General features: G+C 38.0%; 1 protein-coding gene, 1 long non-coding RNA gene and 1 pseudogene across 2 annotated transcripts; 2 read left to right on the top strand and 1 right to left on the bottom strand.

Annotated features, from left to right (window-relative positions):
* The first annotated feature begins 19,577 nt into the window (after nucleotides 1-19,577).
* LOC145774371 (uncharacterized) lies at nucleotides 19,578-206,780 on the top strand. Its single transcript, XM_082585603.1, has 24 exons — nucleotides 19,578-19,740; nucleotides 24,406-24,500; nucleotides 30,561-30,756; nucleotides 31,123-31,289; nucleotides 64,826-64,893; nucleotides 65,178-65,257; nucleotides 67,582-67,677; nucleotides 68,987-69,180; nucleotides 99,280-99,430; nucleotides 100,359-100,558; nucleotides 104,520-104,609; nucleotides 124,525-124,632; nucleotides 155,583-155,689; nucleotides 156,952-157,224; nucleotides 164,926-165,041; nucleotides 167,212-167,285; nucleotides 169,518-169,627; nucleotides 169,999-170,095; nucleotides 176,809-176,858; nucleotides 177,511-177,613; nucleotides 181,778-181,862; nucleotides 184,885-185,007; nucleotides 200,810-200,890; nucleotides 204,505-206,780. The coding sequence occupies exons 1-24, from the start codon at nucleotides 19,680-19,682 to the stop codon at nucleotides 204,588-204,590; spliced, it is 2,811 nt and encodes a 936-aa protein (XP_082441729.1). The 5' UTR covers nucleotides 19,578-19,679; the 3' UTR covers nucleotides 204,591-206,780.
* On the top strand, nucleotides 49,839-51,494 carry LOC145774022 (uncharacterized). Its single transcript, XR_014289995.1, has 3 exons — nucleotides 49,839-50,015; nucleotides 50,376-50,528; nucleotides 51,377-51,494. It is a non-coding gene; the product is annotated as an uncharacterized LOC145774022 (long non-coding RNA).
* Nucleotides 183,060-183,832, bottom strand: LOC145774414 (uncharacterized; annotated as a pseudogene).
* Nucleotides 206,781-221,492: the final 14,712 nt, after the last annotated feature.

Genomic DNA, 221,492 nt, shown 5'->3' on the forward strand with positions numbered 1-221,492 from the left:
GGCATCTCACGATGCCAGAAAACTGCAAAACGTGACAATTTCAAGCAGTTTACGCAGATGTTTACAGGTTTAGTTAGGAAGTTTCATGGAATTCGATGATTCCAATTCAGTTTTGTAGAGCTTGCATTAATATTCGTCTATTGGAAAATTAAATATGGTAGATAACTTAATTGCTATCAAGCTAAGTTATCAAGCAAGCTAAGCTATGTTGTTTTATAATTTCAGGAATGTTATCATTATACTATTCATTTGCAGTTATTTATTGGATTATGCCAGCTTCGAATTGTTCAATGTTCAATCAGTGTCACACTGATAGAAGTAAAGGTCTTTCTATATTTATGGTAGGCTACTGTCAATGTTTATGCGAAAGGGAAGTACAAAGAGTGGCATAATGAGGTTTTGAAGAAAGTCATAGGCCTACTGAAGTACAGAGATGAACGTGACCCAAGAGATAATAGTTCTTCACAAAGGAAATGCTGGAATTTGTGAGAAACATTTTAATGCAGAGGACATAATAATAAATTCCAAACGTAGCAGTAAATTTTTGAAGTTTGATGCCGTCCAATGCTTGAATTTGCCACAGAGAACTGGTGATAAGCCGGCTGCATCCACTATGCGTCCAACATAGTGGGTAGTTTGGATAACGACATGTCTACAATTTGCTGTGCAGCAGGGAAAAATGGAATGTTGACTGATTTTCAAAAAATATTTTTTGAAACTCAACTTGAAGTTAATAAAAAGAATTGTAAAACAAAATATCATCCTGAGATTATCCGATTTGGATCGACTTCGTGGAGTTTTGCGCTTACCATCAAAACGTACTTTATTTGATTTTCGTCATGTGCATCAAAATCAAACCGGGACATTCAACAATCATTTTCTGGATGCATGAAAAAATCAAAGTGATTCATGCAAAGATTTTGAGAAGTACGTTTATATAACGTTTGATGAAATGAAAATACAATCTAATTTAGCATTCAAATCGGAAACCGAAAAAATCATAGGTTTTACAGATTATGGATCAAATTTATCAACCGATTTAAATGCGGCCAATTATATGCTGGTGGTTTATGTTAAAAGTTTTGCAGGAAATATCAGTCGGTCTGTGGCCTTTTATTCAACAAACACAGCTAAATGTCATCTTTTAGTGAGCATTGTTTGGGGAGCTGTAGACAGCTTGGAGACACATTGTAATTTGAAAGTGCTAAGAATTGTTTGTGATGGTAGCGCAAACAATTAAAAGTGTTTGGAACTTTTGGGATCTGGTTTTGAAAAAGTAAAAAATTCATTCACTGAAGAAGATAGGTTTATTTATTTAATGAATGATCCGCCACATCTTATAAAAACAGCAAGATATTGTTTATATGCAAGCCGAGTTGGAGGAACACGATTGATGCAATACGCCAATGGAGAATTGATCTTGTGGGATCATTTCAAAGAAGTGGCCATTACTGACATGAATCGAGAGTTGTGATATTTGCCAAGAATATCAAATAAAATAGTCACGTTTACTTGACTTTTTTTCTAAAATGAATGTTGCTGTTGCTGCCCAAACACTAAGTCGGTGCGTATCAATGGAGCTGGAGAAGTATAGTTTTAATGCCATTGCTCAATATTGTTCCATGTTTAAAAGGTCTTGGATTTGATCGTTTTCAAAACGTGAACTAAGTGAACTCCGAAATCGGAAATACTGTACTGCTACTGAATGCCTTGTAGCCTTATCGCTGTTGATCCATATCCACGCACCGTGACGGTGACGTCATCATTTTTCAACATCGATTTGCGAATTGGCCACAATGCCTATCTGTGTATTTGTATCTCTGAATGTCCGCCTTTAGTAAATTAGTTGTGATTTGCTTGTTTCTGCTTCAATTTTTACAATTGAACCAGCCCTGCAAAGCAGAAGATCTCACCTATGCAAAGCAATGTAACACAGGCCAGAAAAACACCACATATCTCCTTAGAAAAGAGTTAAACTTTACCAAGTTTAACTATTTATCCGAAGAATACTTCTAAAGATACCAGCATTTAATCAAAAACATATCTCTGTCGTTTCTGCTTCGATTTTTACAATTGAACCATTGCTGGAAAGCACAAGCTATCGTCTATCCAAATGAAGGTGAGCCAGACTCTAAAACTTAAAAATATTTCTTAGGTAAAGAGTTGAACTTGACCGACTTCAACCATCTATCCCACAAATATTTTTAAAGATACAAACATTTAATAAACGCTAATTTAAAGAACATATCTCTGTCTATTAACAAGCAAGAGTTGAGGTTGATAGCTTTTTCACAAAGCGAGCAACTGGGCTTCAAACACAAGCAAATAGCGCCCGATGACTCGTTGCATTTCCGAATCGAAGCAAGTAGCCTACCGTATACAAGTCTCCCCTGGTCTGCGATCATTATGTCTTTATTAAATTATTTGTAACTTGCTTGTTTCTGCTTCGATTGGTTGGTTTGGTTTTGAATCTTTATCCTCGGACTGACAAAGCCTTGATAGGTTATTCCTGGTACGGTACTTGTTCGCATACTTGTAGAGGCTCTTGGCGCAGGGCCGGTTACCGAGATTGGCAGAGTGAAGCTTTCCGATTGTTGAAGTCTTGTTGCCGAGAAATTATTCCATTCATTAGGTGCCGCTGAATGGAGAGCAGTCCTGAAATGCGTTGCTCAAACGCACACCCCGAGAGTCGAACCAGCGCCGTGTGATCTTGAGCCCGGCGCGTAACCACTGAGCTAACGGGACGATTTTAACAATCGAACCATTGCTGGAAAGCACAAGCTATCGTCTATCCAAATGAAGCTAAGCCAGACTCTAAAATTTAAAAATATTTCTTAGGTAAAGAGTTTAACTTGACCGAGTTTAATTATTTATACGAAAAATACCTTCAAAGATACCAGCATTTAATCAATGCTAATTTAAAGAACATATCTCTGTCTATTTACAAGCAAAAGTTGAGGTTGATAGCTTTTTCACAAAGCGAGCAACCGGGCTTCAAACGCAAGCAAAAAGCGCCCGATGACTCGTTGCATATCCGAATCGAAGCAAGTATACAAGTCTCCCCAGGTCTACGATCATTATATGTCTTTATTAAATTAGTTGTAAGTTGCTTGTTTCTGCTTCGATTTTTACAAATGAACCATTGCTGGAAAGCACAAGCTATCGTCTATCCAAATGAAGGTAAGCCAGACTCTAAAATTTAAAAATATTTCCTAGGTAAAGAGTTTAACTTGACCGAGTTTAATTATTTACTTAATTAAGTTTAATTAATTACGAAAAATACCTTCAAAGATACCAGCATTTAATCAAACAACTTACAACTAATTTAATAAAGGCATAAAATGATCGCAGACCAGGGGAGACTTGTATACTTGCTTTATTACTTATATTTGAGAAGACATAATTAAAAAAGCTACTCGAATAGACCTTTTGCATAACAAACCAACAGAGCGTGACGTTGGAGTCGTGAACGACTGGCCGCTGTTTGCAATGCTGTGCGATAGGATTAGTGGCGTTTGCAGGCAAATAAATTGTTTAAAGTTTGCTTGAGCTGTTGTTTTGTGGTCTTTACAGGCGTGTAGCCTATCAGTGTTTCAGTATAATTTTCCAGAAAATAAAACTCTTTCAAGTTGTAAACTTAGGCTACAGAAGTGTTAACCTTCGACCAGTTCTTTACTGTATTGGAAGCGATCTTGCCCGGCAAAGATAGGAAGAATTTCCTGTATTATAAAGCTTCAAAAGCTAAGCATGTGTCGCCTTTCCGCTTATGGATGAGTTGGGGTCACCAGCTTAGCCTTTTGCTAAGCGTCACACGGTCTACGAAACAACTGTGATGGAAGTCGCTTCGGCGACGCGACCGTGTAACTGTATAACAATAACTGCGTAGCCTACTTATTACCGTATTCACTGTTCACTGCGTCCAGTAGTTTATTCCACGTTACTGTACATCCAAAGGTTGAGGGTTGTATCTCCAATATATAACCATTACTTTGATACAAGATCCGAAATAAATCGATTATGCATTTAAACATATATCCAGTGCTTGACTGTAATAAGCGACCGTTAAGCAGACGTCCAAAACGAACTAACTTTCTTTTTCAAGTTTCAGAAATAAAAATGGCTTCTTACAAGAGAGGAGCGCATCTCTCATAACGAAGAAACAAACACTGCGCTCTCACTAAATCTAACGTCACATTCCAGAACTGTGGAAGAGCGGACCAATCACGTGCTACTACGAGCTTGTCTCCCAGTGATGCACAAAACACATTATTATTTGGGTTCCATGGAGGGGAGTACCGCGACATAGCTCCCCCTCTAAGTGGGTACGAAGTTATGCGAACACACGACAAGAATACAAAACGAAATGACAAAAATATTGGTAGTTCTGGGTGAATCGGCTGATGGTCGTTGTTACGGCATGAAGCAGGCGGAGAAAAATGATCGTTGTTCTTCTAGCATGACGGTCATTCCGAGTAGCAATCCGGATGTGATAAAAATCCCGCGGAACGGCCGCAGTATCGCGTGAGCGATCGACATGCAGAGTATCCCTGCTCGCGATGACATAATGTCCGTAATTGTCCAATCAGTCCTTAGATTTCTTCTGATCTTTCAAAGTTGTGTCACCCAGTCTACAGCAGTGTTGGAGGTGAATATCTACAAAGTATATACAAGGCAGTAAGAGTCCTTCATAAGGAAGGTGTCTAAAGTAAGTCAAAAATTTTGAATCACACTCATACTCAAAAATGTTCAAGACTCACCAGAGAAACGAAGGGACACGAACACAGAATCCCTAGACTCAAGGTAAGGTAAAAAAAAGGAACTGTGTACAGCAGAAAGGTACGGTAAAGGCAAGGGTTCATCACTTCCCGAAACGAGTAGGTAACCTGACTTCTCTGCCGGTACGTGTCACGTAGTGTGAAGCGGTCGATGAGACTGGGAGCTCATCGGAAACCCTAGGATCATCCTGGGAACGAACGTACTGCATAGAAGAAGTCGAAGAAGTTAAGAACGTATCGTCTCGAAACGGCAGTGACGTTTCGGCATGACTTGAAAAATCCTCATCAGGGGAAGTGTCCATATAAGCAGGTTTTAATCTGTCAATGGTAACTGTATCAGTGCGACCAGCGATGTCAACGGTAAAGTACTTCTCACAACGATCGATTACACGGTAAGGCCCGTCGTAAGGTGGACGTAACGGTCCCTTCACTGCATAATGTCGTATAAAAACGTGTGAGCATGTGTCAAGGTCAGCGTCCATATAAACAGAGCGTTTGCCATGACGCGGGCGTATGTAAGGAAAATTGTTGACAAAATCACGTAACTGACGCACGTAGTGGGAATTGACAGGACCTACAACGGGGTCTGCAAAAAAATCACCTGGTAAACGAAGGGTGGTGCCAAGTGTGGCTTCAGCAGAAGAAAAACCAAGATCTTCCTTTATCACTGCACGAGTGCCCAGGAGTGCCAATCCGAGGTGGGAGAACCAGTTGTTTGGGTTGGATTGAGCTCTGATGGCAGTTTTGAGTGTGCGGTGCACCCTTTCAACTAATCCGTTGCAAGCAGGGTGGTAAGCAGTAGTTGTACGATGATCACACCCAAGGTATTGGCATAGCTCTTTCCACAGGAGAGAGGTGAATTGTCGACCACGGTCAGTGACCATGGTGACAGGGGCGCCAAAGCGTGATACCCAACCCCAGAGAAAGGCATCAGCACATGCACGTGCAGTAATGCTGGTCAACAGTAGGGCTTCGACCCAACGCGTGTGGCGGTCAATAACGGTGAGGAGATACGAATATCCGCTGGACTCAGGTAGTTCTCCAACGATATCAACATGGACATTCGCAAAACGTTTGTCAGGAGTAGGAAAATGAGTTAGAGTCGCCGAGACGTGCCGTTGAATTTTGGCGCGTTGACAAGAGACACATGTCTTAACCCAAGCTTTAATGTCAGCCTTCATGTCAGGCCAAACGTAGCGTTGAGCAATAAGGCGTTGTGTTGATTTGATTCCTCCGTGGTTGAGGTTGTGCAGTTTGTCAAAAACTGTTTGGCGATACGTCGTCGGCAACAGGACTCTAAAGCGTCCAGTTGAGGTATCCCCCTCGATGGAGATGCCGTGTTCAGGTAGGAGTCGTTTTTCCAACGTAAGAGAGGTAGGACTCATACGAAAGTCAGCTAAGGAGGTGTCATCGTGTTGAGCAATGGCCAGGTCACAAAAGTCGAAGTTGATACCATCTTCATAAATGGCATTGACTGCAGCGCGACTGAGACAGTCTGCGACCAAGTTTTCACTACCCTTTAAGTAGCGAACATCAGTGGAGAACTCACTGACGTAGGCCAAGTAACGTAACTGTCGTGCTGTGGCTTTCGCCATCGTTGCGCTGAAAGCTGCAGCTAGCGGACGGTGATCTGTAAAGATTGTGAAATCACGTGACTCAAGGAAGTAGGAGAAATGTCGGACGGCGAGGTACATGGCTGTAAGCTCCCTGTCAAAGACACTATACTTCTGTTGAGCTGTATTAAAGAAACGAGAAAAAAACATGAACGGCTTGGCTTCGCCATCGATGAGTTGTTGAACAACAGCGCCAGCGGCAGTATCTGACGCGTCTGTGACTAGTTGGATGGGAGCACCATGAACGGGGTGAGAGAGTAATGTGACTTTCGCGAGGCTCTGTTTCGCAGTCTCAAAAGCATGCTTCATGATGTCAGTCCAGATCAGAGGTTTCTTTGACGACTTACCAGGCGGTAAGGAAGTGTACAGAGGTTGAAGGATTTCCGCACAGTGTGGTATGAACATGCGGTAGAAGTTGAGCATACCCAGGAAACATCGTAATTGTCTTACGGTGGTGGGTAGAGGAAAGTTCAGGATAGCTGAGACTTTGCCAGGAAGCGGCCGTATGCCGCTCGAGTCGAGCTGGTGTCCCAGAAACTTCAGTTCGGGTACCGCAAAGGAACATTTTTCCTTGTTGAGGATGAGACCGTAGTGGTCAAGACGTTTGAACACCTGAGATAGGTGGCGTTTGTGCTCCTCTAAGTCTCGAGAATGGACAAGGACGTCGTCAATGTAACAATAGACATAGGGAAGACCCCGCAGCACTTCATCCATGAAGCGCTGAAACGTCTGTGCGGCACCCGAGAGACCCATAGCTGTACGTTTGAAGTTGTAACTCCCCATTGGAGTCACAAGGGTTGTCTTGTGACGATCCTGTTTTGCTATGGGTATCTGGTGGTAGCTCTTCACGAGATCCAGGCTGGAGAAGATAGTGGATCCAGAGAGGTGGTCTACAAAGTCGTGAAGATAGGGTATGCGGTAGGAGTCTTTCGTGGTTTGTTTGTTGAGCAAGCGAAAATCACCCGTAATTCTGTACCGCCCATTTGGCTTGGGTACAAGGTGTACTGGTGTACCGTATGGAGAGTTCGCCGGTTCTATAATGTCCAAGTCAAGGAGCGTCTGCAGTTCCTTGCGGAGACCCTCCAGCTTTTCTGGAGATAGTCGTCGTGCCCGTTGGCACACAGGTGGACCATTGGTAGGAATATAGTGTTCCGTTGTGTGGCGAACTGGACGGTTGAAGTTCTCCAGCTCAAAAACAGAAGGAAACTCTTCCTCTAGGAAAGCTAGTTCAGCAGGAATCTGTGCCGTGCTCGCAGAAGGTGAACAGGCATCAGAATAGAGTTGAACTTCAGAAGCATCAGTAGGTGAAGTAGACAAATCCGTATCAGGAGCAAAGTCAGTACTCGATGCACAGGGATCGGCTGGGGTCGTCTGTAGGAGACGGCCGTTAACAACGTCAGGTGTTAAACAAAAATGGCGTAAGAAATCCAGTCCAAGAATGGGAAAATCTACGTCTGCAACGCGGAACGTCCACTCAAATGTGCGGTCAAAACCAAGCGACAAAGTCAATGGTCGTTCGCCAAAAATGTTAACCGCAGTGTGATTAGCTGCGCGTAGGCTGGATTGCGGTTCGGAAACGTCGGTATAACAACGCGGCAACAACGAAAAGGTCGATCCTGTATCAACACAAAAGTTAATGTCAGTAAGAGTGTCAAGAATCATGAAAAGAGCGGAATGTGTCGTAGGTCCTGCGGAGCCGAGGCTGCCCACTCGTCCATCTCTCGGCGTTATTCGTTTTTTGGCTTGCCTCTTGGGACCCAAGAGCAAGGTTTTTCACAGCGATGTGCCTTATTACCATATGTGAGGTGGTAATAGCATAAAACACGCCTTGAGTCATTGGACCTCGGTTTGGGTTTGAAGTCGGTGGAGTCCGTAATTTTCGGAGTAGAGGTACTCGGCTCCGAGCGCCTAAAATTCGCAGGCGAGCTCAGTGTAGACATCGAGGTTGTACATGAACGAGAGTCAGAAGAAGCAGTAATGGAGGTTTGGAGCTCCTCCAGGCGGTCCGCGAGTGAAGAAATGCGGTTCTCCAAGTAGAAGTTAATTTCTGGCTGTTTATTGGTATCTTGCGTGGGAGCAGAATTAGATGGCTCTCCCGCAGCAATGATGTCATCTGCTCGTTCGGCGAGCGTTTGAAGATCGTCACCCTTACAGATGGTTAAAAGTTGTCGCACTCCAGGAGGAAGACGGTCAAGAAAAACTATGCGAAGGAGAGGAAAAAAATTCTCAGGAACACGACCGTTTATAGCAACTAACTGACGTAAACGCTTTAAGAGCTCGGTCGGCTTAAGGCCTCGATCTTTGTTACCATGTAAGAACTCGTGAAGTCTCTCCGTAGAAGACTTCATATTCTCGGCAGTGATCAAAGTTTTAAAATTTTCATACGGTAAATCACAATGTACACAATTATCCAAAATTTCTGTCATATCAGCCAATTGCTTAGGATCAAATTTTTGTACGATGCAATCGAACTTATCACGTGAGCTCATGTCAGGGTGCTGCATGAACGCAGATTCACACAATGATAACCATAATTGCACATTGCTATGAGTAAACACAGGTAATTTAAGTTTTTTTGATACTGGTACGTTTGCCGACAAGTTCATAATATTTTGTGCAGCAGTGTGAAAAGCCTCTGTGGCGTTATTATTTGCCTTAGTATTAATGCTACGCACTACGAAATACAGTAAGGTAGTTAAAAATGACGTCACAATAGCCAAAAGTGACACTACAATAACAATAAACTCCATGTTGGTTGAATTAGGCCAAGTTAAGTTACATAAAAAATTGTTGCAACGTTCCAAATCCAATCACGTCGGGGTCACCAATGTCGCCTTTCCGTGTATGGATGGGTTGGGGTCACCAGCTTAGCCCTTTGCTAAGCGCCACACGGTCTACGAAGCAACTGTGATGGAAGTCGCTTCGGCGACGCGACCGTGTAGCTGTATAACAATAACTGCGTAGCCTACTTATTACCGTATTCACTGTTCACTGCGTCCAGTAGTTTATTCCACGTTACTGTACATCCAAAGGTTGAGGGTTGTATCTCCAATATATAACCATTACTTTGATACAAGATCCGAAATAAATCGATTATGCATTTAAACACATATCCAGTGCTTGACTGTAATAAGCGACCGTTAAGCAGACGTCCAAAACGAACTAACTTTCTTTTTCAAGTTTCAGAAATAAAAATGGCTTCTTACAAGAGAGGAGCGCATCTCTCATAACGAAGAAACAAACACTGCGCTCTCACTAAATCTAACGTCACATTCCAGAACTGTGGAAGAGCGGACCAATCACGTGCTACTACGAGCTTGTCTCCCAGTGATGCACAAAACACATTATTATTTGGGTTCCATGGAGGGGAGTACCGCGACACATGCAAATCAAAATGTTAATGCAGAACTTGATGACGATGCTACTTTCGAAATACCTCGAAATGATACAGAAGTACTGCAACAAGGCTACTAGCTACATAGACTTGCAGTGGAAGATGAATTTTTCTTGGTATTGATGAAGCTTCGCCTGGGTTTGTTTTATACAGACTTAGGCACAAGGTTTGGTATTAATTCTGGATTCGTACTGTACACCGTATTTTTCATTCATGAATGCATCTCATGTATTTAAGGTTGCTTAGTTTGAACATATTCCCTCATCGTGATGTTATCATAGCAGCCATGAAGCCAGACTTCAAAAAGGACTACTCAAGCACCATGATCATCATCGACTGCACTGAAGTACGTCTCGAAACACCATCCTCACTTCACCGTCAGTCGCAAACGTACTCAAACTATAAAAGTACGAACACTGCAAAGGCATTAAATTAGTGGGAGTTGATCCAAGAAATGGGGGTATTATGTTTGTACCGTATCTCAGTTGTAGCCTACACTGGTAATGTGAGTGACAAAGAAATATGTCAGAGAAGTGGATATTTCACCTTTTGAAGCAGAAAATAGCAGCTAATGAACTGCACTTCAATGATGCTGTTATGGCCGAAAAAGGGTTTCTTATAGAAAAAGATTTAGCCTACATGGTAGGCTATTAGTATACATTTGAATATCTCACCGTTCCTAGGTAGGCCTCAAATGAGTGAAGACGAAGTGTTGAATACACGAAGTAGGCTATTGCACGCCATCGCATTCATGTAGAGAGTGGACCATAAAAAAAATTCGTCAATTTCACATCTTTGACAGGAAAATACCAGTGACTATGCTTGGCATCAACAATGAAGTGTGGTTGGTTTGTTGCATATGTTATGCAGAATGAAAATAAAATGTTGCAAGACAAGGTACCACCAACGTGATCCATAATTCCCGGTCAAAATGCACACTCTCCACAATGGCCGTCTTAAATTGCATTTCCTAGTCTGTTAGCCAACACTATGATTAAAACGAACAAGAACTGAAGTGTACCGATAACCTACAACAATTCATAAACACAAAAAATTTACTTTCACCTGCCAGCAACCTCACGCTTGTTTGCAATAACAAGAAACGCCTTCATAAACCGTAGAAAACAAGCGATTCTTAACTCTTGGACTCCGCGTAACTCAAACGTCACGCTCTGGTGATTTTGAATGTGCAAAAGGTCTATTAAAAATTGACCACAAAAATGCAGCAACCTAACGATTGAGTTCACTTTGGATCAAAATTTAGTTAAAAAAAAGAAGGCGCTGCGTGGTAGTATCGAACTCATTTACTCGCGAACACCAGCCCAAGAAAGATCGCACGCGCCAGCAGCCATGGACTTAGTTGAATAAAATTGTCGAATTTACAACTTATATAGGCACTTTTTTCTTCTCTCGTCTTTTGCTTTGAAATACTTTGAAATACAGACGTGACTGCTTGATTCTTCATGGATGCTCAGCCATGCCTAAGGAATCAATCAGTCGCTCTGCTCCTTCTTTTTTTACTAATTTTGTAATCCAAACCATAAATGAGAAGTTAGATTTAAACATCACAGATTGGGACATAAGTACTTGCCACCCTTTATCTAACAGAACTGAAAATGTACCAATAATTGTGAAATTTACTAGGAGGTCAACTCGAGATCTGATCTTCAACTCAAAACGCAAACTTAAAGGAAGCGGGATGGCCATAACTGAGTCCCTCACCAAAAGAAGGCTAGCATTGCTGAATCAGGCCAAGGAGAAATTGGGAAAAAGTAATGTTTTCTCATTCAATGGAAAAATTTATGCGTATGTCCACGACAAAAAGCATTGGATTCAGACTGAAGATGACATAACAAAGTTAAGCAATTAATATTAATTATTTAAATGATTTCTTCCATACATTAAGCTCCTTAACTGTTGAGAGTTGAAATGTTAAAACCTATTTTAGATGCAGTACTGAAAAGTACTGCTTTTTGATATAGCATTTCTTAAAGTCAGCTAGCAATATGCTGACATAACTTTAAAACCTCCAGTCAACCTCAACTTTATTATATTACCTTAGTTACCTTGTTAAACTACTTTAAACTATTGATAATATACTTTTGATTATTGTTCAAATTTTAGCATATTTTTCTGCTTGTTTGTATACTCAGCAGTAGGCTGTATTTAAATATCATGTTCGGTTGATTTCTTCACAGCTACACAGGTAAGTCCATATTATCTATGCCTACATGTAACATCTGTGAGAAAAATGTTCGCAGCAACCAGAAGTCCATCTCTTGCAGTGTATGTAATTTTTCTAATCATTTTAAATGTACAAACTTAACTCAGACTGATAGATCTTATTTCTGTACAAACTGTTTACATAACTCTTTACCGTTTTTCAACTGTAGTGATATTATATTTACCCAACTTTTTTCAATCAAAACAGCTCAACTTCTCAACCAAGAGCCTACATTGCTTAATGAACTTTTTTCATCACTTGAAAATGAAGTTGTAAATACTGAAGAACTTGAACCTTGTTTTCAAGCTAATGATGTGTATATGTATTCTAACAAAGTACATTTTTTGGTAACAAATATGCAAATAAACAAATCCCTAATAACTATGCACCTTAACATTAGATCTTTATCAAACCCAAAGAATTTCTCAAAATTGCAGGCACTTGTAACGTCAATGACAGTTAAACCACATATTATATCTATTAATGAAACATGGCTTAAAGTAAATCAAACTGGTGAATTTACCTCCCTAGAAGGGTATGTTTTTCTCGCAAATAGTAGATGTAAACAAAGGGGTGGAGGAGTGGCTCTGTACATAAAAGATAGCATTATGTTCTCTGTAAGAAATGACCTGACTATTATGAAAGAAAAAATTTTTGAATCCCTTTTTGTTGATATATTTGTAAACAAGAAAAAGTTAACTTGTGGTACTATATATAGATCTCCTCAATCACTTTCTGCTGCCAACTCTGAGTTTCTACAAACACTCCTTCCTACAATAAAAACAATATCAAAATCAAATGCACAATGTTTCATAATGGGAGATTTTAATTACAATTTATTGGACCATAATAATTGTCACACCAGCAACTATGCTGATGCTATGTTTGAACACAGCTTCCATCCATTGGTAACTAAACCAACTAGAATTACTTCATCCAGTACCACATGTATTGATCACGTATGGACAAATGTCTATAATGCCAAAACAAATGCTGGTATAATAGTTGACTGCATCGCTGACCATCTGCCTGTAATACAATGCTCTCAATTAGGTTCAATAGAAGAACTTTCATTAAACAAAGAGAAAAGATGCTACAGCAACATTAACATGTGTCATTTTGTAGAAAAATTATCTAAGCTCAACATTAATAACATCATGAATGAAACCAACACTGATGTAGCTTATAACATGCTTTTCAATAATTACGTTGAAGTATTTAAAAGCAGTTTTCCAGTGAAATCTGTAAGAAATGTAACAACAAAATGCTGGTATGATCATGAACTCAGTGATCTTCACAGAATGAAACAACTGGCATACAAAAAATATCTTAGAAAATCTTCTGAAAAAAACAAATCTAACTACAATGCTCTAAGAAACTTTTATACCAGGTCACTAAAGCTGAAAAAACAAAACTATTTTAAAACTCTACTATTAAAGCACAAAAATAACCTGAAAAAAACCTGGAACATTTTAAATCAATTATTAGGTAAAACCAGATGCAATGAACAGTCCCATCTTGTTAAAGGTGATGAAGTACTTATACAGAATATTGATAAGGCTAACTACTTCAATGAGTATTTCTCTTCAATAGCATCAAATCTGGTGGATAAAATTCCTAATACAAGTACCAAATTTTCAGATTATCTTTCAAATCCTATCAGTGAATCAATTTTTTTGCGCCCCACTTCTGCTGATGAAGTCAAACAAATTCTTTCTTCTTTTCAATCCAAACTTAGTTGTGGAATAGATGAAATACCAACAAAGATATTAAAAGTTGTACCACAAAACATAATTATAGCACTGACCCACATCTTCAATTTATCCTTAACTAACGGTGAATTTATAACGGCATTTAAAACATCTAAAATAATACCCATATTCAAAAAAGGCAAAACTGAAGACTGTAGTAATTACCGCCCCATCAGTCTATTATCTTCCTTTTCTAAAATACTTGAAAAAATAATGTACAACAGAGTGTATAATTTTCTTGAAAACCATAACTTTTTCTACCCCCAACAATTTGGGTTCAGACAAAATCATTCAACTAACCTCGCAGTTTTGCATCTTGTTAGTAAAATTTCAAATGCATTTGAAAAAAAAGAAACCACCCTTGGTATATTTTTAGACCTGTCTAAAGCATTTGACACAATTGATCACAAAATTTTGTTAAACAAGCTTTACTATTATGGTATCAGGGGGGCAGCCCATGACTGGCTCAGTAGTTACCTACTAAACCGATTTCAAGTAGTAGAAATATCTCAATCAATGTCTACTAAACGCAAAATATGTTTCGGGGTCCCCCAGGGTTCAATTCTAGGACCTTTACTGTTTTTAATATATATAAATGATTTCTGTAACAGCTTACAACACTCTGAATCTGTAATGTTTGCTGATGACTCCAATTTGTTTTTATGTGGTAACAGTATCCCCGAGCTTTATGAACTGGCCAATATGGAAATGTTAAATGTAACAGACTGGCTGGCAGCAAATAGGCTGTCGTTAAATGTAAATAAAACTAAGCACATTTTATTCAACAATAATAATAATACAAAGTGTTTTAACTTCACCCATACATTATCTGTGTACAGTCAACCCATTGAACGTCTTAACACTGTTAGTTTCCTAGGCATTTTACTGAATGAAAATTTGTCATGGAAATCTCATATGATTCACTTGCTACAAAAACTGCGACGAAATTTCGGAATAATCTGCAAGATTAAACCTTACTTAAACACTGCGAATTTGATTTCTCTCTATCATTCTCTCATTGAAAGCAATCTAAGATATTGCATTAGTGCTTGGAAGCATGGTCATGTTACCATTGTAAACAAACTGCAAAAAATTTGCAACAAATTCATAAAAATGATCACTAAGCATGAACCACAATACAATGTCGACAGTTTTTTCACAATTGATAACCTTTATACCATCGAAACTGGCAAATTCATGTTTAAACTAAAACATAATCAACTGCCTAAAAACTTTAACTCACTATTTCAACTTAATAGCAACTTGCATCACATATCAACTAGAAGTAGCAATCGATTTTTTCTCCCCTATTACTCGAAAAAGTTAACCCAACAATCCATCCAATTTAGTGGAGTTAAAGTCTGGAACGATCTCCCTAAACACATTACTGAAATCGAAACCTTTTCATTATTCAGCAGCAAGCTGAAAACCCATCTGCAAACAAAAACTCAAACCGATTAGCATACGTCCATTGTGTAACAGATACCACTTTTGTACATTTAATCTTTCAAGTACTACTGTTTGACACCTAGTATCTGAGCTTATTACAACTGTCAATGTCGTACATCCCGTAACATCTGCCATCACCACCTTAAACTGTTCAGTTTCAATAGGCTGCTATTAGATGCTAATATGTTACCAATGCAATACGCCTTTAATTAGCCGAACTACGTATAATATACTTGTTCACAGAACCTTATAACTCTCTGTTACTTTGTTGTGTAGATTTATTTGGCAAGAGTACTTCAACAATGAAGCTGTAGGCCTATCACTTTCCAGAAGTTTGGTTGGAAATTCATTTCAAGAAACTCCATCCCGCTCCGATACCGAAGTCACCCGCATGCCATCTAGACCATTTTCATAATTATCATCTTCACTACATTTTTCATCATTCATGATCATCAGTGTAATATCATGCTCAAATAATAAGTTAATTAATCTAAATTCCTGTACCCATCAGTTATCAATTCCTATTCAATATCACACCACTGTCGTTGCTGCGAACACTCCATTTTACTTAAAACGATGTACTGTACATAGTATTTTGTATATGTAATATGTTTAATATGTAAATAATATGTAATATGTTTAATATGTAATAATATGCCGTATGTTCATTGTTTATTCTTGAATGCTCGTGTTGTTGATTTTTCTTTTTTATATTGGTTGTAAGGTTCAGTCGTCCCCGCATGGTTTCACCAACTGGCACACCTCCAGTTGCTTTAGGTATGTGGAGCCAACTGGTTCTTCCAACTAATTCATCTACTTTAAACTGTTAGGTTTGGTGGCCGTGCTTAATTTACTTTCGTGTACGTAACCTTTAAATTTGCATCGCATGCACGTTTTAAACTTTTGTAGTTTTGCCACCTTTTCCTTTTGTTGGTTTTGTTCCCGTTCACTATTTGTAACTTTATCATTGCTGTTGTTTTCCGACAAAGAAAAATAAATTGAATTGAATTGAATTGAATTGAATTGAAATAGAAAAAGGAATACCGGTAAGTCATGACCGGTCAAATAGTGTTTCAGATTAAGAGACCGGAGCCGGTCAAATAGTGTTTCAGATTATAAGACCGTAGCCCAGTGATTCCCAACCGCGGCTCTTAGAGCCGCATGCGGCTCCAAGCTAGCCTTCTTGCGGCTCTCATTGACCCCTGAAAATCCCACAAAAAATATAAAAAATCTATTTATAATAATTAAGGCGATTATTTTTTGACTTGTCAAAATTGTTTACGAAGTCAAAATTGTTTACAAACTGCATTGTCTTTGTGTCGTAGAGGTTGCACTGTCAGTGAACTTTTCATTTTACATCTTACACCAGGGGTTCTTAACCAGAGGTAGGCTACGTGTACCCTTTGGGGGTACGACATGCAATGTGAAATTATAAATCAAATCCTATTGCAGTTAATGTGGCCACTGCTCCTGATAATTTACAATTGGAGTTGCTACTTGAATTTTGGAGTCGAGTTCCAGAGGGAAAGTATCCCAACTTGAAAACCAATGCCCAGAAAATCGCCTATACTGTATTTGGATCAACTTACGTATGTGAAGCACTTTTCAGAAAAACGATCAGAATCAAAAATAAATATCGCAATCGGTTGACCGATGACCACCTCAAGCAGCTACTGCATCCTCTGCAATTGCGCCTCGCTTTGACAAACTTGTTAAAGCTCAAAGCCAATGCCAAGTTGGACATTAAATTGATTTGTGTTATTTTTCTTGTTAGTGTTGCTATTCGTTGGTACATGCATGGCCACCTAAAGATACGGCCTGATTTGTCACATTTTGCATAAATTTCCAGGTTTTTCTAACTTTGGGCGAAAGTTTAAATAAATTTTTCTAAAAATTAGATTTTTACGCTTTCTTTAGTCTTTTTCCCAGATGACACAATAGGTTTTAGCATTCTCACATGTTGAAAAACAAAGAAAATTCGATTTCGAAGATTTTAGTCAGACTGTTAATTTTCAATAACAGTCTGATTTTGCGTTTTTCAACTTACTTTTTCTCATTTGCTACTGCTTCCCCAAGGCAACAAAAAAGTTTTATGTCATTAGGAAACCGCAAAAAGTAAAAACATCTCAAAAAATGTCAGTCAAACACTAGCAGTAGCTGTAATCAAAATCTGCAAAATGTGACAAATCAGGCCGCATCTCCAGGTGGCCATGGTACATGCTTTAAAATTTTCGTTATAATTACTTGAGTGTTTTCATGCGGCTCCATACGCACTCTGAAGTTTGAAATTCGGCCCCGACACCAAAAAAGGTTGGGAACCACTGCCGTAGCCGGTCAAATAGCCACTGCCTATTAAGTTGCCTTATCGCCAGTCCCAGTGAACCTTAATGCCACAAAGTGCACCAATGTTGGTGTTGGGAAGCAAGGAATTGGTTTATTTTTTGCTAAGAAACTGATATGTAGGCCTACGTATAGACAAAATTCAGCATCAGACCGGATGAAACTACGTATGTACAACTGGGCATTGTTGTAGTCTTTTGTGATGTCGAAGGTAGCACCTTGCCGCCTTAAAAAAAAACTTTGACGGTTACTTTGAAGGTGAAAGTTTTAACAGTACTGCTCTTTGGATAACTCATCCCTTCGAAGCCAAGTTAGAAAGTGGCTTATTGCTGACGATGATCTTTGCAAAGATGAATTGATTGATCTTCAACTTCAATGTTCAACAACGCTTTGTTCCAAATTCTTATCGTGCAATGGTGACTTTTCCAAGTTTTGGTGTGGATTAGTCGAAGAGTTTCCTACGCTGTCTAAGCGTGCTAAAACCTCAATTGCTAAGGCAACAGGGATCAGTTGTCAGTAGATGTAACAGAAAATATATTTCGCACTTGCTAGTGCATTGTCAGTTCTGATCAAAACTTTCAAAGCTTTTTAGATATGGACCAGGGATCGTTTCAGAACAAGACTAGGTTAGAAAGCGAGGCAGACTCTGACTCAGCTCAGCAGCAGCCTAGATCAGTTAGCAACTGACTAAGCGTGCATTTGAAGTTATTATACCTTTTCCAACTACTTATCTGTGTGAAGCAGGGTTCTCTTCATTGTTGACTATTAAAACAAAACATCGATCTCGCTTAGTTCCCAAAGACGACATGCAAGAAGCTCTTTCAACGACTGTTCCAAGAATCTCCAAAATTGTTCGTGGAAAGGAAGCACAAAAGTCTCACTGATATATGCAAACGAGACAAAAAAGGTTAAGAACCCCTGCACTCTGCAGTCTAAACTGTATTGAGGAACAACTTTTATGCATATTTAATTGAGGTCAAAGGTCATACATGGCTGCAAAGCTCATGTGATTTTCACAATCACTCATGCGGAACACAAATTCAAGGTCTAATTTCTCAAAAGTATATCTTTCAAGCATAATTTCATCAAAATCTGAGACTTTGGGTTGAATTTTGCTATTTTTCTGGTTGAGTTGACAGAGAATGACCCAGAAGTTAATAACAGCACAGCAAAAGTCATACCGTACGTATATAGTGCGATCAAGTAGTCACTGAATGACAAAGGCATACCAATGTGCAACATTGTCGGATACCGTCAACTGGGGTAACTACGACAATGGGGGTAACAATGACTGCAATAAAATAGGTCTAGGCCTACTACTGCTGCTGTGATTAATATTAATATTGAACATTCTGTATATAAATATTCTATGTTGAATTTGTACAGCACTGCGTTCTTTTAATGGGTGCAAAATAGCATATTTGCATATTCAATAGGATGATATTGCAAGATGCTTGTTTGATTTTCTAATTTCTTGCCTTTAAATACAATTTCTTTTTTTTTTACATTCAGTTTGTTATCATTGAAGCCCCAGTGAGAGGATTTAATGTTAAGCTGTTGCAAAATATTCACATCTCATAGTTACCCCAACATTGAGGTAACTATGATAATTTTTTAAAGTCTTAAAAAAATACAAAGAAATTAAAAAAAAAATAAAAATTTTTATTTTAGCTGACAGGCAAGACCCTAAATGTCATATATTCAGAAGTTTATGGATTTCCAATCGCTATTTAAATTTTTACATCATAAAACATTAAAAATATTATCGTAGTTACCCCAGTTGACGGTACTCATCTGACACTATGTACTAAGTAATGTTTGGCAGCAACAGTGTAGTTGCCTTGTTAAAGAAAGACTATCCTGATGTTGTGACAGTGAAATGTAGCTGCCATATGATACATTTGTGTGCATCAAATGCGTGCCGAATTGAAAATAGTGTTGAAACGATTGAATGAAAGAAAATACGGTGGGCTACATTTCATTTGAAATCCAATATAACGCGCTATTTATGTTCAGGGATTTTTCATGCCATCTAGGGTCTTTTTGGCATAGCTTTAGGGATTTTCTGGTTTTCATTTGTGAGAGCCCTGTATATGATGTGGATTGGAGGAGCCTAGCTAGTACAGGATCAGCATGGGAACCGCATTCAACGAAAATTTTATTGAAGATAATTTTTTTTCAAAAGATGAGTGGGGTGAGTTTTGAGTTAAAACATGTAGTACCGGTAGTAGTCCAGTTTTACCTAGGGTGGCCGGATTTACCTCCAAATGCCACAATTGCCTTCACACCCTGCATCCACATCGATCTGTCTAACGCTTAAACCATCAGTAATCAGTTAAAAATCACCTATTTTCAGTGTCTAAACACAGATATTAATAATCGATATTGATATCGCCGCGGGGATAACCCGATATCACTCGGAACCGGGGTGATATCCACATGCTAAAATTATCAAGTCCTTGAGAGGTCAATAAACGACCTCCAGTCAGGCTAAAACTTTTCAGTTCTTATTTTCTCCCTCAACCTCACAAAATGAGGGGGTATGCATCATCAAAATCCAAATTTTTTTTTTTTGCATACCATCATGAAACACCCTAATACTTATAGTTCACAACGTGGTTGATCAGTCTTAGGCCAATAATAAATCCCAAGCCATAATGAACTGATTTGTTTTGTTGCAGCAGGACAAGTTTGTGCCCTGTTTGTAGGTTGGCTTCTTGGTGGTCCTTGATTTTGGTTTCTTGAATGCATAAGAGGTCAATATTGTAGCTTTGGCAGTCTTTGCCCAGAGTTTGCTTTTTGGTTTCAGCATTAAGGCCTCGTACATTCCATGTGCCGATGGTGATTTCCCATGGTATAGTGTTGGGCCTTGAAGGTGCTTGTTAAAAGTTAGACATCTTTCCGAGGTTGGGCCGAGGGTTTATCCTTTTACCACCCACTCGGTGTTTATGCGGCTGTCAGCCCGCAAGCCTAGACGATGATTAGCTTCCTGAAAAATCAGTACTGACAGGGTGAACCGCGAGAAGGTTATCGTCTTTCCCACCCCAACGTTTGTATAACTCGTGAAATGAGAATACAGACGAAATCGGTTAATCGTATCACCTATTTGCCAGATGTATTGATACGATTATACAATTGATTCGTTTAATCAGTTTGCTAAAAAAAAGGTTCGTTGTGAATGGGCGTAATTGTTAAGAAGACATCTGTGCTGACTAGGCTGCAACGTACATTAGAACTGATACTTCTACAACTATTTACAATTCTGGTTAAACTTTAAAGAGTTTGCTAGTTTTCTGTTACATAACACTATGCTGTAGCCTGTGTTCCAGCCAGCAAAACTGGTTCTTTTTACATTGATTTATTGTCTGCAGACGTTGAATCAATGTAAAAAAGACCAGCTTTGCTGACTGGGAAGAGCTTACACGATCAAAGCATTTTTCTGCAAACTGCGGCAATCGGACTTGTTTTCATCTCACCGATCTCTGTGACGTCACAGCGCGAACTTTGACTAGATTGAAGTTTTTGATTCAAGCGTGCTATTTTTAGCATACCAGTTCTGTAGTTTTGAGAACGGAATGGGGCCTACAAAAATAGAGGTATGGTAGAAAAATACATTCCTTGGAAGGCCAGTCACCGACGGATGACATCAAAAGCATTTAAACTTCTTTATTGGGAAGTGTGATTATTCCTTTTGCCTGCTCTTCTGTTTTTATAAAGCCCAGCTGTGCGAAAATTGGTTGTTTGCAGTGCGATGTCTAGCACATAAGATTACGGCCTGGGATTACAGACACTTGTATATTGATTTCCATTAAGGATATGCTAGGGGATCTCCTGACTAAGAAGCAGCGGGCCAGCGATTCTCCATCAAGTATCAATTAATTATTCTTTATTACAAAATACATGGAAAATCAGCAGAGCCCTATTGGCATATGCATTTCGCTCTAACTATAGAGCATCTTTAGTGCCTAAAAAGCAAACATAAGAAAGCAAAACCTAAAAACTGTCACTAAATAAATGAATCTGCAGTAGCCTAAGATCCTGACCAAGACTAACTGCCAAAACTAACTGGTAGAATACTGCGTAAATATTAACTGGCTGCGTAAAATATTTATAGGCAAATTTAAACTATATTTAAACTAAACTACACGAACCTAACTACTATGACAAAATAATGATGACAATGCGCAAAAACAAACCAAGGTTGATGAGAGTCGAATGGCTAAAGCAATACGTACAAAATGAAACTGTGTGAAGATAGCATGTCAAAATAAAACTAAGTGACAGAACATAGCAAAATCAATGGGTCCATGACCTAAGTGTTAAGTGCAAATCAATAAGATAGCGCAGCGATAAATTCACAATAAAATGAAGCTGGAAAAGCAGGACCAGCGATCAGAAACCTCTGCTTAACAAGAGGCAAAATCATTCTCTTAATGTTAATCGAAGATTTGATTAGTGATGCCCATTTATCTTCGCACATGTCCAAATCTGCAACGGGTGGCTTTTCAACAAATGTTACTGTGAAACAGTCTGCAATAGATGGTTTTGTGTTTATGTACAAAGAGTGGCAGGAGGCGTAATGTTTGAGTAATGCCGCCTTATCACCCCCCGGACTGGTGTCAAAAGTGTTCCATGCAGACCTATGGCCGGATCACCTGGTAGAAAAGCGATTGGAGGTTTGGCCAACATATTGTTCCGAGCAAAGTTTGCAGGAGGCAACATATATCCCGTAGTCGCTACAATTAAGGTCTTGCCGGAGTTTGATTACACTATCCCTAGATAGTATTACCCGGGTCCTAGGAACCATATTTTTATTGTGGTTCCGGAAATTGCCGCACAAAGCACAATGTCCACATGGTTTAGAACAGCCGAGTGTCTTTTCAAGATTGTCCGAAAGTGCAATGGAACGGTAGTTGGTCAGGGTGTTGCCAAGAGTGAGAGGTCTTTTATAAACAATGCATGCTGTCGGTTGTAGGGCTTTTTCTTTGGCAGTAAGTTTCATGGTAGTGGAAAATGAAGAAGCCCAAATTGTGCGTTTATTGGTAGTTTTGTGATTCTTGGGGCCAAACCGTTCCTTCCAATTTTTTGCTAATGTAGTGATGCGTTCTACCATGTCCTGTTTAAAACCAGAAAAATTACATTTATTCTGTAGTCTTCGTAAAGAGCTGAAAAAATCTTCATCCAGCTCGTTGAGACGTCTTAAACGTACACATTCACTAAAAACAATAGACTGGAAAATATGTGGGGGGTGAAAAAGAAGAGCCGTGGAGGAAGGGTCTGTGTTTTGCTGTGGGCTTTTGGAAGTCTCTCGTGGTAAATCCTATTAGGTCAGATTGATCCGTAACATGAAGCACATCTAGGAATTCAACCTCTTGGTCCTTCAAAGCTGTATTAATACAGCGAAATTTGAGCGAGAGGCCATATTTTGTAAACGCTTCTGTGAGCGTCTGTTGGATATTGCGTGTATATTCGGCTCCTTCCGAAATCCACATTATGTCGTCGATAAACCCAACAAACAATACAGTATATTTCAGTTGCTGGGCTAAGGACTTAATAATATAGTGGACTGCAATGTTGGCAATAGAAACCGAATGGTTGTCACCTGTGACAATACCGTTTTGCTGTTTGAAAAACGTCTCGCGATACTGAGTGACAACGTTGTCCAAACAAAACATAACTAACTCAATCAACTTCGTTGAACCAACTTCGTTGAAACCGGAGTGCAATTTTACAGCTTCTCATTTTACAGCTTTACTTTTACAGCTCATTTTACAGCTTTACAGCTTCTTATGTTTGCTTTTTAGGCACTAAAGATGCTCTATAGTTAGAGCGAAATGCATATGCCAATAGGGCTCTGCTGATTTTCCATGTATTTTGTAATAAAGAATAATTACAGACACTTGCCTTTGTTTTGATCGTTTGCGTCTGTCACGCCTTTGCTTCATTTCGCCTTTGAACATTGCAGACAAAATGAGACATTATCTTTTTGCTTATGGGTACAATTATACGATTAAATAAATGAAGTATGCAAACGTGAAGCAAATCCTGATGCTTTTATCCGACTTATTCTTTTAAGCGGTATACGCTTAACCTATGTTTTTACGTAATATTAGATTGGATTTGGTTTGGGATGTCAGGTTTTGATTCAAATAAACGATCGATACGTTTAAGCGGTATATTATTAACCGATTTTGTCTTTATTATAATAAACATTTAACCTCGCATTTGCTTTTCCGCTACCACGCATTTTGACTTTGAAGTTGCTCTTCATGCATGGGAAGATAAGCAGTGTGTGACTGTAGGCGACTGAGCGTGTCTGTGCGCATCTCAGTAGTAATTCATGTTCCAAACAAAGTCATGCGATTAGCTGCTGTTTTGCGGGCAAGAGTAACGTAAGCTGTTTTTCGGTTTCGGCATTCTGTCCGTTTAGAATAAATGATATAAATCTCTTTCGCGAAGTTATTTATCTTTGAAACACCACTTTGTAAAGCCATTTTTGTTGCCCCTTAACTATAAATTTATGGGCGTTCCTGCCCCCCGGAAGTCAGCGCATATGATTTACTCTGTACCAACACTGTGATGACCAACTTCCACTAGCCAGACATTTTTGAACATTTTTTCTCAATATCATGTAAATTACTTATTACTCAGCATGGTGATAAATACTTCTAGTAATTTTACAACGTATACAATATATTATACATGTATAGGCCTAGCCGATGTAATTGCAGAAATATGGCCATTTTTATGTGTAGGCTAGGCCTATGCTAATTTCTAACTTGAGTTTTTGTGTCTGATTTGCTGTATGGAATACTTTATTTTTTCTTGGCGTTTATGAGTGTATTGTTTTGTATTTCAGATGTCAAAAGTGAATCTTCAGATCACTGGGAGGCATCATCGTTGCTGCAAAACCCTGCTTTGTTTATGCAGCATGAAAGTAAAAATGCTTTTTTAGTAAGTACAGTTTTTAAAAATAGTGTAGAAATTTTATTAAAGGTTTTGTCGCATGGCATGCTTGGTATGCTGATATGTGATTTAATTTATATTTTACCTGAAAACAACATCCAGTTTAAGACCTTTTTAACCAGGTTTCAGAAAAGATGTTGGTGAAGCCCTCCAATTGGGTAGAATAAGATGGCTTGGCCACGTTAAACACAGCTCTAGCTATATCTCTCAAATCAGATATTTCAACATTGCAGCAAGGTCAAGGTAAACCAAAACTTTCTTGTGAAGAACTTGTTAAGCATGATGTTTTAGCCCCGAACATGGACTTTTCCGACCCAACAGACCACAAGGTATGGCGAGGAAAACTTTGCTCTTGACAGACAGGCAACACCCTTCAAATGTGGACTAATTCATGGCCTGTATAATCAAAATTCGTTGAAGATAACACTATGTAACCAAATTCTACTTTTTTTTATACCTTTTTGTGTATTTTTGGGTGCTGAATTCAAAAATGGACAATGGTACTCGACATCTGGTCGAAACCCACTTGCGCGAGGCCAAGTGGGCGACTGCCAAAGTGGTGATAGCGAAAGTTTAGCCGTTCGGAGGGGTGGTGACATATATAATTTATCTAGTTGCTTTGCGGCGTCATGGTTTATTGTGAAGCTTAAGAGAAACCTCTTAACCGTTATCGAAACTTATCAGTTGCAATACCGATGCTGATGATGCATTCTGTTGAAACATTTTTTCGTATAAGCGACAGGCAGCAGAATCATCCGGCAACCACTGCGAAGTTCTGATTTCGTGTGACTTCAAGTCTTAAAATGTGGAACGGCCCGTTTTTGCGAGACCGATTCGGCGAGTTCCCTATCCGTATTTGTTCGCGTTAAACAAACAATTGTAACAATTCAAATTTAAAATATAGCTTTGCTGCATTAGCTCTATTTTTGTCAAGAATTTTGCGGCGGTTGCTTATGACCGACCAATGAGTCGGCTTTGGTAGACATTCGAGATCATTCCGGAGGTCATGATTGCCGGATATTTCGAGGCCTGAAAATCATTTGGTTGATCTGCTTTGTTAAGTCAACATGTCAAGCAAATTTGTAAAACGAAAAGATCTGGCTTTAGCTGAAAGAGTAATTGTAATCAAAGAGTTGGAGAAGAAAACGCCGCAAAGAGTTGTTGCAGCAAAATTTGATGTGGCACCGGCACAAATTTCACGGATATAGAAGGCACGGGAAAAGCGATTGGCGACGTCACTCTGAAATACTGCAAAAATTTGCTTGCCAGAGGCTAGGGGTGTTCAATTTCGATTTTCGATTCGATTTTGATTAAGGTGATATTCGAAATTCGTTTTTTGCATCGGACATATTCGAAATTTTTGCAGCCCTTTCGGCTGAACGCGGTTGAAAGTAACGTGAGTGGCGCGAAATTTGTCTTGTCGCATTTTGCAAGCGAAAAAAAACTTCGACGCATGTGCATCGTCGATCATGTGACTATCACACGTTCTCGCGGGTCCAACGGCCAGTCCTGCACCAGGGATGCCAGGTTGGCATTTTTAATGCCAAATTTCACAAATTTCTCTCAAGAATGAAGATAGCTAGGTTGTGCAATAGCAGAAAGTGTAGGCTGAGCTTTGTCGCAGTTTTATCCATTTTTTACCGAATCCATAGGCGCCTAAGCCGTGGAGGCAGGGCCGTAGCCATACCGCAGAGCAGGGGGGGCAACTTTTTTTTAGGGGGGGCAAAAAAATTTAAATGGGCAAAATCATTATAATTGTAGCTGTTGCTTGAGAATGTTGAGATTTTGCCAAGGGGGGCGAGGCCCCCCTGGCCCCCGGCTGGCTACGGGCCTGTGTGAGTGCCAGGCCCCCACGCATATTTCTGTGTGGGGGCAACTTTTTATGCTGTATTGAGTATTGATACATAAAACCCTAGCGATCGGCAGCAGGAAAACACTTTTTGAATGCAAATTGCAACAGCTTTGCGATAAATAATCACTATGAACGAGTTGCGATGCTACAATCCAACACCAGACAACAAAATCTGTCATTTTTACATTGATTTAATGTCTGCAGACGTTGAATCAATGTAAAAATGACTGATTTTGTTGCCTGGGACAGCAAAAATTTACCATTTTTTGTCGATTTAATGTCATCAGATGTTGAATGCTTTCAAAAACAACATTATTTGCTACGTAGACGGAGCGTGCGTTTAGCTTTATGCGCTTGCAAACATACTCGATGTCGCTTTCGAGTCGAAACCTCTGCACTCTGCAGTGAAATGTCGCGGCAGTGAATCGCTCGCTGTGAAAATAAACTTGAAGTGTTTGGGATCCCAGCGACCTCGGCTCCAGCGGAGCGATCAGTTTCAAAAACTGGCCTGACCTTCACGAAGCTGAGATCCCGACTGACGGGTGACCATGTCGATCAGCTTGTGTTCATAAACACCAACATGGGCCTGGCCCTGGAGCTGTAGACGTTATTTTGTGTTCTTTTTTCGCAAATTTTCATGGCTTTTTTTCGCGTTTTCTAGCGAATTTTCATGTCGTTTCTTTCAATAAAATCTCATTTTGCAGTTTGGTGAATAGTTGTGATATTCGAAATCGAAATTCGCAAATCTAAAACAAATTGAATTTCGAACTTCGAATATTCAAATAATCGAAATTGAACACCCCTACCAGAGGCGAAATTGCACGAAGAAGGCTGCAAAGTCGGTTAACTGAGCACGTGGCTACTTTTTACTCGCAACTTTGCTAGACGCGACACGTGGTAGTAGTGAGCACGCCAGCACTGAGAAGCAAGCATCCCAGCAAGCAGCAGTTAGCGAAATTAACGTTTTTTTGTTGTTGAATGTTGTCACTGTGTATTGTGTGTAATATTAATACGTCCCCAAGCTTGAACATTTTTGCAAGCAATATTTTATTTTCACTTTTATTTCGTTTTTTTCCCTCTTCTTTGGATTGCTACCTTGTCGTAGTTGAAGAGCTCGTGTGCCTCCGTGACCTAAAGAGTTATGCTGACCCAACAAGCCAGACAGGTCGGACGGTAGAGGCCTAACCAAACGCAATCCATCCAATAGTCCACTTCTTTTGACAGTGAACGAATATTATGTATTGTACCACCCTGGCAAGTGGCGTGTCATCTCGTAGCCTACTACAGATGCACACAATGTAATATTGAAACATAAATAAATATTGAGCACACAGCATGCCACATTTATTTTTTATGTTTTAAAATTGCATTGTTTACGTCTGTAGTATGAGAAGGTGTTTTTGTGCGTATTGTTGCTCTCTTGTGCGTACTGAAATCTGAAAGCCTTTACTTTAGTTAGTTTCAGTCTAAGCCAAAGCACTTATCTTAATACGTCATCAGACAAGTGAAAAGTCAGTAAACTGGTCGGACTAGTGAAAAATCGTGCATGCTAGTGAAAACAGGGAGCAACTAGTCCGGTGGGCTAGTGAAAAAAAAGAGTTAAGATTGACCCCTGCTAGCCCAGAATGTGTAATGTATGCTGCGAAACAGCTGCACGGCTAAAATATTTGGAAACTACTGCCATAGCTTATGCATACAGATTACAGATGGTCTTTACATTTACAACAATCCAATCATTCAATTCATTCATTATCATTCATATCTCTAATTGTAACTAAGCTAATTCCTTTCAATATACATTTGCCGCTGTGATTTTACAATTCTCCGAAAAAGGCTTTCTCCAAATAGGGGATTCTATGAATCGGATTCTCCGAATAGTGGCAGACCCGGTTGGCCATACCTGGCCTATTATGCTTATTAGCAAACGGCTTATGTTGGCTAATTTGTGGCCTAATGTTACTTATTTCACTGATGAGGACACACATACTGATACTGATACACACGTACGTGTCGAAACGTTTGAGTTTATTTTAATTATGTTAAAACAATGAAAACTATTAATACAACAAAAAGTGCTCAATGCTAAGCAAAAAGGCAAAGCAGAGCAAATTAAATCAAATATAGAACCTGAAGCCTTTACAAATTGTCTCACCTAACGGATCATCAGAAGGTCTGAAAAAACATGCAAACAGTAATGAATGGATAGTTCTGAAAAGATATTAAATATTACAACTGTAATTTAATCTGCCAAAAAAAATCTCTAAACCTGTAATTCCTGAGATGATATTAAATATTACAACTGTAATTTAATCTGCAAAAAAAACCTCTAAACCTGAATTCCTGAAAAGATATTACATATTATAACCGTAATCCAATCTGCAAAAAAAAAACCTCAGAATTACTAAGGGCTACCTTCATTTGTTACGACAAAGTTTCAATCAATTTGTCCAAATGGAAACCAAGCAACATTGATGGCAACATCTGTGACATCACAAAGAAGCAAAATGCATTTGTGATGATCAGCGCAACCTGTAGTAACCTGAACAAAAATGAATGAAAATTGTTTTTAAACCTGTAAAAATTAAATGAGATTTATGACCTGTAAAAATCAAATGAAATTTAATTTTTACAAATGAAATTTAATTTTTTCAAAATTATAACCTGTGAAAATCCCAAGGAATTGTGATGATGTAACCTGTAGTGACCTGAAAACATAAAATTTTTTTTAATTATGTTATATTTTTTTGTGTGTAAAAAGTATGTTAAACCCGCTGAGGTTACTCTGGTTTATTTTTCTATGAATGCAATAAAATTGCTAATTGAAGGAATTCCAGGTCATACAGCTCCAAAATCTTGACGATCGGTCAAATACTCACTGACTGCTAAGCAAGATTATCACAATTCTAAGGGAAAACTTGAAACTGGCAACTGTGGTACCATTGAACGTGTGTTCGCTTGTGTAATGAATCTTTTGTGCTGCTCATGTGCACTGTGCAGGTCTGCGATTTTTCTTGTCGAGCGACCAAAATTCTGCGTTTGTTTGTCGAATACAGATGAAATCAGTTAATTGTATTACCTATTTGCCAGACGTTATAATATGATTATACGTTGATACGTTTAACCAACTTTCTAAAAAAGGTTTTGGCGTAATTGTTGAGAAGATGTCTGTGGCGACTAGGCTGTAACGCACATTACTACTGATACTTCCTACAACTATTTACAATTCTGGTTAAACTTTAAAGAGTTTACTAGTTCTGTGTCACACAACACAATGCTGTAATTGCTTTATTGTCAGCGAGCATGTACGATAAAAGCATTTTTCTCCAAACTGCAGCAATCGGACTTCTTTTCATCTAACCAATCTCTGTGATGTCACAACGCGAACTTTGACCGTTGAAGTTTTTGTTTCAAGTGTGCTTTTTTTAGCTCTGTGCCTGCTGTGTAGTTTTGAGTATGGAACGTGGCCTATGAAAATAGAGGTATGATAGAAAAACGCGTCTCACACTCACTGTTTGTTTTGAAATTGCATAGGTTTTTTGTTAAAGTCTTTTGCGCTGTCTCATAAAATTATTAATTTGCAATGTTCTTCAACTGAACGAAACTGCACAAATGAAATTATGCACTACATTTCACAACAATATTTTTATTCAGCAATTTTAAAAAAATTCTCCAAAGTTTTCTGGTTTAAACTTTTGGATTTGCTTTTCAACACTTCCCTCTCAAGCCGAAATATTTTTGGAGGCAGGAAGTGAAGGCGATTGCGATAGATCGAGGTGAATCTGGCCACCTTTGGTAACAGGAATGTCACAGGATGAAATGGACTACTAGTACTACGTATGAAAGATTAGATTAACCTAAGGTTGTGAACTTGATCACAGTCACACTGCCACAGGTCACTAAAAGACAAATTGGTTTGATTGCTCAGAATAAAATCATGATTATGAAGTGATACCTGATGTGGCTTCATCATCCATTGTTAAAGTTTTAGAATTAGTAGAAACAAGGTGGTGAGCTTGCTCGCACACCTTCGGCTTTAGTCTGGGTTACTATTACCTCCTGCTCCATTTAAAAAAATAATGATATGGAAGTTGTACCATTGCTATTCTTCAGCGACTTTATGTCCGTCCTTCCTTTATTGTTGCTTGCTTTCTTATTTCTTCGGTCTTGTCTAAAAATTTCTTTCTTTTTTTTACCAGGAATCGGAAATTTATGGCATAATCAAAGGGTTAGACTCTCCACCCCTTACTCCTCCTGAAGAAAAAGTTCAAATTACTTCTCATTCTGCTGTGGACATGAATGGAGGCCATTTAAACAATGCAACAAACTGTGCAGAATCGTCAACATGCATTGGGAAAACAACAGCAGAAGGCAGGAAATTATGTTCTTTAAAAAGTAACTTTTCATACTTTTACAACAATTTTTTTCTGATTAGTTTTGTTTTTAAGTTACTTGTCTTGTTACTATTCTTATGGTATCCAAGCTAGTTATCTTATTCAGGTCAATTTCAGATGATGTAGTGGGAATTTTTTCTGAGAATTTCGACAGTAAATGATGTAAAAATGCTTCAAGCATAAGCTGTTAGTTATTTTTATTTGTTTCTAAGCCAGCATTGCTACCATTATTTATTAGATTGTAGTGTCATGCATTTATGTAAAAATAATGTAAATTGAATTATCAGTGGTGGTATGGGGATTTTTCTGTGCAACAAACTGCGCATATTATTGCACCATTGCTTTGTAAATGAATAGTTTTGATTAGGTGCCCAAACATCTTCGAGTGCTCGTTATCGGAGTGGTTCTGATGCATCGTCATCATCGACGTCAGCGTATTCATCCCAGTCGGTTACTCCCCCACCTGCCTCAAGAACTCACCAAAATATGTTTGATAGCGCATTTCTGAATCAAGCTTCAATCTATACCAACCAAGTGAGTGTTGGAAGGTGAAATTCTATCCTGTATAACAGTGGTTCCTAACACGCTTTTAAGGCAACCCATTTAAAAAAAATCGGCTCGGTAAAATCTTGCAAACCAAGCAAATTGTCGTAATATTTTAAAAGCCATACAAGGTTGCGTTACAAACAAACAGCACTACAAAAGCAGTGACTTTTTCCGAAAATAATATGTTTATCAAATCCTTAGTTTGACATAGAGATTGCTGTGCTCGCTTGCTGTCAGTGAGTTTTTGACATTGAGGCGTTATTTTGCTTAGGCATAGCAGCAATGCCGCATGTCATCTTCAACTTCCAGCTGATTTCACTGTTTTGTTTTCAATGCACACATGGCGCTAAATCCAGACTCACAAAGCCAAGTTGTTGCAAATGGAATCAGTTTTTTAATCACTAATTTTAAAGCTGTGGGATACACTTTGTACATGGAATTGGAAGCCCAAAAGTGGATGTTTGCAGAATCTTTGGCGTATTTGTCTTTGAAGGACGCTAAAGAAATATGATTTGCTGCTTCTTTTGTTATCTCCATAAATTGTTCTGCAACATGGATGGGAAGTTGAGGCAGATCTTTTCCAATAGGGTCTGCTACTATTCAGTGAGTCCGATTTGGTGAGTTCGATTCGGTGAGTTCCTATTCGGTGAGAGCCTTTTTCTGAGAGTTCCCTATTCAGTGATTTTTGAAAATTATCGGGTACCGTAACCTAATTATCATTGCCGCGTTTACATTGTTTTAACGTCGCTAAACGTTAGGCTGGGCCAAAAAAGTAGTTATTTTTAAGAATTTATACTACGAGGTTGTAAGTCACCTTAAAGTTGTGAATGGGTATCAGGAGCAAACCCATAATAAACTTTTTATTTTTTAATAACATCTTACGGTCAAACAGTCCGTTACCATAGCAACCGTTTCCGGCAAGACAACAAATTGATTAAATTGGTGATTTTTCAGGCTGTGTTAGGGCTCATTTGACTGTCAGGGCTCATTTTGGTACAAAAATATGCAGAAAAAACAGCCAAAGAGCATGGAACATAATATACACGATGTCTATGAAACAATTAATTCCACTTTTAAATAAAAAAACATATTTTCTTACATTTATGGTCAATTATTGAACAAAACGAAAATTAGTCATCCCGAAATCTACCAATGGAAGTCAATTACTTCCAAGTAACATCAGTACACAATCATACAATAAACATTCATATTAGTCCCAACTGTACAAAACGGATGCTAGTGACTTTTTTGCCCCAACCACGGACACCCTTCACAACTTTGTATAGTGCCTGGAGCTGCTCTTCAGATTTAGAGGCTTTATTTGTGTTCAAATCGGTGGCGAGTCCTAATGCCTGCTTTGCTGCGTCATTGACAACACGGAGGTTGGCCACAAGTTTCTTGCCATGACGGTAGTTGTCTGAGGTGGTCCATTGCGCAATGCGCAAGGGGGCTTGACAAAAGGAGCTTGACAAAGCTGGAGTCAATATTCAAGAGCTCAAACATATTCCAAGAGTCATGTCCAATGAAGTCATTGTGCCCAATTGATATGAGGCTGGCATCTGTTTTCTTTTCTGTGTACTGTCTGTCACGTCATGGTGCCTCAACAATCACCTCTCATCGTCTGTTTGTCAGATAATGTTTGTACCGAGAAGAGTGCCAAAGAGACCAATCTCTCTGAGAGATACCACTTATGGTTTTGTAGCTTCTGTCTGGCCAGAACAACAAAGGAGAGAAATTTGGCAGGCCACTTCATTGGGTCCTTGGTTGGGTCTTCATTGGGTCATTGGTTCCATTGATATTGGCCTCTGCATTGAGGAGGTTCTTCATTAGTGCCAGGTTATTTGATGGTGCATCGGCACTCGGCGGCACTCGTGCACGTTAACCATGCTTTCGTGTAGAAGATTGCCAAGAATACAGCAAGACTGGTGAGTGGTGATGTCTTCCAATTCTTCGGGTGCATATATACATCCTAAGCTGGCATCGAAAGAGTGCCGCCTTAAACGTGTGCAAAGTTTTGCTAATCCAATGGGCGTGGTGGAGTGCCCCAGGCACTTTGATGGTGAATTGGTGATGGATCTCTGACTGGCAGGGACAGGCCCTCCAAGAAACAGAAGTGTTAGTTCTCTCACCTCTAGGTAGTCACGTTGAAGTGTCTCCTTGGTGCTGTTCTCCATCCATGTCTGAAGGAAGGTGATGGTGTTCTGTCAACTCTATTTATGGAGCAGTCACCTCGACCAATGTGTAGTTGTTGTGCATCAATTCGCTCCAATTGTTCACCAGTTGCTTGAACAGCTGTTCATTGGATCATGTGGTTGGGCCATACACAATTGAGCAAGATACCCCCCAATCAACTCATGGATGTGGTGTCTACATGCCAGTTGCAGAAGACTTCTACCAAACTCTGTCTCCAGTCCAAAATGTCTGCCTCGTGTTTGCCAAAAACTCCTCCCTTTATTTTGGCTCTGTATCTGTTGACCTATTCCTCTTACTCCTCCTTAGTTTGTATTCCTCAATAACTGTAAAGGATCATCTGCTCTATCGCTTGCCACGCTTTAAGGGTAACACCAGTGTTTGCTCACCAGTCCTGCAAGTCCTTTGTTACAAGTCTGGTGGTATCCAATGCACTAGACTGAAGGTCTGCTACTACTCAGCGAGTCCAATTCGGCTAGTCCGATTCGGCAAGTGCCCTATTTGGCAAGAGCCCTTTACGGCGAGTTCCCTATTCGGCAATTTTTCGAATTTTTTTTTTAAATTATCGGGTACCGTAGCCTAATTATTATTGACGCTTTTACATCATTTTAACGTCGCTTAACGTTAAAATAACTCCCTAACCCTTAACCCCTAACCCTTAACCCCCTATCCCTTAACCCTTAACACCCTAACCCCCTAACTCCATTCCTAACCTCTAACTCCTAACCTCTAACCCCAACCCCTAACTCTAAAACGGCAATGATAATTAGGCTACGGCACCCGATAATTTAAAAAACAAATTTCAAAAAATCGCCGAATAGGGAACTCGCCGAAAAGATCTCTCGCCGAATAGGGCACTCACCGAATCGGACTCGCCGAAACGGGCCATTCCGCTAGACTGACGATGGCTGGCTTGCTACAGTTGTTTATGATACCCATGGTACTGAAGAAGAACTTGTTCCCCTGTTTGGTGGATAAGGGCCAGTGAATCCATAGTTTCCTGGTAGAGCTCAACCGATATATTGTATCGGCTATTTTTCGCCGATAAACATCGGCAAACAAAAGTACACTCAAAACCAGTAATACATGCCTTTAGAAGAAACACAAGTTGCTCAAACATGCTTGTAAAGAGTGCATTTAAACTCTCTCGTTTTAATTATGTGCAAGCGGTTGCACACAATCCATTTTTGTGCATGCAGCACGTGAGTATGCTTTCGAATGTCTTGTTTTGTGCACGTGGAAGGGCGCTCTTCTCGCTGCCTATTTAATTGGTGCTGCCTGATTAGAGTTCCCGCTCCAATTTCTGTATTTGTGCTTCTGTTTATCGGGCTAGTGGCCGTGACAAAGGTCTTAGTGCGAATCCTAGCAGAAACTCCTGTCGTGTTGGACTGATTTACTATGACAAAAGGTGTTCTCTTCTTGGCATTGATGCTGAGAAACTATGTTTTTTGAACTACAATTTGAAACTGTTGAACTTTGATTATTCATTTGAACACAAAACAGTATTGCATTTGGTTGTTTCTGTTTAGTTTGGTTTTTTATGATTAATGTTAAAAATGTTTTTTCTATAACAGCAACAAATGCATAAACTTTTGCGGACTGGTTTGTTGCCTAAAAGTGATATCGGTCAAGCTCTATTTACTGGTACACTGAAGATGGAGGAACACTTGTCAAAGAGCCACAGCAAGGTCTTAGTTTTGGTATTCATGCCTTTAGAAGTGAGGCCCAGCAATTAGAAAACTAATATGCCTATTATTACAGAAAGCTTGAATTTTATACGCAAAATCTGAAACAAAAATGACTTTTTTGCAAATATTTTTTATTAAATTGTATCACACCCACTGTCTAGTTATCATGTCATCTTTAGCTTTCAATTCTGCATCCTTTAGTACCAGCAGCATCTCTGAAGGTCATTCAAAGCGTGACAAATCATTATTTTAGGTATTTTATGTAGTTGTCGGTAATGATTTCCACGGTAACAGACTGTCTTACCGTAAGACATTAATTTTTTTTTATCAAATTTACATTTTTGTGTTTCTGACAGTCACTCACAACTTTTAGGAAACTTACATTAAATTATGAACAACTTGTTTTTTTTTAGCCCAGCCTACTAAACGTTGAAATAAGACCTTAACCCTAACCCTAACATCAAACCCTAAAACGGCAAGGATAATTAGGCTACGGTACCCGATAATTAAAAAAAAAAATTAAAAAAATCACCAAATAAGGAACTCTCCGAAAAAGGCTCTCACCGAATAGGGAACTCACCAAACCGAACTCACCGAATTGGACTCACCAAAACGGGCCATTCCGTTTCCAACAAATGGATCAATTATCCAATACTTTTGGCTATTAAATGTTAGAGATTCTTCATAGTAGTGCACAAACTTGTTGGCAAGCTGTTCCAGGTGTCCAATTATAGTTTGTTTATATACTATAAATTTCCTTGCCTCAAATATATTGCGTTAACTGAGGAAACATATCATACTCATCTCTGGTGACATAACTTTTCCAGAGTATGACTTTTTGTGGTATATATAGTGAAAAGATGCTAAAGTCATAGAAAGGATCAGGCACTAAGGCACTTCCTCTATGGGCGATCACAAATCTAAACTTCAACGAATCAATAAATGACATAAACTCTAAAGTTTTTGCTCGAAGTCAATCTTTATACCATCGACGAGTAGCTATCTCCCACACAGCATTACAATTTCATATTACAATTTATTTGTTGCAGAACCGGTTTTTGTTCATAGAGAACTCATCAGTACAACTATTAATAAATTATAATATTAAACATTTTATTAAAGTAGAGATGAAATTATCAGCCTTAACAATAGTTAATCGTCCAACATTGAATAATTTATCTCCAATTCCAGCAAGATCATAAAATTTCCATTTCTTTATTCCATATTCATATTCCATTTCTTTCAATTTTCTTCTTTTTAGAAGCAGTTACGCAGTAGCTTCAGATTGTAAAAGTTGAATTGAATTTTACAAAAGCTGCAGTGCTGTATATGCAGACACTTTTGCAGCGTGATCAATCACTGTAAAACCATTGCCGTGTATAGATAAATTTAGAAAATTCAGAGAGTCAAATATATCGGCAAGGTAAGAAAATTTTGCATTGAATCTTCTTGCAAAAACTTCTCGGCTAATCACCCACAATTCTGTTGCCTCAGGAAGATAGCAATCTTCTCACGCAAATCACAAACTCGCTTCAGGACACGACCTCGTGACAACCATCGCACTTCCGTGTGTAGCAGCAATGCTTGATAATCAGAATCCATGCCAGTGCACAAAGATGAAAATAAACACCGCTTTAGTGGCCTTGGTTTGATGAAGTTTTCACACTTTGCAACATTCAAACTTCGTGCAGCTCCTGAGAAAGCTTTTTTGCCGCAGAGGCCTCTCTGTAGAGAAAGCAACGAGTCCATACACACTAGGGTGACCCAAAAAAAACTAAATTTTGATTTTTAAGCTTTTTCTTGTTTAGACCTCTGCATTGTAGTCCTAAATGACACCTTGCCAAGTTTTGTTGAGATTGGTCCACATTTGACGCCCTAGCAGTGGGCCGGTACCCCCCGCCTGGTCAAAATCGGCCAATCTGGCTGTATCTCAGCAACCGGTAGGCCTAGAATGCTCAAACTTGGCTTTGAAGAAGCAGAATACATGGTTTCCTATCTAACTTCCAGAGGGTTTTAGGGTCTAAACCATTTAGTTTATGAAAAAAATGCAAAAAACACATTTTTGACCAAATATGCACCCCATAAACGTGTAATGTTCAACTTTTAGTTTAGTATACAACACTAATTGACTAATGACACAAAATTTAAAATACAAGCAACTTTTGTTTAATCACAGACAAGCTTTATTGCTTTTGCACTTTGGTTTACCACTTAACTTTCAACCACTGACCACAGTAATTAGTTACCCATTAAATAATTCAAGACAGTTTTTTTTTTTTATTTTTCGTATTAGTTTACCACTTAACATTTCTTAAAAATGATTTTGTGGTTGTGTCCAGCTTTTTGGTAGACAATGACTTCTTGGCCATATCTCAAACTTTGGATTGGTAAGCATGAGTGACTTTGATTGCTTTGTCCAACTCTTTCTCACTACTTGGAGCAGAAGCCCTTTCCTCAACATCAGTGACCATGCCCAAAACTCTCTCAACAACATGATTTGTAGCAGGCATGTTCTGTAGCAGAGTTTTGAATGATGCAAACTCCTCCGTATGGTGCCAAGATCTGGGATTTTATGAGCCAGACATTCAAACTTGGGAAAAACTCTAATGAGTTCAAAAGAGTCTGGTCCGATCAAGTCCAGCAAGCGAGTGGAGTTTTGAATAGTATGCATTTGAACCAAGCCCTTTCCAGTAACGGCTCTCTCAGAACTTGATCGAAATGTTTGCATCTTTTGCCACATTCGGACCTTGGAGGATATGCTCACACAATCACTTGCAAAAGCAAACGCAACGTGGCGCTCAATGAGGTACCACAGGTGCAGGTTGAGCTTCGTGCGAGCACCAACAGCCATTTCAAGGAAAAGGTCCAGGTAGCCTATGTTGCTTCTTTTAGGAATGGCATTTGTGAGACCGTTCCACATTTCTTAGTCATTCACTTCAGCATTTGTCAAACTTGGGGATGTAAACTAATATTTAACATAAAAAAGCGTGAACATACTGGAAGAAGCCAGTTCTTGCAGTGGTACTAAAATGTTTAAATAATGAGGCTGGTTGTTGGTTGATGTGATAAACTGTGTTGGTTGATGTGATAAACACGACGGCCAAATGGATCAAAGAATGAAACAAGAAACGTGATTGAAGCACTGAATGCTGTCAATTTCAACATAAAAATAGTCTTGGGTCTGGTTTTTGACACAACTGCAGTAAACAGTGGTTAGAAAAGTGGCGTCACCGTTCAATTTCAAAGCCATATAGGACACAGTATCCTTCAACTAGCCCGCAGGCATCATATCATGGAGCTTGTTTGTGGTGGAGCAGCTTCAGTGGTCTACGGTGACACAGAATCACCACATGAAGCTGTATTTAAAAGCTTTGCAGAAGTTTGGGTGAACAATATATTATGTTTAAGTTTATGAAACTTTCCAAACGAACAACAGAAAATTGAATAAAATTAAAGAATCAGTTCTAGATTTCTTGTTCAGTTGGCTTTAAAATGGAATAAACATACGAGAAGATTACAAAAAGTTGGCTAAATTGTCCATTCTTTTTCTTGGTGGTACATTCCGGCGTGGATACAATATTATACGTTCAAGGCTCCAAGTGTGTTTAGCACGTATGATGGCGAAGATCATTTATACCATTCAAATTGCCTTGTTCAAGCAGCAGTTATCAGAAAATCCAGCTTTTACAAAAGATTGTGGTCTTGGGAATATATATTCAGTTCACTGGCTGCTTTTTTAACACTTTTTTATGATAAATATTGGTTTACATCCCCAAGTTTGACAAATGCTGCAGCATATGACTTGGAAATGTGGAACACTCTCAAAAATGCCATTCAGCTCACCTCTAAAAGAATCAACATAGGCTACCTGGACCTTTTCCTTGAAATGGCTGTTACTGCACGCACGAAACTCAACCTGCACCTGTGGTACCTCAATGAGTGCCACGTTGTGTTTGCTTTTACAAGTGATCGTGCGAGCATATCCAGTGTCCACCCAGGTCTAAATGTGGCAAAAGATGCAAACATTTCGATCAAGTTCTGAGAGAGCCGTTATTGGTAAAGACTTAGTTCAAATGCATTTCTAAACTCCACTCGCTTGCTGGAATTGATCGGACCAGACTCTTTCGAACTCATCAGAATTTTTCCCAAGTTTGAATGTCTGACCCATGAAAGTCCCAGATCTTGGCACCATATGGAGGAGTTTTCATCGTTCAAAGCTGTGCTACAGAACATGCCTGCTACAAATCATGTTGTGGAGAGAGTTTTGGGCATGGTCACTGATGTTGAGGAAAGGGCTTCTGCTCCAAGTAGTGAGAAAGAGTTGGACAAAGCAATCAAAGTCACTCATGCTTACCAATCCAAAGTTTGAGATATGGCCGAGAAATCATTGTCTACCAAAAAGCTGGACACAACCACAAAATCATTTTTAAGAAATGTTAAGTGGTAAACTAATACAAAAAATGAAAAACAAAACTGTCTTGAATTATTTAATGGGTAGTTGCAGTGGTCAGTGGTTAAAAGTTAAGTGGTAAAGCAATAAAGCTTGTCTATGATTAAACAAAAGTTGCTTGTATTTTAAATTTTGTGTCATTAGTCAATTAGTGTTGTATATTGAACTAAAAGTTTAACATTACACGTTTATGGGGTCCACATTTGGTTAAAAATGTGTTTTTTGCATTTTTTTCATAAACCAATTGGTGTAGACCCCAAAACCCTCTGGAAGTTAGATAGGAAACCATGTATTCTGCTTCTTCAAAGCCAAGTTTGAGCATTCTAGGCCTACCGGTTGCTGAGATACAGCCAGATTGGCCGATTTTGACCCGGCGGGGAGTACCGGCCCACTGCTAGGGCGTCAAATGTGGACCAATCTCAACAAAACTTGGCAAGGTGTCATTTAGGACTATAATGCAGAGGTCTAAACAAGAAAAAGTTTAAAAATCAAAATTTAGTTTTTTTTGGGTCACCCTAATACACACAGCATTTGGGGCTTTGTCTTTGATGCGTTTTACCACACCAGACTTGCTGCCAGTACATATACTGTAGTGCAAATTGCAATGCATATCCCATAATTTTGGCAAGTTAATTTATGTTTGAGACTGAAATTTTTGTTGGATTTACATTTAATAATAATAGCAATAATAAAAACAAATGCTGTTAAAGTTTTTGCACTACAATACAAACATTAGGCTGTGCCAAAAATGGCGAGGTTCATGGATTTTTTTTTAACTTTCTGAAAAGTTGTAGTGGACTTCTATAAACACAAACATGAAAAAAATGAAAATGAAAAGTCATTTCTCCCAGAGCAGCAGCAGCTGATGGACAGTATCTTGACCCTGGCTGTATTTCTTTGCCTGTTTTACGTTTGTAGCGGATGCTGCTGATTAGCATGCCCGCCCACACACAGCCTTCAGTAGGACGGCGATACTCCTGGGCATGATGAATGGTGAAGAGTGACCAGGACGCGAGGTTTTCACTGTTGATTTGTTTATTGACTTATTTTAACTGAGTAGCGCTTGATTACAAGTAGAATCCAACAATAACACAGGGATATATAAAGAAGGGGATACGAAGGCTTTTAATACGTCTGACAGTAGAAGGACTTCTGTTTATCGTAAATAATAATCTTTGTTTATTGTAAAATGACAATTGGCGCCGATAGTAATTTAATAAATCTTGTTATGATTACCTGCATTGCGCTATTAGCATTAGGTCTGGATACTCACTGATGCTTATGGTTACTTGTTAATTCAACTACAGACGAAATCGGTTAATAGTATACTGCTTAAACGTATCAATCGTTTATTTGAATCAAAACCTGAAATCCCAAACCAAATCCAATCTGGTGTTAAGTAAAAACATCGGTTAAGCGCATATATACCGCTTAAAAGAATAAGTCGGATAAAAGCATCAGGATTTGCTTCTAGTTTGCATACTTCATTCATTTAATCGTATAATTATACCCGTTAGCGAAAAGAGAATGTCTCTTTTTTGCTTCGCATAATTGTCTGCAATGTTCAAAGGCGAAATGAAGCAAAGGTGAGACAGACGCATGCGCTCAAAACAAAGACAGGTGTCTGTAATCCCAGGCCGTAATCCCAGGCCGTAATCTTATGTGCTAGACATCGCACTACAAAGAACCAATTTTCGCACAGCTGGGCTTCATTAAAACAAAAGAGCACACAAAAGGAATAATCACACTAAAGTTTAAATGCTTTTGATGTCATCTGTCGGCGACTGGCCTTCCAAGGAATGGACATGGACAAATTATTTCGGCTTAAGAGGGAGGTGTTGGAAAGCATGTCCAAAAGTTTTTACCAGAAAACTTTGAAGAATTTTTTTTAAATTGCTGAAAAAAAGTAGCCTACTGTTGTGAAATGCAGTGCATAATTTCATTTGTGCTGTTTCGTTCAGTTGAAGAACATTGCAAATTAATTATTTTACCAGACAGCGCAAAAGACTTGAAAAAAAAACTTTGCGATTTCAAAACAATTTGTGTGAGCCCTGTTTTTCTACCATACCACTATTTTCGTAGGCCACGTTCCATACTCAAAACTACACAGCTGGTACGAGCTAAAAATAGCACGCTTGAATCAAAAACATCAATGTCAAAGTTCGCGTTGTGACGTCACAGAGATCGGTGAGATTAAAAGAAGTCCGATTGCTGCAGTTTGCAGAAAAATGCTTTGATCATACCTGCTCAGCAAAGCTGGTCATTTTTACATTGTTTCAACGTCTGCAGATGATAAATCAATGCAAAAAGGACCAGTTTTGCTGGCTGGAACATACAGCATTAGTGTTAAATAACCTAAAACTAGTAAACTCTTTAAAGTTTAACCAGAATTGTAAACAGTTGTAGGCAGCATCAGTTGTAATGTACGTTGCAGCCTAGTCAGCACAGACATCTTCCCAACAATTACGCCCATTCACAATAAACCTTTTTTTTAGTAAATTGGTTAAACGAATCAATCGTATAATCGTATCAAAACGTCTGGCAAATAGGTGATTCGATTAACCGATTTCGTCTGTACTCGTATACTTGCTTTACATCTAGCCTACTGCAAAGGCTTTTTTAAGAAAAACAGCTTACTGGTAACTTTTCGACTGTCTTTCTTTGCTACTTGTCGGTTTGTTGTCATTAGTCGAATCCAGGGCTCACCATGTGGAGGTTGACAACTTGAGCCTCAAACCTTGGTTGACAACTAGTGCACTTGTACCTTGCGTACATTCCGTACAAGTGCACTAGCCTTGGTCTACAGCTCAGCCGAATATGCCTCAGCTGTATGGAACCGCAGCAGACACACAAAAAAGATGGATGTGTGCATTAACGACACCTTGCGCATCATCACTGGCTGTCTCCGCCCCACACCTACTGCTTATCTGCCAACTTTGGCTGGCATTGCTCCTGCTCATGTCCGTAGGGAAGAAGCCTCTCACAAACTGGCTCTACATGCGAGACTCGATCCTCAACACCTTCTCCACAGTCACTCCCAAACAAATGGACCAGTCAGACCTCAACGCCTATCATCAAGGCGCCCATTCCATCGATATGCTACACAACTTGTGGATAAGAACTTCAGCTGCATGGAAACATGGGCCCAAGAATGGAACGAGCTGCCACATATCCCTCCCCAGTTTTCGGTTATGCCAGCACTCACCATCCCTCCTGGAGCAGACCTCTCAAGAAAGGCATGGGTCACATTGAACAGGATCAGATGTGACGTTGGCTGTACTTGAGCTAATCTGTTTAGGTGGGGGTTGCATAATTCGCCGATATGTGTCTGCGGAGCGGTAGAACAAACAATGCAACACATACTCCACGAATGTTCCATCTTACGACCCCCAAGTGGAATCACTGGTATTCGACCACTGGACCCAACTACCGTATCTTGGCTGCACGAGGAGGCATTGCCAATCTAAGCTACTACAAGTCAAACGAGAGAAGAGAAGAATATTGCCTTTTTCATTATTTTTGCATTTTCATTTTAGTTAGGTCATCTTTCAAAGCGTCTGTCCTGTTTTCTTTGGTCTTTCTTTTCTCCTTTTTTCTTTCACTACCTTAATTCAAACTCACTTCAAAGTCAAATTGTTTTCATTCATTCATTCAAGATGTCCACTCAAAGTGCTTTTTTATATCTTTGAAAAGTGAGTCAGGAATCATGGTTGTAGTTGCTTAAGATGGGTTCACTGTAAGCATTGCAATCGCCAAACACATCCACACAATGTAACATATACAGCAGTAGTACTTCAACAGTTGTAACATATACAGATGTAAACTTCAATTGTGTTCAAAATATCCAGATTTTCAGAGAATGAATTACTATTGCCATCCACCTGGCACGATGAAGTCTTGCAAGTCTCTTTAATGATGTTCTATTTGGGAGAATGTTTCCCAAAAAGATGATGATCAACTCTAAGAGTTGTCGATAGTTGTGTCGCGGCTGATATTTTTCTAACTGGTCTTGAGCAAATGTATTTATGTGTAGATTGATGTCAGCAACTTCACTGGCAGTCTGTTGGTCAGAAAATGCAGTCTGGTAATTAAACTGGTCAAGGTAAGGCCAATGTGTTTGAAATTGGTGAAAAAGGGCAGTATTGGGAGTCTTTGAAGGCCGCAGTGAATGGGCGATTGCTGCTGGTGCTGCAAGTAGCCTATAATTTCCAATATGTGGTGTCGGCAGGCAAGCCACAACAGCTCTTTTCCCATTTTTTGTTCGGCAAGAATACGGTACATACCCCATTCAGTCTTCTAGTGTTGGCAGCAGTTGTGTCAAATGATATTGCCGTGATTCTGTCACATAATTCCCTAGCCAGTGCAGTTTTGTAAACTGCCGAAGCTGATGCTTGTCCACTCCATGATGGCAGTTTTGGAACAGCAAGGAGCTGATCAACTCCATCTCCCGAAACTAAAATGGTAAGGCGATCTACATTTCCTTTCCCAGTGATGTCAGGCGGTACTTACCATCCCAGTAAATAGTTAATGGAATATGTGACTGAAATGCTGCTTTTAAGCCCTCTGCAATGGCCTTCCAGTTCTACAGAACAAAGATAATGCTGAGTAGTGCCTCATTGACATTGCATTCACCTCCAAGAAAAATAGGATGGCTAAAACTATTCTATGACAAACTCTCTATAAGTGTCGATATTGCCAAGCTGAGCGATCATGGTGCAGCTGTATTCTCGCCAATGCTGCAAAACCTTGGCCTTTGATAGCATAAAACTAAAAGTGGTTTAAAAAATCCAGGATTTGAGAACCCTTCTAAACGTGCCATTGTGGACTTGATGACTGTCAATCGGAAAGACCTGCAGGACTTCATCATAGCAAACACCACACACTTTTTACAAATAACTGGACTGCATTTTGACTTTTTGAGTCAAGACCCACCTCTTTAGGAACCCAATGACACCTACCGTATTTTACAGACCATAAGGCGCACCCGACTATAAGGCGCACTGTCAATAAATTGCTTTGATCAGTTTTTTGTTCATACATAAGGCGCACTGTACTATAAGGCGCACCGGACTATAAGGCGCACCGGACCATAAGGCGCACCGGACCATATATAATAGTAGTATCGGTAGCCTACTGGTTTTGAGTGTAGGCAATACAGCACTACCGCACTTGATCCATTCATTAGGCGCACCGGACCATAAGGCGCACGATTAATTTATGAGGAAAAAAAAGGATTTAAAGTGCGCCTTATGGTCCGTAAAATACGGTACATTGCTACAAAATCAACTGTACTTAGCATGAGAGTTGTGAATGAGATAACTGAATGTGGTGGGGCTAATACAAATTTGAGCGTGATGAGCGAATACAATTTGCTGCACACCAATGACGAAGAGCAAAAGTAGTTCCTCCTTATGGCAGTCAAAAACTTCAGACAGCTGTATCCAGATAGAAATACATTGATGCAATAACTAGATATTCTGGACATCTGTCAACACTGAACAATTAATTGATTTTGAGTAATTTTGTCATTATGTTACTATCATGTAATCCTGTGTAGCTATTTGTGTATTCCATGCACCTATCAAAGTAGGTAGGAACCTTAAAAATGCTTTCAATTGCCCCAAAAATTTGACAGGATTATTTTTTTAGGTATTGATATGATACAAGAGGTTGCCTCACTTAAATTTCAAATTTTTTATTTATTCCCAATTTATGAATCACCCAAAGTGAAGGTGGACAGAGATTGGCTTCTTTGCCTTCCCATCCACTTAATCTGCATCTTCGAATGCTGACATATGTTTGGATGCGACAAAAAGTTGCATGAATTGACTGTTGATAACACTGGTCAACACAAAATTTGGTGTTTGGAATATTATTTTAGGGTACCGGTAATTTAATTTTAGGGACTTATTTTAGGGTATATCTGTACCATTTACTGATTTCGAAAATGCAATCCTTTTTTTCCCATTAGCTCTATAGTGTATGAGGTATGGTATAACCCTGTGACGCCAGATTTTGCCTAGTTTTTACGTACTTAACGAGACCAAAATTGCTTTAGTTTTAAATGTGTGTTATTAGCAAAGCATCAAACTGGGTTGGGTGCTTGTGCTTCGCACAATGCAAACCACTTAAAGACATCATAAATACAAGAAATTTGTATTTTTTTGTATTTTCAAGGTCTATACAACATTAAAAAAATCTGGCTTTTCAAGAGCATAGAATCAGGACAGTTTATTTTCTGCTTTAGAAGTAACTTTACCGTAATCATCTCATATAGTGACATTGCCCATTTCTAGTGTTTTTTTTTCAATTTTGTTGATATCCAGGAAAAAACATTTACTTTGTTCTTCACTTGATGTTGACATTGATTCTTTGAAAAGTGATCTTTCCCTACAACTACGTGCTTGTAAAGATTGATGATGGATTTAATGAACATTTTGCGATCCAGACCAGGCATTTAAGCTCTCGGTGACCATGGGCAATTCAGATGCCTGAAGCAATGGCTGCCGAGATGCCTCCGAAACTGGGGTCTGCTACTAATCGGTGAGTCCAATTCGGTGAGTTCCTAACCTCTAACCCCTAACCCTAAAACGGCAATGATAATTAGGCTATGGTACCCAATAATTAAAAAAAAAAATTGAAAAAATCCCCCGTTAAGGGATCGGACTCACCGAAACGGGCCATTCCGCCGAAACTGCTGTGCTGGTAGGCCATGTGTTGTCCCTTGCTTCCACAAGTCAACATTTCTCCACTCTGGTGGTATTTGAAACTTTTTTCTCCACTTGCGTTTGTACTTGGAGTTCATTTTTTACAACCTTTTTTCACAAACAAGGCGAGTCTCTCACATGCTGACCGGAAATATTGCTAATAAAAGTTTCGCAAAAAGGTCAAAATTTTGAAATACACGTTTTTGACACTTACCAGGCCTTTACATTGAAATAAAATACGATTCTAGGGACAGACTTTAGTGATCATGTCTAATTTATCAACATTTTTTTTGCAATCCCCTAGATGTGTCGATACAATTTCATTTTACTGATTACTGTTTGCAGAACAAATTTTTATCAGTATGTATGAGAAATAAAATGACGTCTGTTGGTTGCAGAAAAGTGCTTTTTCTGTGGCAGCTTATTGTTCTGGCTGCCTGGAAGAAGCTCTGGTAGGCGATGCTTGGTTGCCAGGAATATATAGGAGTCTGGAGTGTAGGGGGCCTGAAGACCTTTAAAGTTTGTTACCACATGACCATTGACCAAGTTCACAATAGATACTTGTTCTGTGATTTTCCCAAAATTACCTAATTACCAGCTGTTGTCACTGGTTTCTCTACCTGCACCTGTAGCTCCCTTGGTTGCTTTGTTGTCATTATTGTACAGAACATCTGTAGCGGCAAGATGACCACCATGAGAATGACAGGACTGGTGCATCACACCTGAAAGCCTTTCCAGTGTTTAACCTTCGTTGAAGCGCCATCTGTAACTGTATCAACGGTTAAATGCTATTTTCATTTAAAAGCACTGAAAATGAAGACTGTTTGGTTTTCGAAACATCTGCTTTTTGGGCTTTTGTTTTTTGATTTGATTGACTAGGCATTCCCACTGTTAATTACTACGTAATTACTAAGGAAAAAACGTAACATGTAAAATTAAGTAGAGTGAATAGAGTAGTAGATAGTAGAGTAAAGTAAGAGTAGAGTAAGAATAGAGTAGAGTAAATAGAGTGAAATTAAAATGTGTTTTTACTCTATTTTATTTTACATGTTACATTTCTTCATTAGTAATTATGTAGTAATTGATTATGGGTCATTCCATGCCAAATAAGCATTTTTTTTGGAAAAATTACACCACATGTCATGTAGATGTTAAAGAAATATGAAGAATGCAAAAAAAAAAATTTGAAAAATTGTAAACATTGGTGGAGTTACGGTCATTTGAAAAATCACCATTTTTGCCTGTTCCACTTCAGTGATTTTGTCCAATTTCTTATTATATTTCTAATTTCTTAACCTACGATCATACAATATAGCTGAAAATTACTAGACAGACATTTTACGACCCAAGGAGTCCAAAAATATAGATTAAAAAGTCGCCAGGAGAAATGCTTGATATGATTATAGAGGTATCAATTTGGTACATGCATTTTTCGGAGGCCAAACTTTGGGGGCCTATAAAAAAATGGGTATAAAAATTAAGAACTGAAATTCACATGTTTTATACTTATACCAATACTCTTTCATATCAAATAAAAAACATGAATTAATTTTGATAACTACGATGATAAAAGCTAAATTTTCAAACTTGCAAATTTTGAACTTTTTTACACTCATTGTTCAAGATTTTTGTCTATGACATCACAATTTACATTATTGCTTGTTGATGACATCACAATTTTACATATTGTTTGAATGAATTGAATACTGGTTATCCACTTAAGTTTAGTGTTGTAGGCCATGTACCATAGTAATATTAGTGGTAACTTATAGAGTTAATTACCGTACTCTTTTAAAGGGGCAGACAACCCCATTTTCAAATGCAAATTGAGAGTTGAAATACATAAAGGGAATATTCAAAAACACGTTGCACTTGTTTTTATGAAAAAATACTCATTTGTTCTCACGCAATCTTAAAACAAAGTTTTGGTTTTGTAATTCGAACACACACTGCACGAACTGTTGTCGAAATAAAAATTTTTCTCGGGTGACGTCATAAGAGTACTGCTGGACAAATATTTTGCTTGTTTGAGGTGTGGCATGCGTTTGCAGCAGTCGATAAGATTATTCCAAGTTACAATTGAAGTTCAGATTTAGTTTATTGTAGCCTTGGTGCTAGCTTACATCATTTTACAGACTACACTAAACTTTTTATTGGACGTTTAACCTAAACATTTTGGGCTAGACCTTGCAGTGTTTGCATAGTTTTGATGGTATTTAACAGCAAGAGGTTCAGACAGTCAAAGGTTGCAGAGATTTGCATTTATTTTTTGCTTCATGATTAGTCAGTGCTGCATCCTGTGCTGCATGCACGATGGGCCTACCTATCAGTCTTAGTATTTACTCATGTATTTCAATTTGTGATTGTGTATTGGCTAGACATGTAGGCCTATACTGGTGTCTCAATATGCATTCTTCCCCAGTGCTGTGTGAGTAAACTAAGCTAAACCTGTTACAATTTGGTACTCATCATGCCAAATCGGTGTGTTGTACCGTATATAACTGTTTATCTGACAGTTCTAGGCTACTGATAAAATTTCTTTGTTTCATTTTCCATAAAATCGTACCATAAAAAAGCATTGGAACAAGTCTGTAAACACCACAAGAGTGTGGCCAGGATCAACAGAGTCCAGCACAATATGGCGACTCCATTTCAAGGAAACAGATTTTTAAAATCTTTTTCAATTTGACATGGGTCATGCCACACGTCTCAATTGAAACTTTAATGCATGCCCTTCAATTTTTCCAAACAAAAACATTTCAACAACTTTGCAACCGTTGGATTCAAAGTCCAGTAGAGAGACAACTCCACAACAAAATTCCACTTTATCCATGTGACCGGCTGCTAGGAAGCGGCAAGTTCTTGAGGTAATTTTAAGCTAACAATTATATTACTACATGTTTGTTATAAAGTACCGCACATAAGTAGCAAAGTAGCATCCATGAGAAATTGTTTTCCATAAGTTTACAATATGTATGCTGCCTGCTGGTATAGTGATTTCCAGCTACATGCACTTTTAGAACGTCCCATGTATAATTCACCAAGTTCATTAACAAAAAATGTTCCTTCATATATACATTGTTGTTTTCTTTTTCAGTTACTGGCTAGAAATGCACCCAAATTCGTACCCTGAACAATTCCTACCCCCAATTCGTACACTGAAAAGATCGAGAGAAGTTTAAAAAAAAAAGCCGAAGTCATGCCAAACAGAAATGGTTACTTGTGATGCTGTAACACAATATGACGTATTAGATTTTCGTGCTTGTTCATCAAAAGGATGCCAAGCTGCCTTGAAGCCAATGAGTGCGGCGAAAGGTAAGAAACTTTGACTCTATAATATAACATATTATGAAATAAGAGTAGTGTACATTTTAATAGCTTTGGAAAGAGAAGTGATGCCAAATAATACTGTAAAAGTTGCTTTGCTTGATTTGGAATATGTTTATTGCAGCAGTGCAGCAACTCAGGCTAATGCCCTGGTATTAACACAATCTGTAGATGTGACCTGCAACTTGCAAGAAAGAAAATGAATTCCACCAGATTACCTTACTTCCACTTCCAAAAAAGCAGGAATGGCTTTGCAAGACATATCTTTTGAAGATAATGAAATGCACTATCCAAATTTCTCAATAAATACATTTTCGGAGGTGTCTACCAATGAACGTAGTGAAAAGCCGGGGTAAGTTTGTAAAATTCCAAAACAAAACTTCGTTCCTAAACTTTTCATCAAATTTTCCTATAATTTAAGTGATGATCCACTGGGATGCACGGTGTGACAAAACATTTTAAATAAAGTAAACAATATCACACCAAATCAGAAGAATCGGTTTATTTAAATACAGAGCTTTCGCCACACAAGTGTGGCTTCATCAGTATAAACTTATTCAAATAGAAGTTTGTAAACAATGATATATCTGTTATAGATATTTTATGAATGCTTCCTGATGTATGGAAACACACACATACTGTAAACGGAAGTGCTCAATCTTTTCTTTAAAATAGTGTCATTGATAAGAATTTTTAATATGTCATTGAGCAGAACATTGTACTTCAACAATTGGAAGGTGATGGTATTGACCTCATGTTAGCAGGAGATGGAAGGGTAGATTCTCCTGGACATTGTGGGAAGCACGGCACATACACGATCATGGACACAAGATTGAATAAAATAGTGGATTTGCAACTTCTTCAGGTATGGACTTCAGCCAGTACATTTTATACTTTAGCTAGCAAATCCAGCTTCTTTTACATGACTCATTGAAAAGCCAGTGTGTCTTATAACAAATTTACGTTTATTTTACGTATGTTTGTGCGTTATAGTTTCTCTGCTCGGCGCGCTTTCCATTGATTGTTTTCTCTGCAAGCCCATTTTCATAAGAGCTTTTCTTGCTGTGTTCAGTAAAAGGGACTTTTGTTACTTTAAGTTCTGATCGTGTGAGACTGATTTAATTGGTTCGTTTTATATTGTTGGCTTGTGTTTTGCAGATGTACTTCGTCTCTTTACTCTCTTACTTCATTTAAACCTAATAAATGGTCGTTTCAGTGTGAACATACCCAGATAACAAATCAGTCGCTTTTTACATTGATTCAACGTCTGCAGACGTTGAACCAATGTAAAAAAGCGACTGATTTGCTATTATGTGTACTTTTCTCAAAACTGCTCGTAAACAGGCCAACTTCGCCCAGAAAGCAACAATGTAATGATGATTTATTGATGCTAAGCTTTTTCACTGAAAACAATTTCACTGAAACAAATTCACTGAAACAATACAAGTTGTATTTGGCTGTACAGTGTACAATGTACATGCTTCCCATTGCCAAGTCAAGAAAAATTTACGGCCATGGCCGTCTCCCATCAAATCGGCACATAGGCTACAACACTCACGGCCATTTAAAAAGTATAGCTTTGGTAGAGAGGTACTTTTTAAAAACCATAGACAGACAAAAGTTGTTTTAAAAGTTTGTTTGTTTAAAAAGTTGTTTTGAATTTGAAGGAGTTACCGTAACAAGAGTAAATGTAACCAAAAGTTGTTTTTACAGACGTTATAGGCACATTGCCTATAGACAGTTTGTTCGCTGGATCTGGGGTTACCTTGGACGTTCAATCCGTGTGCCTCTGCCGTCATGCGTCGTTTCTGCAATTAGGTCGAAATTTTCAAATCAAGATAGCGGCGAATATGTTGGATTTAAATATCCTGATTTGAAATAAAAAGTCAGAATTCAAAATCTGCTTTGAAAAAAGCTTCTCCGTGTGCACAGAGAGAGTGAATTTTGTACATGTACTTGTACAGACAGTACAGTAAGCTATACTAGAATCTAGTTCTTTACAAACTAATATGGTACTTGTCGAAAGGTAGTTACTTTCAGTGTTCATTTTATCAACTACTAAGCCGCTTACAATCGACATAAATACATGTAGTTCATTGTATTTGTTGGAAACGACACTACGAACACTTGCTTACAATGCATCTTGCGCGAACATAAGATCGGCTAGTACTCTTATGACGTCACACGTGATTATCGCACGGTTCAGTGAGCACGCGTCGCTCTGAAACTAAGGGCTAACTAAAACGGCCCTACAAAGGAAACGCAATGAAATTAAGGGAAAATTTCAACGACAACTACTTATTATACATGTCTAGAGCACTTACAAACAAAAAAATCGAAAAGTATGGTTTGGGGTTTACTGCCCCTTTAACTGTGATTTCAATTTAGGTTGTCCTATTACAGCCCTCGAAATTAGCTTCCATCTACGACGGCAAAAACATTGCCGTCGCCAAATCAACAAACCTTGGATAGCGGCGGCAATTGCCGTATGCTTTAATCAAACGAAATTTTATGCGCTTCTTCTTCATCGTGTGTCACACGGCGGTAGCCCAGAGCATCACGCACGCTATTTTATGCGCTGACAATGCTCTTGTGAACTGTAAAAAGTTTGCAACCTTATAAATACTGGCTTAATTGTTACGCAAAAGTTATTCTTTCATCGAATGCTTATTTTTGACCGGTGTCGTTGCGAATATAAAAAGTGGTACAAAATTGGATAAATGGTTCTTCGGCAGTAAAGGAAAGTAATGCTTCCGATCATATGGCATCGCGCGTTCATGAACGGGCAGTTTTGCGTCTTCAAGTATTCCAGTGACGACGCGACAACCTCATCCTCCGATGATTCCGATTCTGACTAGTTCTTTATCCAATTGACTAATAAAACTTGTCTGTTTTTAGTGAACCACCCAGCAAACTGTCCACTTGAAGCGATTGACTGTCTCTTATCTTTAGTCTCGTCCTGTTGCTCAACACAACAAACAGTGTACCAGCCTCATTTTTGTAATCAAATATCGATTTCGCTTTTAAAACATCTTCAGTTTAATATTGTCAAGAGCAAAATAATAATAAAAAATTCAAAATAATAATAATAATATCTAAACTTTTAACCTTTGAAGAATTGTGTATTATTATTTTGCTCTTGACAATATCAAACTGAAGATGCTTTAAAAGCGAAATCGATATTTGATTACAAAAATGAGGCTGGTACACTGTTTGTTGTGTTGAGCAACAGGACGAGACTAGTTCTTTATCCAACAGACGTTGTGTTGCTCGCAGTATCCTATTTATGCCGAAATTATGTCAGTGTAGCCTACTGTATACGTAAATCGAGGCAATCTTCTCGCAGGGAGCTATTGATTTGTTATCGGTACCTGATTGAGCAATTAACGTTATTTCATGATAATTTGACGTCGCTAGATGACGAATTAATGTAAAACAAACGTAAATTTCTTATTGGGCATTGTTGTTACGCGATATAACTCTACTCGCCGGGAAAATTAAATCGATTTGTGCTGACTCGAACGTTGAATCAACCCAAAATTAACTTACTTTTCCCCCCCAATGAGTAATAACGTGAATCACCGTAACAGCGTGCGTATCGCGTTGATCGCTTTATTACTACTTTTGGTATTATTACATCACAACAAATCAAACCGTGCGGTCGTGATAGACAATTCGATTATTTTTTCTCCTCTCGTTTTACATGTTTTGGTACAATTTTTTCGTAATAAACGTTCACAGCAATTGCCGAGGCAATTTCAACTTTTGCCGTTTGGCCTCGTCAACGTTTTTGCAAAGTAAAAATATGCTAATTTCGAAGACTGCGTGAGTGTTCACAGCAAGTAAAATAGTCCGAGGTGAGGTCTTGGTGCGATGTTTCTGCTGATTAAACTCCCGCTGCAAGTAAATCAAACAGGAAGAATTTTTGAATAATTTTTGTCCAAATTAAATGCTCATTTTGCGACGGCATTTTTATTGCCGTAGCAGAATGGCCATCATGACGTTTGCGGCGGCATTTACCACGGCAATTGCCGTGTGCCGCCGCTAAATTCGAGGACTGTATTATTAGTAATGTATTATTCCTAATATGCTCGACAGATCTTGCAACCAGAAAATATACTTTTCCCACTGTTCAAGTGTTCAAACCCCATCTATCTGCTTGAAGCAGAAAAATGTCAATGTTAATAATAAACATGTTCATCTGTTTCTGCAAGTCCACCAATGTCCACAAACCCACTGCTTCTAGCAAAGTGAATTTTGTGGCACAATTTCTCCATTTTTTTCCGATGAATAATTGTGTTATTGTAAAAGTAAAACTAATGCAGTACTAATAGGACAACCTAAAATTGAACACTAAACCTAAGTGCATTACCAGTATTCAATTTATTAATGAGCTACATAACAATTGTCATGACAAACAATCTGTAAATTGTGATGTCATCAACAAGCAATAATGTAAATTGTGATGTCATAGACAAAAATCTTGAACAAGGAGTGCACAAAAGTTCAAAATTTGCAAGTCAGAAAATTTAGCTTTTATCATAGTAGTTATCAGAATTAATTCATGTTTTTTATTTGACATGAAAGAGTATCGATATAAGTATAAAATATGTGAATTTCAGTTCTTAATTTTTATACCCATTTTTTTATAGGCCCCCAAAGTTTGGCCTCCGAAAAATGCATGTACCAAATTGATACCTCTATAATCATATCAAGTAGTTCTCTGTCAACTTTTTAATTTACATTTTTGGACTCCTTGGGTCTTAAAATGTCTCTCTAGCAATTTTCAGCCATTTTGTTTGATCACAGGTTAAGAAATTAGAAATATAATAAGAAATTGGACAAAATCACTGAAGCGGAACAGGCGAAAATGGTGATTTTTCTACTGACCATAACTCTACTAATATTTAAAATTTTCCAAATTTTTTTTTGCATTCTTAATATTTCTTTGACATCTGCAAGTATGTCAAATTTCAATAAAATCTATGACATGTGGTGTAACCCATTGGCTCATTTGGCATGGAATGATCCTTATATAATTTGTTTAACTGTTTCCATGGTGGCTCAAGGTGCATTGTTACGCCACAATACCTGAACGTGAAACCTTTGAAGAATTTTATTATTATTTTTGCTCTTGACATGGTCATACTGAGGATGCTGTGATAGCGAAATCGATTTATGATTAAAAAATGAGGCTGGTAAACTGTTTTTTGCGCCGAGTAACAAGGGTTGTACTTCAGACAAATAAAATTATCAACCTGACCGCACCTCAACATAACAAGCAAGTAAACAGAGTGAAAGCGCTAACTCAACACTTGCATTGGCTAAAGGCATTTGAATGGAACGCTGCAGGAGTTTCTACTGTGCGACGCAAATTACACGACACGATCCTTAAAGTTTGATATGAAAACAGCAGTCCAAAACATACTATTCATTAAAAAAGATTACTGTAGAACAAATTCAAGTTAATTTGTTTTGAGTAGTTTTGTAGGGTCTGCTACTATTGAGAGAATCTGATTCGAAATCCCTATTCGGAGACAACCTTTGTCCTGAATGGTCCTTTTCGGAGAGTCCGATTCGGAGAAATCCCGATTCGGAGACAGCCTTTTTCGGAGAAAGCTTTTTTCGGAGATTTTTGAGAATCCAACGACGCCTTCTGTGAATCCAACGACGCCTTCTGCTTCTAAACAATTCGCATTCTAAACTGCCACTTTAAGTTTTAACTTAGTTGATTATGTCAAACGCTATTTAGCAACTATCTTTTTTTTGTTGACACTTTTTCGCTGAGACTTTATCTGATTAACCTCTATTGTCAGTGCGATATCTGGGCCTGTTTGGATTATCACAAAGTTGATATTCGGGCAGAAATTGCAGAAGACAAACGCGAAGCTGTTGTGATTTTGATTTTGTACACTGAGTAATATAAAGAGTTACATGTACAAAATGTCAATCTCAGTGTATTTTATGCACTCAGTGTGAAACTTGTGCCTGTTTGGATAAACATAGAGCTGATATCCTGGAAGGAATTGAAGAAAGACACACATGAAGCTCTTCATCAACAGCTTTCAGTCGCTCTCTGTTTTTAGTTTTGATGGCAGTCAGGCTCGAGAAGTTCACCTCACGCAGATATATTGTGGAAAATGGGAGCAATGTCACAATAGCTTTGTTTGCCAGAATGGGGAACTCCTAGGCAGCAGTCAACCTAAAACTGTCCAAAGGTAGATCAGCAAAGCTTAGCTTCAGACCACGATTATATGCAGATAATAATTAAATTGTTTTCAAAAAAATCTTTTAAACCAATTAGGTGAAATTGGATAAATTCACACGGCACACCTGACGATCTCACACGGCACACTGATTGAAAAACACTGTTGTAGACGAAGTAAAAAGGACAATTTTGCTGGCCGGAGCTAGGCTACCGTAGCGAAGTTAAACTTGACCAATTAGGCGGTTGCAAACATATTTCTTTTTGATGAAACCTATAGGCTACCACGTTTGGTTTGCCTTTACATTACATTCAAAAGTTTTGTTGACATCAAAAATTCTTTTGTTTTGAGTTACAGCATCTTTTTGTGAAAAATGTTGTTTTGATGTAAAACAATTATTTTGAACAGTCTGTTCAAAATACTACCTTACAGGCTGAAGGCGCTCAAAAGTAAACACTGGATGAGATATATTTGAAATATCATATAAAATCAACAAATAACTTATTTAAAAAATGAATGTCATAAACATGACGCAAAGAAGGTGGATGAAACGATATCGATTCTATAGCCCAGAATGTGTATGTTGTGAAACAACTGCATGGCTAAATATGTTTGGAATCTACTGCCATAGCTTATGCATACAGAATACAGTTGGTCTTTACAACAATCCAATCCATCAACACATTGCAAACATCAACAATAGGGTGGGCTGAAAAAACTTTTTTTTTTGAAAATTACGAATGGGGGGGTCCTAATGCCTGGCAAATGATCCAAAAACATCCCAAAATTTTTTTTGGGGAATTGGCGGCAAAAACCAGCCTCCAACTCCCCCATCAAGGTCATGCGGGATTCAAATTTCATGAAAATGCTGTAACTCGAAAACCGCTTGTGGTAGAAAGCTGTTCTTACACTCAAATGATGCAGGATAGTCATAATTTTATCTGTCCTAAAACAACTTTTCTTCGTAAGTAATATATTTATTGAGATATTTAGAAAAAACTGGTATTCCATGTTCTTTTGTACATTCGCATGTGCTTATCACATCAGCCTTTCTAGATTTTCGCTATTAAAACTGCTGACATGCAAACTTCAGCAGTCAGCACTTGTCACCAAAGCATCTCTTTTGATGAGTTGTGTGCAATAGACAATTACTGTAGACATAGAATTAGACCAGTGAACGTCTCAAGAGCGTTCATTAAAAACGAATACAAAACGATATACTAGCAAAATCTAAATATAAAATCGTCTCCACTCTTGCAAACATGAAAGGCCATTCAGTTGCAAAGTTATCATAGCAGTGTACACTGTACAGTATAATGTTCTGCAGTGTATAACTGAAATGTTGTAGCCTTGGCATTACAAAGAATCTAAATTCATCTCTCCAGTAGCAATGAAAGATAAATAAATAAGGGAATTAGACAAAAAAAGTATGCAAAATAAAGTGACCTAACATATGAAAAGTAACCTAAAAACACAAAAAGTTGCTTTTGGTAACTTTATAACTTCCTAAATATTGACCCCACAACCATGAAATTTTGGTTCTACATTTCTTTTGTTAATTGGTACAACTAAAAAAAAGTAACTTTAGTGACAAAAAATCGCCCTAATTATCATTCATTTGTCTATTGTAAGCTAATTCCTTTGAATATACATATGCCGCTGTGATTTTATAATTCTCCGAAAAAGGCTTTCTCCGAAAAGGACTGTCTCCGAATCGGATTCTCCGAATAGTAGCAGCCCCCTTTTTCAGAGAAAGCTGTTTTCGGAGAACTGTAAAATCACAGTGGCATATGTATATTGAAAGTAATTAGCTTACAATGGAGAAATGAATGATAATAATGAGTGATCACCCAATTTAAGAATTTTTGTATGTCAACAAAACTTTTGAATGTAATGTAAAGGCAAACCAAACGTGGTAGCCTGTAGGTTTCATTGAAAGGAAATATGTTCGCAACCGCCTACTTGGTCAAGTTCAACTTTGGTACGGTAGCCTAGCTCCCGGCCAGCAAAAATTGTCATTTTTACATCGTTTCAATGTCGCCAGACGTTGAAATCGTGTACAAAAGGGAACTTTTGCTGACTAGGTATAAGTTGTAACTGAGAAACATTTACAAAAGCCATTCGATTTGTTCAAAGAATCCAATTATTGAATTAGCTTAACAGTTCGTATTTACATTGATTCAATGTCTGAATATGTTGAATCAGTCAGTTAGCCTATTGCTTTTCTTTACATTTATTTCATGTCTGAATAGGTTGATTCAATGTAAAAAAAATTGTTTTGTTGACTGGCGCGGCGCGTTTGCAAATGCAATGGTTATTTCGCCGTTCAATTGCAACACCGATTTGCTCCAAAATTCCAAAGTACGCTTCAATAGTTTGGCAACATATTTTTTCATTACCATGGTAACAAGAGCAAGAGGAGAACTCCTATTTTTCCAAAACACTGGCAGTAAAAGTGTTATAAAAAAAGTTGTTAAACAGCGTTTCATGATTAACAATAGAGATTAATGAGATAACGTCTCAGTGAAAAAGTGTCAACGAAAAAAAGACAGTTGCCAAATAGTGTTTGACATAATCAACTAAGTTGAAACCTAAGTGGCAGTTTGGAATAAATTTATGTTAGCTATGAAAGTTGAAAAAATATAGAGATGCGGACGACCGCATCAAGAAACTTGTCATTCACTTGATGGACAATGTTACACCTCAGTCCATGTGGACTTCCTATGTGGTATCAGTCATAATTTACAAATGGACGCATAAACTGTTATTTTTTGTTATTTGACATTGATTGAATCAACTCCGGCGTTTTTGTATTTACTTGTTAAACTAGGGATTGGAATTTTCTAATAGTTGAGGATTTGAATATATTCTAAGTTTCTTACTTCACAGTGTAGATTCCAACGATCTGTTTTAGCCTGATGCTGCCAGTTTGTGGTGGCAATATCGAATTACACTAGCTTTCGGAACACAGTTCCCTAGTCATGTGCTATGACAGTTCCCTAGTCATGTGCTTCGTCATGGCACATGACTAGGGAACTGTGTTCCGAAAGCTAGTGTAATTCGATATTGCCACCACAAACTGGTAGCATCAGGCTAAAACAGATCGTTAGAATCTACACTGTGAAGTGAGCAACGATCATGCTGCTAATAGCGAAACTGAATCAATTGCATACAGGCGGTGACGCAGGCTACATGTCAATTTAATGTGAGCAAACATTTTAATTTAATAGTTCAAAAATAAATTTAAGTTGCTTTTTATTTTTCTCTAAATTTCAATTGAATTTATTTTTCTTTGTACACATATACATTGCACCGTTCTGATGAAACAATTCCTCTCATTTTCAGAATCTTACCGTCCCAGTGAATTATTGCCAAATCAGGGGCCTGGAACTCATCTCTGATATTTTGGGAGTGAGAGGACCTAGTCTTATTAGCCAGTCTATGAGCTGTTGTGACTGAAATATTAGTATCTTCGACTTGTATGCCAGACGCTTGAGGCACAGTAGCCACAAACATTGTTCTTTACTGATAGCTCAATCAAAGTTGATCAGATGTTAAAGCTGTAGGCGACATTATATTCATTTTCTTTATCTTCCTTTCAGGAGTTTTCCAGCTGTCACTTTCTGTTTCTTCATCTGTACTTAAGTCCAACTTCATCTGTTTTAAGATTGTCAGCAACTGTGTTTTTTTCAAGGTATTTTGGGGGACCGAAACGGTCCCCCAAATTTCTCCAGTCGTTTCCCAAAATTTGGACTTGCAACTACAGTAGAAAAGCAATGGCTGTTTCTCGTTATGTCTTAAGCAAAAATGGCTATTTTTTGGTATTTAAATGAAACACTTGCGGTCTCTTAAAACTACTTAGCGGTCACCCAAACCAAACCTTAAACAAAAACCCGGTCAGCAACATCCTCTTTCTGTTTCCTTTCACCAGCTGCACTGTGTCGTTTTTCTCTAGCTAAGTCTGGTCTCTTCTGTATAGCATCTCTGCCTAATGCGCAACCTGCTTGATCTCGCTGGAACCGATTTTTCAGATGTTCCAGACCTGTCTCCCAGTCAATGATACCAGAATGCATGAGAATTGACCGCGAGGTAGTCTCACATATATTCAGAGGAACCTAGAGCTTGTCTTTCATATCACGCAAACGTTTTTTAAATGAATCACTATTATTCCTATCACGCCTGGAATCAAGTGCCAGTTGATATCAAGTTTTATACAAATTCCTAAGATGCCGGTCTATATTTGCATTTTTAACCATAACCTTACAAGATTCCTTTTTTCCAGATTGTTTCTCGTTCTTCTTACCAAATACCAAACCCACGCCAAAATGTTGTTTCCATACCTGGAAAATTTCCTCCCTTGCTATCACAATCTGTGACTTTCGTCTCTGAGGAATAACAGCCTGACTAGAACATCAGAGCTTTTAGGAAGCTTGGAAACACCTAGTCTTTGCTAGTGTTTCCAATGAGGAAGTAGCCTACTTTCTTTTTGGCCTTTGTGCCAATGACCGGTGTGCTTCACTGGCCGTCTCATTCTGTAGCATAACTGATCTGAATCTTGTAACTTGCGTAAGATCACTAGCTACTCTTCGACTCACTGTAGCTAATGATGATCTTCGTCATGTAGAAGTAAGGTATTTACACAGTTGGGAGAGTTTACTTCTGCTATTCGAACCTTTTGGTCTGTCACGGGTACTCTGCTGTCATCCATTAGTTAGTAAGTAGGTATAGGTTAGTAACTAAGTACAGGCTACTATAGACTAGTTACCGTATTTATCCGTGTATAAGTCGCATTCGTGTATAAGTCTCACCCCAAACTTTGACTCAAATATTGGTACAAAATTTTTTTAGCAAATTTTATTGAAAAACAACAACCAATATTTTAAAAGCCTTCAAACTCGTTTTCATCTTCACTGATGCCAAATAGTTTGTCCCATTCTTATTGCAATCAAGCGTGCCGCACACGCACATGCGAGATGTTTGCGTTAAAATTCACATGCATGCGGCGCCGTGAGCATGTTAATGCGATGCTCGCAATCCTCGCACGCAAAATACAAACGCTTATTAGCAGCGCTAACGCGCGATCTGTGGCATTCGTTTGTCGGAAGTTCAGAACCTTGTGTATAAGTCGCACCCCAACCTTTTTGGGCAAGATTTGGTGCAAAATTTTGCGACTTATACACGGATAAATGGGTCAGATGCATCAATTTTGTACCCTGTAGTCTCCAGAACGCATTTTTGCAGTTTTGGTATTTCTTAAGGTTTCAGTCTACTTTTTTAGGCTTTAAGTTACAGTTTAGATATGTGCCCCCCCTATGTAATGCTAATTTTCAATGGAAATTGTTAACTTCTTAGCAAAAATTTTGGATTTATCACAAAATTGCCCACTTTTTTTGGATTTTTCACGTTTTTACTTCTGTAATTCCCTTGTGATTTTTCACAGGCAAATACTGCAGTGCTAAACTGACTTTTATTTAACACTGTGCAGCTTTAGCTACATTTTAATGTTGAAATGACACTGGCTTTACAATTTTGGCCTTGTATTTTTCTCAATTTTACGAATCTGCAATTTTGGCTCCACTATGTTGTAGTCTCCAGAACGACCCATGGTACTACTCTACCAATGCCTACTCTGTGCTCCTGTTTGGGTGTAAAATGATGCAAATTTATATATAAACAAACCTACAAAACAAGAAAACAGATTTACTAAAAAGTGTGATAATAGTTCACTCTTCTATGGAAGCTATTTAGCATGGCTCCAAAATTGTGTAGTCTCCAGAACAAACTTTAACAAAAAATGTATGCTTCCCTGTTTAAAATGGCAAACATTCTTCCAGTATGTGATGGACTAGTATGCTCACTTAGCAGGATTTCATAGAGAGGACTCGGAATAAATAAAAGATTAGGAATTTCTTTCTTATTGAATTTGTCTGTAGTCTCCAGAACACTGTAGTCTCCAGAACTTTTTTTTTTCTTTTTTTTTGTAAAACCAGTAAGCACTCCTTTGTACAGTTATTTTTACATGTAATGTTACTATAAAAGTTGCTCATAAGAAATGATAACTGTTGAAGCATTCTGTAACCTATTTTTGATCTTAGAGAACATAGATACAGTTAAAGTTGTTAAATTTTAATTTAGCTGTGATTGTGAGGTGCTTTTTACGCATATTTGATTGGCAATGGCTCCATATGAAAAAAGTATTGCTATTACTATTGCTAGCATATGATTTATTACTACCTTGAGGTCAAACAATACATGACTTTGGCTGAAGTATCAGAATATTTAGGTACATTATCGCACAACTGCAGTAAACCTGCTAGAAACTGATAAAATAGGTATACTCACACTGATATTTAATTTTCAGTATAAAAACATGATATTTTTTGGGGGCAGTCTTTTGATTTAGTTGGTAGAGAAGTATCTCAAGACTTTTAAATCAAAATTTTATGGCACCAAGCATTCTGAATTTTTTCTCCGTTCTGGAGACTACAGGTACAAAATTGATGCATCTGACCCAAATACGGTAGTAGGTTTTCATCGGATCTGAAGTACACGGGAAAATACATGTTCATTTTCCCCTCATACTGATTGATATAATCACACCGACTAGAAAATTTTATGCATAGCCTACATGCATTTCAAGGTTAAAATGACAATTAGATGCTCTTTTCATGTAAATATGCAGTCCAAAACAGTGTGGTCACATCTGTATGTCAAAATTCACTTTACAAAATTGTTGCCGTAGAGCATTTTTGATTCCAAATTTGTGTTCTGCGACCCCAAAAACCCTGTAATCGACATATTATATGATCACATTATGCCAGTTTAAGGCTGTAGATTTTCATGATATCTTAGCTGGAACCACAGTTCTGGTGGAAAAATTCTGAAACTCCACCAAAATACGTTTTAACAAAGGTGGAAACCCGTAATTACATAGCCGCACTAATTTCTAAAAACTTTTTGCAAAATGGTACACCCTAGTATATAACTATACTTCAACAACCTGTACAATTACTTTTCTACATTTGTACAAATTTTTAATGCTCTACTTGTATTATCAGGACTCTAAGCTTCTTAATTTTCCAGCGGCCAAGTATGGCTTACCAGAGCTCTTTCTTTGGCCAAACTTTCACACTCAGCAGTCAAAACAAAAAAATCCGTTACATATTATTGTGTAGCCTACTGCTTCCCAAATAGGTATAAAGCTAGATTTTAGGTTTTTATAGATAAACGCTTGGCTTTTTTGCTAAAGTTTTATCAGCAATATTTCTTGTCGGCTTGTAAAAGACTCTTGGCTTGCTAATAAAAAGATTGCGAATGCGGGTGAAGAGAAAACAGTTTCACAAACAAATACAAATGAAGAAAAAAATTTGAAACACAAGCTTGAGTGGAGAAAAAAAAACGTTTTTAATACCAACAGAGTGGAGAAATGTTGGCTTGTAGAAGCCGGCGACCAAACATGGCCTGCTGGCTCATTAGTTTCAGAGGCCATTTATCGACTTCTCTTCGGCCATAGCTTAGAGGAGCTTACAGGAGCTTAGAGGCCTGTATTATTATGATTAGGCCACGTTTTATCCGGTTCTTTATTGACGTGAACAATCGCAGACATTTTAATTGTGGTTGGTAAAGAATCTATTTTACCCATGTCATAAGATTTTTACTTTTTGCAATCAGCAGGGAAGCCTGACTTTGTACACATTGTTGACTCAGAGAATCATTTGTCCTTCTGATGTGTCCAACAAGAAATGGCAAAATTGGAGAGTTTAAGAAAAAAAGTTTTGTTGTTAAAATGTCTCAACATAGTGTTGTTGCTGTCTATACATGGCATGTGCAGGCCTCATGGCTGTTGATAGGATAATGTAGGCATCGTTACCAATTATAGATTCTCGGGCCCTAAATCAAAATACTTCTAAAAATCGCACTTTATCCGAAGTTTTCAGGCCCCTTAGATCATCTGACTCAACAGATGGTTTTATCCTTGGCAAAGGAGCAGCTAGACATCAAACACCCAGAGATGGTTGCAAAGAACCCCTTAAAATCACAATTATCTTCTTAGGAGGATCTTCACTTGAAGAGAATTTTCTCGTAGAGTTTCAGCTCCGAAGAATGACCTCCAATTACCTAAGAAACTGTTTTCATCTGTACACCAAATATTATTCGCTGTTTTGAAGAAACTTTTGGTACCTGTCTGAAGAAGCTATTGGATTTTCATTCCTTGATATCTCCATCTCATTAGAGGACAAGTGAAAGATGGTCCAAGCATTGGTTGAACAAGGAGCAGCCAAGCAAGTTAGTTTGTTCGACCAAGACATACAATGAAAGAGATCCCTGACTTTGCTACAAAACAAGTTGACATGTTGAGTATTTCAACTTCATTTCTAAAAGAAGATTTTAATTTTTGGCCTAGTCTACCATTATATTTTATTGAAGCACAGAATACTGTTGGAAAACTTCGTATTACAAAAGATACAGCAGAGAGTGATCTAGTCCTCATTCATGAATATAATAGGCTGTGGACAAATACAGAAGAACAACACAATTTATTCTCCAAGTAGTGTCTAAGCACCAAAAGAAAAACTTGCTTCACGTAACTAAAGCTGCACTGTAGAGAATCAGAAGTTTAGAGTATTGTAAACACGTGAAAAATTTATCATGGTGTTTTTCTAGAACATTTGACTACCGCTAACTTTTCTGTTATATTTGTGCTATTAATAAATTGCACTCAGTCACATAAAATGTTGTTTGCTACCTTAAATGTTGTTTAAAATAAAAAATATTTTACAGAATGTGTTTTTACATCAGGTGGAACCAATGTAAGGGGCACCCATACAATTTCAGCCAACCTAAATTTTTAGCTACAGGTTCATATAAGAACATCCATTAATTAACACCGCCTCCAAAAACAGACCATTTTGCATCCTTGTTCAACAGTATTGTGAAGGCATTCTTCCAATTTTAGGTATCTGATTGTATTAAAGAATCTGATTTCGACAAACAAGTCAGAGAAGCCTTGCAAGAAACAAACAGGTACAAATAATTATTAAGTTTCTTTACTTAGATTTCTTCTACCAAAATTCGACCGGGAGCAAGTCAGAAATGTAAAAAATATTTGAGAATTGCTGTAAATTTTTAGACTCAGGTATCTAAATAGTGTCAAGCTGAAGTAAATTTTTATTCAAACTTTGTAATGAGAGAGAAAGCGTATCAACAAGCCGTCGTTCATTATTAACTAGTAACATTGACTTTTCTGTAACTAAGTTGATGTGTATTAATCAAACATTACATTACAACAATTACACTTTATTTTAAAGGCTTCTCAACCTGCATAAAGTAAAGTTGAACAATTCGGGGGAGGAAGCTGCCACTGATGTGTGCAATCAACAAGAAAAAGGTTTGCTTCCTTTGTTCAAATGCATTTTCATTCAAACTTGTTATTATGGTAGTTTATTGCATATGTGCAAAATTTATGGTATTTTCTAGAGCGGTAAATCCGAATACGGCATTGTTTTTTTTCTGAATTGATGTTTTACTACTTGTATTAGTTTCCAATCCATTTCACTGATCTGTTTATTTTTTCACTACTTATGACAGATGTAGGTAAAACCTTCATTGTTAGCCACTTCCGCTCGGTGGTCATCTACAGCCGACATTTTTTTCCATGCCAACTTGTCGGACGTCGGGAACTCCCGACAGACTTTTCTTGGTTTGACAGCCGTAGTCGCTTTTGCTGTCCTTTGCTAGCAGTTGAGAAGGGAATGACCTAATGGTTCTGTTATTTTCAGGCAATGATTCAGCTGTAATAAATCAACGTTATAGCGGAATTTTGTTTGTGAGCTTTCTGATGTGAGCTTTCTGTGTTGCCTGTGATGTGAGCTTTCTGAGCTACTGTTTCAGCAGATTGGCTGCTGTTTCGCATGAGCGACCTGAAGGTATTCCAATGGTTGCTTAGCTGTAAGAGGAGGCAACGCGAATTTTCTTTTGTTGTAAACCGAAGTATTTTTCCACAGGGGCGGGTTTAGTCTGATGGAGGGCCCGGAGCACTTTTAGATCGGGCCCCCCCCCCGTGCAAAAAATTATTAAACCCACCTACAAAATTCATTTTACAAAGTTTTCTTTTATTTTGATGTAAAAATTAAATGTCAATCACTGACAATGTTTGCTTTTATACAAGACGACACTACTTTTTGTACAAGACAGTGCAAAATGCAGAAACGCGAGAAAAAAAAGAAAAAAATGCCGATTACACGTCACGATCGCGTCACGCGAATACCGATGGGAAGTGGTTAGGCCACTTTGAAGAACAAGACTAGCTAACTACAAGTAATGTGTTTTGTTGTCTGAATGGGATATGATCTAGGGAATACACGAAATTCACAAATAATACAAAGTAGCACGAATTCCCAACAATACGGTAACGCCTGATTCCAATAAACCTCCTTTCTTGAGTAAATTGGTTAATCGTATCAATCAGATAATCATATCAAAACGTCTGGCAAATGGCTGATGCGATAAACCGATTTCGTGTGCAATTAATGGCTATGTCAGACAATTTGTAAATAAATGCATTGGAACTCTTTTAATTATAGGCCTAACTATCCAACTTGAAAACAAGTGCTCTCAGGTACTTAAAAAAATATTGGATCCGGAAACTTATTTCGACAAACAGCATGACAATCCAAGTCTTCTCTACATTCAAGTTAACATTAAAAACATATTTGCCAGCATCCACAATTTCATTTGAATGCAGCAATGCTTTTCGAAAAATTTGAACAATGATTTTTTCCGTTAATGAAGTAGCTCAGTTCAGCTGGTTTATATGGCTGAAAATATCACTTGAGAAAAAGAAATTGACAATTCAATTGTTGTAGCTCAAGCAATGAGCAAGTAGGCTACACGATAGCGTAATGTTCTTCCAGAAAGGTACTGATTGCACCTTGTAAGCTAGTCCCTCAGACAACTTTTTCTACGAATTCCCGAAGGAGTTCACAAAATGACTACCGGTAAGTGATATTACAAAGAACGGTTAAAAGCCTTTCAAAATTACCCTGTGGATATTATCATACCAATGAAAGAAATGTTACTCGAGAAGTGTAGAAAGTAATTGAAAATGTTTATTTTCTAAATTGACTTGCTTGTGGTCTCATTCACTACCAACAACCATCGGTATACTCATTTGAGTTCGCATACTCGGGGTTGAGAAACACTGGCCTAAATTTAGCACTTGTTCTGAAAATCCAGAAAACATCTGGCAACCCTGGTAATAGGAAATATTTGTGACTTTTTAACCTTGCATTAGGAATCTTGCGGAGATTTGAGGATCAGTGATCAAACTTTGGCACTTTTTATTCTTAAAACTATCATTTCAAAGGGACATAAAGCAAATATTGTTTAGAGTTTAAAATCGACATCTGCCTCTAGTTCACATGTTGACAAGGCCTGTGTATAAAGATCACTACGGTTTTCAGGAAGACGGCTTTTTTGCAATAAAGTTAACTTTATACTGTAGAGTAGTTTTTAGAGTATTTGTCACATTACAATCGGAACTACTGTGTGTGAATGTCAGTTGCATCATCATCATGTCTCGTCTCCAAAGGTTGGCTGGCATTTGCTTCCACACGTCACGAACCTCCGCTATTTTTTTTTGCTTCTCCAGTGTCGTTTTAATATGCATTAAACAAATCTAAGGTGGCATTAACGTTCTGGTTTTGTGCGTAGATTCAAGAGTTGGTGTCGACTTACGTCAGCTGTGCGACAACACTATTATGCACAATGATTTTCCTCTTTCTTTTAAAACCACATCGTTGGCCCCACGTAAGTTTTCATTTGCCTTGAATAAGGGTCGGCAACCTACGGCTCTGGAGCCACATGCGCTTCTTTAGCTCCTCTGAAGCGGTTACTTCTAGATTTGAAAAAACTTGCCATCTAGATTTGTTAATGTTACATCATCACCAGTTACTACATCTACATTATTATAATGAAAATTAAAATGGTATCAAAACATTATTTACTAGTTGTGCCCTCACTGATCGAGTGATACTCCGTCGGAAAATAGTAATTTTAATTACAATTTTTGCCATTCAAGTTTTGACTTTATCATGTCAGTTTACTGCTTTTGCTGCTAACAGCATACTTTTTCTATCAGTAGCCATGCACAAATCAAAAAAGAGAAAGATTTTAGGCGAAAAAAAAAGGATTTTACTTTGTATGAACAGACTAATATCAACTATCAACTTGAACATGAACTTTGCATTCAATGCAAATAATGTAGGCATATCTGTATGCTGAATAGCCTATGTGGAGAAATTCCGAAAAAATTGAACTTCCCAAGACATTTTCAGAACAGGCATAGAGCATTTGCTGCAAAGTATGCTATTTTAGAGATGAACTAAAGAAAGCAGTACTTATTGAAACTAATGCAAAAATCGAAGCAGAGAAAGTTTTTAATAAATGGATAAAAGCCCCATGCTACACCAGTGCTGCTAGTTTTATGGCAGCTCGAGAGATTACTAAACGTGGAAAGCTGTAAACACATGGAGCTTATATAAAAGAATCGTTCAGTATCAGAGGCACTGTGGTCTGATCTATATTTGTAGAAATACCACGAAACCCGTATAATACGCTTGTGGCTTTTTGCTGGTGATATATACTGAAAGATATAACATACATTAATGACTCTTTCGTTAAGAAGGGTTGCCGACCCCTGGCCTAGAATTAGATGATTTGTGTTGCTGTTTGAATGAGATCATTTGATTTTCAAAGTAACTTGTGGATACACACCTCCTCCAAAACAATTGTGAAATTGCCTAGGCAACTTGCCATCATGTACTTTTATATGCTGACATGTTAGGTTTTTCAACACACAGCGTCATATGTATCTTCAGAATATCAAAGAACAATCTTCAATATAGTTTAGAATTTGGATCCCATTTGATACAAATTATAACAACCTGTGTGAGGCGTGGGTACGAAACAGGACAATACAGAATACCACAAAATGAAGTAGATATTAGGTTCAGTTTTGCAGGCATAAGTTATAATAAATGTTTATTTGGGGATGAGTTTTCTAAAATATCATTTTGTTCATAACTGATTGCATTATCAATGCATGCTATGTTTTCAGGATATCCTAAGGAACAACATAACACTAAGCGTTTTAATAAAGATTTGAAGAGGAAAGCACCGGGCAATTCCAACATTTTGTCAAAAAAGTCTCATCCATTGAGCAAAAATGCACTTGCTGCTGTTTCGACGTCATTTTCTTTTCAACCTGTTCCTGCACACTCTCCTCAACCTTCTCTGGAAAGCTCTTTTCAGGTGAAACTCCCACTAGCCTTACTAATCATTGAATTAAATTTTTGTTCTGACTAACCTTTTTTTTAATTAAGATACAGGGTCATCAATATTAATGTTACAACTTCAAACAACTGTATTTAACAAATGGTAGACAATTTTTGAGTAATAAAGGCAACAATGAACCCTATAGAACAGGGGTTCTTAACCGGGGGTAAATTTACCCCCTGGGGGTAAATTTCACCTACCGAGGGGTAAATTTACTGAATCATGAATTAAAGAAAACTTCATTTCATTCAGTTACAGTATTAAAAAACTGGTAGTGTTGCACTCGAGTTTGATTGAAATTTGTGCTGTTCTTTATCACACCGAAGTTCGGTGGCTCTCTGGGGTTCTTGTTTTGTCTCGAGTTTTCAAACTACATGGTAAAATCAAGATTTTTCTTCGAGAACGCAAATCCACCTTGAGTAAGCATTTTGGCGACAACAAATTTATTGGTGCGTTGGCTTACTTGACAGACACTTTTTCAAGTTTAAACCAGTTCAATATGCAAATGCAAGGAAAAAATGTTACCATTATAGATGTACGTGATAAAATTCAGGGCTTTCAGACAAAATTAGATCTGTGGGGTAGAAGAGTTCAAAAAGAAATTTACGCAAATTTTCCAACATTTGATGATTGGAAAGTCAGTAGAAGTCGCAACGAGATTTCTGACCTCGAAGTCGAAATATGCCAGCACCTTGCCGCCTTAAAAAAAAACTTTGACGGTTACTTTGAAGGTGAAAGTTTTAACAGTACTGCTTTTTGGATAACTCATCCCTTCGAAGCCAAGTTAGAAAGTGGCTTATTGCTGATGATGATTTTTGCAAAGATGAATTGATTGATCTTCAACTTCAATGTTCAACAACGCTTTGTTCCAAATTCTTATCGTGCAATGGTGACTTTTCCAAGTTTTGGTGTGGATTAGTCGAAGAGTTTCCTACGCTGTCTAAGCGTGCTAAAACCTCAATTGCTAAGGCAACAGGGATCAGTTGTCAGTAGACGTAACAGAAAATATATTTCGCACTTGCTAGTGCATCGTCAGTTCTGATCAAAACTTTCAAAGCTTTCTAGATATGGACCAGGGATCGTTTCAGAACAAGACTAGGTTAGAAAGCGAGGCAGACTCTGACTCAGCTCAGCAGCAGCCTAGAGCAGTTAGCTACTGACTAAGCGTGCATTTGAAGTTATTATACCTTTTCCAACTACTTATCTGTGTGAAGCAGGGTTCTCTTCATTGTTGACTATTAAAACAAAACATCGATCTCGCTTAGTTCCCAAAGACGACATGCGAGAAGCTCTTTCAACGACTGTTCCAAGAATCTCCAAAATTGTTCGTGGCAAGCAAGCACAAAAGTCTCACTGATTGACTGTTGAAATTGCGTGTCAGTTATTAATAAAAGAAAAAACTTAAACATTCTTGTGTGCTTTTATCATAGTTATTTAGGACATTTGAGTAGACATTATTTTTCACAGAACCCCGTCAAGAACAATCGTGTCTTTGGCAAATAAATAGCTTGTTTTTGATATTTGCCAAGGTAAATCCAGACAAAAAAGGATGTTTTGCATTTCTTGGCTGGTTAACTGGACACGACTTAATCATAAGGGGCCACCAAAACAGTGGGGTAAATTTTACTTTTTTTATTCGGCAAGGGGTAAACGAGACAAAAAAGGTTAAGAACCCCTGCTATAGAATATCATTTCGTTAGTTTTCTTGGTTCAATTCCACTCCTTGGTCCACAAAAACCAATGGACTCCTTCCTGATTTGTTGACTGCGGCCCACACCATCACTGCTGCCGCCCCTTGTCTCCGAGTGACTACCCAGGGTTCCACGTCACCATCTCTTGACCAAACACGATCATTCTGACTGTTAAAATGATACTGGACATCAAATTTCTTATCATCGCTAAACACAAGGTTTAGCAGCATGCCTCCTCCTTCAATGCGTGAGAGCAGAATTCTGGCTCTGGAGAGACGTTTCTCAATGGTATGGTCATTTAGCAACTGTTTCTTCATGTGTTTGAATGGGCTTTTGAACTGTTCCAGATAAAGTTCATGTCTAGCAGAAAAATGAGACCATTTTATTGTTTGAAATCTCATTGCTTGTATAATTGCATTGCGGTTATTAGTTCATTGTTCAATGTCACGACTTAGTTTATTTGGTTATCCAATGTTAAACAGTCAGATAAATGGTCGATTGCTTGCGAGATGATAGATGAAATGCTTGAACTGATGAATGGTTTACCACTTCTAATACATAAAGAAATCAGATTCTGAATAACATACGTCTTCGCTGATAACAAACAATTATTTTAGTCAATAAAAAATCAACCAGGTTTGGTAACTACAAAAAGTTAGTGGTAGAGCTTTCGCCGCCGTAAAAGCGGCTTCATCAGTACTCTTATTCAAATAGAATTTATTTGAATAAGAATTTCTATTTCTATTTGAATAAGAGTACTGATGAAGCCACCTTTACGGCGGCGAAAGCTCTACCAATAAATTTTTGTAGTTATCAAACCTGGTTGATTTTTTATTGATTATTATACGTTTGGTTGAATCCTCTCACATGGATCCTACAATTATTGATGATTAGCAATTTCCATCACACCGAGAAGCCAGAACTGAGGTAAAGAGTCTGCAGAAACCTTTTATTACAATTATTTTAGTGTATGAAATTTTTTCAAAATTAAAAAAAAAAATTTGTTTAATGTTTGAATTGACTTAGGTCTTAGGCTATAAAATATCTAAAAAAAAACTTTAAACTGATTTTTGAATTTTTTTTTTCCATAATATGATAGTGTCTGTGTCGGCACCTTCTTGACCCGGTGATGGTAGAAGAGCTGAAATCCAGGCTTGGCATCCATTAGCTTGAAAATGTGACGAGATAAAGAAGGCTGTGTTTGGTACGGACACATATAAAGCATGGAAAAAGTCGCTTGGTCAAAAAAACTTAGGCATCCTAAATGGCTTTGGCTGAATCGACTTTAGCTGACACCCAACCCACACAATATGAGAAACATGAGGCGTTACTGGTGGAATGAGTGAGTGACTCCCGCAGCCACAGAATAAATTTTGATCAGGATTACTCAATGGAATTAGTCTTTGTAAATTGACTGTTTGAAATTCCCTAAGGCAGTGGTTCTCAACCTTTTTGTTTTGGTGGACCCCTTTTGGTGTCTTTGAAGCGTCGCGGACCCCTAAAATTTTCTATTTGAAATTTTGGGATATTGCGTCTCCTTATAGAATCATAATTAAGTTACATAAGTTTCGAAGCAACACACTTAGAAGAATATGCTGACTTCACAACGCACTTGACGATTAATGAGATTGACGAAATTATGTTATGACTTATGAGCTATATGTTGGCACACAGGATCAAACATCAGTAATTTATATGATCATTTGATGTTTTTCTATAAATTTTATCAAAAGTTAATAGAATACTTGCGACTGTTACTTTCGTTATAATCGCAGTCATTGCAAAACTGTGAGTAGTGATAGACTGCTGACTTGGGTGCGTCACTGCGTCATGTGCCCCAATGTTCATATTTTTTTGTATTATTTTTTCTCAGTGGTGAGGTTTCACTTGAATAGCAATAATATGAAGTTTCAGCAAAAAATATTAATGTTTAGGCCTGGATTTTGGACAAACTGAGTTTTCTTAGGGAAAGAAATAGACACTGTGATGATAAAATAGGCTAATCCTACAACAGTAAACTCTTAACTGAAGTGGCACTACTAAATTGCTAGCCTATAAAAGCAACATCTGTCTTCAACAGGTCAGTTAGAAGCTAACAGATTGTCAAGCCATATCAAGTAATACAGTCTTACAATGTCACGTTTCAAAGATCCTAGTTTTTTTCTTTTAGGCACAGTGCCATCAGAAGATGATCTTCATGCCAAAAGAAGCAAGCTGCCCTCTAGAAAAAAGTTCTTCTTTCTTTTTTTGTAGAAAAGAAAAACTGCTGGAAGCAGACAACACTAAACAATGCTTATATCATTATTAATGCTGGAGCACTTACTGTTGCAGGAGAAATCACTCCAATTTACAATCGCGCAAGAATACCAACGAAGAAAAGTAATTTGATGGCACAGGATATAGTTAAACTTTATGAAAATACCATTAAAAAGGCGAGATTCGGGAAAGTCTAAAGAAAGAATTGACAACTATAAAGTAAGTTTGGAAGAATCAATGTCGTTTTGGCCCAAGCACGTATTTGATATTATAAAGAACAATGAAGAAAGGCAATTTTTGATATCAATGCAAACTGATAGAATTGCAGTGCTGGCTGGCATTGACAAGAAACTTGCCACAACAGAGAAAAATATACAAGCCAGATGCAAAGAGGTGCAGAAACGAGTTAATGCAGAAACAAACAGAAAAGCAGTGGAAAGTGACAAAAGTGGACAAGAAGAATTTTTTAATGAAGCAAATTATGAAGAAGATGATGAGCTTTTACCTGGACCTTCCCGAAGAAAGCATCGCTGTTTCACAAAAACAGGTGAATGGGTTTTCATTCCTCACAATGTGCTGAAATCTCATGAGTTAGTTTCTTCTGCAGTACGGAGTGATATCACACCTACAGAGCTTTCCTCTGTTGTGAAATCATTGATGAGTAGTTGTGAAGGAGATGTTGGTAAATTTAGTTTAAGTGCATCACAATTATACCCATATCGTGTTGAATGCATTGACAAGATTAGGGTTGCAAAATTGCCGGGAATTTTCAGATCCGAAACTTTCCATGGAAATTTTGGTAAATAACGGGAATTTTTGGGAATTTTCGGTAATTTTTGGAAACTTTCAAAACAATCTTAATTTGATGTTAAAACAGGAAAATAATGGCCTTATACTGTTTAGAATAAAAGTACTATGTATAACTAAAATACTTAAGAACATACAAACACATGGTTTAATTTAATAACTCCAAAAATGAATCATTTATTTTTTTACAAACAAAAACAATACTGAGTCAGTCACAAAGTCGTTTTAGTTATTGCCAGTTAGCATCTCCTCCTGCTCGGCTTCTTCATATGATGTACTAATGACTGTTCTGTCACGGCTCAAACAATGCCAAATTTGACCTGACTGATACTAGTTTTTTTACCCTTTAATTTGCGAGTCTATTGCGGACCTTGGTGTGAGTGTTCGCAAATATGATCAGTATTTTTTTAAATATTGAACAAGTATGCATAATTAATAATTATGCATAAGCCTTATTCTTAACTAACACCAAATTAGCGTTTATAATAATTAAAGAAAATAAGAAATGCTTAAGATACGTTTTTGATATTTTATTTTAATTGATAAAATATTTAACAAATGTTTTAAACATAATAAATGCCAAATGAAAATTCCCAATATTCCAGTGTCCTTCAAAATTCCAGGAAAGTTTCCAGGAAAGTTTTCAAAATACCCGGAAACTTTCCATCCCTGTACAACCCTAGACAAGATAGCTGAAAGCATTCAAAAATCATGGGTTCCTCCAAGCATAGGGAACTTGGAAAGCTGATGACTTCTTTGCTTTCTAATTACGATGTTGATGATCGACTCCCAGTTTTAGTTTCAGTGGAAGGTGGAATAAAGTTGCTTGGTGTACCTACATTCCCAAGACATAGTAGTGATAATGCTGGAAAGTTGATTGCTGATGCGACATGTGGTTTTTTTCTGCATGGGAATGCACAGATTGTATTACTTGTATTAGATGCATGGTTTTCTATACAACTGCTACAAACACTGGTCATTTAACAGCCGGGTGCATTTCAATACAGGAACAGCTCAACCGGCAACTCTTATGGTGTGCATGTCGTCACCATATTGGAGAAATCATGCTGAGCCACATGTGGACAAGCTTAACAATTGAGACATCGAGGAGCCCTGATATTGCAGTTTTGCAAGATTTAGAGAACATTTTCATTCACTAACGACCAGAGACTCTACAAATTTTACCTACGCTGTGCAAGAGAAGCGATCTTTCTCCATTATTGCATTGTGCAGAAGAATCCTCGTAAGCAAAGCTCCATTAAGAGGCGATTATAAGGAAGTGTTAGAACTTGCACTTATGTATCTAGATGGCGGCGATACATTGTTTACAATCCAAAGTCCAGGTGCTCTTCATAAGGCACGTTGGATGTGCAAAATCTTATATTGCCTAAAAAGGATTATTTTGAAAGAAAAAATAGTTACTAAGCTTCCGAAAGGAACAATATTTGCTGCTGGACAGATCGAAAAAATTCATCGATTTATGGACTTTGTCATTTCTATTTATTTACAGTCAAACTTCGATACTGTGCCACCCTTTGAGACCGAGAGAAAGTGGCATAGTAGCGAGAGGTTGTAAAAACAGCCCTGTGATGTGACAATGTAATGCCATGTTGTGTTGTACAATTATAATTGTACGCGGAAATCCAATTTGAGCAAGACGATGGTAATCTGCTCGAGATCTGGGAAGCGCTGCCTGCCGAGGAAAAGATGCACAAGAACGAGGAGATCGAGCTGTCTGACTTTCTTGAAGCTGATGAGTGCCTTAAGACTGTGGGGTCTTTCACACTGGACGAGATTGCAAAGGAGATGTTGTGCAGCGAAGTGCCAATTGAAAGCGAAAATGATGAGATAACTGTTGAGGAGGAAATTGTTTCGTTCGAGGAAGCCCTGCGGGCATGGAGCACTGTCTTGCAGCAGAGAAACGGGAAGCCCAGTGTGATGAAAGCATGCGATAGGCTAGACGACAAGGTGCACGAAATCCGCCGAAAAAACTTGCGCCAGCTGACGATTTCTCAGAGTTTTGGGCTGAGTTACTGTACAATAGATAACTTGAGTAAACACATTACATGCACATACATATACATAGGCGTCGATTTTTTCTTAGAAGAGAGGAATTCTGGGTGGGCGAGAGTTTTCAAGCAGCTTTCATTGAATGCGTATGTTCGCAAATTCGCAATGGTTAGTCTTTCTCACAAAGACTGCGTTTAGCGTCGCTGCAGCTATTAAGCTTTAATAGGTTTGGTGTTTTCTTTCTTGCGCCTTGCGATCTTATGAGCGCAGCTAAACTAAACAAACTTCTTTTATGTTTTCCTTTGCGACCTAAAAAGCGCGTGACTCGTGATCTGTTATCTTTAAAGTGGCATCTTCGGATTTCCGCAAAATGTTCGTACAGGTGACTATAGTAACACGGAATGGCCCGTTTCGGCTAGTCCGATTCGGCCAGTCCGATTCGGCTAGTTCCCTATTCGGTTACAGTTTTGAATTGTATTTTGTATTTTATTCCACAATATCGTTTCTTTTGCATTCCGTCAAAGAAAAATAATTTGAAATGAAATTTAGCGCAAAATGTTTGAACTATTAAATTGAAATGTTTGCTCACATAAAATCGACATGTATCCTACGTCACCGTCTGTATGCAAACCAAAACTAAAATCGGAAATTTCAGCAGCTCAGTTTGAATTTTTACATTAACAATGATAACAGAGAGATGTATGTCCGATTCTTCTGTTTATAGAGAATTTTGTATTTTATTCCACAATATCGTTTCTTTTGCCTTCTTGCATTTTATCCAGTGTTTACCTTTGAGTGCCTTCCCAGACGAAAAAATCAGTCATTTTTACATTGATTCAACGTCTGCAGACGTTGAATCAATGTAAAAATGACGAATTTTGCTGTCTGGGTTCGTTCGAAATAAGTGTTTTAGTTTACATCAAAATAACATTTTTCATGATTAACTATAGAGGTTAATGAGATAAAGTCTCAGCGAAAACGTATCAACGAAAAAAAGACAGTTCCCAAAAAGCGTTTGACATAAAAAATGAAGTTAAAACCTAAGTGGCAGTTTAGAATAAACCTGGGTTTCGGTGTTACATGACGTGGAATTTTAGTTTTGGTCTCAATCACATCATCATGATTCGGAGTAAGATCTTAGTTAGATGATTCACAAGGCTAATTGTTCCGTGGAGTGAGCATTCTGTTGCTACGGTTTTGTTTGGTAAAGTTATGAATATGGAACGTACCATGTCACTAGGGATGTTTTCAGTGTCATAAATATGATTTAAGATTTCAGTGGTTACGTCTAAACCCCACTCATCTAAAGCTTCGATAATTTCACCTACAAAAGAAACGATATTGTGGAATAAAATACAACATTCTCTAAATCAACAGAAGGTGTCGTTGGATTTGGAATTTTGTAATAGTTGAGGATTCTAATATATTCTAAGTTTGCATACAGATGGTGACATAGGCGTCGAAATAGGGTCGGCTGGGTGGGTGACTCCCACCCTGCCGTGAAACGAGGGTGGGCAAAATATGTTTCGCCCACCCTGTTTTCATGACACTTATGAAGTGTTCGTTACAATTATTTTCGTTTTTGTTAAACGCTGGTCGCTGGACTATATCCAACCAACTGCCGCGCAACTTCTTGTTTTACGCTATGTCTCTCGCTAGGTATCCGACAGAACAAAGCAATTCCGCAACAATGCTGCGTGGAAAAAAAGGCGGTACTCACTAGTGATGCAAGCCGTGCCGCGTACGCGGCCGCTTTTGACTTTTTTGCCGCGTGCTGTGCCGCGCCGCGTGGAAGGTTGAAATGATAAAGCCGCGCCGCTTGCCGTGTAAACTTTCAAGAAATTAAACTTTCAAGAAACTAAGTTTTCGTCAACGTAAACTTTCAACTTTTGAAGAAAATCAGTTATGAAACTTCAAATTTAAATTGGAAACACGGATCAGTTTTTTTCCTTCGGAAACCCTAAGCTGGAAAGCTATGTAAATTGCAAATGGCTTGCAGTTGACTCTGTTGACAGGGTTTTGGGACTGGCTTGTCAGGAAAGCTGTATGAATGTTTTTGGTTAATAGCCTAGCTGATAAGCTCAGCTACCAGTTACCAGGCTATAGGCCTAGTGCAACTACCGCATTAGTTACTATAACAGTTAGCCCTGTGAGTTCAGGCTATAAGTTTTACTCTTGTGTGTGTAGTTCATATAGCCACTGACATTAAAATTGCATTATTGCTTACAAAAAGTGTTCAAAGGTCCTGGTACTGGATCCAGGAACATTCTATTTGTCTTAGTTTGTATTATGTCTTAGAACTTAGATGCATTGCTGATAAGAGAATAAGATTTTTGCTTTTTGCTATTTATTTTTTGGGTTTTGTGGCCGTGCTAACTACTGATATATAGCCTACTACATAATTTTTCATTCAGGCACGTTTTAAACCTTTCAAGGTTTTGCCACCTTTTCCCGTTCGTTAACGTGCTGGTAGGTTTATATTGATTTTTGTAGTTAATATCTTTTTCATCCCGGACGCGTTAATGACGAAAAATAGAATGATTGATGGTTAGCTTAGCCAATTAGTGCACAACTGTACTGGTAGGTTACCAGTTATATGCCATGGGTGCTTTTTGCTACAATTCATTGATTTATTCATTGACTTCCTAAAAAATGACGTGTTAAAATATTTTTTAAAATTTTGTAATTTGCGGTGTGCGGTGCGGCACAGTGTCAAAGTTTCAGATAAATTGCAGTGTGCGGTGCGCGGATAGATGAGTCAGTTGCGGTGCGGTGTGCAGATAAAAATTTTGGGTTTGCTGCATCTCTAGTACTCACTGCATTGTTGTTGCTACGGCAACTGCCACAGCTGGCTATTTCTGGTGAGAGAAAGCCACGTTTGATCTTTTCTCCAAATTTGCGTCTGTAATTTGATCTTTTCTCCGAGTTGTCTCACTTTCGTTACGTCACAATCAAACTTCAGTTTCCGGTCAGCGTAAGGGAATGTGAATATGACATCATGATGAACATGACAATAAAATAACCGATACAAATTAAAGACGTACTAAAACAATCCCTTTTACAAATGCGGCAAATCTGAAAGCGCCACTTTAAAGATAACAGGTCACGAGTCACGCGCTTTTTAGGTCGCAAAGGAAAACATAAAAGAAGTTTGTTTAGATTAGCAGCGCTCATAAGATCGCAAGATGCAAGAAAGAAAACATCCAACCTATTAAAGCTTAATTGCTGCAGTGACGCTAAACGCAGTCTTTGTGAGAAAGACTAACCACACTTTTCCAAATTAGCGTCGGCAATTGCCGAGGTGATTGTAAGGACCACAAGATTACAAGAAAAAACTAATTTTCTTAGACTACACCAGACTAGAATGTTGATTCAATCTTACTATTGCTGGATGTTTTATTTGGGTTACTTCCTACTTCGCCGGCGCTTAGACACGTGCCCAGCTGGGAGAATCTTTTATAAAAATATTACCCTATGGAGTATTTGCATTGATTTAACTCCAGTAGACATCAAATTATTGTAAGCATCTACCGGTACTGCTTGTTGCGCCTCGCTTTCCGTTATCTTGTCCAGCTGATACAGCATCTGATGATACCGATTCTAACTATAGTTCATCAAACAGACTTTGTGTTGCTAGCAGTGTCCCAATTGTGCCGAAATTATGTTGGCTTATAAATAAGCTTACATAAATCGAGGCGATCTTCTCGCAGGGAGCTATTAATATGTTACCTGTACCTGGTTGATCAATTAACATTATTTTATGATAATTCAACGTCGCTAGATGTCGAATTAATGTAAAACAAACGTAAATTTCTTATTGGGCATTGTTGTTACGCAATATAACCAGCCGGAAAAATTAAATCGATTTGTGCTGACTCGAACGTTGAATCAACCCAAAATTAACTTACTTTCTTCTCCCGGTGAGTTTTTTAACATGAATTATCGTAACAGCGTGCGTATCACGTTGCTCGCTTTATCACTACTTTTGGTATTATTACATCACAACAATCAAACAATGCGTTCGTAATAGACTACTCTAGTATATTTTTCGCTTCTCGTTTTACATGTTTTAGTACAATCTTTTCCTAATAAATATTCACAGTAATTGCCGAGGCAATTTCAAATTTTGCCGTTTGGTCTCGGCAACGATTTTGCCGAAGTAAAAATATGCTCATTTCGAAGACTGAACCATTGCGAATTTGCAAACATACACATTCAATGAAATCTGTTTGAAAACTCTCGCCCACCCAGAATTCCTCTCTTCTAAGAAAAAATCGACGCTTATGGATGGTGACGTAGGATACATGTCGATTTTATGTGAGCAAACATTTCAATGTAATAGTTCAAACATTTTGCACTAGATTTCATTTCAATTTATTTTTCTTTGTCGGAATGCAAAAGAAACGATGTTGTGGAATAAAATACAAAATACAATTCAAAACTGTAACCGAATAGGGAACTAGCCGAATCGGACTGGCCGAATCGGACTGGCCGAATCGGACTGGCCGAATCGGACTGTAGCCGAATAGGGAACTAGCCGAATCGGACTAGCCGAATTGGACTAGCCGAATCGGACTAGCCGAATAGTAGCAGACCCATAGTAACAAGTATCATCAGGGTTAAGACTAGAGATGCAAAAAAACGGTTTTTTTGTTTTAAAAAAAACGAGCTTGTTTTTTTTGTTTTTTATCGTTTTTTTTTGTTTTTTGTTCGTTTTTTTTTTTGTTTTTTTTTACCTATTTTGACATTAAATGTCACAATATGCTTGTTTGTTTGTTTGTTTGTTTGTTTATTGGCCGCTGCGAAAAAATATGTACAATAAATCAAAACACAATGTACAGTAAAACTGTTGAAAAGTTTACAATAAAAAAAAAACGAGTAAAGAATGATGGTAGCATCACAGCAGTGGGAGGCTGCGAAGTGACCGTTCAAGGTCTTCAAGTCAAGCAGCCACCCTTAACTCATCAATGATAATTATAATTGAATAATTGAGACAAAGAGATAATAGTACATAAATAACGGTGAAGCTGTCCAAGATGATAAGAAGTCAAAAAACTGATTAGTAGGTTAATTTAGCATTTGTTTAATATGAGTCAATAATTTTCTTTTTGTACATTCTTTTAAAAGTTGTGAATGAGGATTTGCGAATTTCATCTGATATATTATTCCAAATTTTTGCGCCAGAGTATTTTATTGAGCGTTGTAGTTTTGTGGTTGTGTATCGATAATAATAGTAATCTAGGTTGGTCGAGTTTCGAGTAGAAAAGTTGTGAATTTGGTTACATTTTTTAAAGTAGTTTTGAAAAGTGTCGGGTAATAAATTAAAACTAAACTGATACATAAACTTAGCAATTTCAAAGTTGTACAGATCTTTTAACTTTAGGATATTTAGTTGTTTATAAAAGGGTGTGACATGGTCAGCCCATTTGCCTTTCACAACAGCTTTGACTGCCTTATTTTGCAAAACACCAAGCTTTCCAATATGTGTTTTGTATGACGACCCCCAAATTGTCAGTCCGTATATGAGGTAAGGATGCACAAGAGAATAGTAAAGCTGAAGCATAGCTTTGGTAGATAAACAATGTTTTAATTTAGAGAGTATGCCAACAGATTTGGAGAGTTTGGAAGATATAGCATCAATATGAGGAAGAAAAGATAGATTTTTGTCAATTAAGATACCAAGGTATTTAGCAGTGTGAACATTTTTTAGTTGGGTATTGCCGTAAAATACTTCAACATTAGTTGATTTTTGGTTGGTCTTGGGTGCAATTATTAAAAAGTTAGACTTAGAAGCATTTATCGTAAGTGAATTGGCTGTGATCCAACGTTTGATTCCTTTCAGTTCAAGATTAATTAAATTTTGAAGACTTAATAAATTATCGGCTTTAATAACCAGACAAGTGTCATCAGCAAATAATCTAGGAACAGAAGAAACACAGTTAGATATATCATTTATATAAAGTAAAAAGAGAAGCGGTCCTAATATGGACCCTTGAGGGACACCAAATTTTATTTCTTTTAATGTAGAATTTTCTTGACCAATAGACACAAATTGTTTACGATTTTTCAAGTAGGAAGTAAGTAAGGCATTGGCAACTCCTCGAATTCCATAATGATCAAGTTTATGCAAAAGTTTTTTATGATGAACTGTGTCAAAGGCTTTTTTAAGATCTAGTAAAACAAGTCCAGTCAATTCATTGTTCTGCATTTGCTCGTATGAGGAGGTAATAATGTCTAAAGCAGCATGACTTGTTGAATGGTTGGCACGAAAGCCATACTGAGTAGGCGTTAAGATCGAATGCTTATTTATAAACGACGTCAAACGTTTGAACATTAACTTTTCTAGAATCTTTGAAAAGCATGAGAGTAGAGAAATTGGTCTATAATTATTTGTTTCGAGTTTGCTTCCAGATTTATAAATTGGAATGACTTTAGCAATTTTGAGAACATCTGGAAATATGCCATTCGAAAATGCGTGGTCGAAAAGGATGGATAGAGGCAAGGCTATGATAGTCGAAGAGATTCGAAGGAAATAAGGCGAGATACCATCACTCCCTGCTGATTTATTTAACTTTAGCTGATGTATTTCTTCTATTATTTCGTACACGTCTGGTGGTTCAAGGAAAATAGAAGAGGAAACACGGTTGCTTAAAAAGTCTTTAAAATTATTTGTTTTATCAGTTTCGACTTGTTCTGCGAGGTGGCTTCCGATATTGGCAAAAAAGAAATTAAAACTCTCAGCGATTATTTTTGGATCGCTTTCCAGTTTATCATCAACGCGAACACAATCAACATTTTGGGTTGTTTTCTTTTTATTGGGCAAAAGAGAATTTATAATACTCCAGATTTTTTTTGGTTCATTACTGTTAATGTTCAGTTGGTTTTGAAAGTACTGCTTTTTTGCTATACTTTTAATCTTTGTTAGTTTATTTGAGTATTTTTTGTAAATGTATTTTCCTGTTTCGCCTCCTGTTAGAAAGTGAGTTTTGTACATTTTTTGTTTGTTTCGTATGGAAACAAGCAATCCTCGAGTCAGCCAGGGTTTACTTTTTAATTTAGTTTGTCTACGAGAGAGTTGTTTAAGTGGAGCATGTTTATCAATTACGCTAGTGATTATTTTCACAAAGCGAGCAAACTTCAAGTTTAAATTATCAGATGTCAATTCAGACAATACTGGTAGTAATTCAAACATATGATTACTAAGGTCATTACAATATAGCTCAGGGTTAAAGTGCCGTTTGTCTCTGACAAAGTAGGCATTTGAACGAGAGCAGTTCTTTAAACCAGAAATAATACAGAATATAGGATAATGGTCCGAGAGGTCACTAGTGATTATACCAGGCAGGATAGCGTTTGAAGTGTCATTTGTTAAAATGTTATCAATAGTTGATGAAGAGGTATCAGTCACTCTGGTTGGTTCAACTATCAGAGGGTACACTCCATTGCTTTCTAGCATGTTTAAATATTCGGTCACACCAGGGAGATTGCAATTAGTGATGTTTATATTAAAGTCCCCAAGAAGATAGTACTTTTCATTCTTTTCGTTCAGAGTGGTTAGGGAATTATTTAGATCTTGAACAATGAGTTTATGATATGCAGCTTGATAATGATATGATATGATATGCATCTTGAACAATATGCAGCAATTAGGGTAAACTCATTGCAATAGCGTCTCTTTCAACAAACAAACAGTCTCATAACTCAGATAACTTATTTCAAATCAGACTATATGTCTGGTATATTTTTTCATTGCAATTTTGTAGATCTCAAGTCTCAACACACAAGGCATAAAGATTTCTCATCGTCTCAAATAGTAGTAACAGTGTCCTATAGTTGGCACATCTCAAGTATTGTCTGACACTTGTGTACAGTTTCGAAGCCACCTGGGATTTTGGTTAATAGGCATGTTAGAACCAGGTGGTCAGTGTCCTGTTTTTCTGCTTAACAAAGGCACTTTTGACCAGTATTCCACACCTTTTCTAGTACAAGGTCAAGAGGTTGTTCCAGTTGATGTGCATTTGGTGCAAACTTGATGAAAATCACACAGGCGGTGCTCGAGTTATAAGTGAAATAACATTAGCCACTGGGTGGCTTCATAGATGAAGAGCAATAGAAAAACGGCAATATTTCAAGAACCGCTCAACGTACCTCCAATCCTCCATGTTTTCTCGGGCGGGCTATCTGTTTATGAACACTAAAACAAGGTTTGGCTACTACTTTTTGAGATAAAAAGAAATTGACCTCTTGTCGTTACGCACCAACAAAACCATGATGCGTAACTTAAAAAAAAAAAATTATTGGGTAGAGGAAAGATTGATGAAAAGTTTGGCAAAAGCAGTGTAGTGCTAAAGTCTTAACTTTTAGCCCAAATCACATTTAAATGTAATGAAAGATGCAAAAGTCAGGACTAACATGAGTTTTAAAACAAAGTGTTGATGGGCAGCCAAGTAATAGGCCTAATTTTAAGTGTTTCACACTTCATCCACGGTTGCCAGGTATTCTTCAAATTCTTAGATATATTGCGATAAACTATTTTAGCTACTTGCAACTTCAAATTAGGCCAAGAATTCCAAAATTATGATCCATCAATATCTAAACAGTAGCATTGTTCCAAACAAAAACCATGCCAATCGAAGCAAAATTTGTTGTTTTGGATTTGTTTGAAAGTATATTCTTCAGAAAGAGTTCTGTTTCGTTTCATTTCAGCCTAATGAGCTGCATTCGAAAACTCGTAAACAATAATTAATTAAAACTGACTTATGATGCTTCCACATCATACAACTGCATAGCATTATCTACAACTCCACAATAATACCTTGCGTAAATTGTGCACCTGGCAACTCTACTGCAAGCACAAAATCACTTTTTCTCGGAGAAATTTTCTCCTCCCGGGAGAAGTGTGAATCGCTTGCTGCTTTCTGATTGGTCAATTTTGCTTATGGTGGAATTAAGTTTTACAAATACGCGTACCGTACCAGTATACTAACATCGTAGGCTAGCTAACTTCCATAAAAGGAAAAATAAAGTAACTCATCTACATTATGTCATGTATCAAATTGCATTAATTCAATGTTTGTCAGGTCTACTGCCACAAACATGCCAGCGAATGAAGAAGAAAGCAAAACAACGTAGGACTATGCAAAAAATCTTTGCTGCCAAGCGCAAACACTTAGGAATTTCAGCTCACCAATAAAACCATTTTTACTAGTTTAATGTTTTTCAAGAGTACTATAATTAAACTAAGCTGCAAATTGTAAAAAATTTACAACTTTTCCTGAAAAATATGAAAAAAAAACAAAAAAAAACAAAAAAAACGCGTGTTTTTTCACGTTTTTTTTGCTTTTACAACTCTAGTTAAGACGCATCCAATGGAATTCGGAAAAAAAGCTTCCTTTGCAACACACTTCCTTCCCGAGTCGGAAGCTGATCCGGTAGCATGCTAACGTCAAATAGAGCAGGTAGAGATCCATGGCTCATGCTGTCTTCTACAACTACCGGTGCATTGCCTGAGACATTGACTTCACCACTGTCCATCCTTGAAGCACTGCTTTCTTCATCAATGTCATCTCTACGTTCATACGAGCTGGACATGACTTCTTCAGTGTTATCATCTCGACGCCTTTTGGAAGCTGGTTTTTAAGAATGCGCGAATAGATGTTTGACTTTGCTTCATGTTTAACTTTTCAAAATGAAATGACAACATTGCGCTGTGCCCCAATTTATATCCAGCAACAAGTTTGTGAGGAAAGATTTGTAAAAAACGATTGTTTCAGTATGTTTTTTGCTTGTATCGGTTATTTTATTGTCATGTTCATATTCCCTTACGCCAGTGGTTCCCAACCGGGGGGGAATTCCCCACTAGGGTGGGAATTTTACAATTTTCGGGGGGGAATTTGGTTTTAGGATTGTAAGCCTTTTTAAGCGTAGTAAGTTGGCCTAGACTAGAGCGTTAAAGGGGAGTTTATTATTAGATTAACTCCCGATTATTTAAGCAACTGTGCACTGACATGGATGCAGACCATCACGTAGTCCTACTTCTTTTTCATGCAAATACTCGATGGCTTTCAAGAGGAAACGTAATCAAGCAAGTGTTTGAGCTCAGAGACGAGCTTACATTATTTTTTGACCTTTAAATAAAATTGGAATTTGTTCCATTGCTGAATGATGACAAATGGATTAGATTCCTTGCTTATTTGGTTGATATGTTTGGTCCATTGAATAAACTAAATCTGAAAACGCAAGGGAAAAACACCAATATACGGTATATATTCAATCGCCATGTCCGTTTAAAGCAGATTGCGCATCAACATTGGTTATCTGTATCTATGAGCCATTGACATATTGATACCATGTGAATTTACAAGCTGTAGGCTACTGCTTCCATGCTGCTCAAGGCAGGTTGGAAGAGAGTGATGGATTTACGTCACTGTCATTAGGAGATTGCCTTAACCCTATTTCCTGTGACCTTTTTTCGCAAACTGACTTGCGGAGGGGGGGTCGGTCCGACACAAGCACTTTAAACGCAAATAACTCATAAACGGCTTGACATAATTCAATCAAACTTTCACACAATACAGAAAAATTATCTAGGAATACATAACCATTAACATTTTTTGCTTAATGCTGATAGGTTGTTACCAATAGGTATTTATTTGAAGGTTGATCATATTTTATATTTTGACTTTTGAAATAGTGTCTTAATCACCGCTTAATTAAGTGTGACAGGCTCGATCTTTTGTATTGGGACTAATCCTCCGCAATAATTATGACGCTCTTTGCGTGCTACTTGCGTAGTATCGTTTGCTTGTTGATTTGCCTGAGGCGTTGCAATTTCTTTTGTCTAGTTGATACTTTGTAGAACCATAGAGAAATAAAACAAAGTAACTGATACTTTGTTTTTGATAATCTTATAGCTTCGTTATATGGCTATTTGAAATTTTGAATGAAATGTGGGCTACTGCATGTAGTGTTGAAAAACGCCAGTGCCATCGAAAAACATTCTTGTTTTAGGTTTTTGTCAACATTATGGTGAAAACTTTTTGCAGGCTGTTCCTAATTTTGAAAATTACCTTTCTTTTCATCTTTGTTTGAATAATAAAATTATTGCGGCAATAAAAACCTTTTTTTATTGTAGGAATGCAGCACTTCTTTCATCGATGATAAAGTATTTCCAATATAAAATATTTTAGTAAACATTTTCATTTGCGTATTATATAGCCTAAATAACTTTTGCAGTAGATGCTATCTTCATAAATTTTTGTTGTTACCTTCTACATGACAGTACAATAAGAGTATGCAAAATATAGTTGTTCTTGTATTCAACAAAGACACATTCAAAGCAAAAGCTAAAAAAGAAATTGCTAAATTGTTTGTATATACTGTACTTGTAGCTTGTTTTTAGTTTTGACAGTTTGGACACTGTTGCAGAGCATGTTCGGAACACACAGCCTTGCCACAAGTTTCACATTGATTTTTGGATTTGTTTGCGTTATCCTTTCGACTCTTTTGGCCCGGTCCAGAAGCTTCACTACAGCAAAACCCGCAACGTCTGCGAGTTTGTGATTTGTTTGGAAAAAGTTTTCGCTCCGTTGCCGAGGTTGTTGCAGTCACAGAACGATCAGTTTCCCCCAAAACAATGCGCATTTTACTTGCAATTACAGTGCGCAAACCTATCGTTGGTCTGCGCTGCACTTGAGGCAATATCAATTGCATGGCTAAATCCCATCCACAGTCGAACGAATTAACTTTTCTCGGATCGCTGTGGGTGTTCAAGCAAAGCAAACTGCTTGCATTTACGCGGCATGTATCAAGTACATAGGAAAATGCTGGGATTGTCCAACGTTTCGATTTGGTTTTTGTGGAGTATTTGGCCATTCGTTGATCTACAATATCAGTTCCACCTTTTGTGAAATCATAAAGTTTGTATATTGCTGGTTTTTTTTTGATGTCACCTTTGACGGTACCTACAAGTGGTTGAAGAGTAGATAACATCAACACATTTCGTAAACCCGTGCTTTTTGTTTTTACGACGTATGAGTGCAGAACTAATTTCTTTTTTTCTGCTTCCCAAAAGCATTTATACGAATAAATGGCACGTCCAGCGGTTTGTTTTACTTGTGATGGAATACCTTTTCTATTAGCTTGGAGTGTTCCAACACAAGTAACATTGTGTGATAGAAGCCATTGGGCTAGTGAAATGCTTGTGTAGAGGCGATCAAACGATATGTTCCTTCCTTGCAGGTCCACTTGATGTTGAAGTTTTGTTACCAAATGCTTTGTGACGTTTTCTGTTCCATATATATAAAATTCGCTTGAGTCGTCTTCTGGTTTTCCACAATATGGCAGTGAAGCGAATGTGAAACTATACCGTACCGCGTTGACTGATTTGAATAGCAACCCGTATTTAGCCGGCTTGTTCGGATTGTATTGTTTGAAACCAATTTGATTTCGCATTGGATATAAAGTTTCGTCTATTGACAACCATTCATCTGGTATCACATGTTTACCACAGTTTTCGTTAAAAATTTCAAAAAAGTCACGAAAGGCAGCAAATCTGTCTTTTATCCATTTTTCTCGTCTTTTAGATGCGTCGTCAAATGTTACGCAGGCATGCAGAAAATCAAAACGTTTTTGGCCCATTGTAGCGCCAAAAACCGGATGGCCTGTAATCGAGGAAAACAAAATTCTTGTGTCGTGATGGTTGAGTCCCAGGAGGCCACGCATATAGACTAAGCCTATAAAACTTAACATTTCAGTTTCGTCGGTATTGTGAAATTGAGTGTACCTGCAGTCCTGTAAAACAGAAGGAGGCAATGCTCTCCGTACTGCCTGAATTCTTTCATTGGTACGTTCGATAATCATTTTCAGCATAGACAAACTAAAGAAAAGCTCCCACGCTGTCTTGATGTTGTTAGCTGACTTGGCACTGTCCCGAACACCTGGCGTATCAGTAATAACGGCAGATCTTGGCTGACGACCAATATTCCTAGGTGGTACAGTTGACCATACGATTTCTTTTTGTGGACCATTTTTACGAGAACCCTTTTCAAGCACTCCGACACACGATTCGTGCTGTGTCGTCGAATGCGGATCGTAGTTGTTCATGTCAAGGGCTGATTCAATGTCATAAATAGGTTTTTTGTTGGTCGAAGTTGGTTCACTATTTTCATTTGCAGTTTCTTCATCATCTTGGAAAATTGCTGTGGAATCATGAGCAGCGGTTTCATCCTCGTTGTCTTCACCACTGTCGTTTTCCAAGTTGCCGATATCTCCCAAGTCCTCATCCAAAATTTGATTCAAGGCTTCGTCAATATTGTAATAGTGCGTTGCCATGACAATAACAATTTAATTTCGTGCTAAAATAGGGTTGCGGGTAGATGACAATACTATAGATCTGACAAAAAGCAACAATGAAATTATTCATGTAGCCTACTTATGGTATTGTTCTAAACAACAAATAATTAAAAACAAATTTACTAATAGGCTGCATTTTTTAGGCTGTGACCGATTTTTTCTTTTTCTAAATTCTATCTGAAAATCCTTAGAATGATAACATGTCCTGACTAAATTGAAGCTTACAATATTCTTTGAAAAAATGCCTCAGAGAAGGATGAGAGGCTAGTTTAGCTGTAAATATATCTTATAACATTTTTTCTAATAACTACAGTAAGGTTACATTATTGTGAAACAACTTTCTATAGACTTACATTGAAATACAAACTTTCTATCGGTTTATATATTCTCAATCGATTAAAATATATACTCAATTGATCAATGCATAATATATCTAAGCAACATATTTCTGAAATACGTATGACATTCATTTTGCAGAACGAAGCAAAAAATTCCTAATACTATAGGTTATAACAACGAAACGTAGTTACTCTCAACTCTAGTATCTACGTACACGTTTTATCAGAGCATGCAGAGCAAATGCACTTTATTTGCTTGTTTCAAAATAAATTAGCCAAAAAGATTGAACAGCTTGCTGTTTCAATTTTTTGCTTCTTACAAATTTGGGTTGGTTTTATAGTAAATGGATTACATCTTTTTATGTATGGAAATCACAGCTGGAAAGCGATTACGGTACTCTTACGACTTGTTTCCCAACCAATTAAAATTTCAGCTAAACTGAGAAGAACCGAAGCTTCAAAAACCATTGTACGTTTGTTAGGTTAATTAGCAGCCTATTGTCATGAAAGAATAAATTATAGCAAAATTCGCAGTAAGAAACCTTTGTCATACAGGATTGTAGACCAAAATTAATTGAAAATAAACTAGTTTTTGTTTTTAATTCAAATAGGTTAAAAAATTTCATTATTTGTCTTTTAGGATGATTAAATGTTTGACCTACTTTGAAAGACAAATTGAATGAGATATTAGTGATTTTTTGTCTGAGAATTCTATTTCAAGTCGATTGTCCTACATTTCAAGGATTGTTTCAACAATTATTTCAGGTGCCATAAAAACAATGACAGCAACCAAGCCGCCCTTATCTACTGCGTGACAAACTCAAAGTCGTGGCATAACGATACGAAAAAGAAACATTTAGCAAGATATCAAATCTTGCAAAAAAATCTTTTTTAGGCTGATTGCCATTGTCGTACAAAAACAAAAAATCTCTAAAGTTTTGACTTTTTTCTTCTGCAAAATTGAAGGTTATTGATATTTTAAAAATGCACGTTTGTGTCTAAACGATTGAAGTACCTTTTTTCATGTTGTCAACTAGATTTGCAAGATATCGCTTTCTACATTTTTTCTATATTATTGGACACGCATTTTCTGTCAAGCTATTTCTTACGCATTAGAAGATTTCTTTCTCTTCAAATTTTGAAATATCATTTTAGATGCAGTTTGCGGTTGACGGAGTTACTGCAAAAGCCTTCTTCCGTAATATTGATACACACCCAAAAAGGCGCATAAACGACTGCTGGCTGATAGATCACGTCACAATACGTCATAACAATGTTTTTCCGAACCAAAGACCCAGAAAAACAATTTTTGTTGTATATTAGTTCAGACGTCTGCAGACGTTGAATCAATGAAAAAAAGTTATTTGCTAATTGGAAACGAAGTGATTGCTGTTCCCTATGTGCAAACATTTTGATAAAAAGTAATCAAGTTTTGGCCACAGCTTTCTGGTCCACTTAGGCTACTCTGGTCAATCGACTCACGGGCAAATAGCTTATACACTGAAGTTGTTTTGTAAAGTCTTGCTTGTGAAAAATTCAAAGTAAAAGCGCATAAAAACTATAATTGGTATCATCGCGAAGTATCAAATAGCTGTGAAAATCACTTCGAGCAGTTGTTTGTTATGATTTTCATTTTTCATTATGCAAACCAAGGTGAACCTCAATATACATATTTTATGCCAAACCATAAAAATCGTTTTTATTTTTTTTGTAATTAGTTGCATAAGACAAGGAAAACAATCCGTATAAAAAATAATTCAATTCAACATATTTTCCTTACTTTGTCAGATATGCATTTTGTGTAACAATGCTTTAGAAAAATTGCTGAGTATGGTATAGCGTTTGAGATGCCGTCATAGAATGCAACTTTACCATTGATGGTGTTATTACAAAAGCCAATCTTTTGTCATGGAAATGCATTCGAAAACAAAAAGGCACAAAAGCGACTGACTGATAGATTACGTTACAACAACGAGGCATTGATTTCAGATTCTTTCAACACAACAAAAAACTTTGCTCTAAATGACATACACGTCCAAATTTATTGAGAAAAATGTATAGGCTTATACGGTTTTGAAGTAAGCATTGGTGAAAATAAGCTTTTGAAGACCAACAAAAAGTTTGAAATGATTGAGTTGGTCCTAATAGTGTTTCTGATGAGATATATCAAAACTTTTGAAGCCTTGTAGACAAAAAATAATTGTGTAATGTCTCAAGCACCTGCAAAATTACCATTTAGGTAAAAATTCAATGTTCATACAATATGTGAAATGTTAGTCAAAGCACAATAACGTAGCTGCGCATGTTTTTTTCACAAAAGCCAAGCAGTTTAGATAGCCGATATCAAGTATTCTTCAATCTTTGGTTTTTATAAAAAAATTTAACAACATCTATAAATATTTATGTGAATATAAGTGTACCGGTACATACGGAAGTTTATTTGCGGATCAAGAACTCACTTCTCGTTGCTTTCCGAAAAGAAACTGTAATATCTGTGCATTTAACACTTTTATTAGCACCAAGCCGTTCGCACAGTCATTCACTTACATGAGACAAACTGCTGGTCAGGTGACCTCAAGTTCAATGAATACACGTGGAAGGCATTCAACCGTAATAAAATAATAAAGCAGTGTTGCAGGGGTTGGCTATATATAGAATAGAAAACCAACAAGAAATTTGCCACATCAGTCGGTTTGTTTTATGAGATGAACTGAGTTTTGTCAAGAAATTTTCCTAAGGCTTCTTTCTATAAGTTAGAAACAAAATGCATTAGCCATAGAAAACAATGTAAAATGACATCTTTTTCAGCATGGCCAATCCTATGCTCTGATAATTTCAAAGAAACTCAGATGTAATTAAAGATCAGTCAAGCAACTCAAAACTCGAGTTTGCAAACAAAAGGCGGAATCATTACGGTTGAGTGCTTTACAACAAAGCCAACTCATGAGATATCTGCGTCGCAGACCACGCAAGGCGGCGCTCAGTAATCCTATTAATCCGTATAATTTGAAAACAAAAGGGCTAGCTAGTAGCTAGCTAAAATATCAGAGTATGTTATGAAAATCATGCCATATCTCTAAAACTATAGACAATAGCAACGTCATTTAAATCGGAATACATTCTTGAATAATTTTTAGGAAAAGTCAAAAAATTTCAAAGGTGTGGATTGCGTAGTTCTTTAGTGATATTGCTTTGAAAAGCGCCAAGTCCCACCCGACCCCCCCCCCACAGGACAAAGGGTTAAGGTACCAGAAGGCTCTGTTGTCCTGGTCGCGGGAAGACTACATTTTGTCTGGCCTCTACCCTTCGACCAGCCTGGCTTGGGTAGCCCTTCCAGGAGCAGATGCCAAGTACCGCTCAGCATTTCAAGATGATTTGGAAGCTTTCACCAGCAAGCTTAATAATTGAAAGAGAAAAGTTGGAAGGAACAATTGAACATGTTTAAAGAATTATTATCATCGGTGCTAGTTGTTGACGACAAAGAACACGTTCTTCCAGAGTTGGAAAAAGAAATGATTTTGCAACATCTCACAGCATTAGAACTGGAATTCATTCGATATTTTCCTGAAATTTATGACGATGAGCTTGATTTAATACGAAATTCATTCACATTGTTGACGGAAAAAGTTTCCAACAAATTGCAGGATGAATTTGTAAAACTCAAAACGGATTTTTGCGCAAGAGACTTAGCTATTCAGAGAAAAATCAATCACTGGATTTTGGCCATTAACGTGTAATTCCTATCCTCAAGTGGCAGAGAAAGCTATTCGAAGTCCTTCCGTTTGCTTCCACTTATCTATGCAAATCAGATTTTTCAAGTCTTGCAAATGAAAACAAAACGAAGGAACAGATTAGACGTGGAGAATGATATTCGTTGTGCTCTTTCCAATACTCTTCCACCACTTTCACGAGTTGTCGAAACAAAAATATCACAAACTTCACACAGACTGTTAAATGCATTGACTCTTATATTTTGAATGTATTCTTTGAATAAACTAGGCTACTTTTCTGCAACGTTCTTCATTAATTAAATTATTTTAGTATGAAAAGAAATACTACAGGCTAAAAAGCTTTTTAGTAGTTAAAGTTTAGTTTATCTTCCAAGACTTAGATTAAAATATTAATGTAAACGAGTTTTTAACAAACTAAATTTATAGGGGGGGAATTTGGATTTGAATATCAACTAAAAGGGTCCACCGGATAAAAAAGGTTGGGAACCACTGCCTTACGCTAACTCGGAACTGAAGTTTGATTGTGACGTAACGAAAGTGAGACCATTCGGAGAAAAGATCAAACGTAGCTTTCCCTCACCAGGAATTGCCAGCGTGTGGCAGTTGCCATGGCAACAACAATGCAGTGAGCAGGGTTGGAAAAAATCATGATTTTTTAAAAAAAATCAAAAAAATCGGATTTTTTTGATTTAAATCAGATTTTTTTGATTTTTTTTTATATAAAAAAGCGTCGAGTCTACTTGGGGGAAGAGATCATTTTAGTAAGATAGCAGAATTATTTTTAACCCCTTGATTGATTGAAAAGCTTTGCTTTGCAAGTGTTTAATCATTTTTATTATCACATTGTAGGCTAGCCTGTCTAGTGTCTATTGCACGGTACTACGACAGTTTATCGAACAACAGTTTATCGAACGACAATTTACCGAATGACAGTTGATCGAAAACCTAACCCCTAAGCACTAACCAGTAACCCTAGCCCCTAATCCCTAACCATTATCCCCTAACACCTGAGTATTCCATTCCATTGCATATGTGCTTCGTCGTTCGATAAACTGTCGTTTCGATAAACAGTCGTTTGATGAACTGTCGTTTCGATAAACAGTCGTTTCGATGAACTGTCGTTTCGATGAATTGTCGTTCGATAAATTGTCTTTCGATAAATTGTTGCGTCACGCTATTGCACATATTTTTAAGTAGGTGTGATATGTTGCATTATACTAAATCATAATGTGCATATCGAGATTGAGGTACGTCTCAGACTGTCATCTCACTACACTAAAATCTTTCCTTACGTTTGAGCACACATTACTTTGCTTTTTTAGTCAACTGATGCATAGCCTACAACCAGACTTTTTGCAAAGAAAGTTTAACTGTGTAATATAATTGTGTTACCGACGTACCATACCTAAACAATAAAGTTCAGATGACACAAAATTGCAGTTTATTTTGCATTGAGAAGTTTGTACATAAATACAAGCTCGCCAGCTTTTGCAGTGCCCAATCGATTTCGAACTTCTGATTGAACCAGACCAAAAGTGGAAAAAACTTGCTCAAAAACTATGTTTAGTGAACAACACTGTTTGTGAACTGCCAAGTAAACTAAGTTGCCTTTCAAAACATGCATAGTAGGGTGTTTCATTTTTTCCACACTTTTGAAATTGAAAACGTTCGGGTTTGCGTATGATGGGATTTTGGACACTGATTTGAAAAATGTAATTTTTATTCCATTATGACGTCATTTAGATGTGGCACCGCGTGGTCGAAGTTCGTGTGGGGCTAAAAATAGGGGATTTCCCGTAACTCGGTAACGGAACATGGTAGAGAGACAAAATTGGTGTCAAAATGCGCAGAAGGGCCGCTTTCCTATACCTTCTTAAGAGACTTCATTGCCGTATCTTTCCCGCAAAGCAAATTATATCGAAAAAACGATATTTTGCATACACAAGGTGTTGCTATAAGTTCAAATTTTTTCGGTCAGTGGAGCTGTTGCTACAAATTTGGCTTGCATTACTGCTACAAAGCTAAGAAAAAGAAAAATAATGAAAGTTGAGAGTGAGACCCATTTGGCTAACTTGGAAAGTTCTGATAAAGACGAAACTGATCCAACTTTTTTGCTAAAACCGATCACATGTGGGTGTCAGTTCGCAAGACTCTGAAAGTGAGTAGTGAAAGTTGCATACTCGCAGACCACCGAATGACAAGCATCCGTCAGCAATCCGACCAACCCTTGTGCTGTGGAGGTGCTGAAATCACTGCTTCGCCATCGACGATGCTCCGTCAACATAAAAAAGTTTGCATGATGGCATTGCAGAAAGTTGAAGTGCAGAATGTTTTCCTTGGCCAGTTTATCAATGAGAAGCGTGGCAAGACGGAAGCATTGATCGCAGTTAAATCTTTTTCCTCCGGTACATCTGTCACAAGTGAAATTTTGTACAATACCATCACACTAGATGCTTGCGAAAGTATTTTGCCTAATATTTATTCAGTAATGGCAGACATGACGGCGGCCAATACTGGTAAAAAGTCGGGGGTTAACAAACGTTTAGAATGCATTAAAATCTTCAGAAGGTCAATTAAAAAATGCACAAACAAATCGAATGGTTTGCTGAACAGAAGGAAGTTACTGAAGGACAAAACGACTATTTTATGAGCGATCAAATGTGCATGCTGGTGTTGGCTTGTTCTACATTTATGGATGTACCACACAATTTGAAGCATCTTTTGATTTATAAACAAGAAACCATATGCATTATGCAACTCATATTGCAACATGCGTCATGTGCGCCCATGATGTACCTCCATCTTTCTGGAGGTCGATTGATCAGTAACCTAATCGTTCCACTGAGCGATGAATCGGAAAGCTCAAAAATGTTATAGGAGAACGAATTAGTGATGAAAGCAACCGACGTGCCGATTTGCGACTTCGCGCATTTTTGTGCAACAAGGAATGATATTATAGTGCTTATTATAGTACCGGTACCGTTGTTTGCTGTTAAAGAGTTATGTTGTTATTAGAACAATCAGTTAATACAGGCAATAGAATGAAAAGAAAACGTCCAGAAATGTAAGCCGGTTTTGCAAAACATCGTTCAGATATACAGTACTGCACGATTAACTGTAGACATCATTAGCAAGTTTAACAGTATTGATATCGTACCAGTATCAATTTATCTCTGCAAATTCTCAGCTTTGCATTACGAATACAATTGCTAAGTTTGCAACAGAACAATTACCTCGAGACCGTTAAAGAAGTATCACAAAAAATAACTTATTTAGGAGCAAAACAAGTACCGTGCATCATAAGTTGTAAAAAAACGTTTTTTTTTTCTATATAATTTGTTTTGCGGCGAAGATACGGCAATGAAGTCTCTTAAGAAGGAATAGGAAAGCTGCCCTTGTTTCGTCTTCGTCGGAACTTTCCAAGTTATCCAAATGGGTCTCACTCTCAGCTTTCATTATTTTTCCTTTTCTTAGCTTTGTAGCAGTAATGCAAGATAAATTTGTAGCAACAGCTCTACTGACCGAAAAAATTAAACTTATAGCAACACCTTGTGTATGCGAAATATCGTTTTTTCGATATAATTCGCTTTGCAGGAAAGATACGGCAATGAAGTCTCTTAAGAAGGTATAGGAAAGCGGCCCTTCTGCGCATTTTGACACCAATTTTGTCTCTCTACCATGTTCCGTTACCGAGCTACGGGAAATCCCCTATTTTTAGCCCCACACGAATTTCGACCACGCGGTGCCACATCTAAATGACGTCATAATGGAATAAAAATTACCTTTTTCAAATCAGTGTCCAAAATCCCATCATACGCAAACCCGAACGTTTTCAATTTCGAAAGTGTGGAAAAAATGAAACACCCTAATGCATAGCCTATAGCCTTAAGTATTTAAATATAACTTTTGTATTACAGAGAAGCAGTGAAACGTTTGTTGATGTATTTATTTTTATTTTAGCAAATAAAATATCATTTGATTTTTTTAATTGATTTTTTTGATTTTTATTGTTTGATTTAAATCATGATGATTTAAATCAGCCAACCCTGGCAGTGAGTGCCGCCTTTTTTCAACGCAGCGTTGTTGCGGAATTGCTTTGTTCTGTCGGATACCTAGTGAGAGACATAGCGTAAAACAAAAAGTTGCGCTGCAGTTGGTTGGATAATTCAGCGTTTAACAAAAACGGAAATAATTGTAACGAGCACTTTATAAGTGTCAAGAAAACAGGGTGGGCGAAACATATTTTGCCCACCCTCGTTTCACGGCAGGGTGGTCGCTGCCCACCCGGCCCACCCTATTTCGACGCCTATGTACATATACATACATATACTTTTTGCCGTTTTACAGCCGTCTAATCGCTTCGTTTTTAGCGTTTATTGTTTCGTTAATACAGTAATACTGTACTGTCATGTGGCTCAGTAGCAAGGGTAAGGGGTGGAATAGTGAATATATTTTCTACTGAATTCAGTTGGTGACGATCAAAAGTGGTATAAAAGCGAGAGTGGCATAATAGCAAGGTGGCATAGTATCGAAGTTTGACTGTACCATAGTGGTATGCAGCACAATTTGCAGAAGATGCTCCACAGAATGACTTAGAATTATGGAAATCAGTCAGACAGCATTCTGATGAAGTTGTATCAACAGCAGCTATTCGTGCGTTTTCAAAGCATACATGGTACCTTACAGAGGAGCTTATAGCGCTTGTACTATTTAGTGAACAGGTTAACGATGCTGATAAAAAAGGAAATTGTTGACAAACTGAAAACATATGAAAAAGTAAATGTCTTTTTACAGCGACATGGAAAACCAATGCTGCCAGCAATTCAAGAAAATTCTACTCTTGCCTCATTTGTTGGTAGTTCAACTTGGAACTTTTTCAATGTTCTGAACATTTGTACAGATTTCTTTAGTTTTCCAGTGAACCAATGGGATAAGATTTTGTCATATATCTCAGCAGCAGACACCATTAAAAACATTTGCGTTGTCAATGATAGTGCAGAGAGGGGCATAAAACTGGCATCAGACTTTCTACCAACAGCAAAAATTGAAAAACGTTATCAAAATGTGCTGCAGGTTGTTGGGAATGACTGCTTTAAAGTGCCAAATTTACGACGCCATAATGAGCCATCAAAGTCTTGGTTTTTGATGCTTTAAAGTTGTCTACAATAAATTACGGTGACTTGTTGTGTATTCGAAACTTGTGAACACTTTTTAGTTATAGCTGAAATCCACAGTCTTCTAGAAACGAAAATGTTGCCCTGTACAATGTGTACATGACTGAACATTTATAGTCAAATTGCTTTCTATTGCTAATACGCAATAATTAGACATATATATTAATAATAATTAATCTGCCCATGATCAATATTTTTGCATTATTAAGAAGTATAATTGCAATGATATACAATTATATATGAAACAACATTGTATTGGTTAAGTTACTGAAAGTTGATTTTTAATAAACCATTGTGCAGTTATACACTCTACTGCTATGTTTAAGTAGATTATGATATTTAAAAGCGCTTGTCAAGCTATCAAGGGGATACAGGCGATTGGAATGTGGAGGACCTAAACCTTGACTGAGTTCTTTGAAATTTTGTAAATTTACTTTTTTAGTGAAGCCTCACCCACAAAAAAATTGTTTTCAATCATTTTTTAAATGTTTGGGGACACACACGCGCACTGTAGGTTAATACATAAACAAAGCAAAAATAGTTTTTAAAATTCGTAATTTATCAATCATGCTTAAAACTCGGAAACTTTCGCCGACCCTCTGAAATCGCTTGAAGGACCCCTTGGGTTTTGCGGACCCCCGGTTGAGAACCACTGCTCTAAGGTTTTCAGTGATACCTAAACGTTATTGTCAACCAATTTTGTTTCTTGGAACAGATGGCCGACCCTAGTTGTCAGGTGGTGACAAGTGCTTCTATGGTGGCACCGAAGTCTAAAGAGATTTCGTTGAACCGAATGGTAATAAAACGGGACAAGAGCATTACTTCAATTCCTTTATCTTCACTAAATATCACCACCTGCCACCCAGGTACATTATGAGTTTCATTTCCGTGTTAGTGCAATCTCATACTTTGATATTTGCTTCGAGTGTAATTAAATTGAAGTGCACAAAACCAAAGATATTAAATTTATATTTGGTGGTTACAAACTCAAAGAACATTGCATGAGTGCTGGATTTTTTAATGTTACAGCTTTCTGCTGAAAATTAGACAAAATGTTTTTTTTGCGTTGTTGGCTTTTGCTAAATTAATTAATTGCCTTACTCTAACTTTATTTGCCTGCTTTTACTATTTGAAAATGTGTTGTTTTTAATTTTATGAAATGCATTGCAGCTCACTTTCACAATGTAATCCAACTTAGACTATTAAAAAAACGCATTGTTTTTAGGAAAACATAGGCTGCGTAACATGCAATCGATTCAAATTTATTACAATATCAAAGATTTTGTTATTAAGCATACAGTGCCTTAAAGTTAATGCAATTATGAAACCTATCTATAGTAATAAAAAATTGCAACTAATTTTAGAGAAATTCCAATATACCAAAATTTTTTTTTTCAAAAGTCTACAGGTGCATCATGAGGTAAAAAAGGTTAAGAAACACTGATTAGAAGGCCAAAAATAACAAGTAGATGCTATTGCTCTTTTCACGTACACACTCACAAGGACAATCACCACTGTTTTACCAACCTGCCTAGAAAATTAGCATATGAAATCATGAAGGCCAGGTAGGAGGCCCAGTTGGAAGAGAATCCGACCATAAGTCAAAGGAGTTTCAGTTGGCTTCCCACAAAGATGTATCTTGGTTTCAACAAGTCGATTTGTAAGTTATGTTTGTTAACATGGCATCTTTGAAGTTCACTTTTCCCTGTATCCTAGTTATAGTTTAACGAAATAAGCTTTCTCAGTCCGGAGAGTTTATGTCTTTTAATCTATTAAAATTGTTTCATTATTTAGTGAAGAAAAGCAATCATAAATCTTCAGCAAAACCTCTCATGGTGTCCCAGCCTGCAATGACAGCTATTGTACCTAACGGTAACTCGGTAATCTTTCCTTCTGCTCTACTTCAAAATGACCTAGGAGCTTCAATACAACGAGCTACCAAAGAAAATGCTGCCAACATTGGCTTGAATCTGTCATCTGTGGATGAGGTGAACGTAAGTGGTTAACGTTGTTGGGGTTTCTAGCAGTTTCCACTTTGTTGTAGCGAAATTTCAGTCATTAGACCGTACATGTCCTTTTGAAAATCACATGTACACAAAAATATTTTTTGCTGGGAGTGGGAAACATGGAAAAACTCTGACAGCTCTCTTCCAAACATAGGAAGTTTTCATAAAGTAAGAAGTGTTTTTGAGAAGTTCCCACAGTCCCAACATCGGCTGTCCTTTATTATCTTCCCAAAACTCGTGGCACTTGCCCCGAGCGCACCGGTGAAACGATGGAACTAGCAATTGTCATATTGAACGTCACTTAAATGCCTTTTAATATGCTAAATATCTTGCTCTAACTCTCTAAACTTTAGGTCTAATTTTAAAGATTAATTGTAAGGTCTAAAATGAGCCAAAGAAAAGCCATCATTCAGCTCCATTTCACTAGGAAAACCAACTTTGAGATCACTAAGCTCTAAAAAGTTTCCAAATCCACCGTTTAATGTGTTTTGAGTAGATTTAAAGAACATGGTACATCTGAAGTTTGTCCTAGGAGTGGAAGACCTCGCACTGCTCGAGCAAAGAAAGTGGTTAAGACTGTCCGAGAAAGCATTAGAAGAAACCTAAACAGATCCATCCACAACACTTCAATGGAGACTATTCTGGAAAAAGATCTTCAGTTGTCTCCCTACAAGATGAAAAAGTTTCTTACACCTCTCCAAAAGCAAAATGGCCTTGATAGAGCACAGATTCTGATGGCCGGTATGGCTGGGCAAGAGATCATTTTTTCAGATGAAAAACTTCACAATTGAAGCTCAGTTCAATAATTAATCAGAATGATAGAATTTATGCAAAGTTTTCAGCACATATTAAAGATTTTGTGAAACAGATTACCGCCGTTAAAAACCATCTTCTGTCATGGTGTGGGGCGCTATCTCCAAAATTTGGAAATCTCCTGATTTTCGTGAAACAACTGAGTTAAAATCAATTCAGATCGTTACATCAACAATATTTTGGTTCCAGATGAAGAAACACTACAAAGACCAGGCATTCACATTTCAACAAGATGGTGCACCATCCCACATCTCAAGAAAGACTCAGGACTAGTGCTCACGTCAACTTCCAAGATTCTGAAGCAAGGAAATGTGGCCTTTTTGATGAATTTGTATTTATTTTCTATTAATAAGTCATTTATAAGTTGGTCCAAAGACTTTTTGTTCACCTTGTACAGCAAAGTTGCCATCACCTGAAACATGCAACGTAAACGAGGCGTACCAGGAATCCTGCAATGCCATAATAACTGCTGAAAGGCCACAATACCATGCTGCCGTCAAACCAGCTATACACCATACTGAGAGTCTAAATGTGAGACTCTCTATTGCTCCTACCTAAATGCCACACCTGGTACTACTTCTGCCATTGCTGCCACCAAATTACGTGAGTGGCTGGATGCAAAGAAGCTTGAGCAATGAAACAAAGCCGTCCAAACTATCGACTTCTTACATTTAAGCCGCAAAGCATGGAGCATCATCAACAACCTCACTGGGCACTCAGCAAACTCTCCTCGCCAGTGCCCCATTTCTGCAAATGCCATTGGTTCCCAGCTAATGCAGAACGGGGTCTACAAGACACAGGATCCTGCTCTGTCACCAGGGAAGTATCTGTCCTGTGGCGAGTGGAAACACCACAAATAGAAATAATCTCTGGAGATTTAACTCCAGAAGAGTTCGCCACTACCCTCCGTCTAGTGAAACCACACAATTCTCCAGGGCCGTGTAAGATCTGCCCTGAGTTTGTGCTCCATGCTGCATGCTGGCCCTGCCCTCAAGTTCAGCTCCAGAGGCTCACACTATAAAGAAAATAGTACAGACAGTGACATGAGGCGTTATAATATTCTTCTTTGTGTACCATGTTTGTGCCAAGCTTAAGCATTCATGCATAGTTCTTTCCATTTCAGGGGTCCCACTCGGCATAAAATCATAAAATTTTGCTTAATTTGGAAAAAAATCATAAAATAGCATAAAATTTAGACACAATCATAAAAAATCATAAAATTTAGTTGTGATGGAGAACTGGGCACGTAAAAATCAAAAAATTTGATATAATGTAATAGCCTAGTTGTGAAGTTCCAACCATGATGACAGCATAATTATTTGTGTAACGATTGTGACGCTGTCTGTGGAATGCGCTAATTTAGGATAACATGTGGTTGCGTTTCAGTTAAGTCCAGCGTTGCTTGTAGAGCTGGAATTAGAAGAGGCAGGGCTAGGCAAGGAAACTATAGAGCCCATTTGCAAGCAGTGTGTTACTGTACTACATTTTAACGCGAATTTAGAAATTTGAAATATTTTTAACACTAACTCTATCTTCTAGCCTAGCCCAAACTCTAATCTACCCCTCACCAAAACTCTTATCTTCCCTTAACCTAAACCTATTGTACTCAATCATAACTGTTCACCTAATTCTAACTTTTGCCGTCAAGAAAAACAAGCGGAAACATGGCGGCATTACGGCCTTTGATATGGTCACGTAACAATAGCCACTTCCTAAATTTTAAAATTAGCTTCAAGGTGGTTTTTCATCTTCCAAGAATGAACAATTATGAACTGTATGCGATCAAGACACATGATTAAATCATAAATTGCAATTACAGGGTTAATTTATCCCACCACCCATCCAAACCTTTCTTTTATGATACAGTACAAAAATTTTTCTTTACATGGTCATTGGTCAATTACTCAGGGCAGTTGATGTCAGCACAGTATTTTTTATGTTGCAAAATTAATGAAAATATCGGTATTCACTATTAAGTTGTTCTTCAATAATTAAATTTTAAACAATATTATACTGTATGATCAAAGTTCGGGCTGATATTGCAAGACTTAAATTGTCTTCTACAATTATGATCAAAATTCAAGGTCAGATATTATGTGACCCTGCCAATGTGCTAATACATGGATTTGGAATACTGTACCGGTGTACCCGTATCGTTTGTTGGCACAACAGTTGATCAAGCGCTTTGTGTTGTAACTTTGTTTTAAATGCAAGGATGTTGACAGCATCATCCATATTTGACCATATTGAAACAATGTAAAGTATAACAAGCTTACAGTATATTATGTTTTCTACTTCTACTCAAAAGCTGTAGCCTATGTTTGCTTTGACGTGATGACTCGCATTGATTGTTTTTCTGTAATCGCTTCTTATGCGTAAAATGTAAAAAGAAAAACTTTAAAAAATTAAATATAACAAAACATTTAGCTCTGATGTAAAATCATAAAAAAAGCATAAAATTTTGATGAAAAATCATAAAAAAAAGCATAAAATAGCCAAAAAAAATCATAAAATTTTTGACTTTTTTGGCATAAAATCATAAAAAAATAGGAAAATCTTGAGTGGGACCCCTGCCATTTATCTTGGTATTTGACTGTATGAAAAATTGTTGCGGTCATAAGATGAAGGTGATCCTTGAGGTTATTGAGAAAAGTGAAACGCTGTTTTCCCTGAACTCGTTTTCTATTGATATTTTCACAAAAAGCAGTGTGTTCTAATTGTTCCTTTTTCATAACATGGCCAATAAAATGTGTTTGTCGCTTGATTTTTCAAGAAGTTGAAATAGAGAAAGTTATATGAGTAGAAGTTGTGACAGAGAAAAAGTCATGATATATATGCAATACAGTATAAAAAATGCGTTTCTGACTCGATTAGAGGGTACAACAAAACGTAAATGCATGCACAGATATCGAAACCGATTTTATATGCGTAACTTCTAATTTGCCCACCTACTTAGAACTTACTCCTGAAAACGCTCAAAAATGCAAAATTTTCATGACTGCCTTATGACAGAGTGACGTGTGTGATCAATACAAAGTAATCTCATAAGCTTGGCCAAACTTATGCTCATCCAAATACAAGTACTGTTTTAAAAACGCTTGTCCTTTTTTACTGATTGGTTGTTTTTTGCTTTCAGAGAGTGAGTCAAAACCGGGTGTTGAAGCGACAGCAACGGATGATGAAAAATCGTGAAGCTGCCTGTCAATCAAGGCAGCGAAAGAAGGCGGTACGCTTATTGATCACAGTCATGTTTTAAAATTTTTATGTTTCTTGAGATTTTTCAAGTGTCTGTACATGTGTCGTGACCTCTGTAACTCTGTACAAGGTTCTGTTGCAATTCATCCTCATATGCACTGTCCAAAGTGAGGTGTCATGGCCCATGGGTGTCACATCTAAACCGTTTTATTATTTGAATAATTTACAGAGTGCTTTCACAGGTGTAAATTATGTAGCCTTCCTGGCCTTGAAAACAAGTTTTTGACGATGCACAGATGAGACGAAAGCCTACACACTTTTCACTCACGTAATCTGTATGTTGGACGATTTAAGAAAGACTTCCGGTCATTCACATTGACATAGTACTTTTTGCGAGTTTTTTTCATTTGACCCCACATATTGCAATCTCAATGTTTGAGATGGTAACCGGATGTTCTTCATGATTGACATCCTCTGATCTTGTACGATTTTAAACGTTTGTGTTGTTGCACAATTCTGCTGTGAAATAAATCACCCAGGCAAAAGTAAGTTTTGTCACAAAAATAACTCTGTGCAGTAAACAGTAGGGGAACCTGTAACATGTTTCAACTTTCAAATGGCATTGTATACACAAGATCGGTTTTTAGATTCGCGAAAATATAGAAATGGTTTTTGCAGCTCTATAGGAGGCTACTTCTGCTTCACTTTCTTGCCTGTTTCTGCTTGCAGACTGTTGTAGAAGTGCCCGGATGGTAATAGTGCTTCCAGCCCTACCTAGCTCCTACGGAGATGTCTCGGTACATTATAGGTGTATGGACTGGCATGGGCTGCTATCACAGGTAGGCTACATGACACAAGTCCTCGACCTGTCATCCTGGGGAACCTGGCTTTGCGGCCAGTAGGAGCTGATGCAGTCATACGTTTGGAGTGGGATCCTCTTAATGTCTAGGGTATGATATGCTTTGTGCCAACCCAACATACATAGAGAACTGCTTCAAAGGGCGTATGGGGTGGCAACACCCACCAGCCACATCAAGCAACAAGATTTACTTCATCCAGCTGTAAGCAACTGAATTTGGTGTTAGAGAGGATGCCCATCGTGTAAAAATACACTCCAAATTTTATGGTACATCACAGTATCAGCATAACGTGAACACGGGGCCAGAAACCTTGGAGTTGCTGGAATGCTGGTGTCTTGAACAGTAGTAGCGGAAAAGGGCCTTCCAATGCTTCATTAAATGTTGGAACAATGAGAGGAACATCCAGTGAAGTAGTAGAGAAAGTCTCCAGTTGAGGAATTGATATCTGCTTTCTTCAAGAAACTCAATGGAAAGATGGTTTTGTGCAAATGATACAAGGGAAAGACACGACGTAGGCCTACAAGTTTTTCTGGTCAGGAAACTGCCAAGGCACAGCGAGTGTGGGTTTTCTGCTTGCAGAGAAGTGGGTTGAGAAGGTCTTTGGCATTTAACGTTTTTCTAACAAAATTATTCAACTTCCATATCCTGTAGTGTATACTCGAGTACAGTTCAAGATTTTCGGAAGTGATTCTCACCTCAAAACGTAGATGTCAACCTGTACACGGGTAAGATTTTTTTATCCAACTTGGTTCTTTCACTTGACTTCTTACTGCTCGCTTTTGGAAAGTTGGATAAGTCACATGCTAAATTTCTTGTTTTGATAAGCAGAAATACCTCGATTTTTATGCATCTGATAGCAAAACAATCCTCTCTGTTGAATCATAATTGAACTAGCCTACTCCGCTTTCGAATTTGGCATATGCAATTGCCGAAGTTATTATGCAAAATGGTGAACAGTGTGAGCAAAAAAAGTGCCACGCAAGTTTCTCACGCATGTTGATTACCGAAACCAGTACGCAAATCAACGCTTGTTTGGATTGATTCAATGCCTACAAACGCTGAAAAAGCATATCCAGTGGGGCGACGCGAAAACTATAATTCGTGATGTGAGCGTCCGACATCATCAAAACAGCTGAGAAAATGCTGTCCTAAATGAAAGATCATTGATTTCAAAGAAAACTAGACCAGCAAAATCTGCCATAAAGATTCTCCATGAAGTGACCAAAGCCATTTATGGTGCTGACTGCTGGACTGATCACCGCCTAATAGTCTCCAACCTATCGCTTCACTTCACGCCCAAGAGAAGACCGTAGGGCCAAACAGTCACAAAACGGCTCAATATCAATCGGCTGAAGTCCCCTGACACTGTGAAGGGAGTTCCAATGTGCCCTGAGAAATAATCTCTCAATTACAACCAGTAGTGATAACAGCATTGAAAGTCAATAGACCACTTTATGAGACACATTACAGGCCTTGAAAGAACTTTTTTTTCCGGCGGCCAAACATGTCCGACTGAAGCAAGCTGTTCGGCGGCCAAGCACATGGTGGCCATCGGAACTTCGACACGCATCAACATACAGTCTTCGAAATTAGCACATTTTTACTTCGGCAGAAGCGAAAAATATACCAGAGTAGTCTATCACGACCGCACTGTTTGATTTGTTGTGATGTAATAATGCCAAAAGTAGCGATAAAGCGAGCTACAAGATACGCACGTGGCACGCTGTTGCAGTAATTCACGTTAAATATAACTCAGTGCGGGGAAAGTATATAAGTTAATTTTGGGTTGATTCAACGTTCGAGTCAGCACAAATCTATTTAATTTTTCCGGTCGGTTATATTGCGTAACAACAATGCCCAATAAGAAAGTTACGTTTGATTTACATTAATTCGACATCTAGCAACGTTGAATTATCATAAAATAACGTCAATTGCTCAACCAGGTACCGGTAACAAATTAATAGCTCCCTGCGAGAAGATTGCCTCGATTTACCTATACACTAACATAATTTCGGCACAATTGGGATACTGCGAACAACACAAGTCTGTTTGATAAAGAACTAGCTGTCGGAATCATCAGATGCTGTATCGGAGCGCGAGGTTGTCGCGTCATCACTGGAATCAGACACATCAAGAGGCTCATCGCTTGGCTGTAAATCTATACCGTCTTTGCCGTTCGCAATGAAGCGTCCACGTTTTGCGGCTTTTGATACCACTCCACAGGCCTTTCTTTTTGAAGAGATCCATCAGGGCGTTGACTAAGGAATAAATCTATGGCTGTGCCATAACGACTGGGAGGAATGTCTAACCCTAACGTTACAAGCGCTCGTGTGGCCTCGGCATTTTTATTGCCGACGCTAATGCGCCATTTGCCGATGCTAATTTCGAAGACTGAATATATCGCATCAATAAAGTGTATTGTGGTTTCACTTGCATCCTGCTTATCGTCAGACATCAGCTGCTTGATCACTCAATAATGTTAACAATTCAAGCATAGACAGGGTGTATTGTGATTTATCGGGTGCTTTAACTCTTTTCTAATCCTTTGTGTTTATAAGTGGCAAAGTACTTTATTTACAAGGCCGCTTGTGTAAAATTTTCTCGAAACTTCATGGCGGACAAATGCGGCCGACGGAAGGGCGAGACCCGGCGGACAAAATGTCGGTTTTTGTAGGTTAATCGTGGCCATGGCCGTGATGGCCGCTTTCAGTTTCGAGGCCTGCATTACACTCCGCCACATCTGAGATACTAGGCCCTGCTGTTAGAAACCATCAGGACTGGTTCGATGAGAACGACGCAAAGATCATGAAAATGCTGGAAGCCAAGCGAATTTGATTCAGAGATCACCAGCTCAACCCTTTTCAAGAAAACTGCTTATACAAATTTACGCAGAAAAATGCAAGCCAAGCTGTGAAACATGCAAGACTCTTGGCTTAGTGCTAAAGCTGATGAGATCCAAAGCTGTGCAGATAAGCACGACAATGCCTTAAAAACTGTGTATGGTCCGTCCACTTCTAAACCACGCCCTTTTTTAACATCGATAGATCAACTCTACTCACTACCATTAGCCAAATTTTAAAAAGGTGTGCTGAACACTTTCGTGGCGTCCTCAACCGGTCGCAGAGATAAATTATGAAGCCATTGATCGTCTCCATCAGGTAACCATCAATCGTAAACTTGACGCTCTGGTGATGAAGTTGAGAAAGCCATCGACCTTCTATCCTTGGGAAAAGCCCCTGCACCTGATTCTATACCAGCAGAGATCAAGAAATCAGGCGGCCAAGCCCTTGTTGACAGTCTCACTGACTCATTCCAGTTAATGTGGGTTACAGGTGTACTTCCCTAGAACTTCAAAGATGCATCTATAGTGCACTTTTGAAAATGCAAGGGAAATCCCCAATTGTGTGACAACCATCAAAGAATCTCCCTTGTGTGAATTGCTGGAAAAATTCTGGCTCATGTTCTACTAAACCGCCTCTTGAACCATCTCGAGCAAGGCCTTCTTCCTGAAAGCCAGTGCGGATTTCGCCAGGGTTGAGGAACTGTAGATATCATCATTGCAGCCAGACAGCTTCAAGAAAAATGCATTGACAAATCTTTTGATATAGTGAGCAGGGAAGGATTGTAGAAGATCATGCACAAATACGGATGCCCAAATACATACATCTCCATTGTAAGACAATTTCATGATGGAATGATGGCCTACGTTGTTGATGACAATGAATTATCTGAAGCCTTCCCAGTCACAAACGACGTTAAACACTAAACAGGGCTGTGTCTTGGCACCTAGCCTACTTTGTTAAGCATGACGTTTTCAGCAATGCTAACAGATGCTTTCAGAGACGAAGACTGCAATGGTATTCCAAATTCGCTATCGTTGTGATGGAAAACTATTTACCGAGACGCTTCAAAGCAATCACCAAAGTAACCGAAACTGTCATTCAGGAACTTCTGTATGAGGATAAATCTGCCCTGAATGCCTGCTCCAAAAACGAAATTCAACAACAAATGAATAAGTTCTCCTCTGCTTACGATAATTTTGGACTAACAATCAGCAATAAAAAACACAGAGGCTATGTATCAACCCGCCCCGGGAAATCTTATAACGAACCATTCACTGTAAATGACCAGAAACTACATGCCTGTCAAATCTTCAAGTATCTCGAGAGTACTCTTTTTAACACAGCCACCATTGACTTGAAAATCAACAGCAGAATTGCCAAAGCATCGATCGCCTTCCGTAGGTTGAAGTCTAATATGTGGGAGAGGTGGGGAATCAGGCTGTCCACAAAGCTAAAAATATACAAAGCTGTTATTATGACTACCTTTGTGTATGCATGTGAGGCCTCAACTCTTAAAAGGAGGCACGAAAGGCAGGTGAACCACTTCCACCTTTCCTGCCTGTGAAAACTTTTTAAGATTCGATGGCAGGACAAAGTTCCAGACACCAAAGTTTTCAGTAAAGCGAACATGCCCAGCACTTTTACCATCATAAAAAAGGCACAAATTAGATGGGCAGGCCACGTCCACCAAATGCCGAATCATTGCATTCCTAAATAACTGCTCTACGGAGAACTGACTAATGGCAAACGCCATGTGGGTGGTCAAAGAAAATGTTTTAAAGACACTTTAAAAGCTTCCATATAAAAGAATTTGCTACCGACGTAGATTCGTGGGAAGACTTAGCCGCAGAGCGACCAACATGGTGCAGTCTTATTTATAAAGACGCAAAATCAGCTGAGAAACATTGTACGCTATCTGCTGTCAAAAAACGAGAACACTGCAAGGCCCGAGCCTTAAACAAGAACCCTAGCAAACAATCCTTCCCATGTCCATCCTGCAGCAGAAGCTCCACCGCACAGATAGGCCTCATCAGTCATCTCCGTAGTCCGTACTCATGTACAGTTAGTTGTACAGTGTACACTGACCATAGCCTACATAAAGCTTGATTCAGTCTCATTGGCCATCTTCTGAACTGAAAGGCGAACATCACTTCTGCATTCCACCACCGTTCACCAAGTTTCTTTTTGTATATTTGTTTGTTATGATAGATGTAGCTTGCTGCTGAGCTGAGTCGGAGTCTGCCTCGCTTTCTAACCTAGTCTTGTTCTGAAACCCCTGTTCCATATCTAGAAAGCTAAAACCTCAATTGCTAATGTAACAGGGATCAGTTGTCAGTAGATGTAACAGAAAATATATTTCGCACTTACTAGTGCATTGTCAGTTCTGATAAAGGGCAGTTAAAGCCTACAAGTAATGTTTTAAATAACAATACAGTGACGCAATAATGTCAAAACATGAGCGTAAATATTAAAAAACATAAGCGTAAATATTGAAAAAATGCTTAATGAAACTTAACCAAGCCGGCAGTAAAGTAAAGTACTTATCAAATACATAAACGAGAATTGATGAAAGAGCGGTGAGCAAAGCCTGCAAATGTCGTGGCAAATTACAGCTAAGAAAATAAATTATATGCGAAACACGGCAGTCAAAGGGCAGTGATAAACAAACTAAGCACAGCGATAAAAAATTAAATGTAGCATCATGGCAAACACAAAATGTTGCGTTGTGGAAAAAAGAGTAGGCAAAGACGGCAGTGAATAATAAGGCAGTAAAATATTGAAAAAATACCAAAAATGTAGTGGAGCGTCAAAAAATTAAACTTGTGGCAGAATTAATTTTTGGATATTTATTTTGGCATGTATCCTATGTATCCATTTATCTTCACAAGCATCTAGATTATCAATATTGGGTTGTTCAACAAATGTGACATTGTAGCATTGGGAAAGTTGTGGTTCAGTTCTTAGATCATGAAATACAGTAAAATGTTTTAATAACGCAGCCCTGTCATTATTAGAAGAAAAATCGAAAGTGTTCCAAGTTGCACGATGGCCTGACCAGCAAACCGAAAATTTATTAACAGTTTGTCCAACATTGTTCATGGCAAAGTAAACATGTTGCTACATAAATCCCATTAATTGCTGCAATTGAGTTCCTGTTTTAACCTGAAAAGTCTTTGTGGAGTGCTCAAAGTTGTTGTATGTGAAACCATTGACAAACGATGATGACCATGGTTACCACACAACACATAGCGACCACAAGGGGCAGAATAACCTCTTTGTAGAACAGAAGATTGGATTTTTTTTGATAGATCTTTGTAGTTTGTAAGTTAATTTCCAATGGTTTTTGGCCTTGTGTGTGTGATCATGACCTCAGGTTTAAGTTCTTTTTGAAAATGAGTGAAAAAGAAAAAGAACTTAAACCTGATGTCATCGTCACATACACGAGGCCAAAAACAATTGGAAATTATCTTACAAACTACAAAGATCTATCAAAAAAAATTCAATCTTCTGTTCTACAAAGAGGTTATTCTGCCCCTTGTGGTCGCTGTGCGTTGTGTGGTAACCATGGTCATCATCGCTTGTCAATAGTTTCACATACAATGACTTTGAGCACTCCACAAAAACTTTTTAGGTTAAAACAGGAACTCAATTGCAGCAATTAATCGGATTTATGTAACATCATGTTTCCTTTGTCATGAACAATATGTTGGACAAACTGTTAACAAATTTTCGGTTTGCTGGTCAGGCCATCGTGCAACTTGGAACACTTTCGATTTTTCTTCTAATAATGACAAGGCTGCGTTATTAAAACATTTTGCTGTATTTCATGATCTAAGAACTAAACCACAACTTTCCCAATGCTACAATGTCACATTTGTTGAACAACCCAATATTGATAATCTAGATCAGGGGTGACGAACCTTTTTGCGCTCGCGGGCCACCTTGTCAATTACACATGAGTTAACGGGCCACACAACTTTTTAATTGTAACCTACTATGAAATCTTTTAGAAGCGACTCAAGATATTATTCATGAAAAGTAACAAACGGCAGATGAAAGTAATAAAACCCACACAGTTGAAATTATCTTACGCAGAATCGAAAAATACAATAGTAAAAATTAAAAACAAATCAACTTGAGCAAAAAGGATAGAGCAACAACAGTAGCCTACTTGCACTGATAAGTGATAATGAAGACAGTATTAATTTTCGAAGCGTTTGCTTTCATATGAGTACGATTTCTTCTTTTTTAGCTTTATCCTTTTTGCTCAAGTTAACTAAATGTTTCCACCATTAGTCCACTATGCTCTGAAACAACAAATCAATTAATGAAATTTCTTTTTCAAACAACAAACAATAGCCCATAGTCCGGGGGCAGAGATGATTGACCTTGCATTTTTGTATTAAGTTTGTTTTACTGTTGATTTTGGTAGCCAAGGGTCTCTATTTTCAGAAACTGCTTGATGACATGTTGTCGCCTTTGAGCAATTTGAGAAATTCAAGATGGCGTATAAGATGGCCGCCATCACCTAGAAATGACCATAACTCCCTACCCATTCACATTAGGGAGGTGATTTTTGTCTCTATACCTAGGTTTTAGGGGTCAAGCTATCCATTAGAACTAAATATTACGTTAATATCGTATTACATAATAGTAATTTCCAAGATGGCGTCCAAGATGGCCGCCATTACCTAGAAATGACCATAACTCCCTACCCATTCACATTAGGAAGGTGATTTGTGTCTCTATACCTAGGTTTTAGGGGTCAAGCTATCCATTAGAACTAAGTATTGCGTTAATATCGTGTTACATAATGGTAATTTCCAAGATGACGTCCAAGATGGCCGCCATTACCTAGAAATGACCATAACTCCCTACCCATTCACATTAGGAAGGTGATTTTTGTCTACCTAGGTTGGAGGGGTCAAGCTATTCATTGGAACTAAGTATTATGTTAATATTGTATTACACAATAGTAATTTACACAAGAGATTTGCCATGTGATGATAATGCAGCAACAGTACAAAGACGTCGGTGTCATCGGCAACAACAGTGATTTTGCTTTCCTCATTTTGCGTGGCACAACTCAAGACCTGTTGGACATTGATGTTATCTGTTTCTTCGTGTGAAGTTGACAGATCTGCCCGTGAGATGACAACTCCACCTTCGCTGATTTCGATTGGCACCGGATCTGCTCCTGTTGCCACAAACTTATGATGCTATGAGTTGTCCTCATGAAACTTCTTATCCTGGATAAAATCATCAACTATCAGTTACATCAGTTGCTTCTTGTTTTTGAAAGAGGTTAGTAGAATCTTCTGCGCTGAAAGTTTACTGTTGACTTGCAACTGATGAGCCCTACTGACACCAGTTGCCCTAGATCCTCTGGTAATACTCGTCATGCTGTAATCATAATATCTGTCAAATATCAGATACACGTCCTCGACCTGTAACCTTTTTCCTATGGCATATATAAAGTTTGATATACAGTATAGTCTTTCACAGACCAATCAATCAATAGGCCAAGGAACTACCCAAAGTATTGCTGAGCCATCGAGTACACTAACATTTGCACCACCAGCAACTTTATCAGACACCTCAACTTGGAGAATTTTCTTCAAAGTAGGTTTATATTTCACAAATCGCAATCCTCATATCTCCAGTATCATCAAACATGGACGTTGAAACTGGCGCAAGTTCATGACCAAGCACATCCTTAATGTCAATGTCCCACCCAATAACCTGTAAGCCAATCACCCTTGTGCAAATCAAATTGGTATCAAATACTTTCACAGCTCCGACCTTCACATGCTTCCTTACATGATTCATAGTAACAACCTTTTTCATGATGGTTTCATAAATTCCCTGCGGTAACCGACTTTCAAAAACTGTCATTTGTTCAGTCCCGATTGTGACACTGACAGTATTGTGGACATTTACTTTACTTGAACCGATCTGGCCGCTAACTACATTGACTAACCCAGGGTTGCCATCGACATGGACCCAAAAATAAGGACAACAAAAAAATTAGATTAGCATTTAAAAAACGTTTTTGGACATGCTTTGTATTTATACGAGCCGTCTCATATCACAATCCATACTTTTCGCCAGAAACAATCTGCTCCAGCAACTCCTTATTATTAGAAATTTCTTCATGGATCTCACGGCAGCTCAGGTATAGGTTTATCTTTACTTGTAGCTGGGATTTGACTGTCATTTCACTACGTCTGTTCCTTTTCTTGGTCCACTGCGCCGAAACAAGAAAGAACACTCTTTCCACAAACGCATTGCTGACGGAAGGGAGAAAATGATGCTAACCAGCATGTAGAGCAGCAGAAAAAAGTTGTTTCCGGTAAAGATCTTCATCCATTTAACCTCAGGTTCATCCTTGCTGACCACATCATCTGGAATCTTCTTGAGCAGAGCGTTAACAGCCGAGACCTCATCGAATAGCTCATCTTTCATTGCCATTAGTGGATCCACTTGCTTCGCCAACCCCTTGACTTCCTCGTACTCGATTGCTTGATCTTTCAGCAGGGTCCAGTTGATGTGCGTTGGATGCTTCTCAAATCGATACCACTTGTTGATATATTCCAAAGTAATGGTGTAGAAGCTCGCTTTGAAAACCTTAGCATGCTCTTCATCGACTGTTCTTAGTAGTTCGTCTGTAGTTGCTCCGAAAATCATCTCTGCCAGTTCTGGAAACAATGCAGTTGACTTTTGCAGAAGTAACAGTGGTTTATTGAAGAGCAAGAGAGAACTGTGGAGGAATGATACGATGATCAGTGACTCTTCTGATTTACAGAAATCCTCCAATATGCTTGGTGGACGTTTCAGCGAAAGAAAATGCGCTTTGAGTGGTTCCCAGAGATCGATCATTCGATTGAGTACAGCATCAAGTGTGGTCTATCGAGTTGGTGTGTGTGTTGGTAGTCAAGTAGTTGCTGTCAAGCTCCTCACAGAAATGCTTGCGCCTCATCGTTCTACTAGTTTGGCTTTTGAAGTGGCTACCAATCTTCAGTACGATTGCTTCTATGTCAAGTGTGAGCCGCTTTGATTCTTCTTTGCTGCATTATGCAAAACATGAGCAGGGCAGCCGACTGGGATCAGATGCAATGTTTGCTTTTTGAGACGAGAGTAGACGTTGTTCTTTCCACTATGCTGTGATCCTCCAAAACTCTCCGGTGCATTATAAGCACAAAAGGATGACAGCTGTTTCATGTCTAGGCCATTCTCTTGAATCGTGATCTGTGCTGAGGTCTCACCTGGCGTCGATCGCAGGTCAAGAAGATGCACTCGCACTCCAACTTTGGCGTTGAAGAATCTGATGACTAGAGGAAACTAATTACTAATTAGACTAATTTTAGAATATTATGAAACACCGGATGCCAGAGGAAAACGATCGAAGTTCTGTAATTGTTGAAAATAAGACAAAATAAGGACGCAAGTCGAAAATAAGGACATTTCTTAGAAATAAGGACATTTAAGTTTTCTAAGACCTGGCCTTTCAAAATAAGGACAAATCTTAGAAATAAGGACGGTATGGCAACCCTGACTATACCACTGGGGTGTGCCGCTAAATCTAAAGGATTAATGCAAGTGTCGAGTTTTTGTCTGATTCCATCTCGGTATTTCTTGTCTTTAGCAATCCTGGCTTTTGCCTCTTCTTTGTTTGTTTTTACCACCTCACTCTGAGTGTCATCCAGATCAGATTCCAATCTGCTGCATGCATGCAAACTAAGGGCCCATACTTTCAGCGTTTCTGGCTTAAAGCGTGACGCCAACTATCGCCCCAGGAGCATGCCCATACTGCATGAAGGTCGTCTCAATCATCATATCGCTCCAGATGCCATTCCATAAGCCAGCAGAATGGTGCATAACATGCTCACCCATCATAAAGTGTGACAACACCTCGTGGTAGCCGTTCCATCTCACGAAGGTAGCACAACCTATATCTTGCATAGTTCATATGCCCTGCAGCAAAGAAGTATGGTAGCATTGGCTTGTAGTTTGCCAAATGATGGGCCAGTCACTTTTGCGCTCAGTCCGTACGAAAAGCATGGTGAGCAGGACAGGTTTAATCAAGACATCGACCCAAAGTTTGGTAGTTTGACTCTTGGTGGCTTCGGTTTCGAAAATTTGAGGTCACCACTGCAATATGTACATAATGGTTTATCTTGAATGATTCCGCAAAGTGCCTCTTCAGCTACCATTCGCAATGCTCTTACGTTCTGGGGAAACTTTTTCCTTGCGAGCATTTTCAACACACCGCCAAACACAGAGGACATTATATCTGACAGACCGGTATCAGCCATCAGTGACCCGATAGATCCAATGAAGCTCATTAGAGAGTGCATCCCTCCCTCCAGTAGAATAACAGTTGAAACCCTGTCTGGATAAGTCCACTGAACTTTTAGAGCGACATTGTACAGTAAGGCGATGTGAAAATCAAAAAATTTAAAAAAATCAAAAATCGAATTATCACACAGGGTGACTATTGCTATGTAGAGTATTTCTGTAAAATTTCACGCAAAAATATTCAGTAACCTTAAACATGTAGTCGATTTTGTCTTTGGCATTTGTTGCCAGCACAGAGTTGCCAGGTACAAATTGTTTGAAGAAAAAACTTTGTTTATTTTTTTTAAATTGTAAAAATTTCCAACTTAAACAACCATAACAACAATTACATATGTCGCGACTGCTAGTTGCCCTTTTAGGTAAAGGCTGGCGGTGTACGGTAAGATATTAAACAATCACCTAGCAACCCTATTTTTGCTTGGTCAGCAAAAACTGATGATATTAAAGCCTTTTTCACTTCTATGGCTAGAGTAGGAATGCACTGTGCATAAGATGACACTTTGGTTTTGTTGTAGTAATATGTATTACATAATCACACAACGCACTGCATTAATATTCAATTGTTTTCGCCGATTTACATTTGTTTTTTGACAGATATAGTAACTGCAACTCTCCAATGGTAGCTTACACATCAACCAACCAACTTTATATGTGCTTGTAAAACGTGCACAAACGAATGAAGAATAAAGACAATGAACAAGAAACAATGGTGAATATCAAAACATTGTACTGCAGCCAATGAAAGAAAGTCAGATTTCGTGTCTGCTTTCGGCAAGACCCTACGCGAAGCAATTCTCGCCCGAATGAAGCCATACCGTCGCTGATGGCCAGCAACACTTCCACAGTCGTTAGTGACTTCCCAAATGATACGCTGCACAGCCTGAGTATGGGCAGGAAAATGAGGGCATTCAAACTTTGTGTTTATCAAACCCTTTAGTTCATCTATGGTCAAGTGTGAAGTAAGGATAGACTCAGTAAGCGTGGCATGGTCCCAATCAAAGAGAACAGTGAGTTGGCATCCAAATTAAATTTTAGTTGGGTAAAAGTGCGGACAGAAACATCACAAGAGTTACTGCTTTTGCGAATATTTTCTAACATGTTCACAGAAAAAGATCGCAGAGCAGGATCATCACTGGATACCGGGGCATTGTCACATTCAGATGTACCAGGTGCAGCTGGTTCGAAAGGAGAGTCAATTTCTTCATAAGTTGCTGCAGAAAACTGCTGTTTTTTCCAGTTCTCTTCCTCTTATCACTTGTGACTTCTTTGCTGCAGCGAAATCATCTCCTCGCTGTTGTTTGAGGCTCTTGAAAAACAAGTTTTTGTGTGAATGATAAATGTAAAGAACACAAAATAATCCATGTAAATCAGTTCAGTTTGTTTTTATTTCTGACTATCACAACGAAAAACAATATATGCCAAACATAACAAATAATACTCTTTCGGACAAATGGCATTAAAAATCAGTGATAGTCAAGAAAAATCTTCTCGCCATAGCAGGACTAGCTTTAGTGAAAGCACAAGCTGCCTGCCTTTACAGACATAGAAATCAGAACATCTGAATCACTTTCCCACGAGGAAATGCTTTAGGAACGCGAAAAATGCTTGAACCACCTACTATCTAGAGTTGGTTGCACTACATCTGCAATGGTGAAGTGGGGTTATAGAATTGGCAGTAACCCATTCTCCTTCTCATATGGCTCCATTCAACAAATGTTGTTAGAAGAGCCATGTCAATGACAACAACTGACCAACCCTAGTACACAACATGGGACATGTCTATCAGTATGCCTGACCCATTGACCCTGTTATCAAAGAATATACTTATAAAAGCCTTACATTTCATAGAAAATTACTAGACAAAAAAGTTTGAAAAGATACCGTATGTAAGAACTTACCTTTTGTTAACTCTCTTTTGAAGCGTTTTCGTTATCCTTTTGTCAAGAGGCCCAATTTGGTATAACGGTGCTTCTACTCCATGATAACGTTGGGAGAGGAGAAACCTCAATTGTTTTAGGAATGCGATCTTCATTTGAAAAGAGAATAGTTAGCTTTTTTTCCAGCTTCCTGAAAAATTAATTCCTTATGAGTGCTCTGTCTCTGCAAACGTGCAATTAATTATTTCAACACATTAAGGTTTTGAAAAGTGTCTGCTAGTTGGTTATTGTAGCCTACGTGTACTGTTCATTCATGCAAGCTCTATGTTAGTATTTTTAACAACTAGCCTACCCTTCATCCATACGAAGATATACGAGTTGGTCTATGTTTTATGTCACTACCAAGCTTAATTAAAACCGGTCAGAGAAAAAGTTGCAGTAATAAAGTACTTGAGTATCACCTTTAACAAAGTAGGCTCCTACAGAATGCAAGAACATATCGTAGTGTCGGTAAATCAGCAGTGGGAAGCTCCTTGGAGGGTCCAATGACAGAAGAGCTTTCCATGCTTCTTACTCTCTTTTTAGAACTTTTAGGCATGATTTAACAGTTAACAATGCTACCCACAACAAGGTCAGCTTTATGAACTAAAGAAAATATGTGAAGAGATTAATGTATTTTTTGAAAAATAAACATAGCCCACTTACAGTACAAAGAACTAAGAATTTAAGTGCTGAAAACTTAGTTGTCTGAGCCTTCCGTAATACTATGAACTTTATTAGTGTCATTCTCAAAGTTACATATAAAAAATGCAGAACCACAAACAGCAACTTCACCTGAATAAGCAGTTCTTATTCCAGAAGACCTTATAATTACAGACACTGCCTCTTAGGCCTACTTTACACAATTTGGAAAACCTAGCCTAAACTAACTTTGAACCGAAGCCTGAATGATTATTTAACAACCAAGCATAAAATCATAGCAAACATTTCGGCTGAACACAACTTCTTATCTGAATTTTGCAGCCTTATCTTCAATAATAATCAGCAATTCAGCCTCTCAAGCTATAGCCTAAATCTCTCAGCAGCAGACAGCAATCGCTCGCGCGAGCGTGTGTGCGGCACACAACGCGTTTTCCCTAACTAGCCATTCAGAGCGCGCTATCTGGATCACGTGGATTGATGCGTTGTGATAGCATTTTTTGTGGAATCACCTTGCAAGAATTAGAAAATACTAACCTTAAAACGGTTACATGTTTACAGATACTGGATTATATTGCATAAAACTTCACAAAAATACTCTACACAACATTAGTCACCCTGTGTGATAATTCGATTTTTTCCATTCAAATTTCACATCGCCTTATTGTACATCTGCAGATCACAAGTAAAAACTCCGAACTGCGTTGCCCGACATTGCGTGTGTAGACCTGTGCACAGGCCTTTGATGTCATCATGGTATCTGGGTGTGACGGGACCATATCTATTAAGAGAAGGTAAACAGCCGACGTCTTTGGTTGTGCTAAATGACCCTGTCGACGTGCATCCCTAGTATTGTACCCATTGTACTCAGGACAATCTAGTGCGCTGTTCATGTCTTGAAGGAACGCAAAGTCCATCTCACTGGCTCTTCCCTTTGAAACTCCCTTTGATTCCTTTTTCAATTTCAAATTCCCTTTTGATTCCTTTTCAATCAAATTCCATTTGATTGTAATTGTAGCCTTATTTTTGTACTATATTTCACATAATTTTTTTTATCTGTTTTCTAGGTTTGGTGGCTGTGCAAATTATAAACAGTGACATCCAAACACTGTTTTTGCATAAACCTTTTGGTTTTGCCATCTTTCCCTTTTGTTGGTGCCAAATTCGTATGTTTACTTTACCGTTCTCAGGCCTCGAAATTCGTTTTTGTTGACGGCGGACAAACGTGTCCGGTCTGAGCAGCTATGTCGGCGGACAAATTAAGTCTCACGGCGGACACACCAGTTTTAGCGTCGATCGTCGTCATGCTTAATCAGTTTATCTTGATAATTCTTCTCCATTTGAGAAGACCAACGACAAGTGCTTGAAGAGTCAAAGCGCCGTGTAGCTGCTTAATATGCCGCATATCTGATTAACTTCCACCGAACGAGGTCGTGTAGCTTTTTGCGTCACAATGCTCTGGGCTCGAGTCGGAAAAATCTAACGCTACTATTTTCTGCTGTGCAAAGTTTCAGTGGGATTTTTTCTTTAGGTTTATTTTTGCGTGTCATGTGAGCGAAAGTGAGTTTTCCCTGGACCTTTTCTTTCTTACTATAATACCAAAACTTAACAAATTTTGCTGCATCATGCTGTAATAGCCTACTCGTATAATCTAATGTTGTAACCCACCTTGCCTTATCAATATTACTCGGAGATCAAAGCCAGACATTGTGACGTAAGACTTGAACTAAGTTGCGCATGATTGCTGTAGAAAAACCGTACTCCCATCGATTCTTAGCGAGAATTCACCTTTGTTACGCTAATTCGATATCATCAATCGTTGAAGCAACTTAAAAATCGAAAGTTTTCCTGCTTGAATGGAAGCTAAGGATATCATACAGTATTTTCTAGATGCGCGCTAGAATGCGCGGGAAATTATATTCTTGCAACAATTGTTTGTGCTATGCAATGACGATTTGTATCGCTAGTTCCTGTGTTACTTCTCGGCGGACAAATATGACCGATCTAGATGGTACTTCCCGCGAACATCACATGCTGTGACGGCGGACATGACCGCCGTGAATTTCGAGGCCTGCGTTCTCTACATGTTCGCGCCAGCAAAGAAAAATAAAATTGAATTGAATTAAATTGAAATTGAAATTACTTGTGCCAGCATACGCAAGGGATGAACTGATTGTTTGGGGGTGTTCTGTGGCATCGGAGGCTTCTTGAGACCATTATATCTCTTTATTTCGACGTCATACTCGAGTGCCTTAATCATATCTTCGTTTTTCACACGTCTAATGGTGTCTTCTTGGACTGTTTTACTACTGTTACTATCTGGTTGTGTAATCAGCATGGCAAGGGAATGGGTGGATGACTTTCCGTTGGGAGGTGATGTTCATCTTGGATGCCATCTTGGAAATTGCCATTATGTAATGCGATATTAACGTAATACTTAGTTCTAATGGATAGCTTGACCCCTACCACCTAGGTATAGAGACAAAAATCATCTTCCTAAAGTGAACGGTAGGGAGTTATGGTCATTTCTAGGTAATGGCGGCCATCTGGGACGCCATCTTGGAAATTACTATTATGTAATTCGATATTAACGTAATACTTAATTCTAATGGATAGCTTGACCCCTACAACCTAGGTATAGAGACAGAAATCACCTTCCTAATGTGGATGGGTATTGGGTAGGGAGTTATGGTCATTTCTAGGTAATGGCGGCCATCTTGGACGCCATCTCAAATTACTCAAAGGTGACAACATGTCATCAAGCAGTTTCTGAAAATAGAGACCCTTGGCTACCAAAATCAACAGTAAAAAAAACTTAATACAACAATGCAAGGGTAAGGTAAAAAATGGCATTTCGCTCCCAGATTACCATATGCGAACCATACAGCTGAAGCTATCTAATGCAGTATTGAAGCATAAAATGTTAAAAAATAACATTGAAGCATTGAATTTTTTTGCTTAGTGGGATTTTGGTAAAGTTTTTTACAAGGTGAAGTTGGTGAATAGTGTTTCACAACATTACCTTATAGCTTTCCTATTTTCTAACTTTAAACCTTGAAAGTTAGTGTTTAGGGCAAGAAAATAGCAAAGGAAAGGTGTACCAGTGAAGGCATAAAACAGCTTTGAGATGTCTTTTGTCTTTAATGCATAAGCGAATGTCAAATTGTTTTGCGGGCCGCACAAACTTCTTTGACGAGCCGCATGCGGGCCGCAGGTTCGTCACCTCTGATCTAGATGCTTGTGAAGATAAATGGATACATAGGATACGGTACATGCCAAAATAAATATCCAAGAATTAATTCTGCCACAAGTTTAATTTTTTGACGCTCCACTACATTTTTGGTATTTTTTCAATATTTTACTGCCTTATTCACTGCCGTCTTTGCCTACTCTTTTTTCCACAACGCTACATTTTGTGTTTGCCATGACGGTACATTTAATTTTTTATCGCTGTGCTTAGTTTGTTTATCACTGCTCTATGACTGCCGTGTTTCACATATAATTTATTTTAGCTGTAATTTGCCACGACGCTACATTTGCAGGCTTTGCTCACCGCTCTTTCATCAATTCTCGCTTATGTATTTGATACATACTTTACTTTACTGCCGGCTTGGTTTAGGTTTCATTAAGCATTTTTTCAATATTTACGCTTATGCTTTTTAATATTTACGCTCATGTTTTGACATTATTGCGTCACTGTATTGTTATTTAAAACATTACTAGTAGGCTTTAACTGCCCTTTATTAGAACTGACGATGCACTAGCAAGTGCGAAATATATTTTCTGTTACATCTACTGACAACTGATCCCTGTTACCTTACCAATTGAGGTTTTAGCTTATGATGGATGTGTTAGATTTTATGTGTGATACTTATTATAGCTTGACTACATTCACTCCAACTCTCAACAAGTTACAGATTTGCTTCAACTAATGTTTCATCTTATCTATCGCCGTTTCTTCTTTTAACCCCCAGTTTAATCTTTCTACTCACTTGATTCTTGTCTCTTTATCATTTTCTATATTATTCTTTTCTATTTTTTTATCACTGTCTGTCTTTCTCGTGTTTGCTTTTATCCAATTCATATCCATAACCAACAGTTTATGCTGTGTGAAACTTCTTCGCCATGTATTACTTTCACAACTGCAATCCTTTGCAGATCATTTTTTTCTACAAGCACATAGTCAACAAGTGTGGTGTGTTCAGTGTTCACTCGACTTGTAGGAGATCCATTTTCCACATGTTTCTTGAAAAATGTGTTTCCAACAATATATCAAATCTGTCAGCAAATTCAAGCAATCTTTCTTTCATCAAGATTTCTTTTACCTTATCCAAAACTATCATGAACACCTGTAAATTCATTGGTTAATCTCCTAACATGGCCATTAAAATCAACCATAATAGCGCACTTTCTATTCTTGGCCATTCAGCATTTAATTTGTCATGCAAAGTAGTTGTTTTCTCAGCATCACTTTTGTCACCTTACGCACAATACACTGAAAACTCAGAGAAAATCTCCTGGTAGTATACCAGAATCACCTCAATGATTTTTGAAGATAACTCTTTTTACTTTTATCACTTTGTTTGATAATTCACTCTTAACCATTATTTCAACGCCTGCTTCCTTGAATTTTTTTGAACCAGTTCTTATTTTTGATATTATTGAATCTTGTACTCTTCCATCCATACTAGCTAGCAGAACATTTTAACCACTTTCAGTTTATCCCCATCCAGAGTGACTTTCTGTTTTTGTCTTTCGTTTACCTTTTCTTGGCAATATTTGCATTTAAAGTCTTTTATTCTTGCCAGGCTTTGGCTTTCCCCTGTTGCGTCATAACCCATTCATTGCGCTAATTACATCTAATGGAGTTGCTTCCAACTCTTTTCTTGTATACTATATAATGCAATCATTACTTGACTGCATTTTGTAGTATTTAGCAAAGATTTTATAGCCGTATTCCTTTGCTGACACCAACCCCAGTTATAATCGGAGGACCTACTAGCCCTTGCTTCAAGAGGAAATTTGTCCAAGGCAGCAAGTTAAACGGTTATTTTTCTAATGCCGCTTGCCCAAGGTCAGAGCCTTGTTAGTGTAAACAGATTGGACCAAACTTGAAGGTGACGTTGGCTTGGCAAGGAAATCTTTTGTTCACAGCTTGTGTGGTTTTAACACACGCCACCGGTGCCTTTTCCAGTCCATCTTGGCAATCAATTCTTAAAATAAAGCTATGTCTTAAGTTGACATTGTTGTTTTATGCATCTAGTTTGTTTTGTTCTCCATACCACCATAACTGGTCGTTATATGCGCAGTACGTAACAATGCTGGAGCAGCAGATGAATGCATGCATGGAGACCAACAACAAGTTGCATGAGGTTAACGCCGACTTACAAAAACGTGTGACTGAGCTAGAAAAAGAAGTAAGTCCATTTATGAACCAATTGCTTGGATATAACAATGCATATGAAAGATGTTAAAAAATATCACTAAACTGTGGCAGTTTACCTTTGCACAATGCAAATGCAGTGCAAATTCTGAAATTGGCAAGATCACCACTGTTGGTGATCTTCAAGATCACAATCACCCAAACAATGTGATCTTGAAGATCAAGATCACTTTTGTGTAAAAAAATACAGTTTTTGATTGATGAGATGGAAAAAAACAAATTATACTCGTAAACAATCTGGTTAAAGATAGTTGGTGTGGTTAACTTTTGCTTTCAACTACTTGAGCAGTAGCCTAAGAATTGTAGAAATTTTGTGACTAGCTGTTATCAATTGTTGTAGTTTGTGTAGGTAATTTGTGTAGCTGTTATCAATTGTTGTAGTTTGTACAACGTTGAGGATTATTTTTTGTCTACTTCACTCGTTCATCACCGGACTGGATACCTGGGCATAATTTCAGCTGCCATGTAGTTATCTTTTCATTAAGGATTTTCAGACCATCCAGCCCACATGAAGCATGGATGGTCTGATTGAAACAATCATTCTTAAAACTTGGTTGAAAGGTGAGCATAGGAATGTGAGTCATTTTTTGTGCTCGTTTTTTTTAAACATCTTTAAAAAAACGAGCACAAAAAATGACTCACATCCCTATGCTCACCTAACCAAGTTTTAAGAATGATTGTTTGAATCAGACCATCCATGCTTCATGTGGGCTGGAGGGTCTGAAAATTTAGTTTTTAAAGTTTTTAAAAATGTTTAAAAAAAAAACGACTATAAAAACAATCGTTTTTGTTATGCAAACAATCTGTCTGAAATTTAAACGCTGTAACAAAATTGCACTTTTGCTTCTTTGAAATGTCTTTTCTGAAATAATCAAGACAGTGATAAGTTACCAAAATAAAACTTCGTCACTAAACTTTTCATCAAAATTTTGACTTCACCAATGATCTAAATAGATACGTAGTGTAATTAAATAATAAAAAAGTAAAGAGAACCACACTTAATTGGCAAATTCAAGTTTATTCATTTTTAATTTGAATGGATAGAACTTTAATTAGCCAATTTAGTGTGACACTTCACTTTTTATCCATAAGCTAATCTATATCAGTATCAAGATTCTATTTGAATTTAAGGATGTTACTACTGGTGTAATATACGTAACTGTAAGTCTGGCTGTGAAAAATGAATCCCCTACCAACTTGCACTGGACCAGCACGGCGAGTAAGGCCCACTCTCCCTATCATCTGGATAAAAAGACTCGAAAAAGCCTAAAAATCGCTACATACAATGTCAGAACACTATCTGAAGAAGCTCACTTGGAAAACTTGTTAAAAGAAATCGAAAACATAAACTGGCATATAATTGGTCTTAGCGAAATGAGAAGAACAGGCGAAGGAACCTTACAATTAAAACACCACTAGCACCTCCTGTATCACAAAGGCAAGGAAAATCAAAAACTAAGTGGTATCGGATTTTTTGTTCACACAAAGATTAAAGACAATATTAAAACAATTAACGGAATCTCGGACAGAGTTGCCAGTATAACCATTAAAATATCAAAGAGATATGACCTAACGATTATCAAAGTCTATGCACCTACTTCCGCAAGCTCACAAGACGAAATAATAAATTTCTATGAGGACTAGGGTGGCTCATTTTCCTTGATGTTCTTTAAATTTTTTGTCAGTTTGGAATAATGTTCCATTTTGCTCACTGATATTTGCAAACCAAAAACTTTTGTTGGGTTTTGACCTTTGACCCTGGTTCACCCAAGGAGAAATTCTGAATTTTTCTGAAAAATTAGTAAATTTCGAAGTGGTTTAGCAGTATCTGAAGAGGGGATTTCTCAAAATTTGACCACGTGATTTTGACGTCACTTCCTCTGTTAACTTCCACGTGGAACATCTTCACCCTACTCCAAGTCTGAGAGTCATTCGTCAGTAGCACTTAGTTTTTTCGAATTGACTCTAGTTTTGGAGATATTCGACAATAAACATATTTTTGAAATCGTTACTCAAAAGCTTTGAATTAGCAAATTACTTATTTTCAGCCCTGTTTACCATTATGATGTCATAATAGCACTTGTCTAGTTCAATTGGTTCATATTGCACGAAAGTTCAAAACGCAAGCAAAGGTTGAAATGAACTGTGTTTAATGTAAGGGAGACATAAATATTCAATGAAAATAGTTGTGAATCAGTAGGCCTACATCACAAGAAAAATATCCCGAAAGTCATGTGTTTATGAATGCAGCTTTATATTGAAAAGGTAGACCTACTGAAACAGATACTGTACAAATGAAATTTTATTCTAAGCCTTTGCTAAGGCCAAGTCTGCTGCAAGAAGTTTTTTTTCTGGTCTATAGGCTAAATAAATTACATATAGGCTAATAAAATACGCCTTTGACAAGTAGGATGCTGTACAAACAACTCAGATATATTTTGCTGCATGAGGCAACGCATTCTGCGATAGATACAGCGCTATATAAAAACAAGCATTATTATTATTATTACTTTGACATGAAGCTGGGTGATCAAGATAAGTCCTGGGTTCCTCCTAAAGCATGCAAACCCGTTTCTGATGGGCTCAAGGCTAAGAAGTTCAGAGTGCCATGGCATCAATAGAGCCGTGGAATCACCATGAAAATTGATACTTCTATTCTGTACGGTGAGCATGTTCGAAGGAAGTTGGAACATCATGTTTACATGGAATGGGCAAGGCAGTCATTGCGTGGACGTTGCTATTTCTGTTTTTTATTTGCCCTCTCTTGTTTCAAGTGGTGATTTGCTTGAAACAATAGTAAAACGGGCATGACTGAGAGTAACCTCAATACCTTCAGTAATGTTTTGGAGCAAGGTCAAGCTTTTTTCTCAAAATCATTTCTACCACCTACTGTAGTAGTTAAAGATTTAGTTATCAAAAGTGGTAGCTGGAATCTTGGCTAACTCAAAAACTAGAGCCAATTCGATAAAACTTAGTGCATTTTCAGAATCAGGGGCCTCGAAATACCTTAAAATGACTCTCACATGTCCTGCCTTTATATAAAAAAATTTTTGTTGGCCTGTGAAAATCGATAAACATCGTCAAATGATTCAAGAAACTGAAAGCAGTAGATATTTACTACAGTGAAGACTGAAGGGTGCACAAAGAAAATCATGTCTGAAATGTGGTAGAATTCGATATTTTGAAAGTAATACACGTGTCAGTGTTCATGGAGTTGCTAATTAAACCACTTTGCTTGATACAAGTTTGTGTTACTGCTAGGGATGGGCAAAATAGAGTAATTAGCTATTCTAGAATATTCTAGAATACTGAAACCGAATATAGAATACAGATATCTATTCTAGAATAATTGACAGTTTTTATCATCGACACATTTTAATGAATGTTATGACTTTACAAAACCAATGAACATCACAAAAATTGCTTATCGCAGTGTAACAAATTTAGGCTTTCTAAATTTTCACCAGTCAAACGAGATCTCAACTTGGTGGCAGTTAAACCTGCACTTGAAAAACATCTCTCTGAAGAAGCAGATGTAGCAGGTAGACAAAAAGCTACACAAAAATTTAAAAGAAAAAAAATTTTTTTTTGAGATTTTGCGCCAGCCTAATGAGGACATTAACAAAGCAATTCAAACAAACAACAGCCATTACCTTGTTATTATGGGGGACATCAATGCAAAAGTTGGTCAAGGAAATGAAACCTGTTTTGGAAAGTTCATTGCCAAGAAACGACAGAGGAGAAGATTTGATCAATTTTGCAACTTCAAATAACTTGAAAATAAAAAGGAAGAAACTCCACCACTGCAAACAGCAACCACTCAAAATCAACCAAGAATATGTCAATAACTTCCAGAAAAACTTAGAAACAGCTTTTAAAAAACAAGAAGCAACAAACACCAGTCAACTCAACTACATAGAGGAACTTTGCAATAACATAACCATAACCACTCCCTTTCATGAAACTGCCTCGGCATACCAAGAAGAAAAAATAATGAAGAAAAGCAAGTTATCTGAACACACTATGCAGCTAATAAAAAAACGTCAAGCATGGAAAACAATGGACAATAATTGAAACAAAATCAAAGAGATAGAAATAAACAAACTAATCAAAATGAATCAAAGAATGGACATTTGATCCCATAACATGAAAATGATTGATGAAACTACAATTAAACAAGGTGGAGGATTCAATTTTGCAAAGAAAAAACTAAGTCAAGGGAAAAGCCAAATAACAGCTATAAAAGAACGGAATGGCCCGTTTCGGTGAGTCCGATCCCTTAACGGGGGATTTTTGAATTTTTTTTTAAAATTATTGGGTACCGTAGCCTAATTATCATTGCCGTTTTAGGGTTAGGGGTTAGACGTTAGGAACTCACCGAATCAGACTCACCGAATCGGACTCACCGAATTGTAGCAGACCCATAAAAGAAGAAGACGGAAAAATCACGAACAATCAAGATCGCCATGTTGAAAGATCAAAAGAATTCTAGGAAAAACTTTACAGTAGTAACAACAATCAGCAGAATTTCTCCAAAACACCAAAGCCAAAAATAGCAACGAACCACCAATAACTGTTTCTAAAGTGAAACATGCTATTGATGCTCTAAAAACACAAAAAGCTCCAGGACCAGACAATATCATTAATGATCTTCTAAAAGATACTGGAGAGACCATATTGAAAAGGCTAGCTAACCTCTTCACTGAAGGCCTACAGCAGGGAAAGACTCCGGAAGCCTGGGATACTGCTATCATGATCTTGCTTCACAAAAAAGAAGATAACAAAGATCTGAACAATTACCGACCAATCAGTCTACTTAGTAGTGTCTACAAACTTTTCACCAAAATCCTTTCCTATAGGCTAGATAATCAACTAGACGAATGCCAACCAAGAGAACAAGCTGGATTTAGAAGTGGCTACTCCACCATAGATCATCTACAAACAATCAACCAAATAATCGAAAAACAAATGAATACAACTTGCCTCTCTGCCTTGCCTTTGTTGACTACAGTAAAGCGTTTGATTCAATACCGATCCCTGCAGTGCTACAAGCCATCAGAAACCAAGCAATTGACCAGACATATATCAATATCCTTCAATACATCTATCAAAATTGCTTTTCCTTCATCAGACTACACAAAGACTCAGCTAAATTTCAACTTAAACGAGGTGTTAGGCAAGGAAACACCATCTCTCCTAAGCTTTTCACAGCATGCTTAGAAGAAATTTTCAAACATTTAAATTGGGAAGAAAAAGGTATCAAAGTAGATGGCGAATACCTATCCAATCTCAGGTTGCTGATGACATCATTTTGATATCTTCAACCATGGACTCCTTAAGTAAAGCACTGGAATGTTGCGATCTCGGGGTTTGTAACTTGAGTCTGAATGATTAACTTGAGTCCTAGCTAAAATGACTTCTAGAGAAGCTAGAAACACAATCTTGGATTCCATATTAGGGTTTTTGAGGATGGCGAGTTCAAAAGTGTTACTTTCGAGACCATCTGAGGGCATTTTCAAGGTCAAAATATTATATTTTAAGGTCAAATTACAGAATTTTGGTCATTTTTGCCCAATTTTGCGTCTAAATCGTAAAGCAAAACTGTTTGAAAGAAGTCTGTGACAAAATATGCTATTACATAAACATCATACGTATTTCTCAACACTATGGCTATTATCTAAAGGAATTAATGATTACAATATAATACACAAATTGACAATACATAACAAGATGATGCCATAATAGACAATGTCTATCACTAGTTGGAAAGCTTTTCTTGCCTCCTGAGGGATCCCAAAGACTTTCTTTGTCACTTACATTGAGGACATAAGCTTTCAATAGAATGTTAGCTAAAGTAGTACAAGCAGCATTATTACTAGCTAAAGGTGCATCTACAAAGGATAACAACTCAGCAAAATGAAACCGGCAACGCCTTTCGGTCTTGTCATGCAAATTACAGCTATGATTTCAGTAAATTGTTACGTCACAAAAGCTTGGAACCGCAATGTTTTGCAAGGGGATATGAAATCACCAAAATATTTCCCAAAATAAATAAAAAGAACTTTAAAGAACTTACGCAGTGTAGAGCAAATATCTTACACAATAGGTGCAGTAGGTGCACAATATCATATTTCGTCACCGACTTCTTTCAAACAGTTTTGCTTTACGATTTAGACTCAAAAATGGGCAAAAATGACCAAAATTTTGTAATTTGACATTAAAAAATAATATTTTGACCTTGAAAATGACCTCAGATGGTGTTGAAAGTAACACTATTGAACTCGCCATCCTCAAAAATCCTAATATGGAATCCAAGATTGTGTTTCTAGCTTCTCTAGAAGTCATTTTAGCCAGGACTCAAGTTAATCATTCAGACTCAAGTTACAAACCCTGAGCATGGAAGGTTCCAGTCCTTTACTTAAGAAGTCTAAGGGCGGAATTCAGATTTGCGTCTCAAAATAAGTCAGTGTTATGCGTAAGTCAGACTTATATAGGCCAGGCTTATACGAGAAGCTTATTTGCGATGCAGAAACTCGACTTACGCGCGACTTTTATAAGACCGTATTAAGCCTCTTTGTTTTCGTGCGAAAGAGAAATTGCTATAGCAACTCTTTGGTTGAGGTAATGAAGCGTGAAACTGAAGGCTGTAAAGCTGGGCTACATTCCTGCTGAAGCACCAAATAAGGCAATGTTGTGCTTTAAACTCACAACTAGAAAGAAGCACTTTTTTATGATGTTGAAATACGTTATAGTTGCATCAGTAAGTCGTTCGTTAACTAACGTAGATGCCAAGTAATCCATGACGCAGCAGATCTAGCATAAAAAGTTCATTCACAAGCAAGTAATACTCATTTAACAATGAAACAACGTAAAACAACGTTATGCCAATATGCACATGGCTTTCGTTTACAATAATTCATAAATTTGAAAGAATCAGGTTACTCAAGTTATTTTTGATGCCTAAATAGGAAAGTTTTGACTTTGCTTGCACAATCATGGCCAGGATTGAAACATGATGTACGGATTTTTGACAACAGCATCCTTCGAGATAAATTTGAGAATGGAGAAATTCATGGAATCCTATTGGGTGACAATGGGTATGCACTGAGAAATACGCGCTACAATTCTGCAAACAGAACTTTGACTAACCCCGGCCAAGTCGCGATCGCTTCTCTGGAAATGGCCAGTTGCAAAAAATCGAAGACTTATCAATAGCTGCAGTATGGGCGGTATTGCATGCGATCGGGCTGTCAACGTTTCGTCATTTTTAAACAATTCAAAGAGTTCCATAGTTGCAGTTTTGCTAAGACGGAAACGTTGACAAAACTGCTTGTCGCTAAGTTGATTAAAAGGATCTGCATGATCGCGAACAGGCCTTTCAATTTGAATATTTGCATACTCTTCATCAAAGAGTGCCTAAACGCAATGGTTTGCAAATTTGTGAGAAAACGAAAATACAATTACCGGTATATGCAATAATATTCTGTGACCTAAGTATCAAACCAAAACCTGTGTCAATAACGCCATGTTTCAGATGAACTAACTAACCCTAACTTTTTCAGCTGATCTGTGCCCAGACAGCAAGATTCGTCATTTTTACATTGATTCAACGTCTACAGACGTTGAATCAATGTAAATATAACGGGTTTTGCTCTCTGGGTGGTCCTTTCAGTAGAGCTGTTTGCGTTAAAAACTTTATTTAAATCATTCCTCGCTTGATTATTTTGGAAAGGCTTTTTTATCATTTTTTTTTATTTATTTTCCACCACTGGAAATCTTTGATGAGGTCAATAAGCAGTTGGCGTTCAGAATCGTTGTAATTAAATCCTCTTGGTATTTTTATTGAAATAAGAAATGACAATGCAATTTACATTAAAGGGTTACGGGAATTTGTATAAACTATGTTTATCTAAAAGTGCAGTAAACTCGCTCATCAAATTGCTCACTGAATTTAAAGCAGTATATAGTTCATATCTTAGCGATAGTTAACTGACGCGAAGAAGTGTTTGCGTATAGCTGAGCTATATTCATGCTAAATCAACAAATAATGCAATGTTGTGCTATTTAAACCTTCAACTAGAAAAAAGTCGTTTTTTGTGACGTTGAAATAGAAACGTTGTAGTTGCATCAGTAAGTCGTTCGTTAACGTAGATGTCAAGTAATCCATGACGCAACAGATCTGGCACAAAAATTTCCTTCACAAGCAAGTCATACTCAATTACTCATTAAGCACTGAAACAACGTTAAGACAACGTTATCCAATACGCACATGGTTTTCGTTTGCAATAATTCATCAATTTGAAACAATCAGATAACTTAGATTATTTTTGATGCCTTGAAAGTTAAAAATAGTACAATTGTAGGGATACTGTTGCCAGTTTATCACTAAAAGGGCGGGCGCATAGACTCCCTTTAGTCTGAAAACTGTCAAATGTAAGATAGTTAATAGACTTGTTTTTTCCTGGCATTGCGGACAAAGGAAAAAGTATGACCAATCACAATTGTATGTTTGCAAAAGTGATGTTACAAGTAGCATTACTAAACTGCGTGTCAGCGTCTGGTTATTCAACAACACAAAATAAGCATTTCAAAATTTACACCACCAGCAATAACACTAGTAACCTACTATTGTCAGCGTTTGAAAGAAGTCTAGTTATTCAACAATCAAGCCAACTGTCAGACCGAAACTCTGCCTGCAACTAAGCTAAGATAACAGGCACACCTGCTTCACATTAAAAACTATCAAAAAAGTCTCGTGGCCTTTGCACCAGATGGTCTATTTTAAAAAAAAATGCTGTAACAAACCTCCTACTTTCAATACCTCCAGTATTAGCCAAGCACTTTTTCCTTCAACAGAGGCTTAAACCACCTCCGCAGGTGGCTTATATCTTTCGGCTTTTAAGCCGAGTATAAGCCTTGCTAAAGCGTAAGTCTGCTTTCTGAATCGCAAAATCGACGCTTAACGCAGACTTTTGTCCAGACAGACTTAAGCCGCGTTAAATCTGGTTTCTGAATTCCGCCCTATGTCTTCAACACTCAATGAACTCCAAGCAATGTTGACCGAACTCGACGAGACAAGCAAAGAGGTCGGTCTCAAAATGACTTTGACTAAAACACGAGTTATGTTCAATCACCATGTCAAAGGAAACCAAAACATTACATTAGCTGGAGCCAATCTCCAAAACGTAAACAAATACACATACCTTGGCCAAATAGCAACCACATCACCTGATAAAGAACAAGAAATTAAAAGAAGAATTACACTTGGTTGGCAGGCATTTGGAAGAACGAGCTCAATATTTAAAAGTAAATTACCAATCTTAATGAAAAGAAAAGTATCTAATCAATGCATTCTCCCAACAATGACATACGGAGCAGTTGAATTAAGATGAAGGCTGTCTAACTGCCTGATGAAATTTCTATTTATCTAATTTAGCTAGTTTGGCTATCTGACTCCATTATCTAATTTCCACACAATTGTTATTCGAATTATAATTTTAAGTTATCAGAAGGTGTTCGTATAATGTTGTAGGTCTATAACACAATTTGAATTTATACATTACAGAATAATGAAATTACAGGATCGTGAAACATTATCACGAGTTATTACATTTTAATTAAACAATCAATTTAATGTTTTTCTAAGAGCTGAACTGGTCTAAATGGAACTTAACAAAAGTACTAACACTCAAACTACGCACTGCGCAAAGATGACATGATAATGTACTCTTAGGCATTACATGGAAAGACAGGAAACCAGCCAAATGGATACGACAACAAACACAAATCAAAGATATCATTCAAACAATAATAAGTTTAAAGTGGAATTGGGTAGGACATATCATGCAAACAAGTAACAGCAGATGGACAAGATGAGCTACTGACTGGATACCGCTTGAGACTAAACGCAAAAGAGGGAAACAGAAAACAAGATGGCGAGACGAACTCTACCAATTCGACAAACACTGGACACAAACGTGCAAAGACAGACAAAATTATAAAGATATGGGGAAGGCCTTCATCTATACGATTCATCATCTGAACACTCCTCATCATTGGTTGCACTTGAAGTTGGGTGGTTCATTGGTACCACTTGCTGAGCATGCGACCACACTTCTGACTTACAGAACTTACTCAAAACTTCAGTAAACTAATTTATAATAAGTTAGTTAGCAGTTATAGTTTTACAGTTTTTTGTTATGATAAATGAAAACAGTTGTTACTTGAAAAAATGTATGAATTGAAGCGATTGGAAACAGTAAAAAACAAAAAATTGACAACCAAAAAAATGTTTTTGACTAATGACCATCCCTAGGTAAATATCAGCGTAACCTGTTTGTGCTAACCTTGCTGTACAACAGTGATGAGACCTGAAACTCTAGATAAAGCGAATCATTGGTTCTGTGTTGCAAATGTCATATTAAAACAAACAAGGTAGCATGACTTCATAATGCAATTTTTTTTGTGTGAGCTTACTATGTTGTAAAATACTAAAAAAGTCATAAAACTTTCTTTTAGTTCATGCTTTTCCTTTTTTCTAAAAAAAAACCTTTAAACTGCAAGTAGTTTCAATTTTCACTGGGTTATATCAACATTCATTGCAACATTTACCCATCTGGCAAGCTTTGTATTGCTGTCTGTTAACAAAAAAGTTCAGACGTCTCAGGTCAGGCAAACCACTTTAAAAACAAAACTATATAAAAAGGCTCAAGGGGCTATGATGAGGTACGTGACAAGAAGATTGCCTGTCGAAAAATTGCTCGTGTGGGAATATTGCCCGCCAGAAACTTGCCCGTGTGGGAAGATTGCCGTCGAGAAATTTGCCACCCGGAGAATTGCCTGTCTTTGAGTAAGAAATAGCTGCGAAAAAAATCCAGCTGTGAGTCTGTATTGAACCATTGTTCCTCAAATAGTCTAAACTTAGCACCCTTGCAACCAGATTGGTGGGACGAGATTTAATTATCACGTTTTGACACTGATCTTTGTCATGTATTAAGCGAAATTCATGAAGTAACCTACTTTAATCTGTAGCAAACTTGAAAATGTACCTTAGGTAATTCACAGTAATAAAGGCACATTACATCATCAATTTATCATTTAAACATTGAAAGTAAGTAGCTACAACTTTCATGCAAGAATGACAAGTGTAGGGAAGGTTTCATTCTTCTTATTCCTGTTTTACGTCTCATTTCCTAGAATCAGGGTAGGACGGGGTCTGGCAAGGCACGTCCTCAGTCTCCAAACGATCTAGGGGGCTAGTGGTCGTCATCTGCCACCGCTTCCTATCATTTATGGTATCACTCCATGTCTTCCTGGGACGTCCAGGCTTCTTTGTACTAGCAACTGCATTGATTTATCCATCCGCTGCTCCTTTCAACATGTTTAAACCAGTGGAGACGGTTGAATTTGAGGACATCTTCAATCTTTCGCAAGCCCAGCCTGGCGAGTAGTGTGTCTGAGCTGGTGTACTGGTTCTCTTGTGGTCTGATGTTGCAGATCCACCGTATCATTGCGTTGTCATTTCGTTTGATTCTTCCCAGTACCTCTTTTGTCACAGCCCAGCATTCACTCGAAAACAACATCACACTCTTGACACAGCTGTTGTAGACCTTGCCTTTACTGGAAAGGGAGATCTTTGTTGGTGAGTATGGGCAGTAGCTGTTTGAATTTAGCCCAGGCTGTCTTCACTCTGGTAGTGGAGCTGAGGACGGTACCTCCACCTGCACTGAGCATGTCACCTAAGTAACAGAAAGCGTCTACCACTTCTAACTTTCCATCATCTATTTGCATGTCAGTCATAGTGCTACCCTCTATGGTCGGGCTTCTCCTGCACATCTTTTACACTTGAAGGATGGGTCGGGTTTCTGACCTGCTCTTAGGCCACTGCACTTTTTGTGAACCCAGAGGAGGCAAGTGTTGCGTTGGATGGAGGCGAGTGTTGCATTGGTTTAATTGATATCAGAAATTTACATGATTGCTATTGTTTCAAGGCAAATAATGAGAATACATTCTTCAAAACACCCTGACGATTCCATGATAACATACAAAGTGTAAAACAATTAAGAAAGGTGGCAACATAACAGTTCGTGTCATTTGCGTTGTGCAATGTGCATGGCAGATCAGCAAGTTTTCACTTCATAGTTAACAATAACAACATCAATTACAGCGATTTACAAAGGCATGTCGATGAAGCTGAATAGGGATTACTTTAAAAACTCAAAATATATCCATATTATAGGCCACACTTCTTAAAGATGACATTTTATCATTACTATCATATTTTGAAATAAAATTTCTAAGCTGGACATCTAGGTGTCGGTATTTTTTTCACTTGGGAAGTGTATCCCTTTTGTCAAATTGAATTCTTCTCGCATGGGCTAAAACCTTCTTCACTTTTTAGGGCACTGATTAATTTCCAAATATTAGGATGAGTACGACAAACAGATTTAGTTGAAGAACTGTGAAAGGCCTCGACGCTATTATTGGTATGTGGCAATGAATTTTCAAAACGAGTATAAATATTCCAACTAGCGATGTGGAATTGTGGGAGGTCCCTCCTCTTATTTTGTCGAGTTCTTCTTTCAGTTCCTATATAGGTGAATTCAAAGTAGGATAAAAATTCGGGAGAGATTTCTTGATCATTGGAGAGTTCTTCATAAGCTTCAATAACATCTTGAGTGAGAACAAACGCCAGAGCAGAAAAATAACGCATTTTCAAACTGAAGCTTTTATTATTATGGTATTCATGTGTTGCTCCTATGGCAGCAAGTTTTCTGTAATGAGCTTGGCAGAAATGGAAGAAACAGCCATTAATGAGTAGCACCAGGGAAGACTTGTTTTACTGCATTCATTGAAGCCTTGTCAAAATCACTTGTCACATGCTCTGGAGCATCACCAGCCAGTTCCTTAGTTTTGGCATAAACCACGCCATATGTAACCTCGGTTTTATTTTTTAAAAGGCAAAATATTCGTGAAATTGTTACATTAGCGATTTGAATGTGAACAGTAAGAATTTGATACTAAATGTCTGGAGCGACCTTAAAAGTCCCATCGACTGCCCAGTTCTTGTACTTTTTGAGATGTTTGAGCCCTTCATCTGATGCAAAAAATAATATTCTATTAGCATCATGTACTCCAGAGTCGTATTGTAGAAATGTTGCACCTGAAGCAAGACTTTGCAATTGCAATGGAATATCATAGCCGCTTCTTACAGTCGGAACAGGTGAAAAAATGCATGCTTTTTGTCTCCAATTCCTAACATTTCTGTAGTATCAGGTGATGTCTCCGTTTTCTACTCATGTGATTTAAACTTGGCATTTGGGAAAGTGCATATTCGTCTAGAGATGAAAAACACTCAGAAACTAAGGCACGACATGATTGGTGAGAAGAAACTACCTTATCTTTCAAAGCATGTTTTGCTTCCACAATATCTTTACCTGATGAATGTGTATGTTCATTTACTTTCTTTAAAATTCGAATATTGTCAATGTGCGAGTTCGTGTGTAATCTTGCTTTGCAACTTGTAGATTTTCTTTCACTGCACTCCCAACAAACCGTAGTACCACTTTTATTTGTCTTATTCCGATAATAATTGCAATTCATCTACATCAGGGGTTCCCAACCTGTGGTACGCGTACCACTAGTGGTACGCGAAGGTTTTTCAGGTGGTACGCGGGTAGCTTCCGTTTTTTTCACTACTTTATATTTTGTTTATCTGGCTTTGTTTACAAAAAAAAATTTCCCGGAGCCTATTCTTGTTTGCAACGCTGCGGGACAGTGAGCGTTAATTAGGCTATGTCAAATGATTGCTCTTGATAGATATCATCTACTGTATTATAGCTTAAGCTACAAATAGCGTTGAATAATGTTAGTTGTAAGCTAAAAATAGATCGGAATAAAATGTTCAATAACGGTTACAAGGAATTTTCTCCAATAAACTTCTGGCTCAGTATGGCCTCTTCATATTCAACGCTAGCTTCCCATGCTGTTCCACACGGTACACGACAACTGGGCGAGACAAAGTGGGCGATACCCACTTGGGCGAGACCAGGTGGGCGACGAGACAAGTGGGTGACAGACCAGGTGGGCGACGAGCCAAGTGAGCGACAGACCAAGTGGGCGACAGACCAAGTGGGCGACGGCCAAAATGGGCAACGGAAGCAAAAGTTTAGCCGTTCGGAAAAAATATGACTTAATTTTTACTTTAAAATACAATGGTTGATTTGTAGAAGGGAGGCAATGAGAGTTCTCACGCTGAGTTTCACGAAGCATTAAAAGCAACATTTTCATTATTTTTTGTGTAATAGCGCTTTGCATTGTGACATCATCTTGTCACATTATTTTGCAATTTGCGGCGTCAGGGTTTATCGTGAAGCTTAAGAGAAACCTCTCACAAAAGAGACAAACGAATGGCCAAAGAGTGGTTGAAGTCAGTTATGAACGTTCCCTAACCGTTATCAAAGCTTGTCAGTATAAAATATGACTTTTAATTTTTACTTTAAAATACAATGGTTGATTTGTGGAAGGGAGGCAATGAGAGTTCTCACGCTGAGTTTCACGAAGCATTGGAAGCAATATTTTCATGATTTTTTGTAGTCTAGTAATAGCGCTTGCTGTTTGATGTTAATTTGCATTGTGACATAATCTTGACACATTATTTTGCAATTTGCGGCGTCAGGGTTAATCGTGATTTGTGAAGCTTAAGAGAAACCTCTCAGAAAAGAGACAAACGAATCAATGGCCAAAGAGTGGTTGAAGTCAGTTATGAACGTTTCCTAACCGTTATCAAAGCTTGTCAGTATAAAATATGACTTTTAATTTTTACTTTAAAATGCAATGGTTGATTTGTGGAAGGGAGGCAATGAGACTTCTCACGCTGAGTTTCACGAAGCATTGGAAGCAACATTTTCATTATTATTTGTAGTCTAGTAATAGCGCTTGCTGTTTGATGTTAATTTGCATTGTGACATCATCTTGACACATTATTTTGCAACACACAATCCAGTCTCTGAATATTATAAACACTTGCAGTAGGTCACTAGGTCAGCCAGTGATGAGATCGTAACTACTAAGTAGCTAGTTTGGTAGGTACATGGATTGGACATTTGAATGTTTGTAGTGATTTTCAAGTGAAACAGAAGTTTTTGTTAGTTGTTCGAGTGTGTTATTGTTTAAAATACATGTAAAAACTTACATACGAATCATTAACTACGGAAATTAGCATAAATTTGATGCTCTAAAAATAATCCATTAAAATAAATTTTTTGACAGAATATCTAAAACTAAAGTCATATCTTTCAATTTTTAGGTCATAAACAAAACGGCCCTAGTAATGACTGTCAGTCACAATGTGTTCTGTAAACTGCTGATGCGGCTACGCAGCGTCTAGACTAGAGCATTCGGATTAAAGTTTTATTGGTACTTTCACATACAACATTGTAAATGTAAGTTAATGGCAAGTCTCTATGAGACATTGGATTTTCCGCGCACATACGATTTATAGCGTCAAGAACACTAATTGTGCGCTGTTTTTTTTTCGGTCATTGACCGATTTTTTAAAAAAATGTCCTAAAAAAATATAGCCAATTCGGTCAAAATGTGCAAACAAATATATAGTCAATTCGGCCAAGTGTTGCAAGGTTGAGTTTCGCTGATGAACGTTGAAAAAACGTTTGTCTGTTCCAACTTTTCTCAGGTAAAACACGACAACGTTTCTCAGCGAAACTTAATGTTGTAGCGAGTCAGGAAGTGCAAATTTTGATTTGTAGCAGCTACTTGAAAGGAAATATTTTCATCAGAAAAAATGACCAAAATAAATAAAAAATGACCGAATTTTTACAAGTCATTTCGGAAAAATGACCGAAAAGTCTCAGTAAAAAAAAAAAAAAGATTGCGCGTGCTATGTTGGTGGCTGCAGCGTTTTTATTAGCATCGATGGTGACCGGAAGTTTTTGCAACATACTCTATCGATAATGATGTTTGAAATTCTTGATGATACCTTGGTGTAAAAGATGGACAGAAGAAGTTGTGTTTGCTGGAAATAAAACACAACTTCTACTTGCTTAAGGTGAGTTTTGTCGATGTTGTTACGATGGTTGTTCAAGAGCTTTTCCCGTGCCTTCCATATCTAAATTTGCACCTGTGCCACATCAAATTTTGCTGCAACAACTCTCTGCGGCGTTTTCCTCTCTAACTCTTTGATTACAATTAGGCTACTCTTACTACCACTCTTTGACCTTTCGTTTGTTTCTTTTCTGAGAGGTTTCTCTTAAGCTTCACGATAAACCTTGACGCCGCAAATTGCAAAATAATGTGTCAAGATGATGTCACAATGCAAATTAACATCAAACAGCAAGCGCTATTACTAGACTACAAAAAATAATGAAAATGTTGCTTCCAATGCTTCGTGAAACTCAGCGTGAGAACTCTCATTGCCTCCCTTCCACAAATCAACCATTGTATTTTGAAGTAAATATTAAAAATCATATTTTATACTACAAGCTTTGATTAACGGTTAGGGAACGTTCATAACTGACTTCAACCACTCTTTGGCCATTCGTTTGTCTCTTTTCTGAGGGGTTTCTCTTAAGCTTCACGGTAAACCCTGACGCCGCAAATTGCAAAATAATGTGTCAAGATGATGTCACAATGCAAATTAACATCAAACAGCAAGCGCTATTAGTATTACTAGGCTACAAAAAATCATGAAAATGTTGCTTCCAATGCTTCGTGAAACTCAGCGTGAGAACTCTCATTGCCTCCCTTCCACAAATCAATCATTGTATTTTAAAGTAAAAATTAAAAGTCATATTTTTTCCGAACGGCTAAACTCTCGCTTCCGTCGCCCACTTTGGCCGTCGCCCACTTGGCTCGTCGGCCACTTGGTCCGTCGCCCACTTGGCTCGTCGCCCACTTGACTCGTCGCCCACCTGGTCCGTCGCCCACCTGGTCTCACCCAAGTGGGTATCGCCCACTTTGTCTCGCCCAGTTGTCGTGTACCGTGTTCCACAGCTACTGATTTTCTCTTCCTCGTGGGAATGCGAGCAGGGATTTTCAGTCATGATGAACATCAAGTCAAAAAATCTAAACCAACTAGTGCGCCCGGAAATGACTTTCGATGCGCTGTTGGAAGATTTATGCCGCGCGTCGACCAATTGGTGGAAAGTAAAAAAAATGTCATTAAGTTAGTTGTGGTGCTTTAGTGTTATTTTAGTATTTTTCTAATTAGTATTTTTCCAATATTATTTTTCTGAATAAAATATGATTCGATCAAATTAGTTGTTCTGCAAGAAGTGGTACGCTTGGCAGTACAGAGCATCCAAGTGGTACGAGTTGGTAAAAAGGTTGGGAACCCCTGATCTACAAGAATGTCTTTTCCTTGCTCACTTTTTATGACGGTCACCATTTTGGGGGTGACAAAATTTGAGACAATAGTGGAATCTGAAAGACTGTTTTCAGAATTCAGTGTAAAGCTGTATACTTTTGTCGGTATGAGATAGAGAGTTGATATTTATATTCCCCAAAAGCATTTTTTCATTTAGTTTGGCATTTGCAGATTAAAACTTATCATGCCTTTTATCACAGCTGGGTGCTAAGTTTAAACTATTAGATAAACAATGGTTCAATACAGACTCACAGCTGGACTTCGCAGCTATTTCTTACTCAAAGTCAGGCAATTTTCCGGGTGGCAATTTTCTCAACGGCTATGTTCCCACACGGGCAATTTTTTGGTGGGCAATAGAGGTAGAACCTTTCACAGACTGATGCGCAATACAAAGCTTCTCGTCTGTTACTGGTTCTCACAACCCAGGCGAAAGGACATGCTGAAGGAATCTTCAGCCTCTGTATTGCAAGACGGTCTCAGCTAAAACCTGCTCCAGGAGAGCCTGCTATGCTGACCTGGGCTGATCTAGAGTAGCCAACTTGAAAAAACTGACCGGAAGTGCTCCAAGGTGAGTTCAACGATGGGGTCAGAATAAGATGTTTTTTGGAAAATCTCGATACGCAGACAACGACAAAGATCAAAAATCTCAGCGAGATACTGCGATGTTGAAAAGAACTTTGGAGGCTCTATCACCATAGTTTTATACCTCCAGACTATCTCCTATTATGAACAAGCTAAAAAAGAAAACAAACTTTAGTTGGTCAGATAGTAGGCCCCCCAGGCTATCGGCCAGCTCTGTAAAAGCGACTGGGGAAGAGATCCACAATGGTGAAATTAGTGTACCTGGTAATGCAGAGCATGCGATTCATAATGTGGATAGATTAAATCCTTCAGGAAGTTTAGTCAAAGAAAATGTAACTGATGAACGTGTGAGACTAAGAAAAGATTTAATGTTTGGAACATGGAATGTAACGACTAATGGAGCTGAATGCAGACTGGAAAATTAAAAGTAGTTAGTGATGAAATGAAACAATAAAAAATACTTAGGCTCAGTGAAACAGATTGAAAGGGAAAGGTACTTTCAGAACCCCTGATATATAATTTACTTGTATACTCCGAGAAGGAGGATAGAGACGGATACTGTCATGGTTTTGGTGTTTTGTTGGAAAAGAATACATCGAACAGTCTTTTGGGATATCTCTCAAGAAACAACAGAGTTTTAATGATAAGAATCAAAGCAAAGCCTTGCAACATCACAATTATACAAATATTTGCACCAACTACATCAGCAAAAGTTCTGTTATCAAAGAATTTTATGATTCACTGCAAGATAAAATGGACAAAATTTCAAAAAGTTCATTAGTTATTGGAGACACAAATAGGAAAAGTTAATTGTGCATCAAGTACACATGGAATCCGTGGACTTGGTCAACAGAATGCACAAGGAGAACAACTAATAGAGTTTTGTGAAAACAACAAGCTTTTAGAAACAAATACAACATTTGCACAGCATCCTCGTCGACTGTATAGTGTATAGCTGGACATCACTCGATGGAAAAACACGAAATCAAATTGATTACATCATGATCTCACAAATATGGGGAAGCAGCACTAAAAAAGTAAAAACTTATCCTGGAGCTGACTGTGGCACCGACCACCAACTGTTAAAAGCAACATTAAAGATGACACACACTGTCCCACTTTAATTCGACTATGACAATACAGTCAAACTTCGATACTATGCCACTCTTTGGGACCGAGAGAAAGTGGCATAATAGCGAGGGTGGCATAGTGGCGAGAGTTTGTAAAAACAGCCTTGTGAAATGACAATGTAATGCCACGATGTGTTGTATGATTATAATTGTATGAGGAAATCCAATCTGAGCCAGACGATGTTAATCTGCTCGAGATCTGGCAGGCGCTGCCTGCCGAGGAAAAGATGCACCAGAACAAAGAGATTGAGCTGTCTGAGTTTCTTGAAGCTGATGAGCGCCTCGAGACTGGTGGATCTTTCACACTGGATGAGATTGCGAAGGAGATGTTGCGCAGCGAGGAGCCGGTTGAAAGCGAAGATGATGAGATAACTGTTGAGGAGAAAATCATTTCGTTGGAGGACGCCCAGCGGGCATGGAGCACTGTCTGGAAGTTTATGCAGCAGAGAAGCGGGATGTTCAGTGTGATGCGATCAAAGACGAGGTGTGCGAAATTCGCCGAAAGAACATGCGCCAGCTGACGATTCCTCATAGTTTTGGGCTGACCTACAGTAGATAACTTGAGAGAACACATTACATGCACATACATATACTTTTGCCGTTTTACAACCGTTTAATCGTTTCGTTCGTACCGTTAATTGTTTTGTTAATGCAGTAATACTGTACTCTCATGTGGCACAGTAGCGAGGGTAAGGAGTGGCATAGTAAATATATTTTCTATTGAATTTAGCTGGTGACAATCAAAAGTGGTATAGTAGCGACGGTGGCATAATAGCAAGGTGGCATAGTATCGAAGTTTGGCTGTATGACAGAAGATTATTCCATGCATGTAACAGGTTTTTGGGTGACGATGAAGCATCACTTCAATAGCTGTGGAATCACACAAAGGAAGCAATCTTAAAATCAGCCAAGAGCACAATACCTATGAAAAGCAGGAAACCAAAAACTTGGATCAAAGAAGAGACATAGATAAAAATAAAACAACGGAAAAAATTTAAAAGCAAAAATTTCCCAGTCAGAAGAAGCCAAACAAAAGTAACGTACGCTTAGCTCAATAGAGAGGTACACAAGGCCATTAGGAAAGACAAACAAGACAATATAGCACAACAGTGTTGTCGAATTGAAAAACACTCATCAAATAACTTATGTTGCGATTTATACCAAGCAATAACAAGCATAATCAACATGTTCAAACCAAAGCTAGATAACATAAAAAGTAAAGATGGTGAAGTTTTGTGGCAGAAAAATGATCTAAAAAAGAGATGAAAAGAATAATGCAAAAAACTATACAAAAACAAAGATCCTATTGAATGTACAGACAAGTCTAAATATACAATGTAGAGATGAACACGATGCAGAGCCACGGCCACTGCTAAGTGAAGTACGAAATTCTCTAAAAACCATTGAAAACAAAAAAGTCCTTAATTTGATGATATACCCATCGAACTGTTGAAAAATATTGTTGAGAAATTGCAGTGAAAATAATTCATAAACTTTGTATCAAAATATGGGAAACGAACATTTGGCCAGATGATTGGGTAAAATCAATATTTGTTCCCTTACCAAAAAAAGGCGATACAATGGAATGCAGCAACAACAGAACAATTGCCTTGATTAGTCACGAATGCAAGGTAATGTAAATAATGATAAAAAAATTGAACATGGATTAGCTCCAGAACAAGTTGGTTATAGACCGTGCAAAGGAACAAAAGACGCAATGTTCAATCTTAAAATACTGATATAAAAACGAAGAGAATACTACTTTTTTACTCATTTATGTGTTTTGGACTATCGAAAGGTTTTTGACTCAGTGAAGCACCAACAATTGTAGACAATTCTGAAAGACTATGGCTTTCCACATACATGGTCAATTTAATCCAAAGCCTGTATACTGCTCCAAAAGCAGCAGTAAGAACTGGAAATGAACTCACCGAGTGGTTTTCCATTGAAAAAGGTGTCAGACAGATATGCATACTGTCACCATATCTTAATGTGTTGTTGAAGGTGCAGCAGATATTTTCACATTTGATGTATTACTTTAGGGTCCACGTCTTTTAGGTGCAGACAAATAAGCGCGAACACCATGGCGTCAGAATATTTAGGTGCGGAGCACTGTAGCGCCCGGTCATTTAGGTGCTATTCCTGGTAAAATCTGAAGATTACATCAGCTCACACAAAATGTTATATTGAACAGAAATATATGTTGTTTTGTTAATGCGCATGCATTTTAGTCATGGTTTCAGTGAGTGAAGCTGCTTTATCCGATAACGTTTTTCTCACAAAATGTTACATTGAACAGAAAAATATGTCATGGCTTCGTGAGTGAAGCTGCTTATACCGACGTATTTTTCTGTTCAATGTAACATTTTTGTGAAAAACATTATAGACATCATCTAAGATTGGATCAAAGAAAGCAAACACTTTTTTATAATTTGCGCAGCAGAAATGTGAGCAAATTTGAGTCATTTTATATCATACGTCATCATAAAGTATATATGTGGGACGTGGGTTAACTTTTTTAGGACAAGCACAGGAGGCTTTTCCAATTTTGAAATGGCAATACTGATCAAACTAAATTGAGACATCAAATTGACTTCTGTGAGACGCATATCATATTAACAATGGCTTACTTCTACTAATTACTTTGCACTAGAGATGTACCGATACATCGGTATCGGCAATATCGGCCATTTTTTAGTATCGTATCGGCAAAAGCCGATATTAAACATATAAAACAGGCGTTTGCTGCCGATTTTCTACAGAAGCGAAGATATAGATTTTTTAAAGCAGTAACTAACGTCACATTGATGTAGAAAAATAACAACCTGTTCAAAATTTTGCTACCTCACACTCACATGACTTCTTGAGCGCACCTTTTGGCATTGGTTGCTTGCAGTGATTCTTTCACTCAAACAAAACGTTTTGTTTCAGCAGTTTTGCGTTGTTCGATTCTTAAGGTGTGAAGGAGACACAATTTCTCCAAAATCTATCATTTGTGTTTTTTTTTTACTCTCAGCAGAGTATAACAATTGTAAAAGTTTTTTCATCCATACGACGTGGTAGGCACTTCAACGTAATACACTTTTCGAAAAAACGTACACACGAATCAGCTGATTTCAGTCATTGACTCAAAACGTGATATTCTGATCGTCTTTATCGATAGATTTTGATACAACCATGGCCACCTAATAGAATATGGCCGGCTATGTCACATATAAAGGCCTGTTTACAACGGGCCGATAGAAAAATACTTAAAATTTTAGGTAATTGCTCTTACTGGCATGGGGTACAACAAAGCAGATAATTTTCAGACTTGTTAGGCGTTTTTAATGCATTTAACATGTGCTTGACCATACATTTAGACATATTGTATTACCATACTACATAATGAAGGGTGCAAATTAATAATTTGTAAGTGAAGAAACACCTCATAATAAACAATAACAAACAGCACAGACTTTTTTTACAACGAAATACAGTAGTGTAAGGACATGCAAAAATAATGATATAACTTATGTGTCATTCAATGTAGTGGGGGGGAACTAGAAAGACGATTAGTGATCATGGTGACGAAAAAAAGACATCCCGTAACTACAATAGAGTCTTAAACTACTTTTGCCTTTGCTTAAATACTACAATGTCATCATTTCTTTTTGACTCATACTCTTTTGGTATTTATTATAATCAATATTAACAACAATTTTCGATGCAAAGTGGTTGCTCCAGTCCACATTAGGGTGGCTCATTTTCTTTGATGTTCTTTAAATTTTTTGTCAGTTTGGAATAATGTTCCATTTTGCTCACTGATATTTGTAAACCAAAAATTTTTGTTGGGTTTTGACCTTTGACCCTGGTTTACCCAAGGAGAAATTCTGAATTTTTCTGAAAAATTAGTAAATTTCGAAGTGGTTTAGCAATATCTGAAAAGGGGATTTCTCAAAATTTGACCACGTGATTTTGACGCCACTTCCTCTGTTAACTTCCACATGGAACATCTTCACCCTACTCCTAGTCTGAGAGTCACTAATAGTGCATGCTTTTAGTGTCATTTTAGTTGATTTTACAGCCTTTTCGCAGTCAGTGAATTTATAACACAGACCAACAAAAAAATTTTGGCACAAAAGATGAGAGTCATTATAGAGTATTTCAGGGCACCTGATTCCGAAAATGCACTTAGTTTTTTCGAATTGCTCTAGTTTTCGAGATATTCGACAATGAACATATTTTTGAAATCGTTACTCAAAAGCTTTGAATTAGCAAATCACTTATTTTCAGCCCTGTTTACCATTATGATGTCATAGTTCCACTTGTCCAGTTCAATTGGTTCATATTGCAGGAAAGTTCAAAACGCAAGCAAAGGTTGAAATGAACTGTGTTTAACGTAAGGGAGACATAAATATTCAATGAAAACAGTTGTGAATCAGTAGGCCTACATCACAAAAAAAATATCCCGAAAGTCATGTGTTTATGAATGCAGCTGTATATTGAATAGGTAGGCCTACTGAAATGGATACTGTACAAATGAAATTTTATTCTAAAGCCTTTGCTAAGGCCAAGTCTTTGCTGCAAGAAGTTTTTTCTGGTCTATAGGCTAAATAAATGGCATATAGGCTAATAAAATATGCCTTTGACAAGTAGGATGCTGTACAAACAACCCAGATATATTTTGCTGCACGAGGCAACGCAGAGGAGCAACGCATTCTGCGATAGATACAGCGCTATATAAAAACAAGCATTATTATTACTTTGACATGAAGCTGGGTGATCAAGATAAGTCCTGGGTTACTCCTATAAAGTATGCAAACATTGCACGCAAACCCGCTTCTGGGCTCAAGGCTAAGAAGTTCAGAGTGCCATGGCATAAAGAAAGCCGTGGCATCACCATGAAAATTGATGCTTCTGCACGGTGAGGATGTTCGAAGGAAGTTGGAACATTATGTTTACATGGAGTGTGCAAGGCAGTCATTGCATGGACGTTGCTATTTCTGTTTTTTATTTGCCCTCTCTTGTTTCAAGTGGTGATTTGCTTGAAACAATAGGAAAACGGGCATGACTGAGAGTAACCTCAATACCTTCAGTAGTGTTTTGGAGCAAGGTCAAGTTTTTTTCTCAAAACCATTTCTACCACCTACTGTAGTAGTTAAAGATTTAGTTATCAAAAGTGTGAGCTGGAATCTTGGCTCCTCATCTCGATCAACATGGCATTCTTGACTCCAAGGCCGAGATTACGTTCTTCCTCAGCAAGGATAAAATTCTAAGCAGCTACTTTACTGAATAACATAACTTTGTATTCTGTAATTATATAAATGGCCTTCATACCTTGATGGGGTGTTGCTCAGTAGGCCAATCATAATAAAGAGTTGCGTTTGTTCATCGATAACTTTGTTTTGCTTATTTGTCTAGTTTGTTAGCAAAACAATGTAGCCTATGCATTTTGTTTGTACTTAGTAGCTTACTTAGTAAGTCTGATACTGTTGAAGTCAACAAATATATTAATGCAAAACGAAAGTTATATATTCTACATCTTGTATCCTAAGGCTTACTTTACATCATATTTTGATTGTTACTAGGCCAGTAAACGTTAAAATAGCTGTTTGTTTGGGTTGTAATCAACGTGATTGGTTCTAAATAGCGTTTATACAACTCAGAAATGTGCCTGGGATTACTTCCAGTTTTGTCTATGTAGTAAACGACACGACGTTAAATCTATAGAGCCTCAAAATTACGAAAAAAATAGTTTTGCTGTAACTCAACAACTAGAGCCAATTCGGGAAAATTTAGTGCATTTTCAGAATAAGGGGCCTCGAAATACCTTAAAATGACCTTAAAATGCCTGCCTTTGTATAAAAAAAAGTTTTGTTGGCCTGTGAAAATCGATAAACATTGTCAAATGATTCAAGAAACTGAAAGCAGTATATATTTACTACGGTGAAGGGTGCACAAAGAAAATCATGTCTGAAATGTGGTAGAATTCGATATTTTGAGAGTAATACAGGTGTCAGTGTTCATGGAGTTGCTAATTAAACCACTTTGCTTGCTACAAGTTTGTGTTACTGCCTCTTATTGTGTCCATTAAGATGCTAGAGTGCATTGGAAGCAGTGCTCTCATAAACGAAAACATGAAAGTCCCCAAAGCCACGCCTAAAAATCCCTAGATTACATCAAAATTCCCTAAATCATTATTACATTCAGTTTCATGTTCTGAAACAAAAAACAAGAGTTACCGTAAGCGGTTTAAACAACAACACTAGCGAAACCATTCTACATGACTTTGTTGTTAGTGGGCTAAGTCTTAAAGCAAAATGTAAAAGCAGTATTTCAAATTTACAGTGATGCTTAACATTACAGGGATACAGTGAAGATTTACCAATGCTTATCACATGCCAAAAATGACATAAGCTGTGCAGTGTGCACGACTAGCGACTTATTCATCAGAGCTAATTCGACTAGCAATTAGTTCATGTGCTTCAGCATCTGTAGCTGAACTCTTCGCAGCCCTTGCCAACTTCAACAATTTAGATCGATCACTTAAACCCAGTTTGTCACCTGATAAGCCAGCTGACTTCATACCTTGTTGGGTGTGTATCTAACCAACTAAACTTTCTCTCTTTAAACTGTTCCTGTGGTCAGTTTTAATGTCCTTCAAGCTACTAAAAACTCATTCAACTGGGGCATTTGAACATGGCAAGGACATTAGGCAAGTGACAAGTTGACGCAGGTGCTTGTACTTTAATTCACCTCTAATTGTTTTCTGAGATAACTGCTCTTTCCAAAATTCCATATGTACCATATCGTTGCGACCATCGTTGAGGCTCTTCAATCGCTTGTTTCCTCCACTCTATGTCTACCAAATCTACTGTAGTGGTGCTACATTTGCCAAAACTTGAAAGATGTATATACTTTTGTCAATGTTGGTAGAAAGTATTTCACTCTGCATTGGACAGAATTAAAAACTCTAAAGATTTAAAAGTGTCATTCCTGGAATCATTAAATAAACCTTTTCCTAATTTGGCCTACTAGCTCCAGCATAAAACTGAGGCAAGATGATCTCACCTGTCGAACTCCAGCTGGATCTTTTTCAAAACATTGAGAAAGAGTAGCTGTCGAGGCTACATCCACATGGACATGATCAAGTGGGACTCTCTCAATTTCGTATTTCCTCTTTGCTAAATACGAACTCAAATATGGAAGAAAACTTTACAAATAAACTTCCATACATTTTGTAAGCGAACAAGACAAAACTGTTAAAATCCCCAAAAAATCCCTAAATCATAAAATTCCCTAAACTTGTCCCTAAAAGTGGTCAAAAGTCCCGATTTAGGGACAAATTCCCGTAAAATGAGAGCACTGATTGGAAGATAGCGGGTGAGCAGTTTCGGGGATAAGCAAAAATTCGATATTTTGAAAAAAATCAAACCAGGTGAACCAGGGTCAAACGTTAATATTTTTTTGTGAAATTTGGTGTAGGAGATACATTTACCAAAAGGAACAATATTCCAAACTGACGAAAAGTTTAAAAAAAAAAAAAATTTTTTTCGAGATTTTGCGCCAATCTAGTCCACATGTGTGTCACATGTAACCTTTACAGTTACACCGGAGAAAAGATACTTTTTTAAAACATAGGCTACTGCATAGCCTTTCGACAAGGCTATCCACATTTGTGTAGTGCGTACCTTTTCTTCAACAACATCTAAAACAGCAAAAGCACTACAAACAAAATCAGCAAGTGGCTGAGAAGGCACATTGAAGCCACCCCCTTGACAAAAGCTGAAAGTACATAGCGTTGAGGTAAAACCAAACTGGGTTATGTCCACTTTTAGTTTTATTGCAGTGTCTCGGTTTTTGAGCGTAGTTCTTTCCAGCACTCCAGGTTTGCAAAACAAGGAGAGCATGGCATGGTTGTAAATATTGTGAGATATCATTTGAGGTATCATTTGAGATATCAAAAACATTCAAACAATTTTTTTGCGGTTATTTCAGTTTGATGATTTTGGACATAACCCCATTTGGTTTTACCCCAACGATAGGAGCTTTAGCTGCAGAATCAGCTGTAAGTAAACTTTTGCACATTGCACATTTGGAGTGTTTAACAAGTGTTTTTGCAATATAACCAGCTGTTGTAAAGCCAATTTCTGCACTATCAGAAGATAATGTTGCATCAAACATTTCAATGGCAACTTCATCCACGTCTTTCTGAAACTTTCCAAAGCTTGAAATGCATGAATCACTTGCAGCTAGATCCTTTTTCCAAAAATGAATATCCCTTTTCAACAAATCTTTTTGCACATGCAAATTTTGATCTACTTAAACAGCTTCAGCAACCTTGGGAAAGCCAGACAACTTGTCAGAAATAACGTTGTAAAAAATCAAAAAGTTTTCTTTCTGACAGTACTGGAAACAATCTGGGCAGTGTGGCTCAGTTGCCTATGTCACTGAAATCAGATATTATGTTTTTCTGCTAAAAGTCTACCAGTTCATCAGGTTGTTTTATATGAATTTTGGGTGCTTTTCGTGGAGGTGCTGCTGGAGTTAGTATAGCTGATGGGCGTTTTGATGCTTCAATTGAGTGAACTGTCGGAATTGGATTTAGATGCCACTTGAGGTTATTTCTTTTACCATAACTTATAAACTTCTGTTCAAAATGTTTCATACACAAAACCGACTTTTTTGTCGGCTCCCAGTTAGATCAGTTCACAAATTTTATCCATCCAAAGGAAAAGCAAACTTAGAAATATTGGCAGCAGAAGTAAAGTAGCCTGATTTGCAACCAAACGCAACGCATTTATTAGGCATTTTGTCACCTATTTCCTATAGAATGTGTCACGATTTCTTTCTATCTCTTACCAGGAAAAAGACTTGGAAAGGTTCAATGACGTAGTTTAATGGGTCAAACCGAAAAGCAGTCAATTAAATGTCGAATAATTCTACTAGCGAAATGATAATCTGACTTCTTGAAGAACTTTAACGAACGGCTTCTCAAATAACTCTAATTTCTGCATCAACTACCAATCCACAACTCATAGCACAACTCTCATAATCAACTCATAATAATCACCATAATAATCATCTCAGAATAATCGGAATACAAACTACACCACTATTTATAGTTGGTTGTTCAGTCCAGTAACATCGAGAAGGTTACGTAACGTCACATTGTTCTGTCAAGTTGCAATAAATGTCAACAAGCAGAAGCTTATAGAAGTCTAAAGAATGTCACGTTCGCAAGAAGATTCTTACATAATAACGATTTCGTAATCAGAGGTCCATTCGTAAACAACCTTGTGACATCATGACAAACGATATTGGCAATTGTGAAAACAACAGAACGTTCCAGATACAGAATAATCTAGAATTACGTTGCAGAACAACGACTTCACAATTAGAGGTTACTACTGGTCATTGACCGATAATAACATACCGCTCAAGAATTCCATAATGAAAACAGCACATTCTGTCAAGACGCAAAGCAGCCCGACGCGAGGCTTTGCACATTGATTGTGACATACGCCCCCCCTTAGAATATTGTTGCAAACAATATAACAACACAATCAATACAAAACACACCACAAAACAATTAATTACTCAATAATCAATTCTCATAAGTCCATTGTTGCATGATCTACCAACGATAACTTTTCTCAAAACAATAGTCACGTTTACTGTGAAAGTTTTCATCGTCCTCAATGTCTTCAGTGCATCGGCGAGCAAGATGACCCATTTTCCTACATCGGAAACACCTCCTTCCCGGACGAGCCCCCAGAATGTCACGATTTCTTTCTATCTCTTACCAGGAAAAAGACTTGGAAAGGTTCAATGACGTAGTTTAATGGGTCAAACCGAAAAGCAGTCAATTAAATGTCGAATAATTCTACTAGCGAAATGATAATCTGACTTCTTGAAGAACTTTAACGAACGGCTTCTCAAATAACTCTAATTTCTGCATCAACTACCAATCCACAACTCATAGCACAACTCTCATAATCAACTCATAATAATCACCATAATAATCATCTCAGAATAATCGGAATACAAACTACACCACTATTTATAGTTGGTTGTTCAGTCCAGTAACATCGAGAAGGTTACGTAACGTCACATTGTTCTGTCAAGTTGCAATAAATGTCAACAAGCAGAAGCTTATAGAAGTCTAAAGAATGTCACGTTCGCAAGAAGATTCTTACATAATAACGATTTCGTAATCAGAGGTCCATTCGTAAACAACCTTGTGACATCATGACAAACGATATTGGCAATTGTGAAAACAACAGAACGTTCCAGATACAGAATAATCTAGAATTACGTTGCAGAACAACGACTTCACAATTAGAGGTTACTACTGGTCATTGACCGATAATAACATACCGCTCAAGAATTCCATAATGAAAACAGCACATTCTGTCAAGACGCAAAGCAGCCCGACGCGAGGCTTTGCACATTGATTGTGACAGAATGCAATGAAACAACAAGTCCATCATCTACTTGAACATGTGAATTACAGAATGATCATGACCGATTCACGGTCATGTATAGACTACCCTACATGCCAAGACTTGCATCGCGATTCACGCATTGGTCAAAGAGTTACAATATGTTGCTAACAGAAAACAATTGGTTCATCTGGTTTAGTTTTGCAAACATGAAGTTAACCTGCTTTCCTTTCGACCACTGACTACAAAGTTAAAGTAGGCTACAGTAGCAATTAAAAAGTATGCTGAAGTGAAGATACAACTAGGCCTGTAGCCATTGCATATCAGAAGCTTGATTTGCTCAGCAATCAGTTACATAATTTCGGTACCGTGCATTGCTTTTCTGTGCTATGTTGCTTGAGAATATCACATGAAAACTCACTGCAGATATTGTGCGACTATATTGTTTTCTTATTCACTCTAGCTGCTAGACTTGCATACGCTGTGACTAACTGCATATGAGTTCACTTCATGGTTCACTCCCATCAAGCAAAGTGTCCAGCTGCGCAATATTTCAGCTCACAATTTACAACTCCTTACATTGAGTCAACGTCTACAAACCGGCGATATATGTCTACATACTTTTAAGGCAAAAGTAATGTGTTTTGTCTGCCGAACTGTTACGAAACTGTCGGCCCGGTATTTTAAGGCTTCAAAATGTGACATAGCCGGCCATTTCTACTAGTATGGTCATGATACAACTTGTAGTCTTGGCTTGGCAAAAGCTTCTCAACCAAACGACAAAACCCTTAGGTAGCACATTACTTGTCACGACTACACAAATGACTTGGTTTACATTTTACATCTTTTTATCCACTATGATAGCCTATTTCGAGAGTTTGCGCAAACACTTTATTAATTTTTCAGCAACCCCAATTATGATGTAATGTTTCTTCCCTTATACTCCAGTCTTCAATTACGGTGGTCTTTCATTACTAAAACCTACTATTATGACACAACAATGCGGTTCAGATTGGATTCTTGAATCTTTAATAACTTATGCCAACTCAAAGCTTTTTTTAATAGGTTTATGCAAATAAGGTCAAACTTGATATAATTCTTTGCAAATACCAAAATTGCTTTTTTTTTTGTAACTCTCAAGTATCGGCCAAAATATCTGTATCGGCCTAAAAAAGTAATATTGGTATCGGCCAAAATATTGGTATCGGTACATCTCTACTTTGCACAGTACGAGTTCTAAAAATGTCTCTACCTAGGAAGGAACGCAAATTCAACACAAAGTTATGTGATCTTAGATCAAGATCACACCCATCTCTGTGCGCATTGCATCTACGAAAAATATGGTCATTTGAAGAATTACAACAATAGTACAACTTTTGCAATTTAACGTTTGTTTTTACAGAATGCAACACTTCGCGCAATAGCAAAGCCTTTTGTCACATCACAAAAAAAAACAGCCTGTCTTCTGATGTTCATTTTGTTTATTGGACTTAATGCTAACTCTGTCGGGTGAGTTGTGTTTTCTAAAAATTTAAAAGTAAGGAGATAAATAAGTATAATGTAAGTCGCCTAAAAAATCCTGTTTTAATTAGTTATTATAAACGTTGTTGAAATGTTGAATTTTTTCTCAAACTTCTTTGTATTTCAAAATATAACTCAGTTAGAGACAAAAAAAGTTTTTGCAGTGTATCAAGCATACTAGTTATACCTTTGTGTAACAATGTTAACAGATTTGAAAAAAACTACTGCCTTGAATAATGAGAAATAATTGTGTCCCGTAGTGTAACTATTTTGTTATATCCCGTAATGTAACATGAGCTTCAATACAATATTTACATTCGCACTCTAGATATGACTTTCAGTTAACAACTTAGAATGATTTTAATTGAATCAGAATCAGTAAATTAACTATATTTTTAAGTTTTAGGCAACAATGCCTACTTCAGGGGCAGATATGGTAAAAAAAGTGTCGTGAAAAGAAGAAGGCTGCAGATCCACAAAAGTTTAAAAAAGACTAGAAATTGGAAGTCCAGAAATAGAGCAACAAGAGAATAATAAAGGAATCAACACTTGATACGGATGACCAACATAAACTGAGAGAACAGAGGAGAGAGTATGAAAGGATAAGGAAAGCAAAAAATTCAGATGAGCATAATGCAGAAGACACAGCAATATCAATAACACGAACATCGCAATATAAGACAGATTCTGCAAGGAATAAGGCTATTTCAAGAACGAGAAAATCACTTCCGCAATCACCGAGAAAAAGAAAAGAAGTGTTGAAGAAGTTATCTGTAGAACATCAGATGGAAGGTATGCAAGAAATTGAACCAGGTAATATGTTTCTGTCTGAGACACAGGAAATGGTGGATGATTTTACCGTGCTGACAAGGTAAGTTGCTTGACACCAGGGCGGAGAGACTACCATATTGAACGTATATATAGAAAATGCCAAAGATCCTGCCTTGGATGGAATTAGAAAAGCCCATAAAATAACATTGGAACAGCAAGAACCAATTCGAAATTATCTCTCGTCAACAAATCATCAAACTACTGATTTTTAAAATGAAAGAGAAGAAGACGACGAAATTGAAAAAGGTTTTGACACAGTTAAAGCACCTACTCCTAGATTCTAAAGCACCACCATCCGCATACGAAAGTGATAACCTTGAAGAAGTCACGCGCTAACCAACTGAGCTGTCGGGGTGGACGTATATATCATTTTAGGCTTAATTAAATTTCCGATTAATAACTTCTTTTTCCAAATTCAGCTTTCTATCCAACCAAGGAATGACAAACGAGTCACCTGCTGTTAAGCTAAACTACTCTAAGGATGAAGCTAATGGATGGTCCACGTTGATCGAAACTGGGTATCATGGCAGACAACTACTCTCGCTCGAAGAACAAAAACGTGAAAAATTGAAACTTAGCAGTGCAGCTAAGAAAGAAACTAAACAAACGTTATTGATGAAGCATGTTCTTGGTGAACATGGATTTTGGCTCGATGATATGGTCAAGGATTACATGAAAAAGCACCTTAGCAGGTATGCAGCAGTAACGTTTTTTTTACAAAATCATTCAATATGTGTAAGTTAGGGCGACACAGAACAACTGTGGAAGTGTTTCACCATACTGCACATTGCACAATAGTGTTTCCAAGTTAAGACAAACTTTCTATATCCGTTTTTTTTTATCAGAAAAAATGCCTTGAGAAACTTTTTTTTATAAAAAACACTAAGAAGAAGTTTAAAGACAAACTCATTATCACTTTAAAGCTACTAGGATTAAGTAATATAGACTTTATTAAAAAGTATGAGTTCAGTGCAGCATAAGAAATGAAATGATCGTGCACTTTTCAAAGTCACCTTCCAATTAATAGAGTTGACTGCTTGCTTCTAAACACTTTAAAACCTATTATTTGCAATGTTTTACAACTGGACGAAACTGTACAAATGAAATGACGCGCTACATTTCATAACATTAACAATAATTTTATTCAGTAATTCTAAAAAACTTTCAAGTTTTTTGGTTCAAACTTTTGGACATGCTTTTCAACTGACACGGTTCTTTTTATCTCTTACCAGGAAAGAGACTTGGGAAAGATTAATGACATAGTTTATTGGGATATTAACGTAAAAAGTCAAATAAATGGTCGAATAGTTTTATTTGTAAGATGATAAATAAAAATTCTTGAAGGACTTTAATGAAATGGCTCAACACTTCTAACAAATAATCAAACTAACTGTGAATAGCAATAGATTCCAACAGGTGTAACTCTTCTAATCGACTTCAACGTGTAACATTAGTAAAAGGAAAGTAAAAAATTTTTAGTTTGTGAAAAATTTTTAGTGTAGCCAAATTAGACAGAATATTTATCAGGTAGTCAGACAGTCTTAATATAATTAACTTATTAAACCTTTAATTTGACATATGTAATATAAATGTTAGCCTACCACATTGGTGACACTCAGACAAGTAAGTTTAGAAATATTCTCCAAACTAGCTATAAAAAAATCTGGTAAGTACCCTATGCTACAATTTTTATCATAAATACCTTTTAAAAACATGTTACTTGATAACATTTCACACGTTAGTTCGACAATAAATTTTGTGTAGCCTACTGTACTCTTAAGCGCAACGCCGGCATTTATTGCTTGTCAAACGTAACTGATTTTTGTTGTTTGCTCATGGAAAGTAATAAAGCGAATTGTTCAGCGGCAGACAGCCCATTTAGACGCCGATGTCAACAATTTATTTACATGTTAAACCGCCATTTGCCACTTTTAATATTTTTAAACGTTCACATTAGAATAATTAGATTCACTGATTAGTAATTACCAACAAGTTGCCTTTTCAGGGAAACATAACCATGTAATTTTTTGTTTAAAATTCACAGTGTCAAATGTAACTTAAATTTTTAGCTCATTTTAATATTCCTTTTATTTTGCCTTACTCGGCATCGCAGATTGCAGGACACCCCGTCCCAATCTTATTTTATACAGACGTGCAGGCACCGCTATGCAAAGCGTTGTGGTTTCGCTCCCAAGCAACCATCGTAATTTTTGTGCGTCTTTTTACTCCGGCTAGGAGACACTTTGGTACCCTTATACGTTCTCAGCTGAAGCAATCAGTTCGTGCAACTCCCTGGGGCAAAGGATAGGGGAAATCATGCGAAACCGCCTGGACACATAAGGTTGTTATCGTTCCCCCCATTTTTTTTATAATTATTAGGAGCTAACATGATTTGAGAAATTTTGTTTAGTTATTTTAGCCGCTGTTTTTCTTTTGTTTGGAATTGCAGTATATGCACAGTTATTTACCCTGAATATGGAACTTTGTGTGCAAAAGCTTGGTTGGCATTTGGCCATGTAATTTCTTTTGTTTCTTGATAAGGCAGGAGCGCTGCCACGTTCTAAAATCGATTAAACAACACCATTCATCCCACGTCGTTCAAACGTTGATTAACCATTACAAAACATGCTAGACGTTTTATGCCTACCGATTTTATCTCGGTATGTTCTATTGAACCATTGCTTTTTCCTGTTACATAATTCTATTAGCCGTAAGCTTAGCCTACGCCATGACACTGTCATGTTACGTAGTATTCCCATTTATCCTATGTTATTATTTACCGCTTTTACATATCGTACTTTAAGCTACGCCATGTCTCACTGACATTGTTCATTCACTGATATCGCATCACCACCTGTTTTTCACTGCATTTTAATTACAATTTTAGGTGCTCATCATTTCACCTTGCCTACGTTAACTAAGCTATTCGTTCTCAACGACTTCGCTCACTCACTGACATTGTATCACCTGTATTGTATGACATTGTACATACTTACAGTCTACCGATTTTTCTTGCCTGTTCTCACACTTGAACAGCTTCTAGAACCTCCTAAGCTGGCATCTGCCGCCATGACTAAACCATGTCGCCTAGTGGTTTCAACAATTTTATGCTATACTTTTTGTTATTGTGTTATACTACCGTGTACGTACTTTACTTATTACATGTACCTTGCGAATGCTACTCTGTATCGCTTTTTGCAGAAGCGCCACCTCGCGACAAGGTTGCTGCTACGACGAGATGCGAGAGACATTGAGAGACCTCAAGAGACCTTAAGAGACTACAGCACTACGACGGATGACACGACAGAGTTCTCTATCGCCACCACACGGTGACTCTCATCAACTTACCTCCACGCGAGATGCCTCTATTCAGAGATGCCTTTACTTAAAGAAGCTCTGCGCAGACGACGTCAACTCGGCTAACCTCATAGCCGCCAACATGCACCGAAGCTGCATCGTTAACTTTCAACATGGTCAATCCCATGTCCGCCGTAAAACTGCACTACCGTGCACAGTAGTTGCATTGTTACGCACTCAAACCTTCTTCACACAAGAAGCACTCTACTTCAACAACATCGCCGCAGCATTCAGCTGCCCAAGACGTCTGCTTTACAGCTTGCGACCTTACAAGCTGACCACTCATTCATGTCGTGCTCACTGCTCATCATCCGTCAACAGACATAAACTGAACTGCTCATCAGCACTGCTTGTCATAGTCTCGAACTCAACATGCTTGAACTGTATAGCATAACTGGTCCTCAAAGACATTACTCTCACAAACGCCATCTTTGTCTAGCTAGTACAACCTTCGCGCACGCGTAGCACACCGCTATTCTATTATTATTATGGTTGCTTCTATGAGTGTCAAGCCTATCTCCCCGGACGCGGGGCATGAACAATCAAGGACACTCACCTGCCTATATAGCCTAACCTACCATATTTGTGTATTTTATCTTGCAAGTGCAATCTGTGTATATCATACCAAGCCAAAGGGCTCCCAGGGAACTAAGACATCGCCTTATCTCTTATGATAACCGACTGTTACCCCTGTAACCGCAACTACTGTAGCCTATTACAGTCCCGCAATTATTGTAGCCTATATCGTAGCCTACCAAGCCAAAGGGCTTCCAGGGAACTAAGACATCGCCTTATCTCTTATGATAACCGACTGTTACCCCTGTAACCGCAACTACTGTAGCCTATTACAGTCCCGCAATTATTGTAGCCTATATCGTAGCCTACCAAGCCAAAGGGCTTCCAGGGAACTAAGACATCGCCTTATCTCTTATGATAACCGACTGTTACCCCTGTAACCGCAACTACTGTAGCCTATTACAGTCCCGCAATTATTGTAGCCTATATCGTAGCCTACCAAGCCAAAGGGCTTCCAGGGAACTTAAGACATCGCCTTATCTTTTATGATAAACGACTGTTGCCCCTGCAATCACGTTATCTACTTACTTATATGTGCGTCTAATCTCCTCATCCCACGAAAGGAGGGGGGTCATGTGTCTTCCCCTAGCAATTGTTAGCCTACAATTGTCAATTTTCTTTGTAAAAAAACATATCTTATAACCACACACCTATATATTGTTGCAACATGTATAACCGAGTTATTGTAATATTATTTATCTGTTATTTTGCCGTAAGGAGGGAAGTGTGTAACATGTACCATGTTTTTAACTAACAAATTTATATTTTAACATTTAACCGAAAATTATCAGTATTGCAAAATGCATTTCAATGCTGCAAATTCAAAACCTAACGTTCTCATAGAACATAAGTCAAGCTTCCTGTTAACAAACGCCACTCACACAGAAGCTAGCTCAACACATCTGTATTTCTAAAGCGACATAACTATGAAACCGGTATAGCATTTCCCTTGATTCTTACGATAGCTATTATTGATGAAAAGGCTCTACCGGGATATTATGATATAAGCGGGGAATTGAAAAATGAAAACGCTCAGACAGGCATTCGGAATTTGACTAGCAAAACGAACGGACTGAATTTTAGAACGAGAAGGTAAAATTCACGCCGGGAGAATGTCACTCATCCGACACCCGTCTCAATAAACTAGATTAGTTAGTCAATTTTCTCAACTCCCCGAATACTAAAACTTGTAATATTGATAAACAATAAAATGTATGATTCTATTTAATTCGTTTGCTTTTGTAGGAAGTCATACCCCTAGACTAGACAGCCAGAAGCCTAAATTATCTTTTTAATTAGAGACAGAGAGCCTCAATATTCTTAAAATTATCCTTTTTATAAAAAATAATACGACAAATTAGACAGCCAAACCCTACGCTGGGGTCAAAGTTAGGCAGAACCCTACACTAGGGGCTTCAGACACGTTAAAAACCCTACACTGGGGGCTCGTCCGGGATTCAGACACGTAAAAATCCTACAAACGTACTTCACTCACAGCTTCTCATACAACTCCAATCTCGATCACAACTTCTAATAGCACCAACTCTCATCTACTCGTATTCAATAATCAATTACACAAATTACAACACTATTTATAGCCGATTTGTTTTGTAACAGTAATTTCCAGAAGGTACGATAATGAACTGATTGTTCTGGTCAAGTTTTGCTACCTGTCAACATCTTTGTGACATCGTAACAACCTACTACCTGACAAATTGCCCGATCTAGTTGGAAAAGTTTCTAATCTTGCACGTATGCAGATTCTTCTGAAAGTACATAATGTACATTACATATTAAAGATTTCGCAATCAAAGGTCACTGTAGGACAGTAACCGATCATAACATTTCTTAAGAATTATACAATTAAAACAGTACGCTTGGTCAAGACACATAATGTAGCCTACCGTGTGAGCTATACCTATTGATTATGACACCAACACTTGGACGAAAATTTCAATATTTTTTAACCAGAGGTCTTAGAGCAGGGGTTCCCAACCTTTTTACGATCTCGTACCACTTCGACGCTTTGTACTGCCAAGCATACTACTTCTTGCTGAACAACTAATTTGGTCAAATCATATTTTATTCAGAAGAATAATATTGGCGTACTAAAATAATTCTAAATACTACAACTAAATTTAATCAGACTTTTGTTTACTGTCCACCAATTGGTCGATGCGCGGTGTAAATTTGCTAACAGCGCATCAAAAGTCATTTCCGGGCGCACCTAGCCGGTTTCGATTTTTTGACTTGATGTTCATCATGACTGAAAATCCCTGCTCGCATTCCCTTCCCACGTGGAAGGGGGAAATCATTAGGTGTGGAACAACATGGGAAGCTAGCGTTAAATATGAAGAGGCCACACTGAGCCAGAAGTTTATTGGGTAACATTCCTTTTAACTGTACATATATTAATTTCCATTAAGGATAGGGGATCTCCTGACTAAGAAGCAGCAGGCCAGCGATTCTCCATCAAGTATCAATTAATCATTCTTTATTACAAAAATACATGGAAAATCAGCAGAGCCCTATTGGCATATGCATTTCGCTCTACTATTGCAGAGCATCAGTAGTGCCTTATTCAAATAGAATCTATTTAGATTTCTAGATTTTTATATGCTATTTGAATAAGGCACTAATGATGCTCTGCAATAGTAAAGCGAAATGCATATGCCAATAGGGCTCTGCTGATTTTCCATGTATTTTTTGTAATAAAGAATGATTCCTTGTAACTGTTATTGAATATTTCATTCCGATCTATTTTTAGTTTGCAACTAGCATTATTCAACGTTATTTGCAGCTTAAGCTATAAAACAGTAGATGATATCTATCAAGAGCAATCATTTGACATAATTAACGCCCACTGTCCTACAGTGTTGTACGGCTTTTCAACGCAACTATGCTTTTTGTTGACAACTTACATGGCCTGTATTTTGAAGGTCGTAATGATACGAAACAACAAGAATAGTTGATTACACGAGCCAACTGATTACACCTGATTACACCCAGGCTAATTTTAAAGTACGGTTTGCAAGATATGCTTGTTTCACAAAACTTGTTATGGTTTGCTTTTGGTTAGGAACAGTATAACTGCCACATATGTAACAATAAACATCAGGGTGATTTTCGCACTTTCCCCTTGGAGATACCATTCTGCTACTTATTCGCACCACAAACAGAATTAACACCTTGCTAATATGAAAAAATCTGAATACCGTACATGAAAATTCAAATAAGAATGAGTTATAGACAAGTTTCACATAAGCTTTAATCTCCACGTTCAGCGAAAAAGATCAAACCGATGTTATGTATCAAAAAGTGGAGTGGTACTAAACATTCAGGCGAAAGTGATTGTGACCCTGCCTGTAAGGGCTGGTTTATGGACAGATCTCAGAAGGTACATAAGTTGGATGATCTACCATGGACAAATGGTCCACTAGCCAGATGGTCTAGATGACTTTTTTGACCAGTGGACCATCTAGCTATGGGGCCTTCTGACTAGTGTACCTTCTGAAGATAGGTCGGTCACTGCATTGGTCATGGTGTCATCATACATCTCCAAATGTTACAAAATAAAATCATTTCCATGATTATGACAAATTTTCAAACACTATTGGCTCATAAGGTCTTTATAAAACGGTAACAGTAAGAGAAAATTCCGCCAAAAGTCAATATTATGAGAAAAAATACCATGCAAAAGTCTCAAAAACCTGATGTGATGCGTAAAATCTGATGTGATTTTTGAAATCAGCAGCCTCAATATACCCCAAATCATATCTTACATTGCAGACACAATTTTTTTTATCTTTTTTGTTGGCCTGTGTTATTTATGTAACAATAAGAATAGGCTCCGGGAAATTTTGTTTTGTAAGCAAAATCAGATAAACAAAATATAAAGTTGTGAATCCAGCTTTTTGTGAAAAAAAACGGAAACTACTCGCATACCACCTGAAAAACCTTCGCGTACCACTAGTGGTACGCGTACCACAGGTTGGGAACCCCTGTCTTAGAGTGTATTGTTGTATTCTAAAATCAGAGCTAAAGTTGAAGTTAAAATTACCTCCTCTCCCTAATAAGCAGGAAAGTATATGAAACATATTTGATATAATATGTATACAGTATAGTCTTACTATTGCTTGGACTAAAAAACGGCTTATTTCTCAATTTCTCCTACTTGATTGCAAATGCGTGACTACCATTGTACAATGTACATCTCGTGGATTATGACAGTATATACCTAGCAGGAGTGTTTTGTATTTCAAGCCTCAAATCAAGTCTCTAGAAACTAATTTATAGTTGTGCTTTATTGTTGCTAAATATTTGCTTTAAAACAAGCACAGCTTCCGTTGTGCTCTTTCCTGGCACGATTCCTTACTGATTCCTCAAAAGTTTTCTGCAGCAGTTTATCCATTAGTTATAAAACTGAACAATTGATATAAATATTGGAATTTGTGTTTCAGGGTGTTGCAACTGATGCAAGAAACTTCATCCATTTCCTTGCAAAGACTGTTACGAAGAAAATTGAAGGAGGAATTAGGTGTGCTTGTGTCTAACACTAAAAGAATTTCTTACTCACGTATGTATGGTAATTAAGTATTGACTTGCGTATTCAAATGTGTTGTTAGCTCAGCGATTTTAAGAGTTCTTCCGTAGTACACTGGTGTTCCATCAAAGATCGTTAAGTGTTCTAGAAGAAATTTACTAGTTTAACTAGTGTTCCATGGATCACCTGTCAATAATCAAAATCACGAAAGAGCTTTACGTTTGTCTCTCCACAATTTCTGCCCGAATATCAACTTGTGCTCATCCAAACAGGCCCAGATATCGTACTGAGAGAAACCGAAAGTGAATAAATTGTTGTTGTGTTGTTTATGTTATTACATCATTATAGAAAATTGATTTTGTGTTCGGCAAGATTACTTTAATACATTAAGTGTTTTGTGGCTAAAAAACGTTGAAAAACACTGTATAGCCAGTAGCCACGTGTTTATTACTTCCCCTCCTCTCAATAGATTCAAATGTATTCAATCTCGAAAAATAGCAGGCAAGAATTTGTGGGTTCACGTTTTGTGAAACTTATAAACCGTAGTCTTGTCTTGAAAGATTGGATGCCTGTCATCGAAGACATTTACGTGTCATAACTGGTCATACTTGGCCAAACAGTCTTATCTCGAACAAAAATCTCTACAAAATATGCAACAGTGAACCATTGTCTTGCAAGATCTCCACCATGAGATGGAACATGTTTGGACACATTCTGAGACTTCACCAGGACTCACCTCCTCAGAAAGCCCTTGAATTTGCAATAATTGGCAGCAAAAAGTACCAAGGCCGAACCGGACGTCACCGTACCAATTTATTACAACTGCTGAGATCTGACATCAGAAAAGCTGGCCTGGGATCCTTGCTCAGCACACCACATCTCCATCGATTGCAAAACATCGCAAAGGACAAAACAGAATGGAGATCCTATCAACCTTGTTGAAAGACTGATCGAAGCCAGCGGATGCCAAACGATTTGGCTACACTGGCGGCGGAGACAGTTACAATAATAATAATAATAAACCGTAGGTTATAGTGAACCATATGATGGAAATATCCAAAACGCAGGCAATGAGTTTTAAGAGTTATTCAATTATTAACTTTGAAGACTGTCTTCCTTTCCTTCATTCAAATCTTCCATCCCATTCCATCTTTGACATTTTCATCTACCATCGAAAAATATGCCTTCCATCCCATTTCCTGAATTGCTGCTTCTTCTTGTGTTGAATTTGTGATTGTAGTGCAGGCTACACCATACCGTATGGGAGCAAATAAAGTGATTAGCCTCTTCTTGTGTATGTGGTGCTGAGAAACAGACCCCAGACAACATCATCAACGATTGCACTACCTTCAAGCCATATTTCGTAGTGGAAGGTCTGCATGTCTTACGTGATGAAACCAAAGACAAGTTGTTCTGTATATAGTAACCTTCCAGCGTAGTTTAGGAACATAGTGAACCTGGGATTGTAAAAGGATACACCCTCAGCTCCAGAGGCTCACAGCCTCACACGACAACGATTAGTATAAAGAAGAGATATCAAAGCTGAGCAAGAAAATGACTGGCTAAGAAAAGAGAAATAGCTTAAGGAGCAAGACACTCAACGATTGAGCTTGTGGCTAATTCAACTACAAATATCTGACAATACAGATGGTTTAGCAACAACCGAGCAAATAACTTGATGATGAGTTATGTTCAGTAGCAGATTTAGATGGGGGCACTTGATGACATGACTCTGAAAATGGAGAAAAAGAGTGTAATTTTTTTCCATTTTGAAAAATAAAAAGTATTACATGCCACTTAAAAGACAATAATGCAATATTCCGAAGTAAACCCATTGCTTATTAAACTAGTTATTATTACTCCAATCATCCCTATACTATGAATCCCTGGTTTTAACGTAAATTCCACATTTTTACAAAGATTTTACTAACTGCTAATCAAGTTATCTAGCAATTTGGTGCTTGCCAAAGAAGTTTCAAACATGTTGTTTTCCATGACACGCTTTGCACAGAGCTGTCAGAAAAGTTTATTTACAAAAAAAATTGGTTTTGCAAAGTAGCCTTAATAAAACGGTGAGGCATAGCAAGGAAACCGGTAAAGCCGCTTTTGCTTTTTCATAGTTTTCGTACCATATGGAATTATGTAACTGTTTTCTAACGAAATGTGCTGTAATAAAAATAGTATTCTTGCACTTTTATCACAGCTCGATTGTCGGAAGAAGTGTCCACTTACCATGACAACGCATCCCCTGATGAAATCATGAATGCAGAAAAACTGGTAGGTTATTAACGTATTTCATTTACACTTTAGCTGCCACCGTTTTGAAACAATAGGAGGAGTTTTCCTCTTGCTCTTGTTGCCATGGTAATGAAAAAATATGTTGCCAAACTATTGAAACGCACTTTGGGAATTTTGGAGCAAATCGGTGTTGCAATTGCTCAGCGAAATGATCATTGCATTTACAAGCACGCCGCGCCAGTCAGCTAATCAATTTTTTTACAGTGAATCAACCTGTTCAGACGTAAAATCAATGCAAAGAAAAACGATAAGCCAACTGAGTGATTCAACGTATTCAGACATTGAATCAATGTAAATATGAACAGTTAGGCTAATTCAGTTCTTTGAACAAATCCAATGGCTTCTGTAAATGTTACAACGTCAGTTGCAACGTTTACAACGTCAGTTACAACGTATACCTAGTCAGCAAAACTTTCCTTTTGTACATGATTTCAATGTCTGGCGACGTCGAAACGATTTAAAAATGACAATTTTTGCTGTCTGGGTAGTAGGCTACCGTACCGAAGTTAAACTTGACTAATTAGGCAGTTGCAAACATATTTCCTTTCGATGAAACCTATAGGCTACCACGTTTGGTTTGCCCTTACATTACATTCAAAAGTTTTGTTGACATCGAAAATTCTTTGGCTGTTTTGAGTTACAGCATCTTTTTGTAAAAAAGGTTGTTTTGATGTAAAACAATTATTTTGAACAGTCTGTTTAAACTACTAACTCACAGGCTGAAGGCACTGAAAAGTAAACACTGAATGAGATACAGAATATTTCAAATATCATATAAAATCAACAAATAGCTTATTTAAAAATGAACATATTATTACCATAAAAATGTAGGACTAGCAATAAAAATTGCCTTTGAACATTGATTTTGTTGTAATTTGCAGAAAGCAACTAGTCATAAAATATTGAGATAACTCATAAAACTTATGTTTTATGACTAGTTGCTTACTGCAAATCACTAATGATATGAGACAGTCACCGCTTCAAGTGAACAGTTGCTGGGTTGGTTCACAAAAACAAAAAAGTTTCATTAGTCAACATTGAGAGCTGGTGTGCAAGTCTTCACCCTGGCTAAAAACATGTCATACATTGGAATAGACCAGTGTTTCTTAACCTTTTTAGCGCTCGTACTCTTTGAGCTTTTATTAAAATTTCTCGCACCCCCATTGGCCCTGTCTACTATGGCCAACGGAAGCAAATAAAATTGTAATAATAGGATTTAAACTCAGTGTATTTATAACTTACGTGTTAAATGTATGATATGCATTAAAAACAGTCTTGTAAATTCAACAATATTCATCAGTCAATCTACAAATCGCTATTTTGTTGATCAATGGCAATGATTATTTTGAAACGAGGTTCTTTTTTTAAAATGGACACACGCATATCATCTCATGGATCTGTAGCGCCAGAGAGCTCTGTCTCTGACGTCTCTGACACTGCATTAAGCTACGTTGATTTTGCACTCTGTGAGCGATGGCGATTTTTCTCTTTTAACTGATTTTCGTGACAAATAAAACGCGTGACAAATAAATCACCACTTTGTAGTGCGCAAGAAGTGAAGAACTACGGTACTGTAAAAAATCACGCTGTCTAGAGCAGGCGACAAGGTGAACGCTTTTAGACATTTCAAAGGCAGCAGCTTGTACCAAAATTGCAACCACTTGTAGAGCGCCAAGTAAAAGCAGCTTTAATCATTTAACCAAAGAATCGGCATCGGAATGGGCAAATATTTAAAAATCGGAATCGGCATCGGCAAAAATTTTGTAATTGACACATCCCTACTAAGAGGGTATGTCGTTTTCCACAGAAAAAAGTGAAACTTATCCAGACTGTTTAAAGTCGTGAGAGTTGCAATTTTAAAATGCAGTTTGTTGTATGTGCTTGTGAGTTTGCTCGATAACATATTGAGTTCAAAGCAATAATCACATCTTACTTGTCTACAGTGTGCGCATGGTTCTGGTTGTCTTATCATTACCATTGAACATGTGCTTTTGTTGAATGCAATAAAAGTTTATGACTAAATCAGAAAATGAAAAAAATCAAACACGGCAGATATGGTATAGTATTTGGTTATATTATATACCCTATATATGATCGGGTATAAACTTGAGTACTATACAAGTGTACACTGTACAGTGTACAGTATACGCGGTTGAAGACCAGTGGAATAGTGTTGGCAATGTATCTTCATATTTTTCTTTATTATTTTAGGATGATGTAAAGGCACCAATTTCTTCCCCCCATGTGAAGATGTCTAGCGAGTCTCCTTGCAGCCATTCTTCATTGCGGATGATGCAGCTGAATGAAACCGAATCTTTGCGGCAAGTTTTTTTTATCATGTACTCTTGAGTGCAACACTGCAAAAGTATGACTAATCTTCCCATGCAGGCTGTCTGTGTATCTGGATAAATAACGGTGAACAATGCGACTTTTGTTATGGAATCAAACTACAGCACAGGTCATTCCTGGAGAGATTTCAGTACGCTTTAAGGTACTGCTCACAATGTTTCCAATCGATAAAGTTTGCTGTGCTCGGCTGATTTTTTGTTTGGCAAGTTGCAATGCTCTCATTGATCTATGTTTCAATAAATTTTAACTTGCGTTGAAGTTCAAACACAATATTTTTTTTTTTGGTAAAGTGGAGGAGTTCTATTTTATTACGTTTTTTAATTCCTTTTCTTTTGCTTTTTAGAATTAGCAACAACCTGGCAAAATGGATCGAACATCACAAAGTCATTCAACAGAACAAGAAGACAACACCAAAAAAGTCGCACATTAGTCCCAATAGGGTACCTGCTTAGTTATTTACCTCACAGATAATCTTGGACTATATTACACATGACGATCATAGCTTATGAAGTAAACGATTATCTTATGTTTATAAAAAATTGAAACTATCGCTCTATACCTCACTTGCACCTACTCTCTGAAAAAGCACTTCTTAAATGCTAAAGATTCGTTGGTGGTTGCACACTAGGGACTAGGGTGTCCGGTTTTGTTTGTTGATGTTTTGAATTTTTTGCTCCCACCTTTCATGTGGTGCCTATTGGTGAGAACAATTCTTGCTACAAATCGGCTGCCGAGAAACATATTGTTTGATTGGATAGTCTGAATGGCTAGCGTGGAAGCTACACCGTTATGGTTAGCGAATCGCAGCTGCTCGCTGCACTAGCGAGTGCTCAGCCTTGTGCTGATAGCCGGAAAGAACGCCCCTTTCTTCACATGTCCTCTGCCCTGGCGCCTGCTGGTTTTGTTGGCTCTTTTCTTTCCACAAAGATAAGAGTTAAACTGACTGGTAAAGCGGTGGTCGAATACTCCTGTGGCAGAATTAGTGGTGCGATACTGACGAGACGAGCCCAGCCTCATGGGCGAAACATGGTGTCTATCGCTGTCAATTCTTGCTACAAATCGGCTGGCGAGAAACATATTTTTAGCTACTTGTTGACAACTCTAAATTTAATTTTTAATCAATGTGTTCTATTATTCTCACTCTCAAAACTTTGCGAAATACAACTAATATAAAAGAAAAGATGGTAGCCACTTATACATAACAATGCCTTGTAAGACCCGATGACACCGCCTACTAATCAGAACATGTTTAAGTAACTACGGTACTGTCCAATTGTGACCCTTCTTTCTAGCATTCAGACAGAGTTGATCCTACTTTGAACTTTGTTTGGTAATTTCAGAAGAAAAAAGAGTTATGGTTTGAGTGGGAATCGAACACACATCATCGAAATGACTACCACTGCCTTTACCCTCTATGCCAAGCTGTGGTCGATGAAACGTTGACTTAATTTACTTTATCTCAGAAATGTTTTCTCTGTTTTTCCTGCAACTTTTGGTTGGTTGAAATTCTATTCCTGTAACTTCTGATTGGTCCAATGATTCATTTATCTTTCAAAAATTTTCATGTTTAAGTGCCTACCGGTAATAATAGCATGTTATATTAAAAAAGATTGTTGCCGTTTGGTTTTTTAATTTGACCAGGTTTTGAGCACTTACACCAAATAAGTACCAAACATGAGTACCAAACATGAGTTAAACAAAGCTGAGGTCGTCGTCGGCTCCAGCTCGTGTCCGAGCATTGGTTTCGTCTTCAAATTGAATTTGGTCTTGGATGGTGATGTCGTATGTGGCTTTGGAGGTCCAGTCTATGATGGAAAAGACGTGGGCAAAAGTCACATTGTATGTGGAGGGTGGGGGACGTGGTAGTTTTAGCTTTTCTTTTTTAGTGTTTTGTTTTTCTTGGGCTTTTTGTGTCTTGTTTTTTTCAAAAATTTTCGTTCTTTCCCTAATTCTTTTTCTCCAAAGTGGTTTGTCACTGCAAGTAGTTCCCATGAATCCAGATCAATTTTTGCATGATTGAGGGAGACTTTCAGCTGATTTTTGTATCTCATTTTTGGTCTTCCGGAGGGTCTTTTCCCTGTCTCTAGTTCATCATAAAGCATTATTCGTGGAAGCCTCGTTGGGTCCATTCGTATGACATGCCCTGTCCAGCGAAGGTGGTGTTGCAATATGGTGGCTTCCAAACTGGGCAATCTAGCGCGATCAAGGATTGCATCGTTGGTAAGACAATCTTCCCGAGTACTTAGCATTTCTAGCCTCACTTTCCTCTGCTGGAAATTTTCAAAACGTTTGATGTCACGGCGGTATAATGTCCAGGTTTCACAAGCATAGAGAAGGGTAGATAGAACGACTGCTCGGAAGACCATAATTTTTGTACGGATAGATATGGCATGGTTGTGGAAAACACGATGGTTAAATCTTCTATAGGCACAGTGAGCTGCTTTTATACGTTGTTCAATATCCTTTGCACATGTTGGTGCTGTTGAAAGTATGCTACCAAGGTAAGAGAAGTAGTCTATTTCACCTAAAGGTCTTTTGTTGATATTGATCTCTGGGGAGGTGTGGTCAGGTGGTGTTTGGTTGAGTATCCTAGTTTTATCAGTGTTAACTTCCATTCCAAAACGCTCATAAGAGTTGTTGTAGATGGTGGCTATCGTTTGGAGGTCGTCAGGAGTCCAAACAGGTGGCATTGTCATCGGCAAACTGTAACTCATGAATTGTATGAGCAGAGATTTTTGACTTAGCACGGAAGCGAGCAAGATTGAAGAGCCCTCCGTCCATGCGACAGCGCATGTTGATACCAGGAGAGGTTTGTGGGACCTCATTAAGCATTGCAGCCACATACAGTGAAAAACATGTAGGTGCAAGAACGCATCCTTGTTTGAGTCCACCTGTAACAGGGAATGGGTCGGAGAGGGTGTTTTGGTAACAAACTCTGCCAAGCATGCCATCATGGAGAGCACGGATCAGGGTAATAAAGTCGTCAGGGCATCCAAATCGAGCGAGAACAGACCACATAGCAGGTCGAGGAACTTTATCAAATGCCTTCTTCAGGTCCCAAAAGATAAATGAAAGAGGTTGTTGTTGTTCTTGACACTTTTCTTGGAGTTGTCGAGCACAAAAGATCATATCTACAGTGCCGCGAGAAGGTCTAAAGCCACATTGGGACTCTGAGAGTACGTCCTCAGCTAGCGTGATAAGACGATCAAGGAGAATGCGGGCAAAGATCTTGCTAGTGATGCTGAGGAGTGAGATACCACGGTAGTTGTTACAATCTTCTCTATCTCCTTTCTTAAACACTGTAACTATATTCGCTTCTCTAAAGTCGCTTGGGAGTGTTTTTGTTTCCCATATCATAAGAATCAGCTGCATAAGGCGGTCCTTTACCTGGGGTCCTCCGTAAAGAAGAAACTCTAGTGGAATGTTGTCTGGTCCCGGAGCTTTGTTTTTCTTCATGTGTTTGATAGCCTTATTGAGTTCATTCAGTGTGGGTGGAGTGGACATCCAATCGCGGATGGGATATTGTGGAGTATTGCGAAGAAGGTCACTGTGAGGGGATGAGTGGTTACGTAACAGTGTTTCAAAATGCGACTTCCAACGATCAATGATTCCGTCGGTGTCAGTTATAATGTTTGAGCCAGCTGCGTCTTTTAGACCCCCCACCGATGACTTAGTCGGTCCAAAGATTTCTTTCATCGCAGCGTAAAAGCTGCGCATATCTCGTTGATCGGCATATTTTTGCAGATCTTCAGCTTTCTGTTGCCACCACTTGTTTTGGGCCTTACGAATTCCTTTTTGGCATGCTGTGGCAGCTTGTCGATGTTTTAGTTTGTTGCTTGGAGAAGGATTATTTTCAAAAGTGAGTCGTGCACAACGTTTACCTTCAATAAGGTTGGTGATTTCTTCGTCGTTTTCATGAAACCAGTCCTGCTTTTTCTTGTGTTTGTAACCAATTGTTGCTTCAGCTGCAGCGGACATTGCGTCTCGGAGTGTAGTTCATTGGTCTTCAACTGTGGCGTTATCTGGAAGGTTTAGATCATGCAGGTTTTTATCAATCGCTTCTTGGAAGGATTGCAAGGTATCAGATGGAGCCTCTATGCCAGTAACGATGTTTCGTAATGAACGATCTTCAGAAAATGGTGTGAATGGAATCAGTCTGGAGTTAATCTTGGCAAGATCATGTATGTCTCTATTTAGGCGTACATCTGTAGTTTCCTTGTGTTGATCACTAGTTGTATATGTCAGGTTGTTGAAGTCCTGCATTGCCATGTTGTACATTGCTGTAACTGGCATGGACATTGTCCAGAGTGAGCGCTGTTCTTCATTCATCTCGCTACCATGTGTCAAGCCTCCACTGGTTTTGAGAGACCTCATTAGTGTCTGTTCGATTACAAGATCTGAGCTTAGTCCAGCCCAGAATTTGTTGCTCCTTCGTACTACATGTCGCCCATTTACAAATTTCAAGTATACATCTGGGTGCCTGTTTTCCAGCTCTGACATCTCTTGTAAATAATAATATGCAGACTTCAGGTAGTTGAAATGCCCAGCGGATGCAAATATTGGAAGACAGTCAGTAACAGCCTGCAAATGCATTCTCCATGAACCTGACCGATCGGCCATGATGAGGGACCTCGCACACCGTAGCATATCTGGATACTGAAGCCACAACTGACTAGTTTTGGATCTGGATTGAAGCTCCATCTTGACTTTATTGAATTCTTGCTGAACTGTAACCAGTGTGTCAGACGTAGCAACATCCTCCAAAGTGTTTTGGCAGCCGTCTTGGATTGCCATATTGAATTTATTGGCTATCAGATAATTTAGCAATTCTGAGAATGGTCTCATTGACTTCACGGGGTATAAAAACTTAGATATAGACACCAAAACTACGTGTTTTGGTCATATGATGACCGAGTTATGGTCAATTTACTGTTATTTTATTGGTTTGGCGGCCATCTTGGATTTCCATATTGAATTTATAGGCTATTAGATAATTCAACAATTCTGAGAATGGTCTCATTGACTTCACAGGGTATAAAAACCTAGAGATAGACACCAAAACTACATGATTTGGTCATATGATGACTGCGTTATGGTCAATTTGCTGTTATTTTAATGGTTTGGCGGCCATCTTGGAAGCCATCTTGAAAATAACCACTTTCCGGAAGTTGGATTGCTTAAGATTTTGAATATGTCAATACTGACACCCAATACTAATCAAATCAGTTGAAAAACCTTTTGTTGCAATTTTTTTAGGGTAAGGGTACAAAATGTCATATATTGCCCTAACTACATCGCTAGTCTTCAATATAAAAGTTCTATTTGTTGAGATATTAGTGAAGAAACACACCACATGTTTATCAGGAATTTTTTGAAGGAGCTTGAGCATTAAGCGTTGATGCCACACCGTATAGCAGGCAGCAGTGAAATCAACCAAACTGTACCTGTCTTGATCATCATGTAGTTGATAATATCGTCACAATAACAAATATATCATTGATCAAAATGCTTCAAAAACATATCAAAAAATCTACAACACATTCATGGAGTAAACTAAGGTTAGAGTTTATTTTACAAATTTTTAAGCGCGGAATAACTTCCTTATTTTTCAAGCTGTGGACACAAAGTTGCAAACTATTTTTTTATTTATTTTGTATCATTATTTTTTTACTTTTTTTCAATGTACGTTTGGTAATAATATTTTGTAAGCTTCTTAAAAAAATTATCACTGCAAATCAATGCAATATTATTTTTTTTTTGCAATTGGTGAGACACCCAAAATTTATAGTGTGTTTGTTGGCGACCTAACTGCCATTACGCCCATAATTCTTTTGATGGAAGCACATTGCACAAAAAACGTAAAAGTTTTTCTTTTTTGACTTTGTCTTGATGGTAAGCATTTGGTGGTGTAAAGTAGGCCTTGCCAACCTGCCGCTCTTTCACTGATTTTATGCAGTTTGTAGCGGCACGTTGCCTGTTAGCATGCCCGCTCATATTTAGTCGTCGTTGGGACGACAACACTTCTGGGCACGGTTATGGCCAGAAGTGATCAGCTGTCGTCCTACATTGCCAACTTAATCTCAAAAATTAACCGTTCTTCTTGAAAGAATGAGAAATGGGAACAAGACCAAAAAATGAGTCAGACATCATAGTTAAAGGGCCCTAGTCTTGGTTGGAAAAACACCACTGTAGGCATTGCAATCGCTAAACACAACCACACAATGTAACATACTGTAGTTCGGCAAATCTACGTGTGTATGAAGCACTAGCCAGAATACTATCAGGCATTCTTAAAAAAATTCAGTGCTTACAATCTCCTAAATTCAATTCCCTGGATTTCTAAGCGAGACGCGGGATTGTGCTAAAAGACCGTCATCGTGATTTTTATGACGTCATCATCAAAAATAAATCTGAGGTGTCTTTCTGTCAGACTAGACCCATCGAGAAACTTCAAAAGATGTGTCTAGGTTGACTGTAATAAGCAAGATCCCTTTTCACCACTGGTGGCGCTAAGTGCTGCTTTTTAATCTTATTATTCCCCCACATTTTTCCAAATGATGCCAAATATCCAAAAGTTGATTTTCATTTTTTGGCTATCAGTAAGACATTGGGTGAAAGTGTTTTCAGTTGAATTAAAGACTTCCACCGTCAGGATCATCGCTTAACAGGTCTTCTTCTTTCGTATGAGAGGTTGGTTTTTGGACTCTGTTTCATTGGGTCAAATATCTGGGAATTCTTCAAGTAGCCAATTGCTTAACAGGTCAAAAATGGGTAACAGGTCCTCTTGGGGCAGGGTATCTCATCATTTGAGAGCAATTAACTTAACTTAATTAGCTATTAACTTAATCCAAAATAACATAAAAAGTGGCAAAATTTTTTCTGGTCATATCTCAAGAACTGTACAAGATAATTTTTTTTCTTTGCTCATTATTTTGCAAAGGCAATAACATATGTCAAAACAAAGAAGTTCTGAAACACAGGGTTACACCCAGACATGGAATGACCTTGATTGTAATGGTCAGTTACGTTTACCTGAGATTGAGAACTGGATTTCGGTTTTCATCCAAATGTTATCTTTTCTACAATATAACAAAATATTTTCAAAGATCAACAACACTTTCCAGTTGAATATTTACATTATTTATTTTTGCAGAACTCGAAACGTAAAAGAAGATCTAGCTCTTCTGGGCAACCTTCTGAAAGGTCGGTTTGTGTTTTGAAGTTGCAATATTGATTTTCTACCAAATAACTAGACAAGACAACAGATAATTTCGCTTGCTATTTTGGAATTTTATTCCTCAAAAAGATAATTTCTCAATTTTAATCCTGCTTTATGCAGCAATGTAGAATCAATAAAATATAATACAAACAACCTTCAAAGCTGTATGACAACAAAAGAAAAACACAGATAGTTTATTCCAAGTGTGTCAACTGTACACATGCAGGTACAAAGTGCCGAGTACAGCACAAACAGAAAACACGACTTTAACCAATGATGACTTCAGCATAGCTTGCATCTAATGCTCTAGTCTGGGTTTAACAGTCAGCACTGTCCACAAGTACAATAAGCAATTAGTAGAAAGCTCAATGTGCTGGTGAAATGAAAAATAAACTGCATTGCATGTTTTTGGCTCAAATATATACCCCATACCATGCAACTAACTAAACCATGAACTAAACATATGATGTTGTTTATTAGAAGTCTTATGGCTAGCTTTGCAGCAATGCACATGGTTCGCTATGGGTCAGCCACACGCACTGTGCTCTCTAGTACCGACTACCGAAGGCTCGGCCTGGTGCTGGTAATTCATTATAACTTGTTCTTCCTACTATAATCTGACCTTACGTGATGCAGCTCATTGCCTGCTCTGTACGAGAAGAGAGATGGGAGGATGAAAAGGCTGCTTGATGCAATCGATAGAAAGAATGATACCGTTTACATGATTTCTTTCAATAAGGTGTGATCTGGCTTCAACTGTTTTCGAATTTGATACTCTCTAACTTTGATTTAATTATTTTAGAAAGCACTCTAGAAGCAGGTTGACTGTAGATGTAAGCCTATGATTGAATTGCCTTCACGCGGCGCCGTTTTTAGTCATGGTCAAAATATAATAACGTGTCATTCTAATGTTAAAATAAAAGACAAGCATGTAGACTTTATATGTAATGCGGTCTGCAGTAGTGGGTAGCTGCCCTGGCATGTTGTAAAACAGTCTGGTGTTTCAAAAACAAGCAATCTGTAACATACCTATAAAAGCTTTCGTAGAGATTTCGCTTTGTTGAACCATAGACAGACAAAACTAAGTAACTTCAACAGGTTAAACATATTTGTTAAACAAAGAAATATAACACAATTAAAATAAACTGAAACGTTTTCAACATGTAATTGTGTCCTCATCAGGAATTGCTTTAAATCTGCTGTGTATATAAAATGAGAATTATAAAATAAATCTGACTACACACTAAAAATCATCTTTCGAGGTGGATCTGAATATCAGATTAAGACCATGGAAGCCTTAAGAATCAAATGTAAGAATTCGTCTCTCAACAGGAAATTATTTGCCTGTGGCTCGTCTGGCAGGGTTGATCGAAGACATACGTGGTGAAATGAAGAGGTGAGAGAAGTGATTGGTGAGAAAAAAGTTGCATTCAAGGATTGGTGCAGAAATAGATCAGAAGAAACTAAGCTCAAGTACAAGCAATTGAAAGATCGGGCAAAGAAAATAGTTGCAAAACCTGCGAAGAAAGAAGTTGAGCAGGAATTTACCAAATTAAAAAACAGTCCCAGTGAAGTTTATGAAGGTTCTGAAGCGCGATGGGAAAGACGTAGATGATGTATTAAAGGAAGTGACAGACTTGATTTCTGTGAGAACGATCATGAAAAAATTTGAAAGAACATGGAGGTGATAATGAACGAAGAAAACCATTGAGGTCATAATGTGGAAGCTGATGTGGTAGCAGGTCCAATAAGAAGAGTAACTTGAGAGGAGTTGATGTAAGCAGTGAAGAAGATGAAATCGAGGAAGGCTCCTGGACTATCTGAAATCACTGTGGAAATGATACGCGCAAGTAGAGAGCCAGGATTGGAAGCAATGCAAGAGATCAGTCAGTGTGTGTTAGATGGAAAAGGAATGCCAAATGAATTGAAGACGAGCGTAGTGATACCCATCTTCAAGGAAAAGGGTGATGTAATGAATTGTGGGTCATACAGGGCAGTAAAACTGTTAGAGCATGCAATGAAGGTAGTGAAATAGGTGTTTGAGAGTAGGATAAGATCTTTGGTGAACCTGGACGAGATGCAGTGTACATTTATGCCTGGGAAGGGAACGACAAATACTATGTTTATTTTAAGAAGGTTGCAAAAGGAATAGCAGGACAAGAGAAAGAACTTGTTTATGTGTTTCGTTGACATGGAAAACGTATTTGATAGAGTTCCAAGAAGAGTGATGGAATGGGCGATGAGAAAAAAAGAAATATCAGAAGCACTCGTGCGAGCAGTTATGAGTCTTTGACGCTACAAATCTATCTGTCAGGCAAGTTTTCGTTGAAGGTTGGTGTACACCAGGGTTCTGTCCTTTCTCCTCTAATTTTTGTCATTCTGATCGATGTCATTAGCGAATGTATAAGAGAAAATTCAATAATGGAGATACTGTACGCCAATGATTTGGTTTTGTTGAATGACACAGTGGAAGATCTGAGAGAGAAATTTGAGAAGTGGAAGGAGTCGCTTCAGTATAAAGGCATGCGTGTCAACATCAAAAAGACAAAAGTTGTAATAAGTGGAACGGAGGGAGAAATCATCATGAGCAAAATCAACCCTTGAGGCATATTATGTAGTAGAAGAGTGATGGAAAATTCTGTTATGTTTACGAAATACATGAAGAAGGTGACATGCAGATCTGCAGATTGTTTTAAATGTGAAAGATGCGAAAGATTGAAGAAAAGAATGTTGGTCCTGTTGTAAAGCTGAATCTATGCATGCATTTTGCTATGTCGGAAATTGGTTGAGTGCCAGTAGTGGTTGTGAAGCGGCAGTGACTGCAAGAGGAATTCCGTTTAAAATGAGAGGAACAATTTATACTAGTTGTGTGAGATCTGCGATTCTGTACGGAAGTGAAACATGGCGCTTACGGGAAAACGAATTGGCGATTTTAAGAAGAACTGAGAGAGCGATGGTGATGGCAGAAGCTGATGGACAAAAAGAATACCGAAGAACATATAAACTTGCTTGGGTTGAATGAGAATGTTGATAAGTTGGCAAAAGCGAATGGAGTGAAATGGTATGGGTATATTTTGAGAGGGGCAAAGATGATGGTTTGAGAAGAGTGCTAGAGTTGTGAGTGAAGGGTCGTAGGAAACAAGGAAGACCCAAAAAACATGGAAAGGGCAAGTTGAGGAGGAAAGCAGCAAAGTGGGCTCGACAACAGAGGACACGTTACACAGATCGATGTGGAGGCAGGGTGTGAATGTGAAAGTGATTGTGGCACTTGGAGGTGAATCCGGCCACCCTCGGTATCGGGGATATCATTGAATTAAAGCTTGTCTACTACTACTACTGTGTTCTAATTGTCGTCACATGCTTGTATTTTGCACCTCATGTGATCGTCGTCGACGTCGTGTGATCACTGATCTGTTTCTCGCTGTGTTTTTTACTCGTAATTATTCTGGTATATATCACTTGTTGAGTTTGTGCTTTTCCGTCCGGAGTGTTGTTACATTTATAGTACATAGTCATGTTTATCTTATATTTCTCATTTTAATCTTATATTTCTCATTTTATGTATATTGCAGATTTAAAGTAATTCCTGATGAAGACACAAGTGTGTGTTGAAATTGTTTTAAACGGATACGTTTTCGAAAACTTTTTTGACTTGGAAGAAAACGTTTTAAAATCATCTCTCGAAGCAAATCTAAATTACAAACTAAGATCATGGAAGCCTTAAGATTCATACGTAATAATCTGTCTCTCAACCAGCGATTATTCGCCTGTGGTTCATCGTTCCTTTTGTGTGTGTTCTAATTGTTTGTCACATGCCTGTAGTTTACACCTCATGTGATCTGTTTCTCGCCATATAATTTACTCGTGATCAATTGATCATTCTTGTATCACTTGTTGACAATGGTCAGTTTGTGCTTTTCAGTCCGGAGTGTCGTTACAGTTGTAGTGCAAAGTCAAGTTTATCTTACAGTTTTCATTTTATGTATAATATTGCAGATTTAAGTAATCCCTGATGAGAACACACGTACGTGTCGAAAACGTTTGAGTTATTATCATGTTATAGATTTTGTGTAATACATTATGGTAAACCCGCTAAGGTTACTTTGTTTGTTTGTTTATGTTTCAACGAAATAACTCTCTACCAAAGCTCTATATTTCTTTGTGTAATAAAATATGTTTAACTTGTTGATTGTTGAAGTTACTTTAGTTTGTCTGTCTATGCTTATAACAGTTTGTACTCACTTTCACCATAATGGTACCAACTAAAGGTATTTTTTATTGTCACTTTTTTACTTTTTTGTTTTAATACGCATACTGAATGGGACTGTTCAGAGTGAATATTTTTACCAAATAAATTATTTAACGCATAGATATTTAATTAGAACTAAAACAAAATGAAGTAATAAAATATCACTGCAGCAAAATATTTCAACTCATATTTTTTTGTTTTAAACACCGTTTATCCTGTAAAATGTAGGTATTCTCAGTTAAGGTTCGACCTGTTTGACATACACTGCTTTTGGTGGATTGCTACAGTATAAATTTACTAAGGCATTGTTTTATCTTGGTTCTTTAGGCATTGTCTGCTTTGTGGAGTTGTATTCTGAATTGGCAAAAAAAAAATCATTTGAACATTTTTCGTTGTAAAACTCCTTTTTCCCATAATAGTGTCCTCCCCTCAAAACCCCATAGGACTGAGTTTTATTAAAAATCCCTTTTTTAACAACTATTTCTGTGAAAACGTTTAAGCTCAACGATTCATTGCTTTCTGCTCGGCAGCTCATGTAGGGGACTACCAGTCAGACATTGTTGTTGGACAACTATTTTCTTGAGCAGCTGCACATAGGGCACTGTTACCCAGCGCATTATTTCATCACATAAAGCAATCCCAATCTGCTTGCAGGATCACATATTGCTGCCTGCCGTGATGGTCAACTCTTCAGGGTTTACAAAGATGTCTTTGGTACTTCCAACTGCGCCGCCTAATGGTAAGATGTTAACACATGCTGAGTTCAGTTTATATTTCCTTCTATCTTGACATTATTAAATCACTTCAACTCCACTATTTAATTACGGTGATGTGAAAACCTTACTCCACCATCATCCATTTTGCTTCAAAGAAGCCTGGTCTTCATCCCGAAACATCAGGTTTGACCAGTTGTATGTCACGACTCCTCCATCTCTCTCTATTGTTGGCATCTTCAATTTTTAGATTTCTTTTTTGTCATATCATCTTTCGCGGTGTCATCCCACGTTTTCTTTGGTCTTCTTTTTCTCATGGATGCAATTAATAATAATAATGTTATAATCTCTCTCCGTAGGTATCATAGCTGATGCAGCCCTCGATGTACAATGATGTTCCAGTTTGATCTTGCATTATTGTAGACTTGGGCATAGTAGTGAAGTAGGTAGGCCGGTTCCTTTCTTCAGCGCCTCTGTGTTTAGTCAGCCGCACCATGAGGAGATGCACAGATAACTTGGTGCCAAGAACGGTCACCCAACGGCCCAATGTTGTAATAATTGGTATATAATGTTGTACGAAATGCCGGAAGTTAGTACATGAAAGATGTGTAAAAATGAAGAGAGTGACATGCAGATCCGGAGATTGTTTTGAATGTGAAAGATGCAAGAAGATTAAAGAAAAGAATGGTTGGTCCTGTTGAAAAGCTGAATAACAAAGTTGAGTCGGTAAATGCCTTTTGCTATCTGGGAGATGGGTTGAATTCCAGTAGTGGTTGTGAAGCGGCAGTGACTGCAAGAGTAAAGTTTGGTTCGGTGGAATTCAGGCAGTGTAGAGCGTTGTTATGTGGAAGATTTTGGCAATTTTAAGAAGAACTGAGAGAACGATGGTGACAGAAGTTGATGGACAAAAGGAATACCGCGGAACTTATGAAACTTGCTTGTGTTGAATGAAAATGTTGACAAGTTGGTAAAGGCGAATGGATTAAGATGGTATGGGTATGTTTTAAGAAGGGATAAAGATGATGTTTTGAAAAGAGTGCTAGAGTTGTGAGTGAAGAGTCGTATGAAACAAAGAATACCCAAGAAAATTAACCCTAACCTCTTTTGTGCAAGTGGAAACATCTGGAACTGGAACGTCACTGGATTAAAACTGCACTACTACCCATTCCAAACTCGCTTTGTCAAATTGTTCTCATCCATTCGTTCAAGATCTTTAACCTATTTCAAACGATGACCATGCAAGTACTCTTCAGTTCCTCAATATCAGTCCACTCTCTCAAGACATCATTTTTAATTTTGTCATGAAGTGTCTTGCCCTACAGCATACTAACCATCATCCTTTCTGTCATTTGCATTTGCCTAATATTTGTCCTCTTCATCACCTGGCATTCACTTCCACTACACATCACGCTTCTTACACACTCCTTGTACAACCTTCCTTTCAATCTGTGAGAAATCATTCTGCCACAAAGTTTCCTGACGAGTCTTTAAACCTTTTCCAACCCGCACGTATCCTTGGCCGTGTTTGCTCTGCTGCTGCAATTATTTAACAATGCAACAGTGCAACTATCCTAACATATCCCCAAGATAGTGGAACTCCATAACAACTTCTATCTCATCGCATCCCAATTTCACATGCTTCTTGTACGTTTCATCAGCTACAATACCCTCTTATCTTGTACACACTCAAAACACACCCTATTCATCAACCTTCCATGAATGCCTGAACATTTCTTGTGCACTCAATATTTGCATTTAATATACTTCATAGAATTGCTCATTACGGTCTTGCCAAATATTGCACATGGATCCATAAAATTGACTGTCAATACCTCATTTGTACATATTATTCTTGTTCTCATTGCTTTCGTTTATTCATATTCACTTTTATATCTTTGTTTTCCAATGCTTTTTGCCATCTGACATACATTTCTTCCATCTCTTTCCAACTGTCTCTCATAAGCACTAAATTGTTAGCATAGAAAAATTCTTTCATTGTCTTATACAGTGCCGGCAAAAAAAATCTTTACATTCAGTCGGCAAAAAAAAATTTACATGTAAAATCTGCACAAGTTCTTAGCTTACTGTTCCCGCCAAAAGCATTGCGTCACAAAAACGCTTATAGTTACATCATTAGCTACTCTCTGGCAACACTTCACCGTAAAGCCATTGCTCTGTGCCTAGTGTTGCTTTCCAGCTTCGTGAATAGTAAGGGCGGTGAACTCGCACAATGTTTTTCATTTTTTCAAAGTTTCGAAGTCTTGCAAAAAAATTTCAAAAACTAAAATGGGTCGAAAGAAGAAGCAAATGGAAGAAAAATCTCGTGCCTTGACTTTGTGAGAGAAGGGAGATTCTGTGATTGCTGTAGCCAGAGCAATATTGGGGTTTCCAGAGAGGCAATGTATCAACTAAAATCTTTACAATGAGTTAATATGTCAACTTTTTAAGTGATAAATTGCCTTTCTTGAGAAAATGATAAAATGCCTTAACTTTGAGAAAATGAAAAATATTGTGCGATTTCACCGCCCTTACTATTCACGAAACTGGAAAGCAACACTAGGTACGCAGAGCAATGGCTTTACGGTGAAGTGTTGCCAGAAAGTAGCTAATGATGTAACTATAAGCGTTTTTGTGACGCAATGCTTTTGGCGGGAACAGTAAGCTAATGGTGAAAAATGATGTTATCCAAGCATACTGGGATGTTGATATGAAAACAAGGTCAAGTTTTCTATCAATTTTTTAAATCATAGTTGATACGAAAATCAAAAGAAGAGTGAAAATTTAGTGAGCAACAAGATGACTCTGACGAAATTGTCATCGACATTTATTCAAAAGTAATCTTTGCAAGTTACAACCCAAAGCAAGGCAATAATAGCAGTTTTACATCTGCACAACTGGGAAGCTGCGGCAAACCCGGCCAAAAACTATTCAATTATCAACTATTTCAAAGGTGCTTTGTTTTTGTTGTAAATTATAAAAAGTCAGCAAAATCCCTAAAACTTGGCTTAAAGTTAAGCAGGTTATTGAAAGCTAGTTTCTCTCCAACAGATACATTCGCCAACAGCCAACAACAGACGATGATTCAGATAAACTGCGAAGTTTTATCCATGGACTATTTGAGAATGGATCGAGACTTATTGTCAAGTGATCGATATCAGACCCGTACCCGTGGTAGGTGCTAGTGCAACAACATTGCTGTGCATTGTTTGAGTATCGGTCCCATTAGTAGGATTATCACAAATTGATAAAGTTTAACAATGCTGTTAGTTTTTGTGCTTTCTGCTGCATGTGTAATGTAGTCTTTTGGAAAAATAATTTAGTTTAGCTGAAATCAAAAAAAAAGCAAAAAAAAAGCAGGGGATGTCCCTGGCAAGGCTTGCGTGGGTCAGGCTTAACCGCCTGCGAACTAGCATTGGCAGTTTTCGTTTGGACATGCACAAGTGGGGTTGGCTCCTCCATCAGAATATGAGTGTGGTGCCACTGAGCAGACCATGTCATCCACCACTGCCTAACCCACCGGCATGCACACGGTGCACATGGTCTGAGGGTCCTGAACGACGAGACTGTCGAGTAACTGATGACTTTCTGCCCTCCAATCTAGCCTGGAAAGATCTGCTCAATTGTTACTTTTGTGTCAATAAATAGATTAATGATAAATTTTGTGAAGTTGCTTACTTTGATAGGGTTGCGAACAATAAAGTAAACTTGCTACCCCAACTCTACCAAACTGGTAGTTTCTAAAAACAAAACCAATCATATTGATTGGTTGTTGGTTAATGGGAATATGTTTTCAAGGAGGGTGATTTTCTTGCGTGGAAGGTAGTTGAGTCTCGATAGCAAATCATAATCTAATCAAAATATAATCTAATGCAACTGTTACAATTATTTATCAACTTACCATCTCAAAGTACTTACATACTGAGAGTTACTGATAGCTGGTGTGTAATGTGTATGCTCACCTGCATTCGGTTCCGTAAATAAATTAGTTTGCTACTTATTATGATTAGGGACATTTTAAAAAGGAGTGTTATTGGACATTAGGGTCATTCCATATCAAAACAGCCAATATGAAGATATCTTGTATATGGTACCTCTCAGATTTTGCTGAAAACTTGTCATACTATGCCTTAGGCTACCAAACGAAAGAATCCTAAGTTTTAGATCAATATCTCAAACGGTTTTCCCATGGCGGCCATTTGGATTTCGGGCGCTACCCTCGTTTTTGACTCTGGGGGGGGGGGGGGGGGGGGGGTAGCGAATAGCAATTTCAGCCATTTTCAGAGCCCCATAATTTTTATTGTAATTGTGGTTGAAAACTAAAAATTGATACGTGCTAGTTCATCATAAACTATACTACACAATTCAATAGTAACAAACAACATCTCTTGATGCATAAGTGTTAGGTGGGTCATCAAAATCCTTTTTTTTTTTTGCCTCATATAAGTGATTTTTTCAATTTTCAAATGCTTCTACCACCCAAACCAATCAAAATATTTCTCTAAAACCTAATTATTTGTAATAGTTGGAAAGTTTTCTTCTGCCAACTTGAATTTGGGAGTTGTGGTGACATTAACAGAGATCTTATGGGGGTCTGAAAACCCTATCAGGCAGAAATGGCCCTTTTTTACCCCTATGTTTAGAGCCCCAAATTACTGCGTGGACATTTTATGGTCCTGCTGAAATTTATACCAGACAAACACATACATTTATTCTTTCATTTCGTGCAATAAAAACTTTGAGTATCAAACTCCTTCAGTATAAATTTATGTTTTTAAAATGTTACATTTTGGTCATTTTTGGCAAATAATCTCAAGTCCTTAATGTAGGTCAGAGAAAATTCAACAATGATTTATCATGAAAACAGTGAAAATAAGTAGGTACTATGCTTAGTGATCATAAACATTGGAATGCTGACATTGTTGACCGTTAATTTATGTTCAAAATGATGCTTTCATAGTTCAAAATGATGCTTGTCAACCAAATGTCTGTCGACCAAATGATCGGGTACCGAAAAAGTACCCCCCTGCAATCAATAAGTTATGATGTGGAGATAAAATTGTAGGAAAATGATCAAGTCGTGTTCAAAAATTAAATTGTTTTCAGTTTGCACTATAATTCTGCATTATGTAAAATACATAGCTCAAATCAGCTCAGTTGAGTTTGAATATCATCTATTGTCTAAGAAACTGTGGAAGTAGTGTCAGAACACTTTCATAATCTTTTTGGTTAAGTTTGGTATTTTTGCTGCTTTACTTTACTTACTTTATGATTCTTGCTGCTTTACTTTACTCATTTTATCAGTATGTTTTTGTGTTGTGCCATCGTTGCTGAACAGGTTGTATTAACCTGTTTTAGCCACCTTGATAAAGTCAGTCGTGCTGACTGACGAAACGTCGGAAAAAAAAGCTAGTTATCATCTTTAACATCACGAGGTAACCTAGTAAATAGTCACCAGAAGAACGCAAATTAATTTTATTACCAAATGCCTGGTGAACAGTCTCTCTCTGTTTTTGGTATGTTTGTTATTTTCGGTATTTTCGAGCACTGTGTCCGTAGGTGTCTGGTACACCAACACAACAAATTATATGTTGGAATGACACCCAACAAGGCATCTGTCTTTGGTCTGTCTAAAATAGATTACTTTGTGCAGATTCGGGATAAACTGTTTTAGATGAGGTTACAAGCGTGATAGAAAACAATGAACTGCAGTTGAATCATGCTTAAGGCAATCTGAAATTACGGACAGGCTGAGGCACTTTAGTTTCTGTGCATCTTTGCAGTACACCACAAATGGATGAAGGGTTGCTTGGCTGTTATTCCAGTGATGACCTTGCACAGCATCTTGGACAATAAAACAATAATTCTCTGAAAAGTCCAAGAGAACAAATATTGCTGTAGCAGGTGCAACTTCTTCCTTCAGTGATCTCAGAAAAGACGCCTGTGTTTTTATAATGAAATGATGTTGTCGCAAATGATGAAATAATGAACACACTATTTCTATAAATTCCTGGACTGAATTTTACATCAACACAAGTGTTTAGAGCTCGACTGATATATCGGTCAGCCGATATATTGTATCGGCTATTTTTCGCCGATAAACATCGGCCAACAAAAGCACACTCAAAACCAGTCATACATGCCTTTAGAAGAAATACAAGTTGCTCAAACACGCATTTTTTTTAATTACGTGCAAGTGCAAGCGGCTGCACACAATCAATTTTTGCACACAGCACGTGGGTATCCTTTTGCATGTCTTGTTTTGTGCACGTGGAAGGGCACTCTTCTACCTGCCTATTCAATTGGTGCTGCCTGGTTGTGCTTCTGTTTATCGGGCTAGTGGCGGTGACACCGGTCCTTGTGCGAATCCTAGCAGAAACTCCTGTCATGTTGGGCTGATTTACAATGACAAAAGATGTTCTCTTCTTGGCATGAATGCTGAGAAACTATGTTTTTATGAACTGCAATTTGAAACAGTTGAACTTTGATTATATTGAATTGAACACAAAACAGTATTGCATTTGGTTGTTTCTTTTTTGTTTGGTGTTTGTTTTGTGATTAGTGTTAGAATGATTTTTCCATTATAGCAACCAATGCATAAACTTTCTTGGACTGGTTTGTTGTTTAATAACTTTGTTGATAACAAATTTTTCGTAGTTAGTATATGTCGGTTGAAATATATCGGCATCGGCCTGAAAAAGTGTTATCGGTCAAGCTCTACAAGTGTTGTCCTGTCAGTGTGCAACTGTGCACCCATTGTTTGTAAGAAATGGTGTCATCAACATCAAAGTCATCAAAACGGATAGATCATTTTCCTGCAATTTTATCTCCACATAATAGCTTATTGATTGCAGGAGGGTACTTTTTCATGGGTGAGAAGACGTGAAAGCATCATTTTAAACATAAATTAATGGTCAACAATGTCAGCATTCCAATGTTTATGATCACTAAGCATAGTACCTACTTATTTTCACTGTTTTCATGATAAATCATTGTTGAATTTTCCCTGACCTACATTAAGGACTTGAGATTGTTTGCCAAAAATGACCAAAATGTAACATTTTAAAGACATAAAATTTATGCTGAAGGAGTTTGATACTCAAAGATTTTATTTCACGAAATGAAAGAATAAATGTATGTGCTTGTCTGGTATAAATTTCAGCTTGACCATAAAATGCCCATGCGATCATTTGAGGCTTTAAACATAGGGGTAAAAAAGGGCCATTTCTGCCTGATAGGGTTTTCAGACCCCCATAAGATCTCTGTTAATGTCACCACAACTCCCAAATTCAAGTTGGCAGAAGAAAACTTTCCAACTATTACAAATAATTAGGTTTTAGAGAAATATTTTGATTGGTTTGGGTGGTAGAAGCATTTGAAAATTGAAAAAATCACTTATACGAGTCAAAAAACAGGATTTTGATGACCCACCTAACACTTATGCATCAAGAGATATTGTTTGTTACTATTGAATTGTGTAGTATAGTTTAAAATGAACTAGCACAGCAATTTTAAGTCTTTTACCACAATTACAATAAAAGTTATGGGGCTCTGAAAATGGCTGAATTTGCTATTCGCTACCCCCCCTCAAGTCAAAAACGAGGGTAGCGCACGAAATTCAAATGGCCGCTATGGGAAAACCGTTTGAGATATTGATCTAAAACTTAGGATTCTTTCGTTTGACAGCCTAAGGTATAGTACATTGGTTCTTAACCTTACCAACCTGTCGAACCCTTACGCCAGTCTGCAAGCTTTCGTTGAACCCCAAATTTTCGCCAAGTCACAAAAACAAAAATCTACCACATTCTATAGTACCGTAATACATTAGTGAATCAATGAGACTTCTGTTGTCGTTTTTCTGAGACTAATAGTGAGATTCGAGGCTTTGTCTCGGAAACAGCAATTCTCATGTCATTTTCACATGCAAACCGGTATCGTTTTTTTTTTGGGGGGGGGGTTAAACATCCACCAGAATAGAAAACGCATGCTCGGATAAATAAGTGGTTACGAATGGCATGAGAACTTCAAGGGAAACTTTTGTAATAAGAGGATAACTTTCCATTTGTTGGCACCAAAACGATTGAAGATTTGTTGTGTTAAATTTCTTTTTTTAATTTCGCTTTGTTGAAGCTCGATAATGTCATCTAAGTAAGGACTGTTTATTTCTGCTGTTGTAGTATCATAAGCAAATGGTTGACGTATCCATGCTGGATATTACATGTGTTCAGGAAAGTAGTTTTGAAATAAATTTGCATCTTCTGCAAATACTCAGTAAATACTGGCTTAAGCCTCCGAACTTCTGCAACTTCACCATTAATTGCTGTATCGGAACTACTTACTACCTCGTCCAGACGTGGAAAGTTAGCGAAGTTGTTATTTTCCAATCGCTGCCACCACAACTGCAATTTCCTCTGAAAAGCACTCATTTGCTGTTCAGCTTCTGTTACATTTTTACTACCTCCTTGCATTTGGTAATTCAGCTGATAGATAGCGCCAAGGTGTACGGTCGTTTGGTCGACAGACATTTGGTCGACAGGACGTTTGGTCGACAAGACATTTGGTCGACAGGACGTTAGGTCGACAGAACGATTCATTTTAGGGTTAGGGTGAGAGTTAGGGTTAGGTTAATGCTAAAATGATGAATTTTAGGTCGACAAAACGATTCATTTTAGGTTTAGGGTTAGAGTTAGGGTTAGGTTAATGCTAAAATGAATCGTTCTGTCGACCTAACGTCCTGTCGACCAAACGTCCTGTCGACCAAATGACCGGGTACCGAGTGCCAAAGATGTCAACCAAATAAGCCAAAGTAAGGATAAAACTTGTCCTCAAAGATTTTTTGAATGCCGATGGTTGTGGCGTTTCAAGAACTCCAATAATTCTGTACTCAAAGCAAAAACGTGATTCATCACTTCCCCCTCGATAGCCATCGTACTTCAGTGTGGTTCAAAAATATTTCCAAAAATATTCGCCGATAGCTCAATTGGTTAGCGCGTCACTTCTGGAATGAAGAAGCTTCAAGATCAAGCTGTGCTGGTTCGACTCTCGGGGTGTGCGCTTGAGCAACGCACGTTAAGGACTGCTTTCCATTCAGCGGCATCCAATGGATGGAATAATTTCCCGGCAACAAGACTTCAACAATTGGAAACTTCACTCTGTCAATCTCGGTGACCGGGCCTGCGTCAGTGATTCAAAGCCTCTACAAGTATGCGAAACTGCCAGGATTAAGCTCTGCAAGAAGCTTTCCCAGTCCGAGGATAAAGATTCAATCAATCAATATACCATTCGCAGGCCGTGTGTTCATGTTTCAGAGGACGTTTGCGCCGAACCCCTGAAACAGCTTCGTCGAACTTCGATCGAACCCTGGTTAAGAACCACTGGTATAGTATGACAACTTTTCAACTAAATCTGAGAGATTCCATATACATGAGTGGCTGAGTTGATATGGAATGACCCATTAATTGATTGACTCTCTATCTCTCCTACCTAGACGCCACACCTTGTGCTGCTTGTAGCACCACTGCCACCACATTACTTCAGTGGCTGGGCGCAAAGAAGCTTGAGCGATGAAACAAAGCCGTCCAAACCACCGACTTCTCACAATCAAGCCTCAAAGCATCGAGCATCATCAATAACTTCACTGGCCGCTTAGCAAACTCCCCTCGTCAGTACCCCGTTTCTGCAAATGCCATTGCCTCCCAGCTAGTGCAGAACAGAGTCTACAAGACAAAGGTCGCAAGGCATCCTGCCTTGTCGCCAGATTTCACCCCAGAGGAGCTCACCTTTGCCTAGTGAAACCACACAAGTCTTCAGGGTTGGATAAGATCTGTCCTGAGTTTGTGCTCCATGCTGGCCCTGCCCTAAAGTTATGGTTACGTAAATTTCTTTCTTGCTGGTTGCACCACCTCACAATTCCAAAAATCTGGAGGAGGTGTAGTAGTTGTAATCCCTGCCTCACAAGCCACCAGAGGACCCAAGGAGTTATCGTCCGATATCCCTCTGTTCCTTTCAAAATCCTCGAAAGACTGATCTAGTGATCTATGCCCGTGTCAACCCAATCATTGACCCACTCCTTCCAAAAGAGCAATTTGGGTTCTGGCGGCGCATCTGCTGTAGATCCAGTCACACTCTTGACCCAAGACAACGAGGATTGCTTTGAACTCACAGCTGTCTATGACACCGTATGGCATCGCAGCCTTACTTGCAAACTGCTTTGCCTACTTCCATCCGGTGAAGCCGACTGAGACGCCTGGAAATTGGTGTCCTACAGGGATCAGTCTTGGATCCACTTCTTTTTAACATCTATTCTACAGTCTACACCCACAACCTGCCAACCATGGTCTTCACAAAATATGCATGTGCTTACGACCTGCCAAATCTCCACTCTACAAATTCGTGGGAAAACTTACTGTAGAAGACACATTGAACTAGAACATAAAAACCTTTTCAGTTTATTGCTAGATGTGACGACTGAAACTCAGAAAAACCAGAACTATGGCAGCAGCTTTCTATCTATACAATTAGAAAGGTCGTCATCGTCGTCGTGTGAGCCTCTGGGGCCGAGGGTCTATCCTTTTACCACCCCAGATTCACGATGTTCCCGGACTACACTGGAAGGCTACTAGAGAGCAGCCAGTCTTTGGTTTCATCATCCATGACACGCAGACCTTCCACTCCGTTAGGTGGCTTGAAGATGGAACAGTCATTGATGATGTGGTCTGCGGTCTGTTCCTCGGCACCACATTCACAGGAGGAGGAAGAGGCCATTCCCCATTGGTGCATGGTTGAGCGGAAAAGCCTGACGCCCGTACGGAGACGGTTGAGGCGCACCCATGCCTGTCTTGGTAGTGTTAGGCCGATGGGGCGTGTGTCGGCGTCGGGGATGAACGAATGGAGTCTGGTGGCGCTTGACTTCCATTCAGAACTCCATTTATGGTCCGTCCAAGTAGCCGCAGAGATGTCTTGTTCATCAGCTTCGTTGATAAGAAGTTGAGCGGCTGGCACGAATGGGTGTCTTGATTTCAGTCGGTGGGGGTGCTCGTTTGGGAGAGCAGAGATCTTGTAGTGGAGAAGGTGGTTAGGCTCCAGTGTCTCTTGAGCAAAGTTTAAACTGCCTACCACTACTTTAGTTTTCGTAATTTCCACTATTCCACCTAAACTACGCCACAAGTTTCACCTGATGATTTTACCACTCACATTTTGCGGTGAAGTGTACACAATAGTACACACTAGACTAGGGAATTGTAACAATTAATTGTTTCAAAAACCACACCAAAACTTGATCTTCGCAAAAGAAGATTATAAAATCTTCGCAAAAATTATTCGAAGATTTTAATGCAGAACACAGACATCTGTTGTACTTTTCTAATGTGAGATGGTTATCTCGTGGCAAAGTACTGGAGAGATTTGTAACTCTGCACAAGGAGGTGAAGGAATTTTTGATAAACAAGAAGCATAGCTTGGCAGAAAAGTTTGCTGATCAAAAGTGGCTTTTGTTTGTGGCGTATCTTTCTGATAAAATTTTGCAACTGAACATCTTGAATAAATTTTTGCAAGGACCAAACATACTGTAATGGTGGTCAATGTATCTGAAAAACTGATTGCTTTTACGGAAAAGCTGAAGTTGTGGAAGAGGAAGATCGCGTCCCAGAAACAGCATCATTTACTGTTTTGAAGTTACTGGAAGATACAGAGTTAGGCTTTGACGATGTCCAGCTTGTGGGTATTTAGGTTTATTGATAGGCTACGAGAATTTGATTTGATTATCCATAAAAATGCAAAGGATTTGGAATGGGTCCGCAATAGGGTGCATCAAGCCCCGCTCATGAAAAAAATTTCTCAAAGCAGTATATTAAAGTTGTACTACCCCTGGAAAAAATCAATTGTGTAAAATATTACCAAATTTGGATAAACTCTACTGGGTCCACATCGAGCTTGAAAAAACGAGAAATAGGGTCATTTCACATGAAAACAGGCAATATAAAGATATCTGAAATATGATACCTCTCAGATTTGGTGAAAAGTTGTCATACTATGCCTAAGACTACCAAACGAAAGAATCCCAAGTTTTAGATCAATATCTCAAAGGGTTTGTCCATGGCGGTCATTTAAATTTCGAGAACCACCCTCGTTTTTGACTTGGGGGTAGCGTATAGCAAATTTTGCTATTTTCAGGGCCCCATAACTTCTATTGCAAACGTAATGGAAAACTAACATTGGAAAACTAATAATGCTATGCTAGCTCATTATAAACTATAGGCTACTATACAGTTCCACAATAAAAAACAACATTTCTGGATGCGTGGGTAGGCCTATTAGGTGGGTCACTAAAATCCTAATATTTTGCCCCGTAAAGGTGTTTTTTTCAATTTTCGAATGCTTCTGACATCCAAACCAATCAGAATATTTGCTTAAAACATGATTATTTGTCATACTTGGTAACTTTGTTTCTGTCAAATCAAGTTTGAGGGTTGTGGTGCCATTAACAGAGATCTTTTGAGGATCTGAAAACCCTATCAGGCAGAAATGGCCCTTTTTAGAGCTTTAAATAACCATGTGTGCATTTTATAGTCATATGGTCGTCCAACTGCCTGTTGTAGAGTAACACAAGACTAAAGTATTTTATTCACTGCTCTGCTAGACAACCATGGACACTTTCATCCTTGTCACCCAACATTACAAGGAACACATCTACATGATGATCAAGATATGCATTTCTTTGAAGATCCTTAGCCTAATAGAAACCTCCCGAGCTTTATTTCTTGAAAACCACATCGCTCGTTCAACAATATTAAAAAGTTCGTTGATCCATCAATAGACCTAATCCTGCTTGATTTGAAACCAGCTGGAAAACAAACTTTATTGCATATTCTGCTAATGTAAGCAATTCAAAGCAAATGATGGGCTTTCTTGTGACATATAAAAACAAAGTAGCCCAAGGCTAGGTTGGTGGTTGGTTTTGAATCTTTATCCTCGAACTGACAAAGCCCTGATAGGTTATTCCTGGTAATTTCACATTCTTGTTGAGGCTTTTGACGCAGAGCTGGTTACTGAGATTGACAAAGTGAAGTTTCTGATTATTGAAGTGTTGTTGCCGAGAAATAATTCCATCCACTAGGTGCCGCTGAATGGAGAGCAGTCCTGAAATGCGTTGCTCAAGCGCACACCTCGAAAGTCGAACCAGCGCTGCGTGATCTTGAAGCTTCTTTGTTCACGAAGTTACATGCTAACCAACTGAGCTATCGAGGCGGATTAAACCATTCACAGTGGTTGACGCTTGGGTGCCAAATAGGCTACTCTGTTTTTATACGTCACAAGAAAGCCCATCATTTGCTTTGAGTTGCCCGCATTAGCACAATATGGAATAAAATTTGTTTTCCAGCTGGTTTCAAATCAAACAAGATTAAGTCTATTGATGATTCAACAAACTTTTTAATATTGTTGAACGAGCGATATGGTTTTCAAGAAATAATGTTCAGGAGGTTCTATTAGGCTAAGGATCTTCAAAGAAATGCATATCTTGATCATTGTGTAGATGTGCTTCTTGCTCAATGCTCATCATGTTAATGGCACCACAACCCTCAAACTTGATTTGACAGAAACAAAGTTACCAAGTATTACAAATAATCATGTTTTAAACAAATATTCTGATTGGTTTGGGTGTCAGAAGCATTCAAAAATTGAAAAAAAACACCTTTACGGGGCAAAATATTAGGACTTTAGTGACCCACCTAATAGGCCTACCCATGCATCCAGAAATGTTGTTTTTTATTGTGGAACTGTATAGTAGCCTATAGTTTATAATGAGCTAACATAGCATTATTGGTTTTCCAATGTTAGTTTTCCATTACGTTTGCAATAGAAGTTATGGAGCCCTGAAAATAGCAAAATTTGCTATACGCTACCCCCAAGTCAAAAACGAGGGTGGTTCTCGAAATTTAAATGACCGCCATGGACAAACCCTTTGAGATATTGATCTAAAACTTGGGATTCTTTTGTTTGGTAGTCTAAGGCATAGTATGACAACTTTTCACCAAATCTGAGAGGTATCATATTTCAGATATCTTTATATTGCCTGTTTTCATGTGAAATGACCCTATTTCTCGTTTTTTCAAGCTCGATGTGGACCCGGTAGAGTTGATCCAAATTTGGTAATATTTTACACAATTGGTTTTTTCATGAGGGGGGGCTTGATGCACCCTAGTCCGCAATCCATTTGCTATTGATGTTGATACCTTGCCTGAAAACTACCAAAGCATTTTTGGGTTTCAAGAGGAGTTTATTGACATTCAGTGCGACAAAAACCCTTGGTTAATTATCGACAAAAGTCAAGACTGAAAAGACTGTTGTTGGCACGCACGCAGTAAAAGCTCTCCTGCCAATTTTACTAACCTGCCTGATGCCTGTGCTAGAGCGGGTTTTCTGCGCTTACTCATATCAAAACAAAGATGAGAAATTGTCTTCAACCTGAAGATGACATGAGATTGGCACTGAGCAAGATAACCCCAAATTTTGACAAACTTGTTGAAACAATACAAAGCCAAGGCTCGTATTAATTAAATTCGACATTTTCATTTTTCATGCTTACAAAGCATTGTGCTAAATGTAGTTTTGGAAATAGGGTTGCCAAATCTTTGCTATTAATTTAACCTTAATATTTGTGTCGCCACAAATAAAGGTTGAGAAGCACTGGCATAGTGGCATAAGCGTGTTTTGCGTAGAACGTAGTTGGCAGGTCGTGGGTGTAGATGTTGAAAAGAAGTGGAGCCAGGACCGATCCCTAGAAAGGTGATCGAGAGATACATGTCTAGAAATAATAGATAATCTCAAGTCCTGAACGATATGCTTGAACAGTATGCTGGAGAGCGAGAGCTGACACTTTGCCTGAAGCAGTCTTAGCCCTTGTCTACAGGGTGAACAGAAAGTCCTTGGACCAACTTATAAATGATTTATTAATAGAATATAAATAAAATTTCATCAAAAAGGTATACAATGAGAGCTTTTATTTCAATGTAGCCGCCACTCACTTGGATAACTCTCTCAATTCTTTGTTGAAAGTTTTTGACCGAGGCATATAGCTCATCCTGGGGTATTTTGGCTAATTCCCGCAAGAGTGATTGCTTCACAGCAGTGGTTCCCAACGCATGGGTCATGACCCAAAGTTCGGTCGCCTGATTATTTTTTTGGGTTGCTTGTTTTTCAGGCATATTGTATCTTGGGCGAAAAATAACAATAAAAAAAATTAAAACCTGAAGAAATTGATCACAAAACTGGAAAATATAAACACAAGTCATGAAGCATTTCATGTCGAAACATCAAAAAGGTTTGTGGCATGTTCGTAGTGCAAGAAGTTTTAACAGTTTTCGTTTTTATTATTGTTGTTATTACAGTGTTAATAAATGTAAACCCAAAAAAATTTCAATCTCAAACATAAATTAACTTGCCAAATTGCGAGATATACATTGCAACGTGCACTGTTTGTCACGAACGCTATGTAGGACAAACTGTGATTAATTTTTCCACACGTTGGGCCACACATAGTTTGGTGTGGTAAAACTCATCAAAGACAAAGCCCAAAGTGCTGTATGGACTGATTGCTTTTTCCACAAAGAGGCCTTTGCTGCAAAAAACTGTCACAAGAGCTGCACGAAGTGTTGAATGATGTTGTGCAGTGTGTAAACTTCATCAAAAGCAATTCCACTGAATCGGCGTTTTTTTTCGTCTTTGTGCACTGATATGGATTCTGATTATCAACTATCAAGCATTGTTGCTGCACACGGAAGTGCAATGATTCTCACGAGGTCGTGTCCTTAAGCGGGTTTGTAATTTGCTGAAAGAGATTGCTATCTTCCTTAGGCAACAGAACTGTGTGAGATTAGCCGAGAAGTTTTTGCGAGAAGATTTCAACTCGCAAGTTGCTTACCTTGCCGATCTTTTTTACTCTCTGAATTCTCTAAATTTATATATGCAAGAGCAAGGCAATGGTTTTACGGTGATTGACCTTGCCGCAAAAGTTTCTGCTTACCACAAAAAGTCATACTCTGGAAAAGTTATGTCACCAGAGATGAGTATGATATGTTTCCTCAACTAATGCAATATATTTGCGGCAATGAAGTTGATATTAAGCAAGCAATAATTGGACACCTGGAACAGTTTGCCAAAAAGTTTGTGCACTACTATGTAGAATCTCTAACATCTAATAGTCAAAAGGATTGGATAATTGATCTATTTGTTGGAAAAGATCTGCCTCAACTTCCCATCCATGTTGCAGAACAGTTTATGGACATAACCACAGAAGCAGCAAATCGTATTTTTTTGCGTCCTTTAAAGACAAATACCCCAAAGATTCTGCAAACATTCACTTTTGGGTTTCCATGTACAAAGTGTATCCCACAGTTTCAAAATTAGTGATTCAAAAACATATTCCATTTGCAACAACTTGGCTTTGTGAGACTGGGTTTAGCGCCAGGTTCGCATTGAAAACTAAACAGCAAAACCGCCTGGAAGTTAAAGCCGACATGTAGCTATGCCTCAGAAAAGTATTTCGATTTCAAAAAGTTACTGCTTTTGTAGTGCTGTTTGTTTGCAACCCAATTTTGTATAGCTTTTAAAATATTCTGACAATTTGCTTGGGTCGCAAGATTTTACCGAACTGAATTTTTTTTAAATGGGTCGCCTTAAAAACGTGTTGGGAACCACTGTTTCACAGCATCAACACTTGAGTGAGCAAGAAAACAAGCCTTTGCCTCCAATAACGATCACACACAAAAGTCCTTGGGATTCAAATCAGGCAATGAGGGAGGCCACATTTCCTTGGTCCAGAATCTTGAAAGTTGACGTGAGCACCAGTCCTGAGAATGTCTTTAGGTGTTAGATGGTTCACCATCTTGTTGGAATGTGAATGGCTGATCTTTGTAGTGTTTCTTTATCTGTTCAAGGGCTGGAACCAAAATATTTTTTAATATCGTGATTTGAATTCATTTTAACCCCTTGTTCCACGAAAATCATAGGAGACTTCCAAGTTTTGGAGATGGTGGCCCACGCCATTACGGAAGACAGTTTTTCATGGCGGAAATCTGTTCTCACAGAATCTTTAATATCTGCTGAAGACTTTGCATAAGTTCGATCATTCTGATTATTTAACTGAGCTTTAAATGTGAAGAGTTTTTTGTCTGAAAAAATGATCTCTTGCCCTGCCATGCCTGCCTTCAGAAGAATGTGTGCTCTTTCAAGGCCATTTTGCTTTTGGAGAGGTGTAAGGAACTCCCATTTTCTCATCTTGCAGGGAGTCAACTGAAGACCCTTTTCCATAATGGTTCTCATTGAAGTGTTGCTCATATTCATGTCTTTGGCCATTTGACGGATGGATCTATTCGGGTTTTTCTTCACACTTTCTAGGACAGTCTTAACCACGTTCTTTGCTTAAGCATTGTGAAGTCTTCCACTCCTAGGACGATCGTCAGATATACCAAGTTCCTTAAATCTATTCACAACATGGTGAACGGTGGATTTGCAACTAAGAGTTTAATGATCTCAGAGTTGGTTTTCCCTGCGCGATGGAGCTGAATGATGGCTTGTGTTTAGCTCATTTTCGACCTTACAATTAATGCTTACAACTAGACCTAAAGTTTAGAGAGCTTAGCAAGATATTTAGCATATTAAAAGCCATATGTTTAATCATACAATGAAAAAAGTACTGTGTACCTGTTAGGTGCAGCAGTGCTCGCTGCCACAACAGCGACCGGATGCCTGCATCCCGCACCATTGGACAATCTCCCCATTTTTGCTAACATCCAATCTGCTGAGCTTCGTCACAAGAAGCCACCACTCTGTCTCACGCTCGATGGGCATTGGAGCCCAACCATCTTCAGTCCAAGGTCTCTGCTCTCCCAAAGTGCACCTCTGTCGACTAAAACCAAGACACCCATTCACCAGCTTCTCAACTTGTGATCAACAAAGCTGATGAGCAAGACATCTCTGCGGCTACTTGGGCGGACCATAAATGGAATTCTGAATGGAAGCCAAGTACCACCAGACTCCATTCGTTCATCTCCGATGCCGACACAAACCCCATCCGCCTGACACTACCAAGACAGGCGTGGGTGCGCCTTAACCGTCTTTGTATGGGCGTCAGACTTTTCCACTCAACCATGCACCGATGAGGAATGGCCTCTTCCTCCTCCTGTGAATGTGGTGTCGAGGAACAGACCACATCATCAATGACTGTACCATCTTCAAGCCAACTAACGGCGTGGAAGGTCTGCGCGTCTTGGATGATGAAACCAAATACTGGCTACTCTCTAGTATCCTTCCAGTGTAGTCCGGCAACATCATAAATTTGGGGTGGTAAAAGAATAGACTTTCGGCCCCAGCGGTTTACACGACGAAGAAGATTGTTTGGTTAAAGTTTTTCTTTTTTACTGTTTTCCACTCGTTAATGCCATTTTTACGTGTTGATGCAGGAAGGCCAAAACATCTGAGTATATGATCAACATTATTTGAAATGAGTCAAACTCTGTAAGTTTAAAGAATAAAAATGACAGGAAGGCCCGTTATAGGGTTGGCATACATGAGGTTTGAAATATTAGTGCATAAATTAAGAAAGTTCAACAGATATCAATGTCCATCAACACAGAAATTTTACCTTCTTTTTAAAATAAAACATGAAAATAGTCCACAATTTCATCAACTTTTACAAATTTTGATTATTTTATTTCTAATATTGGCATCCCTGTTGACCAACCTAAGAAAAACAGTAGCATGGGTTCTGTGAATGTTTTGAACAGAACAGAAACAACTCTTTACAGCTTAAAGTGGCACCACACGCAAGTCTTCAACAATGCGAAACTAAAGAAAAATGTAAATTAATTCCAGCATGGGACCCAGAAAAAAAGACAGATGTGTTAATGTGTAATGTTAATTTGAAGATTAAAGGTTAGATTAACTTCCAGCATACCGTTTACATTTTTTTGTTATCAAGGTTACACCAGCGATGTTTGGATGCAACAAAAAGAAATTGGCAATCCAAAACTACACGCATTCCATTCTATCCATCATAATAGTACGTGAAGTTTGCATTTTCTAGAACAGATTTCTTGAGATATACGCAACCTATTCTTTTCTATTGGGTTGCGAAATGTAGACTTGATAAACGAAACAATGATGTTCCTAAGGTACAACTTTCACCTTCGTATTTTACTTTTACGCTCAATTCACATGGATATATACCACTGATAATCCCAAACAAGGGTGAAACTTGAGTATGGCGTCTTCCGTGTGTGTTCGATTGGGGCCTCAAAAGGGACCGAAAATGAAAAATTTAAATTTTTTTTTTTTGGTGATTCTTCAGTTTTTAATACTTATATTTTTCCAAAAGTTTTTTTCGATACATCTTTGTCTTCGGTGAATTTTAAAATCGGCCACCGGATGGTGCTATGTGATTATGGCATCATCTGGTGGCAACCAAAGTGGCAGCTTCTCACGTTTGTCTTGAAAACGTCGCATAGGTCGTTGTACCTACAGAATGAGACTGTTCACCAGGCACTTTAATGATAAATTAATTTTTTGCGTTTTTCCGGTGACTGTACAGTAGAACTGAATATCACGAGATGTTGAAATGATGACTAGCTTTTATTTCCGATATTTTGTCAGTCAGCACAACTGACTTTATCAAGGGGCTGAAACAGGTAAAACTACATGTTCAACAGAAAATAGCACAATACTGTACACAAGTATATAAAACAAAACGAAGAATTTTGTAGGATACATACTTTAAAAGGCACAAAATTGCGTCGGTAGTAAAAACTAGTTATCATTTTAACATCTTGTGAAAGTCTAAGTCTACCGGAAAAACTTAAGAAATTAGTTTATAGATCATTGCATATTGATTAACAGAAGACCAACACAAACAGGTAACACTACACTTAACGTTGAAATCTCATAAAATGTCTCAAATTATACACGGATTTGTGTTTGAGCCAAAAGAGCATCATTGACAGCGAAGAACATCATTCTGATCATAGGCGCCTAACTATTTTTTTGGCCGTGGGGGCGAAAGCGTGTTTCATCAGCAGCAACGTAAATTCAGCGAAATGCCACGCAGATGGATGACGTAATTACAGTATGTCGTCACACTAGGATTGCTTTTATTGCCACACTCGGAGTTATCGCTACGTTCGACCTACCGTTAATTAGTATAAACAAAACTCGACCAAAACACATGCTATGCGTCTGCGTTGGCTAGCGGTTGATGGACTGCGACTCTTTAAGCTAAGCACAACATAAAGTTTAGCAACGAACTAGGTTTATTAGCATGAAACAAAAGACGAAAAGGTTTACGAAAAGGTACACTGTAAATGGAATGACAATGTTTTGAAAATGGAATGAAAATACTAACTTGATCATACGCTTGAAAATATACCTGCTGAAAGCAAAATCATTCATGTTTACATCAATTCAACTGCACGTCACTTTGAATAAATTTAAAAGTTGCTGACATCCGTAAACAGCCCTTGAAAAATAGTTACGGAGAGACGTTTGATTAAGTTTTCGACTTGACATTGCTCCCTTTTCACTACAATATCGCTTTCAAGTTTCAATTCGCTGTAATACGCCCGTTTTCGTGTTGCAGATGAAACAAAAGATGCGCATATTCCCCGCCTTTGATCGGGTTTCTATGGCTATTGTCGTGTGTGCGCCATGCAGTTTGCGCGAGTCCGTTGTTGTGTTGATTACGCCGCGAGTGCGCAATGCGGTTTGTACCAGCCCTTGTTGCGTTGGTTGGTGGTTACCTCGGGCCGAGACTTCAAGTTCATTTTCACAGCGATTCACTGGGCCGCGACAATTCTCTGCAGAGGTTTCGACTTTCCAAAGCGACATCGAGTCTGTTTGCAAGCGCATTAAGCTAAACCCACGCTGCGTCAACGTAGCAAATTATGTTGTTTTTGGGTGCATTCAACATCTGATGACATTGAATCGACGCAAAATAGTAGATTTTTGCTATGACTCATGCAGCAAAATCAGTCATTTTTACATTGATTCAACGTCTGCAGACGTTAAATCAATGTAAAAATGACAGATTTTTTTGTCTGGGATGGGATTGCAGCATCGCTACTCGTTCTAGTGATTATTTATCGCGAAGCTGTTGCGTTTGACAGCATTCGAATGAAAAATTTGCATTGATATACGTACTATAAATGTGAACATTGTGTCATCATGCCGACAGTAATAATCAAAAGCGAAGGTTGCCAGGAGAATGACGTCGTGATAGCCAAAAAATGCCACCTGCAAATGCGTTACCCAGGCCACCAGCTTTGAAAAGCACTGCATTGACAATGGCTTTCACATATCTTGAAAAATGAAAGACAGATGTAACACCTTTTGAAATGAGCAGATTGTCTTGGTTTGGTGCCCTGTCGCTCTGTTCGTAGATCACGTTGGTAATTGCTGGCCAGAAAATGATCGCTGCACACACGGCAGTGCTTGTTTACAGGTGTGTATTGAGTTTCATCGCCGAGATCCATTTCTTCAGCTTATCTTCATTATTCAGTGGTAAACGATGAAAGGATACCACATTGACGATTCTCTGGTTAGTACAGCCCGGAGCCACATAAGAAACCACTATTTTAACGTCGTAAAAACTCGCAACAAACTTTTTCGCTGTATACATACCCTACTTGACTTGTTTCATGTGTTTGTACACAAAACATTAGACTTTGGATACGGCTTCGCCACCCGATGACATCATTAAAATTTTTGACCAATCAGAATCATTTAATTTAAATTTGTTTTTTAGGTTTTTTCAGTAATGACAAAATAAACAAAATTGTTGAAAAACGTGTTGAATTAAACATTTTATTTCAGAAGTATCTAGTCTACGAATACAAAAGCCATGTATTTTCGTTGCAGTGCGCCTTTAATGACTTTATAAATCTCCACACCCCCTTAATTCTTCTATATTTGCCTACAAGTGTGATGCTTACGACTTTAGAAATCTTGGTAGTGAGGTCCTCGCACGAAAAGTATTGTCATTGTGGATTCATGCGTCTCTGCATACTCGGAAAAACCAGGTGTTCTCTCTCACATAGAACGGAATAAAACTGCAGTTAACAGCAGCTTCATTGTCTTGAGATGTGGACAAGTGGTTAAAAGTGGCATGCTGGACGCCGTAGTTAGTAGTACAATGTCGACAGAGGTTTGATTTCCACTCAACTCGGAGAAGTGTACAATTCTCATCTAAGTTTAAAGTTCCCCTTCGCTCAAGACACATTGATATGTACCACTAATGATCCCAAACAAGGGTGAAACTCGAGTATTGCGTCATCCATTTTTGTTCGATCAGGGCCTTAAAGCATATTTTACTTTTATATCTTTTCTCAGCCCATCACCAACCGCTGCACAATATTGTAGTCATCCTAGTCATTACGTACTGTAGGTCAAAGTAAGGAAACGCCGTGTTTTCCAGATATCGTATTTTGTTATTTCACAACTGGTTTCACATATTTGTTCACAGCTCTGAATGATGCACCCTGATGTAAGTGCTGCATTGGCTAGTCTAAGCAACAGCACTGATTTTTCCCACCCGTTCTTAATTTTAATTCTCTCCCTTGCTTCAACTGACCGTGGTGGTGATTTTTGTCTTCATTTGCAATTGTTAATTCTTCGTTTTGTTCACAGAAAGGAAAGATTTGACCAAAACAAAAAAGAATCGACTTCAATTCACAAGTGATGACATCACAATTGCTAACGGCATAGACTTGTAGAACAAAGCAATGCACGTATTAATTTCTGAGTTCATTTTGGCAGAGCATGTCAAATATGCGTCTCTTAAATGTAGTGGATATACTGCTGCTGGTTCCTTGAATTTGTATTTCACACCTTATGTTCTTGCTAAGCATAGCACAGTGTTTCTTGACCAAATTCCAGACCTTATTGTTTTACATCAATGGTGTAACTAGCCGAACTTTTTCAGTATCAGTTTCTTTCATTTTGGAAAATATTGCTCAAAGGTGCACAATCTGGTAGTTGATGTTCAAGCTTTCATCTGCCTGCTTCATTTTCATGTAAAGTGACGTGGGTTTATTATTAAAGCACTCATCTAACAGCGTAGTAGCTAGCACCTCGTTACCGAAAAAACGCTCTATCGTATTTTCATTCATTCTAGCAATCATAATTTTGTTTACTAAATTGGTGCATACTATATAAATGTACTGTTTGACCAAATGTTACAAACAAAATTCGTTGTGATTGGTTCGTGTTTATAGAATATAGACTGTTGTTTCATTTTAAAACATTTTATGCTTTGATGATATTGTATGGTGTCAATATTGCCCTACAAAGTTGCCAAAATTCTCTGCTTGCATTTTTATGTCGGCATGGGTTGCTTGGTATGTTTTAGGTTTCGTAATTATCAATGTAAGGTTGAAAAGCCGATGATTACAATGTGCATTGTGGTGAAGACTGATGTCTTGCCAAACTTTCTTCTTTTTTAATTGTTTGTTATGTTCCAGTAATCAGCAATAGTGTGCTACTTAATCCGTTTCTTCGCGAAGTCGCGAGTTCGTGGTTGGTGCTTGCATGTTCTGTTATGGATAATGTTATTCGAGATTATGACGTTTCTATGAAACTTGTTTGCTGACTTGGTTGGATACAATTTGTGGTTTGCAAGAATTTGTGAATACAACAGTTTGTTGATTCGCACACATTACTAACCTTGTGACAGATGACATCTTAATAGTTTAATTTTGAAATTTGTTTATGATCTGTCATTGGTATCATATTGTTCCTTGGCACATTGGCTATTCGAATACTCCGCATTGATCCAACATTAGGATTTGAGTTGGAAAAACATGTTAAGTGCTGAGAACTCTGTTAATTCTCGCATATTTATTTACCTCTACTGAAGATGCGTGATGATATTTGAAGAGCGACTTCAGGGATCCGTGGGCTTCTAAAATAATTCTTGCAAAATCCTCAACAGAGTGAGCAAATTTTGATAATACAACGGCACACTAAAACCAGAACAAAGTAATTGGCGACATGTATCATTTGGTCTTTTGACAATTGCTGCATTAATCATCGAACTAACTGACTTGAAATCCTTGATGTTACAGTATCTTATAACTTTTTTTGGTAATCCTTGGCCAATCATTTCTGCAGATTTAGTGAAACTAAATTAAGGACCGTGGTTTGAACAATATGAACACACCTTATCGTGTATGTTTATTATATAGTCCTATATTATTACAGAAAAAAGTGCCTTGGATAAGTTATGTGCTAGCGGTACTTAAAGTTCGATGTTAAATAACAATCATCTGGCGAAACACTGAAAAACAAAAAGCTCCGTTTACTGCATTGAACATTGCTACAATTTAGTCCTGGAATTTGTTATACATACTATACATTGGGGTGTCCCGCTTTTTGGCGACTTTTCAGGAAAATAGGTTCGGTCAAATTCTGACTGGATTTTCGTCACTGATTTCAAAAATGACGTTATTTTTTCATTTATCTTGATGTACCAGCTAGCGGATTTTTGCTATTTTGGCCTTATAACGAATATGGTAAGAGCTAAAGAGTTGGAACTTGCGCCAAAATGACCGGAAGAGACGATTTCCTATTTGTTGTCAATGCAATATGAAACGCTAACTGCAACGGAAAACGAGTTATTTTGAAAAAACATGTTTTTGCTCATTTTTGAACAAAAAAAATTAGAAACACGGCAATTTTGCTTGGGTTTTGCTACAGTGATGCTTTGATTTCGATTGTTAAGCTGCGCCACTTTGTTTAACAATTAAGTACAGTGGTGGTAGCTTAACAATAATATAGTGACGCTTTTATTTCGATTGTTGTGTCATAAACTGTAGATCCTAAGATAAAAATGGTGCAATGTTGCATCATTTTGTTTGGGATATTTTGCACACGACACAAGATTCATAAATTTGCTCTGGTAAGCATTGCAAAATACAGTTTTAGTAGTAAATCTAAGAGTGATGGTAACCCTTAAGCTAATATGCAGGTGTAAGGTGTAGAGATGTACCGATATATCGGTATCAGTGATATCGGCCAGTTTTTGAGTATCGGCATCGGTATCAGCAAAATTTGGCCGATACTGTGGCCGATACTAAACATGTAAAAAAAGGCGTTTGCTGCGTATTTTCTGCAGAAGCAAAGATAAAGATTTTTTAAAGTAGTAACTAACGTCACATTGATGTAGAAAAATAACAACCTGTTCAAATTTTTGATACCTCACACTCCCATGACTTCATGCGCGCATCTTTTGCCATTGTTTGCTTACAGTGATTCTTTCACTCAAACAAAACGTTTTGTTTCAGCAGTTTTGCGTTGTTCGATTCTTAAGGTGTGAAGGAGACTCAATTTCTCCAATATTTATCATTTGTGTTTCTTTTTTACTCTCAACAGAGGATAAAACCAGGCCAAGACTACCCACCCAGGTAGCAGAAATGTATAATTTTGCATCGTTTTTGCGTTGCTGGGCGTTTGAGGGACCCATGTGGCTTGGTTGTTTTTGGTGGTCTGGTTCTGTCAGTTTGGGATTTGGTTTGGGAACCACCTTTTGTTGTGGTGGACTCGCCGGGCTTGGGCAATGTCATGGCGGAGTGGGTGGGACAGTAGGTCCTCGCTGGGCTAATCAATAAATGGTCATCTTGCGCTTGGTCAGTCGGCGCGGGCTGAGTGCTCACTAGTGCAGCGAGCTGTTGCGGTTCGCTGGCCATAACGGTGTGGCTTCCACGCTAACCATTTAGAGTTTAGACCATCTAATCAACTATATGTTTCTCAGCAGCCGTTTTGTAGCAAGAATTGACATCGACAAGAATTGAAGTGGATGGTGTGGAAGCTGCACCGTTGTGGTTGGCAAGTCGCGGCTGCTCGCTGTGCTGGTGAGTGCTCGGCCTTGTGCTGGTGGCCGGGGGGAGCACTCCTTTCTTTGCGGTGGGGTTGTCGTCTTGAGCGCAGCGGGACCATTTTGGTTGGTTTGGTGGGGATTCGTGGTCCCATTGCTTTCATTTTGAGCCTGCTTATTCTGCCATGACATTGTTTGGGCTTGCTGGGTTTGTTGCTGCGAGGGGTGGAAGTTGGATTGCGGACTGGTGGAGCCGGCTTACTGGGGACAGCCGGGTTGCATGGGTTTTTTGGACGTTTGGCAACGTGGGGGCGATGCAAAGTTGTACATATTTGCTGCCTAGGTGGTCTTGGCCTGGCAAAAGTTTTTTAACTAAACGACAAGTGCCCTCAGGTTGCACATTACTTGTCGAATAGTTTTGTACGACTACACAAATGACTTGGTTCACATTTTACATCTTATTACTGTATCAATTATGATAGCCTATTTGGAGAGTTTGCGCAAACACTTTATTAATTTTTCAGAAATTCCAATTATGATGTAATGTTTCTTCCCTTATACCCCAGTCCTCAATTACGGTGGCCTTTCATTACTAAAACCTACTATTATGACACAGCAATGCGGTTGAGATTGGATTATTGAATCAAGCCTTAAAGCAGCCGGCGGCCATGGCCGCTAAGTAGTGCTTGAATGACCGCCGGTGCTACCTCCTCAGCCGGCCAATTCGGCCGCCTGTTTCTTCTAGCCAATTATTTAATTTCGCAATAGAATGATCGTGGATTAATTGTCGAAAATATCTAGTATCAAAGAGTGACGCAAAATTAGGTCAGCGCGTCATAATCACCACTGTTGTATTGTATGGAATATACCCAGCTGCGATCACCAGCTATATGTCTTGTTTGTAAATCCCGACGTTTATTTTAACAAAGTGTTAATCCGAAGTGCTACATCGGCTGGCAATATTGTCGTTTTTATGTGGATTCGATGTTGTCGGACATTGAATCGTCGTTAAAACGGAGAACTACCCAGCAACAAAATTCGTCATTTTTACCCTGATTTAACGACTGTAAACGTAGAATCAATGTAAAAATGACGGATTTTGTTGTCTGGGTAGGTTAGTTGATATCAGAGGGGAAAACACGCGTCTTCAGAGTTGAGAAATGTTTCCGCTGTAGGTTAGTGACTCCACACCCTCAATGGTGACATCATAACGGTATAAATGGTCATTGGTCAGGTTTTATGAAAGGCGGTATGCACTATGCAGTTGAAACAATTTACTGAGCAGCGAGCAGTTGAAACAATTTAATGTCGTTAGAAGGTCCCGCAATACCGGATTACAATCCCGATAAAGCAGTTATTGCGTGGTACAACGATTCTATAGCAGTACGTTGCCCAGACTTCTCTTCAACAAAACTAAGTGATCATTTTGGCATTGTTGCAAGTTTAATTCTATTTACTTGTGCTATCGTTAGTTGTATTTTGGCCTCCAAGCACTCAGATTTGGCCGCCGAGAAGGAGCTTTCGGTAGGCCACGATGGCTGCTGGGAAAAAATACGAGTTTTAAGGCCTGTTGAATCTTTAATAAATTATGCCAATTGAAAGCTTTTTTTAATAGTTTTATGCAAATAAGGTAAAACTTAGGATTTGATATAATTCCTTGCAAATACCAAAATTGCTTCTTTTTGTAACACCAAAGCAGGGCTGCGATTTTTTCTTTCTTGTCGAACAACCAAAAATTCTAGGCTTGTTTGTCGAATAATAATATGACGTCACAAGAGTCAGATTATAAGCGTTTGGCCGCGAGTTACCGCACAGGTTGTGTGGTATCAGAGTCACTTACTTTAAGTTTTTAATCGCACGCTGGTTGGGTGGTTCCATCTACGACGGCAAAAACATTGCCGTCGCCAAATCAACACACCTTGGATTGCTGCGACAATTGCCGTATACTTTTAATGTTTAATCAAACGAAATTTTATGCGCTTCTTCATCGCGTGTCACACGGCGGTAGCCCAGAGCATCACGCAATCTATTTTATGCGCTGACAATGCTCTTGTGAACTGTAAAAAGTTTGCAACCTTATTAATACCGGCTTATTGTTACGCAAAAGCTATTCTTTCATCCAATGCTTATTGTTTACTCATGTCGTTGCGAATATAAATCATCGTGAAAGAAGATACAGTTAAAAAGTAGGATTTACCTGCTATAGTTATCAAACAGAAGGAAAAGTTAGTGTGGTATTTTTCAAAATTTGTAAAGAATTTTATGACGGAAACAAATCGGAATTAGAAAATCTACGGGGTCAAGTTAAAAAAGTAGTACAAAATTGGATAAACGGTTCTTCGGCAGAAAAGAAAAATAATGCTTCTGATCATATGTTATGATCATCATGATGATCGCTTCTGATCATCATATGTTAGTGTAAACGTAAATCGAGGCAATCATCTCGCAGTGAGATATTAATTTGTTACCGGTACCTAGTTGAACAATTAACGTTATTTTATGATAATTCAAAGTCGCTAGATGTCGAATTAATGTAAAACAAACGTAAATTTCTTCTTGGGCATTGTTACGCAGGCAGCAGAATTCGTTATTTTTGCATTTACTTCACGTCTGTAGACGTTGAATCAATGTAAAAATGATGATTTTTGCTGTACGGTACGCAATGTAACCCGCCAGGAAAATTAAATAGATTTGTGCTGACTCGAACGTTGAATCAACCCAAAATTAACTTACTTTTCCCCCTGAGTTATTTAACGTAACAGCGCGCGTATCGCTACTTTTGGTATTATTACATCACTACAAATCAAACAGTGCGGTCGTGAATCGTGATAGACTACTCTAGTATATTTTTCGCTTCTCGTTTTTTAGATTCAACGTCTGCAGACGTTGAATCATTGTAAAAACGACGGGTTTTGCCAGCTGGGTTGTGTGCTTTTGTGAATGCAAATGTAAAATCGCCCATTACGTAATCATAGAAACCCTTTTAGTGGATGGAAGTCAAGTCGCAACCGTGTTTATCTGTCTACTAATATATGTCTACTATATCTGTTCTACTGTCTACTATCTGTCTACTACTAAGAAGAAGAAGATTGCAAAACATTTCTGCAATCTTGGAACAACAAGTGCATAAGTCAGACATAAATACAAACTTGCAAACACGTTGACAATTAAAGTAGCCTACTCGGGTATCTTATCTATAAAAAAAACCCGTTGTGTCGAATAGCACAAAACGTGTGTGGCGAAATGTTTGATGCCAGGCGTTAGAACTTGGATGAAAGCATTCTCCCGCATTGTTCAAAATGGACACCTTGGGAGTTTCTCGTGTGAAGCGTCGCTTTTAGACCTTGCTTTGAAGTACCTGGCGCAAGAAAGTTTACGTAAGTCAGCACTCTTATGATTGCATCACGTCATGCCCCCCCCCCCCCCCGATTGTTCCTCGACCTGACGACGTTTAGTCCTTTCTCAGTTTTTTTTCCTTTTTTTTTTTTCGTAAGGCACGGCGTTTGTCGAATAGTGATGACGCGTGTCGAGTGACCTCCTCACCGAAAAAGGCAAAAATCGCAGCCCTGCACCAAAGTATCGGCCAAAACATCGGTGTCAGTATCGGTATCGGCCTAAAAAAGTGATATCGGGATTGGTATCGGCCAAAATATTGGTATCGGTACATCTCTAGTAAGGTGTATAGAATAGGTGAGATTATTATTGATAAGATAAACAAATGAATAAATCAAGATCGTCAGAAAAGTACATTGTATCAGCTAAGTTGAGAGGAAATGTGCTGCCTGCCAATGAAGAAGTACACAAGCACTACTAAATATTGACCAACAAATACTTTTTCGTGTGTATTCGATTATGGCTGATACAACTGCAGTTAATACTGGTCGGGTGTCAACAAACGATTAGAAGGATATTTTATGTCTGAAATTGGTCATGAAGTACACACTCTAGAATGTTTCTTCGTGTAAATGAGATTTATTTTACACACACAAAAAACTTTTTGGAAGGCAATGTGAAAGGCCCTAATGCATATGAAGATGATGGTTTGATGAACAGGATTAAGAAAATATCAAAACCTGAGCCCTAACATCTGAAAATCCGACAAGATTGTAAAGTTTTCATCACAGCTATAGCCGCAAATCATTTAAAAGCCAAGATGTTATGGTTTTCTGAGCGCAAGAAAGTAGCCAAAGATTCTTTCGGAAGTGACCATATGTTTCTTCTTGCTCTGGCAGCTCATTTATTGATGGATGTTCCCGGAAATTTGAAACCCCTACTTTTTTATCGTCAAGAAGGCATGTCCCATGCGCGTTAGATAACAACAGCGAGTGGTTACTTAAGAATGCTGATTTTTGGGTATTGTGTTGAGCCTCAGGATATCCCAAAACTTCAACGTATGGTTTCTTTCATTGTTTATGTTTATTTACCAGCATTTTTAGTCATCTATCTTAAACCTTCCGCTGCTGAAGATCCCTCAATTGTACTGTTTACAAGAAATTTATCACTTACAGACGCTTTTGAAGCGTGGCAACTTACGTGATTTTTTCTCTGAAGAAAGTAAGATGGCTCCATGCATTGCATGTTTTTCGTCTCCATCAGTGTTTTTGGCGTATGATCGACAACAACAATCGAGGAACAGAGCGCTTCATTGGCAGACTGAAACTCGTTGTGAACGGCTTGATTCGAGATGATTTGGCCAAAACAGACTTGCGCATTTGTGCTGCTTTGCACAGTATGGTGTGATAAATAATCCCATTGAACTGTGTTGTGTTGTTGAATGGTGGATTTGTTTGATAGCTCTTTGACCTAAATGATCAAGGGTTTAAAGTTAGCTAGTATTAGTAATTGCAACATGCATGTAAAAATCAATGCTGAGGTAATCAATTGTAAATACAATATGCTAGACTACTACCACTGTACTTAATTGCTAAACAATGTGGCACAACACAGCGACTTAACAATCGAAATAAAAGCGTCACTATAGCAAAATTGCCGTGTTTCTAAATTTTTTTTGTCCAAACATGAGCAAAACACGTTTTTTCAAAATAACTCGTTTTCTGTTGCAGTTAGCGTTTCATATTGTATTGACAACAATTAGGAAATCGTCTCTTCCGGTCATTTTGGCGCAAGTTCCAACTCTCTAGCTCTTACCATATTCGTTATAAGGCCAAAATAGCAAAAATCCGCTAGCTGGCACATCAAGATAACGTTATAATGAAAAAATAACGTCATTTTTTAAATCAGTGACGAAAATCCAGTCAGAATTTGACCGAACCTAATTTTCCTGAAAAGTCGCCAAAAAGTGGGACACCCTACATACATATTACTATTAGGGTGTTTCATATTTTTACCATTTTCTATTTTCAAAAAGCCTGGTGTTTAATGTGAAAGGGGTTTAGTTAACTTTTTTAGATCATTATGATGTCATAAAGATGTGGGGCAGGGGCACGCCCCTTGATCTTCCAAATACCCCAATTATCATGTATTTCGAATACTAATTAACGTAGTGTGACCAATTCTAATAGTCCAAAGATGTATCTGCAGCAGGAAAAAAGTCATTTAAAGAAAAAAGTTTTTGACTAATTTTCAGTTTTTCAGCAACTTGGTAAGGCGAGGTCACATCCATTTTGTTTTCTTTTTTTTCTTATTCAGGCCTATAAATTCTTAGGCTACGAGATTAAAATCCTTCACAAAAAAAAATCGTTGCATGAATGAAATTTTCCCGTAACTGTTTCGTAAATTGTTTGAATTGAACAATGTTGCTACAACTGTAATATACTAGGCTGCCATCTTAATTGACTGTATTTAAGTAGGCCTATAAATGTATTGACTGACTGTGTAAGGGTATGAAGTTATAAACTATGATTAGGCCTACTTTTGGTATTTTTACATAGTCGTTTATGCTAGCAGTTTGTTATTTTTGTATAAGTGCTTTTATGTTTTGTTTTTACTGATACTACTTTTGGAGGGCATAAAATCTTTTGATATTTGAATAAAACCACATTGTTTACAGCATCGCTGCAGCAAATTACTTTTTTTTTACTAAACATTGCCCTAATCTAAATGTCACTCAACGTGATTAACTTATCTGTTCTTGTTTGTAGCAAAGCAAATGCTTCAAGTTGGCTGGAACATCCATAAACAGTGGACAACCTAAAACCAACAGACACATTTGGTCACTTCGAAAACTGTTGTCAGATATTCTTGAGCGTTTTTGATCTGAAAACCATTCGATTTTGCTTCAGAGGTGGAGAGCAGCTGTGGATGTAATTTGGACATCAACGTTGTTTTTGACGATGAGATTGTTTAAGCCACATTTTGCAATCCACTTAATTTTGTTGAATAGTGCACCTTTTTGCATTGCACCTGGGCCCTTGCTTTTTCCTTTAGCCTCAGCAATTACATGAGATAAGTAAATTTCATTTCATGAATGTATTTCTTGTCCAATATTTTCGATGATTAATCGGTCAATCGTTTCTTAACACAACTTCTTTTGCCCGTGTTCAACCTCCCTGTATCACTCGTGATCTAATATACTTGGACAGATTTCACCACATGCACCAACCATCGCATTAAAGACTTGACTCCGATAACTCTTTCTATAGTTTTGTTCTTTGCTCGATCATGCTTTTGAACTAAAAACAAATAACGATTCATGCCATTCACATTTCGACCATCGCAGTGAAGCTGCAGAAAATTGGAAGCAGAGATGTCATCATCACATTTTTTTACAGCTTTCTTGTTTTCTCCCTGCATCTATACACAGTGATCAGTGAGGCACCAATATCGTCACCAGCGCATGCAAGCAACTGGTCAGATTGTTGGCGAATGGAAGTGTTTCGTTTGTCAGTTAAAATACAGCTTGAAGAACTTACAGCGAGTTTTTAATCAACTGTTCCTTGACATCAGCAAAACATGGCCAGGGTGGGTGGTTCAAAAAAAGTGAAGTTTTGAAATTTTAAAGTTTCACCCTTTCAATAGCTTCTACAAAAACGCCTTGTGTAAAATATTTTTGAAAAATAATAATGTTTAGGGGTAGCTCAAGGCTTTCGAAATTGGAGGGTATTTGACGAAATGGGTCAAACTTTAAATACCTGAATTTTGTAAACTTAAAGTAAACATACAGGGTCATCAGTAATTAACGTTACAACTTCAAACAACTGTATTTAACAAAAGTTAGACAATTTTTGAGTAATAAACATATAATATTATTGTCAAATAAATAAATATTTACTAAAAACAAGTTTTACTCAATGTGTCCATCATTTGCGTCGATAACAAGTCGGAAACGCTTCGAAAAGGACCTGCAAGAGACGCGAATAACTCTTTGAGGTATTTAGGTCCATTTTTTTTAGATTAGCCTTCAGCGCTTCCAAACTTTGGTGGTGTTTAGTCAAAACCTTGTTCTCCAGGTAAGACCAGATGCCAAAGTCTAGGGGGTTCAGGTCTGGGGATGAAGGAGGCCATTCTTCCTTGAACATGAAGAACGGCACATTTGCTAAAAGCCAGTTTTGCGGTGCCTTAGCTTCATGTGAAGAGGCAGAATCTTGTTGGAATGACCAATTACGTTTTTTCAAGTTTCTTTGCCCAAGGCAACAATGAACCCTATAGAATATAATTTCGTTAGTGTTCTTGGTTCAATTCCACTCCTTGGTCCACAAAAACCAATGGACTTCTTTCTGATTCGTTGTCTGCAGCCTACACCATCACTGATGCCCCCTTGTCTCCGAGTGACTACCCGGGGTTTCACGTCACCATCTCTTGACCAAACACGACCATTCTGACTGTTAAAATGATACTGGACATCAAATTTCTTATCGCTGAGGTGTAAACGCAAGGTTTGGCAGCGCACCTGCAATGCGTGAGAGCAGAATTCTGACTCTGGAGAGACGTTTCTCAATGGTATTGGCATTTAGCAACTGTTTCTTCATGTGTTTGAATGGGCTCATCTTCAAATCCTTCTTGAGAACTGTGAACATGGTTCCATAAGCCACGTTTGTCTCCTTTGCCAGTTTGGAATTGGATCTCTTGTAACGTTAATTATTGATGACCCTGCGCATCTGTTTGGGTTCATTTTTATCAAGTTGGAGAGTACTATAACTTGGTAAAGTCAAACAATGGTAAATATGTACTTTTGGAATATTGGGATTTTAAAATTTTTATTAAATGAATACAAAGACACTTAATGTGAAGATTTACACATTTTTTAAGCATTTAGTGGTAGCTCAAACATGTTGAAGTTTCATAAAAATGTGGAAATTGATGTATGTGATACAAAGCACAATACAAATTTGCACATACCAAGTCAAGTGCCAAATAATTGATAGCTGTGAACCAATTTAACCATTCAGACTTTCCCAGTGAGTGTCTTTTTATTGTTGTTAAAGCAAAGCTTTTCTGCGTTTGTGCACAACCTGTAACAGATATTGAAGTTGTTCCTCATCACGTGTTAATAGGCCACTGAACTGAATTAGAGCTACTTTTTGTTCCGCATGGTCGTTGACAACTTTTATGGCCTGTACAATGTCACACGCTGCTTTACTGCTGCTACTTTAGAAATGGTTGGGTTAATGTGTATGTACTGTACCAAGAGCAGGAGGTCATTGTTAGGGGCACAGGCTGTGAGAGGAGCTGTCATCCAGGCTTTGAGATAAACCCGAATGGTAAAGACGGTTATATCTCGCAACCCTTTCTGTTCTTTTGTGGTGAGCTTAAACTGGCTTCTGAACAGCCACATCTTTATGCTATAGATGACTTTCGACATCCAACGGGCATAGTGCATGGGTCCCTGGGCCCTAAACTTAACTTCGTTGGCAGGAACTCCAACAAGAATGATCATCGACAATTTCAACATTTCTAGGTAATCCTTTCTTGGGTGGTTTTCGGCTGGTTGACTCTCAGTGAAACTCAGGATATCATCTTTGACGTCAGAAAGAGGTTCACTGTCATATTCATCCGTGGATGCGTCTTCAAAGTTTTCTAGATCTAGAAAATCCCAATGAGCCTGGAATTGTTTGAAAAGTAAGAGTGTCCCATGCAGGTCATGAACACTGCACCATTCACAATTTCCATAATGTGGGACGCCACGCAAGAAGCAGAAGATCGGTACCAAGTTCTTGTTCAATTAGAATACATGCTCCCCCAAGTTTACCTGTGTTAGCGCTTATTGTGTCAAAACGCAATGCTCGAACACTCATCAATACCTCATTCCTTTAAGGAATTGATAATGACATCCGTTGTAATGTACAGTCATGTGAAGTCTTCCCGCTGAGCGACCCATTAATTGCTTGATATTGGTGCCTAATAGCCGATAATTGCTACTCAACTAACAAAATCAGCAATTTTAACGTAATTTAATCGTCAGACGGCGTTGAATCAACGTCAAAATTGTAGATTTTGATAACTAGGTAGGCCTATGTTAAAGGGTGTACGGTCGATTGGTCGACAGGACGTTTGGTCGACAGAACGATTCATTTTAGGGTTAGAGTTAGGGTTAGGTTAGTTAGTTAGTTAAGGTTAGTTAACTAACCCTAACCCTAAAATGAATCGTTCTGTCGACCTAACGTCCTGTCGACCAAACGTTCTGTCGACCAACTGACCGGGTACCATGTTAAAGCGAGTAATAAAAGGGCGCAAATTTTGTTTTAATTGCTTGCTATAAAACAGTGTCAAACTCGAACACGTTAATTATACTTCTTAAAAAATAAATACATAAAGGTGATGGCCGACAACATAAATGTCCAAGCAGAACACTACCTCTAGCGGATATTTGCACCATGAGAGTTGGACATGTCCGCCGGATATTTCAAGTCGTGCTTATTTTGAAAAAATATACAAAAATTTTTAAATCGCAATATTCCAAAAGTACATATTTACCATTGTTTGACTTCACCAAGTTTTAGTACTCTCCAACCTGATGAAAATAAACCCGAACAGGTGTATGTTTGCTCTAAGGGTTTAAGAAATACATGCATTTAAAGTTTGACCCATTTTGTCAAATACCCCCAAATTTTGAAAGCCTTGAGCTCCCCCTAAATATTAATATTTTTTTTAAATATTTCACACAAGGTGTTTTTGCAGTAAATGGAAACTTTTGAAAGGGTGAAACTTTAAAATTTCACTTTTGAACCACCCTAATGGAGGGTTAAAGAACTTGGGATTCGTTTCACTGCATTGTTTGCATAAAAAATTATAGTGGTGAAGAATGCTTGTGTTTGTGGGTAAAACATTCCCTGGCAACTTTTCATATTTCTGCAATGTCTTACTGGCATCAAGTCTTTTTTCTGGCAGTATAGCAATTGAACTAATTACGAATGGGTAGAAATAGCCAATACTTGAATCTGTACTGCAATGACATCGAATCAATTCTGCAACGGGAGCTGTTCAAAATAACCTCACAGAACTGACAAATATTGTTACTACAAACTCGAACAAGAAAGTACAGTATAATAATCTGCAAGTCGTCCACCTGTAACCTCGCATTGTTACGTCATAGAATAATTAACAAAATCTTTATTAAAAATGTTATCGCTGTAGTAACTGAAAGCATTTTGCTTCGGTAGAACTGGGAACAAAACATCAAAAATATGAAAAAAAACAGATTTTTGCAATTAACTTTTACCATTGCAGATAGGGTAGTAAAATATACTAAGCGCAAATAGGAAGTTGCCCATTCCACACAAGTTGACACCTTACACGTCTTATCTCCCTTCAGTGTTGTTTGATAAATGTATTCGATACTTCTATATTGCATCTCACTTCAGTTTAGCAGCCATCAAAGAGGAATCTGCTTCTTTTGACACGCATGATTCCAGGCCAGACGTGCAAGTTTGTTCTTGATCTTGATATCAGACGTCATTTTAGCGGTGATGAGTTCTCTTTTTTCACCATGCCCCTATTGTGAATGACGTTCGCTGTAGGACATCAAATTTCCATTATTACGTCACGTTGCAGAATAATACGACTTCTTCACAATGGAAAAATACCGAAACATTTTTGATAATACACCAAATGTTCATTTAAATGCGTCTTTCAACTCTTCGAAGTGGTCCATAGGAAGCCATATCTTCTTCACATTTTGGCACCAAATACCTTAACAGTTGGGATATTCGGAACTTCAACGTTTACATGTTTATGACGTCATGATGAGCTAAAATTCTAAGTGTCGATTTTTTATCCTAAACCCCACCACATCACCCCAGGCTTTTTAAAACTCAAAAACGGTGAAAATATGAAACACCCTATTACAGTGGTTCCCAACCTTTTTCATCCGGTGGACCCTTTTAGTCAATATTCAAATCCAAATTCCCCCCCTATAAATTTAGTTTGTTAAAAACTCGTTTACATTAATATTTTAATCTAAGTCTTATAAAATAAAATTTCACTTGTAATAAGCTTTTTAGCCTGTAATATTCCTTTTCATAATAAAATAATTCAATTAATGAAGAACGTTGCTGAAAAGTATTTTATTCAAAGAAAAAGACCAAAAATGACATAAAAAGACCAGCTGAAAGTCTCCCTCAGCCATGCAAACATTGATCTAGATTCGTGGGAACAACTTGCCAGTGACAGATCACTCTGGAGAAAAAGAAGTAGAGAATGCACGAAAATTTTCGAAAAAAACAAGATACAAAAAGCCCATGAAAAACAAAGCATTAGAAAAGCTAAAACTATCACGTCCGACACCCTCCATACAATGTGATTTTTACCCACGTCTTTTCCCTCATGGACTGGGCTTCCAAAGTCACATACGACATCACCATCCAAAGCCAAAATCGATTTGAAGACGAAACCAATGCTTGGACACGAGCTGGAGTCAAAGACATTCAAAATATAAGAGTCAATGCATTTAACAGTCTGTGTGATGCTTGTGACTTTTTTGTTTCGACAACTCACGAATATGGTGAAGGAGTAGGCTACTGGAAAGAGCATAACGAATATTATATTCTCCACGTCTAATCTGCTTCTCTGTTTTGTTTTCATCTGTAAGATTCATCTGTAAGTTTTGTTTTCATCTGTAAGAGTTGAAAAACCTGATTTGCATAGATAAGTGGACGCAAACGGAAGGATACTTTGAATAGGTTTCTCTGCCACTTTGGGATAGGAATTACACATTAATGGCCAAAATCCAGTAATTGATTTTTTTCTCTGAATAAGTTTCTTGCGCAAGAATCCATCTTGAGTTCTAAAAATTCATTCTGCAATTTATCGGGAAGCTTTTCCATCAACAATGTGAATGAATTTGGTAATAAATCAAGCTCATCGTCATAAATTTCAGAAGAATATCGAATTAATTCCAGCTCTAATGCTGTGAGATATTGCAAAATCAATTCTTTTTTCAACTCTGGAAGAACTTGTTCTTTGCCGTCAACAATCGGCACCGATGATAATTCTTTAAATATGGTGACATGTTCAATTGTTCATTCTAATTTCTAACTTTTCTCTTTCAATTATCGAGCTTGCTGGTGAAAGCTTCTAAAGCATCTTTAAATGATGAGCGGTACTGGGACTGGCATCTGCTCCTGGAAGGGCCATCCAAGCCAGCCTGGTTGAAAGGTAGAGGTCAGACAACACGTAGTCCCCCCGCGATCAGGACAGCAGAGCCTTCTAGTAGGCTACCTTAAGACAATCTCCTAATGACAGTGACATTAATCAATTACTCTCCTCCATCTTGCTTTGAGTCAGCATGGAAGCAGTGCAGTTTGTAAATTCACATGGTATTAATATGTCAATAGCTCGTGGATACAACCCATGTTGATGCAAAATCTGCTTCAAACAGAGATGGCAATCGAATAGCCTATATACCGTGTATTGGTGTTTTTCCCTTGCATTTTCAGATTTTGTTTATTTAAATGGACCAAACATATCAACCAAATAAGCAAGGAATCTAATCCATTTGTCATCATTCAGCAATGAAACAAATTCCAATTTTATTTAAAGGTCAAAAAAATAATGCAAACTCGTCTCTGAGCTCAAACACTAGCTTGGTTATGTTTCCTCTTGAAAGCCATCGAGTATTTGCATGAAAACGAAGTAGGCCTACGTGATGGTTTGCATCCATGTCAGTGCACAGTTGCTTAAATAATAATCGGTAGTCAAGGGCTTTTCCTTAATGTTCTAAAGCTCTGGTTTTGGCCAACTTACTAGGCTTAAAAAGGTTTACAATCCTAAAAGAAAATTTCCCCCTGAAAATTGCAAAATTCCCCCCCGGTTGGGAACCACTGCCCTAATATGTCTATTGTGTCATGTTTGCAACATGTGGCGTAAAGTAGCGTAGCAAAGTGGTGATAGTTGCGCTGTTGAAATGTCGGGGTGAATTTGTTCAAGTGAAAGTTGTAGAGTTGAATAAAATGATGAAATATATATCTTGAGCTTGTTTCATGGTCAATATGTAGCCTATGCCTAAACAGTTTTTAATATGCCCTTTGAATTCTCAAGCTTGAACTTTGATATCATCCAAACGAAGTGTTGAATTCGTCATCACACCAGCTATCTGTGCTTACGCTTTGATTACCTCTTACCAAGTTATTTAAAATCATCTACAATCACTACGCCTGTTACAGAATTAAACAGCATTCCACAAAGCAACCCAAGTGTTGTCTTTTTACTAGACTTGTATTTAAGGCGATAACACTAGTGATATTTTTGGGGGGTTTAAAAGATAGGAAATTTAATGAATATTTTGTGTATGTAAATATTTTACTGAATTTCAAACGCATTTGTACAATAAAACTAGTTTTTCTTACCCTCAGTACCGATTGCAGAACTCTCAAAAAATTGATCATTTTGGCATTTTTGAACTTGATTA

The sequence above is a fragment of the Aplidium turbinatum genome, chromosome 7 (genome assembly GCF_918807975.1).
Source record: "Aplidium turbinatum chromosome 7, kaAplTurb1.1, whole genome shotgun sequence".
Lineage (NCBI taxonomy): Eukaryota > Metazoa > Chordata > Ascidiacea > Aplousobranchia > Polyclinidae > Aplidium > Aplidium turbinatum.

What these genes read in the sequence shown, in the direction of transcription:
- LOC145774371 (XM_082585603.1), top strand. Translation starts at nt 19,680, where the DNA reads ATGGGAACCGCATTCAACGAAAATTTTATTGAAGATAATTTTTTTTCA. An exon ending in CATCTGTGGATGAGGTGAAC is followed by an intron (nt 100,559 to 104,519) that starts GTAAGTGGTTAA and finishes TTTTGCTTTCAG; the next exon opens with AGAGTGAGTCAAAACCGGGT. An exon ending in ATGAAAAAGCACCTTAGCAG is followed by an intron (nt 157,225 to 164,925) that starts GTATGCAGCAGT and finishes TTTGTGTTTCAG; the next exon opens with GGTGTTGCAACTGATGCAAG.